The sequence below is a fragment of the Molossus molossus genome, unplaced genomic scaffold (genome assembly GCF_014108415.1).
Source record: "Molossus molossus isolate mMolMol1 unplaced genomic scaffold, mMolMol1.p scaffold_m16_p_1, whole genome shotgun sequence".
Classification (NCBI taxonomy): Eukaryota; Metazoa; Chordata; class Mammalia; order Chiroptera; family Molossidae; genus Molossus; species Molossus molossus.
Window position 1 is genome coordinate 9368633 of NW_023425344.1, and position 288358 is coordinate 9656990.

Sequence of the window (288358 nt, forward strand, 5' to 3'; positions counted from 1 at the left end):
AAACCTGCTTTTGCCCCATCCTGTATATCTACTCAACAACTCTGTAAGCCTGTATAAGCCACATACTATGATGCTGGGTCAGACTTCATACTGAGTTCAGACCCAGTCCCCACCTTCATACAAGCTAGTGTGTGATGAGTATACTGTCACTCTTCAGTGTGATGAGCACCACGACAAACACACTGGCTCGATGGGGACCAGAAAACATGGCAACATGTTATGTGTGCCAAGGTGTGTGTCTTTAAGCAGATGGGAGGAACGCAGAGAAAACGAGGGATTTAGCGGTGGCGTTCTCCCCATCCCATCCTCAAAACACCATTGACATCTGCACTCAAGAAGGGGTGGAACAGCCTGGAGAGAGGGGTGCCTGGGAGGGGCAGTGGCAATAAAGAGAAGCAAGTTACCGAGCCCTGCAGTAGGTCATTCTCCTAAATCCGTCAGCTTAATATCTTCCCAAGGCAAATATTTGTCCTCTTAGCTCTCACGAATAAGGAAATTATTTTACACTGTGGTAAAGACCTTGTGTCTCGTGGGTTTTCAAGGTGCTGAATTCAGATAAAGCAAAGCATATGTCCGCTGATTTATGAGTGAGCCGATGGGCGGAGGGAGCCAGAGGAAGAGGGAGAGACACCAGACGTCTGAGCAAATAGCTGTCCCTTCCAAGTCTCACACCTCTCTAGTCCCACACTCTCAGTGTCAGCCCTTTGCTCCCCACAACTGCAGCCCCTCCGCTGATCTCACCCATAACTCTGTCATCCGCCTCTCCCTTGGTTGATAGAAGTAGTGCTCCCTTCTTCTCTCCCTTTTTGTGCCTTCTGACCCTTCTTCCATGCATTCTTCTCTCTCTCTGATCATTTAATAAAATGTTGAAAGCTTCCTATGTGTAAACCAGCATGGTGGGTTCTTTGAAGGTGAAGGAATGTCAAGGTGGATATAGCACAGCCCCATGCCATCAACTTTGAAAGGAGACCAGCAAGAAATTGGCGTGCACACACACACAAAATACCTAGAATTCTGAAATCAAACATGCTAAATACGCTAAGTGCTACATTGGAGATGGAGACAAAATGCCATGGAAGGAACTGGCTCAGGGTGGGGGGAGGGGAGAATATTTACTCCCAAATTAGGAGGTGAGAGAGGAGACCTAGGGAATTCTCTGTTCCCTGGGCCTGAAGGATGAATGGGACTTGGAGTGGCCGAATTGAGGGAGAGAGCACTTTAGACAGAGGTGGTAATGGACAAATCATGAGAGTGAGAACCCAGACAAGGAAGCCATGGCCATGTTTGCAAGGGTTGGGGACTTCATTCATGAGCAAGTGTGGAGCCACTGTGTGTTCCAGAGCTGGGTGCTGCCATCATCAAAGGTGAAATTCATAATCATCCAGCAGCTGGGTGTAAGGGTAATGCTTGCTTCTCCCGTCTTCCAGACCTACCTTGCTTCCATCATCTTCTTCTGCCTCCTATCCTTTGTCCCCTGGTTCCTCTTTCTGAGTCAAGACACGGGTCTGACAGACCAAGGGCAATAACCCTTCGACAAAGAAGACAGCAGAGGTGGTTTGAGATCATCACCTGCCTCTAGATCATACCTGAACCTGGAATTCCAGGCTATAAAATGTAAAAAAAAGCCAACAGAAGAAGCTAATCTGGGGAACATGAAAACACAGGCCCTTTGAAGACCATGGAATTTGCTGGAGAAACTGGAAATGGAGAAGTTATTGTTAATAGTCATGACCACACGATTAGTATGTAATTTAAATTTTTTTAAATCATGATCCATTAATGTGTTCATTTGGGGACATTATTTACTTGCTTATCTTTTAAATATTTTTTATTATAAAGCTTATTTTGAGTAGCTTTTTAAATTAAAATTTTTTTCGCTGGTTCTAGGCCCAGAGATAAATGCAATTTTGAAATATCTGGTGAGATGGTGATGCGGGGGATCAGAGAGCTAATGTTGAGAATAAAAGGCTATTTTAGTATTAAAATGATAAACTTTTAAGCAAATTCAGGTGTCTTTTACTCCTTAAAAAAATGACAAATAAAATGTATCCACACTTACGGATATTTGTGGAAAGAAAGTAGAAGAGCAATTTTGGTTTAAAACATTCCAAGTCTCATCCAGGCGTTCTTTGTGAGGGCTGACTTGGAATGAATATGCATTAAGAAATATGTATTAACTAGATACCATCTCATTCCAGAATGATCTGAAGCCACTTACAAAGGTAGACAAAAGACAGAAAGAACACAGTAGTCAGAGCAGGTGAGAGTAAAAGAGCAAACCAAACAAAAAAAGGAAAGAATGAGGCTAATACAAAACAGTGTGTACATGAACACGTGTACCTGCATTCATAGGACATGTGTGTTTTCTTGTACATATCCAGGTCATTTGTCATTGTGAATAATGTTGTTCATGGTGAAAAAAATTCCATAAACTCCAAGTATACTTTTCCTCTGCCACTCTGAAAATGATCGTGGACATAAATTCATTTTAGATGGCAGCTATTTATTGTTTTATACCTCCCTCTCTCACCTCCTGTGGCTCCACTTTCCGTAAACAGCATCCCTGCCCACACTGTCCCCAAAGCCAAAACCTAAAGCACATTCTGGAAGTCTTCCTTCCCCTCCCCACTGAACTCATTCAGCATAAAATTCTTATGGTTCTAGAGCCTACATGTGCATTTCTGAGTCATCGCACCTTTCTATTTCCAATCCCAAGGTTGCATTCGTGAGCTCGTTATCATGTCCCTGGACTAGTGAAAGACATTTTAGCCGACCCTTTGCCTTCAGCCACAGTCCTCCAATCACACTCCACATTAGGTTGACTCTGTCCTTCTAAAATATTAATCTGGTCACGTCACTGCATGGCTAAGAAGCCAGTGGTGGTCCTTCAATGCCTTCCCTATGGAAGGTGTCTCGAACTTCTTTGAGTTCTCTATCTGACATACACGCCATATCTTTCCCTGGCCGTCATACCCACTCCTTCCCATGCTCAGCCTCTGAGCTTCCACGTGGACTTGACTCCTGCAGTACGTAGTTCTCCGGCCTGACCTGAGCAGAGCATGCCACTCACCAAAATAACTGGTTCCGGTGAGACTTTGCTGGGCCTTTTATAGAAGAGAATCTTATTCTTTTCACTGCACTTGGGCCTGTGATCCTCTAGCCATCCTACCATCTCAATGCACAGTATCACTTGAGAATGGAGCCATGGAGACGGGTCAACCAAAGACACAGAGATAAAGGGGGGGCGGGGGAGGAATAGGTCTTGGAGTCATCATTTGAACCCTGATCTAGACCTGTTTGTAGCCATCTCTGTTTGGACTTTTCAGTTATGATAGCCATTAAATGGCATTTGCTCTTAAAGCTTTGTTTGAGGTGAGTATTCGGTCACTTGCAAAAGATGTGATCCTACCGAATGTTAACACAAGCACCCTTTAGCAAAACACACTAGACTTCTTGGGATCTAACTTCTGCCTAATTTTGTAGTCACATTTCCAAAAGTCACCCAGTGCAACCTATAATCCAAGCAAAGGCAGATGACTGCAGTTCCTGGATACCCTGCTCTGCATGCCGCACACCCGTCACACGCGCTGTTTCGTGGGCTTGTAATGCCATCGCTGTCCTTGTCTGCCTGGCTAGTTCATCTTCTAAGGATCAGCTTAAAAATTACTCCCTTTTCTCTTACCCTGTGCCCAACAGGAATCACAGTTGATCTTGTGCGTCTTCCTCACCATCTGGGATCTAGTGCACAGTTACGGTAGCAATAACGAACACTTACAGCGTGCTATTTCAGGTGTTTTACATGAATGCAGTAGCTCACTTTGGTCTTCTCATTATTCTCTCCATTTTACAGATGAGGAACCTGAGAGACAGAGAGGATAAGAAATGTATTAAGTAAAGAGTAAGTGGCACAGTAGACCCAGGCATTTTGGCTCCACAGTCCATGTTCCTGACCGTCGTTCTTGGTCCTTTATACTCCAGGACTGTATGCAATGCCTGCCATAATGTTTGCTCAATGAAATTGTGATGACTTCATCAGTGACAAAGTCTTTTCAGTCACATCTCAACCCGGCTCAAGAAAGAGCCGAAATGCACTCACTGAAACAACATAGAGCCCGAGAGCATGGTCCTCAGCCTTCCTGAGGCCGCGGCCCTTCAGTACAGCCCCTCATGCTGTGGGGACCCCCAACCATAAAATCGTTTTTGTTGCTACTTCATAACTGTAATTTTGCTACTGTTATGTCTTAGGCGACCCCTGTGAAAGGGTCATTCGACCCCCAAAGGGGTCGCGACCCACAGGTTGAGAAGCACTGCTCCAGAGCAGCTCTGGTACTCATCCCTTGTCCCTCGGACTTGATCCCCAGCTCACGAATCAGCTCTTCCCCATGCAGACTTCACTTTCGGGCAGCTCTTCATGGCAAATGGAGCTACCAGGAGATTGACACACACATATATCTTTCTCCTTCTCAACAGTCCCGGCAAAAGATATGGGGAGGACAGCCTTTTGGTTCTAGTTGGTCCACTTAAGTCATCCCTCCATCAAGACTGGCCAAAGGGATGCTCTGTTCCCATTGGCCACACTTACGTCGCATGTCCACCCCTAGACCTAGAAACAGAATCAGTCCTCCAAATCACATGGGCTGAGGGAGAGGAAGAGGTTGTTCCCCAAAGAAAAATGAAGGTGCCAGGTCTCCAAAACAGAGAATTTGGTTAATGGACAGTCAGAAACAACAGGTGATTTCTCTGTAGGCTGTTTCCATATAAAATCAAAACCATATTTATTTTTTTTTACATGATGCAAAATAAACGTGTTGCTAGGATAACTTTTCTCTGAGATCATCTAATTCTTATAAGATTTCCTCAGAATTGACTATTTTGTGCTACATGAACCTGGCATCTGTGATATTCTCATGCTCTGGGCTGGCATAATGGCAGCTCCCAACCAACAGTCTTGTGAAAACACACATTCTTCTCAACTAAAATGCTTCCTCCAACTTCCTGATTTTTTACATTAATACCCTAGAATATGCAACAATGCATGCACCTGTCTTTGATAATTATAAAAAAGCATTCTTGGGGATTAGTCCTTTTGTGGAAGCCAAAACAGGCCATTAAGTGCAATCCATTCTGTGGCTGACATAGTCACGGGGATTAAAAAGCCATCCTGGACTATTGACTACACTGATATCATGTTTTATCTCTGGTGTCCTGAGAAACCATCCATCAGTGCCTAGTGATGCCAGCAGTGACCATTTACTCTGTGTCTTCTTGGTAACTGGCACCATGCTGAGGCCTATTTTACCCTCGGGAAAAGCATGTCCCTCTCTTCTTCCCCCCAGAAGGAGAACATTGCCATGGATGTGTCAGGAGCCTCAGTGCTGGGATATTGACCGAGCATGACAAGGACATCAAAGTAAAGGCCACATATCAAACTCTGTCTCTGTGTGTTCTCTCTTGGGAATGTGCCACTCAGGGTCCAGCACCAGGGCACACTCAAAGGGATTTCACTATGAGAGTTGAATGAAAGAACTCTATTCAAAGGTGCAGGCGGGGTTAAGGAAACCCAACAGGGGTGTTGAGATATCCAAGGATTCACAACAGCAAGAACTCATCACCATCCCAAGGCCTGAGGGGAGGAGGCAATCACGGCTGATAAGCGTGGTGGAGACCCGGAGACCTAGCCAAAGGGACTGTCCTCCAGGAGCCAAGCCTGGAGAATAGCCCAGCCATTGCCAGAGCCATACAGTAGCAGGGAGGAGGCCAGGGGATTTATTGCCTTCTACCCCCCATTCTCCTATCTGTACCTCCCACTGGTCAAACCCGGTGACTCCAGGGGCAAAGGAGGCTGGGTGATGCCATGCACAGAGATGAGCTTCCTGGGCAGAGAACAGTGCAGAGAAGGACAGAAAATGGGGAGCCAGGAGGGGGTGGAAGCAAGTGGAAATTAAACAGCTCCCCTCCTGACCCCTTCCCTCTCTAGATTCTCTCTAATGCAGCAAGTACAATAAAACTGGAGCCCTACCTTGAGAAGGGCAGAAGGGACACCTCCCAGGGCTGTTCAAGGCTGCTTGAAATGTGTGTGCAAGAACGCCCTCAGGTCTCAGGGAGGTCCAGCTCCAGCTCCACTTACGAGAATATTCCACGGGAGTTGGGGGCCGAGGTCTTGCGTTGGTGAACGAAGTCCCCCTTCTGAGCGTGCACAGCCACACGCAGCTGGTGGAGCGTCCAGGGCATGGAGATGCTAATCAAGTGACTTTCCAACGCTCCAGAGTGAAGCACTCCTCACCAGCTAGAGTTGAGACTACTGAGGCTCAGCGCCACGAAGCGTTTTGCCCACAGTCAAGCCTTAATAAACACCGGGCTCTTACTCCTGCCTACTCATCCCCAACGCCCATGCTGTCAGGAGCACACATGCTTGCCTCTCAAGACCACGTCCTCGAGATAGGGCTTCCCAAACAGATCATCGCGCTGTGGGGGTCAAGCCCATTCCTGTCCTCGTCGTCCCTCGGTGCTGGTTGGCACTGTCTTCCGCCCATCCGGCGGGCAGCCAAGCCACTAGGTCAGGACCAGCTCACGCATGATCGAGTCATTCAGTGTGACGCCGGAACCCTGGGAGCCAAAGCTGCACCCACCTGACTTGCTCCGGCCAAGAAACAGAGACGGACCCTCGGGACAGAGGCCGGGTCTGGGGGTTTGGATCAGTTCCGCCAAGAAGCCAGGCTGGGATCATCGGTGGGATGAGTGATATCATTACGTTTCAATTATCAGGCAGCCTGAATTCCTCTCAATTATCCTCACAAGACAGTTGCAGTTCTTATAGTAAACACACACACACACAGAGATCCAGACACACACACTCACACTCGGACCATACCCACAGGCTCTGCTCAGCATTAGTCTTAGCAGAAGCCGGGAACCAGCAGGACACACTTCCCCCGCCTCTGGGGTCCCTCGGTGCGGTCTGTGGGCCCAGTCTAAGACTAGTCAATGCATCAGGCAACGGAAGAGTCCTTTGGAGAAAAAAATTAAAACAAGAAAAACACATAAAACTTGAGATACGGATTGTTTAAATGCTATATGAGGGTTTCCAAAAACACACGGACACTCTTTCGTTTCTCAGTCAGGGTATCTCAACCTAAGCATAACCGACATCCGGCCGGACACTTTGTTATGCGGGTCTGTCCTGCGCCCCTGAGGGGGAGTCGGCAGGGTCCCAGCCCTCTCCCCAGAGGGGCCAGCACACCTCCCCTCCGGTCATGACCATCAACAGTATCTCCAGTCAAGAGCAAATGACCCCTGGGAGCAAAACTGTCCCCAGCTGAGAACTTCTCTGTACTCTGGTCTTGGTGACTGAGTCTACTCAGTGTCCACAATCTACCTGGGAGCCAACAACCATTTTTCACCTGATTGTTTTTTCTGAGACATAACCACACGCTGGTCACCGGGTCAGGCAGGACGTCGGTTCCCTTCTGAGAATCCTTAGCTGAGCAGCTTCCTTCCCTGGAAGAGGCGGCAAGGAAATGCTCTCACCCCAACTCTCTCCTGGAGCCAAAACATTTCTATTTAGTTTTGTCTACGACACAAAAATCACAGCGTCGGCAATGTCTAACACAGTATTCCAAGGAAAAAATTAATACTGTGTGCAAAGGTTTAGTTACAGCAAGAGCCTTGCCGCAAAGTCTGGTAGATGGGAAACTGGGAAGCGGCCGAGGTGTCTGCTAATAGAGTATCGGTGAAGTGAGCTGGGAGACATCCACCCGATGGTCACGAAAAGTGACGAGAATGGGAATGCGTCGGCGCCGTAGGTGTTCAAGGCACAGCAACAGAACGAGATAGACGACTAAGCAACACTTTCAGTAATTATATCACATTCAAAGTGCGTTTGCATGTGCGCATAAAAAATGTCTGGGTAGCCCTGGCCGGTTTGGCTCAGTGGTTAGAGCGTCGGCCTGCGGTCCCGAGAGACCCGGGTTCGGTTCCCGCTAAGGGCACGTACTTCGGTTGCAGTTTGTCCCCGGCCCTGGTTGGTCGTGGGGGTGGCAGCCACTCGATGTGTCCCTTCACATCGATGTTTCTCTCTCTCTGTTCCTCTCTCCCCCTCCTACTCTACCTGAACAAAAAATGGAAAAATGTCCTCGGGTGAGGATAAAAAAAAAAAAAAAAAAAATGTCTGGGTAAAAATAACTTAGTTACAGAAACTCAAAACTTTCTACTCTTGGAGTTTTGTTTTCGTTTTTTATAGCAAACATATTTTACATACAACTTTTTTATATACGCTCTTAGACAGTCAGGGGAGTTGCGCATTACCATGCTCCCACAGGGTTGCTAGGAAAATGTGGGAGAGAAAAAAACCGTAAAAGTGTAGATGGAAGTGAGAAACGACATCATCCTTACAAGTTTTCTGGTGGCGTACCGGATGTCTATTCCAGAGGATTCTTTACAGTAAGAAGAGCAGCAAATTATCCTAGTTGATATATTTTTTAAATTATCCCACACTCACTTAAATGGGGACGGAAATGAGTCTTGAATTGACATCATTTTATTGAGTTTTTATTAGTCCAGGACTCTGAAGCCAGTGGGTCAGCCGCAGGGTGAAGTCATCCAGATCCCGCCCATTTGTGGGACGGCAGAGGCGTCTCTGAGCAGCGTGGTGGCAGAAGACGGGTCCAGGCTTCGCTCCAGTGCCATTGTGGAGGGGGCAGAGTTCATTAAAGGCTTGTCCGATCCGGTCAGAATTCCAAGAAATGATCTGAAGGCGCTGCAAGGGGGGGATCATAAATGCTGAGGCATTGCATGGGTGCTCTCACATCACAGAAGTAGCCCCTTAGGCACCACAGCTCGCGAGACGCTGCCTGGCCTGAAATAAACAGGGCAGAGCAAAGCCTCTGCCATCTCTCCCTTCTCCAGCCGCAGGCGACCTCTGCGCACCGCACCCCCACCCTGTCGCTGTTGACATTACTCGGGAACGAGGATAGGGAGCTGCGAGGGTTTTCTACAGAAAACACTAAGGATTTAGTGTATTCAGAACTCAGATTAAAGCACAGCTACCAGAGATGTTCCAGACGGTCGGACTATTGGCAAAGAGAATCCAGTGCCTGGGGTAAGACGGCCAGGACCCCGATGCGCATTGATATACCAAGATAGGCACCCACAGGAAGTCTTTACCCACCTGACTCCCCCCGGGCATAAAATTCGGATTAAATTCAGGACTTTCAATAAAATTTGAATTTCAGAGAGCACGAGAAATCATTGTTTACTATAAGGCTATCCCGAATATTTAACGGGGTGCCCTGTGTTCTTATTGCTCAGTGTGGAAACGGCACTCCCCTGGAATTCACTGCAAGGACATCATAGGAATTCAGGCGACCTTCCAAGGGTGGTGCGCGCGGTCTCCTGTGAGAAGGGGCAGCTTTTCTTGCAACAATGCACCCTCAGCTTCCCCAGATAGATCCAAAGAGGCAACTTTCACGGAATCAGAGCGACATAGGAGAGCTGGGTGGGAAGGCACAAGACTTACGTTCTAATCCCAGCAGTTCCAGTAACCAGCCATGTGTGGCTTTGGGACAAGTCACTAAGTCCGGTAAGTCTGTCTCCGCATTAGATTTGGGGTGGAAAACACGCGGCTGCGGCTCCGTCTCAGAACTCAGGCCGACGCGCGGAGGGACCTCGGCATCTCCTGCCCACTGTGCTCAGGGGCAGCCTGAGGCTTCTCCTCGGCTCAGACAGCGGGCGACTGACGGGGCCCCCTAGAGATGAATGTCTTGTCTTCCCAGAATTAAATGAGCCTTCCGTTTCCTTCCATCTCTAAAGAAAGTCTGAAATCCTCTGCGTTCTGGTTCAGCTCTAACGGGCAAGATCTTACCTAGTTTCATACTCAGTGGGCAAAAGGCGACCGCTGTTTTGGTTGCTGTTTTTGTTGGTTTTATTGAATTTTCAGGGGCATTCACTACCCCCTGGCACGGCTGAGGAGAGGCCAAGGGAGGGTGGTCAGCTCTAGGTCTGGGGTTGGCAGACTGTGGTCTGTGGGCCCGCTGGGTTCCCACTTCTTTTGTTGTTGTTTTATTTAAACATTTTAATTTTATTTTATTTTTCCATCACCATTTATCCCCTCTATGCCCTCTTCCACCTCTACCCGCATTCCCCCCCCAATCACAACCCTACCCTACAACTTTTTTTTATGTATATAGTGTGGTCCTATTTTTTTTTTTTTTTTTTCTGTATTCATTTGAGAGAGAGAGGAAGGAAAAGGGAGAGATAGATAGAAACATCGATGAGAGAGAACACAATTGGCCACCTCCTGCATGCCCCCCACTGGAGATCGGACCCACAACCTGGGCACGTGCCCTGACTGGGAATTGAACCAGCGACCTCTTGGTGCAGGGTTGACGCTCAACCACTGAGCCACACCGGCCGGGCTAGTATGGTCCTATTTTGTAAAATGAATAAATAAATGTTCACGACACCCCTGATTGGCCACGCCAGCAAGAACCCTCCCAAGAGTGACATAAAGGCCAGTGGGTTCTCGGCCCGCCCATCTCACCAGTCAGAGAAATTTACCCTCCGCCCTCCCTCCATCAGAAGGAGTCATTCAACGGTGGAGAGAAGTCACTGAGATTCTAAAGCTAATAGGAGAGTAGAAGTTCTTGTTTTTCAAGGCGGCAGGACCTCAGGGAGACAAAGCAAAGCCTCCCCATCCAGAGAAAACCCATTTCCCCTTAGTTCTCGGAAACTGCCTGGGAGCCAGCCCACCACTCGGTCCGCGAGGGGCCTGCTCGACCGAACACTTCCAGTGTCCCTTCGTCCTGTCTCAGACACCAGTGCAATTCGGTCTGGTAACTGCTTCGCTCACTGGGGCTGTACCTTCTGTCCGTTCCATCTCTGCGCCACGATTGTTAGTAAACTCTGCAGTGAGTGTTTAGCAAAAGGAGTTTGGGGATGTCAAGGCCGAGGCTCTAATATGTCAAAAGGAAAACTGTTTCCCTGGGATCGTTTCTTTCTTCTCAAAACGAGGTCAGAAAATGGTCACTTTGCTTTTGCTTCCAGGTTCATTTTGATGGCCTCATGGAAGGTGGCCAGCTTCCTTTTTAAGGTACTGACCTCTAGTGGCCAGCAACGGTCACGACTCGACTAAAGAACACATTTTTAACAAAATTCGAGGGTGAGTTTGGAGACGTTCTAGAGGTCACTTTCTCTACTCACTTCATGTTCCAGAAGAGGAAAGAGATCCGTACAAAACGAGGAACTTCTCGCTGGTCATGAAGACGGGATGGAGCTGGAACTGGTTTGTTCCTTCAATCATTCAACACAGAGTGGTTGAGTGTTTACCGTGCGGCCGGAGTTTGCCTGAGTGATGATAACGACAGAATGACGCGTCAGTGCTGGTGACAGGCCCTGGGAGGACAGAGGAGGAAGGAAGCCTTGTGAACGGTGACGGACCCTTCCCCAGTGTTAGGGGACACGTGAATTAGGAGACAGCCCGGAGGCCTCAGCGTATCTCAAAGAACAGATGGTTGACCCTCAGAGGCCTTGGTACATTAACCCAGGTTGGCAGTGAAAAGGGAGAATCTTCATAAGGTAAGTGGCAAAACTCATACCCCCCCCCACTACTGTTTCTGGATTTCACTTGCCTCCTGAGGATTTAGCGACCTCCTCAGGGCCATCATCCTGCCCCTCTGAAGGTCTCCCCACTCTCTGCCCCAAGCATGGGTGCCAACCCTTTCCGTAATTCCCACAGCACAGATGGGACTCTGTGGGAACAACTGCAAGATTGTATCGACATCTCAGAAAAAAGACAGAGGAAGGGTATCAGTCAATAAAAGTGGAAAACTAGATAGGCAGGCGCGGGGGACCCACAGGCTCCGGCGCACTGCCCTGGGGGCGCCGGGCTCCTGCAGGACGGGCTCTGTCCAGCCCTGGGAGGCAGCACACGGCTGCCCTGCTTCCCAGAGACTCAGGCCTGTCCAAGCCCCTGGGAGTCTAAGCCCAGGACAGCAGCGCGGCACAGTGACAAGTGTTCCTACGGCCTCTATTCCAAGCCCTGTCTCTCAACTAGCGAGAACGCAAGCAGCTACAATGTACAGAGGGCTTTTACTCCAGACATCGATCTGCGACACAGGTCTTTGGATTCTGCTGTGCATTGAAAAAAACCCACATCCACCGTGATTGAAATCAGAGGCAAGTCCAAGAAAGTTCTCAAGGACTTCCGGTCAGGACGGCGGGTAGGTAAACGCGGTATCCGTCCTCCCACAACCACATCAAAGTTACAACTAAACTACAGAACAACCATCATTCAAAACTGCCTGAAATCGAGCTGAATGGAAGTCCTACAGCTACGGAATTAAAGCAGCAGCCACATCCAGACTGGGAGGAGGGGCGGAGGGGACGGGCTGGTCCCACACCCACGTGTGGCGGATAAAAATCAGGAGGCTCCCGCGGCTGGGAAGGTCCTTCCTGAGGACTGAGGGGTCCCCATCCCACACCAGGTGCCCCGTTCAGGGTTCCAGTGCCAGGAAGAGAATCCCCATCACTTCTGGCTGGAAAACCAGCGGGAACTGAGGCTCAGGGAAGCTAATGGGGCTGGAGCCCCAGGCAGCTCCTTAAAGGGCCCGCGCACGGACTTATCGGACTCTCTCCCTCTAAGCTTGGAGGGGAGGCAGCTCGAGGGGCGCCAGGGACACACAGGGAAGAACTGAGCTGTTTGGCACTGGAGCGAGGGCTGGAGAGGGGGCTTTCTCCAGGACAAACGTGCTGTCAGAGGTCTTTGTTCCTTTGGTGAGCCCTTCCCTGGGGCGGCAGACAGTCGCCGTATCTGGGACTCGAGCAACCTGGCTCACACTGGTAGCCCCGCCCTGGTGACTCCCTGAGGCCCCGCCCCTCCCCACCCAACTTTCAAGCCCACCCAAGCTGTTGCCACTTGCTTAACCATAGGATTGGCCTGTCTTGGATCCTGCTTCAGGTTTTTCCTAAATTCTTTCAAACGAGCAGCATCTGGTCTCAGCTAGCCCCATACCTCTCATTAAGTAATACACTGAAATAAACACAGGGAGGCAGCCAAAATGAGGAGACAAAGAAACAGGTCCCAAGTGAAAGAACAGAACAAAACCCCAATAAAAGAACTAAGCAAAATGGAGATAAGCAACCTACCAGATACTGAGTTCAAAATATTGCTTATAAGGATGCTCAATGAACTTAGTGAGAACCTCAGTGAACTTAGGGAGGGCCTCAAGAGCATAAAAAAGGACCAGTCAGAAATCATGGATACACAATTAGAATTGAAGGAGGCATTAACTGAAATAAAGAATACAGCTTCAATAATAGAGTACGTAAATCCAAGGAGCAAACCATCGATTTGGAATATAAGGAAGCAAAAAATGCCCAATCAAAACAACAAAAAGACAAAAGAATCCAAAAAAATGAGGATAGTGTAAGGAGCCTCTGGGACAACTTCAAGCGTGCCAACATTCGCATCTTGGGGGTGCCAGAAGGAGAAGAGAGAGAACAAGAAATCGAAAACCTGTTTGAAACAATAATGGCAGAAAACTTTCCTAACTTGGTGAAGGAAACAGACATACAAGTCCAGGAAGCACAGAGAGTCCCAAACAAGATGAACCCCACGAGGCCCACATCAAGACACATCATCATCAAAATGCAAAAGGTTCAAGACAAAGAGAGGATCTTAAAAGCAGCAAGAGAAAGGCAGCTAGTTACCTACAAGGGAGTTCCCATTAGGCTGTCAGCTGATTTCTCAAAAGAAACTTTGCAGGCCAGAAGGGAGTGGCAAGAAATATTCAGAGTGATGAAAAACAAGAACCTATAACCAAGATTACTCTATCCTGCAAAGCTGTCATTTAGAATGATGGCCATATAAAAACTTTCCCAGACAAGAAAAAGTTAAAGGCGTTCATCACCACCAAACCATTATTATATGAAATGATGAAGGGTCTTTTTGAAGAAAAGCTAAAATGTATGAACAAACAAAATGGCAATGAATACATATCTATCAACAATGGAATCTACAAACAAAATGAACAGGTAGAACAGAAACATTCTCATAGATACAGAGAACATTTTGTTGGTTGCTAGTTGGGAGGGGGTTGGGGGAATGGGTGAAAAAGGTGAAGAGATTAAGAAGTACAAATTTATTGCTAGACTGACAAACCTCAAAGGGAAAAGGGTAGGGGGGGTGGGAAGAAATAAACCAAAGAACTTATATGCATAACCAATGGACACAGACAATTGTGTGGGAAAAGGCAGGAGGGGGGCGGGAGTGGGAAGGAGGGGGTCAATGGGGGAAAAATGTGGAACATCTGTAATACATTCTACATTCAACAATAAAGATTCAAAAAAAAAAAAAAAAAAGAAAGAAAGTTCTGTTGGTACCCTGGTCCATCTAAGGAGCAATTTGGCAGAAATCAGAAAGTGAGCAGAGATGTTCCTGGGTAACTCTCTATACCAATATATCATCTGTGACAGTGTAAGCACCCAATCTACCCCCCAGGTCCCCAAGAATTCTGCATCAAGGAGCAAGTCACGGTTGCCTCTACGAGGAGCTGTGTCTGCAGACAGCAGACGTGAACATTCTGGGCCTGGAAGCAGGAGAGAGGTTATTTCTAAACTGAGTCTAGGAAACTGCCTCTGTTTCCTAAGTTCTTTAGCATTTGGTGTGTTGGGAAAAAATGCCGTACAATTTGTGGCATTGCAGGACACGAGGGAGTAATAGATGGATCAGAGTGCCCAGCGAACGTGATCTTTTTTTATCAAAAGATATTGTCTCCCTGGTCCATGTGGCTCAGTGGATAGAGTGCTGGCCCTCACACCAAAGGGTCGTGGGTTCAATTCCCAGTCCAGGGCAAGTACCTGGGTTGCAGGTTCGATCCTGCCCTAGTAGGGGAGCTTGCAGAAGGCAACCAATCGATGTGTCTCTGTCTCTCTCCCTCTCCCTCCCTCCCTCCTACTCTCTCTACAAAAGAAATCAATGAAAAAAATATCCTTGGGTAAGGATGAACAAAAAAGAGAGAGAGAGAGATTGGCAACTGTTCCTCTGTCTTGTAAGCCCAGCAAGTCTCCTTGGGTAAGATCTTGTTTCAGTGAAGGGTCATCTGAGCAGCTCTTCGTGATTATGCAAATGTAAGACAAGAGGACACGCACCACCCTGGGAAATGGGCACAACAGGATTTCCTGTGGCCGGACTGGTGCTGCCCTTTCCCATGTCCCTTGTCGTCTGACACCAGAGAATGAATTTGCAAAATGGAACCTCGTGGGGAAAACAGAATTTACACACTGGTCTCTTTCCTGCTGAATTTCAACAGCATTAAAACCTCTCTGATACACTTGAATGGTCCTGAGTTGATCAGCCAGGGGGTTCCTGGACATTGTGGAGGGGAACACAAGGGGGAAGGGGGGCTGTGGACTATGGACTGGTAACTATGGTTGAAATCACAACTAAATGGCCAGGGAGTTGGGAGGAGGGTGTGTAGTTACTGGTTTAGACACAGCTTGTGATTGAAATCTAAAACCTCTCCAGATACCGGCAATGGTGGCAGATCATGTTGGTGTAAACCTTGCTGGAGAAACCAGGGTTTCTCAGCCCCATCACTGTTGACATTTCGGGCCAGATAATTTTTTTATTGGGGCGTGAGATGGGCAAAGTCCTGTCCTGTGCATTGTAGGAGGCTCAGCAGCATCCCTGATCTCCGACCACTAGATGCCAGTAGCAGGTCCCTCCAAGCTGTGACAACCAGTAATGTCCCCAAACTTTGCTAAATGTTCCTTGGGAGGGGAAAATGCACACTGGTTGAGAAGCACTGGAATAAGCTGAAGAGTGTAACCTTAGAATTCAAATGGGAGGGATCTAGTTTGGATACTGGGACTCTCAGACCCATCACGGCACCCAAGGCAAAGTGCTCAGCTCCCAGGGAGCTGCCCCTGCACGGCCAGCCGGATTCCTGTCTCCCTCCATCGGCACGTGGCTGCAGGCCCGCGGTTTGGACTGAGTAAGCCTCTCGAGATTTATGAACAACTCGAAGGGGAAATGCGCCTTCCAGGGGGAGACACTGGATGTCCTGCTAGTAAAAGCACCCCTGTCTTTAAACAGTTAGGAAATGAAGCATTGTGCTGATATCTGTACCCTCAGCTGGTGAAGAAGGTCACACCAATGGGGGCACTTGAAGGAAGGAGCTGGAGAGAAGAGAAGTCAAGTTTGCAGAAGAGTAACATTTTCAGCCAGAAAACTACGGGAAGCCACTCCTCCTACTAGAGCCGCAGTTGTCTCCAGTGATTTCAAATGAGGATGTGAGTCTCTGGATTCAATGAATCTTAGCATTTCATTCTCCATGGCTCAAACAGCTCTCCTAGGAAGCAAAAATGCTGTGAAGTGGAGAAGATAGTTGTTGCAAATGAAAACAGGTGGAACGTCATAGCCCTAGAGGAAGGAAATTCAATGCCTTCGTATGTATAAAATAAAAATGGGCTACACAACCAATATCTCCAAGTCAATACGTGTCTCTCTCCATTTGCTACAGAAGCAAGAGGTTCAGATTGGCTGGAGTTCAAGTCTAATTCAGGGGAAGAGGTATATAATTCAGTAAATTAGAAAGTCTAAATCCAATATTGAAGAATGATGTCCCAACACAGGCTCGAAAACAGGCTAAACCGTGAACACATTATGGTAAGTGAATGAAGACAAACAGAAAGGGACGCATATTGTGTAATTCCACTTACATGAAATAACTAGAATAAGCAAATTTAGAGAGACAGAAATTGGAAATAAGCAAATTTAGAGAGACAGAAATTAAATTTCACTTACACGAAATAACTAGAATAAGCACATTTATAGCTATGGGCATTGGAGCGGGGGTTGCTAGGAGCGGGGCTGGGTGCCCAGAGGGAGACAGAGTTGATGTTTAATGGGTACAGAGTTCCTCTCTAGGGTGATGAGAAAGTTATGGAAATAGGTAGTGATCATACAGTACTGTGAATGTACCATCGAAAACGGCTAAACTATACATTTGAGAGTTGCTAAGAGAGTAGATCTTAAATGTTCTCAGCACAAAAAAATAGTAATAATGTGTAACTAGGTGAGGGGACAGATGTTAAGTAAACTTACTGTGGTAATCATTTTGCAACATGTACATATATTAAATCACTATGTTGTACACCTAAAACGGATTCAATGTTATGTGTTGATTATATCTGAAAAAAGGTGAGTAAAATGGCTAAAATAGTAAGTTTAATGTTATATATATTTTTCACCACAATTTAAAAAAAACCTCACCAGATCCAAACAGTTTTATAGACAAGTTCACAGAACAGATAATGTGTATGAGTGGGAGAGAGAGAGGGAGAGAGAGAGAGAGACAGAGAGAGAGAGAGAAACAGACAGAGAGAGAGGGGGAAAGAGAAGAGAGAGAGATTAATTAGTCTGCTTTTTGAGATGAGAAATATCCTTCATTCTAAAACAAGAAGAGCAACACAAGAAGGGAAAGGACAATAGTACCATCTCAGTTGTGAACATAAAGGCAAACATCTAAATATTAATAACTAAGTCCAATGATTATTTTTTGAATATTTTGACCAAGGTTAGTATATTCCAGAAATGCAAAAAAAGTTTGCCATCAAAAAGCCTGTTCATGTAATTCACCATCTGAATGCATCAAGCAAAGATGAAAAAAAAAAAAATTATATTTGATTACCTCAAAAGATGCAGGAAAAAAGCTTTCGATGTGTGATTTAACACTGGTTCTTGATTATAAACTCTTTAACCAGTGAGGAACACTTAACCTATAAGAATGAAGATTTTGCATTTTGATTTAAAACAAATATGCTAAATTCATTTATTTTGCTGGCATAAGAAGTTTTTGCAAGAAAGGATGATTTTGAACAACACTTTTTAATAATTTCAGAACATTATGAGGAGATGCATGATTCTTAGGTTTGGTTTAGTTAAATGTTAAAAGATAAAGGAGAAATGCAGAGGGTTAATTAGCATAAGCGCAGTGAACAAATTCTACCTCTTATGACAGTTGATCACTTCAAGTGAATGATCTCTTACAACAAACATCTGCTACAGACTGAACTGGGTGCCACCCCCACCCCCCAACCCCGCAAACTCACAAGCTGCTGCCCTAACCCTCGATGTCACTGTATTTGGAGACAGGGATTTTAGGAGGTAATTAAGGTTAAATGAGGTCGTAAGCGTTGAGTCCTAATGCAGTTGCGGATGTCCAATAGGAAGAGAGAGTCCTCTCTCCCTGTCTAGTGCGTCAAGCAAAGGCCGTGTGAGGGTACAGCCAGGTGATGACCATCTACAAGCCAGGAAGCGAGCCCTCACCGGGCACCGTGAATCGACTGGCACTTTGACCTTGGATTTCCAGCCTCCAGAACTGTCAGAAAAGCAATTTCTATTGTTTAAACCACCCAGTCTACAGTGTTTCATCAAAACTGTCTGAGTGAACACAGCATCCATGGAAAGAGATGGAAACATCCGTGTGAGAGAGAAACGTCTATCGGCTGCCTCCTGCACGCCTTCTACTGCGGATTGCCTTGACCGGGCATGTGCCTTGACCAGGAATCGAACCCAACCTCTCAGTCCACAGGACAACGTTCAATCCAGTGAACACACCGGCCAGGCTCACCTTGTTTTGTTTTGTTTTTTAATTTAATAAACCTCACAGCATTTGCTGTCTGCCAGGACTTGATCAACATTCACTTAATGAACCTCATAACAGCTCTCTGCAGTGGTTACTATCGTTAATCTCATTTTACAGAAGAGAGATGGAAACCTAGGGAAGTTAAGGAAGTTGCCAAGATCATCTGCTTTCTTCTCCTGGGACCCCACAGACTCCTCAGTCTCTCCCCCAGGAACTTCATCTATTCTTTCCCATTCTCCATCTCTTCTTGCCACATTTTTGTTTCTAATCTCTTCTTTACAACATTAATTCTATTTCCAGCTCAGAAATCTAACCCATGCTTTGCTTCAAATAAAAAAAAATCATAACTTTATTATTCAGTTCTAAAAGCTCTAGCTGGTTCTTCTTCACATTTGCCCGATCTTTCTGATGGCATAGAGCGCTCTTCTTTCATATTTTCAAAGCCTCCTTTCAAGTTCTTTTACGGCTCTTGTTTTTGTTATATTCTCTCTTTGATGGTTGTATTGTCAGAAGTTCTCGGTACCTAACAGTGCCCTCTGGTGGCCTAAAGATCTGACTGTTTCCTCCCATGCTGTCTAATTTTGGACTGTGAGCTCATCTTCCGCAAGGGTCATCTGCCGTCATCCTGAACTGACGACTTGAAGGTGGGTCTGTCTCTCCAGAAATGTTTTGTCTGTTCTTGCCCAGCACCCCATAGGGATACAGTAGCTTGAGTCCACTTTTTAAAATGTGTCACATAGGGAATTTCTAAAAGGTGCAAGGAGCATAAAATAGGACCGTTAGGCAGCATAGTGTAAGCCAGTGGTTATGAATTCCTGGGAGAATGTTTTCTCACCACCTGTGGAGCACAGACTGACACAGACAAGTGTGGTTTTTGTCTCCTTGTGTCTGCTCCCAATCCAAAGACCTCTTCTTTCACTTCTGAGAGGTTTTCTTATATTACCTCTTTGATAAAGTCTACCTTTTCATTTTTTGGTTCTCTCTATATCTACAACTGTGGAATTTATTTTATATTTATATATTTTTAATTGATTTTTTTAGATAGAAAGGAAGCTAAAGAGAGATAGAAATATCAATGTGAGAGAGGTACATCAATCGGCTGCCTCCAGCACGCCCCCTCCTGGGGATCAAGCCTGCAATCCAGGCATGTGCCCTGACTGGGAATCGAACCGGGACCTCTCACTCCATGGGGTGACGCTCAATGCACTGAGCCACACTGGCTGGGCAAGTGTGGGATTTCCTAACCCAAGACCCTCTCATTTTCTCTGCAATGCTTGTGGCTAAGGGTGCTCCGCTAGTTTCTCTCATGGGAGGATCCAGAAATGTCAATACCTGGGATCTGTTCTTTGTAACCATTCAGTTTCTCCAGAAAATACATTTCATGTGTTCCAGTTTGATGGTGGTGCAGGTGGGACAGGGATCAAAGGTATATTTTGTGCACCTCAGTTCTGTGAAGAGAGCGCATCTACCCTCTGCCGTGCCTGGGAACTTGAGAGCAGTGTCTGTCTTCAGCTTCCTGAGAAGCCTCCAATCTCCTCCGATCGGCAGAAGAAGAGGAGTGGGGAGAATGGGCGTTATTCCCAGGCTGCCAGGGTTCGCGCCTCTGTAAGTAGACTTTCAAACCTTCTTGCTTCTCAGCCCATCGCTCCCCACTCTCCTTGGCATCTGACTGTTAGATTCCTGGGGCTACTCTAACAAAACACCATACATACACCTTGTGCTTAAAGCAGCAGAACCTGACTGGCTCACAATTCTGGGGACTAGAAGTGAGAAATCAGGCACTGGTAGGTGGTTCCTTCTGGGGACAGCGAGGGACACTCGGCTCCGTGCCTCCCTCCAGCTTCCGGGGCCTCAGGGTTCCTTGACCTGCAGGTGCTCTGCCCAGTGTCTTCCCGCCGTCCTCCCTCGGTGTGGTGTGTCTCCTGCGCAAACCCCTCTGTTATAAGAACACCGTCATATTGGCTTAGGGCCCAGTCTAATGACCTCATCTTAAATTGATTCCCCCTGTCACGACTCCATCTCTAAATAAGGTGACATTTTGAGGGGCTGGGGTTAGGACTCCAGCACATATTCTTGAGAGGGACACAGGCAGCCACCACCCTGCTGAGCCACATCCTGAGCCTGTCTGGATTCTGCAGAGCAGTCAGCTCTTCCCTCAGACGTGTACCTGCCTGGCCTCCGCACAGACACGTATACATACATGAACACACAGAGAAATACACATGCAGAGACACAGATACACAGAAACACATAGACATGAACACACACGTATACACATATACATAGAAAGACACACAGACACAGATACATAGATACACTCAAACATACACACACACACAGAGACACGTGTATACATGCACACATGCAGAGATACACAGACACACATCGACATAGACACAGAAACTGACATAAACACGCAAACACACAGACATAGACACTAACACACACACACACACGTACACTTGGTGTGTGGCTTTCTTTGGTCTGTTCATTCCATATTCTTCCATCTGCTTTCTTCTGTTCTCGTCCTCTCTGCTTTTGGAGCCATAACGTGTATATGCTCGCTCAGTCGTTTCGGCGGGATTCAGAGAACAAGGAGATTCGTGTTGTACACTCAGTCTCCCACATTCACCTGGAAAGTCCTCCAGAGCAGCACCTCTAGGGAGCCTTTGCTACAGAGCAGACATCCTCCCCCCCTGAAATGATGACCTGCTCTAGTTTCAAACCGTCTGCCTCCGAGCATGGCCTGTCTTTTACCAGAAAGGCCCTGTGACCCCGTGACCTGAGGGCCCGCAGCTCTAAAGCTTGACCCAGTTCTGCCCGCCGCCCGGCTGATCCCCTTTGTCCTGTCCTGCAGCTGTGCTCCTGCCCGTGTGTGTGTGTGTGTGTGTGTGTGTGTGTGTGTGTGTTCCGCACAGGGAATAACGTGTCCCTTTAAAAGGAAAAAAAGCCGCCGAGCGGCCTTCCTTAGGAACGAACGGGTTGCTAAGTGGGTGTTTTGCTGGAGGCTGGCTGCAGCTTTGCAGGGAGCGGCCCTGGGCCCGCCCACACCCGGCCTTTTCCTTCCCACTCTTGGAAGTTTCCACGGTGCGACGGGTCTCTCCACTGCCTCTTCACCCCGGAGCACGGAGCAGCCGGGTGCCTTTGCGGAGCTCCTCAAGGTAAATCGGGTCCTCCGGCGGGGCTGCAGCAGGGCCCAGCTGCCCCTCCCTGCCTGGGCGTGCAGCCTCGCCCCGACCCGGAGCAGGTCCCGGACGGTCCAGTGAGGTGTGCTGGCAGCTCCCACCTCTGCTCCCTGCCGTGGATGCGGAGCAGGACGGGGCTGTCGGATGACAGCAGCTGCCTGGAGTCTGGTTTCAGGGACGTGCTCAGCCCATCACAGCCCCTGGGTGAGCTCCTCCGGGACGTCGCTCTCCTCCTTCCTGGGACTTCCCAGCCAGCCTGTGGCATCCCGGCCCCTGCAACATGGGCTGCACGCTGCATTGCTGGGCCTTTCGGCTCAGATTGGTTCAAAGGGCTAAGTAGTCACGATCGCAAGCTTCCCTTTCCTTGGCATTAGACAGGAGAAAGGGCCGTGGCAGAGAAAGGGCTGAGGATCACCGCTCTCCCCACCAAACACAGGAAATCTGCCAGCTGTGATTGAAACTGATTGCTTCCATCTACTGCAAAGAGGTGCCATGGAAAGCTAATAAAGTCTAATGAGTATGTTATTACATTTTCCTAGAACTCCTGCAAATAAACTCAGCCCCAGAATGGAGTCTCTGGATGTCTCCTGGAGCCCATTTGCAGAGTCCTCCACTCACACATTCACTGAGCATGAACCAGGCAACAGGCAGTGTGCTGGAGTCGAAGCGTGCAAAAATGCAGCAGGCCCGGCCAGAAGTGCAGGGTTTACTAGGAAGGCGGCCCTGTAAACAGATAATGGTGCAATGAACTGAGGGCCGAGAGATTTGTAAAAGGGGCCAAATGCTCAGAGCCCGGCGGGACCACCCCGGGAGGGCCTGGGGCCTCAGCTCACCACGCCGGTGCACGGGGCACAGATCACACGGCACAGCTCAGATATGTATAGGCACTCTTTGGCGACATATGCTATAGCAAGCTGATTAAATGATTCTCGAAAGCCATTTGTCACCAGCCTTATACCACGAGAAGCCATGGCTGGAACAACTCGGAGAATTAGGTAGTGATCGCAAGGGTGCATGAGGGACCCGGCAGGGCTCCAGGCCGCAGCCCTGACAGATGGGACAGGAGAGGTAAGTGCTGTGCTCAGGGAGGAGATGCTCCTGTGTGTGAGGCCGGAAGGCATCAGAAGTACCGCCAATGGGAAAGGATGGGAAGCCACCGGGTGTGATGGGCTCTCCACTGCGCACACGCTGCCCTTGAACCCTTATAGAATAACCACCCACTGAGGGAGGAGTTATGATCACACGTTCCAGACAGAAAAGGATCTCAGGGAGGTGAAGACATCGCTCCAGGAGTACACAGCTGGTGATAGAGCTGGGATTCGAACCCAGGCCCCTAAACGTGTTTACAAAGCCCTCGCTCTCTCGATGGACCCAGGTGTCCACTGTTCTGGAGTAAGGTGCACACCCTGTGTGGTTTTTTAGGCAGCCAAGGTTGAGATGCAGACTTCTGCCCTCTTTCAGACCTTCCTCCCTCCAGCCTGTCGCATGTGCCATGGGGTCCTTGGAAGACCCTCAGGGATAGTCCATTTGTCTAGATGAAGGCATCAGCACTTTGCTTCAAAACTGTGTTTGGTGGTCTGCACTGGGTTAAGTAAATCATTAACTAACAGAGCCAAAGCCTTTCTCACTGAGGCAACGCTCCCGGGTTCCAACTGTAAATATTTCCAGACTCGTGGGCTAGCAGAACAGTCACCGATATCACTGAAATAAAACCACGAGACTAGATGGTGCGACAGACAGAGATGGAGAGGAGCACGGGGGAGGGCTCTCGAGGGGTCTGGGATCAAATCTTGAAGTGACACTTAATAACTGTAATCTTGGGCAAGTCACGTAACCTGTCAGAGGCTCACGTCAGAGAAGAACCTCGACTTCCTTACATATAAATTGAGGCAGGTACTACAGAGCCGGAGCGTTGCTGTGAGACCAAGTGGTAACATGTACCCAGAGAAAGCACAAAACAGGCCCGCAGGCTCTTATTTTGATATTGCCAATAAAAACGTATTAGCAAGCATCTGTGCCCAGGCTGACGAGCTGCCTATTCAAGTTGGACAGTATTGATTCATCTTTTCTTAGGAAGAGTGCTTGTAAAAAAAATTAATTTTAATGTCATTTGATTTCCTTAGAAACTCATTCAAAGGTAATGATCAGGAAAGAATGAGAAGGAGAAAAAAAGAAAAAAACAACCCCATTACATTTTTCATTTTCTATTTCTTTCTTTCCCACATCACATTTTTTAATGTATTAAGGATCTTTTTTTTACTTACTAAACTATTTCACAGTTCTTCTTATCAGGTTTATAATTGCCAGAGTTGCTCATTAGAGCGCTTTTGTGTCGCTTGGCATTCCATTTTTATTATCTGTCCCCTTGTGCTCAGTCGATAACCTCCTCGCTCTTTTGTTTTCTTAGCTGCTTTCGTCATGTCCCTTCCTCTATTTCTTGCAGCCTGTGAGGATGTCTGGATGGGAGACAATAGAATTTCAGGTGCTTTATTTCCTCTTCACATGTTCCCCATTAGGGTCTGTGACACCATGAACACCTTAGATGAGCTGCTTCAATGACCCAGGGGCGTCCGGGAGGCCTAGGGTTTGTCAGCCCTGACGTTCCCCAGGTGTCACTCAGGCTCACAGACGTGCAGCCAATGGTGATCTGGTCATGCACTTGAAAAGCAGTTATTGAGAGTCTACTGTGTGCCCTAGTCCGAGGCTTGGGGTGAAAAATGAACAATGTACCTGTCCTCTTGTAGCCTACCTTCTAAGGGAATGGGCAGACAATCACAAAGAAATATGAATAGATACGTATGTCGACAGGCGATAAGTGAAATGGAAAAATAAATCACTTGTGAGGTAGTTAGCGAGTTTCAGGAGGGGAGGGCGGAAGGTTATCGTAGAATTGTGAGTGTTCAGGGAAGGCCTCCCCGATGAAATCAAACCTGAGCAGAGTCCTGAAGGAGTAGAGAGAGGCCCACCTCGGGGTCGTGGGAAAGAGCGTCCGGTGCGGAGCGGACAGCAAGCGCCACGGCCCTGAGCCAGAGGGGTCAAGCACAGAGCAGGTGGGGCCTTGCAGGCCATTGGAAGAATTTTGGATTTTCCCCTGTTGAGAAAAGGAAGCGTTGGGGGGATTTTGTGTGGAGGAACGACATGCTCTCGCCTACAGTTTAGACCATTTACTCTGGGTTCAGTGTAGAGACCAGACTGTGGGTAAGGAAGGTGGGGATCCGAGAAGCTGGGAGGTTCTTGCTCGAGGCCACAGGAGAGGCCGCGGGCTCACCCGAACGGTCACAGTGGAGGTACGTCGAGGGCGCTGAGTTCCCCGTGTAACTTGGAGGCACAGCTGGCAGGACTTCCCACGGGTGGGATGTGGTGTGTCGTGTGGGCGTCAGAGTGGAACCAGGGATGACTCCAGGGCTTCAGCCTGAGGAAGCGGAGTTCTGTTCATCAACCAGGAAGGTTGCAGGACACACAGGCGGGGGGCCAGGACAGGGAGCTTCCCCTGGAGCAGGTGAAGCCAATATCCACCTAGCACTCGGACAGTTGAGTCTGGAGTTCTGGGGAGACGTGCGGGCCCAGGTTGTAGACTTGGAGAATATCAGTAGGTAGATGGTATTTCCAGCCAAGCAACAAGAGGACTTTGCCGGGGGACGGGGGGCACAGAGGCAAGACGGAGCCCAGGGCACACCCCTGGGTGGTCCGGCCATGAGGACATGAGGAGAAACGAGCCCAGGCCCCAGGCGTTGGAGAAGCAGCAGCCGGTGGGTAGAAGGAAACCAGGAAAGAACACGTCCCAGATACCAAGTGAAGAAAGATTTCAAGGAAGAAAAAAAAAGTGATGGGTCCCTGTCATTGCTAAATGGCTCTGTCAGGTCAAACGAGACGAGGACTGAGGACTGACCAGGAGATGTGACGGCGTGCGCGTCACTGGAGACCCTGGCGGGGCAGCTGCGGGAGTGCTGAGCTCTAAGAACCAGCTGGAAAGGGAGGTCTGAGTTCCCCTGCAGAGAAGAGCTGACCTACGACCAGAGAGCACTTTGGACACGTGGTGAGGAGCCAGTAGAGCAGGGAGACATGGTTATCCGGGTGAGTGGGAGAGCGTGTCCTGATCACGGTCCGGAGAGGGGAAGGGCATGGGCCCAGTGCAAGGCAGAGGCCCTGGCCCGGAGGTAAGAGGGGCAGGTCACAGCAGCAAGTGGAAGCAGAGGAGGTGACATGATTCAGGGGGAAGGGGAGGGAGATGTGGAAACCATCTCTCGGTGAAGAGAGCCGAGGTCAAGGGTGGACAGGAAGAGTGAGAAGGTGGAGGTTGGAGGGGAGAGAATAAGCTATGAAACATCCTCCCGGAGCTGGATTCCAACTGGGTCTTCTGACCCCTCGGGCACAGCTCCTTCCTGGCTCCCACCTGCTGCGCCGTCAAACCAGGCTCCTCGCCAGGCTAATGGGGACAAAGGGTCTGACGTCCTGCCCGTTCCCAAGGGCTCATTCCCACCAGTCTTGGCTCTGCAAGCACTTCTCTAACCATGGAGGTCAGCTTCCTATTTATCAAAAGCAAGGCAGGTGTTCCACCGATGTCCAAAGGCCTGACACCTTTGTTCTTTGCCAGTCAGGGAGGAGCCGTCACAGCCGGAATGGATCCCAAGGAAGAAACAATGAAAATGGTTACAGAGGTGAGTGGTTGCTGAGACACCCCGAGGGCAGCGCACGCACACGTGTTCGTGGGTGAGGAGGCTCGGCCACTGCAGGCAGGGGGTGCCGGGCCAGGCGCGTGGGGGGGAAGGGGGTGGGCGTTGCAGGAAATGCAGGTGCAGGTGCGCCAGGAGTGACCTGTACTTGTCACCGTGTTCTGAACTCTGACACACGGCAGTTCTAAGGTACCACCTGCTGTTGGGTCCAGCTCGGCTGAAGCACAAAGATTTCTGAAGAAATTCACAGTGAAGGTAGCAACCACCACTTATAACCACGAGTCAAACCCTCAGTCTTGTGGAGCCCTGCGGTGTCGAACTCATGGTGTACAAGCCTCGTTAAACCCCTGGAACAGAAGGAAAGCTGTCTCCAATTTGGAGACTGCAGACCTCCAAACAGGACAGATTATTCCTCCCGATCTTTGCTTCGCTCCTGGCTCCAGGGCTCACTGACTGGAGACCGCAGAGGCAGAAATGGAGACAAGATGCTGTTTCCAAGAGCATTTAAAAAATCCTGAAGGAACGCATTACCCAGATAAACCACATGGTGCTACATTTGCTTGTTCGTCCACACAAAAAATATCTGTAGTTCCTCTGGTCCCGGGGGTTACAGCAGTGAATAAACCCTCTGCCCTCATGGAGTTTACATTCTGTCTCATCTGAAGTCCAACTGAATAGCTCTTTGTTGATGTGAAACCGGACAACAGAGGGTCAGGACTGCCTGTCACTGTTTGCCAATTAAGCAGAGACGAGGTTGGGTTGTATATGAGTGTTTATTCCAATATTGCGGGCAGTATGGGAGAGAAGCCAGGTCATCCTGCAAAAATCTGCTCTGCACTTCCTCCATAGCCGGCAGTCACTTGCACGGGGGGTTATAGGGCAGGCAAAGGGAATATCTGTGGGTGAAATGGTTACAGATCGCAAGCGTGGGGAAGTAAGAGGAGCTGGGGATGTGGGCTGTCCCCAGAGCACCGACGCCTAGGTGGTTAGTCTTTCCGTCTTTCCCAGCCAAGTCAGGGTGGGTGTTCTTTCATCAGAACAAAGGAATCATGATTAGCAGAGCAAGGATGTTCAACATTTCCTATAACTACGGCTAGCACCTCTCCATGATTAGTGCTGTGTTGTTCTATTATTTTCTCTCACCCCTTTCAGACGAAGGATCAAATCATTATTAAAAAGCCAACAAGAATGTAGATTTCTCATAAGTCCATTCTAAGCCAGTAAGAACTCAGACTTGACCTAAGAACCATACTTGCACACCTCAACAATATCAACATTGTGCATCTAATCTAAGTTGGTGAATTTCCGAGCTAAGAGCAATTTGTACCTGGGGGGCACCTGAAGGACGAGGTCAGGTTTCTACTCAGAGGCTGAGTCAGAGAAGGGACATCAGTCCTGTGGACCCAGGAAAAGCCCACGCCACCCCCATTCCCTGGCTGGGACCTCTTGACCTCCTCTGTAACTCAAGGTCATGCCCTCTGTGATCCAGACAGCCAAGGGCACTGATGTGTCATTGGAACCCAGCCCAACAACCAGCATGACATTCCTTTGAACTCCTCTATCATTAAAATCCATGCTTTGCATTCTGAGTTTGTCTCTGTATAAAAATTTTAAATTCCCAGTCTTAGAGGAAAATGCTAATAAATTTGGTGTACCAGACAGATGTTCTGGCTTTATCTTGCAATTACTTTCACACCCAGAGGTGCTTGCATCCCAGTTGGAAAACTTGATGACTAGAAAAGTTGAAAGGCTGACATTTGAGAGCATTCGGCTCTAGCAATTGATGAACAACACTTTAGAAAATGTAATATGGAAAAAGGAAACAAAGTTTGCACGGTTAAAGGACTTCCCCCTTTTCAAAAAGATCTGCTAAGTTTGTTTTTTTTTAAATCAAAACTTCCATGATGATTTAATATGTATCTTCGTTATTCTCTACGTGATAGTAAAACTGGGGATCAGAGAAGCCCTGAGTGTGGTTCTGAGTCAGCCTGTGTTGGGTCCTCCATCGGGACCAGAACACCTGCCCTGGCAGATTCACCTGTGAGTCGCTTTCTTTAGATTGTGACTCTTGAGGGCAGGGAGTATTTCTGTGCCTCCAGGACACAGTAAATGCTCAATAAATGTCCTTTTCAAGAAGGAGCCCCCCGGGACACTGGAAACTCCAGCATCTCATTTACAATGCTGCCGTCTGGATACGGCTTTTCAAGGACGCATCGTTTTGAGAAGAGTACAAGAGCAGGTCACGTCCAGTCTTTTCTGTCCGCTCACACTCCGCTGTAGTGGACGGAGGTCCCCGGGACAAGGTGGTGATTTTCATTTTAATGCCTAAACATCACACCCTTGTTTCTCTTAGGGATTCTTCCCCAACGTGCACACACCCACCAAGTGACAAACCTTCCATTTGCTTTTTAACAAAGGAGGTCGTTGGAAATGGTGAGGATGCAGATGCGGGAAGAAAGAAGTCTTCAAAGGCCCAGCGACAGAAGAGGAAGAAAGAGGTAGGGGGTGCCGGGCAGCAGGTCTGCCTGCTGGGCTGTGGGTTAAAAGCCACCTGCTGTCACAGAGGTCACAGGTTCTTCTCCGGGAGGCGCAGGGCTGTGCTGGGTGGGGCACAGGACACTCACAGTGACACCCCAAGCAGCACTGGAACACCCCCGCCCCGCCCCTCAGGTCCCCCCATCCCCTTGGGAGAGAAGTCTAGACCTGATTGAAAGAGCCCGGCCTAGGGTTGTCGCCAAAGGCCGTGAGCTAAGACCGGCGATAGATGGCAGTGCAGGATTACAAATCTGGGGAACCCCCCACCCTCTCCAATTCCCAGCGGAATTCCTCTTCAGTCCGAGCGGGAGGCCCAGTCCAGCCTCTTGTCCCTCCCGCCCTCCTCTCCGCGGGAGTGCCCCTCCTGAGCGGGGAGCACCCGAGCAAGGTCCGCGGCTGCAGGTAAACAGACCCCGGGTCAGAGTCCTGGCCCCGTGGAGGGACGCTTTGTTTGGAATACTCAAGTGCCAGCTGGGGCGGGAGGGCACGGAGCGCCATTTTGAGCCAGCAGCCCTGTGATGGGGCCTGCAGAAGGGTGGCAGGGGAGGAGGGGCACAGGAGGGCACCCCAGAGCCCAAGGCTGGGCAGGAACCCTCCCCTCAGCTCCCCTCTCCCCAGCAGCTTCAGCTGGGATGCGCTGAGCAAGGAAACAGCCTCCTGCTTCTGTGGCTGAGACGGAGCCGCCCAGGGAATGGGAGGTGCTGCCCAGCCACGTGGCTGGTCCTCCGGCCACTCAGGGATCTTTAACCCCTTCCTGCGGGGTGAGTGGCAACTCTGCAGCCAGGGGCAGGGGAACCCACGGCGGCGGCAGCAATGGCCCAGGGCAGACAGAAGAAATGCAGGTCCTTAGATCGAGGGCCACAGGCAGGGTGAGCAGAGGTGACCAGGGCTGCGGGGTGAGAGATGGAGCCAATGTCAGGCATCACACTCCCTGGGCATCACCGCATTCATTTAACAGGCTCAAGAGCCAGTCTCGGACAACACAGCAGTCTTTGGGGGCGCTGCAGAGATCTAGCGTACTGTTTCCTAACCCCGGTGACACTGCAGGACCACTGGGATTTTTTTTCTTTAAGTAGATGTCTCAGGTTCCTCCAGGCCATTTATTTTTCAGAATCTGTGCTTTGCACAGTGACGGATACAGAGCAACATCTCGCAGAGTTTTCATTTCCCTTCCCTGGCACGTGAGGAGGGACGGAGGTCCTCCCAGGTCCCACGGTGGATCCGAGTCCGAGGCAAGGCTCTGTCTGACCTTCAAGGCCATCACTGCCGCTGGAGCCCACCTGCCCACCCTCCTCCGAGAGTCTGGGTTCGAAGCCGGAGGCTGTTCTTTGCCCTGGATGATCCAGGGACACTGAGCAGCTGTTCCCAAATGATTTGAAGTTGGGTTCGTGACTTCCCTGCTTCCCTTTCCGTCTGCATTTCTGCAGGGCTCTGTGTAGTACACCCAGAAATGTAAAGACTCCCTTGGTTTTGGAAAGCCGTGGTGATTTCCTGAGGCACCTCTCAGAGAGTCGGCAACACTTCCCTGAGGTCGCCACCGTGACACAGACGCCAGGGACTGTGGTTTTCTAGATGCGAACACTTTAAGGTCTGGTCCCTGTTTGAATGACCCACCACGTGCTGGAGGATCTGTGTCCACCGAAGCCTGCGAGTCACAGCCTCTGCCCTCTGTCCACAGCTGCGGACTGCGGGTCCTGAGGAGATGGGGTCCGGAAAGCCCCACCCTGGCAGCCAGCAGGAGGCGGCGCAGGGGGACCCCGAGCCTGACACCCACCTTCTGAGCATGGCCACGCGACGAGGCCCCCGGAGTAAGTGGCTCTCAGTTCTGTCGTCTCGATTAGGAATGCTAAGCCTTTTGTTCATGTGCTTGTTGACCAGGCGTGTGTGACGTTGGGGGAAATGCGTGTTCTTTGCCCATTTTCTAATAAGGTTGCTTCTTTTGTTGGTGGTGGTGGTGAGGGGGAGGGGTTCTTTGTTTATTCTGGATAATGACTCCTCATCGGGTAGATGATCTGCGTTATTTTCTCTTTTCGTGGTTTGCCTCTTCCCTTCGTTGGTGATGTCCTTGGACACACAGAAGTCTTTGCGGCTGATGTGGTCCCATTGTCTGGTTTCGCTTTTGCTGCCTTTGGTGTCATGTCCAAGAAGTCATTGCCAACCCCCGTGTCATGGAGATGTCCTCTCTGCTTTCTTCTAGGAGTTTTATCATTTTAGGTCTCACAGTTAGGCCCATGATCCATTTTGGGTTTATTTTGCTCTATGGTGCCAGGTCAAGGGACCAGCTTTACTCTTTCGCATGTGGATGGCGCATTCCCCAGCACCACGTGTTGAAGACACTGTCTTTTCCCACCGAGTGGCCTTGGCTTCCTGTTGAAGATCATTGGGCCACGTACGTGAGGGTCTATTTCAGCACTCTTGGTCATGGGGTCTGAGCAGACCTAAGCCTCGGGAGCCTCCTTTATAAAATGGGGATAATGAAAGCCCCGCTTCATGCTGCTGTCATGACAATGAAACCAGGTGAGCTGCCACAAGCTTCCCTCAGAGGGTCTGCACACGCCTAGTAGCCTCCTCCAGCTGGAAGGAAAACTCGATGCTGAATAACTAACGAAAATAATAACCTTCTTGAGGCTAAGACATGGCGGGCACCACGCTAAGGTCTTGCCTTACGTTCTTCAGTTGCCAGAACAGTGCTATCATCCGGCATTGCTCTTTAGATTAGGAAACACGGTTCAGAGAGAACCAACAGCGAGAGGGGGTGGAGCCCGAACACAGACCCCGGGCTGTACAATAGCACCATTTCACATCCACAAGTCCTACCCCCACTGGTCTTCGAAGCTGCCGGTTCGCAGTTGCCCGTGGACGGAACAATGCGATGGTGGAACCAGCACCCTCAGCAGTGGCTCCCAGGGCCCCCTGGGGACGATTCGGAGGGGGCCCAGAGCCAGCTCGCAGTCTTCACAAGATCGTCACCCTGGCTGTGCCTCTGCTTTTCCCCCAAAGAGTGTCACTCAGATAAATCACACACCGGACGCTCCGACCTAGTTAACCTCTGCTGTTTGGGGTTTTTGTTTGTCTTATCCTAGCTCCTTGCCTCGCAAAACATCAGTGCACATGTCACCTCCTTCAGGAAGGCTCCCCGCGGCCCCCGTGTGGGCGGAGTGGACCTGCTCTGTGCTCTGTGGCCCTGTGCCCACGGGAGTGTCTGATGTCTCTGTCCGTGGCCCGCAGCCTCCCCTCCACTGGACTGGAAATGTCTGGGGGTGGGGACTGACGGCCAGCCCTGCCCAGCACAGTGCTGGTACACGGCCCGCGCTCAAGGGCGCACTGAGCGGACAGTTGTCTCGGCTGGCCTTTCTGAGTTTGGCTGAGGCTGTGCTCTGGCAGAGGATGCTCACTCACCACCACCCCCACCCTCACCACACCCCTCCCACCAAGTCTGCTCACCTGGGCAGGACTGTGACCCCCAGACCTCTCGAGGATCTGGCCTGCCCCTCCGAGCCACCACCCGGCTCCTCCCCTTGAACCTGCTCTACGCTGTAGCACTCCTACGAGAGCTGTCAAGGTCACACGGGGTTCAGACCCTCAGACACCAGCACCCCGATTGTGTGGCCTCGCCCACTGCACCTGACGTGTGTCCAGAAGCACTGTGTTCCTGATTAAGGCAGCACAGAGCTACGCAGCGAAAGCTTTGGCTTCTGAGTTGCTGTTCAAACACACACCTAGTCAGAGAAAGCGTCCCCCCGAACAGGTGTTCCAAGCCACACACACCCGGAACGAAGCACACATTCCCCCTGACACCAACCCGGACTCCCTCTTCAGGGAGTCACTCAAATGTCAAGTCGTTTCTTAGGAACATGAATTCCTTCACTCCTGACATCTGTGTTCCGCTCATTCGTGTTAGTTTCTCTGATTAAAGCATCATTTCAGAGCCGATTTCTCAGTACACATTGAAAGCAAAGCTTGGGCCCTGGCTGGTTTGGCCCAGCGGTTGAGCATTAGCCTGCGCACCAATGAGTCTCGGGTTCGATTCCAATCAAGGGCATGTGCCTGGGTTGTGGTTCGACCAGCCCTGGTCAGAGTCATGCAGGAGGCAACCAGTTGGTGCGTCTCTCTCACATCGATGTTTCTCTCTCTACCCCCCCCTTCTCAATCCCTCCTATTCTATCTGAAGATAAATATAAAAATGTCCTTGGGTGAGGATTAAAAAAAAAAAGAAAGAAATACAGTTCAGGACCTGATGAAATGTGATGCGATGAAAGAGAACTGGTCGTTAAGCTTAGGCATACTTCTTAAAAGCCATCAAGACCTAGAGAGACTGACCCAGGAACCAACATTCTGGGTGCAGTAGGAGACAGAAGGGAGACTGCCCAACGGGGCTGGGTCTTGGGAGTTACATGGGAGCCCAGCAGCTGGAGAAGGGGAAGAACGTTCTAGTCGGAGGAAGCATATTGGGGAGGGTAGGAATGTGAAAAAGTTCACCTACGCTGGAGACACTCTGGCACGGCTGAAGAGACCAGCATCCGTAAGAAGTGCTCTAGTCTACAGTAGTTTGTATTCGCTGGATAGTATGATGTTTGACATCTTAAGAAAAAAACAAAACCTTTCAGGTCTGGGAGAAACTAGCTAACTCTCGGAGCTAACGAAGGGCCCAGACTGGAGCGTGCCTGGTACACTAACCAGTCCAGAGCCCAGCCTCCGCCATCTGGCCTGCGCCCCCAGGAAGCTGCGTTCCTCTGTCTGACTCCTCCCAGGGCTGGGGGGGGACCGAGACCAGCTCCACAGCCTGGAGCCCACAACTATCAGACTGGCTGGTCCTAGACTGTTTCCCGGCCCTGCCGCATCTGTGCCTCGGCAACCCCGATAAAGGCCGTGGCCCAAGCCCCACCGGCTCCTGTCTTCTGCTCCCTGGCCGCCTGGTGCCTCCCCTGTGGCCCCGTGCAGGTGCCCTGTGCCGGCTCCAGGACCGGGAGTGGAATGAACCCTGCTTCCCAGGCCTCTCCTCTTGTGCACCTGACTGACCATCTGATACAAGAACACAAAGAATACAAAACATGCCCGTTGTTGTTATTAGTTATAAGGAAATAAATTTCAAAAAACGTCCTTTACAATACAATTCCCCCAAAGTCCTCTTTCCATTTTGGTCTCCAATCTCAAAGGTAACCTAACTCACATCCCCACGCCCCGTGAGAAGTCTTCTCGTGGAGGTCGCCGCGGGTGCACATTGGCTCAGCTCCGGAGCCAGTTCTCAGTCTCCACTGTCCGCAGCATTCGCTGAGCTCCCCAGCCCCCCTCCGCCTGCACCCTGCGTCTGGACTCGCTCTCCTGGTTTTCCGGCTCCCCCCTCGCTGGTCCTCACATCTCCAACCCCAATGTGGGCACGCCTCAAGCTCAGGGCGTGGCCCCCTTCTCTCCATCAACACTTATTCTCTCTGGACCGCAGGCTGACGCTCTAACCGCTGAGCCAAACTGGCCAGGGCCCTCAACACTTACTCTCTTGGTCATCTCAGGACTTTAAATTCTATGGATATCATATGTACGATGGACCAGTCCCAAATTTTCATTTCCAGCCTGGGAGTCTTTCCAACTAAATGTGCTCTGGCCTGCTCGGCATCCAGTTTTGCATATCTAATAGGATAGCTCACATTTTTAATAGCCTTACTGAAGTATAATTGGCATACTATAAAATTCACTCATTATAAGAATATAAGTCAAAGTTTTCAGTAAATGTATAAACTTGTGCAACCATGAACACAATCCAGTTGTAGACCATCTTTATCATCCCCAAAAGCTCCTTTATGTCTATTTACAGTTAATCCCCACTCCAACCCCCCAGCCGTAGACAAACACCGATTTGTTTTATATTCCCTGCATGTATGCTTTTCCTGGATGTTTGTGGGAATAGAATCAAACAATATGCAGTCTTTGGAGTCTGGTTTCTTTCACTTAGCACAGTGTTTTCTGAGATTCATCAATGTGGTAGCTTGTAGCCACATTCTGTTCCTTTTTATTGCTGAATTATGGTTATACCACATCTTATTTATCCCTTCTCCTGTGGGTGAACAAGTGGATTATTTGCAGTTTGGGACCACGATGAATAACGCTGCTATGGACATTTGCAACATTTGTTTGTATAGACGTATGTTTTCGTTTCTCTTGAGAAAGTAGTAGAACCTCTGGGACATAGCATAAATGTATACTTAATTAATAAGAAACTGCCAATCTGTTTTACAAAGTGGCTCATTTTACTTTCCCATCAACAGTGTACGAGAGCTCCAGTTTATTTCCCTAGTGATTATTATATTGAGTATTTTTATGGTTATTAGCCATTTGTATATCTTATTAGTAAAATGTCTATTTAAATTTCACTCATTATTAACTGAATTCTTTTTCTTACATAAAGTTGTATGAGTTCTCTACATACTCTGGATACAAGTACTTTATCAAATCTATAATTTGCAAATATTTCTCCCAGTAAATGTCTTGTTTTTTCACTTTCTTACTGATGTCCTTTGAAGTACAAAAGTGTTTACTTTTGATGAAATCAAATTCATCACATTTTCTCTATTACGATTGTGCTTTGGGGATCATATCTAAAGAGTATTTGCTCAACCCGAGGCCAGGATAATGTTCTCCTAGACGTTTGTGCCTTTAGCTCTTGCATTTAGTTAGGTCTATGATCAATTCTGAGCAAATTCTACTCGACTGAACTGAGCTTCTGAGCTTCTCCCACCGCAGCCTGTAGTCTTCCCCATCTCATTAACTGGACATCTTACTTTTCTTTTTTTCTATTTTTTCATTTTTTGTACAGATAGAGTGGGAGGGAGAGAGAGAGAAACATCGACGTGAAGGGACACATCGAGTGGCTGCCACCCGCATGAACAACCAGGGCCGGGGACAAACTGCAACCGAAGTACATGCCCTTAGCGGGAACCGGACCCGGGTCTCTCCGGACCGCAGGCCGACGCTCTAACCGCTGAGCCAAACTGGCCAGGGCGGGCATCTTACTTTTCTATTGTTTGGGTCAAGAATTTGGAGTCATGCCTGGCAGGTTTGGCTTGGCAGTTGGAGTGTCAGCCTGCAGACCTAAGAGTCTTGGGTTTGATTCCCGTCAAGGGCACGTACCTCGGTTGCGATTCGGTCCCCAGCCCTGGTCAGGGTCGTGCGGAAGGCAGCTCATTGGCGTATTTCTCTCACATCGCTGTTTCTCTCTCTCTCTTCCCCTCTGCCACTCTATCTGAAGATGAATGGGAAAATATCCTCAGGTGAGGATTATAAAAAAAACAACTTGGAGTCACTTTTAACTCCTGTCTTCCTATCTGCACACATCTCATCTCTCAATGAGTCCCGTGTGCACTACCTTCAGGACAGATCTAAAAGATGACCGTTTCTCACCACCTCCACCACTGCCCTCCGGGACCAAGGAGCTTCAGCTCTCCCCTAGCCTTGCAGTGGCCTGCTCCCTGATCTCCTCCCTTCCCTTCGCACCCCCTTTCTCAGCCCCGCAGCCAGAGGGTCTTACGAAAACAAGAAGTCATGTCACTTCTCTGTTCAAATCCTCCAGTGGCTCTCAGGTGACTCAGAGTTAAAACCAGATAGAGTGGGAGGGAGAGAGAGAGAAACATCGACGTGAAGGGACACATCGAGTGGCTGCCACCCGCATGAACAACCAGGGCCGGGGACAAACTGCAACCGAAGTACATGCCCTTAGCGGGAACCGGACCCTGTAGGGTGACCTGCAGTTTGTCTCCCCGTTACCTCTATGACCTGACACCCCACATTCCACCTCCCATCCCTTATGTCCCCCTTTCTGCGCTGGTCTCACATTAGGCGTGGCCCTATCTCAGTCTTCGCCCCTGGAGCTAGAACGCGTGTCCCCCAGCTGTCCACAAGGCTTGCTCTCTCGTTTTCTTCACTTGTTCCAATGTCACCTTGACACCCTTGCTTGACTACTTAAAACTACAACACACCCCTCCCTCCTGGCCCTTCATACCCTCCATCCTGCTTCATTTGTCTTCGTACCACCTGTCACCATCTGACATACTGAACGTACTCCCTGTCTGTGGTCCATCCTCCCCACCAGCAAATACACTCCGTGCAGGTGGGGATATTTGTTTTGTTCTCTGTCTTATCCCACATGAACACATAATAGGTGCTCAACACGTATTTTTTGGTTGAATTCTTGAAAAGTGGAGAACAGATTCTCTCATTTAGCACTTCCAACGTTGGGTTTGGTAGAATACGAGGATCCTGTGAGAGATGAACGCTGACAAAAATATTCCAAGTTCCGAAGCTTTGCATTTCATTTCTGCTGTCTCTCACTCAGGTCCTGGCCCTCCTCGATGCTGTTTACTTTTTTTTTTCTTCTGTTCTACCCAAGGCCGAATGCAAGGCTCAAGCCCAGGCAAAATGTTCACATGGAAATATATCTATGCCGTTCTTTGCCACCTTTCAGAGTCTCCGTCTTACTTGGAGTCCCCTTGCCCTGCCCCACCACCCCAGTGATGTGGGGCACGGGGCTGCCCAGGCTGATGACCCCCGTCTGAGTCAGCTCCAGCTGCCAAAATGAAACGCCGTAGACTGGACAGCTTAACACACACGTGTCTCTCTCAGGCTGGAGACTGAGAAGTCCGAGATCAAGGTGCAGTTCTTGGTCAGAGCCTACTTCCCGGCTGGCGGATGGCTGCCTTCTGGGCCATGTTTCCATATCATGGAGTTTCATTTCTTTTTGCTTAATTTCTTCACCTTTTTCACCCAGCCCCCCTCCCCCCACCTCATCTGACAGCTGTCCGTCTGTTCTCTGTCTCTGTGAGTCTGTTTCTATTTTGTTTGTTGGTTTATGTTGTTGGTTAGATTCCATATGTAAGTGAAGTCATACGGTACTTGTCTTTCTCTGACTGGCTTATTTCACTTAGCAGAATGCTCTCCAGGTCCATCCCTGCTGTCGCAGAGGATCATGTGTCCCTCTTTTCTACAGCGAGCAGTGTTCCATTGTGTAACAGGCCAGCGCTTTTCATTTACTCGTCTTCTGATGGACACTTGGGCGCTTCCAAATCTTGGCTATTGTAAATAATGCTGCAATGAACATTGGGGTGCATGTGTTCTTTCAAAATAGTGTTTCAGGTTTCTTCAGATATATTCCCCAAAGCGAAATTGCTCAGTCATAATGCAGTCCTGTTTTTAACTGTTTGAGGGAACCGCAGACTGCTTTCCACAGTGCTGTTCCAGTCTGCATTCCCACCAACAGTGCACGAGGTTCCTCTTTTCTTCGCATCCTCCCCAGTGCTTGTTGTTTGTAGACTTATTGATGGTGGCCATTCTGACAGGTGGGAGGCGATATCCCATTGTGGGTTTAATGTGCATTTATTTGATGTATAGTGACACTGAGCATCTTTTCATCATTGAGCTGATCAAGATTCTCTTAAGAACATGAACCTCAGCCCACACATGCTAGACTGTAACCCTTATGATGATGACATCATGGCTCCATGCAGGCACCGAATAAGTGACAGGACTGAGGCCAGATATACATAGAATTTTATCCCGTCCTGTCACACAGAAGGAAGACAGCACAGCCTCAGAGACCAGGTGGACATGGGCAGACGCGTTGCAGCCCGTGACTATGGTCCTCTTTTGCATAAAGCAGGTGCCCAGGGACCTGCAATCCATTGCAAACAGGCCTTTGCCTGTCATCACTTCACTCCCTTCCCTCCGCCACTCGTCCTCCACCTTCTACTGAAATACCTCGTTTCCTCTTTTTTCCTCACTTGGCAGCCTTCCTCCCTGAACAGTACTGATGGCTACCAGGGTCAGCAAGGCTTTCTCACGTCAGCATTCACGACCGTGAGCATGCTCGCTGAGCCTTTATCTTCAGGCCTGCACCCTTCCCAAGCTCGGTGTGCTGGGCAGGTGCATGCTTCACCTCTGCTGGGCGGGCCCTCGCTCCACCTCTGCTGGGCGGGCTCACTCCCCCTCTGCTGGGCGGGCCCACTCCACCTCTGCTGGGCGGGCCCTCGCTCCACCTCTGCTGGGCAGGCCCTCGCTCCACCTCTGCTGGGCAGGCCCAAGCTACACCTCTGCTGGGCGGGCCCACGCTCCACCTCTGCTGGGCGGGCCCTCGCTACACCTCTGCTGGGCGGGCCCACGCTCCACCTCTCCTGGGCGGGCCCTCGCTCCACCTCTGCTGGGCGGGCCCTCGCTCCACCTCTGCTGGGCGGGCCCTCGCTCCACCTCTGCTGGGCGGGCCCTCGCTCCACCTCTGCTGGGCGGGCCCTCGCTCCACCTCTCCTGGGCGGGCCCTCGCTCCACCTCTCCTGGGCGGGCCCTCGCTCCACCTCTGCTGGGCGGGCCCTCGCTCCACCTCTCCTGGGTGCGCCCTCGCTCCACCTCTGCTGGGTGCGCCCTCACTCCACCTCTGCTGGCGGCCCTCGCTCCAACCTCTCCTGGGCGGGCCCTCGCTCCACCTCTGCTGGGCGGGCCCTCGCTCCACCTCTCCTGGGCGGGCCCTCGCTCCACCTCTGCTGGGCGGGCCCTCACTCCACCTCTCCTGGGCGGGCCCTCGCTCCACCTCTGCTGGGTGCGCCCTCACTCCACCTCTGCTGGGCGGGCCCTCGCTCCACCTCTGCTGGGCGGGCCCTCGCTCCACCTCTCCTGGGCGGGCCCTCGCTCCACCTCTGCTGGGTGCGCCCTCGCTCCACCTCTGCTGGGCGGGCCCTCGCTCCACCTCTCCTGGGCGGGCCCTCACTCCACCTCTGCCGGGCGGGCCCTCGCTCCACCTCTCCTGGGCGGGCCCTCGCTCCACCTCTGCTGGGCGGGCCCTCACTCCACCTCTCCTGGGCGGGCCCTCGCTCCACCTCTGCTGGGTGCGCCCTCACTCCACCTCTGCTGGGCGGGCCCTCGCTCCACCTCTCCTGGGCGGACCCTCGCTCCACCTCTGCTGGGTGCGCCCTCACTCCACCTCTGCTGGGCGGGCCCTCGCTCCACCTCTGCTGGGCGGGCCCTCGCTCCACCTCTGCTGGGCGGGCCCTCGCTCCACCTCTGCTGGGCGGGCCCTCGCTCCACCTCTGCTGGGCGGGCTCACTCCACCTCTGCTGGGCGGGCTCACTCCACCTCTGCTGGGCGGGCCCTCGCTCCACCTCTGCTGGGCGGGCCCTCGCTCCACCTCTGCTGGGCAGGCCCTCGCTCCACCTCTGCTGGGCAGGCCCAAGCTACACCTCTGCTGGGCGGGCCCACGCTCCACCTCTGCTGGGCGGGCCCACTCCACCTCTGCTGGGCGGGCCCTCGCTCCACCTCTGCTGGGCGGGCCCTCGCTCCACCTCTGCTGGGCAGGCCCTCGCTCCACCTCTGCTGGGCGGGCCCTCGCTCCACCTCTGCTGGGCGGGCCCACGCTCCACCTCTGCTGGGCGGGCCCTCGCTCCACCTCTGCTGGGCGGGCCCTCGCTCCACCTCTGCTGGGCGGGCCCACGCTCCACCTCTGCTGGGCGGGCCCTCGCTCCACCTCTGCTGGGCGGGCCCTCGCTCCACCTCTCCTGGGCGGGCCCTCGCTCCACCTCTGCTGGGCGGGCCCTCGCTCCACCTCTCCTGGGCGGGCCCTCGCTCCACCTCTGCTGGGCGGGCCCTCGCTCCACCTCTCCTGGGCGGGCCCTCGCTCCACCTCTGCTGGGTGCGCCCTCACTCCACCTCTGCTGGGCGGGCCCTCGCTCCACCTCTGCTGGGCGGGCCCTCGCTCCACCTCTCCTGGGCGGGCCCTCGCTCCACCTCTGCTGGGTGCGCCCTCGCTCCACCTCTGCTGGGCGGGCCCTCGCTCCACCTCTCCTGGGCGGGCCCTCACTCCACCTCTGCTGGGCGGGCCCTCGCTCCACCTCTCCTGGGCGGGCCCTCGCTCCACCTCTGCTGGGCGGGCCCTCGCTCCACCTCTCCTGGGCGGGCCCTCGCTCCACCTCTGCTGGGTGCGCCCTCTCTCCACCTCTGCTGGGCGGGCCCTCGCTCCACCTCTCCTGGGCGGACCCTCGCTCCACCTCTGCTGGGTGCGCCCTCACTCCACCTCTGCTGGGCGGGCCCTCGCTCCACCTCTGCTGGGCGGGCCCTCGCTCCACCTCTGCTGGGCGGGCCCTCGCTCCACCTCTGCTGGGCGGGCCCTCGCTCCACCTCTGCTGGGCGGGCTCACTCCACCTCTGCTGGGCGGGCTCACTCCACCTCTGCTGGGCGGGCCCTCGCTCCACCTCTGCTGGGCGGGCCCTCGCTCCACCTCTGCTGGGCAGGCCCTCGCTCCACCTCTGCTGGGCCGGCCCAAGCTACACCTCTGCTGGGCGGGCCCACGCTCCACCTCTGCTGGGCGGGCCCACTCCACCTCTGCTGGGCGGGCCCTCGCTCCACCTCTGCTGGGCGGGCCCACGCTCCACCTCTGCTGGGCGGGCCCTCGCTCCACCTCTGCTGGGCGGGGCGGGCCCCGCTCCACCTCTGCTGGGCGGGCCCTCGCTCCACCTCTGCTGGGCGGGCCCTCGCTCCACCTCTGCTGGGCGGGCCCACGCTCCACCTCTGCTGGGCGGGCCCTCGCTCCACCTCTGCTGGGCGGGCCCTCGCTCCACCTCTGCTGGGCGGGCCCACGCTCCACCTCTGCTGGGCAGGCCCTCGCTCCACCTCTCCTGGGCGGGCCCTCGCTCCACCTCTGCTGGGCGGGCCCAAGCTACACCTCTGCTGGGCGGGCCCACACTCCACCTCTGCCAGCCCACATCCTCATCCCATCTCCAAATAAATTCACTGCAGTGTCTCCCACTTTGGCTCTCTCTCCTCATTTCTTTGTCTCTCATCAGCTTTAAACCCCTAATTGCCTTCGTCAAAACCTCAGACAGCTTCCCTTTCCTCTTCTTTCTGTGAACCACCGTCCCCCCTCTTGAGTGGGTGCTTCAATCTCCTCGTTTGCTGGGCTCCGCCTCCAGCACCCGATTCAGCAGGTCTGGGCCTGAGAATCTGCATGTCTAACAGGTGCCCAGGAGGGGCCGCTGCTGTGAGAACCGCCGCACCATGCCTGGTCCTCACTGAGTCCTGCTGTCTTCTCCTTGTTTCTCCTCCACAGGCCCCGCTGAGGCCTCCACCCCAACCATCCTGGACTGCAGGTGCCCCTCTCTCTACATTCTTTAAGTCATCCCCACTGCTTGGAGAACAGGCTAGACTTCCAATGGAACGTCACAGCCTCCCCATAACTGGACCCCAAAGTCCTTCGGCCATCGTATCTCCTACTTCATCTCAGTAGAGCCCGTCTGCTCCAAATCGGTGACATCTTGTTCCCCAAACACTTCGTTTCATTTACACCTCTTTCATAATGGCTTAGAGCATTTGGGAACGAGAAACTGGGGTGCATTCCGCATCATTGGTGTGTAGCCATAGCCAGTCACTTATCACGGAGGAACTCAGATCCCAGGTGCCTGGCGATAGATAACACCCCCGGTCCCTCCAGCAGGAGCACGTCCGCTTGATGAGAAAATGCACCCGACACGTGTATCTCAGTGCCCGACACAGAACAGCTGCACACTGCAGGCTGTGCATAGATGTGTACATGTACAAAGTATATGTTGTCTCTATGACATAGCCCAGGGCCAGGGCCTGAGTCTGTAGGAAGGGTTTCTCTGACTGAAGTTATCAGTGCTGTTGAGTTGAACCCTGAAACCCCGAATTCATTCGCTATCTATTCATCATCCAGTTATCTGACAAGCCTGTTTCCCAAATCAGCAAAGGTGAGATCTTCTTCCCAATGGCCTTGAATAGGCAAATGTCATTCATTTCCTTCTTAGTGACATCGATGTGACGTGTCCCTGTTGATCTCGAAGGAGCCCAGACATGGACTTGTTACATCAAATGGACGCTGTCGGCGTCACTTCATGATTGCTTGTGCAAAGTTCTACATCTGCAAAATAAAACTACATTCTCTTGTTATTTTTTAATCTAGTCTTCCCTTCGGAAAAAAAAAAATTGTTGTTTTAAATCCATTTTCTTGTTTTAGGCTTACCTCCGATTCCTTCGGCTTCCAGAACGGGCTTCGCGGAGTTTTCCATGAGGGAGCGCATGCGGGAGAAATTGCAGGCTGCAAGGGTGAGAGGACCACGTGAATCCTTTGTTCGGGGCTCAGGGCGGTGCCTCGGTCTGTCCCCAGCTGCCTTTGTTCAGAACTGTGGGTCTGAAGACCGCCGAATGTTTTTCACCTTTTAAATGTTAGCATGTGACATCGGCGCAGACCAATGGACATAGACAACAATGCATGGGGGTGGGGCGGGATAGGGAGCAGGAGGTCTGGGTGGGGAGGAGAAACATCTGTAACAAAAATAAATTTAAAAAAATTTAAATGGGGAAAAAGAAGAATCCATCGTCGACTTTCTAAACCTCCTCACTTGCTCTCATCACTCAAGGAGGTAAAGGTGTATCTTTTGCTGACTGTGCTCCCCCGAGAGGGTGACTGTGGTTTTCTTTAAATATTTTTTGTTGGTCCTCACCTGAGGATCTTTTTCGATTGATTTTTAGATAGAGTGGAAGGGAGGGAGGGAAAGAGAGAAACATCGATGTGAGAGACACACATCGATTGGTTGCCTCCCACACAATCCCAACCAGGGCTGGGGATGGAACCTGCGACCCAGGTACATGCCCTTGACTGGGAATCAAACCCTCAACCCTTCGGTCTGCAGGCTGATGCTCTAACTGCTGAGACAAACTGGCCAGGGCAATAGCTGTGGTTTTCATAGCGTTACTGACACGATGCAGCGGTAATTTTCTTTTGACTTTTCAGTCCAAAGCAGAAAGTGCGTTGCTCCAGGAAATGGCCACCCCTCGGCCCAGGCGCTTACGGAGCCCCAGCGAGAAAGAGCTGGAGACGGAATTTGGCGCGGAGGTGAGGACCGGGCCCTGGGCTTCACGATGGAAGACAGAGAAGCAAGATGCACTCCCGCAGGGGTCCTAGAACAGAGCTATGCACAGAGGACCTGTTACATGCTCGCTGATGGTTACAATAGCTACTATTTACAGAGTATACTCGGTGCCCGGCACTTTGCCAAGTCTTGTTCTCATGTTATCACATGTCCTTACCCCAACACCCCAGTCAAGGGGTGGGTGCTATTTTCCTCATTCACTTTTCACAGGTGAGGACCTGAGGTTCCGAGCAGCTGCCAAGCTGTCCCCAGGTCACAGAGCCTGTCGGCGGGAGAGCCAGGTCTGACCCCAGCTCTGGCTCATTCCCAGTCTGTCTCGTGGGTCGGAGCTGCTGGACCCACGGACCTTGCTGGGGATCAGAGAGAGAGAAGAGCAGGGTCCGACGCTGGGGGCCTTGAGTGCTCCACCAAGGAGCCTCGGCGGGTCTCCGCAAGCCGCGGAAAGCTGTTGATGGTAGCACAGGGAAGCGGTTTGAATGCACTGGGGAGGGTTTTGTCCGAATCTGAGGTGCTGGTGGGGCGTCGAGAGAGGAAGGACCAGGCCTGGAGAAAGGCATTGAGGAAGCACTTCCTCGGTGGTGAGTTTCGAAGGTTTGAGAATGCCTTTGTTTCCTGGGGTAGAGAAGCCTGGATGAGGACGGTCTGGACCCTCGGAGAAAAACTTACAGTAAAGACCTATGAGGCAGAGAGGAAGCCAGCAAAAGACAGAAAGATGCGGCCGGAATGGGGAGGAAGGACACACATGTAGGAGGGTAGGAGGAGGAACGGAAGGAACCGCAGAGCTAATGGCTCCTTGAAGCTCATGTTTGCAAGTCTGATCCAGCCGTTTGATGCTGCTGATGACATTTGATTGTTTTTCACCACGGAGATGAAGGAGCATGGGCTCTGGGAACGTTTATGTGATATAACCACAGATTTCTTAGATGATGCTTTTCCTCTGATGAGAGGTGATAAACATCTCATTTTTATCCATCCCCAACGAGCCGAAGATGACAAGGTCGCAAGGACATCGGCCTCTGTGCTCGGGTGTGGTGGTCCATGGTGCTTTAATAGCCTCAGAGGGTCCAATGAATGGCTTTTTCACCATTGCTACTGCATTCTCCTGCACAGACATTTCTTCTTCTGGAATTCTAACTTATTTTTCCCTTGTAAGAGCCACAATTTTAAAATATTAGAAACTTCAGAAAAACTACTTAAAGTCTCATCCGCTTGGAAGAAATGCTGCAAATAGGTTGGCAGGTGTGTGAGTCTCAACGTCTGGGCAAGTGGGTTAAGTGACAGGAGAAGCTGATCTCTCGTATCTGGTCTTGTCTGTACCTTCCGATGGACCGTCACCTCTCCTTGTCCGTGGGCCATGAACGTGATGTCTCAAATAAAGCTGGAAGTTCTGGAAGTAACAAATTGACTCCCTTAGCTCACGAGGTATTTATTTCTCCTTGTGACCAAGATCCTGACTTACACATCTATTGTATTCCCGACCGCCTGAGAGCCATTCCACGGGTTTGAGGCAAACATCAACAGCCTTGTCTCTACACCAGATCTGATTCCTAATGGAGCATCTCACTCACAAACATGTTTCTTTGTGTATATATCTCAGGCCAGAAGGAATCTCTAAAAAGTGGTCCGTGTCCATCCTGTGGAGCAGAGCACAGCGCACAAAGAACCCAGATGCTGGACCTCGGCTGCCCAGCGCTAAATGCTGGCAACTCGCTAGCTGTGTGACCTTGGACACGCCACTCACTGACCCTGTGGACGCCACTCTCCACCCCTGTAAAATGGGGATGCTACCAGAACCTAATTCCTGGTGTTGTATGGAGGATTCAGTGAGTTCACGCGTGTTGCAGTGTGTCTAACGGCGCCTGGCACACAGATAGCCCTCTCTACATAAGTAGGAGCTCATGTTGCGGGCTGTACCGTCGGAGAGAAAAGCAGAAACCCATTGGGAATGCTCTGGTCAGTGACCCAAATTCACTAACCCAGATGGTGCTTAGTCTCTTTTGCATTTCTTTTCACTTAATTCCCCGTGACTTCTGAGGAAAGAACAAAGCTAAACCCAAGTCTCCAAGAACCCTTAAACAGCAAGGTGGAAATGACACAGAATATTTGAATACTCGGCTCCACCAGACAGGACCAGAAGTCTCTATCTGTGGGCTGGTTTAGTGTCCCAGGCTCTCAGATCTGATCCTTGACACCCTACCTGCTGCCCAGCCAGCACCCCTGGGAGACTCCTCCCCCCAGGTGTCCAGTGGGCTCTAAACTGGTGGTAATAGTAACCGCGCACCCTGAGGAGCCCAGAGGGATGACAGACGTGTGAAAAGACGATGGAGGTACAGGGAGGTTAAGCTCTGATGGCTGCTGGATGGAGTCGTGAGGTACGAGAAGGGGTGGGTCTGAGAGATGGAGCCAGGGTGGGAGGAGCCCCTGGTGGACTGGCTCTCTGGGGGAGGAAGAGCACCCGCAGTGAGTGTGAGCACCTCAGGCCAGTACAGACAGAGGGCTCAGCTTCCAGGGCGACAGCGGGCCCCAAGGCTCAAGAGGGCAGGCCGTGTGCCTTGAAGGGTGTATGTCAGACTTATTTACAATCAGACATTATTTAATTTTCTTCATTGATTTTAGAGAGAGAGAGCAAGTGAGAAGGAGAGATTGAAACATCAATGAGAGAGAACATCGATTGGCGGCCTCCTGCAGGCCCCCCACTGGGGATCAGGCCCACAACCTGGGCATGTGCCCTGACCAGGAATCGAACCAGTGACCTCTTGGTGCAGGGGTCGATGCTCAACCACTGACCACACCAGCCAGGCCCAATCAGACGTTATCGATACTCTTTTTCATAGACTCTTTGGAAATGATCCTCTGTGAAGGATAATCTATTGATCTGTAGGAACTATAATGCTTTTCACTTTAGGGTTTATTGAGTACAAAAGTGTATATTTGTTTGGTCCTGAGAAACACAATGCTGAGTAAGACAATATTCAGCGAACTTACCCTTAAAATGTACCTGACATTTGTCAGCATCACACTCCTTAGGGTGCTGATCTGCACTGATGGTCACACGATAAGCCTTTGGGGAGTTGACACTTGTTTCACAACATCCTGTTTCTGGATTTACATGGTGTCTCTGTCGTTTTTTATTCGCTTAGCCAGGGACGGAGGTTCAAAGTACTCCACGAGAAGGTGACCCCCAAAGTTATGCAAGAGTCAAGTTCCGCGATTCCGCACGAAAAGTCAAGTCTAAACCCCCGGTGAGAAATCTTTGCTTTTTAAATCACGCTTGTTTTAAATCACGCATCATGTTTGTCAGTTTGTGTTTTTCAAAAATACCCAATGAGAGAGGACAACAGACATGACATGGCTCCTACTGCTGTGCCGAATGCAAGGGAAAAGTATGACGAATCATTCCTACTTTCAAAATCCTCTGCTCTAGCTCAGGAGAGATTCACAGAATGCTTGATTAGGAGGAGGGGGAGGCATGGGAGGGCAGGAAATGTCGGTGAGAAAACTACTTGTTCAGCTCTGAAGTTGCACCAGCTTTCAATATGGGGCAAAGGGATACTAACTCAAAAACAACTAAAAAATAATAATAAGTCTTTAAAACAGGGGGAACTTATGAATGTTGTATTGCTCATAATTAAATAAAACTGTCTCAGCACTGGTCTATAAAAACCATGAATCCACTTTGGGGCATTTTAATCATTCTGTCTAAAGCTTTTACTGCTGTAGATAATACACTTCGTGCTGGTGGGAGTATAAATAAGAGCTGGTTTATAAAAAGGAAACTCCTTAAAAGTATTAACTTAAGGAGGCCGCCAACTGCCTTTGCACTTGTTACAGCTCATTCATTACCAGTACTCTCGAACCTTCCACACAGGTGACAGCTTCCGAGGCCTAGAGCGTGGCGACGCCGTTAGCATCAAGCCAGCCGGCAGGGAGCTGGGCGGAGCTCGGGCCCGCTTATGAAATCTGACATCCCCGCCATCAACAAATCCTCAAGCAACAAGTGCTGGCGAGGGTGTGGAGAAAGGGGGACTCTAGTGCACTGCTGGTGGGAATGCAGACTGGGGCAGCCACTATGGAAAACAATATGGTGTTACCTCAAAAAATTAAAAATGGAACTGCCATTTGACCCAGTGATCCCACTTCTAGGAAAATACTCTAAGAAGCCTGAAACACCCATCAGAAAGAATATATGTACCCCCATGGTCATAGCAGCACTATTTACAATAGCTAAGATCTGGAAACAGCCCAAGTGTCCATCAGTAGGCGAATGGATAAAAAAGCAGTGGTACATATACACAATGGAGTACTATGCAGCTGTAAGAAAGAAAGATCTCTTATCCTTTAAGACGACATGGAGGGACCTGGAGAGTATTATCCTAAGCAAAACAAGCCAAACAGAGAAAGACAAGTATCATATGATCTCACTTATTTGTGGAATATAATGAGCATAACAGTCTGAGGAACTGGGTAGTCCCAGAGACGTGGAAGTGGGGTACAGACTGACAATCCCCAGAAGAGGGGTTGCGAGGGGGAGATAAACCACAAAACTTATATGCATATGTGCATGAACAATGGACATGGACAACAAAGGTGTGGACGGGTGGGGGGGGAAATCAGTGGGGGAAAAAGGAGACACATCTGTAACAAAAATAAATTAATTAATTTAAAAAAAAAATCTGAAATCCTATTGCTCTCTGCTTCTCCATAGGTCCCACCTGGCTTCCCTTCTGCTGAAGAAGCCTATAACTTCTTTACTTTCAACTTTGACCCCGAACCAGAGGAATCAGAGGAAAAACCAAAAGCAAAAAATAGAGATGGAGCTAATCAAGAGGACGAGGGAGGAGAGGAAGAAGAGCCCCCAGATGGAGGAGTGAACGAAACGGTATTTAATATTGTGATGGCAAGGCGGAGAGGGGTGATGATGATGTTAATGACTATGAGGACCATAATGATGGTGGTGGTGATGGCATGAGAGTGATGCTGACGGATGAGGGTGATGTCCTAGCCAGGGGGAAACGGCTGAAGGCTAACCTACCAGCCCCACACAAACCAGCTCACCCATGCCTTAGTGGAAAGGAAAGGGGTACTAGGTTCCCATTCCTTTCTGTAGCCTTTGATCTCACCCCACAATTTGGGTAGTGAGGGCCTTGAATTAAATCTTCCCATCTTTCTCCTGTGGAGGAAAAAAAAGCAGAACAATGTGGCTTGCAGATTTTTCTTGTTAGACACCACACAATGATTAGTATTCATTTCACATGCAAATGTTGATCTTTCCAAGAAAAATGGAAGCTCACTGCCCCCCACCACCACCACCACCACAGCCTTAGTAGCTATCCTGTCTGTGCCACACCCGAACTACAGCTCAGAGTTCATAACTGCGAGTGGTACGTGTGAGATAAAAGAAAACATGCCAGTAAAAATGTGCAAAGGACTTGAATAGACGTCTCTCCAAAGAAGATACACAAATGGCCAATAAGCACGTAAGAACCCATCACATGACTAGTCCCTGGAGCAATGCAACTCCAAACCACAAACAAGAGAACAAGCGCGGGCAAGGGTGTGGAGAAACTGGATCTTTGTGCATTGCTGAAGGGAGTGTAAAGTGGTGTAACTGCTGTGAACAGTGGTGGTTCCTCACCAATTTCAACATGAGCCATCTCTGGGTCTTTACCCCAAAGGATTGAGAGCAAATCTCAGACGATGTTTGTGTGCCCACCTTCAGAGCATGGCTCACACTAGACAAAAGGTAGAAGCAACCCGAGTGTCCATCCACAGATGAGTGGGTAAACAAAATAGAGAGAGAGACGATACAATACTACCTTTACCATTAAGAAGGAAGGACATTCTGACTCATGCTACAACACAGATGAACCTTGAAAACATGATGCTCAATGGAATGAGCCAGTTACAAAAGGACAGATATTGTGTGATTCCATCTCCATGAGGTCCCTAGTGTTGTCAAATTCAGAGAGAGAGATTAAAAGTGCGGGTGCCCGGGATCAGGAGGGGATGGTGGCGCGGAACTATTATTTAACGGGACAGAGTTTCAGCTGAGAAAGATAGAAATGTTCCGGAGATGGAGGTGATGACTGTCCAACAATGTGAATGTACTGAATGCCATAGACTGGATGCTCAACAATAATCAAAGTGGTAAATTTCATCACATTTTACCACACTAGAAAACAAAAAGGAAACCACACCAGAACATTTCAGAATTTTCAGTTTGCCTAGTTCTGTGCTTCCCTTTTAATCGCTTGCCTTGAAAAAATGTCTCCCAGAAATGTAATTTCTTACCTAGCTAGGTCTCCGGCAGCTTGGGAATATAATAATTGTTTTACAAATCAATACTCAGTGTGTTCTGGTTCAGGACCTCTCGCGAGATCGCGGACAAGGTGGTCAAGACCGCAGTCATCTCAAGACTTGACTGCAGTCGGGAAGGTTGGTTTCCACGTGGCCCGTTCACCAGGAAAATGCACTTGGTAAATTTGAAAAGACACGTAGTTTTATGTTTGCATTTAAAAACAGATACATGAAAAGAAAAGGTCACCTGATTGTAGGGCGTGTTGCTTGATGAGTTTAATACCGCTGATTACTTTTGCTGCGTAAACGAATCGTCTAGCGTGATGTTGTTGTTGTTGAACTTGATGCAGGACGAGGAAGAGCTGCTCAAGGTCAAGGCTGCGGAGCAGCTGCTCTCGGGCTTGGCTCCCGTGGCTGAAGATTTCGTGGCTGTGAGACCTGCAGACTACGAGAGCGTCCATGACCGGCTGCAGAAGGAGAAGGAGCTGCTCTTCATACCCAGTAGGCTCACAGGTACCGGCCCTGTCTGTCTCTGCTCACCTTCCTTTTCCTTCCAGTGAAGTTCGGCTGGTGTCTGAGGACACCCAATGTCCATCGCTGATCCCGATTTCTACTCTGACTTAGTAATCAAGAAGCATCTTCACACGCCAAATAAAAGTGTAGGACATGGAGAAAATACCCACTGAACAAACCCTTATCGACAAAATAGCAGCAATCCCAGCATGCCATGGGAGACCCTTCCTCCCATCGGTGACCGGCTCTGGGATTCAGGCTATGAAAAGGGGCGACTCTTCATCCTCTGCTCACACTCGATGCTTCTCGAACGCTTCTCTGACCAGCTGTGTGGGCTCTTACGCACACCAGCCAATTCCGAAGTGCCAGCGAGGTGTCCTACCAGTCATTCCTGATCTATCTGCAGGGGTGAGAGCAGACCCCACAAATTAAGGGCTCAGTCCCGCAAGACTGCCCGCTACTACAGACGGCAATTGCCAGGTAGCGTGTGCCCAGGTTATACACACTGAGCTCGACTTTGCTGTGAATGAGGGCTTCCCACCACTCCCTCTTCAGGTTCAACCATTTGATACAACAGCACGTAGAACTCAGAGAAACATTGACGGATATGTACTATTTGTTACACAGTAATGGCTAGGATAGAGGAGACAGGGCACAACACCCTCCCAGCACCTCCACCTGTTGGCCCGCCCCAAAGCTCTCCAAAACCCCGCAGGAGAATTTGGGGGGAGGTGTCACTGTGTACACATGATTGATTCCCACTGCCCCTGGAGGCTAATCCAGTCTCTAGACTCTCTGTCCCTCTTTTCTCCCAGGGGTGGGAGTGGGGGGAGGGGTAGTGAAAGTCCCAACCCTCTCCTCGCATGGTCGGTTCCCCTGGCCACCAGCACCCATCCTGAGCTATTAGGGAGTGATCTCGTAGGCACACAAAAGGAGGGACAGTTGTCAATTCGGAGAGTCCAAGGGTTTGAGCAGCTGTGTTAGGAAGCAGGGTGGTGGAGGGTCCTTGAGGGCGGTGGGGACAGCTGGGCACTGGAGCAGGTTCACACCTCCTTACTCTCCTTGCTTCCTTTCTGCCCTGGAATTTCCTGTCCTCCAGGGCACCCGAGGGCTCTCCCCAGTTCTAGTGACTCACACTTAAATGGCAGAGTCCCCGTCTGGCCGGGAAGCCCGCGCTTACCTCACTGGGAGGTTGGACTTCTTTCCATGTGTCATGTTCTAGCTGATTACAGTTCAATGCTGAGCCAAGAATAAATCAGCGTCCCATTCTGATAGGTCGTTTCGAATCACATACGGTCCAAGTATGGGAATTTGTTGGACAAATCGTTTCCTTTTAAAGTGGGTGGCTGGCAAGCGTTTCCAGCGATGGTACCTTTGTAATGACAATAACGAGTGGGCGCTTTCTGGGCCCTGACCTCACCAGCTGCTTTCCTGAGCTCTTGGCAGGTGATCAGCTGATGTGACCCCACACCCAGGCTGGAGAGAGAGGTGCTGCTTTTCTCTTTTCACTTTTTTTATTTTTTTAGAAAGGGCAGGGAAGGAGAGAGAGAGAAGCCTGGATCTGTTGCCTCCCGTACACACCCCTACCAGGGTAGCAGGGACTGAACCCGCAACCTGGGTATGTGCCCTGAGCCGGAGTCAAACTGGCGACATGCTGGTGCACAGAACGACGCCCACCCAACTGAGCCATTTCACAGACGAAGCAGAAGCGCAGAGAAGTTGGAGAACTGGCCCCAGACGGCGAAGCTAGTCAAGGGAGGGAGGCAGGTTTCTGATCTTGGGGTGACTCCAGAGCCCACACCTAGCCCCGGGCGATGTGCAGCCGCCTCGGCCAAGGAGGAGCTCTGTCACTGTGTGTTTGCTCTGAGGACTCGCTGTTAGACCCTCCCCAGAGCCCCTTGCCCCCACCCCGGGGTTGGGATGGAGGTTAGACCCCAGGACTGGCTCAGACAGGGCGTGAAACCCAGAGGTGGCAGGGGCCAGGGAGGACGCTTAGGAGCCCCGGCTGCATTGTGGCTGCTCTGAGCCGGAATCAGAACAGACTCATCTGCTTTGCTCTGATCTGCAGGGAGCGCCTGGTGAGGTGACCCCATGGCCAAGTGCACAGGACTTGCGGGCACACATGCCCAGCTCTCCCTTCCTGAGGTGTGTCCTTGAGCAAGTTTCTCTAGTCTCAGTGCCTCACTGAAGACAGGAGGAAATGAAGCCATCCTCTTAGTGACTCTGGGCGTGTCTTTTCATTGGGAGCATCAAGGACACTGGGCCAGGCTCGAGCCCGTGTGGGCACAGGCACAGAGCAGGGGATCCAAAGTGGCAACTTCTGTTTCTGCTGCCGTTCTCATCACTGTTGACATAATGGCTTCCAAAGCAGAGTGTTTCGCCCCAAGAGTGAGTGGAGGGGTGTGGGCCCCCGCTTTTTTCTAAGGATGCAGAGATAGTGTTCTCTGGGAATGCTGGCTTGAGCTGTTTTTTGTGGATGGGTTTGAGATACAGAGTATCCACATGGCCACACAGGAAAATGAGCAGATTCGGGCATTTGGCATGGTTTAGAGTGAGATCATTATGAAATAAAAATGAGTCTCCCCTTTTGATCATGAATCCCCAAAGTCCATCCTAAAAGGTCTGAGCCGGTGGGAGATCACATCCACAACGCAAGGCCAATGTCGAGAAAAATGACTTTATTGCAAGCACCTGGGTGCCGGTGGACTGAGCCCAAAAAGGGAGTCAGCCCCGAACAACAGTTGAAGTCGGGTTATATTCTCTGCTTCTAATTTCCAGCAGTTCCTGCTGTACTCTGCATGGCCTGTGGTTCACTTTGCTGTTGGACTGGGCTGGTATCACTTTGTGCATCTGCTGGGTGATTCATGGTCTTGCGGATAATCTATACTTAACAGAAGGCTAAGCAAAGGTCATGCAAGCAATGCATTTTTCAGTTTCTGCCTTTTGCAAGCTATTGCCTTTACCCTTTTAAACATTATTAGCTGTTTCATTCCCATCTTATAATGATGATAAAAAGGGAAAAGGGGCGAAGTTTCTCTTTGTCTACTTCCTGCAGGTGTGGGGTTGTCGTGGACTCCTGAAAAGAACTTGTTAGATAACTTCTTGGGGGATGGGGTCCTTTTACCTGTGCTAGAACAAATTGTCCAACTGGTTGACTAAAATTTGCAGTCGATTTTGTACAAACCTTGTAATCAGGCGTAAGAGGCAGGGCCTAAACAGCAATAATAAGAAGGCTAATACTAGGGGCCTTATGAAGGGGAGCAGCCAGGTTAGTGTAGGCAAGGCTGCCTCTAGACTTGTCCAGATAGACTGGGCTAGGTGATCCCGACTGAATTATTTTAGCCCCTGGGAATTGTCTAGAATTTGTTGTGTCCTCTCCTCGACCTGGCCAGTTAACATAGAAGCAACAAGATGTATTTGCTGTCGTGCATACGCCCCCTTCTTTGGCTGGTAGATAATCTAGTGCGATGCGATTATCTATCACCATGCAGGCAAGAGAGTGGAGGGATTTTGAAAGAAGTTTGAAATTTTCTCCTGTATCTCTACCTATATTTGCCATGGTGATGGTTATGTTTTCCGCTGTTATGGCATTATAAGTAATTCCTCTTATGAGGCCCCCGGTGGTAATTGCAGCTACTTCTCCTGCTATGAGTCCAACTTCCCTTTTTGCCCTATGAAGGATTCTGGGCTCAGGGCTTGATGAGGTTGAATTAGGGATAAGGAATGGATTAGGGTATTGGCTGGGGTGACATATCTTACTGCCCATAAACCACCCTGTTTTTCTGGGTTTAGACATTGAATAGCAATTCCTCTCCTGGGGGCAGAAATGTTAAGTGCACCTAAAAACATCATTCCCGCTGGTAAGCAAAGCAGTGCAGTCCTGTCTGGGCCGAGGGAGGTGTTTGATAGGCCCACAGGAAGGCTCGAAGGATTAAACCATGACAGGGAGGAGAGGGCTGGTGCCACCGGCGGAACTGCACCTGGATAGCGGCGAATTTCCCTGGGATGATGTTCCTGACATTGCTTGAAGTCTTTCTGAGCTTGCATGTGTACACTCTCATTGCAGGGGTTAGGCATATTATGAATAGTTAGTTTACAGACACCCCTCGTAAGGTTATAGTGAGAGATGTTACACGTGGTGCCTGCTTGGTATGTTGGGTTGAGTACAACGTGGCTGGGGTTGGTGGTGTTAAAAATCGTCATGTAGCCATCATGCTGAAAGTGACATAAAGGTGTTCAGGTGCTGCCCATCCCCAGCAAATAAGGTGGGGTGCAAGAATGCCTGTCCCCTGGGTTTATGACGGGAGTAGAAGACTGGTGGCTAGAACAGCCTGGGGGAGATGCACACAGGTGTGGGATTTGCCTTGCGCTCAATGGAGATAACTAGATGAGGATCAGGGTCAGATTTCCCCCCAGAACAGGTGGATTGTAAATGATGTCGGCTCGGTTGGCTGGGGTGCCTCTGAGGTCAGGAGTCTTCCCACGGGAAGGTTGTTGGGGGCAGACCCATTGGGAAGTATTAGAGGATCTGAAAATGTGACGTCCTACAGAGCTCGCAGTTTGGAAAATGGAGTTATTTTGCCATAGAGTTGCAGCAGCCGATTGGCGTAGGAGTGAAGGTAAGCAAAGAGGAATTAGACTTCTCATAATGAAAAAGAAATCTTAGAGACTGAGAGTTAGAGTCTCCTTCAGGAATTCGAGTGAGCCTGAGAGGTGGGAGAGGTGACCTCTGCTTTCCAGGTGGCCTGCTGTTCCGACGGGACAGCCTTGACCTTTGTCCCATGGGTCCAGTGGGGGAGTCCGCGCACCTCACAGCTGCGGCTGCTGCAGATGACCCTGTGAGGTCCGTCCACCGAGGCGGAAGCGTGTCTGAGAGCGGGCGGACCAGGACTTCCTTCCCAGCTAGACTACCCTCTGTCCTAGGCTCGGTTCTGGGAGAGGTAGCAGGCGGCCAGCAGCCTCTCGCAGGAGAGTTCTGCTGAGGTTTAGAGCAGGGATACAATCTCCAGTAGGAGGTGAATCGTCTGGGCCGCGGGCAGGACCTAGGAGAAATGACTGGCCACACATTAGCTCAAAAGGATGATAAAAGGTGGGGGATCTCGGTGTAGACCTGATCCTCATGAGCGCTGGAGGTCAGACATGACCCACGTCTGCCTCATTTCCTGAGTCAATTGTGTTTTAAGAATTGAATTAATCTTGTCTACCTTACTGGAGGATTGTGGTCGGTAGGGTATATGGAGGAGCCATTTCATATTTAAAGTTTCAGAAACTTCTTGGGAGACACGACTGACAAAGGCAGGTCCATTATCAGAGGGTATGCTGCTTGGCAACCCAGCTCTGGGAATGATGTGGTCCAGGAGGGCTTGTGGGACTGCTCCGCCGGTTTCCGAGGCGGTTGGGGAAGCCTCAACCCATCCTGAAAGGTAGCTACCAACGCCGGGAGGTATTTAATTTTCTGAATGGGGGCATACGTGTGAAATCGACTTGCCAGTCTCGCCGTGCGGTCAGAGCCCTTGCCTGGTGTGTGGGATAAGGAGAGGTGAGGCACCCTTGCGGGGAGACGGTGTAGCAAAGCTGACACTTTCTAGTTATTTTCTGTGATCTGTCTGACAGACGTGAGCAAGCACAGCGAGTAAAAAACAGGGCAGGGGCTGGCCCACAGGGAAGGACTGGTGTGAGGTTTGTAGGATGGAATCAGCCTGTTCTTCAGGCAAAATCTACCTGCCGTTTGGGAGGAGCCACGGACCTTCAGTTTGCTACCCCTGTGCCTGAACACCCGCCTTTTCGGGGGGAGGAAGCAGGCCCTGCTGAGGCCAGAGAGAAACGGGCCCTGCAGGGCTCCTTTGCTGCCTATTTGGCAAGTGTGTCCGCAGAACTGCCGCCTGGAGCCAGGGTTCGACACCCTCTGCGGTGCATAATAGCTGCTCTAAGGGACAGGGGCCGCTTTGAAGAGTTTCTTAATCAATTGGCCATTCATTGTAAGTGTCCCTGGGTTGAGAGAAAGCCCTGTAGTCCGATGGAGGCAGGAGTGTAGGACATGGAAGGCGTATTTAGGGGCAGTGTAGATGTCTGCCCTCTGGCCCTTAGCTAGGGTTAGAGCTCGGATTAAGGCAACTAGTTCTGCCTTTTGAGAGGTTGTGCCTCGCGGGAGCGGACCGGCCTCCACGACCTCTTCAGGCTCGGGGGCCACAACTGCATACCCAGCACAGGAGGCCCTGCTTGCTGTCGGCACTGCCATCGATGACCCAGCGCGGTCTGCCTGCCTTGGGAGAGGGCTGGCAGGAGTCTAGAACTTCTAGACCGCAGTGTCCCCTTCTTCCCCTTTGGAGGTGGTCAAGGAAGCAAAGTTGCTGGATTAAGGGGGGGGGGGTGGATTCTACTGAGACCTGTGGCATTTGGAGAAAAAGGGGTGTGTAGCTGCTGAATGCGAGAAGGTGACATTCAATCTTGTAGATGTGGCTGAGATAGCATATCCTTTACATGATGAGGAGTGGACAGTGACGGGGCTCTGAAAGGTCACCTTTAGACTCTCGGGTGACGACTGCCGCTGCCGAAGCCCGAAGGCGTGGTGGCCGTCCCGGAGCGGTGTTGTCTTGCTGTTTGGACAGGTGGGCCCCTTCCAGCGCCCCTGCTCGTCTGCATCTGTGTCTAAGATAAACGGCTTGGTTAGGTCTGGCTGAGCGAGGGCAGGGCCTGGGGGAGGGCTTGCTGCAATTTCTGAAAAGGGGCCTTAGTGGGAGGGACAGGATTTAAGGGTTCACCAAGACGCCCCTTGGCGGCCTGACAGACAGGCTTAGCTCAAAGTGCAAAACGAGGAACCCGCAGGCTGAAGTACCCCTCCAAGCCTGAAAACGGAAGAAGCTCTTGGTTAGTCCCGGGCCTGGGGTTTCAGAGAAGAGGGAGATTCGGCCTGCGGGGATCCCTCTGGAATGGGGAGTAAGACTGAGCCCTAAGTAGGTTACTCGAGGAGTTGTAAGTTGAGATTTCTTATGGGAAACCTGGTACCCTTTTTCTGCAAGGAAATTCAATAAACAGGCAGTATGGTTTTCAGAATCCTCTCTGGTGGGACTACAAAGGAGAAAGTCATCGACATGAAGAAGAGTGGACCCTGTACTAATTGTCACAAGTCACTGGCTATGGCCTGCCCAAAGACGGGAGGACGGACTGTCCTGAAATCCTTGAGGGAGAAGGTCCAGGTTAGCTGCTGGGATTGTCTGGTGTCTGGGTCAGTCCAGGTGAAAGCAAAAAGTTTTGAGAACCTGGATGTAAGGGAACAGTAAAAAGGCATCTTTAAGGTCTAGGACCGTAAAGAACTGGGTTAGCCGGGATTGGGGAGAGAAGGGAGTATGGGGTAGGAGCAACTGGGCGCATCGGCTGTACGGCCTGATGTACGAAGCGGAGCTCCTGCATAGGCGGTGAGACCCACCGGGCTTGCATACAGGCGCAGTGGGGGTGCTGTAGGGAGAACTGGCAGGGCGGACCACATTTTCCTTTAGGAGTCCAGTTAAGACAGGTTTCAGTCCTTGTGGGCTTCTGGGGAGATGGGATATTGTTTCTGGGATGGGAAAAACGAGGGATCTTTGAGAGAGGGCTGGATTGGCGTATGGTGCTTAGTACACAAGGGAGGGATGTGTCCCACACTAGGGGTTAAGTCGTTCTGGAGGTGATGGTAGGGGGTTACGTTAGGAGCGGAAGCAGATTCTTGGAAGAGACAAAGTAAAGAATGAGAGGGTTGGTGGGGAGGGTCGGAGCAAAGGTTACAGCAGCATGGAGTTTAGAAAGAAATGTCCCGCCCTACCAAGAGTGGGGCAGGCCGGTAACATTGAAAGTAGAGGAGAAAGACCGAAGGGCCTGGAGAACAGGTGAGTGTCTGGTTGCCCTGGGTTGCGATATTTGGCCGTCAATTCCCACTGTTGTAACCCAGGAGATCGACCAAACTCAGACGCCGAGATGGGGTTTAATAAAAGGAGTTTATTGAGCTAAGTCCGCAGAAACCTGCAGTATGTCCCACACAGGAGTAACTGCGGCCCCGGAGAGCTAAAATGGCTCCTTTTTATAGGGTTTTGTAAGGGGGGGGGGGGGTGCTACATGTAAGCAAGCATGTTACAGAAGCAGAATTTAGCGGTTAGTTAATTACCTGTTACTCAGTTTCCCAGAGATCTCAAAGGTCAAGATGTTTTCAATAGATTATTCCTGGGGCCGAGCCCAGGATTACTCAAGGGTTAGTTATTACCCCAGGGTTAGCGATAACTCAGGGGTTAGTTAGTGAAAATGTTCTTCAGTAGATGAGTAACTGACAACCCCTTTGGTTGTCGTGAAGGCCTCTGGGAGTTTAGGTCAATGGCACTGAGCTATAACATTCCCCACTTCTTCTGGTGAATTAATCAAATCCTTGATTCATATTAGTCATCGATCAGGGGTAAGCGTTGGTAATGTTGCTGTTGGGCTAGTACCATAAGCTTAATTGATTGGACCCGCTCCTTGACAAAAGCAGTGATTCTGTTAAGGATGATAAGTCCACAGGCTAAGGCTATGAATAAGAGGAGGAGGGTGGTCAGCCAGGGAGACCAATTGAACATACTCTCATACCATGAGGTAGAGGTATGTTCTTCTCTCTCTCTGTCTCGTAATCGCTTTTGCAGCTCTTGCATAGATTGTCTGATGATACCTGAGTGGTTAGCATAGAAACAACAGGTCTCTCCTAGGGCAGCACAGAGGCCTCCCTGTTTGAGGAAGAGCAGATCTAGACCTCTGTGATTTTGGAGGGCCACTTCGGCTAGGGAGTCAACCTGTTTTTCAAGGTATTTGACTTGGGTTTGGAGTAATTCAACATCGCGGGAGAACGTGGCTGACAGCTCATGAAGGGCAAGGTCATTCTTAATGAGGGCTGTCGCCCTTAGGGCAGTGGAGCCGGCAATACCAAGGGTAGCCAGTACAGGGATCAGAATGGGTACACGTTTCTGGAGTCTAGTATGATAGTCTGAGGCTAGAAAATGGGCTGCACCTGTGGGCCCTGCATATAGGTATACCTGGGGAACTATATAGATAACAACACAAAGATCTGAATGATTCCCGGGGCTAATGCAACGGTGGATACCTGATAAGCATGCAAACCAAGTCCCGCTAGGTGCAATCAGAGTCCATGGGGTTGAGCCTTCGGCTCGCAGAGAGGTGTTGGTCAGGCAGTTGTCCTTGTATGGCGAAGCTTGGAGGTTGAGGTTTCCAAGGATGAAGCAGGTCCCTTGTCCTTGAAGATCTCCTAGGGTGAGCTTGCCGGCTCGGGCACAGTTGGCTAGGGTTCCTTCCCCAGGTGAGTCTGAGTCACTAAAAGTTTGGTTCATGGGGGCAAGAGTACCCGTGGCGTTTGCCCCAAGACCAACATAGTAGGGTGGTGCTGGATCTACACAGAGCCAGCAGTCTTCGGTGGTGGTAGGTTGAGAACTATTTAAGAGGGAGAAAACAGAATCTAACATAGTTAGAAGCGAGTTGCTAAAGGAATTGAGGGGGTGTGGCGTTGGCACCTGAGGGGGCCCAAAGGCTGGAGCTGTTGCCCTGTTCCGGCTCTCCAGAGACTCTGTGGGTGTTACTGGGTTGAGAATGTGGTTTGGTCCGATGGGAAGCCGTGGGGGTAGACCCCCGGCAGGGTTGGGCGGGTCCCTCTGAGAAGGAACCCAGGGAAGTCGCTGGATGGTGAATAAAGTACCAATGTCGTATCCAGTGAGATATAGTCTCAATCCCCATGTTTTTCCAGTGAGCCAGGCTGAGTTTAGGGGCTGTTTTATAGTAATAGTGGTGGGGTTACAAGTTTGGTTCTTGCAAGTAGGGTCTATTCCATCTTTTCCCTTGTGGGTATGGGGTGTGGGGTCCCGCAGGAGGGTTATATCATCATCATTACCGCTCCCTGGTGACCATCCAAGGGCTAGGGTCTCACAACCCCAGGCCTTACAGTAAAATTCTCCCGGTCCACCACATGTAGCCCTCATATGCCTGGGGAATGGGTTCTCGGGACAACCATAATGCTTAGTGCTCCATAGAACATGGTTAAGGTGTCCCAGGTTACAGACTGAAGTTTTACTTGCTGATCCAAAGCGAGTTATTGGTTGGGTTGTGTGACGGGAACCAAATTCTCCGTGACAGAGGTTGTCATCGAAGAATTGTGAAAAGTCAGTCTTAAGGGTTACCTGGGAGGTTTGGAAGGTCTCATTGATGGCTAGCCTAGAGCCATCTCTAGTCCTGGTGAGGATCCAGGTGTGTTTAGTTGGAATGCTGCAGAGAGTAGGGACCCACAACAAACTCAAGAGGATGCAGTAAACTTGAGTATTAGAGGGTCTGTGGGATCCTTGAAAAGAGCCCATTTCTTTGGGATCTGATCAGGGTGTGCTTTCTTTACCTGGGTGTGGTGAATCCACGGTCTCTTATTAGACACCTTAAAGGCTGTGGGGGTTGTCAGAATTACCAAGTTGGGCCCATCCCAGGTAGGTTCGAGGGTTTCCTTGTTAAACTTCTTGATCCAAATCCAGTCACCAGGCTCAATGTCCAGTGGGGGTGGTTTCGCTTCAGTGGGTTGTTTTCTTTCCTTGGCCGAGAGGCGGGCCTCTCTTCTGATGACTTCGATGGCCTGCAAAGACTTGAGAAGCCCCTGGTTAGATAATTCGCCTATGTGGTCATAGTGAATCTTAGGGATAGTAGATGGTGGTCTCCCATAGATGATTTCATAAGGGGTAAGGTTCTTGAGATATGGGGTGCATCAGGTGCGCAACAGAGCAAACGGCAAGAGGTTTACCCAATTATCACCGGTTTCCATCTTAAGTTTGGTAAGAGTCTCCTTAAGAGTTCTATTCATTCTCTCTACCTGACCTGAGCTTTGGGGTCTATAGGCACAATGTAATTTCCAGCCTATTCCGAGAGCTTCTGCTATTAATTTGGAAATTTTGGCTATGAAAGCCGGCCCATTGTCTGACCCCAGTACCAAGGGCAGGCCAAATCTAGGAATGATCCCAGTTAGGAGATGTCTGGCAACTACGTTAGCAGTCTCATGCCTTGTGGCAAAAGCCTCAGTCCATCCTGAGTAGGTGTCAACAAAAACTAGTAAGTACTTAAATCCAAATTTGCTGGTTGAGATCTCAGTAAAATCAAGTTCCCAGTGCTCACCTGGTTCATGCCCTCTGATTCGGACCCCAAGTCCATGGGGTCTGGGAGGCCCTGGATTTACCTGTGCACAGGCAGAACATCGGGTAACCTCCGAAGTGGCAATAGTCTTGAGATCTGGAATATAGAAGTGTCTACTGACTAGAGATTAATTTTGATGTGCCTAGGTGAGCACTATAGTGGAGATCTCTAATGAGAGCAATTCCCAAGGCTTTGGGGAGAAGTAGTCTTCTGTCGGGGAGCCGATGCCAGTTCCCCTTTTCTGTTGAACAATTTAATTTTTCCCAGGTTGAGCTCCTCTTCATTGTAGGATGGCGAGGAGGGCAATTCCCGAAGGGGACAAGCAGGGAGGATTTCTATAGGTTTTACCTCAGTTAGGGCAATTTGTTTAGCAGTCCGGTCTGCTAGGTCATTTCCTTCTTTTGTCTGACTAGGCTTGGTTTCGTGCCCTCTGCAGTGAACAATGGCCACAGCCTTAGGTTGCCAGATGGCTGCTAAGAGGTTGAGTATATCTTCTCTATTTTTAATTTCTTTCCCAGCTGATGTGAGGAGCCCCCTTTCTCGGTATATGGCTCCAAGCACATGAGCAGTTGCAAAGGCATAGCGGCTGTCAGTATAGATGTTGACCCTCTTGCCTTTTGCCCAGTTGAGTGCCTGTGTCAGGGCAATTAGTTCTGCTTTCTGTGCAGAAGTTCCGTGGGGCAAGGCCTGAGCCCGATTACCTGTAAGTTGGTGACAGTGCTGCCCCGGCATACCGAGTTCCATCCCTGATGAAATTGCTCCCATCAGTATAGAGGTCATAGTCAGAGTTGGCTATTTGCTCGTCTTTGAGGTCCGGTCTTGTTCCCTCTATGGAGTCTAGTAACGAGTGACAATCGTGGAGCAGTTCTCCTTGATTCCCGTTGGGGAGTAAGGTAGCTGGGTTGAGGGCAGTAGACTTGGAGAAGGTAACCTGTGGTGGGTTCAATAATAGTACCTGATATTGGGTGAGGCGAGCGTTGGAAATCCATCTGTCAGGAGGAGACCTGAATAAGGCTTCAGTGGTGTGGCCTCCGATGATTTGGAGGTCCTGGCCTAAGGTCAGCTTCTGCGCCTCCTTGACAAGGAGAGCGGTTGCAGCTATTGCTCTCATGCAGGACGGCCAGCCTGCAGCAACAGGGTCAAGCTGTTTGGAGAGATAAGCAATCGGGCGTTTCCATGGTCCCAGAGTCTGGGTTAGGACTCCTTTTGCTATGCCTTTGCGTCTGCAACGAAAAGCTGGAAAGGTTTGGTGGTATCTGGCAAGGCAAGGGCAGGGGCTGAGGCAAGCGCCTGTTTAAGTCTTTCAAAAGCCTCTTCCTCCTTTTCAGTCCAAGTTAAATCAGGTTCCTTTCCCCCCGTACATGAATAGAGGGGTCTTGCAATTTCTGCAAACCCTAGAATCCACAGTCTGCAATATCCAACCGCGCCTAGAAATTCTCGGACCTGCCTTTTGGTGGTTGGCCTTGGGATCCCAAGGATTGCTTGGATTCTTCCTGAGGATAAGGTGCGTTTCCTTTCCTCTAAGTGGTAACCCAAGTAGGTGGCTTTCTTGACACAGATTTGGGCTTTTCTCATGGATACCCGGTACCCAAGTTTGCCTAACTCAATGAGAAGGGCTCGAGTGGCAGCAAGGCAGTCATCGGAGGTCCGGGCAGCTAGGAGTAGGTCATCTACATACTGGAGCAGGGTTACCTGTGGGTGGCTGTCTCGGAAGCTGAGGGGGTCCCGGCTCAGGGCTTCGTCACAAATGGTGGGAGAGTTCTTGAAGCCCTGAGGGAGTCTGGTCCAGGCAGGCTGGCCTGAGAAACCCCCTTCGGGGTCTGTCCATTCAAAGGCAAAGATGGGTTGGCTCTTCGCAGCAAGCGGCAGGGTGAAGAAGGCGTCTTTGAGGTCCAGGACTGAGTAGTAAACCTTGTCTGGAGGTAAAAGACTCAGGAGGGTATATGGGTTAGGCACAGTAGGGTGGATAGACTCAACCCTTTTGTTTACCTCCCGCAAATCCTGAACTGGCCTATAATCTTCCGTTCCCGGTTTCTTCACGGGCAACAATGGGGTGTTCCAGGGGGACTGACACGGAATTAAAATGCCTGCATCTCTCAGTCTCCTAATATGTTTGGCAACCCCTTCCTTGGCCTTTTGGGGAATTGGGTATTGTCTGACTTGAATGGCCAATTGCACAATGATAGGGGGCTGGTGAGAGGCTAGCCCCGGTGGGTTTGTTTCAGCCCAAACTTCAGGGATCTGTATGGCTAATTTAGTCAAGACATCCTGTGAGTTACTTTCCCCAGTGGAGGTGACATTTCCTCTTGAAGGAGATAGTCCTCAGAAAGGGGTACTGTAACCATGATGGTGGAAGGTTGTTGGTTCCCTAGGCTTAGAGTTGTGCTATTGTCTTGAAAAGTTATAGTTGCTTTCAGCTTTCGCAGCAGGTCTCTGCCAAGCAATGGGTAGGGGCAGTCGGGCATTACGAGGAAGGAGTGAGTGACAGTGCCCTTCCCGAGATCAGTGATTCTGGCTTTAGTCCATGGGTATGCTTTTGGCTTTCCTGTTGCCCCTATAATCGATGTCTTTTGGGAGGAGAGCTTTCCAGAGGCCTGCTGCAGGACCGAATAGGTGGCCCCCGTGTCCACAAGGAAGTCAGTTTGTTTTCCCTCGACCATCAGGGTTATCATGGGTTCCTGGGGGCCTAAATTGATGGAACCCTGACCCCCCTAATCTTCCTCAGTCTCTAGGAGTAAGCGTGCAGGGGTTTCTTGTGCTTTTCTTGCCATTAGCTTGGGGCAATCTTTCTTCCAGTGTCCCATAGCCGTGCAGAATGCGCATTGATTTTTCTTAAGTTGGGCTCTACCTTTAGATGGTTCCTTATTCCCCTTATAGGTGGCTAGTGGTCCCTTATTAGGGGTTGCCAGCAAGATTCGAGACAGTTGCCTAGTTTGCTCCTTAATGGGATCCTCCCAGTTCTGAAAAACTTTCTGAGCTATTTCAAGTAACTCACTTCTATTCTTTCCCCCAAAGTCTTCTAATTTCTGCAATTTCTTTCTGATGTCTGGGGTTGACTGTGAGACGAAGGCCATGTTGACCATCCGTCTATTCCCATCTGCATCTGGGTCTAAGGGGGTATAAGTTCTGTAGGCCTCTAATAATCTTTCTAAAAAGGCCGTGGGAGATTCGTCCTTCCCTTGCATAGTGGCTGCTACTTTTGCTAAATTGGTGGGTTTCTTAGCAGCGCCCCTTAGACCCCTGAGGAGGTTTCGGTGATAAGTGCGTAACCTCTGCATCCCCTTCCCAGGATCCCATTTGGGGGTCGTTGAGGCAGTTCATCATCTAAGCCCTCGGGGCCAGCGTCATCCCCGACCACAGCCTTAACTGCCTCGGCGCATATCCTCTCCCTCTCCTCCGAGGTGAACAAAGTTTGTAAGATCTGTTGACAATCGTCCCAAGTGGGTCGGTGGGTCCGGAATACAGACTCCAATAAACTTATCAGAGCTGGTGGTTGCTCCGAGAAAGGAGGGTTTTGTTGTTTCCAATTATATAAATCGCTAGTTGAAAAAGGGACATAGATCATACACGCTGGGCCCGTCCGTAGTGCCGGGCGCAGCGGGCACCTCTCGTAATGGGAGCATTGGGACTGAGGTGTCCGGTTCCCGGGCCGGTTGATAAGGGGTGCCGTCTCGTGTATGTGAGGGACTCAAAAGTCTGGCGTTGTCAGCCGGGCCTGGGGCTCTTGCCTGAGGCTCGTCTGAGGGTGCCGTCGCCTTCCCGCCCGAGGCGTTTCCTGCATAGGGCGGGGGCGTCATTACTTCCAGGAGCGATTCCTCAGGATCCCCTGGATATAACCGGGGTTTGAGTGCTTTCCCAGGGGATTCTGGTTGGCTCTCCTTGGTTGCCCCCGCGGTCGTTCCTTTGGGGCTGCAACCATGATGGTATGCTTTCCTACCTTAGCTTTCATTCCCTTTTGGGGCTCCTCCCTTCCACATTTTGTTATCTAGGGAGGCTTGTCTACTACTATGTCAATCCAGACATCTATATATACCCGTTGATCTGGGTGAGGGCCCTATAGACAACCGAACGCACGGCGAAGAGGAGGTTAGGGTCAAAACTCCCCTCCGAGGGCCATTCCACCCCAAAGGCTGGCCACTCTAGTTCACATAGCGTCCTCAGGAAGCCGGGGTCTGCTGGCTTCCCGTAATTACAGGACCTTTGGAGAAAATCGGAAAAGTTAGAGAGCAGACATTCAAGGGGGGTCGGTGTCCTGGATGGTCCTTGGCCCATGGCGTCTCTCCTGAGAGTGAAACAGTTAGAGCAGAAAGAGAGGCTGCACATACAAGAACACGAAATCAGAAGACAAACAAGAACAATCACTGAGACTAGTCTCACACCCTCACAGAACACACACACCTTCAAAGTGAAGCACCGAGGCTTCCAAAATCAGAAGTCGTCGTCCTGACTCTGATTAGAGGCAGACAGTGCGCGGCGTCCCGCCTGTACAGCCTCGCCAAATGCTCCGGAGCCAAAGACACAAGAAACAAATGGATCGATCCACTTACCAAGACCACGTGGCGCGGAGACCCTAAGCCGAATCTGGCCGCAGTCAGATCAAATTTGTAGAGGCGAGAATGGAGGCACCTCGCCTTGTGCCTGAGGAGGTCGACCCCTCTTAGAGGGGGACCTCGAGGTGATCTCGCTGGGGCCTCCAAATGTCGTAACCCAGGAGATCGACCAAACTCAGACGCCGAGATGGGGTTTAACAAAAGGAGTTTATTGAGCTAAGTCCGTAGGCACCTGCAGTATGTCCCACACAGGAGTAACTGCGGCCCCGGAGAGCTAAAATGGCTCCTTTTTATAGGATGTTGTAAGGGGGGGTGCTACGTGTAAGCAAGCATGTTACAGAAGCGGAATTTAGTGGTCAGTTAATTACCTGTTACTCAGTTTCCCAGACATCTCAAAGGTCAAGATGTTTTCAATACATTATTCCTGGCGCCGAGCCCAGGATTACTCAAGGGTTAGTTATTACCCCGGGGTTAGCGATTACTCAGGGGTTAGTTAGTGAAGAATGTTCTTCAGTAGATGAACTTCAGTAACTGACAACCCCTTTGGTTGTCGTGAAGGCCTCTGGGAGTTTAGGTCAATGGCACTGAGTTATAACACCACAACCGAAACCCCAGAGCACTGAAGAGGTCCCCTGAACTCGGGGAGGGCAGAGCAGGTTGCCCGGTATCAGTGAAAAATGAAATTGGCCTACCTGCCACCATCTGTCACCCGAGGCTCGGAGCTCAAGATGACAGTCGGGGCGTCGGTCGCTGGGCACCTTCAGTCTGCTTCCCTAAGACCCCAAAGAGACATAATATCATGTGATCCCAGGCTTCGAGACTCAGCCCGCCTGCACCCAGGTGCTCGCAATAAAGTCGTTTTGCTCTGCACTGGCTTTGCGCCGGGGACGAGATGAGCCTTTCTCAGGGCCCTGCCTGCTGGCCCCCATTTCTCCTCTACCCCCTCTGCGCAGCCGCAAGCCCGATGGGCTTTCTATATTTTTTTATGTTTTTATTTTTTCAGTTTCCCCGAGGAAGAGTTCGTTTTTTCCAATGGGAAAAGGGTTCCTTCTGTGGAACGTGCCCTTTGACCCACATGCCCTCCGCGGTCTGTGCCAGCTGGAGATGTGACGGGCCTGGTTCTGTTTAGGCTAAATTCCCCTTCTGCCTTTTAACAGCAGTTCATAGAGCGCCTCTGTTAAAATGTTTTTATTTTTATTTTTTTGCCTTTTAATTACAGTTGACATTCAATATTATGTCAGTTTCAGGTGTCTTTTTTTGCATGAAAATGTGCTGGGGACAACCCTCCCCCACCCCCACCAGCAAGGAGGCCCGGGGAATCCAGCTCCTCTGTGACCTCAGGCTCTCCTTGCTCCCCATCCCGCCCACCTGGAGCTTCCTCTCCGGGTGCTGCCCCTGCTCACTACACCGGCATTCTGGATGTTTCTGTTCCCAAACACGCCATTCCCTTGGGTGGATACACTTACCTGTCCCGCCACTGGCTCCTTCCTGCTCAGTGCACAGGAGCCTTGCTTCAGGGCGCTGAGAAGGTTTATTCCCCCGCCCCGCCCCCTGCCCTCAGTTCCCAGCCCCGCCCCATCACCCTCGCCCCCTGCCCTCAGTTCCCAGCCACACCCCACCCCCTGCCCTCAGTTCCCACCCCCACCCCCCCACCCCCATGCATTTTCCTACCGCACTCACCGCTCTCTGAAATGACCATCTGAAGACCCGGGGTACACTTGCTGCCTGACACTCCCCTCAGCACAGTGAGGCCCTCAGCAAAGATTTGTTTTGTTGTCAACATAAGAAACATTCAAATCGGTGAAGAATTTTGTGAGTTTACTTGAGCCACATTGTTGACAAATGCCAGGAAGCAAGACCTTAATAGATTGAGATAATGTTCCGGAGAAAGCAAGACCTTAATAGATTGAGATAATGTTCCGGAGAAGGGCAGTTTTGCGCCTGAGTTTATATGTTACAGTCAAAAAGAGAAGACGTAAATGGACAGGAAACCCATTGGTGGCAGATTAGGGAGGTGGGAGAAAGCAAAGCGGGGAAATCTCTGGGATTGGATAAAAAGTACACTGATTGACAGGTCCTTCTTTTACAAACAGGATAGTCCACAGTCACAATTAACATGATAATATAACAATGGGGGGGGTTATGGCAGAGGTTGTGCCCTGAGGGCTCTCTGGATAAAAGGAAGTTACCCCACCTGCCAAAGGTATGTTATCTGAGATGCAAAAAGACTAGGCTCCGTTAAGGTGACAATTGACCTTTGTCAAGGAAGATGCCGGCCTAGGACAGGACTACCTGCCATAAACTGCTTTTAGTTAAAAAGTTTACATTTCAGACCACCCTTTGTGGTTACTTCAGGTCTTGTGAGTTTGCAAGGCCGCCACACAGGCCTCCCTGAGCTGGTCAGGTTAGCACGGGGCCCCTTTTTGTCCACACTGAATGAACCAAAGACTGGGGAATGCGTGAGGGCTGGTCACTCACTCACAGGCAAAGCATGCTGACGTACAAAGCACTTCCTCATATTTACCTCACTGAACTCTCTCAAGAACCCAGCGAAATGGATATTAGCATCGTTTATTCGTGCAGGAGGAGAGTTCAGGAAGTGCCTGGTAGCTCAGTTAGTTGGAGCTGTCCGAGAGCCTGGGAACTGGCACCAGGCAAACTGCTCAGCCGTTACCTCGCTTACCCAACCTAAACTCCCTCCCTGTTTCAGGAACTGTTTGCCCCAAACTCATAGATCAACTCCTGTCCCATTCTCCTGTCCTAGTCCAGGAACCGTTTGCCCCGGGACAATAGACTCACATTCCAGGGGCCCCCATGCGTAGCCCCTCAGGACCTAACCTAACAACAAGTTCCCGCTGCCACAGGCGCAGATATAAAAATCACAAACCCCAGCATCGGGCGCGGCTTCTCGGACTCGACCCCCCGAGTCTGTGAACCCGCCCGGAGTGTACCCAATAAAGCCTGATTTCTGCTTATTCGGCTGTTTGGCTCTCTGGTTTCTTCCCACCTCCCACCGGCGGTGCCTGGCTACCTTACATCTGGTGCCGAAACCCGGGAGAGGGGTTTTGCGACCCGCCTCAGTCCCTGCAGGCTGAGGCGAGAGTCCCCCCTCTCTCTCTCTGCCCTCCACCCCGACAGGAGCCTGGTCAAGATACCCTAGATTTCGCTTTCGATCTCTGGTCTGGGCACATACAAGAATCAACCAATGGATTCAACAATAACTGGAACAACAAATCTCTCTCTCTCTCTCCCTTTCTCTCTCTCTCAAATCAATTAAAAACATTTTTTTATGAAGTGCCTGCCCAGATTTATTCTGCTAACGAGCAGTGAAGCAAGTGTTGAGTAGAACACCCCACTCCCCAGTCTGCCCGCTGGTGACAGGCATTGAATTACTTTCATCATTCTACAACATGACACTGCACGTAAACACATTCGTCTTCTCCTTCGTTCTGCTGCTAGAAATTAATTTGGAAAATGTGCATTGTCCCAGAACAGAAACAACCTTTGGGGGAGGGGGGGCTGCTTTAATTCACCGCTCTGCTGTGTTTACTTGTGAACTGTCCAGTGCCTGCGTATAAGAAGCTTCCCGAGAACGTGCAGCCCAGATTCCTGGAGGACGAGGGCCTGTACATGGGAGCCCGGCCGGGGGTGCCGCGCGCCGCTCGGAACATCGCGGAGAACAGACTGCTCGTGCAGGAGCCTGTAAGCACACGCCCGGCTCCCGGGTCGCCCTCGGTTCGGTTTCCTGGTGGGGCAATCACTGCGCCTTTGTCCGCACACAGCTGTTTAATGTTTTTAAATCTGTCTCTCAGCATGTTTAGTGAACTCAAAGGGCACAAACTCTCCCTGCTCAAATCCATCCTCTGCCACTGGGTTTGGACTCCTAGGAGTACATCAGACGTTGGCAACCTTTTCCCAATTCACAGAAATGTTTGATGGTCCAAAGACAGAATGTTCTCAATTGTTTTCCTCCTGTGCTTTTTTTTTTTTTTCTTAAATTTTTAATGAATAGAATACATTTTCACAGCAATTATTTCAGCTTTTTCTAAAGCTCACGGGGGTGGTGAGGACTGTGGGGGCATTCATGGAGACTGAATTTCTAATGGAAACAGGACTTGAGGAGACATGCTGGCAAAGGAGGACGGTCCTTGAGATGTGTATGTGGACACAGACTCTCCCTACCAGTGTTTATTTTGTAAACCCTTTCTGTCCAGTTAGAAACAAACGTCCCTCCCTCTGCTTGATCCCCAGGACAGGAAGTGGTTTGGAGATGATGGCCAGATCCTAGCGCTGCCAAACCCCATCAAGCCCTTCTTTTCCAGGCCACCAACCTTGGCACAGGGGCAAGACGTTACAGCAGAACTTGAAACGCTGTATAGAAAGGTAACCCCCCCCCCCCATCTTTAATACGTGCATTTGCTTGAAAGGGCTCTGCTTCTTGAATCACCTGGAGTGCTGAGATTGTAACATTCTTCTTGGATTGACTGTTTAAGTAACTCACAGAAAGAACAGGCAGCAGGCATGGTTACAAGTGAGTCCAATGTGCTCACCCGATCCCTTCCTAAACAGGAGTGAGCTCCCCTGGTGGGAATTGCTGAGTCAATGTCTTATTTGCATATCTAGGTTAGTAGTCCTTTTTTTCCCCCTTTATTGATTTGAGACACACACACACACACACACACACACACACACACACAAAGGGAAAAGGAGATAGAGATAGAGACCTCGATGAGAGAGAACATTGATTGTCCGCCTCCTGCGTGCCCCCTGGTGATTGGGGCCATAACCTGGGCATGTACCCTGACTGGAAATCCAACTGGCAACCTCTTGGTGCAAGGGTTGACACTCAACCACTGAGCCACACCGGCTGGGCATTGCAAATCCTATTTATTATCTTTCCTGGCACTAAACTCCACAGGAGGGCTTCCTCGGCCCTGGATCTCTCTATCGCAATTTCTTCATCTGGAAAATGGGCATAATAATAACATGTATCTGCTAGAATCATTGCACAATTGGTTGAGAAAATATATAGACATGCTTAGAACGGAGCTCAGTAAGAGCTGGCTAGTGTTATGTGGACAGAGTTGCTTGTCTCCGTGTTTAATTGTATTGCCCTTGTGTGTCTGAAGTATCGAGCAAGGACCACCTCCTTCAGAAACCTGTGTTGGTATAAATTTGTAACATTTCCACTGAGAAAGTAAAACAGAACGAGGGGACATAATGGTCATTCTATAAAGAGGGTGATGAACGGAGAAGACACTCCAGCCCGAGAACCTGCTCAGAGTCGGGTGTTCTGGTAACAAGCTTGTGGCTTTGGGTGGGTCCCTATACCTCTCCGGACCTGTTTCCCTCACTGAAAAATAATAATCATCTTCCCTACTGCATGGGATCACCTTGTGTATTGAGATGATGTATATGTTTGCCATTTTTTAAACTGTGAATTTTGATAAAACATTGTTACTTATAGACAAGTATTGATGAGTGGCTACTTTGTGCAGAAATGTGATCCTGGGAGTAGATTACAAATTAAGCATAAACTTCCATTCCAGTCCATGGGGGATTCATCATTGATTTGCTAACATGACAAAGATACATGGTATAATTAGTGATCAAGACTGTATCAGTTTATACATCTCTCTGATAACCCATCAGTCTTTCTCTTCATCTCTCCATCCACTGCAGCATTTAACTTGGATATAATGAAGCACTAAATTAGAAAATGGAAGTATAATTGCTGTGGAGGGTGGGGTATTGGAACCAGTGGTTCTCATCTGTCTCCTTGAGAAGTTCTGAACGCATTGGAAAGGCACAGGACTCGGAGAAGATGCAGCTGCTGCGTCTGAGGGTGGCATGGGATGGTGGAATGCCACCTGGAACCAGGACCAAATAGTCTCCCTGCTCCACCTCCCATGAGCTGTGTTCCCTGTCTGGGCACAAGCTGAACAGCCAGAGAATTGTGGGCTAAGACATGAAGTGCCAGGGCAGCACGGGGCCAGGGAGCTGGCTGTCCAGCAGAGAGCTAAGGAAGGACAGCCAGGGACCACGGTGCCCTTGCCCAGCAGAGGACCTGAACCGATGGGTCTTGGGCTCCACCTGACTTGCCAATCAGACACTTCTTCCTTCCCTCTAGCCTGTGGGCATGGCAGAGGGGGGAGAAGCACAGCGGTTCCCTCCTAGTACTTTTGAGCTCGGAGATCATCACAGCTTGTGGCCAGAAATAAGAAAGTAGAGGAAGAGAACAGTCCCACTCCGAGGGCTAGTTGTCCAGCATCACAGAGTCAGAGAAGTCAGAGAAAGGAGAAATCCAAAGGCGCTGATGTCTTCCCCAGAGATGGATGAGCTAATTGGCTCCAATACCCCACTCTACACAGTTACTGTACTTGGCATCTCTGGGGTTGTATGTGAAGGAGCCTCCCCTTTTCAAAATAGCTTACAAGTTTGGGGTCTGGACATAAATCATTACATTGAAGGACAGCCCTGGCTGGTGTGGCTCAGTTGGTTGGAGCACCGATGTCTGTCTGTCTGTCTCTCTCTCTCTCTCCCTCTCTCTTCCTCCCTCTCTAAAATCAATTTTTAAAAAATAATAAAAAATAAACGGAAGGAGGGCCTGTAAGCAGGTCTCTATCCATCTCTTTTCTCTGGTTCTTGGGTGTTGACTGGCCTCCTCCTCTCCGATTGCAAAGGCCAGACTTCTCCCCGTGTGAGGGGCATGGCCCTTCATAACCTAAGCTTAGCAACTCCAGAGACAAAGCATCGAAATTTCCCCCAAGGTCCACATGATTACTATCAAGGGCAAACGGGTCAGTTGTAACTGGGACATATGCCCGCCCTCCCTCATGTCCTGGAGACATGGTCAGGAAATGGAGAATGAGAAAGATTCCCAGGGAAGACAAAAACAATGGCTATAGTCTCCTGCAGGGTCTGGGCTGAATTCAGATATTGTAGCTACTATTTTCCCAGGGCAAATATGAAACTTGTATTTTAATTCCACCAATGATTATTCTTTTTCCATGCCACTTGAATTTTTGTTCTCTCCCTTGGCATGCATCTCTGCACGTGAGAACATCAGCAGATGGTCTGTATGCACATCCCTGGTAGTATTGGTTTTTAGTTAAACACTGAAGAATTAAATCTATTAAAATAATATGCCCTATAAATGTTATTTATTCTTGGGAGGAATTGTAGCTACTATTTTCATGATAGTTTTCTCTCTCTCTCTCTCTCTCTCTCTCTCTCTCTCTCTCTCTCTCTCTTGTATACATATGTAAACAACTATAACAAAAGAAAGACAACAAACCAGGGGGTCGTTCTCCCCATTGGGAAGAGAGTTGGGGTCTTTTGAGCAGTCTTACCCAATGACCTGGAAGCTATTTTTATTTAGTTGAGCTGAGCTTCAGGCAGAGACCACCAACAACCACCTGAACGTGGGCTCATGCTGATCTGGGGAAGGAGACACACAGTACAGGTGCTCAGGGCACATTTTAAGTAATTAAACTGTGCTACCCACGTTCCCCACTCACCGAGAGGAGTACAGGACGGAACCTGAGAGCCACGCCCGAGTGGTCTCGTGACCCAGGTGAAAGGCAAGGTAGGAAGCAGCATGAGTGAAGCGGTTAGGGAGGATGTTCCTTTAAGTCTGGAATGAAGTTCAGTTGTACATGTCTTTGTGAGAAGGGATTTTTTAAAATATGTTTTTGTTGATTTTTTTTGGAGAGAGAGGAAGGGAGAGAGAGATAGAAACATTGACAAGAGAGAGATTCATTCATCGGCGGCCCCTGCACGCCCCCTACTGGGGACCGAGCTCACATCCCGAGCATGTGCCCTGACCAGGAATAGAACCCGGACCTCTCAGTTCATGGGACACACTCAATCCACTGAGCCACACCGGCCAGGCAGTGAGGTGGGAATTAAAAAAATTTTTTTTTTCTTCATTGATTTTAGAGGGAGAGAGAGATAGAAATGCCGATGAGAGAGAACATTAATTGGCTACCTCCTGCATGTCCCCCACTGGGGATGGGTCCCACAACCTGGGCGTGTGTCCTGACTGGGAATTGAACCCGCGACCTCTTGGTACATGGGTCGATGCTCAACGACTGAGCCACACCAGCCGGGCAAGGTAGAAATTTATTTATTTTTTTGCCAGTTAACCTTTTATTTATTTATTTATTTTTGTTACAGATGTTTCTCCTTTTTTACCCCATTGACACCCTCCTCCCCCCCCCACCCCGTCCCCGGCTTTGTTGTTCATGTCCATTGGTTATGCATACATGCATATAAGTTCTGTGGTTTATCTCTTCCCATCCCCCACCAGCCCCTCATCTGAGGGATGTCAGTCTGTGCAAGGTAGGAATTTTTTAAGTAATCCAGGTAGTCTGGGTGCTCACAAAACACATCATGACCACGTGCAGGGTGACAGCTTCTACCATGAATGCAGGCGATAACTGAATACTCCAACTGGAATAAAAGAGGAAAGAAATGGGCTACCACTGTTGCCGTCTAACCTGTGAGGATCGTAATGACCAGAACTAGCGCTTTCATGAGGTACAGAATATTGATGGACTGTTGCCCAAGTGGAGATTCAATTCAGCATATTGCAGAAGGGACTGAGACATAGTCACTTCTTTCCTTCAAGTTTACTATACCAGTAAACGCATTATGCTTTATAAGGGCTTTTTTTTTTTTTTTTTTTGGTACATGCCCCTAGTGGGAACCGAACCTGGGACTCTCTGGTCCACAGGCCGATGCTCCAACTGCTGAGCCAAACCGGCCAGGGCTACAAGGACTTTTAAAAAAAACAACAGAAAAATCTACCAGTCTTCTCATTAAAGACAGACCGAGTGCTATTTTATAGGAGAAAACTTGTTAGTTTATTAAAATAAATGCAGGATGCATTCTATTGAAACCTTGCAGGAAATCATAAGTCCTAAACATACATTAATAGTCTACTAATCTGGGGGGAGGGCAAAGTTTGGCTAAAAAGAAATAAACTCATATATTCTTACCAGTACAAACAGCCAGCAACACAAAACTATGACAAATTTACTGGTAAAAGAAGACTCACAAGTACAGTGTCCCAAAAAAATGTATACAGGGTGTCTGTAGATTCTATTACATTTTGCAAATGAAATGCATTTTAATAAACACTGGCTTTATAATTATGCAAAGTTGTGTAAACAGTTTTTTGGGACACCCTAAATATGCTTTGCTCAAGTGCAGATACCTGTGCTATTTCAATGACTAATAGTAACTGAACAGTAGATCACACTATATAACCACTGGGAGTACATTTCTGTACATATTTGCATGTGTGTACACACACACACACACACACACACACACATCTGGACCTCCCTTTTCTGTTCTTAGTCTGATAGGGAGAATGTTAGAATCTGACAGTCATGGGGTTCTGGAGTCCTCTCTGCTGGGTTCCCCAGCCTCCTCCTGCACACCCCAGGCCTTGCCCTTCCTGCCTTGTGTTATAAACCAGGTCTAGGCCTCTGTCTCACTCTGTGGCTGCCTGGAGACAGGCCCACCACATCGTAGACATCGTTCATCTTTGTGGAGCCAGTGAGATGGTGTGTGTGAGGCGAGGTGTGTGACGCCTAGTGACCTACAAGATGCTAACTGAGTCTCTTCCTCAGCCTCCCAGGGGCTCAGAGATGTGTAGCGACCTGCCTGAGGTTCCAAAGAAAGTTTACATTAGAGCCGGAGCCGGAACCCAAGGCTGTGGCCCCCGTTCGGCATCTACGTGGTGCCATGAAGAGGAATTACGTGGAGACATTGCCCACAGTCTATGAAGGATAGATGCTTCAGTTCTCACTTCTTACACCTTCCCTTTAGCCTCACAACTTGTAAATCATACATTCATGTCACGTAATCTTATATTATCATTTTCCAGATAACATAAGTAGCTTCGAAAGCTCCCTTCTGCAAAAGGGAGGATTGAGCTCGTGGAAGGTACACCCATGATCCCGTGTCTCAAAGCCCACGTTCCGATCACAGTCAGTGTCTACATAAAAACGGAGACACAAAATCGGAAAGGTCTCTCCACCTTGGACCTCCCACCTCCAAACCTAAATGCCCACAAAAGCAGTAGTGATCGATGTGGTAGCTCTTAAAGATGTTATGGAATAAACACAGGAAGGTATATCTGACGCTCTACACCAAGTGATCTAGGAAGTGTCTGATCCCAGTGGAAATGTCTTTTCCTGTTTCCCACACACTCAGCTGCTCCATCTCCCTCTTCTGCTGTTACTTTGTACGTGGAAGGTATACCTGTGAACCCAGTAATGATCAGGATGGACCGCAATCTATGCTTCTCTTGTAAATAGAATGTCCAGGTCACAGCAACAAAACCTACGAAACAGGACAGTCTGCAGGACAAAGATTGGAACTGACTTGGGAGAGAGAACATCTAAAAGACCTTGGAGACCAGATTAAAATGGTGCCCTTTCTCACTCTTTCATTTTACCTTTTACGTATGCAGAAAAAGAGCAGGCCCCTAACACCGCCAGGAAACAGCACGGAGCGTCATTTTTCTGTGTGACCAGGGTAGGAGGTGTATTGCTTCTGACTGTGTTCCCACTGCCCCCTAGATCATTACCTGGGACATGCTGTAACCGTGTTCCCCTACACTCTGCTCTCTTTGGCAGGCGGTCAGGTATGTGCACAGAAGTCAACAGGTGATTGGATCTGGAGACCCTGGAAATTTCCAGCTGGACATTGATATTTCAGGGTTAATCTTTACTCATCACCCCTGTTTTAGCCGAGAGCATGTCTTGGCAGCCAAGCTGGCCCAATTATATGACCAGTACCTTGCAAGACGCCAGAGAAACAAAGCAAAATTTCTCACCGATAAGGTACAGTCTCCACATTTATTGTTGGTGGGGTTGGTTTTGCTGATGAGCCTCAACAACAGAAATACCTCCAGCAGAAAATTCATGTGCCTCTCTCACGTGGTCCCTTATTCTAGGGCGTATGATATGTTGTCGAACCTAGAGGCAAAGGGAAGGATGTGACGTGTAATGTACAAGTGGCTCAAAGAGAAAGATTTGTGCAAACAGTGCACGTGATCTCACCTACCCGGAGTGGGTACTAGAGGGAAGATTCTTGGCTGTGTCTTGCTTATGGGACCTCAGGTGCTGAGCTGTTCAAGGCTTGAGACTCGCCCTGTCCTTAGAGACATTCTCGTTTGTATGTGTAATTTCCCATAGCGTGGCACCTAAACACAAGTCAGTTTCAACAGATGCTACTGGTCCTGGATTGGTTACCAATGTCATCCTATCCCGTAGAATTTTCATGAATGATTTTGACTACAGGCAATTTTAGTCTTATACGCTGATGTTAAAACTTCCTGTCCCCCAAAAGAGAAAACTCCACGATACCTCCTTTTATGAGTCTATTATTTTATGATCTCTTCACATCACAAGAATATGACTGTATGTCCAAGACCCAGAAAGATCCACTTTTAGCCTTAAAAGAAAATTTGTTCCTGAAACACGCACATAAAAGTGACATTTCCCATGAGCCCCTTGATTATCTGGGCCACAGAACAAGAACAGAGGCACAATGTTTTTTAGTATTCCTTTTTTCAAGAGAATGGACGAAATAGTTCTTTGTTAAAGTTCATTTTAGTGAAAGCCTGCAGACAGCTGGACGCTTGGCCATCCATGCACAGAATGGGTCCCGTGGGTCACCTTGTGGGTGGGTCCAAACACTTCACCTGCAGTGGGGAGGGGAGCATCTAACTGAAAACATGTATCCATGTCTTTTTAAGCTCCAAGCTTTGAGAAATGCTGTTCAAATGGGCCTTGATCCAGCAGAAACTCATAGGTCTGTTGACATAACCCAAAAAGCCATCAACGAGTATAAATCTGAAATTCGGTGAGTAAAGTCTGTAATTGTAAACTCTGCTTTTTGTTTCCTCTTTTATGTGTACTTGTTGAGAGCTCACTTTTTCAGTCTTTCTGCATGCACTGAATACATGCGAAATGAAGCCAAGAGAAGCAATGAGATGTATCCATCATATTTACACCGAATTGGAAGCCCAGTAGAAGAACGCGGATGTAGGATGCTGTGACTCACACACTCTGCTGGTGTAAACAAATGTTGCTACAGCTACCACTTCAGGGAACAACCTGGCCATGGACAAAGTGTTGAAATGCCCGTCCGCTAGGACCCAGCGATGCCGCTCCAGGTACCGGCACGCCACGGAACCACGTGCACCCGGAGGCACGTGCAAGGATGGCACAGCATCATTTACAAAATCAGAAACTGGAAATAAGCCCATAGCAATGAACACCTCTGCTAGAGTTACCCAGAATGTCTGCACCATGGTTAAAATGACTGAATTAGATCTTCATGTATCGATAGGAATAAAACAGTGTTGAATTTTAAAATCCAGGCATACGAGGACGCTTGCTGTGTGACACAGTGAACTAAACCTACAGAACAGCGGAAACAGTACTCTTGTGTCCTGGGTGCACACGTGTGGTACCTGTGGACAGGAAAGACATGCCAGCCGATAAAGGATAGAACCGGGATCTAAACCTGGGCAGTCTGGTTCCACATCTGTGCCCTGGGCCACAGTGCTTCACTGCTCCTCAGGAAGAGTGCTTCTGCGTCGAGTTCTCCGCTTCATTGCTTTCCCAGGTCTGCAGAGAGGCCCTTGGCCACCCGACCGCTGACTGGCCGTCATCTCCCTTCCCCACAGCGCAGGTCGAATGATTAGAAGGCCAGCCTCTGGGCGTCTCTGTACCATCTGCACAGGCTTGGCCATTACAGGTGCCCCCTCCAGGCCCAGGCCTGCCTTCTGGAGCTCAGGAGGTGCTCACTCACGGAACCCCGTAAGCCAGGTTCACATTGTACCCCATAGTCGTGTATCGATGTGTCTGTCTCCGAGCTAACCCTCCCGCGAGACGCACCTCCGATCTCCTAGACCTAGACACTTCCAAATCCCCCAGCATGATGCCGGGTATTTGCTCAAGAACAAAAACAATAAAATTGTCTAATTGGTTAATCAATGACAGAACACTTTGGGGTTCTGGATTGGGCTATCATTCATAGAGAGGGCTTAAAGTAGGGCGTTATTAGATCATTGCCAAACACCTGAAATCGTGGAAATGAAGATGGAGACCTTTTCCAAGGGTGCTCTTCAAACCAGGCAGCATGACTGATCGGCACTGAAAACTGGCCAAGGAACGCTGGACATCGTTTCGTCTCCTCGGGCGAACCTTTATGTTAGCTCGGACTTAAATACATTTGTTGTTAGCTGGGACAGCAGCAAAGTCCCCGGTGTTTTCAATAATTGAGCCCCTGAGAACCGCATTTACGGGGCCCTTCAATTTCAAGGTGTCAGTGGTGGCAATTTATTTAAAAGTACTTTTTGTCAGTAATAATTTTAAAAGGTAATTGAGTTGAGTTGAAGTCAGATTCACCTAGCAAAAACAAAATCAACCTCTCAAAACAGATCAACATCCTATTGTCTTCAAATTTGCATTCATAGTCTTGGTTTTCTAGTACTTAAGAAATATTATAGCGCTTACATTAAATGTACAAACACTATAGCACTATTTGTTTTTTTTTAATTTGCAAACATACCTAAATGTATAGATACATCTATATATCTATATATATATTCATATATTATATCTTGTAGGCAAACAAGGATACTCCGTGACGCTGAACAAGAGAAAGACCGAATGTTGCTTAAGACCATCATAAAAGTTTGGAAAGAAATGAAGTCCCTTCGAGAGTTCCAGAGATTTACAAATACACCCTTGAAACTTGTTTTGAGAAAGTAGGTTTTTTTCTTTTTTTTGATTTTTAATTTTTTTTATTAATTAATTTTTGTTACAGATGTTTCTCCTTTTTCCCCCATTGACACCCTCCTCCCAATCACCCCCGCCCCCACTTGCCCCAACCCCAGCATTGTTGTCTATGTCCATGGTTATACATGCATGCATATAAGTTCTGTGGTTTATCTCTTCCCTCCCACCCCACCCCTTTTTTGAGATTTGTCCGTCTGTACCCTACTTCTATGTCTCTGGGTCTATTTTGGTTATCAGCTTGTTTTGTTCATTATATTCCATAAATAAGTGAGATCATGTGATATTTGTCTTTCTCTGCTTAGCTTGTTTCACTTAGGATAATACTCTCCAGGTCTCCATGTTGCCTCAACGGATAAGAGATCTCTGTTTCTTACAGCTGCATAGTATTCCATTGTGTATATGTACCACAGCTTTTTTATCCACTCATCTATTGATGGACACTTGGGCTGTTTCCAGATCTTAGCAATTATATATAGTGCTGCTATGAACATAGGGATGCATATATTCTTTCTCATTGGTGTTTCAGGCTTCTTAAGATATATTCCTAGAAGTGGGATCACTGGGTCAAATGGCAGGTCAGTTTTTAACTTTTTGAGGTAACACCATACTGTTTTCCATAGTGGCTGCCCCAGGCTGCATTCCCACCAGCAGTGCACTAGAGTCCCCTTCTCTCCACACCCTCGCCAGCACTTGTTTGATGATTTGTTGATGGCAGACATTCTGGCAGGTGTGAGGTGATACCGCATCGTTGTTGAAAGTAGGCTTTTTTCAAAAATTGTTTTATTGGGTTATGTCACGCATAGAGAAAAAAAAATGTATAAAATATAGATACAGTTTAAAAAGTAATTACAAAATACTTACGAGTGAATAACCATGTAACCAGGCCCCAGGTTCAAAAACAGAGCTTGACCGGGCCGGCAGCCCATGCTCCTAACCCCGACGGGCCCTCAGCCCCCAAGTAATCAATTTCTGGACTTTAATGATCAGTGTTTCCTCGATTGTATTTCTAGGTTTGCCATTGAGGTATAATCCCTGGGAACATACAGTTTTTTACTTTTCCATAAATACAAGCGTGTTGTGCGGACTCCTCAGTGAAGACACACTCGCTTCTCTCCTGAATACCATGTGAGATTCAGCCTCGCGAAGGCACACAGCTGTGGTTTATTTGCCTTATACTTCTTCATTATATGAATATCACAGAATTTGTCCATTTGGTTGTTGGTGGGCATTGAGTTGATTCCATTTCCAACTGTTATAAAGAACACTTCTGTCCTGGCCAGTTCGGCTCTGCAGTTAGACTGTCGGCCCACGGACCAAAGAGTCTCGGGTTCAATTCCAGTCAAAGGCACGTACCTCGGTTGTGGTTTGGTCCCCGGCCCTGGTCGAGGTCATGCAGGAGGCAACCAGTCGATGTGTCTCTCTCTCTCTCTCTCTCCCCCTCCTCCCACTCCATCTGGAGAGAAATGGAAACATATCCTCAGGTGAGGATTTTTTTTAAAAAGAGCACTTCTGTGGACAATTTCATGCACACGTCTTTTAGGGTACACGTGCCTTGGTCTTCCGGAAGTATGGAGTGAGGGGGTCGAGCTGCTGTGTGCTCTGGCCGGAGTCCCGTAGGCCCGTGACACCCGCACCGCCCGCACCGCCTGGTGGTGTCCAACACGAACACTGTGCCAGTCTCGCGGTGGCTGCTGCAGGTTTCCTCTCGCGTGCGTGACGAGGTCACCTTGCTTTCCTCTTCCAGGAAGTGTCTGTTCAAGGGTTTTTTTAATTTTTAACCAGAGTGTCTTTTTATCTGTTTCTTTAATATGAAGAAAGAGTTCGGCGCACACCCTGTTCATGTGATCTTTGTGGATGGTGAGCTGTTGATAGCTCTCCCATCTGAAGTTGCATTTTTTTTTTGTAATCTTCACAAGAGGATATATTTTTATTTATCTTCAGCTAGAGTGGGAAGTGGAGAGAGAGAGAATCATCGACATGAGAGAGAGACACATCGACTGGCTGCCTCCCGCACAACCCCAACCAGGGCCAGGAACAAACCGCAATCAAGGTACGTGCCCTTGACTAGAATTGAACCCACAACTGTTTGGTCCGCAGGCCGATGCTCGAATCATTGAGCCAAACCGGCCAGGGCTGAACTTGTCATTTTACTCTCTTTCGGCTGCTTTTTTGAGGAATAGAAGTTCTTAATTTTAAAAGGAATGCATTAGTCATTTGTTCTATGATTGGTGCTTTTTGTCTCTGCTGGCGAACCCTCCCCGATGTCTATATTGTCTGTCTGTTGTCTCCTGCAGTCTTTACCACCCTACCTTCCACGTCCATCTCTAATCCACTGGGAACTGACCTGGGTACGGGGTGGGGACACCTGAGGCTTAGAGGGCATTCATGCTGATGAATCCCTATTCACTGGACTTTGATCCACGATTAAGAGCACAACCATCTCAGCATAGACATGTTCCGTATGTTAATTCAAGAGCATCTCTGATGGTGTCGGTCCCTTCTTGGTGGCTTCCTCTGACTAAGTGTACACCAGCATGGAAGCGGAAAATGTGGGCGATTAACTGATGCTTTGCTTTGAAACAACCATGTTTTAGCCACAGAGAGCTGCGAATTGTGGTTTGGGGGCATTGTGATCATCATGAGGCTGGGAAGACCTCCTACCGGTCCCAGGACAAATATAAGACTGAGCTCCATGAGGTCAGGGACCTTGTCGCTGTTGGGCAGCTGGTCCCCCACAGAGCACCTGCCACTAAGTGTGTGCTCATTGAGTATTAGTTCATGAAAAACCAATTCAAATAGTTGCTCCCGCAGAAACTGTGACTGTCTCCCAGAAATTCCAGTGTTTCTACCTCTAAATTCCATCTCCCAGGCTACCCCTCCAACCTCGAAGCAGAACGTAAATATTTACAAGATTATTTTTTTTCTTCTTTCCTTCCAAGTTTAGGACACACTAAAATTTATAGAAAATTTACCCTTCACGTCACCTCTAGCTTGCAAACTTTCTTTTTGTGACACTGCAGATCCTCCCCGAAAGTGCTGCTTACCAGATTCTCTGGAGGGCCCTCATTCACATTCTTGGCTCCTCTAGCCACCTTATGAACCAGCATAATTTTTTTCCTGCACAAGGATCTAAATTCCCACCAGCTCATTCATGTTTCTGAATAACAAGGAGAAAAGCGAGTGCTTCCTTATATCAGAGATGGAGCTAAATGTTGAGCCAGATTTCCCCTAACTTTTATAAATCTCAGGTGCCACTGTGCTTCCAACATGATTTCTGGGGTAGAATCCTGGAAATCTGTGTTTGTGCCTTGGGAGACTGCTAATTGCTAAAGCACCAGGTGTCATGTGGACATAGCAAATATTTGTCAACTCTAGGCACTTGACTAAGTTTATCTAAAAGGGACATGGAACTTTAAGAGGCCAGACGGCGTTGACCTCACCTGACCACATTAGGAGATACACACAGGCAATAAGTAGTGGGAACAACTCCAAGTGCTGGGTGGAATGTGATGGGAGGGATGTGTGGGTGGGATGTGCAGGTGGGACGTGCAGGTGGGATGTGCAGGTGGATGTGCAGGTGGGATGTGCCGGTGGGATGTGCCGGTGGGATGTGCTGGGTGGGATGCGCTGGGTGGGATGTGCTGGGTGGGACGTGCAGGTGGGACGTGCAGGTGGGATGTGCAGGTGGGATGTGCTGGGTGGGATGTGCTGGGTGGGATGTGCTGGGTGGGATGTACAGGTGGGATGTGCTGGGTGGGATGTGCAGGTGGGACGTGCTGTGTGGGACGTGCTGTGTGGGACGTGCAGGTGGGATGTGCTGTGTGGGATGTGCAGGTGGGATGTGCTGGGTGGGATGTGCTGGGTGGGATGTGCAGGTGGGACGTGCAGGTGGGACGTGCAGGTGGGACGTGCTGTGTGGGACGTGCAGGTGGGACGTGCAGGGTGGGATGTGCAGGTGGGATGTGCTGGGTGGGATGCGCTGGGTGGGACGTGCTGGGTGGGACGTGCTGGGTGGGACGTGCGGGTGGGACATGCAGGTGGGACGTGCAGGTGGGACGTGCAGGTGGGATGTGCTGGTGGGATGTGCTGGTGGGATGTGTAGGTGGGATGTGCTGGGTGGGACGTACAGGTGGGATGCGCTGGGTGGGACATGCAGGTGGGACGTGCTGGGTGGGACATGCAGGTGGGACGTGCAGGTGGGATGTGCAGGTGGGATGTGCAGGTGGGATGTGCTGGGTGGGACGTGCTGGGTGGGACGTGCAGGTGGGACGTGCAGGTGGGACGTGCAGGTGGGACGTGCAGGTGGGATGTACAGGTGGGACGCGCTAGGTGGGACGTGCAGGTGGGACGTGCTGGGTGGGATGTGCTGGTGGATGTGCAGGTGGATGTGCAGGTGGGATGTGCAGGTGGATGTGCAGGTGGGATGTGCTGGGTGGGATGTGCTGGGTGGGATGTGCAGGTGAGTCGTGCTGTGTGGGATGTGCAGGTGGGATGTGCAGGTGGGATGTGCAGGTGGACGTGCAGGTGGGATGTGCAGGTGGGATGTGCAGGTGGGATGTGCAGGTGGGATGTGCAGGTGGGACGTGCTGGGTGGGACATGCTGGGTGGGATGTGCAGGTGGGATGTGCAGGTGGGATGTGCTGGGTGGGATGTGCAGGTGGGATGTGCAGGTGGGATGTGCTGGGTGGGATGTGCTCGGTGGGATGCACAGGTGAAATGTGCTGGGTGGGATGTGCAGGTGGGTGGCCATCCCCCTCCTACAGAGTCATGCTGCCCATGAACAGTGCTCTGCAAGATGAGCAAGGAAACCTTCACATTTGTTCAACCTCAGGTTGATTGGCAAACTCTCTCTCTTTCACTCCCTCTCTTCCACTCTCTCTAAAAACCAGTGCGAAAAATATATCCTCCGGTGAGGATTAACAAAAAGAAAAAAAAGTGGTTTTAGGGACTTGGTAGCAACATGACAAAACAGATCCTCAGAGATGTGAAGAATTAATAAGATAACTTCAGTGAGACTTCTGCCGCTACAGGGATGGGCACCATGTCCATGTGCCATCTGGGTCGTTTAACTCAGAGCACATTGTTGCTTAGCAGTAAACAGATTGTGCTTGTATCCCAGCTCCTCCACCACCACTGTGTGTTCTTGGGCAAGTTACTTAACCTCTCTGTGCCTCTGTCTCCTCATCTATAAAGTGCAGAGGATAAGTCTCTGCGTCACAGGACTGTGAGCTAAATGTACAGAGCTTTTAGAAGAGGCCCTGCCACAAAGCAAGCCCGGTTCAGGTATTTGCTGCTCTTACTACTCTATAAATTAATTTCAAGAAATAACTAAGATACTGTACATTATTTTAAAGGGAAAAAGTGGACCAGAAAGCAGATGAAGATGCATATGAAGCAGAAATTCAAGCTGAAGTAAGCGAGTTGTTGGAAGAGCACTCCGAGGAGTACGAACAGAAGATGGAAGAATACAGAGCTGCGTATCAGCACTGGAAGAGAGCTCAGGTTTGTACACAGCGGCTCAGCCTTGAACTGGGCTGACCTTGGGGAGGGTTAGGGTCTGGAGGGCAGCCCATGAGGCAGAGGGAGGGAAACTGGGCAAGCTGACTGGCATCCCCTGCTGGCTCTGCTCTGTCTCCCTCCCTGCCCCCTGGCCAGGGGACAGAAGAATGAGTGGATTCACTGGCTGCCGAATGCACTTGTTTAAAAAGCCACAGAGCTGCTGAAACCAGAGCCAGCTTTTCCACAGAGAGCTCTCTGTTATCACTCCGTGGCTATTTGAGTGGACAAACGTGTAATAACAGTAATTGCTCACATACATGTCAAGCACTTTACATGCAGCATCCCATTGAATATAGGGCAGTAATGCTTCCAGGTCTCCCTAGAAAACGACATAGCTTTGTACACGTGACCTGCCAAATGGAATCCAAGGGCAGGAATAGGTGAGGGCGACCTGCAATGCCCGTCCTGCTCACATTGTCACTGTGATTTCAAGATGTGTCCTTGGCCTTGAGAATCTGCATTAACGATCATATGAATAGCTAGCGTTTTTAAGCCTTTCTAGGGGCCGCACACTGTGGTTCGTGCTTTCCAGCGGTACCGCGTTTCATCAGCCCTGGAAGGAGTGTCCTGTGAGTGCCATCGTTTGTGGATGAGAAAAACGAGGCACAGAGAGGTCAGGGGCTTCGAAACCCGCCTGAGTGCACACAGCTGAGGGGGAGCTGGGTTTGCATCCAGGTCTCTCTGACGGAAGACTGTGCTCTGAAATGAAACCCCAACATTTCCGTTTGACCTGAGGTTGCCTCTTACCCAACAGAGGGCCAAGAAAAAGAAAAAGAGCCCAGCAGACGAAGGACGCCCTGATGAGGAGCTGCAGGAGCAGTCTCCTGGGGAGGACCCTGTGAAACCCACCCCTCTGGAGCCCCCCAGCCGGGCAGCGCTGGAGCAGCAAGTCCGGGACAGAGCAGCCCGGAGCAGGAGGAGGCCTGGGGAGCCCACGCTGCTCCCAGAGCTGAGCCTGGCGGGGAGCGTGACGCCCAACGACCAGTGTCCCAGGTGAGCTTGACATGTGACACGCGGTCAGTCTTACACGTGTGCACATGTACTCAGCACTGTGTGAAGTGTGCCTGTTCTGCACATCTCCTGACCGACACCATGCAATCGGGAGAATCATTAACTCTCTGCAAACATATATTTGGTTGAACCACAAGGAATCGCCGGTATTTGTCCATGTTTTGGTGGACTCCACGGGGTTCACCTCCCCAGTGAATGCGTCCCTGCTGGCTTCCCAGGAGCCCGTTATAGGAAGCGGCCGCTGGGGGCGCTCTTCACAAGTGCTGCCCACATAGCTTTCATCAATCCCTACCTAACCTCAGTGTGTGTTTTCTGTCCGCAGGTAGCGCAGCCCCGTCCCTAGCACGGACATGCAGGTCTCTCCTCAGCCCTCGTTCCAGCTGCTCCAGAGGCCTTGCAGCGCCCCCCAGAGGTGTTGCAGATATTAAGTCGGGCCCTTTTCTTAACAAGCTGGAGTTGCTATTGACAACCAATAACTGGAGATCTGGGGCATCTCCGCACACACAATAGTAACATTAATGGCCACGCTTGGAGATTTTGATACACTTTTTTAATTTCCTGGCTTTAAGAATAATATACTTTCCAAGGATACCTTTTCTTGGGACTCAAATGACCTTTAAAAATAGAAGACATTTCTCCAACACTGCAGTCACTCACCATCGGAAAGTGTTAAAAACCAGCTTGCATCCTGGAGAAGCGGACGTGACCTCTCTGCTATGATATGCTGTTATATTTTTAGGATAAAATGTCCCACCCAAATATAAATCACTCCTACCCCTCATGGTTTGAATTCGCTCTGTTTAACAAGTTGTATGTTTCTGTTTACTTAAAACTTTGGGATGCGATGCGAATGTAAGGCTTGTTTGAAAAAAGTTAAGGAGTTGTTGAACAGCGATGCATGGACCCACTTCTTTTTTTTTTTTATCCTCACCTGAGGACATTTTTCCATTTTATTGTTCAGATAGAGTGGGAAGGAGGGAGGGAGGGGGAGGGGCAGAGAGAGAGAGAGAGAGAGAAACATCGACGTGAAAGGAACACATCAAGTGGCTGCCACCCACAGGGTCGGGGACAAACTGCAACCAAGGCATGCGCCCTTAGCAGGAACCAAACCCGGGTTTCTCTGGACCGCAGGCTGATGCTCTAACCGCTGAGCCAAACTGGCCAGGGCTGGACCCACTTCTTAAACCCCCTCTTTCCTGCTCACAGCGCCGTAGTATAGGGAGCTCTGCAGTACCTAGGTTATTCTGGTTCCGCGAGGGCTAACGTGACCCCCAGTGCCTCTTGCCCTGATCAGTGCCCATTTGCCAAGCTCTCCCGTTCTCCTCGGTCACTGAACACGAACCTCACCTGCCAACGGTCTCACTTTGCAGGGCGGAGGTCTTACGGAGGGAAGATGTCAAGAGGCGCTCGGTGTATTTAAAGGTGATCTTCAACGACAAGGAGGTGTCCAGGACCGAAGCTCGGCCACTCGGGGCAGACTTCCGAGTTCACTTTGGACAGATTTTCAATTTGCAAATAGTCAACTGGCCGGAGAGTTTAACGTTGCAGGTACGCATTTTAATGAGAGGCACCGTCCCAAGGATACTGGGTCATGGCAGGTGCCAGAGGGTTTGAAATCAGGACGGCTGTGCCGGCGTCCTGATGGGTTCTCAAGGGGGACAGATGAACCTCCTCCTGGTCATGTCTGTTCCTAAGGTCTTGGCAGAAGCAGGTCTGTGACCTGAACTCGCCACCTCAAAATGTTGACAGAGTGGTCAGCAGTGTGGCTGGAGAAGAGTGGGGGGCTGACGGAGGTGGGGGTGGGGAGGACCTCTGGCTCATTCGTCATAGGAGTGCCTCAGTCTCGCCCTCTACCGGGACCCTAGCATAATGCACCAGAGAAATCAATTACGCTATAATCACGGGTAGTTAGGGGGGTTGGGAGGGGAAGGGTTACAGGTGTTAGGATTCCCCCCATAAATCTCCCTACTAGCTTAAATCCCACCATTAGCAATATATTTATTTCCTCGGGCTACCATACTAAGCAACACCAATTTGGTGGCTTAAAACAACAGATATTTAGTGTCCCAATTCTGGAGGCCCCGAAGTCAGGGGTCAGCAAGGCCATGTTCCCTCCAGGGGACAGCAAGGCTGGAGGAGAATCCTTCCCGGCCCCTTCCAGCTTCTGATGGCTCTGGGAGTCCTGGGTTCGTGAGGACATAACTCGTGTCCGCCGTCACGTGGCCTCTGTGTCTCCGTGTGGCCTTTTTGTCTCTGACAAACATACTCTAGTTGGACCGCTGTAGGGCGCACCCTGATCTCATATGAGCTCATCTCGATCCTTAACTCATCACAACTGTAAAGAGCTATTTCCAAACAAGGCCGCGGTCTGGGGCTCCAGGTGGACAGCACTTTCTGGAAGACACCATTCAGTGTCTCAGGCTGGCGGTGCTCACGGCGTGTCCACTCGCCCGCGCGCACAGAATTCCCGTCGTGATACGGTCAGCGCTGTTCACCAGGGCCGCCAGCGTGCAGCACGCAGGCCGTTGCTGGTTGTCCACCACCCAGCGGAATCACTCATCTTTATCCGCCACTCAGTTTCCTGTTCCCGTCCACCACCCTTGGCAGAAATGGCCACTTGAGCCGGTCCTTCTCATCCCCAAGCCTGGATGTGACTTCCTTCCCAACACAGGACTCCACCGCGACCTGCTCACTGTAATTAACATTAAGTCTGCAGGTGCCATTGCAGCTGTACACTTATTAAAATATTTCAATACATCTGTACCGAACGGTAGGTAGCTGCCGACCTGGATCCCACAAAATGCCACCCTGACCACGGGGACCTCAGTTCCAGACCCCCGGGCCTTCCCACAAGGGACCAGGTAAAGCCGGGTCCGAACAGGGCTAGTGCCGCCAGGATCCTGCCCTGTGCAGCTGAAATCCCTTCGGATCGGCTCGCCCTTGGCAGTGGGCATTGTTCAGCATGTTGAATACCGACCCCGGCCTAGACCTCTTGGTAGTTAAAAACCTTCTGAAATGGGTACGAGAAGTTTTGTTATCCATGGAAGTGCAGTCCTTGCGGTGTCACAAGGAAAAGAATTTCCTGAGACTCACACGGGACAATGAGTAACATTTATTCAGGTGGAAATGAACCCCTGGATTTCCACTGTCCCATGGAAAAATCCAACCGTGTCCTCAGCAGGCTCAGACTAAAGGTCACGACCGCAGTCCCTGCTCCATATTACAGCACAGCCCGGGCCAGCATCCTGCGGTGGGGTCCCCACGGCCGTGAGCCATGCTGCTGCTCAGGCCACGTGGCTGGGGGGAGAGAACAGGGAGCCCACGGCGAGTGTGGGTCATGGAGCAAGAGACAGGGAACTCTTTAGGGGTTTTGACCAGGAGCTTCTTCCAACTCACCAGTTAACTTTCCGAGATCTAGCAAGCTTCTGATGGAGTGCGTCCCCTAGCCAATCCACTGTTCCCCAGGCTAGCCTCCCTGCACCACCCGACTTCTACTGCACATGTGCCGATCTCCATCCCCTCCTCCCGCCCAGCCATCCGGGACCAGATGGGGGAAGGGAGGGAGTTAATCCCCTCGGAGGAACGATGTTGTGTGAAGCTGTAGCTTCCTGGTGAAGCTTCCCACAGTGCTGACTTCCTTTTGCTTTTTTTCTTCATTAATATTAACTAGCTAATTACAACAATAACAATCTGAGACAACTAAGATAGGGGAGTTCTTTTGACCGTGGGAAGGAAGCATAGTGGGCAGGCTTGGAATGAAGTAGAGGAGCCGAGAAATGGGGTCAGCACTGGACAACCAAGGTCAGCCACCTCGCACTGGCGATTTGTCCCCTGCTTTTCACTAGTGACCTGGGGGTGGCGAGGGCCGAGGGGGATCCCCAGTCACAGAGCACCGAGCATCAAGACCCAAACTGAATTTTTTTGCCGTACTGACAACAGCATGTGTATCTAGACAACTGAGAGTCTTTGTTTGAAATGTTCGCACTTGGTTCAGTCCAGTCAGTCGTGTGATTCCTTAAACCCCCTGAATGTGTAAGGAAACGCCTGTGTGTTCTGGAACTTGAACAAAGTAGAACTGAATGTGTTATTGAACTTCACCTTCAGCATATGGTGAGGAAAAAGCCACTGGGGGGCAGGCAGGAGCCCGCAGAGCGATGTTCTCTCTCATCAGTGTTTCTCTCTCTCCCCCTCTCCCCTCCTCTCTCTCTAACATTAATAAAGAAAAAATATTTAAAGAATGAAACATGATGGAGGAAGTAAATGAGCACAATTTTCAGGGGACACTTTGCTGTCACTTGCCCTTAATAAGGAGTCTCTGGGGGCCCCTGTATGCGTCTCTCCCATCCTCCATCCACAGCGGAGCAAAGACCTCAGTTATTCAGAGCGTGTCCCCCGGTTTGAGATCTGTCCCTAACCCTCCTCCCCATTCCTCCCTGCAGAGGAGAAGCCATGAGAAGACCCATGTTGGGGACAGCTGGTGCGGGTGGGCGAGCAGCAGATAAGATGGCAGGTAGGAAGGAGAGGTCCCACTGATCAAAGGACAGGTGGCAGGTGCCCCGCCACGCCCGCTGATCGGACCACCTGGCAGGCATTCTGGACAGTTTGAATTTTCTGAAGGAAAGACCTCCTCCACCTTCCACTAGTGCACCAGTATTTCATTTCATAGATATCCTAAAATATCAGAGAAGCCCTATACTATGTCCTGTGTGCTGTCTTGAATATTAGCTTGCTGTGTCTGTTACAATCAAAACAGTTTTTTTTAAATAAACAAGCAAAGCTTTATGTTATAATACCAAGAATATACTCATAGGCAATTAGCTTAGCTCTACCCAAATAGCTGAATCATATAATCTTCTTTTAAAAATTACAAATGAGTCTTGCTTAAAATTCATAAGCTATCTATAAATATGTAGTAAGTGATCGAATCCCAAGTCATAAGAGCTCATGGCATAATTTCCTAGGATTGTGTCACAGTTACAGATGAAATTAATTTAGGGGCTATTGTATTTCAGCCCTCTAGGACTAGTACTATGCCACTTGGAAATATTACATATCGTTGCAAGTTTTGAATTAGGGAAGGTTGTAGATGCATCTGTCTCTGCCAGTGCTATCAAATCCCTAACTTTAGACCCTCATTATTTCAGAAAAAACTCAGAGATTCTCAAAACTATAATGTGCCAACCGACGAATCAACAGGCAAGGCAGGAATGCTTGCTATTTGCTTGTTAAGAGCCAGCCGAGTGTCCGGCACTGAGCCAGGCGTGGGGGGTGGGGGGTGGGAGCCATGTGTAGGATGGAGGCTAGACGACCCTGTCTCTGGGACCTGCGAACCCAGCTAGGAGACAAGAGAGCGAGAACTACTCAACCAGTGCTCAGCCGGGAGTGGTGTGCAGGCCCCTGGGAGGGAAGACAGGGACTGTGCTGGGTGGTTTCTCGGGCGTTCTGATCCGTGAGGCTCAGTGCTTCCTGGCAGGCTGGAGGTGCGGGTGCCAAGGCCGCCCTTCAGAGCAGAGAAAAGTCCAGACGAAAAGCCAGGAGGGGATGGGTCGGGCCTGACAGTGGGGAGGGGAGGAAGGAATTAATTAGAGCAATACTGCAGCCTGGAGAGGAGGACCTGACAGCACTTGATGACAGTTTGACTTAAGACAGCGGATGGAGGAGAGTCCAAGTTGGCCCCAAGGGAGGGGTGCGATCGGATTGCAAGGGGCAGGCGAGTTGGAGCTTCTGAGGTCTTTGCAAAATGAAGGCTGGGCCTTTTACAGAAATGAACATTGATTTGGAAATGAAAGAGCGTGGGGTGATTGCACCTCTTTCTTTACGTATCACTCACATGTGTGGCATCGTCACCCATGTTCACCTTCCCGACTCCCCCTAACCCACAGCTGTGGTGTAGCCCAGCTGGGCGGCTCGCACAGGTTTTAGCATCAGTTGTTCTTAGGAATCAGTCCTGTGGAGCTTTCATACTCCTGGCATGTGGATTGAGGCAGGAAGGTTTCCTTCGAACCACGTTGGCTCTTTCTTGAGTTTCCCTTCCCGGGGCCTCCCTGAGTTCTCCCGCTCGAAGGCGGAATTGCACTCTTGGAGTGGAAATCCTGTTTGGAGAGGGGCCCTTGTCAACCCTGCCAGCTCCCTTTGTGGCGGTCATCAGTCTTTGTGGACATAAGGCCAGGACACGTGTTTTTTCACACATGTCTTATCTATGGATGAGTCAGACTGTTGAGAGCGTCCCTAGGAGCCAAGGGGAGTGGATGCCAGGAGCCCCAGAGTGTGCAGGGCGGAGGAGCCGGGGGCCAGAGCAGGTGGAGGGCAGCGGCGGCTACAGGAGAGGGGATCGCACAGGGCCAGGTGAAGACAGGTGGCGTCATCTAAACAGGAGGAGGTGGGGCTCGGAGTGGACAGGGGCCCGTGCAAATGGGGGAAAGGTTTAGAAAATAACATCTGACAGATGTGACTTCAGGCGCACGTTCTTTACTTATGCGATCTCGTTATCCTGCAGAAAACCAGGGGCACTTGTAGTCTCCCGATTTTAAAGGTGGGAAAATGGAGCTCCTGCGATACTGAGTAATTAGTAGCACAAAGCAAGTCCGTGGCAGAGCAGAATTCCAACCCTGTTCTGCTTGACTCTAAATGTCAGGCTCAGGTCACCATGTGCACTGGGCATAATGATAAAGAAGAGCAAAGCCCAAAATGTGCATATCTCTGCACTCTGAGAACTGCTTCCTGTGGGGAAAGTTCTGGAAAACAAGCTCAGGCATCACTATGCACTGCGCTGTGCTGGTGTTCGATACTATTTAGTATAAGACGATGGTTACTGGAGGATGACCACCTGCCGGGCGCCATTTTTTGTAGATGAGCTCAGTGAATCCTCACAAGAGTCCCAGGTAGCTGTGTTAGTGTCCAGCTGCACTGCAGTATGGAGAAGTTAAGTAACTGGCTGAGGTCACAGCCAGAAAGGACCAGAGCCAGGGCCCAGCCCCCAGAACCCGGCCCCCTGTCCACCTCTCCACGCTGCCGCCACCTGCAGTTGGGACATTCCGCCTCCCAGGTGTTCCACTGAGCAGATGCACTGTGCCAAGCACTGGGGAACAGGAAGACGAACTGGATGTTGGGTGTGGTCCATGACACGCCGTTAGACTGCTGGGGGAAATGACAGGAGGACCTGGTGACTGAGTCTGATGGATGTCGGCAGAGAAAATGAAGGTACCCAGAGGAGGCTCCCCCCAACCAGAGGCTTGGCAGAGAAGGGGAGTAGGGGCCTGATCAGGGTTTTGGAAAGGGACCATGGTTTACTTACTTCAGGATGCGGTTGATTCGAGGATGCTTGTCAGCCACAGGAAAAGCAGCCAGGAGAGAGGTGGAGACAGTGGGTGGGCGGGGGGAGGAGAGGGACCAGACTCTTCGGGATAGTGGATACTGGGAGGAGTGGGTTAGGCATGATAGGAAGGTCCTGCGATGGGAGTGATGACGGGAGGGGGAGGGCCCGGCTCTGAGTGGGTTCCATTGAAGGAAGGAGTCTGTGGCCCAGGGATAGGAAAGGCTTGGTTCGACACGGAGGGGCAATGGGGACACGAGCCCCCACGCGACTGGCAGACTGGTGAACAGCAGTGGGGATGAAAGCATCCACTCCGGGCGGCTTCAACATTACCAAGTGCAGGAGAGGAAACCGTTTGTCTTGTGTTAGAATCAGAGGATTGTGATTTAAAACCGTGCAATATAAACTTTACTTCATGATGGAACAGAATCCTTTGTCTATGTTCATCTTATCCAGACAATTCTCAGTTGGAAGCAGGTCATCTTGCCCCAGGGTTGTTGAGTCAAAGCAAACACAGGCGAAAGTGGCAAAGATTAGATAACAAACCTATGCCCCTGGTGTGCTTCCCATAAAGGGATATCTCGATGAGTTAATTTGCTATACCGTAAAAAGGTTTTAAAAGACAAGAAACCATACCATTTTCTCAGGCTACAAGTTTGTGCCAATGAGCTCAGAACTTAACAGGCCACACCAAGGTGTCCTGTGCCATCAACAATAACCAGCTACCTGTTCATTAAACTGTGTCAGATTGTAAAACTGGGCCCTTATGAGAGGCTGGGACAAGCAACTTCTTTTCCGTTAGAGTTCTGAACCAACAAAAAAAATGGAGAAAAAGTATAAAAAAGTAAAAAGTATAAAAAGAAAGGGGAATCACCTATAAATTAATAGAGGCTTAAGGGACATATCGATAATATATGGAATACATTTGGATCCTGATTCAAAGTGTTACAATAATTGTTTGAGGCTCTAAAGCAAATGTGAAATTTCCTGAGATTTGACATAATCGAGGGATTACTGTGATAGTGGTATAGTAGTTACGCTTTTTTATATCTTTATCTTTTTTTTTTTATCCTCATCCAAGGACATTTTTGCATTTATCTTCAGATAGATAAGGAGCGAGAGAGAGAAACATTGATGTGAGAAAGACACATCGAGTGGCTGCCACCCACACGACCCCAACTGGGGCCGGGGACAAACTGCAACCGAGGTACGTGCCCTTAGCGGGAACCGAACCCGGGACTCTCTGGACCGCAGGCCGACGCTCTAACTGATGAGCCCAACCGGCCAGGGCTCTATCTTTATCTTTAATGATACATATTTGCAATATTTACAGATCAAATGAGGGATCGAAACAGTGGTAGAGAGAGGAATGGTTGAGAATAAGATGAAAACAAATTGACCATAAATTAATGGTAGTGAAGCTAGGTGATGGGTTCATGGTATACTAACCTTCTAGGATGACATGTGTGTGAAATTTTCCATAAACGTTGTTTTTCTACCACAATACTGAACCCTCTGGGGGGTTGCTGAGGACGGCCTGTCCCTGAGCTTTCTGCCGTTTCTGCTGTTCGCTCTGTTTATTGTCATGCTTTCCTTTCCTCTGACAACAGGGTCTGGTACTAGCCTATGGTCCTGCCCTTCTTTCTTCACTCTTTATTCTGTTTAATGTTTTGCTCCCGTCCTCCCATCCTCTCCCCGTCAGCAAGTTCTCTTAATCTGTGTGTCTGTGTCTGCTTTGTTTTGTCTGTTCATTTAGTTCGCTTTTATTTTTTTAGATTTCACATAGTATAAGCGAAACAATATGGTATTTGACTTTCTCTGACTTATTTGACTTAGCATAATACCCTCTAGGTCCATCCATGTTATTGCAAATGGGCAAGATTTCACTCTTTCTTATTGAATAATATTCTGTTGTGTATATGTACCTCATCTTTATCCATTCACCTACTGATGGACATCTAGGTTGCGTTCACATCTCGGCTGTTATTGGTAATGCCGCAGTGAACACAGGGTGCTATATCTTTTCAAAGTAGTGTGTTTGTTTTGTTTGGATAACTATCCAGAAGTGGAATCACTGGATCAGATGGCAGCTCTATTTTTAAGTTGGTGGGAATTGCCACACTGTTTTCCATAGTGGCCGCACTTATTTACATTCCCACCAACAAGGAGAGGGTCCCTTTTCTCCACATCCCCTTCATCGCTGATTTGTTGTTTTATTGATGGCGGCCTTTCTGACAGGTGTAAGGTGATGCCTCACTGTGGTTTTAGTTTGCATTTCTCTGATAATTAGCGATGTTGAGCATGTTTTCATGTCTGTTGGCCATCTGTGTGTCCCCTTTGGAGAAATGTCTACCCAGGTCCTCTGCCCATTTTTTAATTAGATTTTCTGGTTATTTTGGCATTAAGTCGTATGAGTTTTTTTTTATATATTTTGGTAACATTTGCAAACATCTTCCTATTCAATAGGTGTTCTGTTGCCACTTTCATGTGGCTGTCTCTCTTCCTCTCTTTCAGGTATTTGAAACAATCGGACACGGTGGTACCACCTTGCTAGCAGAAGTGTTTCTGCCGATTCCTGAAGCCACGGTTGTCTCCGGAAGGGCTCCCATTGAAGAAGTGGAGTTCAGCAGCAACCAGCATGTGACCCTGAACCACGAGGGAGTTGGAAGTGGTACGCACCGCTGATTATCCTCCATGGCTCAGTTTCTCTGTTGGATGTGAACATAACTTTCTTTTCACTCTCAGTCAACCAGATAATTCTAATATTGCTATCAGAAATTCAAATGGAAACAATAACAATACAGAATTTTTACAAAGTTATTTTTTGTATATTCCTAGTGGCTAGTCAATACATAGAACTTTGCAAGTATTAAGTAGTTCGGAAGTGTGAATTAAGGACCATTCGAATGCCTTTGATACCTTCATTCCACGTCTAGGAATCTTTCCTAAGAAAATAATTTGAAATGAGGACAAAGTTGTGTGCAGAAAAATGTACATCATGGTATGATTTTAAAGCTGAAAAGTTTGAAATAACTTAAATAATTATAATAGGGAGGTTATTAATTAATGTTCTATCTCTTACCTTCTGCAGTCTGGTTGGATAAATGATGGAGTGCCTCACTCTTTCCTCTCTGTTTCTTATACTTGATATCTTTTTCTTTCACTGCTACATGCTGTGTAATTTCTTTATATCTGTCTACCAAGTCATGAATTCTCTCTTTGGCTGTGCCTAATCCATATAACTCATCATTGCATTTCTCATTTCAATTCTTGTATTTTTCACCTCTAGCTATTCTATTAGTTCTTTTCCAATCAGTCTGGTCAGTTGCGATTTTTTGTGTGTGTCCTTTTCTCGGACTCAGTTTTTTATTCATTCATTACTTTACTTTTCAAACATATTACAAATTTTTTAAAATATTCTGCATCTGATCATTCTAACACTCATCTGCTTATCGGTCTGATCTGTTGTCATTTGTTCAAGGTGGCTGTTTCCCCAAGCGTCTGGTGGTTTTTTATTGTGAGGTCATATCTAGAGAGCTGCGAGGTCATATCCAGCCATCAGTCTGACACCCCGAAGACCTAGGCTTCGGTTCCAGCTCTGACACTGACAAGCTGTGTGACCCTAGTAGTCACATAACCTCTTTGAATACTGTCTTCCTCGCTCACAAAATAGACCTAGTACTACCTCCTTCAGAGCCCTATAAGGTTACTTTAAAGACCAAGATGGGATGTTTAATATGTAGCAAAAGTCCTGGAAGAACACAGAGATGCTGTTACAGTGTAACAGTGGTATGTTTCATGTTAATAATACCAACTGGAAATCTAGCCTGTGAAGTTGCTATATTTAGTGCTTGAAAATCTCTTTCTTCCTTACTTGATTAAACATACTGCCCAGAGACTTCTTGTCTCGTTTCCATAGAGTGGGGGCCAAATCAGGGAGGCTGTGCTGTGGCCCCGTGCTTAGCAATGGCGAACACTGTGCGTGGTCACTGCCCGGCACTAAGTGCTTTGCAGCGTGGCCTCCCCTGACCCTCTGTTCTTCTCCAGGCACACTCCCACCTCGGGGCGCGTACACGTGTTCCTTCTGCCAAGAAATGCTTTCTCAGGATGTCCCACCTGCTCAGTTGTTTCAGGCCTTTATCCAGAAGGCTTCTCCTATGGAGCCTCCCTGGCCACCCCATCTGAAAGTTCAACTCCTCCCCACCCCCCAAAACACATACTTTCTATATACCTTCCTTAATTTATGTGTCTCTTTTGTACTTATCACTCTGTGACATACTACATTGCATTTAACATTTGTCCGTCTTTCCTCATCGCCTGAAGTCAGTGATGCTGAATCCTGTGTCCCATCCCCGCCACCCCTCCTGCTCATTCCACCGTCTCATGTCTGCTTTCTTTCTGGGACGGGCTCGCTCCCTCCTTCTAAACGTTTGATGTGGTGTTTCCCTAGGTGTGCCCTTGTCATTTGAAGCTGACGGTAGTAATCAAATGATTCTGATGACCTCGGGAAAAGTGTCCAACAGTGTGGCATGGGCTGTTGGAGAAAACGGGACACCTTTACCTCCTGCGCTGTCCCAACAGAACACCGGAGTTAGGAGGTAACGTGGGGCTGGGGTTAAACTCCTGAGCATGTCGGCCTTAGCACGAGTGATATCCAAAGGGGAAAAATCACATTATTTCCTTTTATTGTCCTATGCCAGTATTTTCAGGGGTTTTTATTGTTCTTATGGCAAAATTTAAAATATGAATGGCCTAACGAACTTTGGTGTTTATCAGTGTCAGAGATAGTGAAAGCACTTTCTGTTATTTATACTTCACAAAAACTCTGGAGTATTCTCCCTCTTAATCAGAGCCGGCAGTAAGCCCCACACAGTTGTAGAAGTTCATTGCTAATGAGGACTGGCATCGGACCTTCTGGTTAGATGAAAGTCCCTATGCTCAGTCTCCTTCCTTGATTACTAGATTCTTAGCTTTTACTCAGAACAACAGAAGAAAGAGACCCCTAGCCGGGCCCCCTCTCTTTGTGGGTGATGCCTGTCCAGGCAGCTTGGACTGTGGGAGCCAGGTGTCCTGGGTTCCAGTCTTGCCTCTGTCATTCTTCAATAGATTTGCCTTGAGTTGATCATTTTACCATCCTAGGCCTCAGAGCCCCATCTACAAAATAAAAGGATGTATTCTGATCACTGAGGAGACACTGTCCAAGTCACAGACTGTCATTTTCAACATGTAGAAAAATAGAGGAGGCTTGTTCCGTCCCGTCTCCTCTCTCCATCCCAGCACAAACCCGTGTCCGCATGATGACAACGACAAGGATGCGGTGCTCTGCACATGCCCCGTCCGGGGACCAGCAGCCTTTCCCGGTGCAGGCTGTGTGCGCCCCTGAGGATGCGCAGTTTGCATTCATTCCAATGAGTTTCACTCTAGGGAAATTCCTGGGACTAAAGCTCCCACTCAGGCAAGTTAATGAGAAACACAGCCCTGTTCATAACAGTGCTGACAAGCCTGGCCTCCGTGGACTTCGGTCCTGTCCAAAGTTGGTGCTTATGTTAGTTGCATCATTATTTTCTCCCTCTCTCTTTGTTTTTGGGTCTCAGCTACACGTTGCCCGGGTGTGAGCCTGGGCACCCTGCACCAGGTTCCCAGGCGCCTTTTCACTGGCCTAGATCCAGGGACTCGGGACACTGACCTGCTCTGGGCGCCTGGAGGAACAGCACATTCCCATTCCTTCCCTCCATACCTCTTTCGTTCTCCCAGTTCTATTGAGATGTAACTGACATATAACACTGAACACGTTGAAGGTGTATAACATAATGATTTGATATATGAATATACTGTCAAATGATCACCACGGTAAGTCCACCACCACACAGTTACCCATTTTTTTCCCTGTGATGAGAACTTGTAAGACTTACTCTCTTAGCAACATTCAAATATACAATACAGTGTTGGTAACTCTAGTCACCTTGCTGTTTGGTACACCCCAGGATCTTATCACTGGAAATTTGTACTTTTTGGCTACCTTTACGCATTTTCCCCACTCCCTGCCTCGGGCACCAGTTTGTTCTCTGTTTCTATAAATGTGGGTTCTTTTGCATTCCATATATAAGTGAACTTGTACAGTATATGTCTTTCTCTGCCATATTTATTTCACCTCGCATAATGTCCTCTAGATTCAGCCATGTTGTTGAAAATAGCAGGATGTCCTTTTTTATGGCTAAATAGTATTCCTTCATATGTGAATACCACATCTTTATTCATTCATCTGCCAGTGGATACTTAGATGGTTTCCATACTTTGGCTATTGTAAATAATACTGCAGTGAAAATGGGGGTGCAGATACTTCTTAGGGATAGTGATTTTGTTTCCTTCGGATAAATACCCAGAAATAAGATTGCCAGATCTCATGATAGTTCTTTTAATTTCATGAGGAACCTCCATATTCTTTCCCAGCGAGGATGCACCAGTTTACATTCCCATCAACAGTACATGAGGGTTCCCTTTTCACCACATTATCTTATGCCAACACTCATTATCTCTTCTGTTTTTGGTAATAGTCATCCTAACAAGTGTGAGGTGATATCTCATTGTGGTTTTGATATGCATTTTCCTGATAATTAGTGATGCTGAACACTTTTTCACGGACCAGTCAGCCACTTGAACACCTTCTTTAGAAAAATGTCAGTTTAGTTCCCATGTCTAGTTTTTGATTGTTTGGGGGGGGTGGTTGCTATTGAGTTGTATGCGTCTCTTAGGTATTTTGGATATTAACCCATTATCAGATGTGTGGTTTGTAAATATTTCCTCCACCACCATATTTATTGTCTTTTTTTTTCTTTATGGATTTAAGAGAGAGAGGAAGGGAGAGGGAGAGAAAAATAGAAACATCAATGAGAGAGAACATCTATTGGCCGCCTCCTGCACGCCCCCCACTGGAGATCGGGCCCACAACCCAGGGAGTCAAACCAGTGACCTCTCGGTGCATCGGTTGACGCTCAGCCACTGAGCCACACTGGTCGGGCTATTTACTATCTTTATAAGATATTTTAAAACAACCTCCAAGTAAAGAAAAATGGCAGAAGTCCATCCTTAGCATGAGGTTTTGTGGGTGGAGAATAAGAGCTTCCTTAAACACTACGTCCCTGGGGTTTTGTGGTCCTGGTGCAGACTGCTCTGAGGTCAAGTCCGCCTCATGGTGCAAATTTTTTTTTCTTTTTTTTTTAGTGCTTTGAAAAGAGCCGATGCCATCTTATCGATTGGCACCTCAGGACTGACGGACATGAAGAAGTTGGCTAAGTGGGCAGCAGAGTCCAAGCTCGATCCGAACGACCCCGGCAATGCCCCTTTGATGCAGCTGGTCTCGGTAATGTGGCAGAACCGGCACACGCGCTGCGTCTGGCCGGGGTGTGCTGGGAGTGGGAATCGCTCACTCCTGCACACACTGTCCTGCCTACTGTTCTCTGCGGTCGTGCCTAAGACCCCGAGGGCGGAGTGAAGGGCAGGCCCCAGCTCCAGCTCTGGGCCTACAGCGCTGTGTGAGCACGGCTGGCACTCAGGTCTCGGAGCCCCGAGCTGCCCCACGGGGCCGTCTCGATACAGGCCAGCCGCGACCAACACTTTGCTGGGCACACACTCGGTGTGCAGCGAACACCAGCTGCTGCTGTTGCTACTCTCACCTCAAACTTCTGTGAAACCCCCAAAGAAAGGGTTCATCTTCCCCTTAGCTACTTGCTCAAGGTCACAGAGCTGTTAAGGACTCAGATCCAAGTGCATCTGACTTCAGGGTATGTGCCCTTCCATCTCACCTGGGTGGACCGACGGGCCATTTTAAGGAACTGTGGTTTTGTTTGTGGTCTTATTTGATGATTAATTTGATTATTATTTAGCTTTCATTTAAGTATTTATGGGATAAGTTGCTTGTATCTATCATAACGTTCAGAATTCTTCTTCAGTAAATGTATAAGCAAAATGGGTCATTAGTCAGTAAATGATTTTTCTTGACATCAGATACAAATGTTTACGTTCCCAAGATAATAATTCCCACAGAAACATCATAAACAAGCAGATGATCCAGAAAGTGACTCTAGCAACACACCCCACGGCCACGTTGCTTAGAGGTTCGCCAGTGGGCTAACTATAACTAGGATGAAAATGTTCATTTCTCTTCCAATATTTCGAAGTCCCAAAGCAGACTTCTGACTTTTGTCTTTATAAACTCTCCTCACAGCATGATACCTGCAGTGTGGATGAGAGAAATGTCGGAACAGGTCACATTACCTGAAGGGCAGTCTATTCCATGTAGTTTTCAAGTTACGATTCGATGGCTGTCTTTTTTCTTTATTGATTAGAGAGAGAGGAAGGAAGATGGAGAGAGGCAGAAACATCCATGAGAAAGAACATCAATTGGCCGCCTTCTGCATGTCCCCCACTGGGGATCAGGCCCACAACCTGGGCATGTGTCCTGACCGGGAATTGAACCAGCAACCTCTTGGTTCATGGGTCCGGGCTCAACCACTGAGCCACCCGGCTGGGCTTGATGGCTATCTTGACATCAGAAGTAACAAAGGACAGGCGTCACCATCATGTTCCCTCTGTAACTGGGCGCCTTCCGGTAGAAGCACCGGGACGCCTTCGGGACTGGTCTCCTTCCCTGCACCAGGAGTTTCACAGCGGGGTCCCTGTCCCCGGCACAGAGCCCCAGCAAACCTCTCTCCCACTGGCCTCCTTCCCTGCACCAGGAGTTTCACAGCGGGGTCCCTGACCCCGGCACAGAGCCCCAGCAAACCTCTCTCCCACTGGCCTCCTTCCCTGCACCAGGAGTTTCACAGCGGGGTCCCTGACCCCGGCACAGAGCCCCAGCAAACCTCTCTCCCACTGGCCTCCTTCCCTGCACCAGGAGTTTCACAGCGGGGTCCCTTCCCCAGCACAGAGCCCCAGCAAACCTCTCTCCCACTGGCCTCCTTCCCTGCACCAGGAGTTTCACAGCGGGGTCCCTGACCCCGGCACAGAGCCCCAGCAAACCTCTCTCCCACTGGTCTCCTTCCCTGCACCAGGAGTTTCACAGCGGGGTCCCTGTCCCCGGCACAGAGCCCCCGCAAACCTCTCTCCCACTGGTCTCCTTCCCTGCACCAGGAGTTTCACAGCGGGGTCCCTGACCCCAGCACAGAGCCCCCGCAAACCTCTCTCCCACTGGCCTCCTTCCCTGCACCAGGAGTTTCACAGCGGGGTCCCTGTCCCCAGCACAGAGCCCCCGCAAACCTCTCTCCCACTGGCCTCCTTCCCTGCACCAGGAGTTTCACAGCGGGGTCCCTGTCCCCGGCACAGAGCCCCAGCAAACCTCTCTCCCACTGGCCTCCTTCCCTGCACCAGGAGTTTCACAGCGGGGTCCCTGACCCCAGCACAGAGCCCCAGCAAACCTCTCTCCCGCTGGTCTCCTTCCCTGCGCCAGGAGATTCACAGCGGGGTCCCTGACCCCAGCACAGAGCCCCAGCAAACCTCTCTCCCAGTGGCCTCCTTCCCTGCACCAGGAGTTTCACAGCGGGGTCCCTGTCCCCGGCACAGAGCCCCAGCAAACCTCTCTCCCACTGGCCTCCTTCCCTGCACCAGGAGTTTCACAGCGGGGTCCCTGTCCCCGGCACAGAGCCCCAGCAAACCTCTCTCGGGCTTCCCTTCTGCCCAGGAGGAGGTGGCAGCTGCCAAAGCACCCACCCCACTCAGCCTGCAGGGGTACTGAAGGCATCTTTTCTGTGCCCTGGACGGACGCATGGGGGCTGGCACCCCGGCCCATCTCTGGCTCACTTCTCAATGAGCAAGGCCAAGAGGTGCTTCAGGGACAGGAGGCCTTGGCCCTGGCGCTGAGCGAAGGTGCTTGGCCGGCTCCGGTGCTTCTGTCTGCATACGTGTGTATGCAAATGTATTGCAAACTGCATTTCAAACATGAGGAGTGTAAAGGGGTCAACCACATGGTGATGCAGGAAGGCTCGGCGGGGGGTGGTGAGCACACATGTAACATACAGATGATGTGTCATGGAATTGTACACTTGAACCCTGTATAATGTTATTAACCAATGTCACCTCAATACATTTAATTAAATATATGTATGTATTTAAAACACACATAGTAAATTTTATATACACTGTGCATATGGTAATCTTATTTTCAGTAGACACCTAGTAATACTCTATTATAAATGTCTCATTTTTTAGTCTGTGTGTTTTTATAACACCTATTAGGGGAGCGTGCATCCCCAAAATGAACCTTATCATTTTTATTTCTTTGGAAAAACTATTTGTGGCACTTTTTATAGCTACGAACTGAATGTAGTGGCACCTGCCTCGTTACCATTACCCTCTCACGTACTTCGTCTGTAAATGAGACGCGGTCCATGTCCCGTCTCTCATCTAGAACAGTTCAGCTTCCGCTCCCGAAGCTCGAAGCTCGGGCCGGCTCCCTCTGGACGGAGCCCGCGCGGTCCAGCCTGTCGTGTTTCCTGTGCCTGCAGGTTGCCACCAGCGGTGAGCCCTACGTCCCCGACTTCTTTCGACTGGAGCAGCTGCAGCAGGAGTTCAACTTCGTCTCGGATGAGGAGCTAAATAGAGCCAAACGATTCAGGCTCCTGAGTCTCAGAAGCCAAGAGGTGCCGGAGTTCCGAAACTACAAGCCCATCCCAGCCTATGACCGAGAAATTATGGAAAAGGTATTCCAGGTGAGAAACGGCTGTGATGAAATGTCGCCGGGCTACTGAGTGAATGTGTCTCTGGGAGTTTTGTTGTCGTTGATCTGTTCCCAGTAGCGGTACCAGTTTCTCTTTTCAGCACTTACAGAACCTTTCCACTATTTTTCTTGCATTCAATGTTCAAATTATCTCGTATCTCATTATAGTGACTGCCATAAATGAAGAAAACTTAGAACTGTAGGGTTGAGAAATATCTTGACTATTAATAGGGCAAGTTGCCTGCCTTAGGAGTTCGATGCCATTTTAATCCGATAAGGTAGCACACAGCCCGGGGTGAGCAGCCCTGGGGAAGTGGGGACAGGGCTGGGCGTCCTGGGCACCGGCAGGATGCAGAGCCTGGCTGGGCCAGGGGCAATCCAGGGACTGTGGGGGCGGGATCTTTGAGGGCTCACGGGTATTAGACCTGTGGGGAGGGGGGCAGGCCCGTGAATGCAGACGGACAAGTTTGAATTTGATGAGGTAAGTGGACAAACTGCTGGACATTGGTACCGGAAAGACTTCATGCAGAAGCTGTTCTTGGGGAATATTTTGGCTACTTGGTTCTCGTCTGCCTTGTTTGGACTTGTGATTGTGATAAAAGCCCAATTCGAACGAACTCGGGCACCAAGGAGAGTTTACTGAGAGGTGAAATCCCAAAATGGGGCTAAATAGCTAAAGATGGGGGGCAGATGTGCACGTGTGCCTCGGTGGCACCAGGACCCTCCCCCATCCTGTCTGGCTTCATTTTCCCTCACTGTGGACAGACTTTCTCCGCTTGACCCCACGGTCCCCAACATCAGCCAAGCTCACACCTAGTAGTGTCAGTCGGAAGGGAGCGGTGTGTCCTCTTGGCCCAAGTTTACAATCTCGGGACCAGCACTTGAGTCACACAGTGGGCTGCAGGCCCCAGAGCATCCCGTGGGACCAGGACAGGGTCGAAGGAGAAGACGGCAGCTCGCTGGGCCCACAGGGAATGTTGTTGATGGAAAAGGAGAGGAACATGCCTGAGCAGATAAAGCCAAAGTACCCACGACCTTCCTCCGAGTTGGTGACGAAGTCAGCTGCACCCGGATGCTATTTGCTATTTTGTTTCTTGGCTTAAGGTAGAAGAAGACAAAGCTTAAGCAGAGGCTTTGGCTGAGTTGCTGGGTGAGCTTGAACCACAGCAACTGTGACCTCTGTGGCCCCTGTCTCTTCTCTCAGGAACATTTCAAGGTATAATTACAGGTTTCTCTTCCATTGAAAAGGCATCAACCCACTGACCCCGGATCCCGGCACCACGTCCAAGACCAACTCTGAACCAGAAGTTCAGAGGAAGGTGGAAGAGACATTCAGAACCATAATTTATGAACTTGAACTACATGTGATACGTTCTCTAATCCCAAGAAGGGCATGAGAGAGGACTACTACTTTAAAATCATAAAATCATTCCTTTTTAATTCTTAGGACTATGAGAAACGGTTACGAGACAGAAGTGTAATTGAGACCAAGGACCACATAGATAGCCACAGGGCCGCAGTAGCCAAGTACCTCCAGCAGGTAAGGAACATTGTTTTTAACAGTCCCTACGGGGAAATGCCAGCATCCGGAGGCGGGAGGTGGGATGTCTCTATCCTTTTAAATATCTACGTGATGCTTAAACCCTGAAGGCTTATTGTCTCATAGTTACAGACATGAAATCGATAAACAGCTCTCTTTATTAAAAAAAAATATATTTTTTTTTTCTTTATTGGTTTTAGAGAGAGAGGAAGGGAGGGGGAGAGAGAGATAGAAATATCGATGAGAGAGAACATTGACTGGCTGCCTCCTGCGTGCCCCACACTGGGGATTTGGCCCACAACCTGGGCATGTGCCCTGACCAGGAATCGAACTGGCGACCTCTTGGTGCATGGGTGGACGCTCAACCACTGAGCCACACCGGCTGGGCTCTCTTCATTTTTGGAACATATGAAAACATTAGGATGTATTTCAGTTTATTGTCGGTGGTTATCTTAAGTGGGGTTTGAGGACAAGAGACTCAATTGCTAAGGCATGGTTTTCTAATATTTGACTGTTTGCATCATGCTATCTTTGTAATAAAATCGAAGTTGTGTACATGACATCCTTACTGCCCTGTGCACCAGAAAGCTGGAATGCCTTTTTATCCTCCCTCCCTTTCATCCTTCCTGTCTTTAATGAATTTAACTTATAAGAAAGACTACCGTGGCTACAGTACGTTTCCCCGTCCAGCTGATGCGCCCTTGGCTCCTGTGTAAGAAGCCAGCCGAGGACACTTGGAGGTCCTCTGTAAAGGGGGGTTGGGAAGTCAACCAGCCTGAATGGGGAGGACTGAAGAATCACTGCTGAGTTGCATGTGCCCTGAGAACGGTCCTGGTTTGTTTGTTCGTTCATTCAGCAAACTTGACTGTGCCAGGACCTTTTCAGGACCTGAGAACACAGCAGAGAAAAGCAGAAAACCCTCTGCCCAAGGGACTGTCACCAGCGAGCAAAGCCGGGCGATTCACAGCAGGGAGAGGCCAGTGCTGCGGAGACAGTGAAGGTGGCCAGTGAGGCTGCACCCGGGGACACTGGCGTGAAGAGGGGGACAGGTTTAGGCAGGGAACTATAAAGGTCATAAAGCAAGAACAGTTTGAGTAAAACTGCTTTCTTTCCCCAGGTTAGGGACTCGGTGTTAAATCGTTTCCTGATTGCAAAACACCATTTTCTTCTCGCGGATTTGGTCGTCGAAGAAGAAGTTCCCAATATCAGGTAAAAACACACCTTTGTTTCTTCTTCTAAAAATTGCTTTTATTGCGTTCTATTAAAATTACGTGTAAACACAAGATGGTTATCCCTGGGCGGTGTGCATCTGGACCACGAATAACGCTGGAACCTGGTAAAAGCTGAGTCATGCCCAGCAAGTGCACCGGGTGGGGGTCTCCAGAACCAGGCCCCCAGGGCCTCTCCATCACGTGCCCAGACCTGCCTCCCCTCCCCCCGCGGCCTCGGCAACCTCCCAGCCTTGAATCCCGCAGCACCTCCCTCTTGCACATGCCCCACATGCTCCGTCAGCTCCCCATGGGGACATCCCTCCCCTCCCTCTGGGGCGGTGGGGCGCCGGGCAGCGGCCAGGGGGTCTGGGTGGCAGGGCCGCCTGGGTCCAGCACCCCAGCTCGGAGGAGAGAGCTGCTGTGTTTGGGGAGGCGCAGGGCAGCCGGAGGGGGACAGATGTTTACGGAGAAGTTGGAAACCGACTGAGTCTGCTTGATTGTCTTCCTGTCATTTAGAAAAAACTTCAAATTGTCTCAACTCGGGTGGGTGCATAAAAGATGGAGGATAACGTTCTTCCTGGGTGCTCTTGTGGGATCCGCTAGCCTCAGGACTAGCCTCAGGACCCTCTCTGGGGATCGCAGGCTCCTGAAAGGTTATTGTTCACGCGTGTCTTTCCCCTCCACGGAGTCGGGAAGGAACAGAACACTGCCGTCCACGGCCGCCCCATCCACGTGCAGAGAGAGGCTGTGCCGCCGTCAGTTCCCACAAACCCCTTCTCTTACTCCAGGCCCAGGGTCTAGTCATTGCATGTTTTATTCAGTCATGAAAATTACACTTAGACTAGATGGTGACTTTTTCATGCTGTTTTCCCATTTCTTTTCTTTTTCTTTTTTTTTTCTGCTTTACTTTCTACATTAAGTTCTGAAGGCTCGGGGTATGTTCTCTCTTTCTTTTAATTTTGATTTGCTCTTGCTTTTAAACTGAGATGTCTCTGTATTTAGTGGTGCCAGGCGCCAGGGGCTCCCATTCTGACTGCGGGAGGAGCCCTCTCTGCGGGGGGAGCAGCGTCAGCCATGGAGGGGATGTGTCACGCTGGGCCCCTGACGAAGGCGGCCCTCGTGCTGAAGGAGTTGGGCTGTGATTTGTGACCGCATGGATGGACCTAGAGAGCATTACGCTGAGTGAACTAAGTCAGACAGAGAAAGATAAATACCATGAGATTTTACTTATATGTGGAATCTGCAAAGCCAAACTTATGGGAACAGAGAGTAGAATGGGGGTTACCAGGGGTGGGGGGCGGGTAGGGGAATTTGGGAGATGTTATTTCAGTGTACAGATTTGTAACTAGCAGATAAATAAGTCCTGGAGATCTAATGCACAGCATGGGGACGCCAGACAACAGCACTGTCTTACAAACGTCAAAGTGACTAAGAGACTAGATCTTAATTGTTCTCACCATAGAAACAGAAATGATAATTGTTTGACGCGACAGAGGTGTCAGCTGATGCCATAGTGGTAATTATGTTATAATGAATGAATGCAACATATCGTTTACCGTAAATTCACACAATGTTGCATTCAGTTACGTCTCAGTAAAACGAAAGTTAAAATGATGACATGTAGACAATGGCGCACGCAAAGGGAGATTCGTGAAAATGTAAAATAATGTCACTCGTCTCACATTTTGTTTTGGAGGAAGAGTTCGTCTTCGTAGTTTTACATTATGTTAACGTGCAGTGAGCTTGTAAGTGAGCTAATACATAAACGCATGTCGATATTAAGAAGATGGCCGTGCAGTCAGAGGGAGCTGAGGTTGAACCCCGCTTCCCCGGCCCTGGTTAGGAGCCTCAGCAAATCATAGCACCGCTCAGAGCCTCCGGTTTCCTCCTACGAAAGCGGGGTGAACGCTCACCTGTGAGGAGTGGAAATGGTCTGTGTAAGGCCCCAGCCTGTGCTTGATTCACGAAGGAGCGGACGAACGGTTGCTCTTCTGTGCTCTGTGGGACAGAAGACCCCAGGAGGGGACCAGCAGCTCCAGAGCCCACTGGGGCCTGTGCCTCTTGGGCAGAGGCTCCAGCCCGGCTAGTAGGAAGCAGAGAAGTGTGCCTGCAACCTGAGGCCAGCTCTGCGCAGCTGCATTGTCCTGTGCTGTTGGGGTAGTCGGTCCTGTGAGCTTCCAGACATCGAGTCACACCCGAGTCTCTCAGTCTCAGCCAGCGTTGGCGTATTTGCTCCATGGCCCTTTCTCCCACGGGCCTCTGACCTTGTCGCTTTCATCTCAGTGAGAGGTAGGGAGACGGGATCCCCGTGCTCCTCCCCCTTCCTGCTGACCCCGCCTCCTGCCCCTCCTCCAACACAAGTGCTGGCGTCATAACCCTCAGCAGCCCAACGCCTGCCCTGTCACCTCAGCTGGTTCCAGACCAGGCCCTCTCCTCTCCACACCCAGGAGGTAGCTATGAGCCCCATTTTCAGATGATGAAACAGAGGCTTAAAGAGGTGAAATCATTTGCTCAAGGTCAAAGAGCGAGTGGAGCCAGGACTCACACCCAGTCCTGTCTAAGGCCGGAGTGAGGAATGCCAGGACGTGGCGGAGAGGGAGTGAAGGTCAGCTGCCAGGGGACAGGGCAGCGAGCTCGTGCTGTTGGGGCTCGGGGGAGGGAGCCCCTTGCAGCTGATGTGGCTGAGACAGGGAAGGGGAGATGCTGCCCTGAGGGTGGGTGAGGAAGGAGGGTGGGGGACAGAGGCGCTCCAGGTGCAGGGACTGGGACAGGACAGGCGGACAGTAGGAGACACAGGGCTGGTTTGAGGGGCTGCGGCTGCGTAAGCAAGACGGACAGTAAGACGGGTGCCGCAGGGAGGGCCCGGAACCCTTTCCTTTCTCTGATCAGTGGCAGCTAAAATAAATGTTAATAATCCATACAGTAGGAGCGCTCCCATCTTAGGAGACTCTTGCCCATTTCCACCCTCTTTAAAAAGACGGAGTTTTCAGGGGCCTGTGGGGGGCGAGCTTGAGTTGTCTCGTGACTTTCCAGATCTCTCTTTTCCTTAGAGCCCTAACCCTGTTCTGTAACCATCAGCATTTTGGGCCTAAGCCTTTTCAAGCTGGCAGAACAAAAGCGACCCCTGAGGCCAAAGAGAAAAGGTCGGAAGAAGGTGACAGCCCAAAACCTGTCCGACGGAGACATCAAGCTGCTGGTGAACATCATCCGGGCTTACGACATCCCGGTGAGGAAGCCCCCAGCCAGGTGAGAGCCCTCGGAACAGCCCTGGGGTGAACTGTGCAGGAGGTCGGCACGTGGTCACTTCTTTGTAGCCCGTCCGCTCCTGCTTTTAACAGTGTTGTCCTGCGGGGCAGGGCGTTCCTGCCGAAGTCAGAGTCCCCTTGGTCGCAGAACCAACTCAGTCAACTTGGGCTCAAGGGGGGATTACTGGGACTGTCTCGGGGAACTCCAGGACATGAGTAGACTGTAGCGATGAATAGGGTTCTTCGGGGACCCCAGCGTCTCTCTTCCCTGCGGGTCTGCTTCCTTCCTCCCACCCTCCATGTGACTGAAGGGCTCCGGCCAGATACCGCCCACCAAACAGCCACTTCTCAGGGGAGAATCGGAGGGTTCTAACTTGGGTCAGGTGTTGATTGGTGGTCTGCTCACCCACAGCCAGAGAGACGGGGTCACCAAGACCCATCCTGAAAGGTGGGAGACAGTTCTCAGAGAAGTGGGCGTGAGCTGGGTGGAAACCCACAAGTTGTACGTCCTGGGCTCTGGGCACACGTGCTGCGACCACAGAAATGTGACTCCCCTTTTATCCGCTCGGAGAAACGGTGCCCACCATGTGTCACTACGCTGGGGGCGGTGGAGATCCTCCACCGTGGGTGAGGGGAGCCTGGCTTTCCTCTCCCCTTAGGAGCAGAGGTGGAGGAACCGAGAACTAAAACATCCTTGGGGTGCTGTCCCTGAGGGACGCTACCATTTGCTGCACGCTCGCCTCTGCCGAGGCACTGGGCTGGGGCTTCAGATGTATTCTTTCACCGGCTTCTCAGGCTGTCGTCTCCGTTTCAAAAGGGAAAAGGAAGTGAAGGGCCTGTAAGGGGCTTGTCCACGTCATACACCCTTGGACGGAGAGTGCCGTCTGGCCTGGGGCATCCCCTTTCCTCCCCGGTTCCTTCCCTGTCCCTCCCTCCTCTCGCCCTCTTATTTTTCCTTTCTTTTCTTTTTTTTTCATCCTCACCCAAGGACATTTTTCTATTTTTTGTACAGATAGAGTGGGAGGGAGAGAGAGGAAGAGAGAGAGAGAGAAACATCGATGTGAAAGGGACACATCGAGTGGCTGCCACCTGCACGACCAACCAGGGCCGGGGACAAACTGCAACCGAAGCACGTGTCCTTAGCGGGAACCGAACCCGGGTCTCTCTGGACCGCAGGCCGACGCTCTAACCGCTGAGCCAAATTGGCCAGGGCCCTTTCTTTTCTTTTTAAACTAATTCCTCACCCATCACAGAACCCCTGGTCACCAAGAGCTAGTCCCCACGTCATTGTTTGAACGTGTCCAGTAAGCTCTGGAACCCGAGCTGCGGCTTCGCCCCCGGGCCGGAGCCCAAGCCTTTCCCCGTGACTGCGCCGAAGCGCCGCTGTGGACCGAAACGCTGTTTGGTTAAAAAATACATAGGTGTTTGTCTTACTCTTGGTCTTTGTTGATTTTTTGTTATTGTTAATCCTCACCCAGGATATTTTTCCATTGGTTTTTTTAGAGAGAATGGAAGGAAGGGAGGGAGAGAGAGAGAAACATTGATGTGAGAGAGACACATCGATAGTTTGCCTCCTGCAAAACCCGGCCCGGGGCCGGAGATCGGACCTGCAAGCCAGGTACATGCCCCTGACCGGGAATCAAACCCGCCTTCGGCCCTCGGGCTGACGCTCTCACTGCTGAGCAGAACCAGCCAGGGCCTGTGCTAATTTTTTTTTTTTTTTATCCTCATCCGAGGACATTTTTCCATTTTTTGTACAGACAGAGTGGGAGGGAGAGAGAGGAAGGGAGAGAGAGAGGGAAACATCGATGTGAAAGGAACACATTGAGTGGCTGCCACCTGCACGACCAACCAGGGCCGGGGACAAACTGCAACCGAGGTACATGCCCTTAGTGGGAACCGAACCCGGGCCTCTCTGGACTACAGGCGGATGCTCTAACCGCTGAGCCAAACCGGCCAGGGCTGTGCTAATTTTTTTAAGTGTAAACAATTTAATTCAAATAATTACGAGGATGCATAGTGGATCCTATGAGTTACACATTTTAGGGTAGACTCATCAAGACAGCTCATAGAGCGACCCTTGAGCCAAGCCTGCCCAGGGCGTAATCCTGTAACCTCACATCCAACCAAAGAGAATTTTCAGCTCTCTCTCGAAGGCCCATGCTCATCTCTAGTCTACATGCGGCCGCTCTTTTGTGACCATTTGTTACGTGTCCGCCATCCACCCTGGGCCGGTGTCTGACACGGGCCTGACGTGCGGTCGGTGCTTACCAATACTTAGGGAAGGACGTGACCCACGGTGTTCTGAAGAGGAAAGGGGTCTCTCTGACCGCTGTTGTATTGAGATGCTCCACTTTTACTGTCGCATGGTTTATCTGAAATGTGACAAGGTGGGACAGTCTGGCAGAAACGGACCCCTCATGCTTTGTCCAGTGATGACTGCGGAATACTTGGTGAGCCATAGAGTTCCGAACACATCCCCTAGTGTGTCGTTAGGACGAGGGGCAGGTGCCTGGGAGGGGCGCTCTGGAGACCACCTTCACGTCTTCATTTAGGAATAGCCGCCCTTTACAAGAGAAAGCGGACAAGACCCGGGGACCCTCACTCAAGCCGGGAATTCCTGACCCGCTTCTCCCAGCCCTGCTGGGGAGGCCAGAGAGAGGTTGACCTGGGGTGTGCGGCTCCGGGTTCCGGCGCTGCAGGGATTCAGTAGGAGAGGAGTTTGGGACAAAGAAACGGGGCAGGAGGGTTGGGGTTCTGCTACCTGAGAGGGATGGAGGCTCATTTATGGGGAAAAGGCACGTTCTCACTCAGGCCCCCAGGAGAGGAGAGGGAGCAGGACTCTTTCCTCTGTTCTGAGCCATTCAGGTGGGCTTAGGGGTAGAAGTAGGGCGTCTAGTCGTCACTCGGTGACTGGGGATGGCGAGAGGACACTGAGAGCCTTCTGAAGTGTCAGTCAGCTTGCAGAGAGCGCCTGTCACCGGGCCACACGCCTTTGGAACAACCACCTGCTCAATATACAATTAGACTTTCGCTGTCATTTATCTTTTCATACACTTTCCCTCCTAGCAAATTCCAGCCGCCGCCACGGTCTTCGAGAACGTTCAGCGAGAAGGGTGCTGCCTCCCCAGCTCCACACAGCCCGGCCCCCAGTGCTGACTACCCTCTGGGCCAGGTGCGAGCCCCGAACGCCCATCTCTGCTTAGAACCTTACCCCTTAGGTTTTTAAGAATTGCCCAGACTCTTCCCAGCCTGTTTTCTGCTTGAGTTTTTTGGAAGCACCCTGTTTAGTGAACATATTCTACCTCTGCCAAGAGCAAAATAATTCAACCAGTTGTGCGGACGCCTACAATTTGCTTTTGATTTTAAGGTCCTAGTACGTCCCTTTGTAGAGGTTTCTTTTCAACGAACAATTTGCCACACGACGACGGCCGAAGGACCGAACCCCAGCTGGAACGAGGAACTGGAACTCCCGTTCAGGTGAGCGTGCTCCTCTCTGGTGGGCTGGCACAGAGGGGGTCCTGACCCCGAGCCCCCCGTTTCCCATGTGCACCACAGCGGACTCCCGGGGGGAAGTGTGGGAAAATGTCAGCTGCTGGCCTGGGCGCAGTGCTGGGACACCGCCTCCTCCAGGCTCTGGCTGCTCCAGCCCGGCTCCCCGCCCCGTCGCCCACGGCCCTGCACTGCCTTTCCCTTCCCGTCTCCCCAACTCTGGAGGCTTTAAGCAAATGTGAAACTCCCTTGTTCTCACAACTTAACCTTTTCCCTTACCAGAAATACACAGCATTTAAAAAAGAAGGAAATCGTACCCTTTGCGACAGCAGGGATGGACCTGGAGAGTATTATGCTAAGTGAAATAAGCCAGTCAGAGAAAGACAAGTACCACATGACTTCACTTCTGTGTGAAATGTAATGAACAAAATAAACTAACAAACACAACTGAAACAGACTCACAGAGATAGAGAACAGACGGACAGCTGTTAGAGGGGATGGGGGAGGGGAGCTGGATGAAAAAGGGGAAGGGATTAAGAAAATTAAAAAAAAAAAACAAAAAAAAACAACCAGACACAACCACATGGTGATTGCCGGAGGGATGGGGTGGGGAGAGGCGGGAGGGGTGCAGGGGGTGAGGGGTGATGGAAGGAGACTTACTCTGGTGGTGAGTATGCGATGCAGTGTGAGGTGTTTTATTGAGCTGCACACTTGACGCCTGTATGGTTGTATTAACCAGTGTAACCCAATACATTTAGTAAAAGTCAATAAATAAGTAAACAAAATATACACAAATACATATAAAGGTTTTTGATAAAAGGATTTTAGATATTTAAGATTCACAATCTCAAATCTTGAAGCGCCTTAGAAATGATCTAGTCCCGCCCTCTACTTTGTGGAAAGGAAACAAACCGAAAGATGAAAGTGATTGCTTAGGTGACATAGCAAATTGCAGGCAGAGCAGGGGTTAGAACTGGTTGTCAGGAGAAAGCGGCCGATCCCGCTACTGTGCACATGGTACAAGCAAAGGAATGAGCGAAGTTAAAGGCAGAGGCTCAGAAACCTGCGGTAGCCAGGCTGTGACTAAGCCACGGAGCAGCCTGCTGGGACCCGGCCTTGCCGGACACAGAGCAGCTGTTGGGGGAGAGGAACCTCGCCCTGCACTGCTTCCCATCTCAGGGAGAGCAGGTGCACGCAGGGAGCTCCCACCAGCCACATGACAATAGGAGGTTCACGATGGGGAGCGGCCGCTGGAGAAGCAAGTTCTAGAGCTTGGTTGCTGGGGAAATCCGCACACCAACCCCAGGGGCAGCTGGAGACCTCGTATGTAGTCCGTGCACTGGGCCAGCTCGGCCCTGGCTCCCTGCAGAGCTCACCATGGGGCGAGGATGGGAGGACGTGAGACTCAGCCAGGACGGGCCAGCAGACAGAGGGTTAGTGCCCTTTCCATTTGGGTGTAGGCTTATGTGATGGTGTCATCCCCGTACAGATAAATCCTTGACCCGAAGCACTGCTTCTAATCCTCCCATCCGTGCTCAGGTTTGAGTCCTTTTCCAATGTCGACATTGGAGTGCTCGTTCTTGCTCTCTCCCGTTCTCCCGGCCCCTTGACCGTGTGTGTCCACTCGCAGGGCCCCGAACGGGGACTACAGCGCCACCAGTGTGCAGTCGGTGAAGGACGACGTGTACATCAACATTTTCGACGAAGTGCTCTATGACGCCCTAGAGGTGAGCTCAGCACTTGAGGGAGAGGTCTGCGCCCCTGTCCCGCCCTCTGCCTCCTGTAGGACCCGAACCCCTCTCCTGTCCTTCTGCTGACTTGAGTGTCGGAAACTTGACATGTATAAATGGGAAAGAGAAATAGAGATCTAGCTTTTCTATTTTCAACTGAGCGGCTGCTGTGTCCCAGGAATTGTATCATGTGCTTTTATCCACTTTTTAAATTATAAAATAATGCTATGAAGTAGACTGTTACATCTCCAACTGATTAATGAGGAAACTGAGGTCCAGGCTTTCCTTGGCTCACCAAACCATTCAGCATCTGGGCGAGAATGTGGCCGAGGTCGGGTAACCGAAGCCCACGCGCTTTTGGTCCACACCCTGCTGCGTTCCGGTGCGGAGCCAGTAGGTGAGCGTCTGGAGTTCAGCCGTCGTCCCCACCCACCCCCTTTAGGACGACCGGGAGCGAGGAAGCGGAACCCACACTCGTGTTGAGAGACACTGGCTGGGGTGTGTGAGAATCCCGTTCAGCACGATACACTTCCAGGCAAGGGTAAGCGTCTGACGTCAGCACTCCCGGGGCTGGGGAGCTGCTGTGTCCTCCGGCTAAGCCTCCTTAGTGGGTATCACCTACCACAGCTCCGAGGGGCCTGCGTGCACAGCCGCCTCGGACACGGCAACACTCTCTAAGCCACCGACTTCCCGTCGCGTTGGCACCCCGAATTGAACATCCATCTCCCTTGGAGTTGGTTGCTCATGTCTGAGTGTTCTGATCTGGGATTTTTTGTTTGTTTGTTTGTTTGTTTGTTTGTTTGTTTGTTTTTAATCCTCACTCGAGGACATTTTTCCTTTTTTTTTTGTTCAGATAGAGCGGGAGGGAGAGAGAGGAAGAGAGAGAGAGAGAGAGAAACATCGACGTGAAGGGACACATCGAGTGGCTGCCACCCGCACGACCAACCAGGGCCGGGGACAAACCGCAACCAAGGTACATGCCCTTAGCGGGAACCGAACCCGGGTCTCTCTGTACCGCAGGCCGACGCTCTAACCGCTGAGCCAAACCGGCCAGGGCTGATCTGGGATTTTTTAAAACATTTAAAGAGGAGTGAAGGAGAAGGTGGAACCAAGTGTAAGCTTGTCCAAGTGACCAGGGAACAGACAGGTGCCTGACAGTAAGCTGAAGAAAACAGGGCACTGGGCAGGCATTTCAGGACTGTTCCTGGGTCCTCACTGTTTCAAACGTGACAAAGCCGTTCACGGAGACCCGCTCAACTGAGGGACCCATCTTCCGAGAGGAGCACTTTTTCTAAAGGGGTCCATTGGGTTAACAGCTCGTGAATAACTTAGCCTCTGGCCTCAGACAGTTAAGATCTGAAATGGCTGAAACGTCCCAGTGCTAAGTCCATGGCAGCAGGAGGCTCTGAGACACAGACCAGCTAATCTCACACCAAGAAGGGAGGGTTTACTCCCCTCGCAGAACTCCACCCGAGAGGCTTGGGTCAGTTGGAAGCTCAAAGACCATTTCGAAACGCAATCCCCTCTACACAGAAGGGTCAGTCTACAGGGGACTCCGTAGTGACGTGCTAGCCAAAAGAACTCACATTTCCTTCTTTGAATACATTTTAAATTTCAAGAAAGCGTTAAAGCACACTATCTTGTCACTGCAGTGGCCCGTGTGATTGGCCATTGCTGACATCCACATTTGGAGTGCTCAGAAGAAACTGCTCCAAACCCCTTCTTGCTAAACGAGTCTCCTTGACTACGTCCAGGTCATGGCCCTTCCTCCCGAGGCACAGTCACTGAGAATCTGAGCTCTTTCCTTGTTTCTCCTGAGACACAAATGCCGCTCAAGGCTGAAACAAAAATTTGAATTCCGTAACTTCGAATTCCAGCCCTGAACAAGTCGGTAGCACTGGACAGTCTTTAGTAAACACACTGTGGCTTTGAGTACGCAAGAGGCGAAAGCCCTGTCCCGAACCTCCGCATAATTAGGTCACGTTGCAGAAGTGGCTTGTAATCCATCCAGTGCACACTTACCATGTATCTGCTGTGTATATGAAACACTGCCATGTGCCGGAGAAGGGAGACACAAAAGGGAGTGGAATGGGATTCTACTCACCAAGAGCAATTATCTGGAAGAAAATCATAAACACCTACACAACCATAAAACCTGATTGAACAGGTGTCAATGTAACAAATGAAAGAAACGAACTCCATGTGAGGCTGGTGGAGATGACAAAATAATTCCTGAAGGTGGTAACATATGACCTGCACCTTGAAAAAGCATTAGCATTCTGCAAAGTGGAGAAGGGAGGCCCGGGCACTCCGGGACAGGGGGTGGCTGCTAGCCAACTCCTGCTGAGCAGCTAACCAGGCGCCAGGCATTTTTCTTACTGTTCTCCATCTATTAATGCATTCAGCACACACAACTACCCTGCAAAGTAGGTGCTATTATTGTCTCCTTTTTACAAATGCGTAAATGGAGACACTTGGAGTTTAATTCAGGATGTGAACCCAGGCAACCTCATGGTGGCATCAGCTTGCAGAGCTAGTACACACTCTGCTGAACCACGAAAGGGCGGGGGGCTTTCTGTGGGCACAGGGAGACCCAGGTAGAAAGATGGGGCGGACCTTGACTGCCATTCTGGGCAGTCTACTGAACTGATGAGACGGAGGAGTTGACACTTGCCTTTGAACTTCTGTAGCACAATGACCGGGATGTTTACCGAGTCCTGTTTTCTTCTCAGATTGACGGGACATTTAAAATAGACACTCCCCCTGTCCTCCTGGGCTACAGCAAGGAGCGCGGCGTGATTGCCGAGCGGGGCTTTGACGCTGTCCGCAGCCTAAGCGAAGGCTCCTACCTCACGCTGTTCATCACCATCGAGCCTCAGCTGGTTCCCGGGGAGCCGGTCCGAGAGAAGGTAAGCCTGGCTGCGCTTGGAGCCGCGCCTGAGTCGGAGCGTGAGAAGGGCTGGCCAGGCCGCTCTGGGTGAACTGGGACCGCGGCCCAGGCACAGGTTGCTGTTCTCCCATGTCCCCTGAGAGCCCGTCCGGCCTGCACGGATGAAGGGGAGACCCCACCACGTGGGTCTGTATTCCCTGAGCCAATGATTAGTCCACCAGCCGCGTCGACTTTCAGGCAATGCAAGATGAAGATAAACGTGCTCCCCTTCCAGGAGTCTCGGGGAGAAGACGACCCAGGCCTCTGTCTGCACAGACGTGGCCAGCTCCCTGACACCCACTGGGTGGCGGACCCACTGGCTCGCTGTGCTGTGCGTTGAGTCGACTCAGAGGACTGTCAGGCTCGGTGACCTTCATGGTGACCTCAGTCCACTCTAATTTTGAACAGCTCTAGAAAACGTTTCCAGAACTTCATGTAGCAGCTGTTTCCCCCTTCCCAGTGGGAGGCACTCGGTCCCGGTGACAGGCTTGGGCAGCACGAGGCGGACCGCCCTCGCGAATCGGGGAGGAAGTGCTGACCATGACCTCTTACTATTGCGAACTGACACAGTAGCAGCCACCGCCGCCAGCACGGACTGAGTTCTTGCTCTGTCCTGAGCACGACGTCAGGCATCTGACCTCTGTCTGTCCTTGAATAGTCTCGGCTGTCTTGCAAGGTGGGTCACCCAGGTGGTAAACGGCACAGCCGACCGTTAATGGGCTGTCTGACTCTAAATCTTAATGTTCGGCATTTACAGAGCAGCTTCTACGTGGCAGGTGATTTTAGGCACTGGGGATGCGACAGCCTAGAAAAGCAAATAAAAACTCCTTGCAGCTTATTGTCATGTGTAAGCCCAAACTGTTAGCTACCGGCTGCACCACACAGATTACTGTGCCGACTCCTGATCCACTGTAACTGGACTCACATGGAGATTATTTTAATGAGCACACATTGCCTCTCTCTCCTTTTCAGTATTACAATTTGGCTCATGGAGGAAAATACTCTCATTATTTCCCACGTGCAAGGCATTTACAGAGGACATAAAGGGTTACTGGAAAAACACATCTACTGAAATTCAGATTCATCTTATATGCTGGCCTTTGTCATCAAAGTTGTGACAAGTATGTTGTCTAGAAAGCATGTTAGAATATATACATTTCAAAATAGTTTAGAAGAGAAAACATACTCAGAATGTGTGACCCGGAGAGAAAGCCGGCAGGCAGGTCCACACAGCATGCTCCCCGACAAAGGCGGAGGTCACAGGTCCCGGTGTCCCGACAGAAGAGAAAGCAGCCAGCTAGTACGCCACCTGGAGGCGAACCCCGTGCGAGCCGGCTGTCTGTGGCGGGCCGAGGAGGAAATCAGGGCCTCCCTGGCACTGGGCGTCCTCAGGGGCGCTGGCCTCCGTCACAGGATGGCCACGAGGCTCCAGGGTCCTGAAACTTAGTCCCCAGGTGCTGCAGCCCGCCCTCCACGCAGAGCGCCAGGCTGTCCTTGCCGCCTCTGGCAGCATTTCACAGCCCCCTTGTGGCCGCAGGGAGCATTTCTCTGAGACCTGGAAAAATGAGGCCACAAGAAACCCCTTGGAGACCAGAACCTTTGACACTTTTGGATAAGGAAGGCGGGCAGCCTGACAGCACTCCCAAGTCCCTCGGGGCTCCCCTGCAGACCCTTCGGGAAAGAGCAGCTCTCCCTAAAATAACAGAGACCCCAACCTGGACTTGTTTTCCACTGACAGCAACCAGGATGAACGGATTAGTTTTCCCACCACCTCATCCCACATGGAACCATTCCGTGGGAATTTTTAAAGGTATTTACTCATGGAATTTTCTAAAAAAATCAGCAAAGCTTGAAACTCTTATTCTAACATCCCCGACTTTACATCATCTTGGTAAAAAAAAAACAAGTTTTTGAAAATAGATTGTTTCTGTTCATAAAATCTGTCTCTCATTTCTTCTCTTTCTCCTTTCTTGCCTCTGAGAGAAGAGTGAGATACTAAAACCGGTACCAAGGGTTTTGTTTCCATCATTCATCAACCAACAGTTCCTGGGCTTCAATCAGCTGCTGTTGTCCGCCGCCACCTAGTGGAATGGGCTGGGTTCAGACTGTGTGTGTGTGTGTGTGTGTGTGTGTGTGAATGAGCTGGGTCCGGACGCGCGCGCGTGTGTGTGTGTGTGTGTGTGTGTGTCTGGGTCCAGACGTGTGTGTGTGTGTGTGTGTGGTCCAGACGTGTGTGTGTGTGTGTGTGTGGTCCAGACGTGTGTGTGTGTGTGTGTGTGTGTGGTCCAGACGTGTGTGTGTGTGTGTGTGTCTGGGTCCAGACGTGTGTGTGTGTGTGTGTGGTCCAGACGTGTGTGTGTGTGTGGTCCAGGTGTGTGTGTGTATGTGTGTGTGTGGTCCAGACGTGTGTGTGGTCCAGATGTGTGTGTGTATGTGTGTGTGTGTGTGTTTCCTTGGCAGTGCACTGCACATGTCCACAGCGGCACGGAGAACGTCCAGCTTGGTCTTTGGGCCCATGTCATTTTGTGAGAAGGATTCCTCTTTAGCTTGGAAGCTGGGAAGTCACAGGTCTGAATGTCACCTGCTGGGAGTTACGTCCAGCGTTTCCAAGTCCGCAAAGCCCACGAGCAGCTTCTTGCAGAGACAGCTGTTTCTGAGCAGTGGCGCTGTCGCAACGTGGGTCTTCAAAGGGGGGACGAACCCAGTCAGCTTCCTGAGAGTATTTCCATGAACCTAGAGGTTAAAGAAGTGAGCCGGTTGAGAATCTTCCAAATGTCCCGTAGAATCAAAGTGTGGATTTGTCGGCTCCGCCACAGTGTGTTCCATGACCAAGGACCGCCTTGCTTCAGCCTGGGGCTTCTGCTTGACTCGTCTTAGATTACCAGCATGGCACACGACTCCTTGAATTACTGTGTCATGTTGTGAAACGGCATCCCCGTGGCCTAAATAAGTATTAATGACCACTGATACTTACAAAATGTTGACCTTGTACATGCTCAGTGCGGAAACGAACAAAGGAGGATTCAAACAGGGGCCTGCTGGCAGGAAGCACTAGAGTCAAAACACAACACAGAACATCCAGGTCCAAGTGGCAGAAAACGTTGGACACACTTTTTTCAACTTGGAAGGCAGATGGACTGACTCAAGATTTGCATTGTTTTTCCGGACCGTGCCTGTCTGCCTCTTCCGGGCCCCACTGCGTCAATCCCACGGAAACTGGTCAAGCATTCTAAGCACCTGATTGCTTATTACTGTTCTCTCTGGACTAGAAGTGTCTCGAAGAGACTCCTTTATACTCACTTATCCAGAGTGCCTGGGACCTCGTAGACTCTCAGCAACATTTTTCAAATACTTAGATGGATGGATCAGAAAATGAGTGTGTGTGAAGGAAACAGGGAGGGAATTTTACCACGTGCTCTTTCTTTCACACCATCCTCGTTTCATAATTCTCCATCTTTCTAAAATTATAATTCTTTCTGGCTGGAGCGCAGTTGGTGACACACCACACCGAAGCCTGATGAGCTCACCATTTTCGTTTATTGATGGTTCATCACAACACCCATCGGGTGGCTCTCGGCACTGTGCTGAGTCGCAGGGGGTTGTAATGGTGATGATGTTAAGATCCGTGTCAGGGGCGCATCCCACGAGAATATGTAGGGGCTTTTGGAGATGCCCCTGTCCTGCCTAACCCCCATAACTGCTACCCAATTCCTCAGGGTCCTGAAATCAAAGTAGAAACAGAAGCCATGGTCCAACTCCCATATGAGAGAAGAGACGAACCATCAGAATATTCCCGATTCTAGTTGGTCATAAAACGTAGCGTGTCAGTTTGCATTCACTCGCTCCTCCACTCGGCAGGACTGGCCGGCCTTCTGCCGTGTGCTGGGTGGTATTCTCGGTACTGGAGACAAAGACTGAGGTCGAAACAAAACCCGACTTCAGGAAACACTCTCTGCAGGAGAGCACACAAACACATTGTGTGTCAGTGATTTTTAAATACTAAAAAATAGTAAAATAAAGAGATGAGGAGGATAACAGAGAATGAGGGAGAGAGCCAGGTGCATTTTCCTCCTCCAAAAAGAAAACCATAAAAGTGAAACAAAACTCTCTCATGTGCTGCCTAGAATCTAAATTCTACTTAATTTTCCTAATAAAATTTTATTTGAGTTTGTCTTGAAATCCTTTGAAGTGTAAGCAACAATGTGTATCTTTTTATACTAAGTAACAAAAATCTTGTAAAAACATTTAAAGGGCTGGCTTTTTTTTTCATGCTATTTTTTAGCAATGGCTTGAGGGGGAAAAGGCAATTGAAATCTGTTCTGTTTCATCTGCTTTGAGTTACTTTTAAAAGTCTTGGAATTTGTAGCTCATTTTAGATCAGAGAACCACTTAAAACAACTATTACAGCCCTGGCCAGCTAGCTTGGTTGGTTGGAGGGTCGTCCCATACACCAAAAGGTTGCAGGTTCAATTCCCAGTCGGGGCAAGGACAAGAGGCAACCAATCGATGTTTCTCTCTCTCTCTCCCTTCCTCTCTCTAAACATATCCTCTGGCAAGGATTAAAAAGAATAATAATAACTATTACACATTTAATGTTTCTAGTTCTGCTTCCTTTTTCCTTGAGAGCCATCACTGTTATTTACGACACTGATTATGGATTTGAAACTTTTGAATACATCCGCATACATCCGTAAATGTGTTGTCCATCTGATATGAGTTGCTTGCTTAAGCGTTGCATTTGGGCTTTTAGACTTCTGAGCCCTTCTTCCCTCTAAAACTGACATCAAAATGCACATAAAACTATTTCATGGTCTCATCAGTCAGAATTAGTACCCCATAGCTTACTTTTCATAGGTTGTTTTATTAATCTTATATGACTGCTGGTCTGTTGACCACTTTCTTTCAATCCTGTTAAATATGTCTGAAGTAGTTAACAAGTTCATCTAAGTTTAAGATTGTAGAGCTTCACGGACCCCGGGCATGACGGTGTTGGGAGGGCTCACTTCAGCAGCTCCCTGGAGCACCCCTTCAGTTCACGTTGACCATGGGACCGGAGCAGCTTCCTGTGTCTCCTTCTCTTTGCAGTTCGAGTCCCAGGAAGATGAGAAATTGCTTCAAGCAGCAGAGAAATTCCAGGCGGACTGTGCCTTGAAGTTCCCCGGCCGGCAGTGCCTGACCACAGTGGTCGACATAAGCGGGAAGACGGTCTTTGTGACTCGGTATCTCAGGCCGTTGAACCCTCCGCGGGAGCTGCTGGACGCTCACCCCAGCAGCCCTCAGGCCACCGCAGTGAGTATGTGCAGGCTGGTGCCAGCGGGTGTTCGAACCCCAGCATGCCGTCACACCTCGGGGCATTGTCACTGTGGCAGGATCGTCCGGGGTAACCTGACCATTCGAACAAGCTTAGGACCTGAGGCTGACGCTCTTTTGTTTTTTTTTAAACCTCACCCGAGGACATTTTTCCATATTTTGTTCAGATAGAGAGGGAGGGAGAGAGAGAAAAACATCGACATGAAAGGGACACATCGAGTAGCTGCCACCCGCACGACCCAACCAGGGCCGGGGACACACTGCAACCGAGGTACGTGCCCTTAGCGGGAACCGAACCCGGGTCTCTCGGGACCGCAGGCCGACGCTCTCACCGCTGAGCCAAACCGGCCAGGGCGGCTTTCGTGCTGTGTTGAAGTTTGCAGGTACCAGAGAGGGTAACAAATCATCCTGGGTTCACTCTCGACAGTACCGAGGGCTCGCTGTGTCCCTGCCACTGGACCGGGTGCCGGCACACTGGCAGTTGGAAGGCGCCCCCCACTTTCACAAACGTCTTCAGGGCGTATTCGCGACAGCTTCACAGGATCCGAACGCAGGCCCTGACTCAGAACCCGTGGCTTCCACTAGACCAGGACGACCGTTCAGCCTTGTCCTGACTGTCACGGCGCCGGCGAATTCCAGCCAGGCAGCAGCGATGCCGCCCGTGTCCGACGAAGCCACACCCCGCACTGCGCCCGGACAGGCCGGCCCTTCGCGGGTTCGGGGCTGCTGTTCACTGAGTGCCGTGACCCCGGCCGTCGTCACAGAGGGGACAGTATCGGCAGTGGCTGCTGCTAAGAAGTCATGAATGCAGTAATTTAGGGACAGGATAATGAGGGATCTATCTGCAGATGGAAGGATGTAAAAAACCCTTGTGTTCCACATTTCATCGACTTTCTTATTTATCGGTTTTCATTGAAAACCATAAAGGGGCTTCCGTTGTCTCTAGCATAGTAGATTATTGTGCGGAAAACTTCTCCCAGTACAAAACATTTAAGAGTGATGAATTAAATATTTAAAACATGTTTTAAATCATGGTTGAAATAGGAAGAGACAGGAAAGCAAGAGAGAAAGATCCTACAAGGTTCTTGAAACAGTGTTTGCCCTGAGGGTGTCAGGGGAGACCTGGCTTCCCTGGGCCACAGGCTGCTGGAGACAGGAAGGAGCAGGGCAGGGGCTGAGCTGGCTGGGAGGCTGGCTTAGAGGCTCCGCCACGGTTAGGACCCTTGACAGGTAACACGGCGGGTGAGCTAGAAACGCCCTGTCTCCGCCCTAGGAGTCTACAAGGGAAGTCTCTCCGGGGGCTCTCAATCAAGGAGCTGTATTTACTCACGTGCAATGCTGGAATGTATAAGACCAGTCTGACCCAGAAAATGTGAAAGGAAGCATTCCCTGACCCTAACTGGGTAGCCTGGGTAGCTCAGTTGGTTAGGGGGTCATCCCCACATGCCAAGGTTGCAGGTTCGATCTCCTGTCAGGGCACGTACATAAAGCAACCAGTGAGGGCATAAATAAGTGGGACAACAAATCAGCGTTTCTCTCTCTCCCTTCCTTTCTCTCTCTAACATCAATTCAAACAGTAGTGATACTCTCCATAATTAGTCCAGGGTCACACAACTAGTTCATGGTGGAGTTAGACCGGGAACTCAGATAGCTTTGCGCCAGAGCCCATTCTTTTAAAATTAACTACTCTGCAGCCTGGCTGGGCAGCTCAGCTGGTTAGAGCAACCCCCACGTGCCAAGGTTGTGGGTTCAGTCCCCAGTCAGGGCACATACAAGAATCAACCAATGAATGCATAAATAAGTGAAACAACAAATCTCTCTCTCAAATCAATGAAAAAAAAATTTTTTTTACGTCGTCCTTGTTGGTAATGCCCCTAGATCCCTGTCAGAAGCAAACATAGATCTAATCTAGAAGAACAACACCCTTTAAGCTCAGCCTCAAATAAAATCCCACAGAAAATGTTCCAAGCAACATGAACGTAAAGAAGAGCATCGGTGGAGAAATAAGTCACCGTGGAGAAGGAAAGAGTAGTTAGCAGAAACAAACTGCAGAGCTGGGCCACAAAGGCTGCAGAGGGTGGCATGGTCAGAATATGAAATCGGCATGCTTCTCAAGTTCCAGAAATCTAGGGAGCTGCATATATAACAAAAGAACAACAGACTATCAGAATTGACAGGCAAATGTTAAAAGTGCACTGGTAGAAATAAGAGGGCATTAGCTAAAATAAGAAATTAAACAAGCAGGTTAAACAAAATATTAACTGCGGTTAAATAGAGAGAATCTGTGACCTGAAATACACATGTGAAGAAATTACCTGGTATACAGCACAGAGAGAAAAAAGGAGAAAGTAAAGAAATGGTTAGGAGGCACCGATGGTGGAGGGAGAAGGACCAAATTGTGTACAAAAGGAAAAAAGCAATATTCAGAAGAAAAGAGCGAAGAATTTTAAAGATTTGATGGAAGACACTCCTTAATTCAGGAAGCCCAGTGAATCCTGAGCAAGACAAATACAATAGGTGCAAATCTAGGCGTATCAGAGGGAACTACGGAGGCGGAGATGAGCCAACACACCTTTGAGCTGCACAAATGAGCCAGACAGGAATAATATCTTCAAAAGACAAAGAAAATAGCCGTCAAACTAATAATTTATAGCCAGTGAAACTATCTTTCACACAAACATTGGGAGAAATTATAGCCAAAAGATCCTCATTTAAGGAATTTCCTAAAATACATACTTCGAAGAGAACAGAGGCTCTCAGAGAAATTCTAGATGGAACCTATAACACTAGCTAAAAAAAAAATTAAAGAGATAGGAAATTTGTGAGTATATCTTAAAAAGCATAGTTTTCATAACAAAAATAATAGTAATGTTGGTGAAAAATCAGGATAGAACAAAAATCCTGAAATTTTAAAAAAGCATGTATATCAGGACAGGATTGGTAAAAAAATATATATTTTTCAATTTACCACCCCGACCCCTGTTTGTCCTCTTCTATCCCCCTTTCCCTCTGGCAATCACCTTACTGCTGCCCCCCCACCCCAATCCCTTCACCCTTCTCACCCATCCCCCCTCCCTCTCCCCTCTGACAGCTGTCAGTCTGCTCTCTGCATCTAGGAATCTGCTTCTATTTTGTTTGTTAGTTTATTTTGTTCATTAGATTCTACATATAAGTGAAATCATGTGGGATGTGTCTTTCTGGGACTGGCTTATTTCACCTAGCATAGTACCCTCCAGGTCATCCAAGCTGTCGCAAAGGGCAACACCCCTATATTTTCCATGACGAGGACACATATATTTATTAACGTTTGAATTTAAGTGAAATTTTCATGTTGAAACTTCTAAATTAACCACTTAGAAGAATAAGAAAAGTGAATACTATAATTTCCAAAATAGCAGCAGAAAACATAATAAAATGGGGTGAAGAAAGTGTGTGTGTGGGGGGAAGGATATATAGAAAAGTGCAAGAACTAAAAAGCATAGAAGAAGGTAGTTTAAAAATTCAAAATATTTACAATAATTACAATCGAGTTAAAAGACAAAGACTGTTCAAATAGATTTCCAGTGAACTTGACGAACTGATTCTAATATTCATATGGAGTGCAAAATGTTACAAATGGCCAAGACGACCCTGCAGGGTAAGAACTCAGTGGGAAGATCTGCATCCTAATTTAAATGAATGCAACAACAAAACACACGCATAGGTTCTGAACAGGAGAACAAGAGAAGACCTGCCATCCCGTACATTCAGACTGCTGATGAGACCACAGTGATTAAGGTAAAGTGGTATCCACACATGGAGAACAGAGAAAAAATAAAAGAGAATAAAAACTCCAGACTAGATCCACGCTGTTATGACCCACTCGAACCTGCTCTGTGACAAAGCCGGCCACTAGAGGGTAGTCAAGAAAAGGCAGACTATTACATCAATTGTACCAGGGTCGTTGATTTTTCACATGAAAAAAATAGAAATAGATTCCTACTTCACATTATTCAATTGCAGATAGATGCAGGGCTTACATCTGAAAAGCATTTTTATCTTTATGACCTGAGCTAGAAAGTTTTTCTTAAGACAAAAAAGCACCAACTATAAAAAGAATGTTAACTTTGACCTTGTTAAAACTGAGAAATTTGGTTTATAAAAAGACACTGTCAAGAAAATGAAAAGATGCCCTGGCCGGTTTGGCTCAGCGGTTAGAGTGACAACTTGCGGACCAGAGAGTCCCAGGCTTGGTTCCCGCTAAGGGCACGTACCTTGGTTGCAGTTTGTCCCCGGCCCCGGTTGGGGTCATGTGGGTGGCAGCCAGTTGATGTGTCTCTCTCACATCGATCGATGTTTCTCTCTCTCTCTTCTCCCCTCTCTCCCTCCCGCTCTATCTGAAGATAAATGCAAAAATGTCCTTGGGTGAGGATTAAAAAAAATGAAAAAAGAAAAAGAGAAAGAAAAGCCAAGCCACAAATCAGGAGAGGATATTTACAACATATATAATAGACAAGGCATAGTAGCTAGAATATGCAAAAAAAAAAAAAAAAAAACACGTACAAGTCAATTGTAAAATATGCAAAATAAGCAGAAATTCACAGACGTGTACACACAAGAAGCCGTATGATGTTCAACCTTCTTAGAAATGACATAAATCTAAGTTATAACTACAGTGGTGCCCTGATCTTGGGTTTAAATGCTATTGCTCTCTAACACGAACCAGGGCCCCGGAGAAACGGCTGCTGTTAGGGCTGAGCTAGAGAAAACACAAGATGATCCCGGAAAGTCTCCTTCTACCAGAGAGTGAGGCCGGGTAATAAGGACATTTCAGAGACTCCGGAGCCAGTTTCTTCATCTGTAAAAAAGTGCATAATAACAACGACCCTCTTCATGGGCTGTATGGAGAGGTTCAAACAGGCTAACACGACCCTTAGGAAGCCCCGGGTGAGCATTCGTTTGATTTTGTCCACACGAATGTCCGTGACCCATGAAACTTTCTTGCAGGCGGAGAGGGAGAGGATCCCGCTTTCTGTTTGATCAGAACTTGTTTTTTTATTTTGTTTAAACAGGAACTGGTGGCTCGGTATGTGTCACTGATTCCTTTCCTGCCTGACACGGTTTCCTTTGCTGGCATCTGTGACCTGTGGAGCACGTCTGATGTAAGTTGTTTTTCCTCAGTGGTTTGAGGCTGACTTCTCGGCATATTAGCTACACGGCTTGCGTAATTTTAAATTGCAACACTCATTAGTCATTATGACAATCTCCTGCACCCTCTATTTAGTAGGATGAGCTGAATTCTGAAGCATTTTTTTCTTTCTGGATCAATCTGCCCAAAGACTACACGTTTTAAAAAATAATTATTGCATAAAGAAATGGAAAACCAACTCTTCAGATGTCTTAACTCTGACTTATTCTCCTAGTACTGCCTTATTGACTTCCCAGTTTTATTCATTTAAAAATCAAACCTCCACCTTCTATTACATTTGGAATTGTGTATTCCTTCATTTGTGGGCCGAGGCACGCCTGTCGTTGCCCGTTCACGTGTGTCTCGGCCAGCCGCCACCTAGCAGACCCTGCTCAGTCCGGTTATTAGCAAAGGCAGCCGGCCTGTGTGTGCTCACAGAGCTCAGTCTGCATGGCCGCCAACTCCCAGGATCTGTGCTGGGACGGAACAGACGTGTAGTGCAGGTACTCGGTCTGTCTGCTTCTTGGGTTGTACCCTGCATAAAATTAAACTCTATGATGCAACTCCCTTTGAAGGGTAGCTCTCAGCCAAAGAAACTGAAGTACACTTTAAATGTTTTGTTCCCCAATACGTTTTGGCCACATGATGTTGACAGTTTTAGAGGCAGACATGTCCACAACCTGGAGATATCCATGTGCAAAGAATAGTCCATGTGCTCTAGAGCAGACTGACTTCCCACTGCTGGGCATCACGCCTCTCCGTGCCTCCACCTCCCTCGAAGGTTTGTTCTGGGAGTAAGTCAGTGTGTTTGAAACACCCTGGGGCGGGGGGAAGGGAGAGAATGGGGGAGCACACATATATATGAATAGGTGGAGCACACACGTGATTTGTAGGGCAGTGAACATACTCTGTCCAACATGATGATGATGGATGCATGTCATTACACCCTTGTCAAAACCCAAAGACCGGCCACCACCAAGAGGGAACCCTAATGCCGCGGACTGTGGGCGACGACGGTGTGTCAGTTACAAGTGTGCCATCTGGTGGGGAGGCTGTGGACGTGTGGCAGTGGTTAGGTGAAATCTCTCTGAACCTAACTGCTCTAAAAAGACTTTACACAAGGTGTTCGGCACATAGTGAGCTGTCAATATAAATTCAAAATGAAACGTAAAACTTCTAAATCTGTCTCCCCCACCTCGTAGTGCTGATTCTAGAAACCCGTGTCATTAATGAGCAAACATCATGTCCAATAAAAGGGAGTTTTAAAAATGAATTAAAAATTTTTTTGATTCATAGTACTGAAGTTTTAATTCATCGTATCCCGTACAGCCGATCCAGAACGAAGCAGTCAAGGCAACTTTTTTTCTCTTTGCCAGCAATTTCTGGATCTCCTAGCAGGGGACGAAGAAGAGCACGCAGTGTTGCTGTGCAACTATTTTCTGTCCCTGGGGAAGAAGGCCTGGCTCATGATGGGCAGCGCTATTCCTGAGGTGAGACCGGGCGGGCTGGATCCGACAGAGGTGCGCGTCTGCCCTGGCGGTGTGGTTTCAGACCACACGGGGCCGATTTTCATCACCATCTTTCAGTTGTGAGGCAAGTGGCCCAGAGAGTCCCTAACAGGCAGAGAGTACCGGCGATAAGACACCAAAGGGTTCTCAGTGGTACCCAAGGTTCACGCCCTGCACGGCACCTCAGAATGTTTTCTGACAAATCTGAACCCTTTCCCAGGCGAAGCCCCGCCCAGCCCTGTCCTTCTGTCTGACTCCCTCAGTGATCTAGTGCTACCCATGCCCAGGGGCGGTCAGAGTCCTCTCCTCCCACGAGCCAGCGAAGGAGGCGGGCAGAGGGCGCCGCAGGAGCTCAGGTCCGCGGCTGCACCGAGTGTATCGTTAGTTTTCATTAGACTGGAGACTTAGTGATTAGAACGTTTCCCCAGCCCACTGCACAATGGGTGGTTCTGGGCACAAGTTTAGAAAGTTCACATGGACGGCGGCGGCTTATCCACACAGCAGTCTGGAACGAGGCCACGGGCCTAGGAATCCTCTAGGAATTAAAAAGCACAAGTTGCTGCTGGGCAGGTAGCATCAGATCCGAATCCTAATCATTCTCAGCAGTATCTTCCAGACAGCCCGGTACCAGGGAAGTCGCAGGGCCTGGGTTCAAGGCTCTGCCACTCCTGAGCTGTGCGACTCTGAGCAAGTCACGTCACAGCTCGGAGCTTTATAAACTGCGGTAACCATTTATCCCGGCCTTCCCAGAAGGCTACTTGAGCATGAAGCCATGCAGGAGCTAAAAATGAGTAAATGCTCATTGTAAAAAGAGAATCCAATGATATAGAAGTATCCCAGGCAAAAAGTTAAGTCCTCCTTCAGGCTCCGACCCCCACTCCCACCCCTTCCTCAGGCGTAGTCACTGCTAACGGTTTGATGTGTATCTCGTCAAATTATCTTCTCTGCATTTACACAATTATATTACTTAATGTACTAGACACAGAAGTCGTGTTCAGACATAGTCAGCCTTCTAAACATCTGAAAGCGTCTCGCGGGAAGGAAAAGGCCAGGGGTGCTTATTCCATCAAGGACCGTTCTTCAGCCCACCTGAGGCTGTGTTAGTTGAGCGACAAGAGTACGACCTGTTTGTTCACTAAACTGTGCTCGAGGCTGAAAACTCTCTTAATGCCCCTTTCCCTTAGGGCCCAACTGCCTATGTGCTAACTCGGGAGCCAAGTCACTACTTACTATGGAATCCCTGCAGTGGACAGTTTTATGGACAATTTGATACGTTCTGTCCCTTAAAAAGCGTGGGCTGTTTAATAGGTCCTGATAATGTGAGTATTAACATCTCCTCTTAAACACGGTTGGCTGTCTGCTGCTTTATTAATTGACCCAATAACTTAAATAATTATGTATCCCAAAAGTTTAAACATACACGTATACCATTTATTTTATTTTTTTTATCCTCACTGGAGGATATGTTTTTCATTGATTTTAGAGAGAAGGGAGAGAAAGAGAGAGAAACATTGATGTGAGAGAGAAACATCAAATGGTTGCTTCATGTACACGCCCCAAATGGGGATCGAATCCACAACCTGGCATGTGCCCTGACTGGGAATCGAACCCACAACCTTTCAATGTAAAGGACGACACTCCAAACCAACTGAGCCACACTGGTCAGGGCTACACGTTTGCCATTTAAAGAAATGTAGTGTCGAGCACAATTACACAACTGTCCTAAATAAAAGTTTTGGTTGAATTAGTCACCCAACCTGCAAAGAAGCAGAATGAGGTTAAAGAACACGCGATTAGATTCAGAGGACCCGAGTTTGTGTCTTGGCTCTGTGCTTGTTACATGTCCAAACTAGAGTTTACAATGCCTAATTCATAGTGCTTTGAGTTATAACCTGAGAAAACTGAGTTTCTTTCTTTTTCTTATGAGAGATTTACAGCCTAGCCGGTGTGGCTCAGTGGACTGAGCATCATCCCGTGGACTGAGAGGTCCCAGTTTGAATCCCACTCAGGGCACATGCCCGGGTTTCAGGCTTGATCCCCAGTAGGGGTGTGCAGGAGTCATCTGATCAATGTTTCTCTCTCACATCAATGTTTCTCTCTCTAAAATAATCAATAAAAACCTATTTTTAAAAAAGAGAGATTTACAGGTACCACTAGGTGATTCTCGCTGCACCCAGTCTGGGGGCCATTTCACTGTGAAGGGTACTGTAAAGCAGATTTCTCCTCTCCATACACACACGCACACACATGCACACACATGCACACACATGCACACATGCACACACGCACGTGCATATGTATCTCACACCAGATAAGCTAATGTGGTCTTGTCTTTGTTAGATTTGGTTTAATATTCAACGATATGACTCCCCACTAAGGATAAATTTTGATGTCACCAAGCCCAAGCTTTGGAAACCTTTCTTTTCAAGAAGCCTTCCATACCCTGGCCTTTCCAGTGTTCAGGTATACTTCTTCTAATAATAATTAAATGTAGACAAAGAAAGTGAAGAATTTGAAGTCACTGTGCTGGGTAGCCAGATATTTTTCACCCTTAATTCTACTCCTAGATATTTTGTCTAAAATAATGTTTGTTTTTCAAACTTAGTTGAGTTCAACTCACAGTAAGAAATACACTAGCACGCCTTGAACCACACACATGTATGCACACATGTGAAAGAGATGCTTTGACATGAGGAGCCCATGACATAAAAAAGCATCACAAGATTTATTTTATGTAATTTTTAAAATTATGGTGTCACCTCAATTAATGTCATAAAATTGATATAGAGGGATCCTGGAAACAGATTGCAAGTAATAAGCATGAGAACTCTTTAATACCACTTTTGTTTGAGAGCTAGATATATATGTGTATACTGGGTATGTAATATAAAATGTATTTTTTACTGTGATCAAACTTTTAAAAAAAGGTTTGATAAACCCTGCCCTAGAGAAATTCTCCCATGTGTACAAGGTAACATATACAAGATTTTCAATGGGAGTGTTTGCAATAGTCCAAGACTTGGAACAGCGTAGGGATAAATTACAGTACCTAATGGAGTAGTTTATAGTTGTTACACAAATGAATCAATATTAATTACAGTAAGCCCTCTAAAAATGTTTGCTCTTATTTCTAAATATGAAGAGAAAAAACAAGTTGTATATTCACAGTATTAAATTATTATATAGCTTAGAAAACATGCAAAACAATACAATACAGTATATTGTTTGGGGAGACGTTGTGTCTGCAGTAAGATCATAAGCACATTGTGCTAACTTGCCTACCTCCACTATGATGCAAATATCCTGGGGGCAGGAAGTTTGATTGCCAGCCCATTACCTGACACATAGTAGGCACCTTACAGATGCAGAATGAATGTGCTAGAAAACAAATTCAGGTCATGGTTACTTCTGTGCCGAGAGAGAAGGGTCACTGAGGAAGAACTAGAACTTGATGTTTTACTTAAGACGGGCCATGGGTACACTGCATCAGTTATATCATTTTCTACATCTGAATGTCCAAGATTTCATAATTTGTAAAAAAGATTTAGAAAGGGATGTAGAGCTAGTCAAATGAGTGGTTTCCAGAACTTCTGAACGACTTCCTCTTTTACAGCCGGAAGAGCTTGCTTACCAGCGTACAGACAAAGCGGCTGCCGCGGAGCTCCAGGACAGGTCACGTGCCACCGTCAAGCCACTGTCTGTCGCTAGGGGTGTCATTCCAAACCAGCCGATTCTCAGCCTGGAGCAATGGGAAATCATTTGGGCAATTAAATTTTGATTCACAATTATAGACCCCCAAGTACAGATGTGATCTCTAAATCCCGTGGCTCGAAAGGAGACCTCAGGGCAGCATGGTGTGGGGCAGACAGAAGTGAACCCCAGCTGTGCTTGGCAGTTCTCCAAAAATTCCACCTCAGATTAGTTCAGCATCAGGGGTTTTGTTCGACAGGTACTGGTCCTCGGTTTACATATGCCTGTTGTCGATTAGTGGTTGGCCGGACTTCAGCCATTCGTAAACCTTAAACATGGAGGCTCGTAAGAACCTAGCTGAGTCCCTAGAATCCTTATGATCCTGCAAAGTAGAACTGTTCTCCCGGTTTCGCAGATGTGAAAGCAGGCGCAGAGGTGGAACCGGGGCCTCCGGATCTGAGCCTGCGGGCCCTGCGCCCTTGCCCTCCAGCTCTGCGCAGAGCAGCTCAAACATCCGTGACTCGGCGGGTCCCGGCTTAAGGTGTTACTATTAGGAGACACCGGTTCACTCTGAATTTCAAATTCAAATGAAGCCTTCATGTCACTTGCCGTCTCAAGCAGTCCCCTTCGTGGGCGAACTGGGGAAACATTGCCCTACCGCGAGGGCTTACGTTAGGACGAAGGGGAACGTCTGAGCAGCACTGACAGGGCCCAGGGAATACGGCTCGGAACGCGGCAGCTACTCTCTTTCACTGTGTTTGAGCCTCACGCGCTTCAGACCCCATCCCCATCCTACTAACTGTAAGGCAGGGTATCGAAACGTAAATTGCAACGATGATGGCTATTTTAAAGGCAGTTTTAAGGCAATTTACGGAAACAGTCCTCATGAACAGAAGGCAAGGGAAGCCGTGTGCGGCACTCACAGCCTGTGGGAGCTTTTCGGCACAAACCCGCCCCTCCGGCCTGGGTCCGATTTGTCTGTGTACATGTCACCAACGAACAAAGTGATAAAACACGCCATGATGATAAATCTGTTGCCGACTGCATTGACTGCAGCTGTACCCCTTATTCAGGGCTCCCTCTTTTGTGTTGCAGGTCAAGCATGTTACCCTTAGGCTATCCATTCACAGGTCTACTTCCCATCCCCACCACATACCACCTTCCAGGGCGAGGATCGCTGTGTTCACTTGTTAACCCTCAGGGATTGGCCCGTATTAGACACGCCTGGTGAAACAACTGCACCACAAGCATGATCCTGTAACCCCCTGAGTCCCCAGTGCATTCAAACTGGATTTTTGTCTAAAAGAGAAAAGTCAAATCAGCAAAAAATGGAGTTTATTTTTTATAAACAGGATTGAAAAAATACTAAAAGAAAAAATCATGGACTGGAGGCCGCGGCACCTGACGAGGTGGAACAGGTACTGCACCTCCACGCTGCGCCACTTCCTGCCTCTGCTGGAGAGCAGCCGGGGAGAGGAGGTAGAAGAGGACCACCGGGCAGAACTGCGGAGGCAGCTCGGGGACTGCCGGGTAAGCGCCCGCTCTCCGCTCGGCCCCCGGCTGTCCCTTTCCGGTGGGAGATTGCTCCATAATGGGTTTTCGACATCAAAATTCCTACAGTGGCCCATCAGTAGATGAGTAGATGAAAAAAGCTGATATTTACACAATGTACTACTACTCGGCCACAAAAGAGAAGGAACTCTTTCTTACCTTTCACAGCAACACGGTTGAACCTACAAGGTATTGTGCTAAGTGAAATAAGCAGGGTCAGAGAAAGGCAGCACTGTATGATTTCATTTGTATGTGGAATCTAATGAGCAAAAGACACAAAATGGAAACAGACTCATAGATACAGAGAACAGACTGACAGCTGTCAGAGGAGAAGGGGGGGGGGGATTAAGCAGTACAAATTGGTATGTAGTTGCAGAATAGCCAGAGGGATGGATTGCAGCATGGGACTATGGCAACAATGTCGAGATAAATGGGCATGGGGCCAGGTGGGGGCTTGAAGCAGTGGGGGGCCACTCTGGACCTCACGGTTTTTCGGCCCCTTACTGTACATCTGGAGCTGGTGCAGAATGGTACTGAAGGTAGACTGTGATTGAAAAATACAAATAAAAAGTCCTACATTGCTCTACAAAGTATATGGATGAAGTAGCAGAGTAAAAAATGTAAATTAAAAGTTCAAATTTCACCCTGGCTGGCTCGGCTCAGCATACAGAGCATCAGCCTGCAGACCGAAAGGTCACAGGTTCAATTCCATTCAAGGGCATGTACCTGGGTTGCAGGTTCAATCCCCCAGCCCCGGTCAGGGTTGTGTGGAAAGCAACCAATTGATGTGTCTCTCTCACATCGATGTTTTCTCCCTCTCTCCCTCTCTCTCCCTCCCTCCGCCCCTCCCTCCTTTCCACTCTATCTAAAAAAAATTTAAAAAAAGGAAAAATATCCTTGGGTGAGGATTAACAAAAAAGGAAAGTTCAAATCTCAGTAACTAACCTATCATTAAATAGCAGAAAACCTCTTTAAAATGAAATTACCATTTTTTAATAAGATGATCCTATTTAAAAAGTATAAAATACATTGCAAGTCTTAAATAAAAACATCTGGCTAATTCATGTCAGACTCAACTGTGCATAAAGGTGAAACTAACCACTCTCAATCAGGTTTTTTAAAAGGATATGATTTTATACTAATTGCTTCTCATTGCTAAGAAAGATTCTCATTAATAGACAATATATTCTCTCTACTGCCTGTTGGTAGTGCTGTGTCCATAGCTGGATAATAAACCCCAGCAAGCAGTCTCAAACGAAGGCAGTACACCTTGCTGGACAAACAGCACGAAGTTGGACATTTAATTCTATTCACTGACAAACATGTCCTTTAACTTTTAAGGCCAGGTTTTCAGCCAAGTTCTGAAGTAACAGAAAACATAAACATCCTTGAGCAATAAAAATAAGTTAATGGCTTATTTAAGTAAAAGAGGTGAGGACCATGTATCAGGCCTTTTCCGCAAGTCTGCCCTACTCCACGTGATGGCATCAAGCTGGCTTTCCCGTGCCGGACTCACTCCTACTGACAATACACACATGTACTGCCAAATTCCTAGCAAGTTTCCGGAAACTCACTTTGATCCCATGCCCAATCCACGTAGATAATCACTGTGGCCAGAGGGATAGGATGCAATGATTAGCTTAACCTAGGGCCCTGGAATTACAGGGGTTACTGTGCAAACAAGGGGCTCCCAGGAAGAGGGACGGGAACAGTGGAGGGTGACTAGCAGGTGTCTTATATACCAAGTCAATATGCTAGCAACTAAAGACACTGAGCCCCGCTCCGTTTTCTGTATTGCCAATATACAGCTGAACAGAGAGGCAGAACTAATAAATGGCTTGGAGAGCCACAAGGAAGACTTATTGAGAATTGCATGTGTAGACAGAGAAAAAAATATAAAATCTTTAAGCTTCGCTAACATGTACAAATCTGGTTTTCTCCCTTCAGTTCTCTGGCTTTCCACTGCACATGCCCTATTCGGAGCTGAAGCCCTTGGTTGAAGCGGTGTACAGCACTGGAGTGCATAATATTGACGTTCCTAATGTGGAATTTGCTTTAGCTGTATATATCCACCCATATCCCAAAAATGTCTTGTCTGTCTGGATCTATGTTGCCTCCCTTGTACGAAACAGGTAACTTTTTTCATTGTGTATTTTTTATATCATGTAAAAACTACAATTAGGATATGAGAATATTTTTAAGTGACACTGATCAATTGCATCAGAAGAAAATATCTGCAAATTAAATCAAATTTTCAAACGGTACAAGAAAGTGTTTTTCTTTAGTAGTCGGCCTTGTCTCTGCCACTTCGACCCTACCTTCAGTGAATAGCCACAGTTCCCCCTTCCACGGTGAGCCTCACGCCGCAGTGCCTTTGCACTTGCTCGCCTCCTACTTGGAGTACCCTTCTCCTTGCCTGTTCAGCAGAGTATCAATCATGCTTTTAGGACCCAGCAAAACAACACAACTTTCCTGAGGGAAGGAGGAACAATTTTGCAATGTAAACTTCATTTTCAATGCTGAATATGCATGAGACCATATCCTACAAAATACTAAGCAACTGGACACATGCACACATACACACACACAGGCACATACACCACCCACAGGTTGAAGCAATACGGTATTCTAGGGGAAAAGAGGAAATATTTTAAAATAGTCAACAAAAGGAAAGTAGTTTAAAAAATTTAGACATTACTATGGACTGAAAGTTTGTGTTCTCCACCCACCCAGTTCCTATTTTGAAGTGGTATTCTGATTCCTTCGTAAATGGCATTTGGAGGTGGGGCCCTTGCGAGTTAACTGGATTGTGAGAGCGGAGACAGCTTGCGTCCTCTCTCGGCCGCGTGTGATGCAGTGTGAAGATGGCTGTCTGCAAACCAGAATGAGAGCCCTCAGCAGAAACCAGATCTGCCAGCACCGTGACCCGGACTTCCCAGCCTCCAGAACCATAATTGTTGCTTAAGCCATTCAGTCCATGGTCCTCAACTAAGACAGATAATACAGATGTTATATACTAAGCCATTAAAGAGGTTCAAATGTATGTGCTGACATGGAAAGATGTCCACACAATAGATACATAAAACAGGATTTCTCAACAGCAGCCCTTTTTGACATGTAGGGCCATGTAAATATTTGATGTTGGAGGCTGTCCTGTGCATTGTAAGATGCTTGGCAGAGCCCATGGGCTGCCTCTACCCACTAGATGCCAGTTACCTCCTTCCCCTCTGCAAAATGCTGACAACCACAAATGTTCCCAGGCATTGCCTGATGTCCTTGGTGATGTAAACCGCCTCTAGCTTCGAGCAACTGATGTACCTGGAACAGGATCTACAGTAAAGTGTTTACATGCCTCTGAACCTCTGAACCAAAGGGAGAGTTCACAGACTGGCCCCTTAGTCACTATCAGTGTAACAATATAGAGACAGACCAGCATCGCAGTTCAGAGCATGCGCTTTGGAGAAAGCCTCGTTCTGCCACTTACTAGCTGGGAATCCTTGGACAAGTTACTTAACCTGTTCCTTATTTTCCTCCTATAAAAGGTGGTGATGATCACATTACCTACTTCATTGTTGTAACTAAACAAGTCGGTACATGTAAAATACAGCTGACCCTGGAACAACACGGTTGGGGCACCACAAAAAAATTCACACATAACCTTTGGCTCCCAAACACCTTAGTTGTCCCAAGGTATCCTCCGGGGACTAGTTCCAGGACACCCCCACAAACACCCAGACCCAGATGTTTAAGTCCCTTATGTAAAATGGCGTACATCATTGCGTACACTTGGCTCTCTACATCCACGGACTCCCAACTGTGGCTCAAAAACAGTAGAGGTATTTACTGAAAAAAAAAACAAAAAACCCCACAAACCGTGTATAAGTGGACCAGCACAATGGAAACCCAAGCTGTTCAAGGGTCTACTGTACTGAGGACACTACCCAGCTCCGAGCACCTGATGTCTGTCAGGGACCACACAGCACTTGACATTAACCGTTGCCTTATATTCTAAGAATGAGCAGTTCCGATAGTTCATGAAATCAATCACAAAATCCAAGTATATCATTAAACATTAACCATCCCCTCAAGTTAATGGAACAGCGACAACGTATAAAAATTAAATGCAGATTATGCTACCTCCCCCTGCAGTTGGAGGGAAGGTGGATAGCAGAAAAACAGTTCCCACATGACAAGTGCTGACATGAAGTGAGTTTGGGTCAAGCCTGCCAACTCCTATTTAATGGTTTGCTAACATCAAGCAGCATAGGACAAAGCAAAAGGGAGACACCTCAATTACCTGGAACCCCTGGGGGAATTAGCTGCTCAAATTAATTAATTTAAAAGGATAACATTTAGAGCCAAGTCCTGAAACACTATTTAATCATGATATTTTACATAAATATTATATCATAACTTTCCACCCAAAATGTTATGCCGTCTTCTGATTAAAAGGAAGATAAACTTTAGTCCTCCCTTGGTGACCCAGGCATGGTTACAGATGAGTCATTTTACCATGCAGTTCATGTAACTACAGATAAGACAAAGTACAGGGTTGGATGGCACTCACTGCAGAAAAATTCCTGTAGTTTGTTTTCTTGAAATAGTCCCTGACATGAACTTTTCAAATAAACTTTATAAAACATCTAGAGAAATAAAAATAACTACCAAAGTCAACCTTACAAAATAAAACTTCTGACCCTGTAACTGTTCGGTAAGCTCAGATTTGAAGTTCTGTAAGGGAATCGAGTAGTTTTACACGTGGTTAGACCAGACGTTAAAGGACAAGCCAAGGCATAAGCAGTACTACGAAAGACATACAACTTAAGTTTAAGAGCTACAAACTCAGAAAGATGGTCTGCTCACACAGCCGCCCTGCAAGAAACTTGTGGTGGGTCCATCATTTATTTTGCAAATGTTAACAGGAATGGAACCAAAATGAGAGAACCCTTAGAGAAAGGTAAACTTTCAGTCATTAGATATCTACCTTTGAGAGCTGATCTTCCCTTAGAGTGTTTGATTCAAATGTTAGTGAAATTTAAAAGCATGTGTGAATTCTCCTTATTTATATGCCCATCAAATGATTCTTCTTTCATCTTCACAGACCTTTGTCTAAAGTTTTCTCTTAGCCTGAACTGAAACCTGTCTGCCTATAGTCTCTCTCCTAGTCCTCCCAGCCCCCAATAAAACAAGCCCCGGGACAACAAACGACAGGACCCCGCGCCGACTTGCTCCTCCCAGCTCTGCAGTGTGGTGCATGCTGCCCACTCCACTCCTCCGTGACGTAGAATTCTATATCGCACTATAAAACATGGACACATATGTATGTACCTTTCTGAATGGCAGGTCTCCACATGGCAATGACAATAAGCTTTCAAATTCAAATTTTGACTAGATGATTTTTTAAAAATTCAGCTCAACAAAATTAGTTATCTGTCTAAAACTGTTTATCAAGGCTAGGATTTCATGGGAGCTAAAACATTTAGTCCTTATTTAACATTAAAGTAAACCTGCACTGAGATTTATAATAAAATCAAGACACAAAAGACATTTCTTGTTAAAGTCCTCAAAGTAGATTTTATTTATACATTTCTTCAAATGATTGTGGAATTTCTAAAAATCTCCCTCCAAATCTGACAATGAGGGACAGCAGTGGGAACCAGGGCTCTTTAAGAAGCAAATACAAGTAAACTGGTGCGCTGCTAGCTCCCTGGGCTACCACCACGGAGCCAGTTTATTCTAGAATCTTAGAGTCTTACATGTGGGTATGTTTGAATCGGCCTTCGGAGAATCGTTCAAATAAAGGAGATATGATGGAAAACAGGTTAGTTTCCAAAATGTGCAGTCTTTGAAAATAACACTTCAGAAGTGTCTGTCTGAAAAGATCTGCAAAGCTTGCTACAGTGTTTACATAGAAAGGAACCAGTAACCCCACTGACCTTAAAACTCAAAATAATCTAAAAAATACTTTAAATGGCAAGGCATTAGTGACATTATTTTCAAAGCATTCAAATTAAAAGAAATCTGATAAAACTGTTCTCATCCTCATGAAAAGACCTAATCCCTTTCTAAAACAAAAATATGATTTGCAAGAGAAACGACACTGTACATATAATTCACTGGTAAATTTTAAGATTTCTGAGGCTGTAAGGAATAGGGCCAAAACAAGTCACACTCCAAAAGGGATGGTTAACACAAGAAATGTGCTACAAGTAAAGTGCATGAAAGGAAGCCTGCTCAGCTAAATGAAGTCGACAAAGGTCAGAAGTCAAGGGTCATTCGCCAGAGCGGCAGCAGGCTCGAAAACCACACTGCAAATTCTGGCATCCGCTGGCGGTATCGGCATGAGGACCTGTATAAAAACAGGAAAGTGTGAAAGGAGGAATTTCTTAGGGATCACATAAAAATAAGCTTGCTTTTATTAGAGCTTTAAACATTGACTTTTTATTTTTTACTAGTAATGCATTTATAACAGAAGTAAAATCTCACAATGACTATATAAAAATTTATTCACAAAAACTGCCAATAGCTTGACTTTAACTAATGTATCCTTTATGGTCCAAACGCTAAATGAAAGAAGAAAAATAATATTTTGGCAACATTCTTATAAAATAAAAATCTAAGAAGAAAAGGAGATACCCCACAAGCAAGACTGGCAGGTCAGCTTAACTGATTTCTTACACCCTGCACATCCTGCCGAGAAATATAACAAAGGCAGAAACAGCCTTATCTGTATACATCAGCTAAAAATTCAAATTGAGCAAGTACAATAAGCATTATATTCAAAAAACTTAAAAACTATATAGACGTAGGCCTAACATGTTTGTCATATTTTATCTAACATCCACAGCCAAAATAAATCATATGGTAGGGTTAAGTGAAATTATCTCCCAGAATTAAGTATATAATGAGTGGTTAACTAAATAAACATATCAAGACATAAAAAATGTGATTCAATTACAAAGAATAGTAATAACACTTGCAGAATAACTGACATTTTATCCCAGTCACATTATGCTACCCAGGCACTAGATAAAAGACCATTAGGGAACATGTCTGTGAATTAGAAAATGTCAGAAAAGAGGTATCATTGCACACATTCAAGTGTTAATTACTTTGAATGAATCAGTTTTCACAAAGGCAGGCAAATGTGGAGAAGGATGTTTGAACTATATTGAATTTTTTCAGTATATCTACGCCATGAACAAATAAAGAGCAGTTAACAGTTCTTGACTCATCAATCAGAACGAAAACACTTGCAATTGATATGTAAAAATCATATAAAAAGTACATGAAATATAATTTTATTATAGACTGTCAAAGGGTTATAATTGAAAAATTGCAGTACTCCGGATTGACATGTAGTTTAACCAGAGCACATTTTAAATTAGCTTTGTTTTGTTTTTTAAAATCACAAAAGGCCACTATGCTAATACCAACCTAAGAAAATAACTACTTGCATCTGGACACGGAGAACACACTTATTTCCCAGAATGTAACTTTTCCTTGTATCTCTGAAATGGCATATACAAAATACAAAGGGCAAATCTCTTTGGATACACAATCGATGAAGCATAATGTTCATATATTTCACTACAGAAGTGATCATGTATCTTCAAGTAAGAAAAGAAAGTAATGAACTTTACAAACATGTGGGCAACAGCTTATCATTTTATTTACTCTAACTTACGTTTAACTTCAAAATGAACGTGGTGCCTGGGGCATGGGGAGCAGGTATGGAAATGGGCAATGGTATAGGGAAGAGATTGACCGCCAGTTTATAATTGCTAAAGCCAATGATACACATACATTCATTACATTAGTCCATATTTATAGGTTTAAATTTTTCCACAATAAAAGATCTAAAATTATTTCAAATATAAAACTGAATTACCACAAGCCCATTTTTTTAACCAAAATTAAAATCTGCCGTTTTTAAAATGAGAAGTTGAATGTGTCAAACATTTAAAATTCACAAAGAAGCATTTTTGTTAAGATTACTTTCTCTTAAAATAAGACACAAGGTTAGTCATCTTAACCAACATCAAAGTGTCTTAGCACATTAGCAGGTATGTATTAGAAATGCCCCTTAGGAGCCCTCGGGGTTGAAACCTTCTCCCACTGTCAGCCTGTGACCTGGTTTTTCCCTGTGGTTCACCACCCACCTCCATGCTGTCCCTTCTTGCTGCCTCACCACCACCCCTCATCACTGCTGTGCCCACCAGCCGCTAGTGCCTTTCTTCAAGCCCTAACCCTGCTCCACTGTCGCTGTCCTGCCTTGCCACTTAGAACCTAGGAGGAAATGCTTCACCTGGTGGTTTCGGCAAAATGTACTTCATTGTCATTTTCTCAGTATGTAATTCTTGTCTAAATTTTTTTAAAAAGGAGAACTAAGAGGAAAGAAACATGGAGACTTCGTATAATTCTCCAAACTAAAACTCCTTAAAAACTTCAAAATGTCTTTATAGTGAATTCAACAGTGGCCTAGAAAAACAAAATCATAAACAATGACTGAGAAAATGAAAAGTGAAGTATGCTACTGGTTTTCAAGGGAGAAAATAAAAGGGAGCCTTTGAAGGAGCCAACTGGATTAAGGAAGCTATTCTAAAGATCCCTATCTTTCCAAATACCAGTTTTTACCATCCACTCCAAATGACAGAGGGACCCAGCATCCTCAGTCTCCATGCAGCTACCTGGGTCACTCTTTGTTCTCAGAAGCTAAGGGATGCTAGCAGGGATAATAGTGAAAGAAAAAATATGTGCCCTATACTGGTAGACAGAAACCCAATCCTACTATGTGTCAGCTTCTCTTTCTACATCACAAAACAAAGTTCTCACTCGCTGATGTAAAATATGCCCCCTCCCTCAAATACTGACTAAAATATCTGCATTGCAGTGGGATCCTAAGTGAACAGAGTCAATAGGGGGAATTAATATGCCAGTATTTTCAAATGTGAAAGTAGGAAGCCTATGGGTACTTAAACAATAACTGTAACAGTGACTACAATCCAATCCTAAAGTCAATGACAGAGCAGGTGTCTGATCCTAATAATCCATCAAAGGGATGCCATCCATCAAGAGATTGCATGCTGCCGATGACCTGGGGCAAAGTGAAGACAAGCATATCTTTAACGTGGGTCAGTCTCATATGTAGAAATGGGAGAGTACAATTTCCGAAGCCTGGAAAGCGTAAGCAATGTTAAGAGTAAGACCCTGAAGCATCACAGAAAGACTGTTCAGGAAAGGGAACAACTGGGTAACAGAAAAAGTGAGGCAGAATTGGAAAGAAAATATGACTAGGATATGTTATGTTGGCTGTAGTTATTTACCTAAATATTTTATTATTGAATGATTTGTTTTTCCTTGATATTACGCATCTTACTTATGATGTATATCTGCACTTACCTTCACTTACCTTTAATTCCTCTTTAACTTAAATTAGAAACATAAGAGAGCAAAGCATCTGAGACTGTCACCTCCAAATCTATGAGCTAATCTATCTTAATTCATACATTATACATACACTGAAATGCAAATCAGTACACAAAGTTTATTTGCTATCATTGTTTTCAGAGCTCTAAAATGATGCAATTCCATTTAACACTTCTTAAATTACATTTTAAAAATATTATAGCTAAGAAGGCTTTTATATTTAAATCTTAAGTTTATCAATCAAATAACAAATGTAAATGTCATGAAGAATCATTCAGAAGAATAAAAAATGGCATTTTATATCAATGTTTAGTACAGTGTCTTCCTCACAGTAGGTACTGTTTAAATATTTGATTATTAAATCATCCTCTGCAAAATCTCTGCCTGTGCTTAGGAAACAGATCATTCTGCTTTACTTATCATTTATTATTTAGATAATGAATAGTGCTTATCAGTTTTCACTTCTTTTAGTTAGTAACCTGGTAGCTAACTATGTAAATTTTCTTTTCACAAAATACATTTTTAGTTAAGTGTTACTCTCAAATATTTAAAATATAGTCTATCACCTACGTATGCTCCTTATTATTCTAAGACCATGTACAAAGCATATTAACTTTCAAAATTAATAATAAAAGGGTGGCCGTAAGCAGTCACTAACTATTCACTGCATAGGTTGAGCTGTGGTGAAAGATACTGGATCAATCATGTCACCCTGCAAAACTGGATGCCATGTAGCTTTTTCTAACACTTTCTATGTTGTCCATATCTTTTTAAGGAAGATTATATCAGAGCAACCGGCTGGAACTCTGAAATACAAGTTAACATGACAAGTCACCCTATACACCTTAAGGATTTCCATTTTCCCCACATCATGCTTTAAGAAGATGTAAAAAGAGACTTAATACTGAATTATATAAGCACCGTCAATTTCCTTCTACATCTTTCAAAGTCAGATATCTTCATTAAAATTCATTTATTGAAAATTACCACTCACTTATCAAAAAAAAAAAATCTAAAATTCAACAAAAGAAATGTGTCAGCTCCTTTGGAACACTTTAAAATTTATATATTCCGAACCAGTTAAGATGAAAGAAATTTTAACATCCTAATAAAGTGCAAAAGATTTTAAATATTTTATCCCATTATGTAAATTATTTCAAAAAGTGAAAAAAATTACACACACAAAACAAGTAGGCAGATCATAAAAATGAACTGAGACCAACCTCCCCCACCCTATAACATCTATATACCCAAAAATAAATATAACAAATTAGGTCGTGAAGATTTATCCCTACAAGCATAACCTATGTTGAAATCATTCTGAACAATTCAAGTGCAACATACATATGTTTTCCTTATAAAAATAACTGCTATCTTATTACTTATTACTTTTCACAATATGTCCTATAAGCCTTAGGAAGTACAATACTGCACCTACAATAATATAACTGTACATTTAAAAAAAAATCTCAAACTCACTGCATCCATATAAGAAGCTAGTCCTTCACTATAGTGATCATACTTTGTTTCTGTACACTTAGCAACTAAAATTTTAGACATTCACTTCACCACTCCTTGATTATACATACACCAACGGCAACAAAGAGCAAAGAAATGCTCCAACTTAGCATTGCTATTTCAAGACACGAAAGGTCAACTTCTGCATCACCAATGTGATTCCAGAAATAAGACATGCTTACTCCTGTCTCTTCATATATATTTTAAGAAAATCTAATCTCCGAGAAATAGCAGATTTGTAACTTCTCTGCCTGCTGGTATGTAATTAAAGAAGAGACTCCTCCTCTGGTCTTCCTAGCTCCTGCCCATCGTTCTGCCTGAGAGAAACCCAATCGATCTTCCCACCATCTTAGGATGAATCGGGCTCAGACAACAATATTGGTGTAAAAAGACAAGTGCATAGAATCTGAACCATTTAAATGTTTTCCAGTTATAATACGGAGAGCTGAAATGCTTACTATATACTGAAGAGCAGCTTTTTATTCTTCTAATAATATCAGTCTCTACCAGTGAATATCAAATGCTCAAAAGGGCCCTCACTATACTCGGCAAAAGGATATGGAACAGGCCTATGGCAGAGTAGACAGGCTTAAAAATCAAAACAAAAATCAAGAAATGTTTATCTGATGATTGTTAGAAGTAGATTCAGAAATCAATCTTCAAAATGCTATAAGAATTTTAGTCATGTCTAAAGCACCTCATCACTCACCACCTTCCTCAATCTTCCATGATTTGTTTGGAATCAGACCCAGGATCCCTGAGGAGTTCACATAACCAAAGTCTTCCTTTTTCTACTGCATTTTATAAAGCTGTCCCACTAGAAAACTGTCTATCATCAATATATCTAGGACACCAATACATCTACATTGTTAATGAGTGCTATATCATTCTAGAGGAATTGCCCAAAACTATAAGAATTTTAGTGTTTCTACAACTTGTCATTTTGAAATGACTAAACTATTACATATCTCAAGAATATGGCAAAATGGATATTTGAAATATCTGTAAAAAAAAATTACTTTTAGAGAAGTTAATAAATGAAAACGTGATTTTTTATTTTTACCAAATATAAAGGACTAAATTGGAAAGTAAAATAGTTTGGTAATTAGACATCTAGAAAACTAAATAGAAACCCTAAAAATGATGCAAATTATTAAAATTTTTAAATCAATTCCTTCAAAATTCTCTCATTGTTAAAAGGCATTACCGTTAATGTTGTCACAGTAGTAAAAGTATTCATCATTTAGAGACGGACATGCTGAAACCAAATCCTGCAGGCCTGCACCAGTTACAGTAAGACAACCAGAAAGATTAAGGTGCTCCAAATAAGGCAGCCCTCCTCCCAGAGTCAAAACCCTGTAAGAGAAGCAATCCAGCAATTAGAACGCATTCGTCTACGAAAATTTATGAATTCCATTCCAATGGCCCACTGGACCACTATTAATAGACCTTCAATTAGATGAGAAAATTTTAAAATTTCCATAAAGCATGATAACTAATCTCATTCTTAGGCAGGGATACATGTAACTATATAAGAATAGTGTGTTTGCATATAATTTAAATTAAGATGGTTGTCAAACTAGGCTGTTTTAAGTTCTGTTAACTGCATCCCCAAGGTAACAACTAAGAAAATAACTTTTAAAAAATACAGACAGGGAGAAAAAAAAAGAATCAAATAGTACATTGTATACATAATTCTAAATGTAAATCAAACACTCCTAATAAAAGGCAAAGATTAGCAGACTGGATTAAAAAACATGATGCATCTATATACTTTCTGTAAGAGACCTCACTTTTCAGCAGTTCTCAACCTATGGGTCACGTGACCCCTTTGGGGGTTGAACGACCTTTTCACGGGGGTCACCTAAGACCACTGGAAAACACATATTTCCGATGGCAATTAATAACAGTAGCAAAATTACAGTTATGAAGCAGCAACAAAAATAATTTTATGGTTGGGGGTCACCAAAACACGAGGAAATGTATTAAAGGGTCGCGGCATTAGGAAGATTGAGAACCACTGCTTTAGATGCAAAAACACACAGAGGTTAAATATAAAAGCATGAGAAAACATATGCCATATAAACAGTAACAAAAAGAGAGTCAGGGGTGGCTATACTATTGTCCAGCAACAGGGACCTTAAATTTTTTAAAAAATGGTTACAAGATCCCTGGCGGTTTGGCACAGCAGTTAGAGCATTGGCCCACAGACCAATGGGTCCCAGAATTGATTCCCGGCAAGGGCACGTACCTCGGTTGTGGTTCATCCCCGGCCCTGGTTGGGTCATGCAGGAGGCAATCAGTAGATATGGCTCTCTCACATCAATGTTTCTCTCTCTCCCTTCCTCCCACTCTATCTAATGATAAACAGAAAGATATCCTCGGGTGAAGAATATAAAAATAAAAAAGGGTACAAGAGACAAAGGAGGGTATTATATATTGATATAAGGTTCACTAAACCAAGAAGATAAAACAATTATAAACATACAGACACCTGACAACAGAATCCCAAAATATATGAAACAAAATTGAAGGAAAAAACAGACAGTTCTACAAAAATAGTTGGAGACCAATACCCCATTTTCAGTAACACGGAACTAGACAAAAGGTCAATAGGAAAACAAAAAAACATAGAACTTGAATACCATAACCAGTTAGACCAAACAGACTTAGAACACTCCATCTAAGAACAGCAAAAGACACATTCTATCTCTCTAAGATAGACCACATAAAGCCACAAACAAGTTTTAATAAATTTAAAAAGGTTGAACTTATACAAAGTATATTTTCCAGTCACACTGGAATCAAACTACCAATCAGTTAACAGAAAGAAAACTGGAAACTCACTAATATATAGACATTAAACAATCCACTATTGACCAACCAATAGGCTAAAAAAAAATTAAAAATCACACGTACACACACACACACACACACACACACACACACTGAGTTGAATAGAAACAAAAACACAATAAATCAAAGCTACTGGGATGCAGCATAAACAGAGCCAAGAGCAAAATTTAATTTAAACACCAACATTAAAAATGACAATCTTAAATCAATAACCTAACTGAACACCTTAACAAATTAGAAAAAGAGCAAACTAAACCAAAAGCTAGAAAAGGAAAGACATAATAAAGATTAGAACAAATATTAAAAAAAAAAAAAAAGAAAAATCAATGAGATAAAAAATTGGTTCTTTAAAAAGGTCCAAAATTTCATATCTTGCTAGACTTTCTAAGAAAAAAAGAAAGAGGGCTCAAATTATCAAAGTCAGAAATGAGATTTGGAACACTACCACCAATTTTACAGAAACAGAAAAAATTATAAAATAGTATCATAAACAATTATATTGCCAAGAAAATGTATTATCTGTATGAAATGAACAAATTCCCTAAAGACCCAAAAAGTGTCAAAAAATTGGAACAGGCCTCTATAACAAGTAAGGAGACTGAATTAGTAATTTTGAAAACCTCCCAACTAAGCAAAAATCAGACGGCTTCACTGGTGAATTCTACTAAACATTTAAAGGAGAATTAACAATAATACTATAGTGTCTGATGGTTACTACATTTTTCAGGTGATCACTTGTAAGGTATATATAAATGTCTAATCACTATATTGTACACCTGAGTCTGATGTAATATTGTATGCCAACTGTAATTAAACAATTAAAATAATTTTTTAAACTCTTTCTCAAACTCTTCCAAAACACTAAAGGAAAAGAAAGAAGGCTTCCTACTCATTCTATGAGGCCAGTATTACCCTGATACCAAAGCCAGACAAAAGCACAAGAAAAAAACTACAGGCCAAATCCCTCATAAATATTGATGCTGAAATCCTCAACAAATACTAGCAAACTAGAATCCAGGAGCATATTAAAAGAATTATACACCATGACCAAATGGGTTTTCCCCCAGGAATGCAATGGTGGTTCAACATATGAACATCAATCAACTTAATACACTGTAACACACCATGTTAACAGAATGAAGGTGTGAGAAAACATATAATCATCTCAACTGATACAGAAAAAGCATTTAACAAAATCAAACACCTTTCAATGATAAAAACACTCAATGAACTTGGACCAGAAAAGAATTTCCTCAACATGATAAAGGTCATATATGGAAAACCCACATTTAACATACTCAATGGTAAAAGACCAAAACCTTTCTCCCTAAGATTAGGAACATGGTAAGGATGTCCACTAAGGATGCTTCCATTTACTCTAATACTGGAAGTTCTAGCCAGAGCAATTAGACTAGAAAAATAAAGCAATCGATAAATAACATCCAGATTGGAAAGGGAAAAGTAAAATTATCTGTTTGTATATGACATGATCTTATATATAGAAAATGCTAAAGAATTCACAAAAACATTAGAATAAATTCTGTAAAGTAACAGGATATAAAAATCAACATGCAAAAATTTCTATACACTAGCAATGAAGAATCTGAAAAGAAAACTTAAAAACCAATTCCATTTACAATAGCATCAAAAAAATTAAAATACTTAAGAATGATTTTAACCAAGGCAAAACATTGCTAAAAAAAAATTAAAGATATGAAAACAAGGACTCAAACAAAATACTTGTACGCCTATGTTTACAGCAGCATTATTCACACCTAAAAGGTAGAAACAAACCAAGTGTCTATCAATGATGACATCAATAATAACAAACAAAATGTGGTAATATTTTTCAGCTATAAGAAGAAATGAAGTTCTGATACATGCTACAACATGGCTGAGCCTTGAATACATTATGTAAGTGAAATAAGCTAGACACAAGGACAAGTATTATATGTTTCTACTTATATGATGTATCTATGATGTAAAATGCAAATAACATAGAGACAGAAAGTAAAATAGAAATTACCAGAAGCTGGGAGAGGTGGGAGGTTAAGGAGTTATTGTTTGATAGTTACAGTGTTTCTGTCTTGATGATGATCAAGTTTTGGAAATGATGGTGAAGTTTATACAATGTTGTAAAATGTACTTAATGTCACTTAAAAATGGTTAAAATGGTAACCTTTATGATATATATATTTTCTCATGATTTTTAAAAGATACATACAGCCCTGGCTGGTGTGCTCAGTAGTTAGAGCATCGGCCTGCACACCATATGGTCACAGGCTCAATTCCCAGTCAAGGGTATGTCCCTGGGTTGCAAGTTCGATCCCTGGCCCTGGTCTCAACATATGTGATAGGCAACCAATCGACGTGTCTCTATCACATGGATGTTTCTTCCCCCTCTCCACCCCCTTCTACTCTCTCTGAAAATCAATGGAACAAAAAGAAAAAAAAAACACAGATGCATACAATCCCTGAAACAAACACTAAATAAATGAGGTATCAGTAAATAGTACAGATAAAATAAATACTGAAAGTACTTAATAAATCTAAAACAAGTCAGGAAGAGACAAAATAAGAATAAAAAAAAAAAGATGAAACAAGGGGAAAACAAACAGCAAGATAGTAAGCATAAATCTAGCCATATTAATTCCACTAAATGTAAATGGTCTAAACAAATCAACTAAATAACAGAGAATATTCAACTGGATCAAAAAAAGCAAGACCCAACTATATGTATGCTGTCTGTAAAAATTTAAGGAGCAGTTGCCTTGGGGTTCAAGGAGAGAAAGAATAGCTTGTACCAAAAAATTAATGGCAATGTGAGGGGGCCAAAGAGGTTGGGGATTTACATTAAGAGTCTATTTTTATTCAATCACAGCCAAGATTTATTTTATTTCATTTCTATGAAAACCTTAAAAAGTGACATTAACACTACACACAACATTATCTGTTCCTTATGGCTTCTATTTAGTTTGAAACGTAACGCAGAAGGATACACTGAATGCTCCCAACTAGCACTTCTGTTCCCGTAAGTTGAGCTCTTTTGTTTCCGTAAGATGAGTTGCTTACATGAACTGTATTTGTTCTCTAACCTATTGACACCACTTGTACTTAGAGTTAGAACTGGTTAATTGAAATACTTTTTAAACCAACATAATGAATGCAAATTAACTATTTCTACATATTAAATTTGTGCTTTCTATTTTGCTAGTTTTTTCCATAGAAAATATACAAAAAATTACTAACTTCATTCTGATCTCTAATCAAAAATGCTTCTTTTCAAGGCCTTTCCTGTCCATGAAATAAAAAGCATCCTCAGTATTCTTTAGCCTGTAACCCTAGTTTATTTTTCTTCAGAATACTGAGTTTGATATTATGTTTTTTATCTGTTTCTACCAATAAATTATAAACTCTATGAAAGCAGGAAATTTGTCTGGCTCCCTAGTTATTACAACAGGGCAAGTCATATAGTAGGTGCTCAATAAATATCTAAATGATTCCGAAAGATTCCTTCAACCTGAGTAAAATGAGACCATCTGTACTCAGATTTCAGACTTTTTTTACTAGCTACCAGTCCAAATAATATCATGTAAGATAGTTCCTGTGTTTCTCCCATCCCCAATGAATTTTGCCCTGGATTCAAACTCTGTCACAGCCTGGTCTCCCACTATTCACTACAACCAAACTGGATACCAAGTCTCCTCTGAACACTCCCCATCAAGTTCAATGTCATCAGCTAAAGAACATACTTGAAAAGAGAAACTATTAATTAGGCTTTATGCTGACTGAATTTTCACTGTTTTAATATATCTGACACCCAATCATTAAAAAGCCTTAAATTTCAAGTCTATTAGAAGACAAAACAGAAAACATATAATGTTTCCAATAATCAAAAAATTATTGTACATTATTAATGCTGAGAACAACCATAACTGTGTGCTCAAGTGACCCCCTGCTTGGAATCACCCCTTCTCCCACTGCCACCTATCAAAATCCTTCAACTTTCTTCAAGGTTCAGTTCCGTGCCATCTCTTCATTACATTTTCTGATCATTCACTTTCTTCTTTGATCCCCACAGAATCTTTATTCAAAATCCCTTAAAGAATGTACACACAAAAAACCAACCAACAGAATATGGTATACATATTTCCTTCTCTATTACAAGTAAAAATTCTTATCTTATTCCTGTTTACATCCATTAAAGTACCACAGAAAAGTTGCAGGCTTCTGCTAAGTATTTATTAAACTTTAAAGTTATGTTCTTCCATGTATCACAAAGTGTCTGAACGGACCGAAAACTTCATGTGGAAGTTATGTTGTTCCGCCACTTGAAAGTGGGACAAACCTTGGTTAACTCTTCTGGATAAATAAATCAGCTAGAAGGCATGACATTTAGATTCAAAATTTTATATTCCACTTGAGAATGAGAACATACCCACTTCCTAATACTCTGCAAGGGATTACTTACCTGAGACCGTGGTCTGTGATCTGATAACACCCAGACAGACTGAGAAACAGAAGTACACGTCCAGTCTCTTGATCAGATTTTTCACTCCCAGAGTAGATAAAGTCTTTTTCCCTAAGCAATCTAGTCCTTGATGCTTTTCCACACAACGCAGAGGACTCTGGGAGTGCTGACATAGTTCTTAGAGCTGTTCCTGTACAACAAAATGAATGACCACAATATGCAAAGGCTGGAGAAGCACAATGCTGCTGCCAACAGACACTAGTCCTTAGTCCAACAATGTCCTTACTGTAACAGCCAGAGGAGGAACTACTTAAGTTGGATGCTGTTTCCATTACACAAAGACTTTCCACATTTCTATGTCTCCATTCTACAGCATCTTCAATATCAGCCAGATCTTCAGCATCTAACATCCACACATAAGGAGAATTGAAATTTTCAGAAGAAACAGACTTAGTCCAGGGGTGTTCATTATCTATTTCTTCTCCAATGCCCTTGTTAGTTAAATCATGCAAACCAGCATACTGCCTGGTGGACCGCATGGTGACGTCTTTATTTTCCAATGCAGTCGAAGTGATTTTGCTTGCAGAAGTTTTCAAAAGGCCACTCTGATGAGATGTCAGAATTCCAAGAGCTCTAGAAATCTTCTCTAGAGCTACATCTGTGATTTTTTCACATCCAGACAGATCAAGATGCCGAAGACTCTGGCAGCATCCAAGCCAAGACCAACTATAATTAAGAAGTAACAAGACTATTAGTAGATATTGTTAAACTCTTCAAAAGCATTTGACTGTGCATAAGTACATAAAAAATAAAAATACTTTAAATTTAATATAATCAAACATTTACTGAATATATATTGTCAGGTGCTATTTTAGATACTAGAGATACAAAAATACAGTAAGAGAAATAAGGAACTAAGAGTAACCTAACAGAAGGGTAGGAAAGGAGAAGACTTCGTTTATTTTACTGAAAAGTAACCAGTAAAGGTAAAGCTGTACACACATAAAAAAAAGAGAGAGAATAACTAATGATTCATGCAGGAAGGTTCAGAAGAAACAAGCTCTAGGAATTGGTAGAGCATTAGCTTTAGCCAGAGAAGAGCGCACCTCTCCCTCTGAGATAGGAAGAGAGGTGCTGATATAAATGCCAGGATTTAAAAAAGGACAGTGACATAGACTAAGAAGGAAATTGGTGGCACTCAAAGAAATAAAATCTGTGAAGAATGTACCTTGAATAAAATGTTATTTCAGAATACACATGAAGAATGTAAGGGGAAGCTTTGCCAAAGAGTACTCGGAACCAACTAAAATTGAAAACATCTTAAAAACAGCCCTGGCCGGTTTGGTTCAGCGGTTAGAGTGTCGGCCTGCGGTCCTGAGAGACCCGGGTTCGGTTCCCGCTAAGGGCGCGTACCTCGGTTGCAGTTTGTCCCAGGCCCTGGTCGGTTGTGCGGGTGGCAGCCACTCGATGTGTTCCTTTCACATTGATGTTTCTCTCTCGCTCTCTGTTCCTCTCTCTCCCTCCCACTCTACCTGAACAAAAAATGGAAAAATGTCCTCGGGTAAGGATAAAAACAACAACAACAACAAAAAAAAACATGAGTGCACAGCAAGGCTCAGAGGCCTAGACACAGTACAGGATTATAAAAATGATAGGATGATACACACTGGAGTTTTGGATCAGCTGGGACCAAAGAGGCAAAGAATTGGAGGTGCTACCAAGTTACAGCCATACATGACAGAGTTGACAATAAAAAACAATGGTATGATTAAACTATAATTATGTAAATGAGGACCTACAGAACAATCCTATGGATTCATGGTTAGAAATCTTATTTAAATATTCAAAACGACAAACCTGTCAAAGGCAGAATCCGAAATGTCAGTCTGGGTAAGATCCAGATGCTCCAGGCTAGGACACAGCTCTAAAATCTGCCTCACCTAAAGGGAAAAGCACCCCTGTGAAGATCTACACACTCCCGATAGATAAGAGGCAGACAACTTTAAGTAACATAAACCAGAGGTTCTCAAACATTTGTGCATGCAAAAATCACTTCAAATCTGCATTGCTAATATATATATATATATATATATATATATATATATATTCTGGGCTCAAACCCCAGAGAAACTGTTTTAGTAACTGTGACTTCAGACCCAGGAAATTTACATTTTTAAGGACTACCCAAGGAGATTCTGATGCAGGACGACACAAGATACATTTTTATAAAACAGATTTAATCTCACTTGCCCTTCTGACCATGCCTTATATATTATAAAGAATCATATAAAACTAGACTTCATCACTTAACATCTGTAAAACTAAATTGTTTAACCTCTCCTAGTCGCTGTATAATGTGTAGACAATGATATCTATGCAGAAGGATTACTGTGAGAACTGAAATGAAACAGTGTAAAAGTCAGCAGTGTATGCCTACCCATGCTTACTCTCGTGGGTAAGGTTCCCCCCCCCCCCTTAATTAAACTCAGGAATAAATAAACCAAATTTAGATCACTGCTAATTTCTGTCAATACCCAAACTAGTGCTAATTTATACATACCATTTTGCTGGAAACTGCAGAGCTGTATGCTAATACTAAAGTTTTTACAGAAGTGCCAACATACGGCAGAACATTATGAATTAAGCCATGGAGCAAACGTTTTTCCATTTGTGCAATGCTGATAGCAATCGATTCTTCTGCAGACTCTTCTGTAAAATGAAATGAAGAGTCTAAGAACTTGATATGCTAATTATAATTAGGCTACTCAAGGAATCACCAAATCATTAAATACAAAATACTTTTTGCTATCCTTAAACTCCCTTATGTATGCAAAGCAAGCTAAATGGACAAGGTCTTACTCTCCAAGACTTAATATTTAACTGGTCTGGCTTCAACTAAAACAAGGCAAAAGAAGAGAAAAGAAAAGTTTTACAATGAGAATAAAGGGAAGGTATTATTTTTTTCCCATATAAGGTACTTGAAGGCACTGAAAACAGTTTTAGAAAAAAAATTTGACTACTTGAAGAGTATTAGGTGTTCTTCAAGAGAATATAGGACATCAAAAGAAAAATGAGCCATAATAAAAGTACCATTCGTTATTTTACCTAAATAAAAGGGACAAAGAGCTGAAAGAGATTTGAAACAATTATGTCAGCCTGATCATAATAAATCAAGCAGGTAAAATACTTTAGGGTTTTTAAGAAGTTAAAAATGAGCATGGCTATTGCTTTTTGCTTAATAATTTCTATAGAGCTCAGATGTTTACAACAGGATGCACTACTGTAACAACAACAGAAACCAAACTTCAATTTGATACAAGGCAAGAAACACACTACACTAAAAAAGAATGAACTAATAATTTTATCACCTTTCTTGGGGTGCTATTGCTAGGCTTGCCTAAAGACCTAACTTTTTAAAATTAATTAATTAAAATCCTCACCTGAGGATATTTTTCCATTTATTTTCAGATGGGGGGGGGGGGTTGGGCATTGATGTGAGAGAGACACATCCAAGGGCCGACACTCTAACAGCTGAGCCAAACCGGCCATGGCTAATTTTTATTTTCTTATTGTTTTTTGAGACAGAAAAAGAGAGAGAGAAACATATTTGTGAGAGAGACAGATTGATCGGCTGTCTCCTGCACACCCTGCACTGGGGATTGAGCCCACAACCGGACATCTGTCCTGACCAGTAATCTAACCGGGACTTCTCAGTCCATAGGATGATGCTCAATCCACTGAGCCAAACTGGCCAGGGCTGAAGACCTAACTTAAATGTCTCTAAATATAAAAAAAGTTTAACCAAGTAAGTTAAGGAAGTCTCATTAGACACACACAGAGAACAGTGTAGCTGACAAAAGAAATAGAAGCAGAAAGAACAATTCTGAATGTAACTAATGGTTCCATGTTCATAGATGTTCTCCTAAATTCCTCCTTTAGACAAGACATATATATTTAACATGGGGATAAAAATGACTTTCAGTTAATCCTATTTATTTTACTATAATTTTATTGCCAAATGATATTTCTTTCTGTGGCCCTCCCTATCTAAATGTGTACTGTTTGCCATAAAATCTTTAAAAAATTAAACATTCTATGAAGAACATTAACTTTCATACAAGACTGGTAAGGATAGCTAAGCTAGAAAAGCACTAACATATATGGTATATCCAAAGTTTAGGATTCACTAAATAACTGAACAGACATATAATATTATCTTATAAAGGCCTTAACATTATAGCCTTAATTTTTCCCTTTCAATGTGTAAGAAAACAATAGCCTTAACTTTGGCTATCTTTAAGTGTTGAAACAAACACAATTTGGTAAAAGCCTTTAAAACTCAACATGGGTATTATGAATTAATTTTTCAGAACAGATAAATCAAGTCTTTCCTAAGAAGACATCTGCATACAGACCTTACCTCATTGAGGTCTTTGCTCAAATTTCTCAGGGGACCTTACTGAATCACTCTATTTAAAATATTAACTTTTCTCTCTTCCTAGTACTCTTGCCCTTCTTTTTCTCCACAGCACTTGACACTAATACAGTATATATTTTGCCTGCATTTATTATCTGCCTACTCTCTCCAAATTTTAAGCTAAACAAGGCCAGAGATGTTTCTTTCCCCATTTTGTGCACTATTAATGCCATGCTGGGAAAGTACCTGCACTGGGTAAGCACATCACCAAATCTAACTGGAACAGACCTTTCTTCCTTATGTAGCACCTTCCAAAGGTTCGAAACTAGAGTGAAATGTAGCACCTTCATTCCATACAAATAAACTTGCTGCCGAAAGAATAATTTTTATAGTCCTTGCTTATCACATGTTTACTTCTTCTTCCAGACCAGCTCGCTATTTTTTAAGTGGGCAATTTATAAATAAAAATTTCCTGTATGTTCAGTTTAACCAAATAGAACATATATGTTCAGTTTAACCAAGTAGAACAATATCTGTTAATTTTTTTATTTCATCATCTTTTAGTATTATCTGAATAATATCTAAGACAAACTTTGTTTTTCTCCTTTCCCAAACAGCATCTTCTGCATCTCTTTTAAAATGCATTTCTTATTATATGCTTTGAATTAAGGATCATGTACTCTAAATTGTTCTCACCTATGAGTACTTTAGGGGTAAAGTCTTATTCACCCATGAATTCTTCCACAGGGCTTACCAAATGGCTACACTAGTCCCTTACTTTGCGAAGAATTTTCATACAGATTACTTCTCAATTCCACAGCCATGGGAAGCAAGTGCTATGACTGTTCACAAATGAAAAAACAGATTCACGTAGGGAGGATAAATGGTGAGGGAAGGAGACTTGACTTGGGGTGGTGAACACACAATATATAGATGATGTAACTATAGAATTGTATACCTGATGCCTATATAATTTTATTAACCAATGTCACCTCCATAAATTCAAGTTAAAAAAAAGAATAGACAAAACAGACTCAACAGCTTCATGCTCCTTACTCTGGGCCACAGATGACTGGATAAATACAACTGAACTGATCAGACAAGCATATTTAAAAACATTGTAAACTGCAAAGCACTATAATGAATGTACATTATTTAAATAAGAACAGCCATAATTTTATGATTTTTAAAGTGTTTAAATATAAAAACATGAGAAACCCTATACACATTTTTTAAATTAATTCAAATAGAATACATTTAAAATATGCTGATTATTCCTTCAAAGTTTAAAAAGTAGTAGGCCTGGGGAGAGGCCCGTGGGCGGGAGGCAGCCAGTGGCCAAAGGTGTGCTGAAGCCCCCGCTTCCCCCCCCTCCCCAGGCCCTTTACCAACTCTTGGGCACGGCCCAGCAGGCAAGGATGGCCGGGGTCTCCTGGAGGCCTCGCGCCCGGAGCCGTCCGGGGGCTTGGCCGGGGTGTGGAGCCCGTGGCTACGCTCCCCGGCTCCTTCCTCTCCCGCTGGGAGCTGGCAGCAGCAGGGCCGGGCAGGGGAATGGCACCCAGGGGAGGAGGGGTGGTGGGGGCAGGGAGGGAGGCGGCTGGGCACCGGTTGGGCCGCCATGGACAAGGCGGTCACCAAGGAGCTGGACCTGTGGGTCGAGCAGCTGAACAAGTGTAAACAGCTGAACGAGAATCAAGTGCGGGCGCTGTGAGAAAAGGCTGAAGAAATTTTAACAAAAGAATCAAATGTGCAAGAGGTTCGTTGTCCTGTTACCATCTGTGGAGATGTGCAAGGTCAATTCCATGATCTCAGGGAACTCTTTAGAATTGGAGGGAAATCACCAGATACAAACTATCTGTTCATGGGCGACTATGTAGACAGAGGTTATTATTCAGTGGCATTAAAGGTGCGTTATCCAGAACGTATTACAATATTGAGAGGAAACTTTGAAAGCCGACAAATTACCCAAGTACATGGCTTTTATGATGAATGCCTACGAAAGTATGGAAATGCCAATGTTTGGAAATATTTTACAGATCTATTTGACTATCTTCCACTTACAGCTTTAGTAGATGGACAGATATTCTGCCTCCATGGTGACCTCTCTCCATCCACAGATACACTGGATCATATAAGGGCCCTGGATCATTTACAAGAAGTTCCACATGAGGGCCCAATGTGTGATCTGTTATGATCAGATCCAGATGATCGTGGTGGACGGGGTATTTCACCAGGTGGTGCTGGCTATACATGTGGACAAGACATTTCTGAAACATTTAATCATGTCAATGGTGGCACCCTGGTTTCTCGCCTCACCAACTTGTAATGGAGAGATACAAGTGGTGTCATGATCGGAATGTGGTAACCATTTTCAGTGCACCCAATTACTGTTATCGTTGTGGGAACCAGGCTGCTACCATGGAATTAGATGACACTTTAAAATATTCCTTCCTTCAGTTTGACCCAGCACCTCGTCGTGGAGAGCCTCATGTTACCCGGCGCACACCAGACTACTTCCTATAAATTCCTCCTGGGAAAACCTGCCTTTGTATGTGGAAGTATACTGGCTTTTTAAATATATATATACATACACACACACACATACATATATGCATATGTGTATGTGTGTATATATATATGTGTGTGTGTGTGTGTGTATATATATATATATATATATAGAAACAAAACAAGCAATAGTAACCTAAGTGCATCTGTAACAAATTGGGATCTGTCTTAGCATTAAACTGTATCATGAACCAAAATGTGCCATACTAAAGATGAGCACTGAGACTGAAATTTAATACAGTTCTACATCAATCTGTCTTAACAGTTTGCCTGCTATATTTGTAGTAACCATTTTCCTCTGGGCTGTTCAAGCAAAAAACGTAACTAACCCCTTCATCTCCTTTTGCACTTATTTGGAAATTTTAGTTATAGTGTTTAACTGGCATGGATTAATAGAGTTGGAGTTTTATTTTTAAGGAAAATTCACAAGCTAACTTCCACTTAATCCATTACCCTTTATTTTATTGAAATGTATAATTAACTGAAGAAAAAATTCTTCTTGGGAGTATGTTGTCATAACATTTAAAGAGATTCCCCTCCATTTAAACTAAATACTGTTTTATGTTGGTCTGCACATTTCTGTATATTTGTCATGACAGTGCTTGCATCCTATTTGGTATATTGAGCAAATAAAATTTTCATTTTAAACAAAAAAATAAAAATAAAAATAAAAAGTAGCAGGCTTAAAAACAATAGTTTCTATAGAAAATATAAAATATATAAATGTTAATACCTAAGTATTTACTTGTTTAGTACAGTATTAATTATTAAAGCATCATGTAATCATTTTATTTCCAAACAGCTTACCAGATTCATCTACATCGGCATCTTCGTCCCATTCCTGAAAAGCACGACTTTCATCTTTTCTATTTTTCACCCATTCCTCATCAGGTTCAGTATCAAGTTCACTTGCTGGGCCACTATACCAGTCACCTACTCAACAAATAAAAAGAACAAAATAAGATTAGATTGGCTACCATTACAAAAAAAATAACATATTTATAATAAAAATCTCTGCACACAGAAAATATGAGCCCTAGGCAATGGGCTAGCGATTGTTAAAAATATCAATTATGGTTAAAAAATTACACTTAAATAAGCAAAGACTTCAATTTAGGACATACTAAAAAGAATGAAAAATAATTATCAATAATCTTACCAGCAATTTTAGAGTCACTGAAAACAACCTAACTTTTTCCCCTACAGTTGCTTCGCACTGGCTAAGGCAATATCCCCATTAGGATGATAGCTAATAAAGAAAAGGCACCCTGGCCGGTTTGGCTCAGCGGTTAGAGCATCGGCTCGCAGACCGGAGAGTCCCGGGTTCGGTTCTTGCTAAGGGCATGTACCTCAGTTGCAGTTTGTCCCTGGGTGGCAATGGGTCAATGTCTCTCTCTCTCTCACATCAAGGTTTCTCTCTCTCTCTTCCTCCCTCTCTCCTTCCCGCTCTATCTGAAGATAAATGCAAGTGTCCTCGGGTGAGGATTAAAAAAAAAAAAAAGAAAAGGCAGCCAAGACTTTCTGCTGAGTAGTGAATTAGTCAGCAATTCAGAAGGAGGTAGGAACAGAAGTAAAAGGGAAAGATCAGGTAAAGTAAATCATAAATTTAAAGATCCTGGAGAATATACTGCATTTAAATTTTATTACTGTGAAGTGAGAGACAGAGCCGAATTACTTTACTAAACTCCCAACATTACATCTAAATTAGGGTTTCTCAACCTCAACACTACTGATATTCTGGGCTGGGGAGCCTTGGTTGCAGGGGCTTGTCCCATGCATTATAGGTGTTTAGCAGCAACCATGGCCTCTACCTACTGAAGACCATTATGTATACATTCCCACCAACGGGACAAACAAAAATGTCTCCAGACATTTTAAAACATCCCTTTAAGGAGTGTTAATCTGAGTGAGAACAATTGGAAATAAATACTATAAATAAATAAAAACCATTTCCATTGGAACTTTTTAAGCATATTGAAATAGAAAAAAGAAACATATTAAGATCCACTTAACTTCACAGAAGTCGAGCATAGCACATCACATTTGATCTTTATATTAAATACCTACATTACATATTAATTCCTAATAACTATTCATAATTCAAAATATAGCTAAGCAAAATAAGCATTTAAAACACTCATATTTGTCGTTTGACTTTCATTATCCTACACCTAAAAGAAAACAATTATGCCATATAAAAATATTAATTCTGATCATTTAGATCATATAAGCCCACCCACTATTCCAAATAGCTTTTACTAAAAATATGTTAAATATCTAACAAGAGCATATTTTTAGTGTTACATATTAATGTAAAAAAATAAAACTTTTAAATCACATTCATAATTAAATTATGTGAGAAATGTATATTTTCATGTCAAAGTGACAAATTATAGAAAACTAAGAATAACTTAATATAAATTTTGAGATTAATATGCACCTAGAAATTATTTTAATTCAGTAACAAAAAATATATATGTGCAATAGTCGCTGCATTTATCCCGTGATTACATTATATATACTAACGAAAAGAAATTTTCTTTAATTGTTCACATGTAGAAAAGTAACCACATGAAATTAATTAACATAAAATTTTGATTTACTGAATGAGATATTACTAATCACACAAATAAAATGCTAAAGACAAAAACAGATGGTTATTTTGAGTCACTACTAAACAGCAACCATGATGGTGCCTCATCATTATATTTTATATAATTTATTCTGTACTTTTTAAATACTGAAATAATCTAATTATGTAAAGCTGTTCTGACACCCTATCAATTTTATTTCTAACCTTTGTTATGGAAAATTTCAAACATAGTCAAAAGTGGAAAGAAATAACATTTAAAAAGTAGCATAATGAATAACCATGTACTCATCACCCATCTTCAACAATGGTCAACATTTTGCCAATTACTTTGCATTCTCTCTCCAACTATTTTTTCCTGATTACTTTAAAGGAAATTACAAACATCACATAATTCACCCATGAATAGTTCATTCAGCTTTGCTAGCTTCTCCAAAATGCATACAAAGAACATTTTCTAACTGTGAAATCTACTTTTACTCAACATCTCAGTTTCCGTCCCTAGCCTTGCTTATGAGTATTTATTAAAAATATAAAATAAAAGACTGAAATATTTTTTAAACAAACTAGAAGTCCCATTCACATACCTCTGGCCCAGTGAACAGGATAAAGATGTTTCCAAAGCGATCCAGTCTTTGCCAGCTGAGACCATTTGGTGCTCACTTGACTGCATCTACATAATTCTTGAGGATTAAGATAACTGAAAATTGACAGCATTACCTCAGGAGGAAGATGGGTTATACCTGTGGATCGTTCTGACACTTCCGCTTCTGAAATAAAAAAGAAAACTTTAGCATTATGCTGTAAGAGAAAATGCAGTAAGAAATTACATCACATTTCTATAAATAAAATCAAGTGCCTAAAGTCCACTGCTTCCTGCTTGCAAGACGTGAAAAGGAAATAACATGGATTAGAGGTAACATGGGTATGTTCAACTTGTCAAGAATCCGTAGGGTTAAACTATCATGGCTCAAATCATACTTCATCAGTGGGAGCTACAATAACAAACACAGAATCAACTTCCTCTTACAAAGGCGTCACAGAAAAAACAATACTCACTTTGTAGCATAAGCAGCATCATTTGAAAAAGAAACCCAACAGGTTATACAGCTTTAAATCAACAAGTGTGGAGTCAGTCAGATTATGAGATCTCCAAGGCCTTTTTAATGACATACACAAATCTCACATTTTCCATTCATGCATTATGACTCCTGTCAGAATCTTCCTAGTGTCCCTTTTCACATTTCACATAAGAGGTATGTGAAATATAAATTTTTAACCTATAAATACCCTAACCTACTTATATGTCTATTATTTATGAGCCATTGAGACAATATAATGTAAATATTTCTAATGCTGGCATACATTTATCAGGAACCTTTTGTTAGCAACTACTGTAGAAAGTAGACACTGGGTGTCTAATGTCCTATAATGTATTAGTTCAGTAGCAATTTTCTGGGGAAAAAACAAAAAACCAAATGAGGTATACAATAAAGAATATAAAATATAAAAGGGGGAAACACTGTAATACATTCAACAATAAAGATACGTTTAAAAAAAAAGAAAGAATATAAAATATAAAAGATTCATTGTTAAAGTACTATGAATTTAAGGACTTTGCATACGACTTATTTTCACCAAACTATAGAACTGCTATGATAAATTACTTCTAACCCTTTTTAAAGGGCAAATATTTTAAAAATAATGCAGCCATAATTTGCTTTGAAGGAGTGGGAAAATTAAATGTAATAAGTGTGATGCTTTTAAATCCCATGTTATACTACAATTAAACCAGGCACACAGGTCTTGGCTTGGTGTCTAAAGCACAAGTTGAATTTCAGAGCGAAGCACACAAGCTTTATAGGTTTAATTATAGCTTAACTTACAAAAAACATTTTTGTTTCAACTTGCATCTCACCTACTTTATTAAAGAAAAAATAACAGAAAAGGACTGATTTAAAAAATTTTTTAAGCTGTTTTAACATAAGTATCATTACTATTGCCCATCTAGAAGAATCAAAGGAATTTTTACTAACCTAAGGATGCCAATTTTTAAAAATGTTTTAAAAGGCAAAGCTATCAAAGACAAATAAGAATTAAAAGGAGGAAGTAGTCTAAGAAAAAATGTAGGCATATTTGCCCTGGTTGGTGTGGCTCAGTTGGTTGCCGGTTCAATTCTGTCAGGGCACATGCCCAGGTTGTGGGCTGGATCCCCAGTAGGGAGCCATGTAGGAGGTAACCCACTGATGTTTCAATTTCACATGGATGTTTCTTCTTTCTCTAAAAATCAATAAAAAAATCTTAAAAAAAAAAAACAAGTAGGCATATTTTATTTGCATTTATCATTTGTTTTCTCCAGGTAACTATTCATAGAAAAACTATGTATTGTCTGGCTGGTGTGGCTTAGTGGTTGGGCATCAACCTATGCACCAAGAGGTGTCACTGGTTCAATTCCCACTCAGGGCACATGCCCAGGTTACAGGCTCGATCCCTGGTAGGGGGCATGAAGGAGGCAGCTGATCGGTGTTGATGCTTCTCTCTCTCATTGATGTTCCTATCTCTCTCTCCCTCTCCCTTCCTCTCCAAAAAAAAAAAAAAAAAAATTGATAAAAACCATTTTTAAAAAAAAGAAAGAAAAACTATGTATTACAAGATGGAAGCTAAGAGAATGACACATGGGAAAGGTTGGAGATAAAACTTTAAGTATAAATGATTTTGAAAACTGATGAAACAAGGAAAGATAAAAGCAGCCATATGGTCAATGGAACTCTAAGAGTTGGATGATACTGCAAAAGGCTCTGTATCTGGTAGTTTTCAGTAATTTGATAGGCCAATTATTATTAGTTTATGTATGTATAAATCCCTTTAAGAAATAGATTATACATGGCCCAAGTATATGAGATGCTAACTTACCAGACAACACTAAATTCTTAGAAACTACTGTCTTCAAATTTACACTTGAAAATAAATGGCTTATAATTCCTCAAACAAAATCTAAAGTTCATTTCAACAAAAAACAAATGGCCTTGAAACTAATAAATCATCTGCTACCTAAACATATGAATCTCACCTTTATCTGACTTTTCATCCACAGAATATTTAAAAACCTTCTGCCGCTCCTCAGCGTGATTCCACAGGCTGAGGCCTCTGAGGAGTTCTGCGGTATCCTTTTGAGAGCAATGCTGTGCAATCACTTTCTTTTTAATATCCTTAAGTTCTTCATAGGTAAAGTATTCCATTAACATGGGCTGAAACACCTAAATTAAACAAAATAGTCGTAAGGAAAAATGCTTAATTCATTTTTACTCTTCACCTTTGAAAGTATTAATGGCTGAAGTGTAGTATTATGATCACCTATTTCAAAGATATAAAATTTTTAGTTGTTACCACTAAGTTAGCTTATCCAAAAAGTATAGAGAAGAATATCACCAAAAAGATCCTTCTCTCTATGAATTCTCTGGCTAAATCAATCCCTAAACAATTTCAAAGTGTCAGAACCAGAAGGTCTTCCTGCACAGAGCCTGTCAAACAGCCTTCGTCATTCTCTTGCAGTTGGACAGTTAGGTCAGTTAACTGCCTTCTGCTACTACAGCAACTGGCCTCTTCCCAAACCAGGCCTCTAAATCCTGTGGGAATGGTCCCCAGCCTAAGTCCAAGTTCTACAGAGACTTTCAACTATTCAATATTACCTAGATTTCTTCCTCAAAATAGATGCTTAGTCCCAAATGCTAATTTACAGAATTAAAACCTGTAAAGGTGGAGGGTTTTTTTAATGGTTCCACCGATAATTTTCATATGCATCACAGGTTAAGAAAGCTGCTCTAGTAACAGTGGTTTCAGTGCTGGCTGCCTGTAACAACTTGGGGGGCCTTTAAAATATACCCATACCAATATCTCCCACCTGATCAAACTAGTCTGGAAAGGACTTAAAGTGTTTTTTTTAAAATATCAGTCTGATTATTAGGGGAAGCCATAGTTAAGAATCACTATAATAACTGATTTTCAGATGAACAAGACTCTAGTTCCTTATAAAATATTTTCTCCATTCCTTACCCCTGATATTCATCCATTTTATTATTTTTCAAGTGAGAAGTTTATTAAAGTTTGGGACAGTGAAACAAAGGAAGAGCCCCTGGAGACAGGATAAGGGGGTAAACCGGAACGAGCTGTGGCTGCCCCCTCTTCCCTGGGTGCGGGTCTCATCGGGACCCTTAGAGCTTAGCACGGAAGACGCAAAGCACATGCCTAAGGAAAGGAGGGGGCCCGGGTGTGCTCAAAGAAGAGCACACCTTCCCACATTAGAGAAAGAACAGAAGGAAAAAATATTTGCTTACCCATTCAGTAATATCCCAATACATGTACACTAGGCATAAGACTGATAAATTTAACACCAACATTTACTTACTAAAATCCACTACTAAAAAGAGAACACTAGCCCTGGCCGGTTTGTCTCAGCGGTTAGAGTGTCGGCCTGCAGTCCAGAGACCCGGGTTCGGTTCCCGCTAAGGGAATGTACCTCGGTTGCAGTTTGTCCCTGGCCCCGGTTGGTCGTGTGGGTGGCAGCCACTTGATGGGTCCCTTTCACGTTGATGTTTCTCTCTCTCTCTCTCTCTCTCTCTCTCTCTCCCCCTCTCTCTCCCTCCCACTCTATCTGAACATAAAATGGAAAAAAAGGTCCTCGGGTGAGGATAAAAAAAAAAGAGAGAACACTAAAAATTATTAAACTTGGCATGAAAATACAGAAAAAGTTTAAAGAATCCTCTCAACATTCTGAAAATGCATTAGGATGGCATAAAAAGTTATAACATTTAATATAGTGCCATCTGCCTAATAAGAAAATATTGAAAAAACGAATTAAATCATTCATTCAATGAAAAACCACCTTCTGGAGGTAAAAAAAAAAAAATTACTGCCATTTTCTCTTGGGTTTTTCTTCATTTCCTAAAATGAAATGGAGGCTTATCTTCCTATGTGTTATTGTGAAGAATCAAAGGCAAAATAACATTTTTATTTATTTTTAAATATAAAAGAAAGTTCATTTGGAAAGTTACGGGAGTCACAGAAGTGAGTCGGTGGGGCTACATAGGCGAAGGAAACAAGTCACAGAGGCAGAAGGGCCCGTGGAGTTTAGGAGAGAGAAAGGCACAGGCAACTCGCCTGGGGGGAAGCAGAGGGGAAGGGAAAGACACAAAGTGCTCTGGAGAGGCACAGCAAGCCCAGAGAACAAAATCCTCACGGGGGTATTTTTCCATTTATCTTCAGATAGAGCTGGAGGAAGGGGGAGAGGAAGGGGGAGCGGGAGAGAGAGAGGAAGGGGGAGCGGGAGAGAGAGAGGAAGGGGGAGAGGAAGGGGGAGCGGGAGAGAGAGAGGAAGGGGGAGCGGGAGAGAGAGAGAAGGGGGGGAGGAGAGAGAGAGAAGGGGAGGAGAGGAGAGAGAGAAGGGGGGGAGGGGGAGAGAGAGGAAGGGGAGGGGGAGAGAGAGAGGAAGGGGGAGCGGGAGAGAGAGAGGAAGGGGGAGCGGGAGAGAGAGGAAGGGGGAGCGGGAGAGAGAGGAAGGGGGAGCGGGAGAGAGAGGAAGGGGGAGCGCGAGAGAGAGAGAGGAAGGGGGGGGAGAGAGAGAGAGAGGAAGGGGGAGAGAGAGAGAGAGGAAGGGGGGAGCGGGAGAGAGAGGAAGGGGGAGCGGGAGAGAGAGGAAGGGGGAGCGGGAGAGAGGAAGGGGGAGCGGGAGAGAGAGAGGAAGGGGGGGAGAGAGAGAGAGAGGAAGGGGGAGCGGGAGAGAGAGGAAGGGGGAGCGGGAGAGAGAGGAAGGGGGAGCGGGAGAGAGAGGAAGGGGGGGGAGAGAGAGAGAGAGGAAGGGGGAGCGGGAGAGAGAGGAAGGGGGAGCGGGAGAGAGAGGAAGGGGGGGAGAGAGAGAGAGAGGAAGGGGGAGCGGGAGAGAGAGGAAGGGGGAGCGGGAGAGAGAGAGGAAGGGGGAGCGGGAGAGAGAGGAAGGGGGAGCGGGAGAGAGAGGAAGGGGGAGCGGGAGAGAGAGAGGAAGGGGGAGCGGGAGAGAGAGAGGAAGGGGGAGCGGGAGAGAGAGAGGAAGGGGGAGCGGGAGAGAGAGGAAGGGGGGGAGAGAGAGAGAGAGGAAGGGGGAGCGGGAGAGAGAGAGGAAGGGGGAGCGGGAGAGAGAGGAAGGGGGGGAGAGAGAGAGAGAGGAAGGGGGAGCGGGAGAGAGAGAGGAAGGGGGAGCGGGAGAGAGAGGAAGGGGGAGCGGGAGAGAGAGGAAGGGGGAGCGGGAGAGAGAGAGGAAGGGGGAGCGGGAGAGAGAGGAAGGGGGAGCAGTGGATGAGAGAGGAAGGGGACGGGAGGGGAGAGAGAGGAAGGGGGAGCGGGAGAGAGAGGAAGGGGGAGCGGGAGCGGGAGTGGGAGCGACAGTGTGAGAAAGAACCTCGACTGGTTGCCTGGCACATGACCTCAACAAGGGCCAGGGATGAACTGCAACCAAGGTATGTGCCCTTGGCCAGGATCAAACCCAGGACTCTAATCTGCAGGCTGACGTTCTAATTGCTGAGCCAAACCGGCCAGGGCCCAAAATAACCCTTTTTTTTTTTTTAATCCTCACTCGAGGACATTTTTCCATTTTTTGTTCAGATAGAGTGGGAGGGAGAGAGAGAAAAAGAGAGAAACATCAACGTGAAAGGGACACGTCGAGTGGCTGCCACCCGCACGACCAACCAGGGCCAGGGACAAACTGCAACCGAGGTACATGCCCTTAGCGGAACTGAACCTGGGTCTCTTCTGGACCGCAGGCCGACGCTCTAACCGCTGAGCCAAACCGGCCAGGGCAACCCTTTTAAAAATTTATAAATCAAAATCACAAGGAGGAAAAATTATGCTTACCTCCTCTTCCTCTTTCATGTGAGGAAGAAAATCTCTGGTAAAAGCCTCCAATCTCTCTTTCAGCTGTTTCTCATAGTTTAACTGCTCATATTCATTCTAGAAACAAACAAAAAAAAGTATTCTAAAAAAGTTCTAAAGTATGTATTTATATAATTTCTCCATATATCTCCAAGCAATCCACAGGAGCCTACTGGACTCTTATCATTACAGAGTCCTTTTAAAGCAATGATTTTCAACCAGCGTGCTGTGAGAATTTTAAACCACGTAATACCTGACTATTTAGTCAGGGCACTGACCCCCTTTCCCTTAGACTATCAAATAAAAAAATAACAACAGCCAACAGTAACAGCCATCTGCTGTGAATGAATCAAACTTATACCTATTTTGTCAGATAGACAAAAAATATATTTTTTGGTGTGCTGCATAATTTTAGTAATTAGTTTATATGCCATGAGATGGAAAAGGCTGAATAAGGTCATCTAGTGCATCTTCCACTAAGCAATTCAGAATACTTGTTACATTATCCTACAGAAGACCATGTACATTTCCAAAGACAAGGTATCAACTTCTAAAGGCAAGGCATTCAATGCATCTTGAAGTAAATCATTCTAAGTCCAGACAACTGCTAAAAAGTTCTTCCTCATAAGAACAAAGATCCCATCTCCCTGTAACTTATCCATCACTTCTACAGCAGCCCTCTAAACTTAAAATGTGGAAAATTTACAAAATAATGAATTTTTAAAATGTGGGAATATTTTGCCCCTGCTGTATCCTTTCATATCTCCTTTTTCTTTTCTTTTTTTTTTCGTTATTGATTTGAGAGAGAGAGAAGGGAGAGAGAAACATGGATGAGAGAGAACATGGACTGGCCACCTCCCCCACAATCCACGCATGTGGCATGTGCCCCGACTGGGAACCAAACCGGTGACCTCTTGGTGCATGGGTCAATGCTCAACCACTGAGCCACACCAGCCAGGCTCATACCTCCTTTTTCAACCCATCTTTCAACTGCTTCCTAATATTCTACCCAATGTCTTATTCTCTTAAAATTGTATACATTTTTCATAAGCATACCCAAGTACCTTCCATTTCCTCTTACATGCCAATAATGATCAAATTTTCTTTTCCAAATCAAATTACTCTCTGACTTTGAAACCCATCTCTGCCTCCTTCTATTAATAAATGCCCACCTGAATTGCATTAGCAGTTCAAACCCAACCTATACATAATGGATCTTTTTATTCCCCAAGTGTTATCCATATTCTCTAGAAATCAGGCTCAATTCTTATTCTTATTTCCTTTCTTTCTCCTTTACTCCTCCCTTTTTATGCAAGCATTATATCCTATTAATTTTATATGTCCTACAAAATTTTCATCTGCCCCCTCCCCTCTATCTCCACTAGCCATTACTTTAGTTCAGATCTAACCATTTTATAGAATAAGTAATACATGAACATAATACAGGGTGGGGCAAAAGTAGGTTTATATGAAAAATAATACAATTAATAAATAATACAAAAGTAAACTGTTTCATGTACTCACAACTGTGAACCTACTTTTGCCAACCCTGTACAAAATTCAATGAGTATAAAAGAGTATTCAATAAAAAGTAAATCTCCCATCAATCCTACCCAGTACCCTACCACTATGCCATCTCCCACCTCCCCCCACCAGACAGCTACTGTGTATTCTTCCAGAGACTATTAGAGTAATTTTTTAATAATAGCTTTCCTGCTTGAATCGTTTCTTTCCTTTCAAGCCATCCTCTTCCCTAACGCAGAACAGTCTTTCTAGATAGAACACAATTCTGTAAGTAACTGGTGCATGGTGGTTTGACAGTCGCAACTTAAGTCTATGCTTCAACAGGCCAGCAGGGGGAGAAACAATGACCAAATTTCAAATATCCTACAATACGTAAATATAATTAATAGAAAAATCTCTCTATATCATTATCCTAAACTACACTCAAAACTATTTATGTTAACAATTAAAAATTATCCTGTTTAACAAACCCTGTGTCCTTAAAATATGGAAAAAGAAAATATAGTAAACATTTTAGCTAACATTCAATTTTAAAATAAATACAATTTATAAAATTCAGGTGTTTATTCTTTCTATGTAACAATTTTACCTTTAATCACTAGTAACTACATTTATTATATCTTTCTTTTAAGAGTTCAGCAAATATATGATAGTAAAATTTTTCTGGTAGTGAAAATTTCAACTTCAAAAACAATTTTAAGATTTAGGGAGTAGCATTCATTATGGGATTCTATACACAGTAATAAAGATGTCACTGACAAAGAGTCTTAGTAAACCTGACGGAGGCTCCACTAAGCTCTCTTCTTAACTACATCCAATCTTGAGCTCTGTCCTTGGTACACTTAGTCCAGTTTTAACAAAAATCATCCTGAGTCAATCTAACCTATCAAACAATCTCCTCTTGGCATCAATATCTTACCATCCTCAATATCTATTCACCACTGAGATCTTATCACTCTGGTCTGTCTTCAGGAAAAATCCTTGTCAGTGTAGCAAGAATCTCTCTAGCTGTGACGTTTCCACTTAGTAATTTTCCTGGCCCCACCCAGTTCCTTAGCTATAAATCCCCATTTGTCCCTATTGGATCAGAGTTGAACCCCACTGTAATAAGCCCTTGAATAAAGTCTTCCTTATAGTTATTAACAAGTCTCAAAATGTGTTTTTTTCCCTCTAACATAACATCATTTACTAAAAATGCTAACCAGTTTTACCAACGACATACCAGAAGATGACACAAGTTGTGATAGTGAAAGAGCCATTTTTATAACTCACCTTAACATTCTTGAGACCCTTTTCAAAGAGGCTAAGCATCTCAGAGAGTTTATTGTCAGAATGTACATTGTAAATGGTCTGGCTGCGTTGTTGAAGCAAACCAATAATATATTCATTTTCAATCTGCTCATGCATTTTGAACTCTTTAAAAGTTGCATACAGAGACTGCAGAAGAGCCCGGAAGTCACTGTTGTTGGAAAAGTTGGTTTTAGAAAGCTGAATAAAAATTAAAAAAAAAAAAAAAGGCATAGTAAATACATGTAAATATGCACCAATAATACTGAAATACATTCCTATTTAGTTTGTACATAGCAAAATAGCTCTCTTACACTTGGTTAAAGTACTTGATTAAATTTAAGGTTTCTTTACATAAAAGGGATTGGACTAGAGTCCTTCCAAACCTAAAATCCCATTAGTCTATACATATGCTAAAATATAAGTCCATAGTTAGATGTAAACATCTTAACAGCTGTGTAAAGTACAGCACAGGGAATATAGTCAATAATATTTTAACAATGATGTAATAAAACAGTTGTCAATGCAGTAAATGGCTTTTTTCTTTGTTTAAAATGTTCTTCATGCTATCACACTACTCTTACAATTTAAACAATCCAAAAATAGTTTGTTTAAACTTTAATATGAAGATGAGTCTGCTCTTTCAGAAAATAATCATAAAATATTGAGCTATTAGAATATTATTAGATAATTTTAGGGGAACTAGTTTTTTAAAAGAAAACTGGGATGAACACTTAGCAGCTTATATTAGAAATGGTGTACTTTTCTGTAGTGGAGGCACTACAATAGTACAATGTGGAAACCTAGGGCATAAGAAGGTAAATGCACTTGAAGGAAAGAAAGTAGTGAAAATAAAGAAATCTATACACTGCCATTTTTAAAATTCTATTCAACAAGAGAAAATGACTATTCTGACACAATTTTAATTTTTTACATTTAAACGACATAATAAATTCTCATGTGTAAGGTATACATATTATCAACTTGACTCAAGTTAAAGTTCAAACAATCAACCCCTTCATTACCTCCATTGCCATATTAAATCCACTTTTGATTAATATCAATTCCAGTTTCAAAATTCATTTTAAAGGGGAAAACCTGATTAGGTTAGAAACAACAGACAGTAAACGGACTTGCTTCTTAGACTTGCTTTGTAAAGTCTGATCTGGTATTCCTAAAATAGAGCACAGTCTAAGCTTTCTTAATTGCCTATTCTCAGCAGGAATGGTAGGTTCTTGACAAAGCATCAGAAAAGATGACTAAAGCAAAACTATTCCACTATACACAACAAAATTAATTTAGCTTCTGTAAAACACACTATGAATTAGATATTAAGAGTAATTTATAGAAAACCAGACCTATGTTCAGATTCTAAGATCAGACCCCAGTTCTACCATTTATTTAGCTGTGCAACCATAGGTAAGTTAATTTTCTCCCTCCATGTCTTAGTTGTTTCTTGGTGTTAAATGGAAATAATAACAATACCTGTAGTTTATAAGGTACCTGTGGAATTAAAATGTATTAGTGCTTAATAAATATTAGCTATCATCATTTTGAAAATTAATCATTCAGTTTTATAAATTCATGTATTTTTTACTCTATTTAGATATTTAATGAGAAGCTATCATGAGCCAGGTACTGTTTCTTATACTTAGGATACATCAGTTAACAAAAACGACATGTCTGCCTTTATAGAGCTTACATTCTGTAACATAAGTGAAGAAAACTAAAACAATGAATGGTAACCACAATAAATAAGGAAATTTTCTAGAATAGAGGTTGGCAACTTTTTGTAACGGGCCAGGCAGTAAATATTTTAAGTTCTGCAAGGCAATTCAGGTGTTGTTGCACAAACATAGTCATACGAATGAGTGTGGCTGTATTCCAAAAGAACTTTATTTATGGACACCAAAATTTGATTTTCATGTAATTTCACATCCTAAAATACTATTCTTTCAATTTTTGCAAACTTTAGTTCCCAGGCCACACAGGATGGTTTGGTTAAACCAATGTAGATTTTTTTTTTTTTTAAAGTTTTTATTGGTTTCAGAGAGAGAAAGGGAGAGGGAGAAGGAGAGATAGAAACATCGATGAGAGAAAAACATATTTTGGCTGCCTCCTGCCTCCTGCCTCCTGCCTCCTGCCTCCTGCCTCCTGCCTCCTGCTGGATTGAGCCAGCAACCCAAGCATGTGCCCTGAACGGGATCCAACTGGTGACCTCCTGGTGCATGGGACAATGCTCAACCAAGCCACACCAGCTGGGTTCTAATGTAGATTTTTATCCCAAGAAATGCCACATAAGATCACAATAAAATTCACTAGTGTCTAATTTCAGCAAATACTATCATATGTCACTTTATTTAAAAAAAAATTTAAATCAGTCAGTAAAAGTAAGAGATAAATCAAAAGAGAGCATTAATAATGGCTATAATATTTTTTAAAAACAAGAACAAAAACATGGCCAAAAAAGCCCTGGCCCGTTAGGCTCAGCAGTTAGAGCGTCAGCCCATGGACCAGAGAATCCCAGGTTCGGTTCCTGCTAAGGGCACGAACCTCAGTTGCAGTTTGTCCCTGGCCCCGGTTGGGGTCATGTGGGTGGCAACCACTCGATGTGTCTCTCTCACATCGATGTGTCTCTCTGTCTCTCTCTCTCTCTCTCCTCCCCTCTCTCCCTCCCGCTCTATCTGAAGATAAATGCAAAAGTGTCCTCGAGTGAGGATAAAATAAAATAAAAATTTTTTAAATGGTAAAAAAGTAAAAAAATGCCCTAGGCCCTGGCCAGGTAACCAATAGGTTAGAGTATTGCCCCAAAACACCAAGGTTACAGGTTCAATCCCAGGTCAGGGCACATACATCACATATATGGATCAACCAATGAATGCATAAATAAGTGGAACAACAAATTGATCCCCCCCCCCCATCACCCCTTCCTCTCTCTAAACTCAATTAAGAAAAAGTCTCACTTGAGTTAAGGAAAAGAACATCTTAAAAAACATTCAGGAATTTTGCATACATTTTCAGTGGACTATAAGAAAACCTTACAAGTTTAATGACCAGCTGAGGTAAAGCCTAGGTTCATGTTACAAACTGAAAACCAAATTAGATATATAAAAAGACTCTATGCAATATGTAGTCAATCCAGCATAGTGGTTAAAAATACTGACTCTGGAGCCAGATTGCTTAGGTGTGAATCTACATCTGTCAGCAAAAGCCATTCAATTGCTGTGTACCTCGGTTTCCTTATCTGTAAAATAAGGCTAATAATATTAACTCGCACATAGGGTTCTTGTGAAATTTAATGATATATTTTAAGAACACAGAATATAACATATGTAAGCTTTACTTGGGCTTTTCTGTGATTTCTATATTTAGCTCAAATAAAACTATCATTGAAAGTACATAATATTACCCGTTAGTTTTTCTGCACTTGAAAAGAACAAGTGTTTTTTGTTTGTTTGTTTGTTTGTTTTTTTGTGGTACATGCCCCTAGTGGGAACCGAACCCGGGACTCTCTGGTTTGCAGGCTGACGCTCAACTGCTGAGCCAAACTGGCTAGGGCAAGAACAAGTATTTTTAACCTGATATTAAAGTCAGTAAATTTAGCAGTTAAAAAATTAACAAGAGCATAAGCAATTTAACTTTTATAAAAATCTGTTTATATGAATTGTTTTTTAAAATTCTGCCTGCCTATGCACAGTTATTCAAGCATATAGACTGGATTGAGAACAAATAAACCTATACACCAATAACATCTGGGACATACTGAGGCCTCTGATGTGTTAAGTATTACACTAAGTATTTTTAGATATTATCTTAAAACAATCCTAGAAAAGTAGGTATTCTAATTCCCATTTTATAGGTGAAAAACTTGAGGCTCAGAGAAAATAACTTACCCCAAACCTGACTAGTGGACAACAAAACAGATCAAATCTCTGACTCTAAAACCTATCTTCTTTCCACAAGATACAATGTCAGTCCCAATCATAAAGCTATTTTTTCAGATTCAACAGAGCAAATTGTCAAAAAGAATGCCAGTTCTAAAGCAAAAGTTCTCCATAGAGAGTTGATTTTGCCACCCAGGACCAAATAGGCAAGGTCTGGAGACATTTGTGGATGTCACCACAGTAGAAGTACTACTGACATCTAGTGGGTAAAAGTCACAGATGGGGCTAAACATCCCACAAATGCACAGGACAGCCTCCACAACAAACAATCATCTGGCCCAAAATGTCAATAATGCTGCAGTTGAGATATACTGCTCTAAAGAACTGTTCTTCAAATACGTTTAACTACGTATGGTATGAAATACAGATCCAGACACACACACATCACAAACATTTCAAAAAAATTTCAGCAAACAGTATTTCCCTCTTTAACCTGTGATGTACTCTAATACTTACTTTTCCATTTTGTTTTTTAATGCTGTTTCTGACCCACAAAGTTGATTTAATGAAATAGGTCATAGGACGCACTTTGAAAAACAATGTTCTATAGTAGGATATAAAAGTTCCTAAGTGACCTATAAACTTGTATACTCTGATGCCTGGCAAATTCAATAAAGAACCTATGTAGAACAGAAATACACATATTTAACAAATAGTAACAACTAATAACTTGATATCTCCCATATTTTAAAAACTTACAGCTGACTCTCTCTCTGTCTCAGACACTCTACAACCTAAAATCTTAGAGCCTAGCTTCAAACTAATTTGAAAAGTTGTATGTCACTTAACTCATAAATAATTGATAAGTTAAAAAATAGATATGAAGATAACATAACAAAACCTAAACACTATTATTATGACAAATAAGTTTTTACTTTTTGTCTACTCAGCCAGACAATGCTTCTTTCATTCAGTCAAGGGAGATTTATACTTGAAGAAACCCAACTATCTCTAGTCAAACTAACTCTACAGATAGAAAAACTGTGATCCACAGGGAAAATATTTTGGCTACTAAGCGGCAGAACCATTGAGGTAATGCAAAAACCTTGGGTGGGCTTCAGAAGGGGGAAAAAATCTTAGTTACTAGTGGAGTGAGTTGCCTAAATTATTAACCACTAAATCTATTTCTTCATCTGTAAATGAGAGAGAATACTTGTCTCACAAGGTTTTTGTGAGGATTTAAAGAAATAACATATTAAAGAAATAAGCATATACAGTAAACCCTCAATTTTGTGGACCTCGATTTAACAGACTTCAGATTTAATGGATAAAATTTCCGGTCCGTGTGTCATATGTGAAAATTAACACTCTATTAATTTAAAATCGCTTTTAACCAAAATTTGCTTATAATTAAATTAACAGGTTATTTTTTGTTGTTAATTCACTGTTATTTTTAACAAATTTTAAATCAACCATATGTTAGAAAAAGCACTGTAACAATTTCTCCGACATAAATATTATGTATCTACAACTATAGTCTACATATTTAAATCCAAGAGTTACCACTTATAAACACCACATCCTGCTCCGTAATTGGTTCTGTTTCATGATGTGACTTTCTGCAGCAGTTTTAACGCCTGCCAACCAATAATCCCAGTGAGGGGCACTAAGCCATGGCCCAGCCGTGAGCATTTGTTTACTCAAGGTGATTGGTGAAGGGACAATTTTACTAGACCTATTCAGTATAAATTTAAAATTACAGTAATACATACAGAAAACTTTTCTGTGAAATTAAACTTTTCACACATGCTTAATTTTAATTATGCAAACGTGTCTAATAAGTAAAAATTGGTAAACTAGTTTGTCAATTTTCAACATACGCAGTCAGAAAACCAACTTTATTATATAACGCACTTTTGGCTTTAACAGACACCCCCTGGCCAAATTAGTCCACTGTATTGAGATTTTACTGTAGTAAGAACTCATTGAAATATCCTTTACCTTCCTGTCCAGCTGTCAGTTCAACATTCTCTCAGATAATCCAATCTTCTCAATGCCAGTCAATAACAGTTTTTACAGATACACAAAGAAATAGGAAAACTACCTGAATTCTTCATGAAGTTGTATTTGTTCAATTTTTAAAAAATAATCTGTTCAAATTATTCTGAGCTTATTTCTTCTCTAGTTGCTTTGTTCATAAACTGTCCTTTCTTTATAAAATGATAAAGTAGATGGCACTTTTAATATCCTTATCTGAAACACTTGGGCACTCCATAAAGCCTCCACCACTTGAGTTTTTTATAACTGGCTTATGTATAAGTCTGGGAATCTGTACATCCTTACAACCACCACCTACTTTGTTCTCAGAAACCAGTTTAAAGAAACAATGAGACCAGTCCCAACACTTTAACAATGTAGAGCTGACCACATATATACCTCCACTGGCTCCCACTATTCTGCATTTAGCTTTCCATCCTACCACAAAGGTTAGAGTGTAAACTCCTTAATAATAGGGACCTCATCTCACATCAACACAACTTACTATATGGTCACTGACAGAGAAAATTCAATGCTCACTGGCAGAAGTAATGTTAAATTTTGAGGATTAGAGAAAAGACTGAAGAATTGGAGTAAACTGGAAAAAGAATGTCATTCAATGCAAATGTTCACTAAAATTATCCCAATTGGGAAAGTCAGTGAATTAGCAAAAAGATTTCATAAAAGACTGTTACCAAAAATTTTTTTCACACAAAGAAAATTACAGTAGGAATTATGATCCTGACTTGGATTTTTCACCTGGATCTATCACTAACTGCTTATGTAAATTTGGCCTAGCTAACCTAGGCCTACAAGTCCCAGCTGCTTCTTTATAATGACTGGGCAGAATCAAGATTTTTAATACAGTGAAATAACATACTTTGTATCTTTTTAGTTTGAGTATAAAAACTATTTCTCATTTTGTAAAATTTTACTGTAGGCTGTTTGGGTTGGATAACTCTGGTCTGTGCAATCAAAAGATGGTGAAGGCAAAACTTGGGTTGGCAAATGAATAAAAACAAATAGTCCTTTAAGACTACTCAGCCATTATAAAATACTTATTTTTTCTGCACTAGTTCCTAAAAAACACCCTGAGAGAGTTCCATTCGCTGTCAGTATCAAGAAGAAATCTGGATATAGAATTCGTACGCAGTATTTTTTTTCTTCTAAATCACCTTGGTCTCTGATCCACAGGCCAGAAAATTGGACTATTACTCTTCTTGATGAATATATACAGCAACCTCATTAACTACATGTAATTAGTTCAGAATTAGTGATGATTTTCACTTATGTCAAACTGCAAACACTTTCTAGTTATTACAAAAGGAACATTTAACTACTAAAAAGAATCTTATTTGAGTTTTGTTTTTAAAAATGGCAGTGTTTTCAAAATTTGTTATAGTGTTCTCAATCACCAAGTAATGACACAAAATTAGAATTAACTTTTTCAAAATTTTAAAATAAGGCTGCTTAGTCTAGTACATAATGAAACAAATTTGTAATTCTTAATTATTTTAGTAGAGTATCAGGCATTTGGAAATCTAATGAAAGCCACAAACCTCCTAGGGAAATGTACGCATGGACAAAAACTTCCATAACAATTTCAGGTGATCCCCGGATTACCACTCCCCAAATTAAAATGGAGAAAATACTTCATATTTTATTAGTCCTCACTAACTTTCCCTTTTTGATTTTGAGAAGGTAAAAACCTCCCCAGTTTTTTCTTTGTTGCAATTAAAGGATACACTCAGAAAAAGTTTAAAAGCCAGAGGAGTGAAAAGCACTACTACAGTAAGCTAATTCAAAAAAATCAGGGTTACTCAGCTTAACTAACAGCTTGGCTTACCCATTCTTGATGCTTCTCCTGGATAAGTAATTCTCACCCTTGGCTGCACACTGGATTTACCTGAGAGCTTTAAATTATACAATCATATGCTCCTTAATGATGAGGATACGTTCTGAAAAATTCATCATTAAGCGATTTCGTTGTTGTATAAACATCAAGCTAGATTCCATCTAAGTATAGCCTATTTTTAGGCTATGGTATAGCCTACTGCTCCTAGGCTACAAGTCTGTACAGCACGTTACTATACAAAACATAAGATTAAATCAAGCATAAGAGAAAATAATGCAATCGAGAGATGTGGCATGACACGACATACTGGTTTACAGCAAAGTGTGCCTCACATGGGCATATTTTTGCATTGATTTTTAGATAGAGTGGAAGGGAGGCAGAGAAAGAGAGAAAATCATCGACGTGAGAGAGAGATCAATTGGTTGCCTCTTGAATGATCGTGACTGGGGCCGGGGATCAAATCTGCTACCCAGGTACATGTCCTTGACCGGGAATCGAACCTTTGACCCTTCGGTCCTCTGGATGATGCTCTAACTGGTGAGCCAAATCAGCCAGGGGAGCAAACTTTTTTTATAGGCCAAAAAATTGCACCCCTCAAAAACAATAAAAGTACAATAAAACCAGACACTAGTGACAGTCATTCATCAAGTATTGTGTACTATACAGAAACTGCATGTGCTATACTTTTACTCCACTAGCAGTGCAATAGGTTTGTCTATACCAGTTATCAACACAAACAGTGAGTGATGCATTGGGGACGAAGGCTACAATGTCACTAGGCCACAGTAATTTCTCAGTTCCATTATATCTTCTGTGACCAAGGTCATACATGCGGTTCCTCCTAGACCAGAGTCATTAGGTGCACATGCCTGTACTTGATGCCTGGGTCCCACCCTCGGAGATCCTGATTTTAGTGGTTTAGACATCAGCATTTTTAACAGCTTTTGGGGTGATTCTAACAGCAACCAAGGTTGATTAGCACTGTCCTAGAATACCTTGGTGCTTAAACCTGTATTTGAATCAGGTATTTTTAAATTTTCAAAATGAAGGGAAGGGAAGGATGGTTGTGGGTGCACTTTAAATTGTTGGTTCTGAGTGCGGCCAAGCAATGAACATTCTGGGCTTCCTCCAACCACTTCACTGGGCAATGAGAACTCCTCTTCTCTCTTAACTGGGTCTGCTCGATGCTGTGTAATTTCTGAAAATTCATAAAAGTTGCTTTTTGTGCTTAAAACAATGTTTTTGATTTGGTTCATTTCTACATGAAACACAACTGCTTTAAGTTTTCAAGAAATTCATAAATTGATGAAAACGTGGACTCTTACTATTGTTTTAAAATCATAAGCAAAAGGCCCTGAACCATCTCCCCAGAAGTGCCTGTTCAGTTATGCGGCACCAATGAAGAGTCCAGAAAGGTCCTCACGGTTAAACCAACTTTTTCCGAGGCCCCTTTTATTCGAGCCCACGAACAGGATTCCAAAATCGACAAGGCGTAAATGCTCAGGACAATACAAGTTGCAATGAAAACATAAAATAAAATAAAATAACCTTCAACGAAGAGGGAAGGTTCGCCAGTTCCTAAGCCAAGTAACCGGGCTTTTCCCCCAAATCGAACCAGTGAAAAGCTGGGGCTCAAGAGGAACTGGGGGTAGCTGGGAGAAGCTTCCCGTGGAGCCAGGAAGCAAGCCTGAGGTTCAGAAGATGGATGGATGCGTGTTTGCAGAACCGGGAACCCCGAAAGCCGCCGCGGGGAAGGCGGGGACAGCGGCGATGGGGGAGGCGGGAACAACTGCGGAAACGGCCAACCCCGGCTGCTGGGAAGCCCACCGCAGGGGGCGGCCCCGGGGTCCCCGAAGGTGGGTGGGCGCGAAGGTGCCCTCTCTCTGAGGGCGCAGGGGCGGGAGGCCCAGCGCGGCCGCGGGAAGCCGCCCGGCCCGGAGGCCGCGCCGCCAGCCCCGAGGGCACGTCGGCGGCCGCGGGGCGGGCGGGGGCGCGGGCTCCCGGGAAAGGTGCGGGGCGGCGAGCGCGGCGCTGACAGCTGCGCAGGCGGCGGTTGGCGCGGCCCCGGGGCTGCGGGCGCGGCGCAGGCCTGGCCGCCCCGGGACCTGGCCCGCTCCTCCTCTCCGCCCGCGCCTCCCGGAGCAAGAGGCCGCGCGCCGTTACCTTGTCGCAGTACAGCCCCACCAACTGCTTCATCCGCCAGTGCGGGGCGGTGAACACGTCCACCTCTTCGGGGAAGGGCGCCATCGCCGCAGCTTCACCCTCTGCCTCAGCAGCCGCGGCCGCCGCCTCTCCATAGACACCCTCGCCGCCGGGCAGAGGCGGCGCGCCCCCCTGCGCATGCGCCCGCCCCGTCGGCGCGCGCGCCCGGGGAGCCGGGCCGGTCGGGAGGCGGGGGCGCGCGGGCCGCCGCCATGCGGTGCCCCCGGCCCACGTGACCCGGCGCATGGCGGAGGCTGGCGCCTCCAGCTCGGCTGCGGTCTTCTCATTCCTCCCCTTTTGGTGTGTCGCAGAAGGGAACCAAGTCTTTTCCTGTTTGTTGTGCAACATAAAGCACATTATCTGAGGAGATGGGGTGTCGTTTTAGGGGCTCGCTCCGCGCTTCTCTCGTTGCCCACACGCCTGCCAGACATTGATGCCAAGGCCGCCGAGCACCGCGGTCCGAGGGGCAAGGAGTGCTGCCCGGGCGCCGGGCCCTGACGCCCCGAGTGCCAGGATGACTGTGCTGTGTGTGGTCCAGCCCTCCACCTCCTGCCACTCTGGGGTGTCAGACCCCACCGCCAGGCCGGGCTGACCCCCCACCCGCTGGTCACAGGCCCCAGGGAGTGGTGAACCAGGACTGAGGGTTCCAGGAGCCTGCCACCTACGGGGAAACGGTGACACTGGTGGCCCCAGCAGGCAGCTCCGGGCAGGTGCCCGGTCTGGGTCTGGGGCAGGATGGAGACCAAGGAGTTGGGCATCTCCTTCCATCTCGGGCGGGAGGGAAGGGCCTTGGAGTTCTGGAGCTGGCTCCAAGGAGGCAGAACTGGAATGGCAGGTCAGGGGTGTCAGAAAGGCCTTGGGGGATGAGGGGTGGGGGATGGGGGAGAATCACAGGTTAGTGTGGATGGGGACCTTGGGACATAGCCCTCCATTTTAAGCAGCAGCCCAGAAGACAAGAGACTTAAGGAGATCACTGCCAAGAGAAAGGTCAATATGTCTCTCCCACAGGTCACCTGGGCCCTACCGCAGCGCTCCATGAGACCAGGGACCCACAGTTACGGGCACTATTTGTTACCGAAAGGGGACCTGGCCCAGAGCAGGTCTGTCTAGAGCCCTGGTAGTGTGTGCAGGTTTTCGACTGGTGCAGGACAGATTTCACAAGCCGAGTCCAGGCAGTTTATTAAAGGTGGGGAAGTGAAATAAGGAAGAGCTTAGGATAGAAGAAGCAACAGGAGAGAGACTTGGTGGGGCTTACTTTGGCTCTCTAGAAATGTTTTAGGAAAGAAATGAGCCCAGGCAGGGCTGCTTTACCTCACTGGGAAATCAGAAAAGGTGCCCTTGGGGACAGGTTTAGGGGGTTAGCCAGAGATGCTACCACTGCCCATTCCTCCCCTGGTTGCAAGTTTCATGGGGTCCCTTGAAGTTAAGGAGGTGCACTTCTATGGGGGAAGGTTTAGGCTGCTCCCAGAAGGGAGAACCAAGCTGGGTCCTTTGTCTTGAGAGCTTTTATCTCTTGCAGGGGGTGGGAAAAACCTAGGGGAGGTCTCGGGAGGGTTTCAGCAGAATTCCAGGTGTGCCCTTTATGGGTCATGGTCTCTACTGATTGGTCAGTGCCAGGGCAGGGAACATTGTAGCTGGTCTTGGCATCACCCACCTGGTTTTGCTGCTTTTCTGGGCCTGGAGCTGAAATACAACTGAGGCCTAGATGTTACCTCTAGGGAGGTGACCTTCTGTATCTGGCTGTAAATTGTTTGGCCAGAGTGTTCAGCTGTCTGTCTCAATTTCCCCATTCTACTTGCCAAGGAATTTTGCTAGCTTCTTACTATCCTGCCTCACAGTCACCCTGATCAACACTTCACAGGTTGGCTGGAGGACTAATGTACACAAAGCAATGGGAGAAAACAGGAAAGGCTGAGAACCTGGGTGGGGTTATGTTACTTGCTTAATGGTGACGGAAGAGTGAAAAAATAAAATGGAGGCACTATAATCGAGCTGCTAACTCACTAAAATCAAGTGAGCTGAGACAGGAAACATCTTGGACCAATCCAAAGGATAAGAATGTAGGACTGATTCTTCTCAAGGGTGTACTTTGTACTATAAAAACTCAGTAAAGGCTCAACTCCCCTCCCCTCCCCACACCCTCTACCCCGGAACACTCTGGACATTGCCTAGTTGTGTTTCTGGCTTGCAAACATGAAGAGTCTTGAACGAATCGTTGCTATTTACTTCTAGCCAGAGTCTCCTGACTCTTTGTGTTCGGTTGACAATGGACATGAACTCCAGGAGGGCAAGAACCAGGTATGTTCTGTTCACCTCTTATATACCTATTATGTACCACAGTTCCATGACACCACAGGGGTTTGATAAGTGTTCTGGTTTTGCTAGATACTACTTGTATGACCTTTGGTAAGCTACATGACTTCTCTGGGCCCCAGTTTCCTCTGTATAAAATGGGGGTAATACTGCTATGGACTAACCCTGAAGAGGGCCTTCACCTTGATCTTGGACTTTGAACATCCAGAACTATGAGAAATAAGTTTCTGTTAAGCACACACCTCTCCCCCACCCCCAGTTTATGGTATTTTTGTTATGCTGTCTGAGTTAGCTAAGACAAATATCTACCTCATACGATTGTTGTGAGCTAAAAGAGCATAGATTTGAACCGCTTATAACAGTACCTGGGACATAGTAAGTACTGTCTAAACTATCATCATTAAATGAAATACCCTTGAGGCAGTGCTGTGGGAAACTAAGCCCTGAAGACATTCTGGTAGTTGTCTAGGGTCCCACAACTTTTAAATGAATAATCTGGCCATATGAATCTAGGTTTGACAATACCCTTCCAGGCACTGTGTTAGTTGTGTGAGATACAGAGGTTATTATTGATACAGTCTGTCCAAAAGACACAGGAATAATGCTTAGGTAATAGAATATAGGTAAGGTCCTTAAAACCTCGCTCTCACATCCTCTCCTTTCTCCTTTCTTTGTATGCATTGCCCTTTCACTAGGGCTTTGCCTCTATATGCTCTAATATCTCCCAGAAGGCATTTCCTTATTTTCCCTCTGTTTCTTTACTTCATTCTAATCTTTCATTCTGATACCTTGGAATGTAGAATCACACCTCAGGTGCACCAGTTATATAGAGAAATGAGCTCCATGGGAACACGCACTTTGTTTTATCCTCAGCACTTAGAACAGTGCCTGCCATATAGTTACTACTCGCTATTTGCTGGATAAAGAAGGAATGAAGGAAGCACATGGCATTCTGTGATTTCCCAATTTTAACTTTGAATACGCCGTGTTTTCTTTCCCAGTGCCTGTCTGTGCCCGCGCTGCCGTCCGTGCCCCAGAAGCAGGCACAAGAAACACGTGTTGAACAACAAAGGAAGTCCGTCCACACAGTTGCACTGTAACCCAGAATTTGAAGCTGTGTAGTCAGCTAAACAGTAATAACAGCTACTTTGGACTCTGGCCTTTTCAGGGAATTTGTTTAAGATGACAAAATGAAAGAAATAAAGTGATAAATAATAAATCCTGTGGGTCATTCTTCCTTTCGAAAAAAGCTATTAACATCACCTCCATATGCTGAGTAATGTGGCAATTAATAACCTGATATATCCAGATAAATTATTGATTTATATTAAACTTTAGCCCCAGAAAGAAGACATTGATCAATTTAGTGTCATTATTGTAGGTTATTGCAACTACAGCAGATCAGGAACTATTATTAAGGCCGTTGTTGGTTTAATCACCTCTTTATAATTCCTTCTGGTATACGACAGCAAAGAAATTCTAACTGAGCACCTCGCTGTTAGCCAGGACAAGGAGACTGGATGAGGCATAGGAACAGAGCAGTGAAAATCTACATTGTATAGTTCCTGGAAGAGCTGTGGTTTCCTTCTCTGCGGTTCTCATTCCCTCTGAAAAACTGCGTGCTACAGGGGAAAACAAAAGATGCCAAATCATTCCATGGTGAACTAAAAATTGACACTGTCTCTCTTTAGTGTTTTCCATCCCTAGTTTGAGGGCGGTGGAAAAGGATACTGGTCAGGGAAAGTCAAATCCAAGGCATTTAAGTCTTGTTTATTTGAATGTGTGACTCAGCACTTTCCCCAGTAGGGGGTTACTTGTGAAAACAAGCAAGGAAAGAATGTTGCTATTGTAAAACAGCTGGAATTCCATTCCTCCTACCAGAGTTGATCCTCCCTGTCAGTCAAAATAGCCAATCAACAACAGTTACAGAATGATGGCATTATTTAAAAAAATATAAGCACTGAATTCAAATGCAATGCCAGATGCTACATTTTTTGTTTCCTTTAGGTTACTTTACATACAAATGAACCTCAGAATATGAAATATGTATAGGCCTGCAGTTTGCTCCAAATCTTTACTTTTTTATCACTGAAACAGTGAAAATATAATAAAACATTTCTCACATGACCAAACATATTGGAAACAAGTTTTTGGAAACAAATCAATAAGATATTAGATAAATTATAGCACATTTATTTTTTTAACATTTTAAAACATTTTTATTTATTTATTTTCTTCTTTTATTGATTTAGAGACAGCAGAAGGGAAAGATAGAACGCCAATGAGATCATTTAGCCACCTCCTGCACGCCCCCCACGGGGGATTTGGCCCACAACCTGGGCATGTGCCCTGACGGGGAATCGAACCGGTGACCTCTTGGTGCATGGGTCAGTGCTCAACCATTCAGCCACACCGGCCAGGCTATAGCACCTTTATTCAATGGACAAATACGCATCTGTTAAAAAGCATAAGATAAATACATGTTCGCTGTGAAACCAAAATTTACTAAGTTAAAAAATATAGAGAATACTTTGTTAACAATGCTCTCACTTGTGTTTTTTAAAAAGTAGATATATTTCTGGAATAACAGCGGAAACTTGTGAGCAGGGCTCTGGAAAGTAAAGCATTTAAATGCCTTACCATGCACCAGGTGCTACAAATGCTTTACCTGGATTATCGCGTGTAAGCTTCACAAATACTGTATGTGGAAGGTTCTGTTTTTCGCACTTGGTGAAAAAAAGAAAATGATATTTAGACAGAGTTATTGATTTGTCCAAGGTCTAGAGCTAGTTAATAGAAAATCAGGGAGATAAAATCTGTCTTTCTCAGCCTAGAACACGTACTTAACCCTACACCGAAAGACAATTCTCTGTCATTAATTTATATCAAAAACTAAATACCGAATATGCGCTATTAACTGTTGAACAGGAGTTGAAGGTGACTGAGAAGAATGTGGGTAACACCGAAAGCCACATTGTTCAAATATAGAGTAGTCCATTCTTTAGATTACCTTTTGAAGAGAAGTAGTTTAGATAATGCTAAGACCATAGTTTACTTCCATATAGATATGTAGATATAATATGTAAAGTCCTTTATGTTTCTTTGCAAAAATTCCAAACAGATGAGAGCCTTTTATTTCCTAAACATACCTCTGTGTCACTTACCTTGTTCTTAATAAATATTACCAAGTCACTAGCAATTCCTGACATCCAATCAAAGGCTCTATTATGGACTGACTTGCATGGAACAAGATGTACAGTATTAGTGTATGTGGCCTGAGGGGAAGGTCAGGCCAATACACTAGTCCCAAGGCACCTGGCCTCGGCTGTTTGCACTGTGTATCAAGGAAAACTATCACAAGCTGGAACAGAAATGAACGATAAGCTTCCTGTAAAGGGTTGGGCTTACATTTTCCGCATTGATGAAATCTGGCAGGTGGTTGCTTAATTCCTGTCTACAGAAAGGGAAAAAAGTCTTCAAGGAAGTGTCAGCTCTGTGTCCTTCCTGCCAGCCCCTGACATTAAATAAAGCATCCCTCTGAAACCCAAAACACAGTACAAAAAATATCCCGCCCTGGCCAGTGTGGCTCAGTTGATTGAGCGTTGTCCCATGCACCAAGAGGTCGCCGGTTCAATTCCTAGTCAGGGTACATGCCTGGGTTACAGACTCAACCCCCAGTAGGGGGTGTGCAGGAGGCAGCCAATTGATGTACCTCTCTCATCTATATTTCTCTCTCTCTCCGCAAAAATAAATAAATAAGAATTATATATATATATATATATATATATATATATATATGACAAAAAATATACCCAGCTCCATAAGGTCATTCCCAGAGAAGTTTTAAATGCTGAGAGCTATGTAGGCAGAAAGAAACAGAAGTGTCTTACATACTATTGCTTCCCATTAATTGACCAATAGCATTTTTGGGGGGAGTGAGAGGGGGAACAGCCTGGTTACAGAAAACATTGACCTGAGTTCTAATTCCACCTCTGCCACTACCCACCTACCCATGAGACCTTGGTTAAATCCCTTATTCATTCTGGGGCTTCAGTTCCCTCATGTGTGCACATTTGCATAGATGAGGTCTGGGGTACCTTTGGGGGTGATAAGGGGTGATAAATAATTAATACATATTAATTAATCTACAACACATGTAAAAAAGGACTATCCCAGGCAAGTGCTTACCTATGATGGGAAATCAGTCACAACCATCCAGATAAGTTTATCAAGGGGTACTTGACCTTTAACCAACCATTATTTTCTTTGTGTAACTAGTTTTACTATGATGTGTTCCACTCACTTTTCCTAAAATGTCTCTACCAAGGTGATTATTTGGATGCTACAGATCTTTTCCCTTACGTGCAAGATTGTGTTAAAACATTGAGCGATGCTTGTAATTGAACTGTGTGAAGAGTATTCTGTAACAGTAGCGAGACATTAAAGCAAAGTGGCTGGAGTGTGGACTAGGTTTACTGGGCTATGAAAGGAGACAGCGAGTGTCCACCTCACAGGACGTCCTGCGGCCCCCGCGTTGTGTGGAACTCAGAGAGCCCGGCGCAGAAAGCACCGGATATTAGCTCACTTGTACCTGTGAGATGAGGAGATGGGGCAAGCGGCTCTCTGGTCTCCCCCAGGTCTGTTTCTGGGACCTACCCACAGCTCCTTGAAAGCCTTTTCTTTGTGTTAATTCTGCAAATTAACCTGAGAAGGAAGGGTTTCAGAGTCAGATTCGGTTGTTGTGTGACAAGAAACACAAAATGATACTGGCTGAAAGAAGATAGAGGGTTTTCGTTTTTTCTTCTCATGATACCACACACCCAGTGCTGCATAACAAGTTACCCCCAAACTTGGTGTCTTAAAACCTGTCTTGTTTCACAGTTTCTGGGGACCAGAGTTCTGGAGTGGCTTAGCCGAGTCTTGAGAGCTCAGATTCTTTCCTGAGGTTCCAGCCCAGCTGGCAGCCAGGCCCACAGTGTGAAAGAGTAACTCGTATTGATCTAGTCCTCAGGGTGAGCAGTGCCTAAGACGGCTGCAGAAAGCGCACTGAATGTAAATGCCCACTTTGAGTCCGTTTCAGGGTCGGCTGAAATAAAAGGAATGTTGTTATTCCTGGAGAGTTACAGACTTACACATGTTTAATCTTGCCAGTCTCTAGCTGAATGTTACTGAGAAATGCTATACCTCCCTTTACACGTAGCAGAATACTTCTATGATCTTCCTCTGCAAATGTATGGGCGAGTTACGCCTTGACAATAGCCATCACTTATTTCAGCTGAGGGACTGACTATGTACATTGTCTCACAACATTGTGAAAGAGATTCTCCCAACCCATTGACGCAGATGAGTGAACCAAGGCTCTGAGAGGCACGAGCAGGATTTGAAGATAGACCTCTCGTTTTCACTGCCCTGCGAAGCTCTTGCCCTTCACACCCGACTCTCCACTGAACACCAGTCCAACCACGTGGCCTTGCTGGGAGCTTCGGCAATGCAACAGGCTGCAGAATGGGAAACAACATATAGCCAAACGGGAGACAGAGGACACACTGCTTCAAGGTTCCTAGCTAAGTGCTTCTCTCAGCTAAATTAATGATAGACCATCAGAAATAATAATGAAGAAGCAATAAACTTACAGACTGACAATACAAGCAATAAGACTTCAACCAGAGAGCACAGAGGCCCAGAGTACCTTAACTAGCCCCATCCCTTACAGTATTTAAAATATGGTCCTCAGGGAACCCGATTAAAGTCACATCAGGTCCTTTTAAAGATATGCTTTCTGAGAGTCACCCTCAGAAATTTCATTCAGTACATTTGGGGCAAGGTCTCAGAATCTATATGTGATTCTTATGTAACTAAATTTTGACAAATACTATTCTGGTTACTAACTAAGCTTTTATCACTAAAACTGTTTTTTAAACTTGGTATGTTGGTTGTAGAATTCATGGAACCCATAGTATCATTTATACACCAGCCAATGAGCTTGGCTGGTGTGGCTCAGTGGTTGAGCATCGACCCATGCACTAAGAGGTCGCCAGTTCGATTCCCGGTCAGGGCACACACCCAGGTTGTGGGCCTGATCCCCAGTAGGGGGCATGCAGGAGGTGGCCAGTTGATGCTCTCTCTCATCAATGTTTCTATCTCTCTCTCCCCCTCTCCTTTCCTCTCTCTAAAATCAATTTAAAAAATGTAATAAAACACAATGAGACAGTACACTAAATGTAATACAGCTAAATTTGGAAGCTAGATTACCATGGAAATTGTATAGACTTCAAAAATAAATAAACCTGAGCTCAAATCTATCCTCTGCTGCTTAGTAATCATGCCACTATGAACAAGTTCTTTAACATCTCTGAGCCTTGGTTTTCACTGATGTAAAATATTGATTATAATACTTGATGGGTTATTGTGAAGACTGAAGATAAAATATGTGTAATGCCTGACACATAGTAGCCATTGAATAAAGATAGGTTTTTCAGGATTAAATATCTAACATTGTGTAAAATAGGACACCATATCGTAATAGACTCTAGTATTAAGAGATACGAGGGGACAGAAGTTTTAAAATGGTTCAAGTCATTAGATTGGCTCAGTGCACCAGCTCTGGATTCAGATTGTCTGGGTTCAAATTCCAGCTGGCCTACTTTCCCACTTACCACCAGCAGGGGAAACAGAACTTCTTTCACCTTCTAGGAATGCAGCCTTTGTCAATACTGTTAAGCTACAAACTGGTACACAATTATGCCAAAAAAATTGTGAAATGGAAATGGTACTACCTATTTGGGTTATATGAAGATAAAATGAGATTATACAGGTAAGGAGTTTATGACAATGCCTGGAACATGATCAAAGTGCTTTGAAAAAGAAACCTGGCCCTGGCCGGTTTGCTCAGCGGTTAGAGCATTGGCCTGCGGTCCAGAGAGACTTGGGTTCGGTTCCCGCTAAGGGCGCGTACCTCAGTTGCAGTTTGTCCCCGGCCTGGTTAGTCTTGCGGGTGGCAGCCACTTGATGTGTCCCTTTCATGTTGATGTTTCTCTCTCTCTCTCTCTCTCTCTCTCTCTCTCTCTCTCCCTCTCTCTTCCTCCCACTCTATCTGAACAAAAAATGGGAAAATGTCCTCAAGTGATGATAAAAAAAAAAAAGAAAAAGAAACCTGCTCATTTCGATTATTATTCAGCAAACACTGCGTGACTACCGTGTGTCTGAGACTCCAGGTTCAGTATGTCTAAAAGGGAACTCACCATTTCCTCGGTCCTCTGAGTGTGCCATGCCGGTATCTGCCCCTGGTCTTTATCACTGCCTATCCAGTTACCCTAGCTAGTCCAATGCTAGCAAAAAACTTGAGTACATGGCACTGTTCTAAATACCTTTTGGTATTAAAGTGTATCTATTCACAGAATGACTGTGAGATGTATAGGTACTATCATCATCCCTACCTTACAGATGTACAAAACTGAGAAGGAGAAGACACATAATTTACCCAAGGCTATCCCATAACTAGCAGAGCCAAGATTCAAATCTAGACAGGCTAACCCCGGAGCCTGTATCTTTTAGTGGACCTGATACTGCCTCTAGAGATTTTAGAGCTATTTTAAAAGCTTTCACTTTCCATTACTTCAATATTTACTAAAGATACATCGTCCTCTTAACCATGTCTAACCCACCCTCTCTTCACTGCTCACGCTGATGTGGACCGAGTTAGGCCCTACTGGACTACTGGTTGAACTGCTGGTCTCCTGACCCTCTGCAGTCCTGTGCCAGACCAACTAGTCAGAAATGTTTCTAAAACATAGGGCTGATCAATGACTCTCCTTTGATAAAAAACATTTAGTGGTGCCCCAATTACTACAGAATGGGACCCAAACACTCCTATGTGTCATTCAATGAGACACCGAGTGGTGCAGTAACCTCAACTTACACTGAATGTATTTTCTTTTCACTGATATGAAGATGTCTTATTCCAAGTGGGGACACTGTCTGGTTTATCTTTATGTAGCCCATAGTTCCCGGGGTACCACCAGCCCTCAGATACAAATGAGGTCTCAATAGCATTAATCTGTGAATCTGAGTGAGGCATCCCCGCATCGACAAGTGCACAGACTCCCAAACTTCCCGCGCATGACCATGAAGCCTCGCGGAAACTGCAGGGGCCTTTCGCACATGCTCACTAAGAAATTCACTTCCAGCCCTGGCCAGTTTGGCTCAGCGGTTAGAGCGTCGGCCTGCGGTCCGGAGAGACCCGGGTTCGGTTCCCGCTAAGGGCATGTACTTTGGTTGCAGTTTGTCCCCGGCCCTGGTTGGTCGTGCGGGTGGCAGCCACTCGATGTGTCCCTTTCACGTCGATGTTTCTCTCTCTCTCCCTTCCTCTCTCTCCCTCCCACTCTATCTGTACAAAAAATGGAAAAATATCCTCAGGTGAGGATAAAAAAAAAAAAAAGAAATTCACTTCCATTATGGTTGTGCTGCTACCCCGGGTGACAAGTGAGACGCTGTATCTCTTCCACTCGTCCCCTGTGTCCTGTCTCTCAGATCGTCGTCATTGGCTTAGGTGCAAAGGTAGTGAAGAAGGGCTTTCTTCTTTGCGAAGTACTCAGGTGTTCCAGCCTCAGGTGTTCAGGGAGGTACTTTCAGAGGTGGGCACTTAGAGCGCCCGGCGCCCTGGGCACCAGACCTGCTCTGCTCCAGGGCTGTGAGCCCGGCAGATGAGGTGCAGCCGCACCACCACGTTCAGGATCCCTCCTCCACTCCAGCCTCGGCGTTAGCGCTGGTCTAGCTCACTCCTCTGTCCCGCAGGATGACCTGTCTTTGGAAGCTACCCCCGGGAATCTGGCAAAACTTTTATGGGGAGCCCTACCGGTGTACCAGATGAATCTAAAGTAACCCCTACTTCAGAGTGCCCCCAGGGAATGCTCGAAGTGTACCAACCCACCCTCACCAACTCCATCGCCTGGCATGGAGCTTTGTGTAACCTAGAGCCTCAATACACGGTTTCAAACATGGCATAAAAATAACATTTTATGGCACTTGAGTAGAACTAAAGTTTACCTGAGCAAAGACACACAAACAGGATGAAACGACCTGGCCCTCAGTTCAAAACTACACAGGAATCCTAACATTTAAAGAAGAAAACAAACCCAAATCCACCCACGACTCCCTGCTGAGGTGGATTTAGCTGTGCTGGGACCCTGAAGACTTCAGTATACATGACCTATGTGTCTCTAAAGGAGCCTCCCGAAGGAATCTGGGTCACAGTGAACCGTGCAAGGACATAGGCCACACCCTTGGAATGAAGCAAGAGGAAGTTGAGTCACTTTCCTTGCCACCAATTTTGGAAAGATCGCCTCAAGTCCTGCTGACACATTCTCTCTTTCTCTTTTTTTAAGTGCAATTTCCTTTTTTTCCCCCCAGAGACCTTTCCTTCAGTCCTTAAGGAGTTAGCTCCTTACTTGGGCTTTGGTGGCGGTCATGCCAGAGCCCCTGCAGGTCTGAAGCAGGGTGGGGATGTGCGGTCCTCCCGGCTCCGGGAGGAAGAATCCTGAGTGCCCTGCGGCGAATGGCACGGCTCACCCAGGAATGCAGTTTCCCATACAGCTTGGGAAGCACATAGGCGTGGAAGACACTCACGTTGGAAATGTCCCTCATGGCGTCGGCCTCTCCTATGTTTTGAATGATGGACTTCTTAATGGCCTTGTCCTTGGGTACGCATCGGGCACAGTGGCTGCAGTGAGCAGGCTGCACATGGCCGTGGGCTGCGTTGGCACACCCGCTGTTCCTTCTTTTCTTAGCCATCATGGAAGCAGGAACCTGACCGACGACCCAGCATTTGGCCTGCCTCTCTTATATATTATTGCCACAATCCTTTTGTTTGTTTACTTATTTTGTTAATCCTCACTGGAGGATATTTTTTCATTGATTTTTATATAGAATGGAAGAGAGGGAGGGGGAGAGAGAGAAACATCAATGTGAGAGAGACACATCGATTGGTTGCCTCCCGTACAATCCCGCCTGGGGCTGGGGACCCAACCTGCAACCCAGGTACATGCCCTTGATCAGGATTCAAACCTGCAACCCTTTAGTCCATAGGCCGATGCTCTAACTGGTGAGCCAAACTGGCCATTCTTTAAAAAAATTTTACTTATCTTTTTTATGTAATATAAATCTTTTAGGCTGATTTGACTTTTCAGATTTTTAATAGATATTTGTTGTTGTTTTGATGAAACTTGGCCTATTCGGTAATGTGGTATTAATGGAGAAAATTCATCCAATTGCTAAGAAAATTAGGGTTTTAAACATTGGTAGTGTTTCAGTTCACTGGTATTAAGTCAGCTTCATTTCAAAAGAATCATCTGAGCCCTGGCCAGTGTGGCTCAGTTGGCTGGGGACCGTCCTGTGCACCAAAAAAGATTGCCACTGGATTCTGGGTGAGGGCACATGCCAGGGTTGTAGGCTCCATCCCCAGTAGGGGGCGTGCAGGAGGCAGCCGATTGATGTTTCACTCTCACATCAATGTTCTTTCTCTCTCTCTAAAAATCAATAAAAAATATTTTTTAAAAAGTTACTAGATATCGAATACTTTCAATTTAATGTGAAGCATATAAATCATACTAGTGCTATTACAAAGTGTCATCCCATGCTGAACAATCTGAACCGTGGTATAGAGCAATGGCACTTCCTGTTCCAAAACCTAGGTTCCATTCTTTGATTCCTTCACTAAAAATCTCCATAATCGTGGGCAAGCTCTTTAACCTTTCCGGCATCTCTGAGAAAACATATGTCAAAGTTCCTAGCACAACACTTGGCATATGGTATAGGCACTCAATATTGGTTAAAATAGAAGCTTTAATACCTATTAAACAACATATATCTTTATGAATTATATACTAAGTAGCAGTACACTCCTATTTGACATGTAAATCTGGAAAGACTTATCATGGTATTCAAATGAGATGAAGTGAAAGTCTCATGCTGCCTCTGCACACAAATCAAATGGCATAGTATAGTGCTTTTGTAAACCACAGGTCACAGGTGGATCGTGGATGGAAACCAGCAAATCTTTTTAGTAGAAAATGCCAGAGCAATGTACTCTGAGCAAGGCTGTGCCTGCTGCCACCAATGCCATGATCAACTGTGGCCACTGGTAATTCATGATAAATAAAACATGAATTGGCTAGGATATTTTGATTTCTATTCTGTCTTCTCATTTGGCTTATTGTGAAGCAGAAGAAAAAATGACTCATATATTTTCTTCCAGCAGATTAGATACAGTGTGTATAAATTTAAATCTCGGCTAATTAATTGAAAGCTAAACAGAGCGACAGCACAGTAGCTCATTTTTTTCACTGTTGCAAAACATTTCGAAGTCTTAGCACAAGAACTCAGCACAAATCTATTGCTACATCAAAATCCAATTTGAAGAGAACAAGCTGCATAATGCTCAGTTTGTTGGTTATATGTAGCAAGATCAGACGGAACAGAATATGTTATGTTGTTTAAATATAACTTCACACAAAACTGAATTAGATATACTTGCAGTGGATACTGTATTGCTGGGAAATAGTAATTTTAAAAATGTTTTGTAATGGAAAATTTCAAACAAACACAAGAATAGAGACAATGGTATAATGAATACCGACATGTAACCAATACCTGGCTTCAATAAATATCAGTTAATATAAAATACAACAAGTCTGTCATCCAAAGACATCCCACTGATTTTATTGAGGTATTGGAAAATACAGTGAAAGTTATTTTTACTAAATAGTCAATGCTACTTGGTCAACTAATTTTTTGTCTAGTTGAAAAGCAATTATTATTTGGCCAACATCTTCAAAAACAATATCTAACCAATGACATCACATATTTAACTGATATCTTCAACATTCTTGATGAACTACTTTTACAACTACAAGGATTTATCTCAACATTAAACATATCCAAGGGTTCCAAACGGCATCACTGCCATGCCCGTGGTCACCCTAGCTATCACGCGCTCTCCGAATTGTCACAACTTAGGGAGGAGAACATTAAGACATTTTGAAAGAAATAAAATTAAAGATAATTATTACACCTCACTTTTTGGAAACAAACTTTTATAAAAGCTTTATGGTAGTGACATACAATGAACTATACATATTTGAAATGTAGAATTTGATGGTTTGACAAAGGCATAAACACAAGAAATCATCACCTGAATCAAGATATCACCACCATCCCCAAGTCTCACGGCACTCTTGGTAGGCCCTCCCTTCTGCTACCCCCGCAACACCGCCAACCCTGCCTCTCTACCCCAGGCAACCACTGATCTTTCGGTCCCTATAAATTAGTTTGCATTTTCTTGGATTTTATGTAATTGGAATCGTGTGGAATATACCTTTTGTTTGGCTTAGCATAATTTTTTGAAATTCATCTATATCGTAGTATTTATTAATAATAGCTCACATCTTTTTATAGTTGAATTATATTTCATTGTATGTGTTCTAATAGCTCATTTCTTTTTATAGTTGAGTTGTATTTCATTGTATGTGTTCTATTGTATACCAGTTTATTCACTTGTTGATGGACACTTTACTTCTAATTTTGGTTATTACAAAATAATAGCGCTACCATGAACACTTACATAAAAGTATTTACAAGGACAAATATTTTCTTTTCTCTTGGGTAAATATCAGATAGAATGGCTAGATCATATGATAGATGAATGTTTAACTTGACAAGAAACTGCCAAAGTACTTTCCAAAGTGGTTGTACAATTTTACTCTTTATCCTTGGCAATATTCTTTGTTCTGCAATCTACTTTGTCTAATAATAGCCACTTCAGCTTTCTTGATTCATGTTACTGTATCTCTTTGTCTATCCTTTTATTAACCTATTTGTGTCTTCTAAGAAGCATATAATTGGGTCTTGCTTTTCATCTAATCCAACAATCTCTGTTTTAACTGGTTTGGTTTGTGGTTCTTAACTAGAGGTGGTTTTTTCCCCCAGGAAGCATTGGACAGTGTCTGTAGACATTTTTGGCTTTTTAAAAAATAACCTTCTAAAAATGTAAAAATTGTTCTTATATTGCAGACCATAAAATAACAGGCTGTGACCATAGTTTGTTTGCATCTAGTGCACTTCTATCTGCCTGAAAGACTTGACTTGTTTTAACATTTCTTGTATTACATTTCTGCTAATGAATTTTCAGTTTTTGCCTGAAAAAGTATTTTGTCTCTTTTTAAAACAAATATTTTAATTGATATTTAGAGAGGAAGAGGGAGAGCGAGAGAGCGAGAGAGAGCAAGAGAGAGAGAGAGAAAGAGAGAGAGAGAGAGAGAGAGAGAGAGACATTGATGTGACATGGAAACACGGATGGACTGCCTGCTGTATGCTCCCTACCTAGGATTGAGCCACAACCTGAGCATGCACCTTGACCAGGAATTGAACCAGTAACATTTCGGTGCATGGGACAACACCCAACCAAGCCACACTGGCCAGGGCTACTTTGTCTCTTTTTGAAAGATATTTTCTCTGGGCGTAGGATTTTAGATTGTCAGGATCCTTCCTAGCACACTAAATGTTTGTCTACTGACTTCTCAATTGAATTGTTTTCTAAAAGAAATGTCATTCTAACCTTTGCAACTGCTTCCAACTTGGAACCAGTGCCTTTCCCCTCCGGGTCTTCAGGATTTTATCTTTATCATTGGTACTAAAAACTTTGATTATGACATAACTTGGTGTCGTTTTTTTCATGCTTCTTGTGCTTGGGGTTTATTGATCTTCTTAGATCTGTGGGTTTATAGTTTCCATCAAATTTAAAAACTTTTTAGCTATTTCTTCAAATTTCTTCTGTGCTTGATTTTGGAGTTTTTATTTTTATTATTTATTTTTAATCCTCAACTGAGGATATTTTCCCATTGATTTTCAGATAGAGTGGGAGGAAGTACAGGAGAGAGGAGGAGGAGGAGGAAGAGGAGGAGGAGGGAGGGAGGGAGAGAGAGAGAGAGAGAGAGAGAGAGAGAGAGAGAGAGAGAGAGAGAGAGAAACATCAATGTAAGACAGACACATCGACTGGTTGCCTCCCTTACTACTATACCAGAGCCAGGGATCAGACTGTAACTGAGGTACATGCCCTTGACTGGAATCGACCTGGCACTCTTCCGTCTGCAGGCTGATGCTCCAACTGCCCACTGAGTCAAACTGGCTAGGGCATGGATAATTTTTATTAATGTCTTCAACCTCATGAATCTTTTCCTCTGCAATATCAAACCTGCCATTAATCCCAATGCATTTTATATTTCTCACATTATAGTTTTCATCCCTGAAGTTTGGTGCCTATCTTCCATGTCTCCACTTAACTTTTTAAATGTATGGAAGTTACAATATATGCATATTCTACAGTTTCGATTGTCTTCTCACAATGGGTCCTGTTTTCCTACTATTTGCATCTTCTGTAAGCTTTGATCAAATGCCAGGCACTGAGAATTTTACCTTTCTGGGTACTAGCTATTTTTGTACTCCCGTAAATCTTTGTTCTGGGACAGTTACTTGGAAACAATTTGATGCTGTCAGGTTTTGCTTAAGACACAAGGTAAGACAGAATAGTGCTCAGCCTACGTCTAATTATTTCCCACAACTGAGGCAAGACCCTTCTATATACCCTACCCAATGCTGTGAAGGATGTTTTCCAGTCTGTCTGTGGGAACAGCTATTATTCCCAGCCCTCTCTGAGCTGGACTGTATTACTTCTAATGCTTCGGGGTGGGTCGTTCCTTGGCCTCAGATAATTTCTTCACTTACACCCACTGATCAGTACTCACCTGAGAACTCAAGGGAGATTCTTTCCAGTTTTCTAGTTGTCTGCGCAGCTGTCTCTGCTGCAGTGATCTTGCTGCAAATTCTAGCCAGCGTGGTTTCACCAGACTGTCGGCACCACATCAGGGATCCCGCCAGGCTCTCCCTGGGTTCTTGCTATCTGTATTACGGCCTGGAAACTCTCTCAAGGCAGCAAGCTGAAGCAATCACAGGACTCACCTTGTTTGTTGCCCTTGCTCAGAGTTCACATTCTTAAGTTCCGGTTCTTCATTGCCTAATGCCCAGTGTCATATATTTTGTCTTTTTTTTATTGTTTCTGGGCTGTCTCAAACTTTTAACCATTATGTCCCAGGGGATGGGGGGAGGGATGTATTAAAAAAAATATCTAGATAAATTCATTTGCTTTCTAAAACTCAATCAAAAATTGATTTATACTTGGTAATTAAGGAATATGAATTACAGCTTACTTTCCAAAAACAATAATGATCTTCAGATATTAATTTATTATTTTTTTGGATGAAATAAGACTTCTCATTATAAAGTAGAAAGTAACACTAAGTATTAGCACTTGTAATACTTAATCCAATTAGAATAGGGCAGGGTTAAGAATACATCAAATATGTGAGCATTGTCAGACTAGAATGAACTTATGAATAAACAGCACTAATCACATTAAATATTACTCAGTTTTTATTTGCATTGTTTTTAGTTAGGATTATTGCATTTAAATGTTAGTTAAATTGTATGTGATTCCTTTTTTTTAATCTTCACTCTAGGACATTTTTGCATTTATTTTCAGATAGAGTGGGAGGGAGAGAGGGAGGAAGAAAGAGAGAAACATTGACGGAAGAGAGACACATCGACTGGTGGCCCACCTGCTGGGTGGGAGACAAACTGCAATGAAGGTACGTGCCCTTAGTGGGAACCGAACCCAGGACTCTCCCGTCCCAGGTTTGACACTCTAACTGCTGACCCAAACCAGCCAGGGCTCCTTTTTCATTCTTACAAAGGAAGAGTTTCATTGAAACTTACTTTAGTCATAAAACTTTCCATTTCCCATCAGCTAACTCATGTCTTTTTCTTTTTTCTTTATTGCTTTTAGGGAGAGAGGAAGGGAGACAGAGAGATAGAAACATCGATGAGAGAGAACATCGACTGGCCACCTCCTGCATGCCCCCCACTGGGGATTTGACCCACAACCTGGGCATGTGCCCTGACTGGGAATCGAACTGGCGACCTCTTTCTTGCTGCATGGGTTGATGCTCAACCACTGAGCCACAGCGGCTGGACAACTAACTCATTTCTATTGCTAGATCAAGGTAAAGGCTTTTAAAGATAATTTGTCATATACCTACAATCATTGTTTTTTACAAATTCCCATCACTGCACTAGAAGTCAGTGGAAAAGAAATCATGAGCCGTCCTGGCTGGTTAGCTAAGTGGTTAGAGCATCAGCCTGCAGTCCAGAGAGACCCGGGTTCAGTTCCCACTAAGGGCATGTACCTCGGTTGCAGTTTGTCCCCAGCCCTGGTTGGGTCGTGTGGGTGGCAGCCACTCGATGTGTCCCTTTCACGTCGAGGTTTCTCTCTCTCTCTTCCTCTCTCTCCCTCCCACTCTAATCTGAACAAACAAACAAAAAATGTCCTCAGATGATAAAAAAAAAAAAAAGAAATCATGAGCCTGCCACCACAGACTGCTTTCCACACACACAGACAAAGCGACTCTCGCTATTGCAGTGAAGTGTGACCAGGCTGGAGATGACTGTTCCGGATCACTGGCTTCACAGCACCTGTTCAGTTATGTAAGCTGTAGAGAGATGTAACTTCCCTCTCGTTTTCACTGCCTGTATTTTGTTACATAACTCATATTTCTTCAAATTAACATTAACTCAGTTCTTTATACAACAACTGGGGACTAAAGTGGGAAATAAAGCATACCAGTATAAAAATAAATGAGATGAACAAATACCACAAAAAAAAATTATTTAGGACTAAATAACCAGCTGTTATTGTAACATATAAGGCGTCTTCCCATCCTGGGTTTACCAGGCTTCAGGTTTAGTAAGGCCTCTATGACTTTCAATCTCAGGTCTTAGCTATCACACTAAGACACAGAACTGCTCAAGGGTCTTGGACATTTACTATGTACAGTTTCTTACCTTCTCAGTCACAAAAGCTAGCTGGACAGGCAGAAATGCCTTCCTGACTACCCCTTTTTTTCAGATGCACAAATACCTCCAGAAAACAGCATATACAACTGAGGCAAAATTTTAAAAGTAGTCAAAGGTAAAAAAGACCCCTACTTTTATTAAACTAGTTGTTTGGCCTTTGGCAGATAGTTAACTCTCTGGGTCTTAGTTTCCCCATCTGTAAAAACAGGGGGTTTGGAGGTGATAAGACTATAGAGGAATATAGTTTATGGGAATTATATTAATGCTTCATTCATATATTAGGACACTGTTTCAAAATATTATTGAAGCCTTTCACCTCCTGATATAAAGGAAATAATTTATAAACCATCACACATGAACTATTTTTGTCCCCTCCCCCAAAACAGTCAAACTTAGTCATCTACACTTAAAGGGAGAGACTGTTACATATCAAGAGACAAAAAATATCAAATGACATGTATAGACATAGTTTAGATCCTAATGCAAGGTAAGTATGAAAAGTCATTCTTTTGAGAAAATTAAAAAGTAAAAATACAGGCTATTAGATGAAATGTTATGATGACCAAGATTCTTTAAAATAATTCTGGCTGGGAGTGGGGTAGAGGTGCATGAAATGTTTTTGTGCCGGGGAGGGAAGGGATGGAGGAATAAAAAATTGGCTAAATATTAATAATGGTTGAAACTAGGTGATGGGTTCATTTTACTATTCTCTATTTTGAAAATTTTTTCTTGATTTTAGAGAGAGAGGAAGGGAGAGAGAGAAACACCAATTTGTTTTTCCATTTATTTATGCATTCTTTGGTTGATTCTTGTATGTGTTCTGTCTGGGGATCAAACCCTGCAACGCTGGTATATTGGGTCGAAGCTCTAGCCAACTGAGCTACCCAGACCGGGGAAAAATGTTCATAATAAAAAAAAAAAGTATGACTTTTAAATCTATTAACTTTATGTAAATGTTACCTAATATAGCACTGGTCCTGTTGAAGAAATGGAATTTTAAGTAGAAAATCTTAAGAAAACAAACAAAAAAAAGTAGTCACTAAAGGCCCAATTATCCAACAAGTGATGCAACCTGTAAATATTTAAAAAGTAAACCACCAAAACCAGTAAAATTAATACACCCAATTACCAGTACAGTACATCTCTTTTCCAAGATACCCCCAAAAGGCCCTATTCCATTTTAGATACAGCTTCTTACAAGGCTCATTAGTTTGACTTCATTGAGTTGCCTGGAAGGCAATTTGTTTTCAGCTTTGGGGCAAAAACTGTTTCTTACGCTCGAACAAGAGGCAGCTCCACTCTCACACTCACACCTGGCAGTTCAGGATTATGCACACACTGCTTGTTAAACAAAGTAACACATTTATTAAAAATATTAGCATATATGTTCTTTACTCTAGAGATTGGGAAGAATTTCTTAAATAAGATATAAAAGAGGACAGTCCATTAAAGGATAAATCTTTCATTTTTTCATTTAACTCCTATCCACCAGTAAGAAAAAAAAACAAATAGCACAACAGAAAAGTGCAAAGATACAGCAGGCATTTTATTGATATAGAAAAAAAAACATGAAAATATAAACTTATTAAAAAAGCACAATTAACATGACATTAAGGTTCCATTCCTTTTCCACCACGCTGGAAGAAGTAGAGTCTGGTAATTATCAGGTTTGGGCAAAGATGTAGAAGAAAAATTCCCATCCAGTGTTAGTAGGACTGTAGAAGAAAAATCCCCATCCAGTGTTAGTAGGACGGCAAATTGGTCCAGCTGTTACAGGCAGCTCTCAGACACCAGGAGCGGTGTCATGGGACAGCCCCGAGTGGAAGGGAGAGGGCTGTCCACTTCTCAGTTCTCATCTTCTTGTATGAATGAATTCAAATAAGTGACTCCAGATGACTGTGTTGTGATCAAGCCGATTTATTAAAAAATTAAAGCTAGCAGCTTATTAAAGAAGCAGGGCAGACACATCTACTAAACTACATCTGAGTTGGGGTCCAGATGGGCTTTCCCAACTAGTTTGGACAAGCAAGTCTGGTGTGGGTTCGGGATTATATATATATCCTTCTGCCTATGGTTTCAAAATCCCTTTGCCAAATATCTTGGTACTGATTAACTCTCAAGGTCTCCCCCGCTTTTACTTTTTTATCGCTTTCCCAGAATTTATGAGAAGCACCTGGTAATTTTATCTTGCCAAGCCCTGAGACCGCTGGCTTGTTTAGGGTGTGAAATGAAACTGTCCCCCCTTTTTCTTCCTTTCCCAAAATGGCAGACTTGTTTGTTTAGTGAGACAGGCCTCCCACCCCCATCATGACTTCTCCCCTCCCCCCCTGCCACCACCACCACTGTAATCACCACACTGTTGTCCATCAGTGAGAGGCCTTGAACGCCCCCTCTTCTTTCCTTCCCCACTCCTGCCTTAGCAGTTCCAGGATGATTTACACCAGGTATTCTCATGTTGCATTAAGATCCTTCCTCTTCCCCTTCCCTTCCTCCTCCTTCCTGCAGTCTTTTTGTTTGTGAGGAGGGGTATTTAGCCATTTGCTCTCAAGTGTCCTAGGTTGGGGAAGATAATGGCTTGTTACTTATTAGTTGGTTGCAAGCTCCCCAAACTGTTTGGCCTTGTTTAATTTTCTTGTCTCCGTTTCCCTATTCCATTTGCTTAGGCATTTTCCCAGTTTTTCACTATCCTACAACAGAACTAGTTTAGAAAAATATTAGCATTGCTAATTAAGCAGAACATGTGCAAATCTTACCATCCAGCAATTTATCTGTATTAGTTTGCTAGGGTGGCCAGAACAAAAATACTCTAGACTGGGTTGCTTAAACAACAGCAATTTATGTTCTCAGTTTTAGAAACTAGAAGTCCAAGATCAGTGTGTCCACAGGTTGGGTTTCTTCTGAGGCTTATAGATGTCCTGCGAGCCTATGTCCAGTGCCTCTGTGTGTCCTAATCTCTTCTTATAAGAACAGCAGTCAGATTGGATTGGACGCCCCCAACCACAAAGGACTCATTTAACTTAATTATCCCCCCTTTTTTCCTTCCAATTTTTATTAACTTATTTTTGTTACAGATGTTTCTTCTCCCCCACTCCCAGCATTGCTGTCTATGTCCATTGGTTATGCATACGTGCATGTAAGTTCTTTGGTTCATCTCATCCAAGCCTCCCGCCCCCTACTCTGAGGTTTGTCATTCTGAACCGTACTCCTTTCTATGTCTCTGGGTCTATTTCGTTCATCAGCCCACCTTGTTCATTATATTCCACAATTAAGTGAGATCATGTGGTATTTGTCTTTCTCTGTTTGGCTTATTTCACTTAGCATGATACTCTTGAGGTCTCTCCATGTCTCAAAGGATAAGAGATCTTTCTTACAGCTGGATAGTATTCCACTGTGTATATGTACCACAGTTTTTTAATCCACTCATCTATTGATGGACACTTGGGCTGTTTCCAGATCTTAGCAATTGTAAATAGTGCTGCTATGAACATAGGGGTACATATATTCTTTCTAATTGATGTTTTAGGCTTCTTAGGATATATTCCTAGAAGTGGGATCACTGGGTCAAATGGCAGTTCCATTTTTAATTTTTTGAGTAAAATTACCCCTTTAAAGGCTCTATCTCCAAATGTAGTCATATTCTGAGGTACTGGTAGTTACGGCTTCAACATATAAATTTTGGGGAAACAATTCAGTCCACAGTACCACCTCTAATATATTAGTCACAGACACTTTTGCACATGTTTGAGAACATGGATATCAATTTAGTTCATAAAAGTAAATAATATAATGGATAATTCAACTTTGCTGTACTTCTAAATCAAAATACTATTCCATAGTGAAAAGGAATAAACTATAGCTACATGCATAATAAGAAATAGTGCTAAATGGGAAAAAAAAAACAGAAAAATTTTACAAGAGTTTATTTGAGCAAAACTGATGACATAGACCAGGGAGCAAGATCTCAAATGCCCTGGAGAATAAGTCTTTGCAGTTTCTTTTCTGCATTTGAAATTAAGTTGGGGAGGTAAGGAAGGTGACATGAAGGTGGGAGAAAGCAAGGTGGAAATTGGTTTACAAAGTAGTTAAGATTACATGCTTTCTAGAGGGATATGAAAAAAGGTATTTCAAAGGTGTGTCAACCCAGATGCACAGAAACAATAGACAAGGATAGCTTGGAGCAAAGATAAGCCTTTACTAAAGTAGTTACATGCTTGGGGCATGACTACCCAGCAAGACCTGCACAGTTAGGCATATATGATCTGATTACCCTGTGGTTGTGGGAAACCCTGAATTTGTACTCGTCTGGGTAGAAGTGCAAGTAGCTTGGGGATGGAATATGTGGCAGCTTAAAAAAGAAGAAGAAATAAAGTTTCATTAGTGTAACAGGAATATGTAGAATATACTGTTAAGTGAAAAAAGCAAAGTGCTGAAAAATGCAAAGAATAGTGAAGGAGGGCCCTGGCAGGTTTGGCTCAGCGGTTAGAACATCAGCCTGCAGACCAAAGGGTCGAGGGCTCCATTCCCGGTCAAGGGCACATACCTGGGTTGCAGGCTCGATCCCTGTGCAGAGGCAACCAATCCATGTGTCTCTCTCACATTGATGTTTCTCTCTCTTGCTCTCTCCCTCCCTCCCTCCCACTCTACGTATCTAAAAATCAATGAGCCCTGGCCGGTTTGGCTCAGCGGTTTGAGCGTCGGCCTGCGGTCCAGAGAGACCCGGGTTCGGTTCCCGCTAAGGGCACGTACCTCAGTTGCAGTGTGCCCCCAACCCTGGTCGGTTGTGTGGGTGGCAGCCACTCGATGTGTCCCTTTCACATCGATGTTTCTCTCTCTCTCTCTGTTCCTCTCTCTCCCTCCCATTCTACCTGAACAAAAAATGGAAAAATGTCCTCGGGTGAGGATAAAAAAAAAACAAAAGAACAAAAAAAACAAAAAATCAATGAAAAAATGTCTTCGGGTGAGGTTTAACAAAAAAATAAAAATAAAATAGTGAAGGAGGAATGAAAGGAAATAAGAATGTGTATTCACATTTGCTTATATTTGCAGGAGGACTGAAGGGATAAACAGAAACCTAATTAAAGGCAGTTACCTGTAGGAGACCATGGGGAACAGCGTTGGATGGAGATTAGGGGCAGCGAGTCTTCTCAGTGCGTTGCTTTTTACGTAGTTTGCATGTAGTTCTTTTTACGTAGTTTCATGTTGCTCAAATCTATGTCGTTTGACTGAGCCATATAAAATAAATATTTGCTGTCCGGCTGGCGTGGCTCAGTGGTTGAGCGCTGACCCATGCACCAAGAGGTTGCCAGTTCCCAGCCAGGACACATGCCCAGGTTGTGGGCCTGATCCCCAGTGAGGGTCATGCAGGAGGCAGCCAACTGATGTTCTCTCATTGATATTTCCATCTCTCTCTCCCTCTCTCTCTAAAAATCAATAAAAGGGAAACATTTTTAAAAATAAATAAATATTTGCTAATTGAATAGTTTTTAAAATATCTTTGTGTAATCTTGTTAGTAAAAGAAGTGGTACCCTGAGGTGATGAAATGCTGCAAAATCGTGTTAAGTCTTAAGAGTTGAAAGAAAACTTTTGTATCTGACTTTTTCTATTTCTTAAACTAAATTATAATAAAAGGCAATACATATAATCAACCTAAAAAATAACTGGCTTGTCATAAAGATCACTTGTTTGGACCAATTTATTTTTAAATATGTTTTTATTGATTTTTGAGAGAGAGAGAAACATCCACCAGCTGTCTCCTGCACGCCCCCTACTGGGGACCGAGCCCGACACCCGGGCATTGTGCCCTGACCAGGAATCAGGACCTCAGTCCATGGAACAAAGCTCAATCCACTGAGCCCTACGGCCGGGATATTTTGTTAATAATTAAGAAATGCGTTCTGTTAAAATCATTACAGGGCCGAAGCCGAAATATTCATATTTAACACAGATTTTAAGTATACTTAGTGAAATGCAGATCCATGTCAAAAATCAGTGAACTGCTAACCTAGAGAGACGCAGACTACTATGATGATTAAATACAGTATGGTTCTCTAAATCAGGAAACAAGGTAAAATGGTATTAAAATTCTAAACTCTATAGTCCTCTTACAAAGACTGTCAAATTACTTCCAAGTGCGCTCACAGCTGTACCGGCTGGACCAGGAGGGCGATGGGCGCAGAAGCTGGGTGGGAGCTCGGGACCCCGCGCGCCTACCGAACGGCAGGTGCGGCTCGGCCCCCCACCAGCTTCGCCTGCTTTCGGCGTGGCTGCTGCGCCCGCTGGACGGCCTCCGTAATGGGCAGCAGCCTCTTCTCTGCCCCCGTGGTGGCGCGACTCCGCGGGGACGAGCCCTGCCTGCGCCCGGCTGCGGCTGGGCCCACAGACCACCGCACGAAGTCTCCAACTCCCCAGACCCCCGGCAGCCGCTGTGGTTACCGCCAGCGGTTTCAAAGACTTCACGCGAGAGTAGGACGGAGCTCTGGACGGACACGAGAGCGTCGGGAAGGCGAGAAAGCCGAACGGGCCCTCGGCTTCGCGCTTGCGCAGAAAGCCGCTTGCGCAGAAAGCCCTCTTCCGGCTCCAAGTGGGATATCTGTGGGAGCGGAGGCTAGGCCGGAAGTGGTTCTGCGCAGGGAATGGGGAGCGAGCCGAATCGTCGACCGGCGGGCGGGACGCGAGGTTCGCGGAGCCGGGCTGGAGGTGAGAGGAAGAAGGGCAACCTCTGATGAGAAGGGACCGCGGTCCCCCAAGGGGAGACATTCCAGGGTTCGTTGGGCGGGGAGACACATCCAGGTTTTGCTCAAAGGATGAATGGACAGCAATCCGGGGGAAGAGGGCAGCAATCCGGGATCTGAGGGGCGACCTTCTGGGGCCGGCTGGAAAGGTCAGGCTGGAGGTCTTAAAGGGATAGTTGGCTTCCCAGAGGATTGGAGGGAGCCCTGGGGAGTCTCCTGGGGAGAGGGTTACAATCGGGTCGACTTAAAGCGCACGCCTGGAAGCTCCCACTCCTCGGTCTGTGTACGAATGTGTGCGTGTGACAATACGGGAACCGGGGGTGCAAGAGAGAGAAGTGATTGTCAGTTATTGGTTAAGAGAGAGGTTTGCAGTGCCTTCAGGAGGGAATCAAGCCTATACATACTTTTAAAAAATAGAATATTTTTGACTGGCAAAGGTAGAACTGAAACTACACTGCGTGTGCGCTTGCCACCCAACTGGAGAAATAAATGTCCTTGAACACCCAATCTCATTCTGTTCCCGTTTGCCCAAGGTAACCACCCTCCCAAGCACCGTTATGTTTTAATTTTTAATTACATATATAATGCTGTTTTGCATAATTTTAACAATTAGTAATGTATATATCCTTTTGCAGCTTTCTTTTACGTACTGCTTTTTAAAATTTGCCAGTGTTCTGTAACTTTACTTTATTCATTGCAACAGCTGAACAGGTATTCCCTTGTATGGATATATCACTGTTCGTTTTCTTGCTTTATATCCCGGTGCCTGAGACATGATAAGTACTTAACTATTAATTGAATGGATGAATGCTCTGGCATTTGAGTTAAATCCTAAATAATAAATAGGATTTCAGATTATTTAAGAAGGCAAGAAGAGTATTCCAGGCAAAGGGAGTACTAGACAGAGCAAAAGCAGAAGTAAGTGAAAGTGCATGAGGTATTTCAAGAACTACCATAGTCTTAGAGTTTAATGTGTAGAATTGTATGAAGATACATAATGAAGCAGAAACTTGGAAAGATAGGATGAGGCTTAGACGTAAAGGAGATTATCTGAGGCAATTACACTAGCTCAGAGCCATTAGAGGTTTTTGAATTATGAGAAAATGTGTCAGAGCTGTATTTTTAGACGATAATATTTTTAGCACCATGGAGATATGTCTAAGAGGTAAAAATTAGTGGCAGGTAATTAATACCTCCTATCTAGCCTCATAACAATAATGATCATTGCATTAAATATGTAAGTCACTCATGCAGACTCACTTAAAATTCTGAAACAATTTCCTAGTTCCTGGTAGCTCTTTCCTAGACAACTATTTCATACCTTCTACCGAACTTGCAACATTTTCTCCTGCCTCCTATTTAGCTGATACCTTGCATCCTATTTCAGTTAGAAAAGGAATTCCTCATGCTTTCATCCCCACATCTACCAGGTCTATACCCTAATACACTAACTCTGCTGTTACTGTAGGTGAATTGTTTGATTGAGGAGAGTGAGCCCTTTAAGACTACTTTTTGAATACAACAGGTAGAAGCATAGCCAATTATATACTTACAAGGAGGACTGGATTGAAATAGGAATAGTAAAAATATCAAAGAACAGAATGATTAGGAGACAATTGTTTTGTTTAAAAATATAAGTAGCCCATATCTATAGTAATATAACTGAGATAGTTATTTTATGTGAGTTTCTTATTTTCAGGTAGATTTAGGTGTTAAGCTTTACAAACTAAGCCTAAATATAATTGACATTTATGTTCTTATAAGACCATTGTCTCTACTACGTAACATTATAAGCTGTTTATTTGGAAATAGATATGTTTGATGATTCTATTTTAAAGACTATATTTTACTAGCCTTTGTCTTACATATTATTAAATTGTCCAAATAGAGTTCAATAACATACTTTTCGCTGACTGATAAAAATAGAATGTACATTGTATGGTTTACTCCAGGTGTTATTTATTCTCTTATTCTTTCAAATACATTTATTGAGTAGCTACCATATGATAAGCACTATTATAGGTAGATAAAAAGATTCATTAGGGGAAAATCAGTAACCTGAAACCATATTATGACTGCATTAAAGCACCTGAAATCATATTATATGACTGTATTAAAGCACCTTGATATGTAAGAAACTTTCAACTACAAGCATTTGGTCACCTTAATTGGAATTTTCTCCTAAAGGATGCCTAAACTATATGCACTGCTGATTAAAGAGCATCATTGCTCTGAAGTATGGTTCTATATCCACAACAATCACCCTCCATGCACACATTTTTTTTTTTTAATCCTCACTCAAGGACACTTTTTGCATTTATCTTCAGATAGAGCAGGAGGGAGAGAGGGAGGAAGGAAGAAAGAGAAACATTAATATGAGAGAGACACATCAACTGGCCACCACCCGCACAACCCCAACTGGGGCAGGGGACGAACCGCAACCAAGGTATGTGCCCTTAGCAGGAACCAAACTCGGGTCTTTCTGGTCCGCGGGCTGACACTCTAACCACTGAGCCAAGCCGGCCAGGACAATGCACACATCTTAAATATTAGTGCACTATGCTCAAGCTACATGAATGAAGTGATAGTAGGCACGCCCTGCTGTAGCCTATAATGCAAATACAGGTTAAATGCAAATATTATGCTATTTTATTTAAAGGACTTTAGCATCCATGGATTTTGGTGTCTGTGGGAGATCCTGAAACCAATGCCCAACGGATACTGAGGGACAACTGTATGTGGTGAAGGAGCTCTACTCCATCATGGCTTGCTCTATTCAGCTTTGTCAGTATACTTTGCAACTTCTGATGCCAACTTCCAGGTTTTACTGACATCATTTTTCTATGTTGAGGTGGTTTGCCTTACGGAAATAGGCCTAAGCCTATGTAACAGAGCGATGAAAAGACTTTGCTTCAGCACCCATGACCTTGGATATTGTAAAGGTCTTCATAGCTGACAGTAATATTGCTCTGTATTGTAATGCTCTAATGTCACGTCTCTTTTCTTATTCCCAGGTCAAGGATGCATTCCAAGAAAGTACTAAAAATATATCACCAGCTCCAACCTGATAGTTGACCTAGCCATGAAAACCTCATTGGAGCCTCACTAAATCAGACCATAACTGGCACTCTTAAAAACTCTCTCAACAAAAAAACATCAGGAATGACAATCTAAGGTATACATCTTTCATTTCAAAATAGTTCCTGTACCAGCCTTTAGTCTAACAGATCAGCTAGTTTCTTTGGTTGTCAAACAGACATACTCAAGCTGTCAACACAACAGTGGAAAATGTCTCTGTATCAGTGTTTTGCACATTATGTGTGTGACCCATTAGTAGTAGGTCATGAAATCAATTCTGTAATCATGATGAACATTTTTTTTTTAAGACAAAATAAAATGTAAACTATCGGAGTGCTTTCCTTAAATCCTTTGTCAGAATTATGCATATTGCAAGGAATACTAAGGTCAGTTTCAACATGTGAAAAGATATTTGATGGAGGGGATATGATGAATAGAATGTTTATTGGCTAAGAAATGGTTTTTCAGTCATTTGTCCACTGGTGTCTTGTGTGGTTTTCATAATATCAAGGTAAACATGCAGTCTGGTTTTATATTACCATGACTTGCAACTAGATGTGAAGGCTGAGGTGTTTGATCGAGATTCAGTTGCAAACTGCATTTTTTTTTAAAAGATGTTATCTCGGAGAGATACACACACACACACACACACACACACACACACACACATATGTATATTTGAGTTTGTGATAATTACAACATTTTAATCAAAATTGTTTTTAAAGTGGGTCATTTATTTTTTAAAAGGAAGAGGAATAATGAAGTGAAATACACAGAAGCATGTTCAACTGTTGGATCTGGAAATATGAATAGCAACAATCTTGAGAAAAATATTGACTCTAATTTGCAAAGTTCCACTTCATTTGAGCCACATTTCAAAAAGAAAAAAGTAAGCGTAAGATGATATAATGAAGATTATTTAAAATACGGTTTTATCAAATGTGAAAAACCCTTTGAAAATGACAGACCACAATATGTTATTTGTTACAATATTCTTGCAAATGAAAGCTTAAAACCTTCAAAATTAAAAAGGCACTTAGAAACACCGCATGCTGAACTTATTGCTAAACCTCATGAATATTTTCAAAGAAAGAAAAAAGACACAAAGTTATCAGCACAGTTTCTTAGTTCTGTCAGTGAGAAAGCCTTAATATCATCATATTTGGTTGCATTATCGTGTGGCAAAAGAGAAAATGGCTCACACAAATGCTGAAAAAATTATTCTTCCAGCATGTTTGGATATAGTGCGGACAATTTTTGATGATAAATCAACTGACAAATTAAAAGCTATCCCTAGTGATAACACAATATGTCTTCGAATTTATGCTATTGTAGAACATTTAGAAGTAGTGCTTATGTCGCGGTTACAGTCTGGTGTGGATTTTGCCATCCAGCTTGACGAGAGCACTGATATTGGCAGCTGCACAACACTTTTCATTTATGTCAGATACGCGTGGCAAGGTGATTTCACGGAGGATTTTCTGTGTTGTTTACATCTAATCTCACACCTAAGTGGATTAGACATTTTTACAGAATTAGAAAAGTGCATTGTTGGTCGATACAAATTAAACTGGAAGAACTGCAAAGGAATTACAAGTGACGGAACAGCAAACATAACTGGAAAACATAGGCGAGTCATTAAAAAATTGCTAGAAGTTACTAATTATGGTGCTGTGTGGAATCATTGTTTTATACATCGCGAAGCTTTAGCATCCAGAGAAATTCCACAGAATCTCATGGAAGTATTGAAAAGAGCAGTGGAAGTTGTTAATTTTATTAAAGGAAGCTCACTAAATAGCCGACTTCTCGAAACATTATGTTCGGAGATTGGAAGTAATTATACCCACTTACTGTATCATACCAAAGTTCGTTGGTTGTCTCAAGGGAAAATACCAAGCAGGGTTTATGAACTCAGGAATGAGATTCACATTTTTCTCATTAAAAAGAAATCTCATTTGGCAAGTATTTTTGAAGATGACATTTGGGTAATGAAACTGGCATACTTAACTGATATTTTTGGCATTCTTAATGAACTGAGTTTAAAACTACGGGGGAAAAACGGCGATATATTCCAACATGTTGAATGTATCCAAGGATTCCAAAAGACGTTATTGTTATGGCAAGCAAGGCTTAAAAGCAGTCAGCCTAGCTACTACATGTTTCCAAGATTTTTGGAACATATTGAAGAGAATATTATTAATGAAACTGATTTGAAAGAAGTAAAATTAGAGATATTATTGCATTTCACCTCTCTAACTCAAACTTTTAATCATTTCTTTCCAGAAGAGAAATTTGAAACATTAAAAGAAAACCGTTGGGTAAAAGATCCATTCGCTTTTCGAAACCCAGAATCAATAGTAGAGTTCAACTTGGTCCCTGAAGAAGAGAGTGAATTACGGCAGCTCAGTTGCTCATGTACATTGAAGAATGATTATGAAACATTAAGTTTATCAGCATTTTGGATTAAGATAAAGGAAGACTTTCCTTTGCTGAGTAGAAAGAGTATCCTACTATTATTACCATTCACAACAACTAGTTTGTGTGAACGAGGGTTTTCGGTCTTGACCCAGGTAGAAACGAAGGAAGGAAGTGGATCGAAGGTGCAGCAGATCTTCGGGTAGCATTATCCTCTTGTGTTCCAGACTGGAACGAGCTTGTGAACAGGCCGGCACACGCATCACGTTAAAAAAATCTCGCCTGGTTTCGGTTTCTCTGTTTCTTATTTTGTGATATTTTTCTATGTTGTATTTAAATGTTAATATATAATTTTATGTGATAACTTTGTTATGCTTCTATTTTTGTTATGCTGTTAATTAAAGCATATGTAATTTTTATGTTTATTGAACAAAAATGTAATGAACATTTAGAGGTCAGGAACTATGCTAGACACATTTGGGATACAGAATGAAGAAAACAAAGATCATTCTCTAGTAGCTAATGTTCTGGCAAGGAGAGAGACAATAAATAAATAGGCTTTATAATATCTAGAAGATCATAAGTGTTATAGGAAGAGGAATAAGGAGGTCAGGAACCTATTTGGGGACCAAATCATAAAGGGCTCTGTAGGCCATTACAGGGCCGCGGGGATTGTTGTAAGTGAAATGGAAAGCAGTGGGAGGGCTACCTAGAGGACAGACATGATCTGAATTAGGGTTTAGCAGATTCACTCGGATGTTTCGAGAACAGATTGAATTAAATGTTACTTCCCCAAAGAGGGTGTCCCTAACCGCCTTGGTCTGGATGCATCGTCCATTATTCTTCCCTTTATTTCTTTGTAGCATAAAATTTGTGATATTTTTACTTACTTGATTACTAGTTCTGTCCATCTGCCACCCTGGAATGAATGCTCCTTGGCAGCAGAGATCATATCCATCTTATATGCTCCTTGCAGAGTGAGTGAGTATTCAGAATAGATTTGATAAGCAAATGAATTAATATCTAAAATCTATTATGGGGTAATATTCCCAGGAATAAGTATTAAATGTGTGGCAAATTTCTTTACCTTTTTTTTTTTTCACATTTAAAAATTTCATCTTGTCAGATAATATCTATAAGCATCCATAAATGCACTGATTGATGTTGCTTTTTTTTACATTGTTGCTGATAATTAAGGAACATATATTGCTTAATATGTCTTCCTCAAATCAATTTTACCTTCTGCCTTTTACTTATTCCTTGATCCTATTGGGTTATGTTTCTTTTGGCATGGTCTTTCTCTAAAATCATATAGATTAGCAATTCCTTTCCATCAGCCTAGCATTATTACAGTATTTGATTTTTCAGATTTTCTATTCTATTAAAAGTAATAGATCCCCTGCCCCCTTTTTGGTGCTTAAAATAAAGTGTTGGAAGACAGTTCTTCATAAGTAGCTCACATTTCTGCAAAGTCTGGGTTCTCTGAAAGTATTTGCATCTAAGTTAAGAATGTTCGTATAAGGAGTTATTCCAGGATAGTGAAGCTAGAGACATCTCTTTCCCGAGAGACTTCTCAGGGAAGTACAGATAGAGCCCTTTCCTACCTCCCCAGAGATGTTTGCTTGTATTCCAGGAGTAATGAGTACTTTCTCTTCAGGAGAGAATGGCAAGATGTACCAGCAATTCCGTGAAACCCTGGGGTCTCCTACTACATGGCCCATAATGTGATGCTCTGGGACTTGGGGCATGGGGAATTGATACACAGTGCTGATCTGGCTGCTTTCTTAGTAACAAATAGAGGCCTTAGTCTTTCTGTCAGAATATGTCAGTTCTGCAAAATCCCCTTTACTATGTAAGGCTGCTGCATATTGGAGCTGGGATGGGAGACCATTGTTCAGCCTACCATAGTCTGTCCACTGGCTCTCAAAGACTCATATCCATCTATCTCACATGAGAAATTCATCCCAAGGTCCCCCGAAGTTTCAGCCTATTATAGCATTAATTCAAGTCCAAATCTCAGAATGTGTCTTATCAGCTCCAAAGTCCTAAATCTCATATCTAAATTAGATATGGGTGCAGTTCTGGGTATAACCCATTCTGGAGAAAATCCTCTTTGTGGAACTGAGAAACTAGAAAGCAAGTCTGTGCTCCAGAAATACGGTGGTGGGACAGGTATAGTGATAAAAGTGGCAGCCATTCCCATTAACAAGGGAGAAAATAAAAGGCAAAAAGGAGTTACCAGCCATCACTTTTAAAGTCCACCTGAACAAACCATTAAGTTTCAAAGCTTGGGAATAACTTTTAAGTGGTTCATACCTCTGCCCTCTGGACCCGTGACTCCACCCTTGAACTTACCCTTTTTCATGAAGAGTAGCACATCTGTCACTGAGTAGTTTTACCAGCCTGTGTTTCTGCCTGTAGAATTTGGGGAGTCAGATAGCCTTTCGGTTTTGTCTTTGGTCCTTTCTAATCCAACTGGAAAATGTTTCTGTTGGTATAACATTCTCAAACACTTTGTGGGGCACAGAGATTCACTCTGTCAGAAAAGAGGCTACTCCACAGATCTTCCCTGAATAATCTCATCTGTTTTTGGCTTCTGCTGAGATAGCTGAGAGGACCCATGAGTCACACACCCTCTTCAAAGAGCCCTCTGTGTACTTGAATGCTGTAACCTTCTGTACTTTCTATCATTACATTGCTTTCTCTCTGTCTCTGATCCATCCATTTCCCTCTTCATAAGGACCCTTATGATTACAGTGGACCCATCCAGACAGTCCATCATAATCTCCATCTCAAGATCCTTAACAATCACATTTGCAAAGTCCCTCTTACTATGTAAGGTAGTATATTCATGGGTTCCAGGGGACGAGGACATGGACATCTTTGTGGGGGCATTACTCAGCCTACCACAACAGAAAATGAACACAGGAGGAAAAAGATGATGCTAAGTATCCAAGACATTCATTGTGAGGACACTATGACACATGCTGTTCTGAGACCTCTTACTTCATCCTCTAGCAACCAAGAATTCCAACGAACGAAAGAGGCCAAGTTTTCAATAAGGAAGAATTACTAAAAGCTCTTAATGTTCAAGAGAACAAAGTCTAGATTAGTATTGTTTTCTTTTTTTTTTTTTTTTTTTTTCTTTTTTATCCTCATTCAAGGACATTTTTCGATATTTTGTTCAGATAGAGTGGGAGGGAGAGAGAGAGAGAGAGAGAGAGAGAGAGAGAGAGAGAAAGAGAGAGAAATATCAATGTGAAAGGGACACATCGAGTGGTCGCCACCCACACGACCCAACCAGGGCCGGGGACAAACTGCAACCGAGGTACGTGCCCTTAGCGGGAACTGAACCCGGGTCTCTCCAGACCGCAGGCCAACGCTCTAACCGCTGAGCCAAACTGGCCAGGGCTAGATTAGTATTGTTTTCAAGGTCTTTAAAATAGGACTCTATCTTTCCTGTCAAGTCTCAATCTGCACCATCTTTACCAGTCAAAAGAAACGTTTGACCTTTTTCAGAAGCCCCACACTTTATCCATTATTCTGCATTTGCTTAGGGTATTGATTCCATCTGAAAACTTTTTCCCCAACTGTGTATGTCAGCATTCTATTCCTTCTAGAACTTCATATAAGGAGAATGATATTTATGTCTAGCTTCTTTCATTCAGTATATATATTCTTCATTGTATCAGCCGTTTGTTCCTTTGTATTGCTGAGTTGTGTTGTATAACTATTGCAATTTGTTTATTCTTCTCTTGCTCTGGACATTTAAATTATTTAGGGGTTATTATGAATTAAGCGGCTATGAACATTTTATGTATAAACCTTTGGGTAGACATATTTTTATTTTTCCTTTGGTAAATACCTAGTAGTAGAATATCTTCTTTGGTAACCTTTCAACTATTTTGCCCATGTTAAAATTTGGGTGTTTCTTTTTCTTGTTTCTGAGTTTATTCTAATTTTTTTTTTTTTGATACAAGCTTTAAATCAGTAATCAGCACTTACATTGTTATGACCTGTGAATATTATTCATGGCTGAGCTTATAGTATTCTATGATTATGTTTCCTTTCTTAAACTCCTTGCTTACCTTAGAGGTAACAGTCGTCTCCCTTTTTTCTTGGAAACATCCTTGCTGCAGCTGTCAGCATAATGAATGGAAATACTCATCCCCAAGTTCATCTCTGAAATTTCATACTCTTGAAGATAAAAAGAAATTCTAAAAAATCCCTAAGAGCAGAAAAGGGTCAAATAGACAGGATTAGGAAAATGACTTCAGATTTTTCAACAGTAACACAGCAGAAAACAATAGAGCACTACCTTCAGAATTCTGTGGGAAAATGATTGCCAACTTAAAATTCTTCCCAACCAAATTCTTAATCAAGTATGATTAACATTTTGCATTATTATGTAAAAGTCTCAAATTTTTTTTTTTTTGGTAGCATTTGCAGGTAGATTTGTTTATTCGGTGAAGAGTGTGCCAATGGCTGTCCCGTGTCCTGTGACCCGGACACTGAGGATAAAAACAGGCAGAAGATATTCTCTCTGCCCTTGAAGAGCTGACAGCTCCGTTTACAGAAATGGGACACACACATGTAGCCACACCCAGATCAAGAAACAGCACTGCCATCACCCAGAAGCCCCCATGTCCCCTCCCCACCAAGACCACCCATTAACAGGACTTCTAACAACATAGATTAGTTTTGCCTATTTTTATATTTTAAACCAGTAGAATAATACAATATATTCTCTTCAGTGTCTGGTTTCCATAGGTTAACATTCTATTTGTGAGATTCATCTACATTATTCAGAGTAGCTATAGTTCATTTGTTCTTGTTTTATAGGGTTCCACATTCTATAAATACACCTCAACTGGTTGATTCATTTTACTCTGGATGGGCATTTGATGGCTTCACAGTTTGGGCCTGCTAATATTCTAGAACATATGTCTGGTGAATATATACACACATACCTAGAAATGGAAATTCTGAACCATAGCTTAAGTATATGGACAACCTTAAAAGATATAGCCAAAGTGTTTTCCAAAGTGGTTGCAGTAATTTAGACTCCTATCAGCAAAGTAAAGTTCCAATTGCTCCACATGCTTTTGGCAGAGTGGGAAGCTCATCTTTGCCGACACTTAGTATCGTCGGCCTTCTCACTGTAGCCATCCTACTGTGTTAGAATGCACATTTGAAATGAATTTAAGAAAGGCAAGGTTTTTTTTTTTTTTAATATATATATATATATATATATATATATATATATATATATATATACATACATACACACACACACACATAGTCTCAAAAAACTTAACTCCTATGGCATTTCAAGAGGCTGTTGCAAAACGTACAAAGAAAGAGGAAGAAACAGGATCTAGAAAACAGGAGATCAACCCAGGAGTGAGGGGAAGGAGGCTACCAGGATGACAACTATGCAGCAAGTCAAGAGAGGAACCATCTCAGACTGTGACAGTAAACTGGACAGCTCTAGGAAGGATATTTCCAAGAAACTAACAAAGAGGGAGGGAGGGAAGGAGAGACAGAGACAAAGAGAAGGAAATCATACATACACTACCATTTCAATGCATGGAGAGGTTTACATGTCTTACTGAGAATTTGATCATAATCATTACATTGAACATCAAAGCAAACAAACAAGTCAGGGGGTAGGGAAAAAGAGATAATTACTACCCTTAGGGTAAGCATGAAGTTTACAAGAAAGAAAATGTAAACATAGAATAATATATGCTCAGTCATGAATAATATAAAGTCAATCACGTAAATGCTGATTATTGACTTAAAGCTGATGATATAATTCTATTGAGATGAGGGGTACAGAGGGATGCCTTTTTTTTTTTTTTTTTAATCCTCACCAGAGGACATTTTTCCATTTTTTGTTCAGACAGAGTGGGAGTGGAAGAGAGAGAGAGAAACATTGATGTGAAAGGGACACATCGAGTGGCTGCCACCCACATGACCTAACCAGGGCTGGGGACAAACTGCAACTGAGGTACGTGCCCTTAGTGGGAACCGAACCCGGGTCTCTCTGGACCACAGGCCAATGCTCTAACCACTGAGCAAAACCAGCCAGGGCCAGAGGGATGCCTTTTGAGGATGTGTGGGGTTCAAGATAAAATTTCCTTTTCATACTAGAATAACATCCAAGGTAGAAACATCGAGAAACAGTATATGGGCATGCTATTTAGAAATGTGGGAGTAAATACCAGGAAAAAACTGTTGAAAGAATTAAAAATGCTTATTCTTAGAATATGAACTTGAGCTAGGGGGGCGCCGGACAGGAGAATGTGGGGAAGCATGGAACAGATTGACAGCTGTTGTGGGGGGAAGGGGGTACTGGATGAAAGAAGGTGAAGGGAGAGTCAAAGAACATATATGCATAACCCATAGACACAGACAACAGTGTGGAGAGTGCCAGAGGTGGGGTGGGGGTGGGGGGGCTGGCAAAGGTAGGGGAAACAGGGACATCTGTAATGGTGTCAACAATAAAAATAAAGAAAAAAAAAAAACAAAACAGAAAACAAGAGATTCAAATAAGCTGTTTTAGAACCCCGCAGACCTACCCTGCAACCAGCTCCCATGTTAGTCAAATGCCTGCTGGACACTCAGAATTCCTAGCTGTCATCACTGAAAATTGAGAGCTCGGCCCTCTCCCTGGCATTCTTTAATCCTGGCATCCTGCCTGTCTACACTGATTGTCTCTAGGATTGCACATCGGTTCAGAAGGGAGATGGTGACCTCAACAAGTTACTTGACTTCCCTGGATTTCTTCATCTGTTAAATATAGATTACAAACCTAGCTCGGATGACGCTGTGAAAAGTAAATTAATTCTGGGCACATAGAACAGCTCAATAAACATTAGTTTTGGTAGTTATTATTTCCTGAAAACAAACAACCCCCATCATTGGCCAGTGGAAAAGAGGTTGTCTGTCACAGTGGGCATAGTTTGGGGCCAGAAAAATTTTCCCTCTGCTGACTGAGCTCTGCCCTCTTGTTCTCCAACCTCCCTGTTTTGGGGCTCCCTCCTTGGCTCAGGAGGCCAAACTTTGCACAGAGCAGGTGTCCTGTCCTTGGTTATGTCCCAACTCAGCCCTGGAACTGAAGCAGAAAGGAAGACAGAAAAGGAGAGAGGGTGTGTTGCCAAGCATAGCAGGTGCTGTATTGAATGAAGATGATGCAAAGTATGAGCAGCTGAATGAGGAGGCAGGAGCCACCTACAGGACTAACGTGACCTGCGGCGGCAGATCTCTCAGCATCCAGCTGCCGCTTTGGGAAAGTGAAGCCCACTGGGTCCTTTGGATTGAAGGGGCCATTCCGTACACACACACAAAAGAAGAAAAGGAAGGATTTATTACTTACAGATGCCAGCGGGGGGCGGGCGGTTTGGCCAAGAGCGCGTAGGAGGCGAACAGGGTAGCAAATACCTATTCGGTGCAGCCAACAGGAGGCACCTCTGCTGGTTTTGGCCAAGAGCCAGCAGGAGCGGAGAACACCGTAGCAAACACCTATTCCGTGCTTGGTCACTGACTTTTCGAGAGCTTAACTGTAGGTTATTTTAAACGGTGTCCCAGAAAAGCAAAGCGGGGACTCAGGACGGGGATCCTAAACGTAAGTCCTTATCTAGGTACAGATACGTGGTGTGAACAGAACCGGCAAACTAAAATGCCTAAGCAGAGACTCAGAGAAACAACTGGATCAGCTGTGCCCAGGCCAGCTGGGGTGGAGTGGGGGGTGGGGCGCCTTGTTGCATAAAGGGGAGGCAAGTCCAGGAGCTCTCCAAAGTTCCGCGATGGCTGCCCAGCGGTGCGCACCGTCCGGGCTGTCGCTCGCCGCGCTGCTGCTGCTGCTGCTGGCGTCGGGCTCCGCGGGCACTGCGGGCGCCCAGTGGAGCGGCCCTGGCACCACCCCGCAACTGCAGCGCATCTTCCTGGGCTACTGTGCGGAGTACCTCGAGCTGCTGAACCCCCAGCTGCGGTGAGATCTGCAGGCGGCGGGCTTGGGCGCGCAGAAGGGAGAGGGCTAGGAGGGCGAAGGGGAGACAGGTGTGTGGGGCGAGGAAGGGGAGGGGAGGTGGGCAGGACGGAATGGGGTCTAAGGGTCAGGGAAGTGGAGGAAGTAAGGGGTCTTGACATGGGTGCTTCTGGGGGTAGAGTTGGGGTTCTGAAGGTCAGGGAAGCAAAGGTGGGGAATCCAGGGGTGAGCGGGTCTGTGTGTAGGGTCTGAAGGTGAGGTGTGTGTGAGTGTGTGTGTGTGTGTTTGTATAAATGAAGGAGCATACGTGGGGGCGATCTAGAGGTGAGCAGCATTAGGGAGAGCTGAGTTTGAATGGCAGACCCAGAACAGCCACCATCCAGTTCCTTTGGGAATTCAAATTTCAGATCTAATCTAGAGGACTTTTTAAAGTTTGATCCTCTTTTGCCAGCACTGTGCTTACTTATTTTTGTTCCTTCTTTGGACCTACTTTTTCTGTTTTCATAAAGTCCCTTTCTGGTGCCAGTTGTTTTGTTGTTTTTATCCTCACCAGAGGACACTTTTGTAGTTATCTTCAGATATAGCGGGAGGGAGAGAGGAAGGAACAGAGAGAGAAACATAGATGTGAGAGAGACACATTGAGTGGTTGCCACCCACATGACCCCAACCAGGGCCGGGGACAAACTGTAACTGAGGTATGTGCCCTTAGCAGGAACCAAACCTGAGACTCTCTGGTCTGCGGGCTGATGCTCTAACCGCTGAGCCAAACTGGCCAAGGCTTGTGCCATTGTTTTTAAAGTGACACATTTCAGGCAATAAAAGAAAAGAAAAGCAGAGAATATGCAAGGCACACCCATGTTACCACCCAACAGGAGAAATAAAAAGTTACAAGTGCATCCCAGCCAGTGTGGCTCAGTGGTTGAACGTCGACCCCTGCACCAAGAGGTCGCTGGTTTGATTCCCGGTCAGAGCACATGCCCAGGTTGTGGGCCCGATCTCCAGTGGGGGGCACACAGGAGGCAGCCATATGTTTCTATCTCTCTCTCCTACTCTCTCTAAAATCAATAAAGAAAAAAGTTCTTTTAAAGTTACAAGTGCAGTGGAAAATGTTTTGGGGAAGCTAGGATGGACATCAGGTGCTGTGACTGGCACTGTAGGTCATACTTTCTGCCTGACCAGGTGGTGCAACGGACTTTCTCAGCACTTGGTGCTCACTCTTGGTTTTGCAAGGTCCTGCGCCGTGGCCGACCTCACCATGCAATGGGCCTCATGATCTAAGGGAAGAAGCTTATAAGAATTGTCACCTGCTAACTTAGTGCCTTTTCTGTGAGCCTGGGGCGAGATGGTACTCCTTAGCTCTGAAACAGTTGTGTGGTACGTTCTAGAGACACTTCTGCTGTTAGATTTCTTGACTCATCCCCTGAGTTATTTCTTGTCCCCTCCAGAAGTGGGGTTAAGACATGAGCTATGACAATATCCTGTCTTTTTAGTATGCTACTTGGGCAGAGACAGAATGCTTGGACAGCTCTTGGTGTACTTGGAGAGAAATAGAAAGATGTCACATTGTGATGTGGTTTTTTCTTGTATAAACTTGCTCTTCGCACAGGGACAAGAACTGCACAGCCATCTGGGAAGCCTTTCAAACGGTGCTGGACAAGGACCCCTGCTCTGTGTTACCCTCCGACTACGACCTTTACATAAACCTCTCCAGGCATTCCATTCCCAGAAATAAGGTAACTCAGACCCGCCCAACATGGCTCTCTGTCTTTTTGGAGGTGTGAGATTAGCTGTCTTGAGTGTCACTGAAACAGCAGGTTGGTGCTGTGGAGTCCCTTGGGGGGGAAGGTGGCTTTATCTCCACCAGCGATCCCGGGCCTCCTGCCTGTCTGAGCAGAAGGAAGCTTCCCAGGTCAACAAGTCAGTGCAGGAGACACAAGCACATCAGGGAGTTGTTACGTTTTCCCCGCTGAGTCTCCACCCTGGGCCAATTCTGAGTACCCTCCACCCCAATGGCCTGAACCTTGACTAATTCAGAAAGCGCTCAACATCAAGTAGCCTCCCAGAATACCAATTTCTTCTTTTGATGGGCCCTAAGGTTGTATCTATTCAGTACTAATGTAAGAATACCACATATCTGTATTCTGTTTGCACTCTGAGTTCTGATATAATGAAAATAAGTGAGGTTACTTTTGAAACCAGCGGTGGGGAGCGGCCGCAGAGCCCTGCGCTCGCCTGTGCAGTCGCCTCGGTGTGTAGGTGGGCGGCACTGGGGCTCTGGGCCTGGCCATGGCGGGGCAGCACCCCACAGAGCAGGGCATCACCCTGCACGGGAGCACCAAAACCGTGACCAAGTTCTGCTCATTTGGCATCAACATCATTTTATATCAGTGTGACAAATTACCAGCTGAAACCTTTTTTTTTTTTTTTAAATCCTCACCTGAGGACATTTTTTCATTTTTTTGTTCAGATAGAGTGGGAGGGGGAGAGAGAGAGAGAGAGAGAAACATCGACGTGAAAGGGACACATCGAGTGGCTGCCACCCGCACAACACAACCTGGACCGGGGCAAACTGCAACCGAGGTATGTGCCCTTAGCGGGAACCGAACCCGGGTCTCTCTGAACCACAGGCCGACGCTCTAGCCGCTGAGCCAAACCGGCCAGGGCCGAGCTGAAACCTTTTTTAAAAATTGTTTTTCTTTATTGATGTTATAGAGAGAGGAAGGGAGAGGGAGAGAGAGATAGAAATGTCGATGAGAGAGAACATTGATTGGCTGCCTCCTGCATGCCCCCCACTGGGGATCGGACCCACAACCCAGGCATGTGTCCTAACCAGGAGACATGCCCTGATTAGGGCATGTCTAACTAGGCGACCTCTTGGTGCATGGGTTAATGCTCAACCACTGAGCCACACTGACCGGGCCCATCTGAAACCTTTACTCAAGTTTGGAATGTGGACTCACCTCGCTTGCAATCACTAAACCTTAATTATGAGTTACCTAAATCACGGGGTGAAACAAAAGACTGGTTGTACAAGAGTTCAATTAAGAAACTGTCATCTCGCCCTGGCCGGTTTGGCTCAGCGGTTAGAGCGTCGGCCTGCGGTCCTGAGAGACCCGGGTTCGGTTCCCGCTAAGGGCGCGTACCTCGGTTGCAGTTTGTCCCCGGCCCTGGTCGGTTGTGCGGGTGGCAGCCACTCGATGTGTCCCTTTCACATCGATGTTTCTCTCTCTCTCTCTGTTCCTCTCTCTCCCTCCCGCTCTACCTGAACAAAAAATGGAAAAATGTCCTCGGGTGAGGATAAAAAAAAAAAAAAAAAAAAAAGAAACTGTCATCTTGAATGTCAAGGTGGTAAGGTCCTTGAAAGCTGGCAGTTTGACACTGGGTGTAACAGGACTACCAAAGAAGACAGTGTACCCAGAGAAGTCTCAGAAAGCCGTCCAAGAGGAAATGGCTCAGTGATCAGGCAGATCACAGCTACGGTGACATTTCAGTCCCTGCTGACCTATACAAAGATGTGGTTGTACCTGGAAAGTGGGAAGATTCGGGGCCACAGTTCATTACCAGTCTGAGCAAGTCTGTCTGCCTTTCTTCGCTACAACGATCCACGAAGTAAACAGCGTGGCGGCCGACAAAACCCTGTCCCTGGCCGGAGAGGAGCCGAGAACCGTCATGGAGTCCTCAAGTGTGTTTCCTGAAGCCAAGCCTACGATAGATAGTTCACGTTTTTGTTTTTTTATTATTGATTTTTATTTTTTATTTAAAAATGTTTTTTTCTTTATTGATTTTATTTTTTTAATCTTTATTGTTGAATGTAGAATGTATTACAGATGTTTCAGATTTTTCCATTGACCCCCCTCCTCCCCACTCCCGCCCCCCTCCCACCTTTACCCACACTATTGTCTGTGTCCACTGGTTATGCATATAAGTTCTTTGGTTTATTTCTTCCCACCCCCCCCCACCCCTTTCCCTTTGAGGTTTGTCAGTCTAGCTATGAATTTGTATTTCTTAATCCCTTCACCCTTTTCACCCATTCCCCCAACCCCCCTCCCATCTGGCAACCAACAAAATGTTCTCTGTATCTATGAGAATGTTTCTGTTCTTCCTGTTCATTTTGTTTGTAGAGTCCATCGTTGATAGATATGTATTCATTGCCATTTTGTTTGTTCATATATTTTATCTTTTTCTTCAAAAAGACCCTTCATCATTTCACATAATAATGGTTTGGTGGTGATGAACTCCTTTAACTTTTTCTTGTCTGGGAAAGTCTTTATATGGCCATCGATTCTAAATGACAGCTTTGCAGGATAGAGTAACTTGGTTGTAGGTTCTTGCTTTTCATCACTCTGAATATTTCTTGCCACTCCCTCTGGCCTGCAAAGTTTCTTTTGAGAAATCAGCTGACAGCCTTATGGGAACTCCCTTGTAGGTAACTAGCTGCCTTTCTCTTGCTGCTTTTAAAATTCTCTCTTTGTCTTGAACCTTTTGCATTTTGATGATGATGTGTCTTGGTGTGGGCCTCTTGGGGTTCATCTTGTTTGGGACTCTCTGTGCTTCCTGGACTTGTATGTCTGTTTCCTTCACCAAGTTAGGAAAGTTTTCTGCCATTATTGTTTCAAACAGGCTTTCGATTTCTTGTTCTCTCTCTTCTCCTTCTGGCACCCCCAAGATGAGAAAGTTGGCACGCTTGAAGTTGTCCCAGAGGCTCCTTATGCTATCCTCATTTTGTTGGATTCTTTTTTCTTTTTGCTGTTCTGATTGGGCGTTTTTTGCTTCCTTATATTCCAAATCGATGGTTTGCTTCTTGGATTTACGTACTCTACTATTGAATCTTTGTAAATCATTTTTTATTTCAGTTAAAGTCTCCTTTGTTTCTAACTGTGCATCGATCATTTCTGATTGGTCCTTTTTTATGCTCTTGAGGCCCTCACTAAGTTCACTGAGGTTCTCACTAAGTTCATTGAGCATCCTTATAAGCAGTATTTTGAACTCAGCATCTGTTAGGTTGTTTATCTCCATTTCACTTAGTTATTTTCTTGGGGTTTTGTCTGTTCTTTCATTTGGGACCTGTTTCTTTGTCTCCTCATTGTGGCTGCCTCCCTGTGTTTGTTTCTGTGTATTACTTAACGAGCGTTATGGGGCTAGCTGAGACCAGATGCTGCTTGTTTGAAAGAATTTAGGAAAAACCTGAAGCAGGATCCAAGACAGGCCAATCCTATGGTTAAGCAAGTGGCAACAGCTTGGGTGGGCCTAAAAGTTGGGTGGGGTGGGGTGGGGCGGGGCGGGGCGGGGCCTCAGGGAGTCACCAGGGCGGGGCTACCAGTGTGAGCCAGGTTGCTGGAGTCTCAGATATGGAAACTGTCTGCCGCCCCAGGGAAGGGCTCACCAAAGGAACAAAGGCCTCTGACAGCACGTTTGTCCCCGAGAAAGCCCCCTCTCCAGCCCTCGCTCCAGTGCCAAACAGCTCACTTCTTCCCTGTATGTCTCTGGCGCCCCTGAGCTGCCTCCCCTCCAAGCTCAGAGGGAGAGAGTCCGCTAAGTCCGTGCGCGGGCCCTTTAAGGAGCTGCCTGGGGCTCCAGCCGCATCAGCCTCCCTGAGCCTCTGTTCCCGCTGGTTTTTCCAGCCAGAAATTATGGGGACTCTCTTCCTGGCACTGGAACCCTGAGCGGGGCACCTGGTGTGGGACGGGGACCCCTCAGTCCTCAGGAAGGACCTTCCCAGCCGCGAGAGCCTCCTGATTTTTATCCGCCAGACGTGGGTGTGGGACCAGCTCGTCGCGCCACCGGCCCTCGCGCCTCTGCCCCTCCTCCCAGTCTCAATGCAGCTGCTTTAATTCCGTAGCTGTAGGACTTCCATTCAGCTTGATTTCAGGCGGTTTTGAATGATGGTTGTTCTGTAGTTTAGTTGTAACTTGGATGTGGTTGTGGGAGGACGCGATACCGCGGTTACCTACCCGCCATCTTGGCCGGAAGTCGATAGTTCACGTTTTATTCCACTGATTAGATTTTAGATGGGGGAAACTAAACATACTTGATGAGACTGTGCATGATTGTTCCGTTTTTGATACCTGTTTGACTTTCCCTTAGGTTGACATCATTTTCTGCGCACTGTTCAGGAGGGAGCCAGCAGATTACATCAGCACTGTAATGTCAGTTGCTTTGAAGGTGGTAGCTATAGATGAAAAAACTTTTGCTAGAAAGCTAAGTGCCTTTCTAAGTCAGACCTTCTGCTCAAGCAGCTTGACTTGGGATATAGGTAAATAGGAAACACATCAAAAGAAATCTGAATATTCGGAATCTTTGTTTAGGTCCTAAAGCAACTGATGATCCACAATCACAAAATCTTGCTATAAGGTCCATTTGCCATTTATTTCATTTGTTTAGTTTCCATATTGAAAAAGATCTCCAATGATTAGATTTTAATGTATATAATTTACACTTACAAAGATTAATAATTAATCACTATTTCTACTGTTTAAATTCCGGTGACACAGAACTCTTAAAAATGTCTTTTTGTGTTTTATAAAATCAAGCTTTAAATGACAATACATAAAATTAAACATGTATGTTTTTTAAAGGAGAAGATAATCAAGGAAATCGGCATACAATGTTTTCTTAGAACAGTACCTCGAGTTTAAAGACTGTTGGAGAGCGTATTTATTCCTCTGACATAAGTCTTAACTTGATTTTTAAATTGTAAAATCAGGTAACATTGATGTTTACAAATGAAAAACATCTTAACACTGATGTTTCCCCCTTTGTAAAGGAGGTAAATGGAGCCAGGAGGTTCAGAGATATAATAGATCAAAAACATGATTTTTAAATATGGTTTGAAACAGAGTTTGCTGCTTCTCTGTCAATAAAAAGAGGAGCCATACATGTTCTCCTTTCTCATTGATTCTGGTTCTGGTTGATGAACTCAGGACATACTTACTGAGCCACTTCAATGTGCCGGGCATTGTGCTAAGGGCTGAGGATGCAACGGGGCAGATCAGCCCTGCCGTCGGGGAGCTTCCAGTCCAGGCAGAGACCCCGGGACTACTGAGGATCTGATGCGACCATGAGCGAACAAGGCATTGCTGTTTGTCTTATTTTCATTTGTTTGTTTGTTTTGTCCATCCTCAATCAAGGATATTTTTCCATTGATTTTAGATAGAGTGGAAGGAAGGAAGTGGGAGAGAGAGAAAGAGAGAGTAATATCAATGTGAGAGACATACATCAATTGGTTACCTCCTGTGTAACCCCAACCAGGGCTGGAGATCGAACTCGAAATCCAAGTACGTGCCCTTGACTGGGAATTGAACCTAAGACCCTTCAGTCCTCCGGCTGACACTCTAAACAATGAGTCAAACCAGCTAGGGCTATTTGTCTTATTATTATGTGAAAACAGTATAATTTTATTTTAAAATTTTTATTTTTCAATTATAGTTGACATAATATTATTCTATATTAGTTTCAGGTGTCCAGCATAGTGGTTAGACAGTTATGTACTTTACAAAGTGATCCCTTGATATTTCCAATACCCACAACATTACCGACTCTATTCCCTACGCTGTCCTTGACATGTGACTCGTAGCCACGACCGATTTGTACTTCTTAATCCCTTCATCTTTTTCATCCAGTTCCTAGCACCCCCTTTCATCTGTCAACCACCAGTCTGTTCTCTGTATCAGTGAGTCTGTTTCTGTCTTGTTTGCTCATTTATAGTATTCTTTAGAGTCTACATATAAATGAAATCATATGGTATTTGTCTTTCTCTGTCTGTCTTAGTTCAGTTAACATAACAGCCTTTAGGTCCAACCATGTTGTCACAGATTTTTAATCAGTTGTTCCATGCACCACGTTTTCTTTATCCATTCATCTACTGATGGCCTCTGGGCTGTTTCCAAATCCTGACTGTTGTAAATAATGCTGCAGTGGACACAGGGGTGCATGTAGCTTTTTGAATTAGTGTTGTGGGTTTCTTTGGATACATATCCATAAGTGGAAATGCTGGGTCAAAAGACTATGAATGTATAGTAAGAATATCGCAGAATCATCTTCCAACATCCAGGCTGTGTACCCGCTGCAGCAGGAGTCCAAACATTGAGACACCGGAGACAGGATATCGAGTTTTATTCGATTTGTCCCAAGTGGCCGGGACAGCAACATCTCTTCAGTCCATCTCCTCCCAAAAGCACAGTAAGGTGTCTCCGTGCAGCTGGGCAGCAGAGCAGGGTAGTTCCAGGGAACTGAGAGAAGTCTGTGTTTCTTTAGTCACAGATCACATTTTGTGCAGCCAGACTTCTGGATGGCAGCAACTGGTCACAGCTACTTTGGAGACAGTCTTTCCTTCTGCAAGATAAACTCCAAAACCCTCCTCATGACCCTAAAGTCATCCCCTCCTGCTTAACAAAGAGACACCACCTCAGCAACCTAGGACTACATTCATGGGAACAAGAGAGCGGTCAGCATGAACAGAGGCCTAATCAGGAAATAAATTAGCTAACTTTAGCTGCCCAAAATACCAGGGACATTAAAATCACAAGGGGCTTGGCTACAGGGAATATCAAGTATAATATAAAAGTAATATATTGCATATCATCCTGAACACATCTGTGGAATAAGAGAAAGGGCTCATGCTCCCCACTTTTCAGATGTAGAAACTGAGGCACAGGGAGAGTACACGCCTTGGTCCAGACCACCTATCTAGTGTATCACAAACCCATTCCCTTTGATCTTCTTTTAAATCCAGAGATCTTCATTCACACACACAGACACACACTACATTGTGCTACCGGGGAAAGATTGCACTAACTTTGGCACAATCCTTTGGACCAAAAGGAAGAGAGACCATGGCACTCCCTGGGTTGGTAAATGAAGACCAAGAGAGGAAAGTGCATTTGTTGTGAGGCGAGTCTGGGTTGCCTGACTTTGCTTGATGATATTGTGCCTGAATAAAAATGTGTCTTGATTTCATTTGATATGTTGATGTTGTGTTTTCTTTACCTTAGTCTCTGTTCTGGGAAAATAACCAGTACCTTGTGATCAGCTATGCAGAGAACGGCCTCCGCCTGATGCCCCTGCATGATGTTCTGTACGGCAGGATGGGGGCTCTCCTGAGCTGGTGTCGGCAGCAGAACGGCTCTGGTAAGACTCCCACAAAATGGACAAGATAAAGCAGAGTTCTAGTTTACTATGCATTTGCCATTCATGCTAAATGCTTTCCTATGCATTTACCTCATTTATCCCCCTCTACCAGTCCTCTGAAGTAAGTGGTTATAATAACAATAACAGATAACACTTATTTTTTAAAATATTTTTTATTGATTTTTTTTGAGAGAGAGAGGAAGGGAGAGAGAGATAGAAACATCAAATTGGCTGCCTCCTGCACACCCCGCACTGGGGATCAAGCCTGCAACCAGGGCATGTGCCCTGACTGGGAATCAAACTGGGACCTCTCGGTCCATGGGACGACGCTCGATCCACTGAGCCACACCGGCTGGGCAGCATTTATCTTTTGGTAGGTGCATTCTAAGCATTTTACATGCATTAACTAATTGAATCCCTGAGGTGGCCTCCTGGGATAGGTTCGATTGAAATCCGTATTTTGGCAAATGAGAAAGTTGAGGCCCAGCCACGTCAAGAAACTCGCTCAGGGATGCACAGCTCGTAAGCAGCAGAGTCAGACAGTCTGACTCCAGAGCACATCCTCCCAACCCTGAACAATCTGGCCTCACTCTCCTCATTTTCCAGAAGGGGAAACTGAGGCTAGGGGAGCTTATCTCACTTGAAGAGGGAGCGGCCAGGATCCAGCCCTCCTCTGCCGGTCTGAGGCCCGGGCTCTGACATAGCACTCCAGGGCTCCAGCACAGATTCCGAGATTACAATCACAGTGAAAGTTAAAGTCAGGAGCACTGACTGTTGGTAGTGACGACTCTCCCCATTCATCCAACTCCCACGCTAGGAGCCGGCAGTCAAGTGTGCCCACCCTCAGAGAACTTACGGCTTGTGAGAGACCTTTTCCCCATGGCCCTGTGCTCTGGTACAGGAAGGGCTGGGCACTGAGGGGCAGAGAGACACCAGCCTAGACCAGGGCATCCGGCTGGGTGAGTCTTGGAGGATGAGCAGGAGCAAGACCAGCAGGGAAAGGAGGTGGGGGAAGGTCCTCCGTTCTCAAAAGCTGGTGATTCTTTTCCCTGGGTACTAGAGTCACTTTAAATGTTCACCTAAGCTCAGTTGGGTTTATTTTACTCCATTCGGTTTATTTTCCATCCATCCAACCAGAAGTCTTAGATTACCCACTGTGCACCGGGCTCTCCTCTCCTAGGCCCTGGGGACACGGCAGAGAACCAACCAGGAACATAATACTCATCTTTACATTAGAGGGGGCAGTAAGGCAATAGACAGGCAGATAATATAGAGTCTTCCATAAGATTACAAGGCCTTCAGAGAAAAACAAAGCAGGGGCAGAGGATGGGAAGTGCTGAGCTGGGGAGGAGAGTGGGGAGGGGTTGCAGTGTCGCAGAGGCCCCGGGAAAGCCTCACGGAGAAGCCGATATTTGAGCAAAGACCCAAAGGAGATGAGGAAGAGCATTTCCTGACAGAGGGAACAGCATGTGCAAAGGCCCTGAGGTGGGACTGTGTCTGGCATATTTAAGCAGCAGCAAACAGGGCAGTAAGTAAAGAGAAAGTAGCAGGCTGAGAGGCTAGAGGGCAGGTGCACCACAATTGCCAGGACTCTGGCTGTCACTGTGAGAGGGGACACGCTGCAGGGTACTGGTCAATGGACTTGGCTGTTCTTCCGAAGGACCAGGGAGTGACTAGTGAGCAGGAGGCCCCAGTTTGATTTTCCTGTAGAGGATGGGGGGAATGGCAGAGAGATGTGATGGGAAGAGTGTGAAGGGAGGAAGAGTGTGGTATAATGCAAAATAAACATTGGTCCCCCCAGGTCCTGGCACACGGCCCCTAAAACCCTTAGGATGTGAGAAGTACTGAAAGTTCTTTTGTATGACGATGAGATGACCGATGGTTGGAGGCCCTTAGGTAGCTTCAAGTGGAGGGCTGGTCACCAGAAAGACCCAGGCATGATTAGAGAGTTGGAACTTTCAGCCCCACCCTCTGTTCTCTGGGAAGGAGGGAGGGGCTGGAGGTTATTGATCACCAACAGGCAATGATTTAATCAACCACTCCTCATCATGAAACCTTCATAAAACCCCCGAGAGCAGTGGCTCTCAAGCTTCCTAACGCCGCAGCCCTTTAATACAGCTCCTCATGTTGTGGGGACCCCCAACCTTAAAATTGTTTTTGTTGCTACTTCATAACTGTAGTTTTGCTACTGTTATGTCTTAAGTGACCCCTGTGAAAGGGTCGTTTGACCCCCAAAGGGGTTGCGACCCACAGGTTGAGAACTGCTGCCCTAAAGGATGGGGTTCAGAGAGATTCTTGGATGGTGGGGCACCCAGATTGGTGGAGCACCCACCCTCCATAGCTGTCTATGCACTGCCTTCCATTTGGTTGTTTCTGAGTTGTATCCTTTATAATAAACCAATCATCGTAAACAAGGTGTTTCCTGAGTTCTGTGAGCTATTCTAGCAGATTACCCCTGAATTTATAGATAGCTGGTTAGAAGGTGCCAACTGGCAGCTGGTGTCTGAAGTGGGGGCAGTCTTGTGGGGCTGAGCCCTTAACCTGGGGTGTCCACAGTTAGTGTGTCAGAACCGAACTGAATTGTAGGACCTCCAGCCTGGAGAGTTTGGGGAATTGATTGTTGTCAAAAGTGTCGTCAGTAAAGCAGCTCAGAGAAAGTGTCCCAGACAATCACAAGGTTACTCCCTCACCTCTCCGATTCTGTCGCTGCCATCCTACTAGGGTTCTTTGTTTAAAAAGGAAGTGAAGCCTGGCCTGCTTGGCTCCGTGGTTGGAGCGTCGGCCTGCGGACCAAATAGTTGTGAGTTTAATTCTAGTCAAGGGCACGTACCTCCGTTGCAGTTCAGTCCCCAGCCATGGTCGGGGGTCATGCGGGAGGCAACCCGTCGATGCGTCTCTCTCACATCAGTGTTTCTCTCTCTCTCCCTCCCACTCTATCTGAAAATGAATGGAAAAACATCCTTGGGTGAGGATTTTTTTTTAATCCTCACTGGAGGATATTTTTTGCATTTATCTTCAAATAGAAGGCAGGGGTGGGGGGAGGGGGTAGAAACTTTGATGCGAGAGAGAAACGTCGACTGGTTGCCACCTGCATGACCCCAACCAGGGCCGGGGATGAACTGCAACGGAGGTACGTGCCCTTAGCAGGAATTGAACCCAGGACTCCCTGGTCCGCAGGCTGACACTCTAACCGCTGAGCCGAACCAGCCAGGGCCTCAGGTGAGGATTTAAAATGGAAGTGAATTCCAGAGTTCAGGATCAGCAAAATAAGGCATGTTCGTATCGTGGAATCTTGTGGGGCCCATGAACAATAACGGTCAGGCTTGGTGTCTGTGGATCTGGCGAGGTTTTGTGATGTCTTTGTAAGTGAAAACATCAAGTTAATTCAAATGAAAGTACACACACAGACATCTGTGAAAATATACACGTGAAAAAAGTCAAGAAGACAGCAATCCCGAACTGTTAACCACAGTTCTTGCTGGGAATTTGGGGTCATACCTGTGTTTCTTATCCATGTTTGCTATGGTTTTCATTTTTGTAATTTAGAGAACAAGCGATTTTTAATGAAGAGAATTCTTCGACTAGGTAAATGATCATTAATAATACTCACCAGTTGTTCATAGTCTAAGAGCAAGAAAGTATCAAACAAACAAACAGAGAAATTACTTTTGGGACAAATGCCACCCAAAACTATACCTGTCAGAAACGATGGGAGGGGCAGTGGGAAGCTGGAGGTGGATTCTAGTCCTCCACGTTCTGCACCATCCATGGGACCGCTCTGAGACTCACAGATCCCTGCGAAATCTGACACTGGCCTGCGCTGCTGATAGCCTGAACTCTTTCCAAGTCCAGATGGTGTAATTGAAATAAACCACATTCCTAGGATGGTCCTCTCTTAGGCTCTGCAATGGACCTTGACTCATCTGAAATCCCACCCCTTAAAACATTGCAGGTGCACGTTGGCGCCATCCTGAACCACACCACTTGCCACGTTTGCCCTGCTTGGTTCTTCCTGGAACAACTTGTCAATTAGCACCTTCCTTTTTTTGTTTTGAATTTTTTTGTCCTTTACTGATTTTTAGAGAAAGAGGAAGTGAGAAGGAGAGAGAGATGGAAACATTGATGAGAGAGAACATCGATTGGCCGCCTCCTGCACACCCCTCACTGGGGATCAGGCCCACAACCTGGGCATGTGTCCTGACCGGGAATCGAACCAGCGACCTCGTGGTGCATGGGATGATGCTCAACCACTGAGCCACACCGGCCAGACTAGCACGCTCTTAAAAAAAATATAGAGAGAGTAAATAGTGAACAGATACCATATATATCTGCTGAATTATGTCCTTCAAATTAATAAAATTTAATACATTTGAACGTTTATATTTTAAATGCTATACAATGTCTATTTCCTGGCTAAGGGCTATCACTTTCTGTCTATTTTTCTTGTATTTACTTCCAAGACCAGGGCTAATTGGAGAAGGCACTTCCTCCAGGAAAGCAAAGTTTTTTGTGCTTTTTTCTTTTTTCTTCTTCTATTAGCATTCCAGTAGAGAGCTAGCCCGGCTAACACGCCTGTGGGCGGCCAGGCTCACTCCTCAGCCCGCTGCCTAGTTCTCCGCCTCGCCGGCGTGTGTGCTGAGCCAGACAACGGTGTCTCCGTATCAGGGGTTGGGTGGTCACTCGCCAGTCTCCTTGGGGTTTGGGGGGACAGATCTGTGACTCTTCAGCTTGAGCACATTGTCCAGAACACAGGCCAAATAAGTTTTGTAGAGCCAGCAAATCTTTTAAATTAATTCTTCCCAATATGATCTTTGAAATGAATCCTGCTCGTCCGTTTGTCCCTTAGGACTCGATTACCAATCCTGCCCTACATCGAAGGATTGTGAAGACAACGCCGTGGATTCTTTCTGGAAACGGGTGTCCGTGCAGGTCTTGCTGAGCACAGGGGGGTCCGTGAGCATGGGGCAGAGGGGTTCTGAGACGTTCTGAGATGGGGCCATCGGGTCATGACCTGACTTCTCAGAGGCTCGCTTTCCTGCTTCTTCCATTCTGATTCCTGCTCTCTGCTCCGCCCAGGTGTGCGGGTTTAAGGAACTCAGAGTGGTGCCTGGCACAGAGGAATGTTCAGGGATGCTAGTCATGGATGGATGAGGTTGTTAAACAGTTGTTATGACTATCATGGCACGGTGGTTGTTAGTATTTCAAATCCATGTGATCTTGATGGCTATACAAAATGGGGTGATCCCTGCTTTCTGGGGGGCCCTGGGACACCTGCGATCTAGGGGTGGGAGTCAGAAGTGTCCACAGGACGGATGCCAGTGGGAGAGGAGATGAGAGAGGACTGAGGTCAAACTGGAGACACAGAAATGGTCCCCTTAAGGTAAGTCTGCCCCTCAGAGTATTCTGTCACCAGGGTTGATGGTAGTAGTAGCTAGTAAGTGACAATGAGTATAGCTCACATTTTCTGTCACTAGTTTAGAAAAAATATCAGCAAAGGGCCGTCTACCATTTACTGTTTCCTATATTGACTAGGTGGCCCATGGACCCTGCCTGCCACCTGTTGCTGCCAACCCCCTTCAGGGCTAGCCGTGTCTCCTTTGGGCCCATTACCTTCTCTCCATTCCCAGGTGTCAACTGGGTCCACTGTAAGCAGGGCAAGAGGGTCTTTGGTCACACCCTCCGCCACGGCTGCAGTGGGAGCTAAGCAGAGGGCCGTCTCGGACAGATGTCTTCTGTTACTGGCGCCCTCCCGCTGGCTCAGGCAGGAGCCCTGCCCCCACTCCCGTCGGTTCCGGTCTGAGTGCAGGCTCCAGGCAGTTGGCCCTGGGCTGCTGGAGCCCCTCACTGAGGACCGGGAAGCTCTGGGTGCGCCGTCACCTGGACGCGGATCACAAGGGACCCAGGGGTGATGTCAGCATTACACACAATTGAACCACATGTTCTACCCGCAGGACCTGCCCGACTTCAAAGTGTGTACTCCAAACCCCTGCCCTATACCTCCTCCCGCTCTATACGGGGACCTAGTCATGTGCCCACAGGCTACGGGCCCTGAGAACGTGCGGGACAGTCTAGGCATGAGGCAGTCAGTGGTGAGGAGAGGGTCTGAGTCGTAGCAGAAATGTGTTCAATACATTCAATGATATTATTAAATTGACTTGATCTTGACAGCAGCCCTGTGAGGGAGGCAATCTCACCACCCTTGTTTTACAGGCAAGAAAAGTAGGACACAGAGGGATCCTGAGACATAACCAGCTTGGTTACAGGGCTAGCGGAGGAGCCAGAGACCCAGTTCTCAGCCACATCGTCACGCGCCGCGTGGTGTGGGCGCGCATTTTACGATGGAATTGCTTTCATCATCGGTGTCATAGCTGTCCCTGACAGAAAGTGACAGAGTGTAGAAAATACAAGTAACAGCGACCGTTCATACTCGTACTACCTAAGGGCAACCCCTTCCGCACAGTGCCCTTGACATGTGTGGATTTAACCGTGACTGTCGGTGCTGTTGGGAGCGACCCAAGACGTGCATGACAGGAAGGGGGGGCTGCTCTGCTGCAGCTGCTACTGGCCACCCCTGAGCTGGAGAAGGAGCCCAGCATGTCCGTCTCGGCGCCACACCGCACCCCCTCCCTCCGTGCCTCCACGACAGTGCAGACGTCTCGTGGGGGAGAGAACGTGCCCTGGCAATGGGTTAAACTAAACATCTGGAACTTCTCTGGACCCGTCTCTCGGGCATTTCAGGGCTTGACTAACATCCCCAGACTTCTGCCCACTTACTTGTCACACAGTACAGCTCATGCTCCATTCACCAATCTTGCATTTTGCTTCAATGTAAGCACTTCCTATGCTATGGCAACTCTTTTGTAGACTTTTATTCATGGCTGGCTGGTGTTTCAGACCCCTCAGTGCCATGATTTACCTGCCATCTCCTTGACTGTTTCAGGTCGGGTACAAGCAGCACTGCATGAGGCATCTTTTTTTTTTTTTATTCTCCCCCGAGGACATTTTTGCATTTATCTTCAGATGAAGTGGGAGGGAGAGAGAGAGAAACATCAATATGAGAGAGACACATCGAGTGGTTGCCACCCACATGGCCCCAACCCGGGTGGGGACAAACTGCAACCGAGGTACGTGCCCTTAGCGGGAACCGAACCCGGGACTCTCTGGTCTGCAGGCCGACGCTCTAACCGCTGAGCCAAACCGGCCAGGGCAAGGACGCATCTTTGTGCACCAGGTGGTCCTTAGTGCTGTCCGCCAAATATTTCTGGCTCGCCCTCTGAGCATGTGGTTTGCACTCCTCTGCCTCTTGAAATGACTTACGTGTGACTTGCACTGGCCAGCGAGGTGTGAGTAGAAGTGACTTGGTGACTTCCGGGCAGAAGGAAGCTTTCAAGAACTGCTCTGGGATTTGCTGCTTCCCCCTTCTTCCTTGCTGAGAACCAGTGTGGAGACTTCATCAGCTTGGGTCCCAGAGTGAGGACACAGGGAGCCAAACCCCACTGGATCTAGTGTGAGCCAGAAGCAGATCTCTGTTGTTTAAAGCCACTGTGAAGTAGAGGTTGCTGGGAATGGCAGCATGACGTCAGGGCTGGACTCAGATACTGTTTCACATTATTTTTTTAGGGTAGATTCCCAAACATAGAATTACCGAGTCTTATGAATTTTTTGACATTTCAAAGCAGTTTGCTTTTCAAGATATACCAGTTTACATCTTTTCTAGCTGTATGAAATATCAAAGCGATCACACCCTTGGCAGTATTGAGAATTGTCAATTTAAAAAAAATTGGCCACTGGGTAACTCAGTTCGTTGGAGCGTCATCCCCATATGCCAAGATGGTGGGTTCCATTCTTGGTCAGGACACATACAAGAACCAACGAATGAATGTATGCATAAATGGAACAACAAATCTCTCTCTCTCTAAAAATCAATAAATAAAAAAATTTTTTTTTAATTTGACATTTCTTGAAGATGGTGCTGTAGGTAAACGCGGTATCACCTCCTCCACAACCACATCAAAATTACAACTAAACTACAACACAATCATCAATCAGAACCACCTGGCATCGAGCTGAATGGAAGTCCTACAACTATGAAATTAAAGAAACAACCACACCAAGGAGGTTCAGACTGGCTGGTCCCACACCCACATGCGGGATAAAAATCAGGAAGACACCTCATCTGGGAAGGTCCTCCCTGAGAAGTGAGAAGTCCCCGTCCCACACCAGGCACCCAGCTCAGGATTCCAATGCCAGGAAGAGAATCCCCATAACTTCTGGCTGGAAAAACCAGTGGGAACTGAGGCTGAGGGAGGCTGAGGCTTCTGGAGCCCCAGGCAACTGCTCTTAAAGGGCCCAAACACGGCCTTACTCAGATTTGCTCCCAGCTTGAAATGCACCAGAGACATACAGGGAAGAACTGAGCTGTTTGGCCTCGAAACGAGGGCTGGAGAGGCGGCTTTCTCCTGGACAGACGTGCTGGCGGAGGCTGATGTTCCTTTGGTGAGCCCTTCCCTGGGGCGGCAGACGACAGCTGTATCTGGGACTCCAGCAACCTGGCTCATACTGTTGGCCCTGCCCTGGTGATTCCCTGAGGCCCTGCCCCACCCAACCTTTGGGCCCACCCAAGCTGTTTCTATAGGCTTTACCATAGGATTGGCCCGTCTTGGATCCTGCTTCAGGGTTTCCTAAAATTTCTCAAACAAGCAGCATCTGGTCTCAGCGAGCCCCATACCTCTCGTCAAGTAACCCCAGGCCTGGCACTCGAAGCAGCCAGCCTTGGTTCCCATTTTGGCTTTTCCTGGGAACTTCCAAGCCCAGCACAAGAAGCAGCTGTGTGAAGATCACTTTGTAGCTTATGCTGGGTGGCCCTGGATAGAACACAGGCAGTAGCTGACCTTGCCCCAGAGCCAACATACCCAGTGGACAACTTTAGACCACATCGAAACACCACCACCCAACCACCTCAAGTGACACACTCAATGAACGAACTCAGTGGGTACCAGAGCCCTGATGAAGTAAGTCTTGCTCTGTGTGGTGGGTCCCTACACTGCTGATCCACCAAGATAGAGGTCAGTGGTCAGTGGGCACAGACAGTCCTTGCAGCTGACCAGTCTGAGTAAATCCTTCCCATTGACATGCCAACATCAATCAAGACTCATTTATAATAGGATGTGTACTGTCCACAGTAGGGGTTCACCTCGATGGCCCACCTAGGGTGATCAGGGAGGCTGTGCCACCAGATCCTACAGGACACCTACTACAATGGGCCATCCTAGGAAGCCTAGGAGACATAGCAACTCTACCTAATACATAGAAACAATCACAAGGAAGCAGCCAAAATGAGGAGACAAAGAAACATGTCCCAAATGAAAGAAAAGAACAAAACTCCAGGAAAAGAATTAAACAAAATGGAGATAAGCAATCAATCAGATGCAGAGTTCAAAACACAGGTTATAAGCTTGCTCAAGGAACTTGTTGAGACATTCAAGAAATTTAAGGAGACCTCCAAGGAACTTAGAACATCAACAACGTAAAAAAGGACCAGTTAGAAATGAAGGAGGCACTAACTGAAATACAGAATAGTTTACACAGATTCAATAGAGTAGGTAAAGCCAAAAAGCAAACCAATGATTTGACATATAAGGTAGCAAAAAACACCCAATCAGAACAGCAAAAAGAAAAAGAATCCCCAAAAATGATGATAGTGTAAGGAGCCTCTGGGACAACTTCAAGCGTGCCAACATTTGCATTATAGGGGTGCCAGAAGGAGAAGAGAGAGAAAAAGAAATTGAAAACCTATTTGAAACAATGACAGAGAACATCTCTAACTTGAAGGAAACAGACATACAAGTCCAAGAAGCAAAGACAGTCTCAAACAAGATGAACCCAAAGAGGTCCACACCAAGACACATCATCATCAAAATGCCAAAGGTTAAATACAAAGAGAGAATCTAAAAAGCAGCTAGAGAAAAGCAGTTCATAACTTACAAAGGAGCTCTCATAAGAGTGTCAACTGATTTCTCAAAAGAAACTTTGCAGGCCAGAAGGGAGTGGCAAGAAATAGTCAAGGTGATGAAAAGCAATGACCTACAACCAAGATTACTCTATTCTGCAAAGCTATCATTTAGAATTGATGGACATATCAAGAGTTTCCCAACATTGATTGGTTGCCTCCCACACGGCCCCATCTGGAGCTGGAGATCAGGCCTGCAACCCAGACGCTGACCGGAAAGGAGACTGAGATTGACATTGAACCCACAGACGAGGTGGAGCGAATCAAGGAACGTGTGGAAGAGAAAGAGGAAATCCCCCCAGAGCAGCAGCGGCTCATCTATAGTGGTAAACAGATGAATGATGAGAAGACAGCAGCTGATTACAAAATCCTAGGTGGTTCAGTCCTTCACCTGGTGTTGGCTCTAAGAGGAGGAGGTGGTCTCAGGCAGTGATGGGCCTCTCTCCATTTTACCTCCTTACCCTGTCTCTTGTAATGAGGCATCATATATCCTGTCACTCTCTGGGAACCAGCGTCACTGCTCCCTCTCCTGGATGCCCAATCTTGTGTGTCTACTGATAGGAGACTGTGAGGACCCCAGGATGCAGTGTTCCTGGCCCGAAGGGCCATGGCTGGCATTTGGGTTTTAGTTTGTAGTCCTGTGTGCTTCCCTCTCTTATGGTTATGTCCCTGGTTGTCAATAAAATATTTCCTGGCCAAAAAAAAAAAAGAGTTTCCCAGACAAGAAAAAGCTAAAGGAGTTTATCACCACCAAACCAGTATTATATGAAATGTTGAAGGGTCTTCTTGAAGGAGAAGAAAAACAAAAATATGAACAATAAAATGGCGATTAATACATATCTATCAACAATTGAATCTTCAAACAAAATGAGCAAGCAGAACAGAAACAGACTCCTAGATACAGATAACTTTTTGTTGTTCGCCGGATAGGTGGGGGCTGGGGGCTGGGTGAAAAAGATGAAGGAATTAAGAAGTACAAGTTGGTTGTTAGACTGATGAACTCAAAGGGAAGGGGGGAGGGAGGACAGGATGAGATAAACCAAAGAACTTCTATGCATATATGAATAACCAACAGACACCGATAATAGTGTGGGGAAGGCAGGAGGGGGGTGGGATTGGGGAGGAGGGGTCAATGGGGGAAAGACGGGGGGACATCTGTAATACATTCAACAATAAAGATGAGTTTAAAAAATTTGGCATTTCTTAGCTGAAAAGAAGACATGTCTTCATTTACTCAAAATTTACTCATGATTTCTTGCAGTATTCAGTGGATAGTTCTGGGGTGATCTACATCATGCTGAATGGTTCAGAGCCATCAGGAACCTATTTCAAAAAAGGGTAAGAATATCAGCATCAACAAATGTAGCAGAGATGCCAGAATGTTTAGTTGTTTTGAATGGAGGCTTAAGAGAATGGTCTTTATCTCCCATCTAATGCTTGCTTTTGTAAGTTCAGGCAAAGCAAAACAATTGAAAGACCTGAAGATCAGAGACATGTTTATCTGGTTATACCATTAACAGAGGACGAATGCATTAATGAAATAAGTAACCTGAAAGTTAAAGCTGAAAAATAGCCCCCAAAAGCTGGAAAACAAAAGTAATGTGTAAATCAACTAACATTGAAATGGCAAAAATATCAGATTGCTTTAGGACTTTAAGAAATGTCTTTTCTATTTTTCAGGTTTTTGGCAGATTATGAGATTCCCTACTTGCAGAAGGATAAAATCACACGAATTGAAATCTGGGTTATGCATGAAATCGGGGGACCCAACCTGTAAGTTATGGTGTTCTTGATGAGGGTGATTGTGCAAACCAGCTTTTCTCAGATGTGATGTGATCAAGTTTGTTTTACATTTTCATTTTTGGGGAAACAATAGTCTTTTCTGTTTTTATTTTTAATAAATGATTTGGGAGAGAGAAACGTTGATTTGCCGTTCCACTTATTTACACATTCATGGGTTGATTCGTGTATGTGCCCTGACTGTGGGTCAAACCTGTAACCTTGGCGCATCAGTACTATGCTCTGACCAACTGAGCTTCCGGGCCAGGACTCGTCTCTGTTTCTAACGTGGCACACAGAGAAAGACAGAGGCTTGACTTTCTGGTAATGCCATCAGCCTGTCCTGAGCCCAGACAGAAAACTCTGTTACCCAGATACCTCTCTCATCCAAGGGAAGTCAACCTGGGTGGCCTTGGGTAGGCAAGTTCCTCATGCATTTGTGTAGGTCAAAGCCAGCTTCTGTTTCTGGTCATTTGAGGCCCCAAAATTCTTTCTAGGAGTCCTATGAATTGACCCAAAGACTATGTAAGGAAGACTGTTTATTTTTATTTTTTTCCTTTATTAATTTTAGAGCGAGAGGAAGGGAGAGAGAGAGAGAGAGATAGAAATATCGATGAGAGTGAACATTAATTGGCTGCTCCCTGCATGCCTCACACTAGCGATTTGGCCCACAACCTGGGCATGGGCCCTGACCAGGAATTGAACCGGCGACCTCTTGGTGCATGCGTTGACGCTCAACTACTGAGCCACACTGGTTGGGCGGAAGACTTTTTTCTCAGTGAACAGTTGTTGTCACAATTAGGTCTCAGACAACTGGCCAAGGAAACTTTTAAGATACATATTTTCTGGGAAACCACTCAAGTTCATATAAATGCGAACTTGAGCTCATCCTTCTCATCAATAAAGGCAAAAGTGCAGATACAAATCTTAAAATGCAGCGGGTTCAGAGGTAAGCCAGTGAGGCCAGGTCTAGGTAAAGCTGTGCAGCCACAGTGGTACGACAGGGGCAAGCGGGGGCTTTGGTCCTGAGGGCATGGATGTCTTGCGGAGGGAAGCATGGCCGGCCCCAGCGAGTGGATGTGTTACTGGAAGCAGTTCTGGGAGAATCGTAGCAAATCCCCCATTTCAGGCCCCAGGTGCCTCGAAGACTCACCAGGAATGAGTGATTTCCTCCCCCTGCATTTCTCTTCCCAGAAGGGAAATTAGTCTTGTTTTTGCATGAAAAAACAGTATGTTTTTTTTCTTGTTTCTGTGAGAAGTTGCTCGTTGTGTGAACGTTATGCTTGTTGTTGTGCTACTGTATCTATCAGAGAAAGCTTGTCCTTTGAGGCGACACGTAAGGAGACGAGGAAATGGCAATGAGTGCCCTCCAGACCATCACTTCTGCCGCAGGAGAGGTGATCGAGGGGTCAGGACACCTGGTTGTACCTTTGTGGTAAAAGGTGAAGTTGCAGGTCAGGTGCTAAGAGAGCAGGGGGTCCTGAACTGCTGAGATTTTAGGAAAAAACCATGGAAAAGAGCTAACAACAGAAAGCTCATACCTGATTGTGTTTATACCTTTATTTTAAAAAATAGTAAAATAAGCCATTGATTGAGCTCTGTGTCTTGGTGTCCTGAAACCTCCATGTCATCGTGGACTAACAATTTCTAGGTAGTGAGCGTGGCCCGGAGTAGGACAGCATTCCGATTCTGGCCACGTGGTCTTACCAGCTCACCCTCTTCATTCCTGTGATGCCTGGAACCCCACTTCTTCCAGGAGGCTTCCTCAGTCACGCATTCCCTCCCTGTACAGTCCCTTTCTAGTCATTTCATAGGGAGGAGGCTGCTTACCTTCCCATTCGAAGTAAACTGAGGCCGGGCCCTGCCTGTGATATGAATACCATGCCTGTTGACCACACCTGCTTGCCTCTATACATGCCCCCTGCTTAATTCTGATGGGGGTGGGGCAGGGGGGCCTGGGGCCACTGAACAAGAGGTATGGGACAGCTCATACTCTGCCGCGGTGGTCGGCAGAAAACCTGTTTCCAGGCATTTATGCTGAGGAGACACATCATCAAGGACGTGTATGAAAATGAAGCTTCCTCAAGGTTTGTTGTGGTGTCAGAGACGTTGAAATACAGGAATGAACCTTGATCTTTAACAGGAGGGGGCTGTGAATTATGTTCCAATTATGGAAAGGAGAGCACAGAGGAATGAAAAATAAGAGCCGGTATACATGTATGTACACAGACATGGGCAAATGCCAAAAACAAAATGCACGGGACAGCAGAAACTCACGTTGCATTTTAAAAGTTTCATGGGAATAAATGGATTTAAAAAGTCTAGAATGGTATACCTCAAAATGTTAATAGCAGTCATCTCTAGTGATGTGAGATTGGCTGTTTTATTTTTTTTTCCTTTTGTTTATTTGCATTTTCTAACTTTTTGGGTATGTTATTGTTGCCATTTAAAGCTTAACTTAATACACTGTAGGTTGAACAAGTTGGCAGTCGGCATGGTGCCAGTCGGGGGCAAATCACACAGGTGTGTGGTGGGCGGGGCCTTGAAACGCCCTGTGATGCACCTGCAAGGCCCTCCCAGGGCACTTGACCTGCATACTTCGGACCAGGTGTTGGGTGCTCAGAGCACCCCTTTGGGGTGCATGGGTTTAGTGCAAGCAGCGCTTTGGGGTCCAGAGACTTTCCCAGATAGTTCTCCGAAGAGGAGACTGTCCCGGGAGCACATAGTCAAGGTAACTGTTAACTAGTCTAGAAAAACCTTCTTCCACCCTCTTATTTTATTTTGCATGTCTGCGCTTGTTGTAGGGAATCCTGCGGAGAAGGCAGTGTGAAGATCCTGGAAGAGAGACTGCAGGAGCTGGGTTTTCAGTACAGCTGCATCAATGACTACCTGTAGGTGGCAGACTGCGATCGGTGCACGCATTCCGTGATTTGGGAGGGGAGGGAGCTGTTGAAAGGGACTCCGCTCTAAAATCCAAGGGACTGTGCCTTCTGGGTGCCGCTGTGTGTGGGGACTGAGAGTACCTTCTGGACTGAGAGGGTTCTGCCAGGCTCCTCCCACTTCTGTCCAGCCCTTTCTAATTATTGAAGGGCAGGTGAAGTAACCCTTTCCCATTTGCGCGTGTCCAGTTTGCTCTTTGCTTGCTAAGGGCATGGTGAGTAACTCGTGAACCAGGAGCCTGGTGCCCGCCTCCTTGGGTGGTGCGGAGGTGGAGCTGGTTTGAGATACTCACAGGCAGGTGCATTTTGACCGTAGGCCAATAGAAAAATAGTCCTAGCTACCATTCAGTGAACGCATTCCGGGCCAGGCACTTTATAAACTTAAAATCAGATACCGCGTGTGGGCGTTCCTGATTCTTGGAAATGTAGATAAATTTGGTTTGAAGCCCGAGACAGTGGAAACCGTGCCCTGGGCTGGGAATCCCTCACCTGAGTCTGCGGCCCTCTGGTCCCTCGGAGGCTGGAGCCCAACACTGCAAGGACTTAGTACAGTTGCTCAAAGCTTGAAGCTGTACCTTTTGTCATCTATTATTGCTAATGCTGTCAGGAAGCTCAAAGGCCAGGTGTTGCTATCACCCTCTTTCAACAATTAAAGAAAGTTAATAACCTTTTGGGGGAGGGGAATATAGTCCATGTACAGAAAAATGCACAAACCATACGTATCCAGCTGAATGAATTTTGACAAGTTCAACATACACATGCAACCAGCATGTAGATCAAGAAACAGAACAGCGCCCCCTTGGCTCCCCCAGGCCTCCCTTTCCGTCTCTCCCTGCCCACAGCAGCGACCACTCTCTAGACCTGCAAGGTCACAGGTTGGTTTTGTCTGTTTTTAAGCTTTATATAAATAGCCCCTTTTGTGAACGGATAGAGTAGAGATCAGAGAGGTTAAGTACCTTTCCCAAGGTCATGACTCAGTGACAGACCCAAGTTCTAGACCCAGCATCACACGGCCTTAGAGTATGCTCTGTTTTTCTTCCTACTATAGAACTCTTCCTTTCTTAATACACCAGATTTTAGTAAATGTTTAAAAAGGTAATTCTTACTTTAAAACAACTCAATGATGGAGAAAATTATGGCTAAAAATTTCACATTTATGAACACTTTGCTTTGGTCCAGGAATTCCCCAAGGAGGCTACTGCTTTCTTTTTTTTTTTTTCCTTTATTGATTTTAGAGAGAGAGGAAGGGAGAGGGAGAGATAGAAACATCAATGAGAGAGAACATCGATGGCCGCCTCCTGCATGCCCCACACTGGGGATTGGGCCCACAACCTGGGCATGTGCCCTGACCGGGAATTGAACCAGCGACCTCTTGGTGCAGGGGTCCATGCTTAACCACTGAGCCACACCGGCCGGACGAAGCTATCTTTTTTTTTTTTTTTTTATCCTCACCCGAGGATATTCTTCCATTTTTTGTACAGATAGAGTGGGAGGGAGAGAGAGGAAGGGAGAGAGAGAGAGAGAGAAACATCGACGTGAAGGGACACATCGAGTGGCTGCCACCCGCACGACCAACCAGGGCCGGGGACAAACTGCAACCGAGGTACATGCCCTTAGCGGGAACCGAACCCGGGTCTCTCCGGACCGCAGGCTGACGCTCTAACCGCTGAGCCAAACTGGCCAGGGCCGAAGCTGTCTTTTTTTAAGTCCTGGGTCCAAGTGGGGGGCCCAGCCAGAGTCCAGGGTCTCCTTCCTGGCTCACAGCGGTCCACAGAACACCAGCCTGCTTTCATTTCCTCTGGGGTTGTCCTCACCTGGGCTGGCCTCAGGGCTGTTCCCTGGCAAGCCCCACCCCGCTTCCGCTTTGCCCCGCCCTGGGCTCTTTCCAGGTTGAGGTGGGTTTTGTGTTGCTCCTGGGAGCACTGAGGAGGTGACAGAAGGTTGAAGTGACAAAGGTGAACAGATCCAGCTCCCCGCTCCGTGGAACTGAGAACTCCTGCCCCTGAGGACTTGGGTGACGTTGCCCCTTGCAGATGCTGTCGCGGTCGCGGTCTTATGTTTCCGTCTCCTGTCTTGCCGCCGGGATGGTTTCTGCTTTGCACTGTGTTGAACCAGGCGCAGTGAAACTCCATGAGTTTGGGGGGGCACAACACCATAATGACTCTCTTAAAACATATCCACGTTCCATAGACTTTCCTGAAAAGCAAGCGAGTCTTCGGAAGGGGTCACACAGCATGTCATAGAGTGAACAATGTATTTCCTGTTCTTCCGAAGTCCCTCCAGTCACCCTGCCACAGGAGAGCCCCTTGGCCTGCCTTCTACCTGACGTCCAGTGTGCCACCGTTACCTGGATCCTTTCTCTGCTGTTTTGCTCCCCCTCCAGCTGCCCTGGGTCCCCGCATCTCCACCCTCTGCTGTGCAGAGCACTTAAAAAAATTATTTTTTTATTGATTTTTGGAGAGAGAGGAAGGGGGAGGAGAGTGAGAGAGAGAGAGAGAGAAACAGGGATGTGACATCAAAACATCGATCAGCTGCCTCCTGCACACCCTCCTACCAGGGATTGAGCCTGAAACCCAGGCATGTGCCCTGACTGGGAATCAAACTGGTAACCTTTAGGTGCATGGGACAATGCTCAACCAATTGAGCCTCACCGGCCAGGGCCGTGCAGAGCAATATAGCTTTCTTTGCTGCAGCCCGGGCATCAGCTATGCCCATTGCTTCAAGTCCAACCTGAAGGCTCAAGTTCAGCTCCACAACTCGCTGCTGCGAGAATTCGGGCAAGTCCTAGGGACAGTGTTCTTGACTGTGAATCGGACAGGATAATAGTACCTGTTCCGGGGAGTTGTTGTGAGGCGTAAACAGCAGAATTTACGTAAAATGCGTAATTCTTAGTACACGATGAGCATTTAATAAATGCTGGCTAATATTTCGTGTTATTTTCAATATGGTCAAAAAGTTAACTTACAATATTGGGTTCCTCTCTGAGTCCTAATCAAAGATCTCAGGAAGCCATGTACACTCCACACACATTTCTGGAGGGTGTAGCACTAACAAAGCATCGCTGGCTTGTGTTTTTAATTTTTTTTTTATCCTCACCCGAGGATATTTTTCCATTTTTTGTACAGATAGAGTGGGAGGGAGAGAGAGGAAGGGAGAGAGAGAGAGAAACATCGACGTGAAGGGACACATCGAGTGGCTGCCACCCGCACGACCAACCAGGGCCGGGGACAAACTGCAACCGAAGTACGTGCCCTTAGCGGGAACCGAACCCGGGTCTCTCCAGACCGCAGGCCAACGCTCTAACCGCTGAGCCAAACTGGCCAGGGCTGGCTTGTGTTTTTAAAAAGAAACTGTGGCCCTGGCCGGCTTGGCTCAGCGGTTAGAGTGTTGGCCTGCGGTCCAGAGAGACCCGGGTTCGGTTCCCACTAAGGGCACGTACCTCGGTTGCAGTTTGTCCCCGGCCCTGATTGGTCGTGCGGGTGGCAGCCACTCGATGTGTACCTTTCACGTTGATGTTTTTCTCTCTCTCTCTCTTCCTTCCACTCTATCTGAACAAAAAATGAAAAAATGTCCTCGGGTGAGGATTACATAAATAAATAAATAAATAAATAAAAATAAAAAGAAACTGTGTTCTTCGAGGTCAGAGATTGTGTATCCCTGGCACACCTTAAAGGTTTGATGCATGAAAGCCATTTAAACAATCCCTTAAATCCCATTTCTTTTTATTCTATAGGCCAGTGAAACTCTTAAAGTGTGTGGACCACAGCACTCATCCTGACTGTGCCTTAAAGTCGCAAGTAAATATCCTAACCCAACCTTGTTGCTTCTCCAAGACAACCAGGCTCACTCTTTACCGAACACTGATGAGCTCCGTGGGAGCCGCTAGGTGGTGCAGGTGCGACCGGCCCAGCCTCACACCCGCCGTGCGCTGCGGGGCTGAGCCTGCCCCACGCAGCAGAGATTCTAGGAGTGGAGGGGCAGGTGGACCTTTTAAAATTCATTTCTTAATCCTACTATGTTTCAAAATTACATTAATGTTTTGAAAAGTTAATACATATGCATGGGATGAAGTTAATAGCTATAAAGTGTCGAGAAAGAGAAACATTTATTCTTAGTCACCCAATTCCTTTCCCCAGAGGCAGCCACTATTTCTTTAAAATTTTTTTTTTTCAATTGCAGTTTACATTTAATATTATTTTGCCACTATTTCTAGTTTCTTGTGTGTCCTTCTAGAATATTCTGTGCCCATAACAACACACACACGCACATACACACACGAAAACACACAGAAGTATATTCCTCTCTCTTTTTAAAACCCACATTCAAGGTCATGCTTAGAGAGAGGAAGGGAGAGAGGGAGAGAGAGAGAGAGACAGACAGGCAGACAGACAGAAACACTGATGTGAGAAAGAAACATTGATGGGTTGTCCTCCATATGTGGCCTGCCCGGGGATCAAACCCACAGCCCCGGTATGTGCCCTGCCTGGGGATCAAACCCACAGCCCAGGTATGTGCCCTGCCTGGGGATCAAACCCACAGCCCAGGTATGTGCCCTGCCTGGGGATCAAACCCACAGCCCAGGTATGTGCCCTGCCTGGGAATGGAACCAGCCATTTCAATGCACAGATCAGAGCTCAACCAAGTGATAGTGCACGTAGGATTCTAAACTTGACTTTTTCTTTTCCCCACATAACTGTGTTTTGGGGCTGCTTTCGTCTCTTTGGTGCAGCTGCCCTGTCTTTCGAACAGCGCTGTGTTCTCTTGTGCGCGCGTATCATGACCTATTGAACCCGTTACCCTAGGTGGACATTTAGACTGTTTCCAACGCTTAGCTGTCATCCACAGTGAGTGAGAGGATTCTTCTCCCTCTACTCCGTCTCCTCAGAGTAATTTCTTTTAGCACTTCGGTTCATCCTTTGCCGTACCTCCTCAATGCACATATGTCACAGACGCAGGTGTTTGTTTGGTTTCGGTTAGGCCTTATTTTTATTTTTTAAACTTTTAAAAAAATATATATTTTTAAAAATTGATTTTAGAGAGAGAGGAAGGGAGAGAGAAACATTGATGTGAGAGAAACATTGATCGTCTGCCTCCTGCACGCCCCCTACTGGGGATTGAGCCTGCGAACCAGGCATGTGCCCTGACCAGGAATCGAACCAGTGACCTCTTGGTGCATGGGCCAACGCTCAACCATTGACCCATACCTGCAGGATGGTTTGGTCTTATTTTCATTTATTTATTTACCTTTGTTTTTGTACAAAAAGCAATCGTAACAGACATATTGTTCTGCTGTGGGCTTTTTTCACTTCACAACGTAAGGGGATCCTCTTAGGTCTGCTCAGACTTCCAGACTCGGTCTTTCAGGGGCTGCAGAGTGTTCTGTGGGGTGGCCGCTCCGCCGTCAGTCACTGTCCAGTTGTAGGTGGACTCTGCTGTAGGTTGTAGCTGTAGTTGTTTTGTAGTTACAAACAATGTGGAGATACCATCTTTGACTGTGTACCTGAGCTCTGTGCAAGCATTTGTGTAGGACAGGCCACCAGCAGCGGAGTTGAGGGGCCGAAGGGGTGTAGTCTGCATGGCCTTGTATCTAAAAGGCTGCACCAGGCACACCCCGCCAGGGTTGACGGTGGGTACTCCTTTCTCCCCTATGCCACCATTGGGTTGTAATGTGAGTCCTGACAGGGCTTGTTTTTTTTCTTTTTTGTAGCATTAATGCCTGACTTAAGCTTTGAGTTCCGAGGCGTCCACATCAATGATGGCCATCTCCAGTGAACGGTGTCATCAGCCATGTGACTAAAGAGCCGGCACCCACCCCTCTTTGAGTGTCCTGCGCTTGACAGATCTGGTTGATTCATTCACTGCCCTTTGGGACCACCTGTTTCTTTTCTTCTGTTTCCCTTGCTTTAAATCACCGCTCTTACATTTTAAATTCATCAAGAGAGTGATCCCCCCAAACCTTAGACTCCCACCCACAGCCCCAATAAAAGCAGAACCCGGGACTTGTGTGTGTCCTCTCTCTACCCACGATCTCGCTGTGTGGCCCCAGGTGTGTGGGGTGATTTCCAGGTCCTGTAAGTAATACACATTTTTTTCCAAGTTCCCTGACGGTTCTTGCTGAAGGACGTCTTGCAACCATAAGAACCACGAGGGCTGGTCCAGCGACAACATTGGTGTTGAGAGGCTGAGACCAGCACAAAACAGCCCAGACACATCTATGTGTGAATCCACCTGTACCTGTACCTGTACCCGTACCCATACCCGTACCTGTACCTGTACCTAGTTTTAGGTAGTCTAACGGGTCAAACTGTGCTTTGTTGCTGTTTTCATTTGTGTCCGCAGGAGGATTTCCCTTCCCTTTCTTTCTACCTGCTAATATCATACTTACCCATGAGGACTGAACCCCAGGGGTCCCTTCTCTGCAGGGCTTTCCGGATCCCACAGGTGGGTGGCGGAGCCCCCTTCTCTGCACTCCGAGGCCTGTGCATGGCTCGCAGACAGTTTCTCCCTTTCTCGCACATCACACTTCATTCCACACCGTCTGCCCGCCTCTCTCAGCTTGGAGACTGCAGCAGCATCCTCTTTGTGTGTCTCACAACAGCTGCGCATAGTAGGTGCTCCATGAATGTCTGTAGGACCTATTCGTCCATCCACAGGGGAAAGAACTCATCAGGGCTGGATAGCAACTGTATACCAGGGGTTGTGCTGTGTGCGTTACAATGTTTCGTTCATCCTTACAACCTGTCCATAAACAGATAGAGACTGCTCACCAGCCCCATAAGGCTCTTCATTTAGTAACAGAACTTTTGAGTTTTAGTTGGGTTCATGGCTGCCAAGAATAATGAGTGTACTTTCTAGCCTCCCCCTTCAACTCCTGGGTGAAGCACTTGGAAGGAAGAAAGAGGCGTTCCCAGAAAGGGGGACGCCTTTCCTACTGGCGGGGGTAGGGACCCAGAAGATGTGGTCTGAGCCATCTCTAACTGGGCATGGCTGGGTGCCCCCTGGATGGGGCTGGAGCCACCTGGACAGTTACTGAGAGAAAACCAAACATCCGTCTTGTCTAAGCTACGGAGACTTGGGTCATTTCCATAGCAACCAAACCCATGTCTGAACCCATGTGGGGAGGTTATTTTTTTTTAATTAAATTTTATTTATTTATTATTTTTTTTATTTTGTTTTATTTTTAATTTTATTTTTGTTACAGATGTTTCTCCTTTTTTACCCCATTGACACCCTCCTCCCCATCCCCCCCCCCCACCCTGTCCCCGGCTTTGTTGTCCATGTCCATTGGTTATGTGTACATGCATATAAGTTCTGTGGTTTATCTCTTCCCTCCCCCACCACCCCCTCTTCTGAGGGATGTCAGTCTGTACCCTACTTCCATGTTTCTGGGTTTACCCTATTCCTCAGACTGTTATGTTCATTATATTCCATAAATAAGTGAGATCATATGATACTTGTCTTTTTCTGCTTGGCTTGTTTCCCTTAGGATAATACTTTCCAGGTCCCTCCATGTCATCTCAAAGGATAAGAGATCTTTCTTTCTTACAGCTGCATAGTACTCCATTATGTATATGTACCACTGCTTTTTTATCCATTTGTCTACTGATGGACACTTGGGCTGTTTCCAGATCTTAGCTAGTGTAAATAGTGCTGCTACAAACATGGGGTTACATATATTCTTTCTGATTGGTGTTTCAGGCTTCTTAGAGTATATTTCTAGAAGTGAGATCACTGGGTCAAATGGAAGTTCAATTTAAAATATTTTGAGGTAACACCATATTGTTTTCCATAGTGGCTGCACCAGTCTGCATTCCCACCAGCAGTACACTAGAGTCCCCTTTTCTCTACACCCTCGCCAACACTTGTTGTTTGATGATTTGTTGATGGCGGCCATTCTGACAGGTGTGAGGTGATACCTCATTGTTGTTTTAATTTGCATCTCTCTGATGATTAGTGATGTTGAGCATTTCTTCATATGTCTCTTGGCCATTTGTATGTCCTGTTTGGAGAGGTGTCTATTTAGCTCCTCTGCCCATTTTTTTAATTGGGTTCTTTGTCTTCCTTTTGTTGAGTTGTATGAGTACTCTATATATTTTGGAAATTAACCCCTTATCTGATGTATCATTGCAATGATGTTCTCCCATACAGTGGGTTGCCTTTCCATTTTGATGGTTGTTTCTTTTGCTGTGCAGAAGCTTTTTAGTTTGATGTAGTCCCATGTGTTCATTTTGTCCTTTGTTTCTGTTGTCTTAGGTGATGTATCATTGAAAATTCTGCTGTGTATGATGTCAGAAATTTTGTTGCCTACAGTTTCTTCTAGAATTTTTATGGATTCACGGGTCACATTTAAGTCTTTTATCCATTTTGTGTTTATTTTTGTGTATGGTGTAAGTTGATGGTCTAGTTTCATTTTGTTTGCATGTAACTGTCCAATATTCCCAATACCATTTATTAAAGAGGCTGTCTTTACCCCACTATATGCTCATGCCATCTTTGTCAAATATTAATTGAGCATTGGGTCCATTTCTGGGTTCTCTGTTCTGTTCCACTGGTCTATATGCCTGTTCTTGTGCCAATACCAGGCTGTTTTGATTACAGTCGCTTTGTAGTATAACCTGATATTTGGTATTGTGATCCCACTTACATTGTCCTTCTTTTTCAAAATTGCTGTGGCTACACGAGGTCTTTTTTGGTTTCATATGAACTTTTGAAGTATTTTTTCTAGTTCTGTGAAATATGTCGTTGGTATTTTCATGGGGATTACATCAAATCTATAGATTGCTTTGGGTAATATGGACATTTTAATGATGTTAATTCTTCCAATCCATGAACAAGGTATGTGCTTCCACTTTTTATATCTTCCTCTATTTCTTTTTTCAATGTCCTGTAGTTTTCTGCAAACAGGTCCTTTACTTCTTTGGTTAAGTTTATTCCTAGGTACCTTAATTTTTTTGCCACGATGGTAAATGGGATTGTTTTTTCAATTTCTCTTTCTGTGAGTTCATCATTGGTGTATAAGAATGCTGTTGATTTCTTGACATTAATTTTGTATCCTGCTACTTTGCCAAATTCATTTATTAAGTCTAGTAAATTTTTGATGGAGTCTTTAGGGATTTCTATGTATAATATCATGTCACCTGCAAATAATGACAGTTTCACTTTCTCCTTTCCAATTTGGATCCCTTTTATTTTTTCTTCCTGTCTGATTGCTGTGGCTAAGACTTCCAGTACTATGTCAAATAAGAGTGATGAAAGTGGGCATCTTGTCTTGTTCCTGTTCTTAAGGGAAATGCTTTTAGTTTCTGCCCACTGAGCATGATGTTGGCTGTAGGTCTTTCATATATGGCCTTTATGTTTATTTCGGAGGTGGAGAAAAGCTGGCCCACAGAAGCCAATGAGGAACTGGCTCATGACCACCCGCAGTGAGAGGGTCTGAACCAGTCTGTGAGGTTCCAGAATTCACTTGGCAAACGTGCTCCTTTGACTGGGAGTTGGGACGCCAGCTCCACCGTCAGCAGCGTGTGTCATTGGAGCTCACACCCCAGGGTGGCTGGTGAGGTGAAGTTCCCTCCCACACTCTGCTGTTCACTCGGTGTGAATTTGGCACATGGTGTTTTGGAGTCCACTCATGGGGGAGGGACTTCCTTCACCTGAAGGTGAACCCACCACCTCATACCTGCTGCTCAAGGACCTTCAAGGTCTCTACCAGCAAGTCCAGACTTCTAGCCCGGCCTTCGGGTGCTCCTCTCTGGCACTTCGTCCCAGGACAGCTTTGGTCCACGTCCCCGGACAGCGGTCCCGCCCGCAGTCTGGGGACACTGGCCCTCTGGGCAGAATGAAAGCATTGCAGCCAGAGTCCGATGGCCTCGTCTAGAAAACTGAAAATAGTGGACCCCGTCTCTGGGTTTGGTGTGAAGACTGAATAAAACAATGTGTGTAGAAGTTCCCAGCCTCCTTTCCAGACAGGACACAAGGAAGGCTCCCCAGAGCCTGGGATGGGCGCAGGATTCTGGTTCCGAAGTTCAGGTGGGAGCTCATAGGTTGAAATTCTTAACTGCAGGTATCACGTATCAGCACCCGATAGTTCAGTGGAGATGGGATGCGGTAAAGGACTTGATTTTGTTTTATTTTATTGTTAATCCTTACTTGAGAATATTTTTTCCCATTGATTTTTAGAGAGAGTGGAAGGGAGGGGGGGAGAGAGAGAGAGAGAGAGAGAGAGAGAGAGAGAGAAGGAGAAAGAAACATCAATGGAAGAGAGACACATTGATTGCTTGCCTCCCACATGCACCGCTCCAGGGGCCTGAAACACAGGCACATGCCCATGACAGGGAATCAAACCTGTGACCCTATAGTGCACAGGCTGATGCTCTACCCACAGAGCCACATCAGCCAGGGCTGTAGTAAAGGATTTCAGACCATTCACTGAACCTTCCTGAGAAAGCCAGAGAGTCAAAGCTGGAGGTCACACCAAAGTCCCACCCAGACTGCCCCAGGGGAGACCTCACTGCCACCTGTCTGGGCACAGACACTTCAGAGAATACCTGTGATGCTCACATCTGGATGCTGCTTCCAGAATTTCTGCCACTGCTGCCTTGGAAAGCTGGTGCCTTGGGCACCCCCGAGGTGGGATGGACCCTGATGGCACCTGCTGTTTTAATCCACTGTGCTCACAGATATACAGATGTACCGAGAAGTGGGTACATCTGGTTGGTCGAGTTTTGGTCACGTATTTGCGCTCTACCTGCAAGGGAGTTTGGGAAGCGGAGCATCTGTATGGAAGCCACTCTCATGGCTTTGAAGTTCATCAGTATGCTGATGACTCCAAGATGAATAGCCGTGGTTCACCCTTCTACTCAATACCACACTCGTCCATTCAACAGTCTACTCAACATGCCCCTTGAATGCCTCGTAGGTAATTCAAACTCAACGCACCCCAAACTGAACTCCCGGATATACCCACTGTGGGGGGCTGAGCCATGGCATCCAAAGATATCCAGGTCCTAATTCCTGAAGCCAGTGAATTTTACCTTAGGTTACAAACGAGGCTTTGCAGATGTGGTTAGGTTAAGGGTCTTGAGATTGGGGTTTATCCTGGATTTTCCAGGTCAGGCGGGCCCTCAATGTCATCATGTGTCCTTCTGAGAGGGAGGCAGGGGACGCTGACACAGGAGAGGCGGATACAGCCCGGGACAGTGGAAGAGAGATTGGTGGCGCCCTGTGAAGACAGAGAACAGGCAAGGCAACTTCCTTCCCTCAGGAGTTTCCTGGGACAGAACCAGCCCCACCGACACCTTGACGTCAGCCTGGGGAAACTGGTTTCTGACTTCTGGCCTCCAGGCCTGGAGGAGAGGACATCTGTGTTGTTTTAAGCTACTACCTTTACTATAGCAGCAATAGGAAATGAACAGACCCCTAAACTTGGTCTATCACAGACTTCCTGTCTCGATTGCTGGCAACGCCCCCCCTTCCAAAAATCCCAAATGTCCTTTCCAGAAACCCTGACCCATCCTTCGCTCCTTCCCTTCTCACCCCTCATCAGAAAATCCTTCGGGTCGACTTACAGACTGCTGAGCAGCCCAGGCCTCTCCCGTGACCAGCCTGGCTGAGCGGCTGGCGTTTTTAGTCTGACAGTTTCAAACCCATGAAGTATGGAGAATAGGCCTTTACAAAGTCAGTCACCTCACTCGTGTGCTGCAACTGCTCCATGTCGCGCAGCGTGAGGAACCAGCAGCGGCTCCCCCGCCCACCCCTCACTTCCCCGACTTCTCTTCCAAGTCCCCTGGCTCTCCGGCTCCCCGGATCACCCCTCACTTCCCCGACTTCTCTTCCAACTCCCCTGGCTCTCCAGCTCCCCGGATCACCCCTCACTTCCCCGACTTCTCTTCCAACTCCCCTGGCTCTCGAGCCTCAGCAGACTCCGGGAGCTGAGCGCTGCAGGCCCATCCCCGCCTCAGGGGCTTTGCCCTCGCTGTCCCCTCTGCCTGGGTGTCCCTCCCTAGCGGTCTCTCTTGTGTTTGCTCATATCGCACCTCCAGGAGGTTGACTTCAGTACCTAAAAGTCCAGCCTGCACCGTTAACTCTGTGAAACCCCTCTTGTTGTTCTACTTTTCCTTTTTTAATCGTCTTCTGACTTATTTGCTTATTAAGTTTCTTCTTTATTGCCCATCCCCCACCGGTTACAACATAAGATCCAGGTGGGCAGGAACCTTCACCTGTTTTGTTCATGGGCAGATGTGTCCCCGGAACCTGGAACAGAACCTGCCACCGGGTAGGCACATCGGAATGAACGACTGACTGGACAAACCATTGCTTTGCAGCCTGAGGAGGCAGAGGTGTGAGACAAACAATGTCCCCAGGTGCTAGGCAGCCGAAGGAGTGACAGGCCACCTCCCAGAGGTGGCGTGCCCACTGCTGGCGGGTGCATCGGCTCCAGGTTTCGATGGCAAGACATCAAGACCAGCTGGGACTCACTCAGGTGGAAAGCGGAGCATGGACAGGACAGCCGATCCTGTGTTACGGCTTAACTTCTGTCTTCACGACTTCACGCCTCGTCTCTCTAAGCCGACAGTCAACTAGCGGATACAGATCCCAACTAGCGGATACAGATCCCACAAGGTTCCTCTCTGCACCACTTACTCTGCTAGTCCCGAAACAGGAAAGAGACGCCACCCCGCGGGGTGTGAAAGTGAGTGAGGCCCTTCTCCCTGTCCTCAGGCCTCTAGCCCCGCACTCGGGAGCTGTCACCTCTTTTCATTCCAACCACAGCCTGCAAGGCGGGGACCCCCGGTGATGCTGAGGTCAGAGAACGTGGACCGGGCATAGAAAACAAAGGAAGACAAAAGCTACGTTTCTATTTGTGCCTGATAATGGGCATAAATGGTGGAAATCGGTCTGAGAAGATAAACTCCAAATTGTTAACAGTGGTCACCTCTGAGGAAGGGAGAGAGAACTGGAAAAGATAAAAGGAGACTCTTATTACACTGCTTAGTTTGGTATTATTTATTTTCTTAAAAATAAAAACAAATGCCCTGGCCGGTTTGGCTCAGCGTTTGGAGTGTCAGCCTGCAGACCAGAGAGTCCCGGGTTCGGTTCCCGCTAGGGGCACGTAGCAAAATAAATAAATATATAAAAACAAACGTATCCTTGTATAAATGAGTTAATTATCTAAAAGCAAAAAGAGGATCAACTTTGAATGCATGTTCGGGACAGTCACTGAATCAGAAGTGCAATTGTAAAAAATGTCCAGCAGGAGGAGCTCTGGTATAAATGTGTGGGCAGCTGGAGATTCCTTTAGCGTAAAAGGTGACCACCACTGTGGCCCAGGCCTGAGCCATCGGAACAGACAGCCAGGGCTCGCATCAGGAAAGCCACTAGCCTGAGCCACACATGTGGGTACCAACACCAGCCACCGCAGGGGTGGGACTAACCTTGTTCGTTGTTTCACCTTCAGCCCCTAGCTCAGTGCTTGGCACCTAAAAAAAAGCTCAATAAATACCCAGTGAATAAATGATTGTTCTCTCTTGTTTACCTTTCCTTTAGAGCCTAGATTGGCTCTGCAACTTTTTGTTGGACCATCTGTGTTAAACCTGGGACTTCCTAGTTCGCCTTACCCAGGACATGGACGCCGGTCAGTGCAGCCTCCTGCAGCTCCTTGCCATGCTCCCGCTTCCATGCCCTGCAGACACGCAGGCCCCCGATGGAACAGTGGATGGCTCCCTCGAAGCCAGAGCACTCTGGGGGCCTGGGTGTGGCAGGACCCCACAGCATGGGCTGTGCATGGGGCTGGGAACCAGGTTAAGCTCAGAATGGGTTAAGTAAACAGACTCTGGAGAGAAAGACTGCAGAAGGACACAGTAAGGAGACTGGCATGGTGTGGAGTGTTCACGGGTGTGACCACTGATGTGAACTGTGAGAATGGGGTCAACTCCTTAGAGAAGCTGCGCCCAGCTGGGCACCATCAAACCATGTGGCGTGCCATCACCCACACACGCCATCACCCACATGCACCCCCCTTTCTCACTCTGGGGTCTTGAACACGCCAGTCTCCCTGGTTGACGTCCCTTCCTGCTCTGCCATCCCTGTGGCAGACTTTAAGGTGCACCTTCAGCGTCACCTCCTCACGGAGACATCCGGCACCCTCCCCCACCAGAACCGGGCTGCGCGTGTTTCTTCGCTCCCCCAGCCACCTGTGTATCCCCCTGATGTGGTCCGTCTCACTGTCCGGGCATCATTTTGGACAGCGGCTTTTTTGAAGACTTACCCATCTTTGCACCCCTGGCCTGGCTATGCCTGGAGAAAGTGGACATTCTACATGTGGTTTTAGTTAGAGAATGGATTAGGTGAATGGACTTCAGAGAAGAAAGCACAGGGTGGGGCAGGGTGGGGGTAGTTTAATTTTCTTTCAATGTAAGTTTTGTTGGAGGAGGTCAGGGATGGTATGAGAAAAGATTAAAAGCATCATGGGTCATACTTTCCTTTATGTATGCTATATTTCAATGAGACACTTGAAATGGGTGATATATTATTAGTGTGGATGAGGGGAGAGGGTGACAAGTGGCATAAGACCTTAGGACACCTAAAAAGGAAGAGAAAAGGCCCCGACTGATTTTCAATTCACAGCTTGTCTCAGGACAGCCAGCCTCCCCGGCTGATCCCACGGAAGCCCCGCCAACAGCATCCCTCCGGCCAGGCGTGGAGAACACCGTGTCCGCTGCCTTTGGGTTGCCGGGTGACCGGTCCACTGTCACTCACAGCACACTGGCCTGTGACTTCTTTGGGTGCTGCCATTTTTTAGTTCCTTGGAAAAGTGAATGCCTTGTTTTTTAAAGAATAAAAAAATAAACTTACTTTTATCTGAATATAAAAGTAAGAGCACCTGCTCCCTTGAAAAACTTCAAACAATGCAGAAAAATAAGTATCTTCTGTTATACTGCATGCAAAGCAGTGGACTTTTCTCCATGTCTATTCAAACACGTATTTATATTTCTCTATATTTTTTAAAATATTGTTATTGATTTTGTTTTAGAGAGACAGGAAGGGAGGGGAGAGAGAGAAACATTGATGCGTTGAGTGGAACACTGAGTGGCTGCCTCCTGCACGCCCCCTACTGGGGCTTGACCTGAAACCTGGACATGTGCCTTGAATCGAACCAGCAACCTTTCAGTGCATGGGTGATGCCCAACCAACTGAGCCCACCAGCCAGGGCCATATTTATATTTTTAAATGCATGAGGCTATGTTTGACATCAGGAATGCTACGGAGAGCAGAATCATTAAACCAAAGGTTCTAGGCTTTTGACACATTAAAATGTTGATTTTAAACATAAAGTTGCCTCCTAAATAGTCTCCTGCTTCTGACCCACTTCCTCTCCAGCCTCACTTCTACAACACTGTTCGAGCAACCATCCTGAACTGGGGTTCTGATGGCCACCACCCCCTCTCCAACCCCAGGTCAAAATCATCCGTGCAACATAAAATCCAGCTGTCGGGATCTTTCCATTTGCCCCCAAACTGCCTCCCTTGTCTCGGGTCCCCAGAGACCCTCCGCGTACCCTGGGTACCTTCTCTCGGTTCCTCATTCTCAACACAGCCTCTTCTCACTTCCTCCTGGAAGTCCCAATCTGTCCTCATTTCAGAACCATTTGTTTTTACGTCCCTCTTGAGAACAGTGACTTCATCCCTCTGCCTTTATGTCTGTCCTGGTGCTTCACCCTGACCAACTGCGACCCCGTGAACATTCGGTGCGTGAAGGAATCAACACTGACTTTGCACGTAATGAAGTGAGTTCATGTTCTGAGTAAACAACCCAGAACAATGCGCGTAGATAGAAGCCCTGTGTAGGTGTTACTTCCTAGTATTGTTATTACTAGTAGAGCTGTTTGATAATGATCAAACTACGCTCTACCGATGCAGTACTTTCTATTACAGGTCAGAGAGGCCAGCAGTCAGCACGGGGCCGAGGACTTCCACGCGAGCCCTTTCCGATCCTCACCGAAGCCCGTGAGGTCTGTTCTACGATTCTGCTTTACAGAGGAGAAAACTCGGAAGTGCTGAGCTTTTGTGACTTGGCCCAGATGACGCAGCGTTGGTGTCCCTGAGAGCTTTCCCTGGTCTGGGCAGGCGCAGCCCCAGCAGAAGCAGCGAAGCACCTGCTGTGTTTCTCCCTCAGGTGACATGGCCAGCGTCACGCCTGGCACGCAGCGGGTGCTCACTGCCTGCTGCTGAGTGGACAACGACAGGCGTGTGACCAGAGAGAAATGCTCGGGGAGGCCCCCAGCACGAGAGAGAACCGGGCGGCAGGCGGGAGCGCTGTGTTCTGGTCTGTCCTGTCCTGGGTCTCTGAGGCAACCCCCTGAAAGGTCGGTGGTTTTTCCTTCCCGCAGACAGACGCGGTACCAGGGGACTTCGGGCCTGAAGAGGAGGCGGACGCCGTGATGGTTAAGATGCTGACGGCTCAGTATGTGTGAAGACACGGGAGCCTCAACTCCCACGGAGAGGAGGCCGAAGTCTTCGGGGGCTCTGACCCCATCACAGGCCCACCTGGTTCCGTTGAACATTGACGATGTCCCCCCAAAGCTTCAGTGGCAACAGGATGAAACGGAAGCCCAATTTGGAAAGGAGTTTTAGACCCTCGAGGAAAGATGTCTAGGGCCCTTCCTTGCGGACGCATCCCATTGCCTGGAGCGAGTAGGGGGGAGGCGGCCGCAGAGATCGGGGCCTGAGGGCCTGGGAGAGCCCCGGTTCAGGGGCATCTGATGACGCTGGTCGATAGGATGCGCCCTGGCCGGTGTGGCTCAGTGGTTGGAGCGTTGGCCTGCGGACCAGAGAGTCCTCGGTTTGATTCCTGCTAGGGGCACGTACCAAAAAAAAAAAAAAAAGAAAGAAAGAAAGGAGAATGCGGATGAGAAAGAAAATCCTAAAAACATTCCTGAATATCAGTTGATATAAAATATGTATTGGAAGGCCCAGCAGTTTGATTTAAAAAACATGGGACTCTCTTCTGTCGGTCTTCAAAGACAGGAGGTGGGTGTGACCATATCTTGGCTGCCCGATAGAGCACATGTCTGAAACTCACCTTGAACATAGTAGTTATGGATAGATTGTGCCCCACACCCCAAAGTTTATATTTTGTTATGGCAGCCCTGGCAAACCAATGAATATTTCAAAAGTAAGGTATAGCCTGGCCGGTGTGGCTCACTGGTTGAGCATTGACCCATGCACCAAGAGGTCACCTGTTCGATTCCCAGTCAGGGCACATGTCCAGGCTGTGGGTCCGATCCCCAGTGGGGGGCATGCAGGAAGGAGCCAATCGATGTTCTCTCTCATCAATGTTTCTATCTCTCCCTCTCCCTTCTCCTGTCTCTCTAAAATCAATAAAGAAAAAATATTTTAAAATAAATAAAATTTAAAAAGTAAGGTATAGAAGCAGTCATGTGGAGGGGAAACCAGCTTTCTTCATTCCTTCTTTTGCGAGATGACACAAATTGCTATTTGCCCAGGGTGCAGAGTAGATGTGAGTAACTAGAGGATCACTTGGAGGATTCACAGCCTCACGTCACAGTCCCAAGCAGAGGGCATCCAGCTCCTGATTCTTATTCTTTTTTTCTTTATTGATTTCAGGAAGAGATGAAGGGGGAGGGGGAGAGATCCACACTGATGAGAGAGAACATCGACTGGCCACCTCCTGCACGCCCCCCACTGGGGATCAGGCCCACAACCTGGGCATGTGCCCTGACCGGGAATCGAACCAGCAACCACTTGGTGTGTGGGTTGACAACACTCAACCACTGAGCCATACAGTCTGGGCTCTTATCTTCTATTTCTCGAGTCTTTCCGAAATTCCTCAGTGCAGGAAGGTGGAATTGGTGGAAATGAGTCTTCATGGAAGACTTTGCAGTTGCTGGAACTTAGTTAACAGGCTTTGAGACACAGAGTCAGATGTGCACTTCACAGGAGACTTTCCGAGCCAAGGAGGGGCGACCTGGGGCACAGCAAGGACCAGAGGGCAGTATTTCTGAGCAGTGGGAGCTGCTATTTTAAGACCAGGAGAGGGTTCCGAATATCCACATCAATAACCAATGAAGCAGGTTGTAGAATCCAAACTATGCCAATATCAATACAGTTGCTCATTATTTACAGCCTTATGTCTTGTATTGTCTTGGTAGAGTTTTTGTTTGTTATTTTAAATCCTCACCCGAGGATATTTTTACATTTATCTTCAGACAGAGTGGGAGGGAGAGAAAGAGAGAAATATTGATGTGAGAGAGACACATCGACTGGTTGCCTCCTGCACAACCCCAACTGGGGCCGGGGACAAACCGCAACCAAGGTACATGCCCTTGGCCGGAATTGAACCCGGACTCTGGTCCACAGGCCGATGCTCTAACTGCTGAGCCAAACTGGCCAGGGCGGTAGAGTCTATTTAAGATACATCCCGAAAATAAGACATGTGTGTGTATTAAATCACTTTACTCAGCATTTTAGGAATTCATTGTTCTATTTTCCCCCAAAAGGTGTGGATTGCAGTAGGTTCTCTAAAGCATATTTACTTATTGTTATGCTATCTTGGTCCTTTGAAAGTCCTACTGTTACGTAGTTATTAAGGAGAGCTGCTGAAAGGACCCAAACTCGTCCCCAAGATGTCTTACTGGAGAAAGCTGCTGATGACAAGGCAGGGTGAGTGCCTGTGTCTCCATCCTGTGCAGAACATAATGAACAAAATAAGCTGATGAACAAAACAGACCCAGAGACATAGAAGTAGGGTTCAGACTGACAAACTTCAGAGGAGGAGGTTGCGGGGGAGGGTTACGATAAGCCAAAGAACTTATGCATATAAGCATAACCAATGACATAGCCAACAACGCTGGGGGTGCAGGGGTGGGAATGGGAGGAGGGTGTCAGTGGGGGAAAAAAGAGAAACTTCTATAACAAAAATAAATTAAAAAAAGAAAATTAACACTAACAATAATAATAATAAAAAGAAGTGCAAGGTTTAACCTGGCTGTACCGGCAGGACTTGGTCACAGAACTGTGACATAACTAAGACGGTGCCTGTCAGATTTCACTGTTTGGGAAGAACATGGTTAAAAGCTCTCAGAAGAACACACTCAACTTGTTTGGATTCTGTGTGACACAGAGGTCTGCACAGAATTATAATCAGAATGAAGGTTTTGTTTCCAAAGGCTGGTGTTAATAGAATGTAGGGGAGAGGGAGGGAGGAAGGGAGGGAGAGCTAACCTCTAACCCTCATTGACTGATAATTAAACCAGTAATTGTGCTCTATCGGTATGTGTGTGATGGAGACACAGGGTGCTTTGGGATGACAGAGTAGAGAGTCTAATGCTGTCTAGCCTCAAAAAACAAAAAAGTGGAAACCAAAGAGATAAGGACTATTCAGCTGGAGGAGAGGCAGGACCATGAGGGGGTGGGTTTGGAAGGATATATAGAAAATAGCAGCAGCAACATCAAAATGCCACTGTAGGCCTGGCCAGCGGTTAGAGCTTCAGCCCATGGACCAGAGAGACCCGGGTTTGGTTCCCACTAAGGGTATATACCTCAGTTGCAGTTTGTCCCTGGCCCTGGTTGGGGTTGTGTGGGTGGCAACCAGTCAATGTGTCTATCTTGTATCGATGTTTCTCTCTCTCTCTTCCTCCCTCCCGCTCTATCTGATGATAAACGCAAAAATGTCCTTGGGTGAGGATAAAAAAATGCCACTGTATAACTTTTTATTTATTGTTAATCCTCACCGGAGGATATTTTCCCGTTGATTTTAGATAGAGTAGAAGGGAGGAAGGGGGCGGGAGAGAGAGAGAGAAACATTGATGTGAGAGAGACACATCGATTGGTTGTCTCCCGCACTACACCGACCAGGGTCAGGGATCAAACCCAAACCCCTGGTATGTGCCCTTGGCTGGGAATTGAATCCAAGACCCTTCTGTCTGAGGCCAGACACTCTAACCACTGAGCCAAATCGGCTAGGGCATAACTTTCCATTTAAAACCAAATTCAAACCTGACATCTTTGAAGAGTTGAATCTTGTCAGAAAAATTGTTTTGCAAGTTATCAGTTCTAGATGTGCTATAATTTATATTAAGAAATAGGTTATATTTATTTAATTGCTGTCAAAGTCTACAAAATGTATTATATAGTCTAGCAACAGTTATATCAGTAGAAAATTCTTCTGAAAACATAAATTATCAAAAATTATTTGCATTCTTGAATTTGCTAAGAGTGACTGGCAAACTCAATTATATTGATTAAAAAATGAAGTTGCCACAAGTATGAATTTCGGTGACCGAACAAATAAATTTGCAGAAAAGTGATCAGGGAAATCTTATGATTAATCTAGATGTCACATTAATAGCACATTATTTATTGTATTATATATTGTATTACAGAAAATATTATATAAATTATTATATCAAAATATATTCTTGCAATTTGTAAGTTTAGTCACATTTTATTAGTAATAAAATATTTTAATAAAAAATGTTTAAAATACTTTATTACAGCTTGGTACTTTTTCTTTTTTTTTCTTTCTTTTTAAAAATATTCTTACGCAAGTGAGGGAGGAAGAGAGAGGGAGAGGGAGGGGGGGGAGAGGGAAAGAGAGAAAGAGAGAGAGACAAACATCGATGTGAGAGAGACACATTAACTAGTTGCCTCCCGCACGACCCTGACTGGGGCTGGGGATTGAACCTGCAACCTAGGTACATGCCCTTGATTGGGAATCAAATCCAAGACCCTTCAGTCCACGGGCTGATGCTCTAACTGCTCAGTCAGTCTGGCCAGGGCATAATAAAATTTTTTTTTTTTTTTTTTTATCCTCACTCGAGGATATTTTTCCATTTTTTGTACAGATAGAGTGGGAGGGAGAGAGAGGAAGGGAGAGAGAGAGAGAAACATCGACGTGAAGGGACACATCGAGTGGCTGCCACCTGCACGACCAACCAGGGCCGGGGACAAACTGCAACCGAAGTACGCGCCCTTAGCGGGAACCGAACCCGGGTCTCTCCGGACCGCAGGCCGACACTCTAACCGCTGAGCCAAACTGGCCAGGGCATAAAATGTTTTTAAAGAAAAAAAGCTTATATTTTACTAACTTAGCTGCACTTTTTCCCCCTGCTGTTTGAACATTTTGCATCTGCACAAATTATGTAGCTGGCCCTTCTGCTAGAACCACGGTTTCTTCTGGCTCACGACGCTGAACTGTCAACGCAGAGCCTCTGTGTAGCACCCTGAAGGGGCGCAGAATATGCCACCCCCAAACATGCCACTTCGGCACACTGATTATTTTTAATTAAAGGTACTTGAGAAAGAGCTGTTGCAAGAACACTCTTAACCTCCTTTGTCCCGCTGAAATTACACAATTAATTAAAAGCCACACAATTAATGAGTCGGAGCCACATTCTCAAGAGTGGTTTGTGTTCTCTTTAAAATCCAATGAAATGTTGATGAGGGTGTAAGGGAATAAATCGTGGTGGAAGGAGACCCGACTTGGGCTGGTGAACACAGTACAATATACAGAGGGTGTGTTACAGAACTGTACACCTGGAACCTATATGATTTTATTAACCAATGTCACCCCAACAAATTCAAGGAAAAAAGAAAAATATCTAATGGAACCTTCTAAGAGCCGTGCTTCTGTCATAGCAGTGGGAGGGGCAAGATGTAACAACGTGCTCTTCTTTGTCCTGGTGGGACGTCCTGGTGGTGGGACGTCCTGGCCTGCGGGCCGGCGGCCGCTCCGACTTCGCTCCGATTTCCTGCGCGGATGGAAAGCTTCGTGTTGGCCTTTCTGGGGAGCAGCAGCGGCGGCCCGGGGTTACCGCGTTCTCCCCAGCACGCCCACTGCTGAGCCTTGAGCCCCTTTCTTACTACTCCCACCAAACCGTTACTTCAGGGTATGTTTCCCCAGGTTTCAGTGACCTCGCCCAACAGTGTCATTGGGACTGGCTCGAGGTGCGTCAGGGGGCGGACAGGGCCCTCTACTCCTCACCTTGCTGCACCCGGCGGTGCGCGGTCCCCCTGGCTAGCCCTGGTTCGGCACCATTTTCTGGCACATTGTCTGGGTTTCTGGCCTACCGATTAGGCAGATGTTTGAATTCTTTGGGTTAATAATTCTTTCTCTGAATGAGAAAAAGTGTTTCCCTAGATGCATGCTGCCAATGCTCGAACCCATACATCAATCTAGAAGCCACCAGGGGAGGCGGGTCCTGAAGAGGACAAGCTCCCCTTGCAGTGAGGCCTGTGCAGGTGTCCGGCACAGGGACCTGCTGCCCTCCAGCAAGGGGCGGAAGCACTCGGTCCACGCTGGGGGCTTCATGGGAATCTGGGGGGTTAAGCTTTTCAATCACAGATACAAACATGTTCCCCTCCTGAGTCCCAGGGTCCTACTCCTCCCCTGATACTGGCCATGCTCTGAATTCAGACTTCTTGTCCCCCTGCCCTGTCTCAGGAGGAAGGCAACGAGTCTCTCTAGTTTGTATGCATTCGAAAACCTAAAAACTGAAAAGAAGCAAGCACACAACAGAAAAAACACCAAACACCAAAACACATGAAACAACAGCACAAAGCCAGCTGAGTGTTCATTACGGTCCTACATCCCAGGTCTATCTGTATGAAAATCCCAGCCCTAGGATTTTAAAACGCCCCTCCAGGTCTCTGAATGCGCTGGGACTGCGATGCAGCACTACCCAACGGTGTGGTACTGACTGTGGGCCCATGAAACTTACAAGTGAATGATACCCCACCCCCATTTTTAAGTGAGAAACTCGGGTTCACCAAGCTACCGCATCTAGGCATTAAGGAGCCAGGATTCAAACCCTCGGAGGTGACCTAGAACTTACACCGTGCGGGACCATCTGTGGGCGGCCGAGGGTGCCAGGTGTTAGAGCCATGAAGTCAGACCAGACCTTGGTTCAGCAACCTTGGTTGAGTTTTGGCTAAGAAAGAATTCAGAGCCAAGACTCAGACTGTAAGAGAAAGTTTATTTAGAAAGTCACAGTGGTAGAAGTGAGCCCTAGGAAAAAATGGGCTCAGGAAACAAGTTACAGAGGCAAAAGAAGGGCCCTTGCAGCTTAGGGGAGAGGGAGGCAAGGAAAACACTCCTGGGGGAAAAGGGGGGATGCAGGAATGTGTTTGAGTGCGTGCGTGTGCGTGTGCGTGTGCGTGTGTCTGTGTGTGTGAGAGAGAGAGAGAGAGAGAGAATTTGATGAGTCTTTCATCTTGAGGGTTTTTAAAGGTGGGGAGGTGGGGATTTTAGGGGCGATCCCAGGAACGATCCCAATAGAATATGCACCAGCTTTCCAGGTGTGTCCTTTCACGGTTGTGGTCTTCACTGCTTGGTTTGTGCCAGGGCCGTGGGTCATTATTCATTGCAGCTGGTACTGATGTCAGCTATGGCCTCACCCGTCTGGCTGGTTTTGCTGCTTTTCTGGGCCTGGAGCTGAAACACAACTGAGGCCTAGATGTTATCCCTAGGGGTTAATGCTCAAGGGAGGGGTCATGCAAGGGCCTTCGTGGGAGTCATATGGGGCCACAGTTCAGCCCCTTGTTCCTCCTCCAAAGGGGTCTACTGCATGACTAGCAACATGCCAGGGGAGGGTCCAAACCACATGGCCAGTGATGTGAAAAGTCAGGGGTTCTAAACCACGGCTTTCTGCCCTGGTGACCTCTGTGCCTGGCCCACTGTCCTTACACTGCTTATGCCTGAGTGCCTACCACAAATGCATAGAGTACTATTTCCCAGAATCACCACCGTCAGTTTCAGTTTTTTCTTCTTCTTCCTCTTGCTCCTCCTTTTCCTCTCCTTCTTCTTCCTTCTATCTAAAAGGTCTAATTAATGTATATTTTTTAATTACAAAGAATTAAGACATGTCTTTTTTTTAAACAAAACCTTTTTTCCCCCTTTATTGATTTTAGAGAGAAAGGAAGGGAGAGGGAGAGAGAGAGATAGAAAGATTGATGAGAGAGAACATCTGTTGGCTGCCTCCTGCATGCCCCCCACTGGGGATTGGGCCCACAACCTGGGCATGTGCCCTGACTGAGAATCGAAACAATGACCTCCTGGTGCATGGATCCATGCTCAGCCACAAAGTCACGCTGGTTAGGTGAAGAAATGTATTAAGTGCAAGTCCCCTTGCAAATTTTATCCCCTAGGGGTGAGTGTTCTAAATGTGGTGCACATTTTTCCAGATGTTTTTCTATTTACGCAGTTTATATATGAGTGGCTACTAGGTGCTGGGCAGAGTTCTAAGTGCTTTACATGCATGCTCTTGTTTAATCCCCACAACATATGTTTATTGCAGGGGCCAAGGCAGGGATTTTCACCGCTGACAAGTCAACATAAATTCTGGCTGTAGCCTCCAGAGACCTGCTGGGGTCAGTGCAGCAGTGCAGCCCTGGGTGACCCCTTCTTGCTGTGGGCCCACAGGGTGGGGTGGGGGCAGGGGAACAGTCCCAGAGCCGTGTCAGCCTCTCAGAACCTTGGAACCAAGCAGCCACGTGTCCTGTCCTCAGCCTCAGTCCCTAGATTTCAGGAGCTTCCTTCCAGGCAGTGAGACTGGTTTAAAAGAGGTGAATGACTCACCTGTGAAATCACATGGCTTATTTCCTGTGCCTGCGCTGGCCAGGGACTATAGGATACGCATCTGGCCAGTGACAAAAATGTTGGCCTTGATCTCGCTCTATTCAGCCCTCAAGGCCCCAATCTTGAGCTCTATCCTTGTCCTGTGTAGTCCAGGCTTAGCAGAGATCCTTGCTAAAGCAGAGTCCTGGGTCAGTTTAGAGAACTCCCAGCCCTGATAGATGGTCAAGTTCTCCAGTCCCCACCCTGGCCTGGGAAGATTACCTTGAGCCAATTATATATGTATATATTTTTCTTTTCTTATTTTTATTGTGGTAAAATATGCATAACAAATTTACCATCATAGCCATTATTTTTGAGAAACAGCAGATACAGGAGAAACTCTGAAAACTGAGGTTAATTATGTAACCATAAATTAGCATTCTAACTAAGTGATAAAAAGGTTATGCATTCTGTTTGTGTTAAGACTGTAGCCAACCTTCTGGTATCTTAAGAGTGTGTAAATAAATTTCTGTGTTGTTCTTTCTTTCTTTTAAATTAATTAATTTATTTTTGTTACAGATATTTTTCCTTTTTCCCCCAGTGATTCCCCCCTCCTCTTCCTCCCTGCCCTGTCCCCAGCTTTGTTGTTCATGTCCGTTGTCCATGTCCATTTTTCATGCACACATTCATATAAGTTCTGTGGTTTATTTCTCCCCCACCAGCCCATCTCCTGAGGATTGTCAGTTTGTACCCCACTCCCACGTCTCTGGGACTACCCCCTTCCTCAGACTGTTATGTTCATTATATTCCACAGATAAGTGAGATCATATGATACCTGTCTTTCTCTGTTTGGCTGGTTTGGCTTAGGATAATACTTTCCAGGTCCCTCCATGTTGTCTCAAAGGATAAGAGATCTTTCTTTCTTACAGCTGCATAGTACTCCATTGTGTATATGTACCACAGCTTTTTTATCCATTTGTCTACTGATGGACATTTGGGTTGTTTCCAGATCTTAGCTATTGTAAATAGTGCTGCTATGAACATGGGGGTGTTGTTTCTTTTTTTTTTTTTTTTATCCTCACCCGAGGACATTTTTCCATTTTTTGTTCAGGTAGAGTGGGAGGGAGAGAAAGGAACAGAGAGAGAGAGAGAAACATCGATGCGAAAGGAACACAACGAGTGGCTGCCACCCGTACGACCAACCAGGGCCGGGGACAAACTGCAACCGAGGTACATGCCCTTAGCGGGAACCGAACCCGGGTCTCTCAGGACCGCAGGCCGACGCTCTAACCGCTGAGCCAAAGCGGCCAGGGCGGGGGGCGGGGGGTGGTGGTGTTGTTTCTTATCTAGCCTCCTTTTGCAATTTAAAAGAAGGCTGTTTAGGGAAGAAGGAAATGCCAAGGACCAGCCACAAAAATCTATATGTGTCGGCAGTATAAACTTCAAATTCCTGTTTGAAGAGAGAGATGGCAAAATGAAATGGGGAGAGAAAATCTTGGAAAGTGACCCTCCCTCAGCCCCCTCTCTTTACTCCCAGGAGAAGTGGCTTACCCACCTCCTTCCCCCTGGTCTCTTGGTTCTGTTTTCACTTTCCTCCTTGATAAAAACCCCAGCCTGCACTGAGGGGAAGATGTTTTTTTGTTTAACTTATCTTTATTGAATGTATTACAGATGTTCCTCATTTTTACCCCATTGACCTTCCTCCTCCCCACTCCCGCCCCCTGCCCCCTGCCCCCTGCCCCGCCTTACTCAACACTGTTGTCTGTGTCCATTGTTTATGCATATGAGTTCTTTGGTTTATTTCTTTCCATCCCCCAAACCCCCTTCCCTTTGAGGTTTGTCAGTCTAGCAACCAATTTATACTTCTTAATCCCTTCACCTTTTTCACCCATTCCCCCAACCCCCCTCCCATCTGGCAACCAACAAAATGTTCTCTGTATATATGCAAATGTTTCTGTTCTGCTTGTTCATTTTGTTTGTAGATTCAATTGTCGATAGATACATATTCATTGCCATTTTGTTTGCTCATATTTCTTATCTTTTTCTTCAAGAAGACCCTTCAACAGTTCATATAATACTGGTTTGGTGGCGATGAATTCCTTTAGCTTTTCCTTGTCTGGGAAACTCTTGATATGGCCATCGATTCTAAATGACAGCTTTGCAGGATAGAGTAATCTTGGTTGTAGATTCTTGCTTTTCATCACTCTGAATATTTCTTGCCACTCCCTTCTGGCTTGCAAAGTTTCTTTTGAGAAATCAGCTGACAGCCTTATGGGAACTCCCTTGTAGGTAACTAACTGCTTTTCTCTTGCTGCTTTTAAGATTCTCTCTTTGTCTTGAATCTTTTGCATTTTGATGATGATGTGTCTTGGTGTGGGCCTCTTGGGGTTCATCTTGTTTGGGACTCTCTGTGCTTCCTGGGCTTGTATGTCTGTTTTCTTCACCAAGTTAGGGAATTTTTCTGCCATTCTTGTTTCAAATAAGTTTTCAATTTTTTGTTCTCCCTCTTCTCCTTCTGGCATACCCAAGATGCGAATGTTGGTATGCTTGAAGTTGTCCCAGAGGCTCCTTACACTATCCTCATTTTTTTGGATTCTTTTTTCTTTTTGCTGTTCTGTTTGGGTGTTTTTTCTTCTTTATATTCCAAATTGATGGTTTGCTTTTTTTTGGCTTTACCTACTCCATTGAATCTGTGTAAATTATTCTTTATTTCAGTTAATGCCTCCTTCATTTCTGACTGTGCTTTCTTCATTTCTGACTGGTTCTTTTTTATGCTCTTGAGGCCCTCCCTAAGTTCGCTGAGCTTCTCTCTAAGTTCATTGAGCATCCTTATAAGCAGTGTTTTAAACTCAGCATCTGTTAGGTTGCGTATCTCCATTTTGCTTAGTTCTTTTCTTGGGGTTTTGTTCTGTTCTTTCATTTGGGACCTGTTTCTTTGTCTCCTCATTTTGGCTGCCTCCCTGTGTTTGTTTCTATGTATTACTTAATGAGAGGTATGGGGCTAACTGAGACCAGATGATGCTTGTTTGAAAAATTTTAGGAAGACTTGAAGCAGAATCCAAGACAGGCTAATCCTATGTTAAAGCAACTGGCTACAGCTTAGGTGGCCCTGAAATTTGGGTGGGCAGGGCCTCAGGGAATCACCAGGGTGGGGCAAACAGTGTGAGCCAAGTTGCTGGAGTCCCAGATATGGCAGCTTTCTGCTGCCCCAGGGAAGGGCTCACCAAAGGAACAAAAGCCTTTGACAGCACGTCTGTCCAGAAGAAAACCTCCTCTCCAGCCCGCATTCTAATGCCAAACAGCTCAGTTCTTCCCTGTATGTCTCTGGTGCCCCTCGAGCTGCCTCCCCTCTGAGCTTAGAGGGAGAGAGTCTGATAAGTCCATGCGCAGGCCCTTTAAGGGCTGCCTGGGGCTCCAGCCGCCTCAGGCTCCCTGAACCTCAGTTCCCGCTGGTTTTTCCAGCCAGAAGTTATGGGGATTCTCTTCCTGGCACTGGAACCCTGAGCGGGGGCCTGGTGTGGGACGGGGACCCCTCAGTCCTCAGGAAGGACCTTCCCAGCCGAGGTGTCCTCCTGATTTTTATCCGCCACACGTGGGTGTGGGCCCAGCCCGTCCCCTCCGCCCCTCCTCCCAGTCTGGATGTGGCTGCTGCTTTAATTCCGTAGCTGTAGGACTTCCATTCAGCTGGATTTCAGGTGGCTTTGAATGATGGTTGTTCTGTAGTTTAGTTGTAACTTCGATGTGGTTGTGGGAGGACGCGATACCGCATTTACCTACCCGCCGTCCTGACCGGAAGTCAGAAGATGGGTTTTTGAGGACAAGAAAAGTCTCTCATCTTCCCAGCTGCCAGCAATTGGAATAAACTTCTTTCCTTCACTTCAATACATGTCTCCTGAGTTTGGCTTTCATGGCAACAGGTAATCTGGACCTGACTATTTTCCTGTGTTTCAGGTACCCTTTTCTAAGGGAAATTTACATTTATAAAGGAAATCTCTATTTGTCAGGGCATTTCCCTCACTGTACCATGAACAGAAGGGTTATAGGTATACATTTGGTTTAAGAGAAAAAGGATAGAAATAATTTTTTATTCTAAAAAAAGTAAAAGGAGTTTAATACTGATGGAAATATTTACTATTTGTCTTGCCTAAAATCAGATAGCAAAATATTTTAAAGGCTTTTTTTAAAAAAGAGCTCTAGGTGTAAAAGTTGGCCTAGTTGGAAGCTAATATTCAGAGATTGATAAGATCTGTTTTTTAAGGTCTCTCTGTTCTATTTGACCCTGACCCTCCCATGGAAACTTCTCAGTCTGCCTGAAACCCCTTATCAAATTCCTTCTTACTCTATACTCAGGCATCTCTTCCATCTCCTTCTTACTGGCTCAACATTACTGAGGATAATTTGGAACTTCCTTGGGAAATTTAAGTTCTTTCCAAACTGGCTTCTCTAAGATCTATTCCTTCTCATTACTTCTGCTTGTGGACAAAAAGGAGCTACATACTAAACTGGACGAGCTCAGGGGAGGCCTATGTGGAGGCCTTAGCAACTCATAGACATGAGATAACCATATAGGATGGTCTGAAATTAAAACGTTCTACCTAAAAGCAGGTCAGGGTAGGCAGTCACGTCCTAGGTTAGAATTGTCCTGGACAGAAGTCAATCTTTATCTTAATTGAGCCTGGTTATTGTCTTTTTGCATCTATGATAACATAGCGGAGGGTTATTTCTGAGAGCCATAAAGGCTTGTGTGTATGGAAAAGACACATCTAAGGAGGCCTGATCCTTTGCTCACTGTCTCTGGGAAAGGAAAAGAGATCTAGCTGTATGATAGTATTAAACATAGTGTTAGCTCTAACTTCCATATTACTGCCCCAAGACTCTTAAATCCTTTACTTTCATACTGATGCCCCAAGCCTCTTATCGTTTAACTTTGCCCTCAGCCTCTCATTCCAGGAAACCAAAACCCATCACTCCGGTCAGGCGGAACGGAATGAGGGAACCACCCTCTCCCACCCAAAACTGCAAATGGTCGCTCGACAAGAAAAACAAGTTTCAGGAGACCCCAGCCCCGACCAATCAAGGAAGACCCTGACTCCTCGGCTGAATGACCACCCACCCCAGCCCTAAGTTTAAAAACCCTTAGTCTGGATGAGCCGGTTGCTACTTTCTCCTTAGCGGTAGCAGGGCAGGTCTCTCCCGCAATAAACCTGCACTCTCTGGTTACTCAGCACTGCCTCGTTCTGACACTTAGTGGTGCCATTAAGTGGCCAAACCTCTCCATTGCCCACTTTATATTGGGGGCAGACCAGGTTACAAAAGAAACTTGAGGGACTTGGGGTCAAATTTCTCAAGGCACTGTGGACTGGTTCCCCATCTACAGAGAGACAGATAGATTCCAAGCCAAGAGTTAGAGGTGTCCCTGCTAGTCTGGGCTCTCTTGAGCTATCCTTTGGTCTGAGACTGCAATAGAGCAGGCTCCCTGTCACCTAGGAGCTACCTGGGGTGTGGAATGAAGACCCCATACTCTCGGGGCAGACTTACCAATAATCTTCATGATGGCCAGACACAGGGGAATGGACTTCCACAGCTCAAACAGGCGGACTCCACTCTACACGAAGCCAATCCCAAGTGAGTTGTTCCTGCTTGTCAGCCTCCGGACTTAGCTAGCTTTGCCAGAAGTCTCCCCTATCGTTTTTGTCCATACGAGGGGTGCCTAGAAAACTCACCCCACAACTCTCATCTTCAGTTGGGTTAGTGACCTGCCTTCCGTGCTCCCAGCAGCCCTGGCCCTTTAAGAGGCCTAGTAGGGCGCTGCCCCTTTTCTTTGGAGCCGACCAAGGTTAGGCTCTCATTTATCCAGCAAAAGGCTTTGTTCAGATCCTCAGAAAGCAATTCCAATTGAAAGGCCAAAGTCAGAACGCAGCCATCCGTGTATTTTCCTCCTGTCCTTAGTTAGCTTGATTCTTATCTTTAGCCTAGGGTCTCTCAAGCCTTAATCATTAGCTTCACCTTGAGCATCAAAAAACAAAAACAAAAACAGCTCAGAGGAAATCACCCTCTTACCCTAAAACAGGGAGGTCTGGAATTCCGGGGAACTCCCCCAAGTCCACCTGATGCAAAGTGAGGAGCCGATGGGGCACAGTGGGTCCCTGCTGGTACCTAGCACGGGTCCACATCTGCAAGGTGGTCCTGGGGGTGATAATGGCGTCAGGTGTTAGACCAGTGGGGTCAGACCAGACCTGGGACCTGCAACCTTAGTACTTGAGTTCTGGTCAGGAAACAATTTAGAGCCAAAACTCAAACTATAAGAGAATGTTGTAGACCAATGAGGCAGACCACTCAGACTCTGAATTGGGTTCAAATTAAGAGAGCTTTATTAGCCGCGCGACAACTCTCCCATCCTACGCAGAGGAGAGAGCAGCCCCGAGCGCAGGGGGAGGGTTGCTTATATAGTTGTCTGAGCCCCTGTTAAGGATTTGGGCTGAGGGTCTGCGAGCAAGCACGTACAGAAGCGGGTATCTGCGGTCAGCCATGTGTCTGAGGGTGAGCAGTTCTATTTGCACAATACAGTGGTCAGCTCCGGCTGATGCCCGTCTCCTTCCCTCCTACCTAGTTCCTATGATCCTCTGAGGGTCCAGGGCCAGGTCTACCAAGTGGGAAATTTTCACTCCAAGTTTTCACAGTACTTTACCTGTATGTTCCTTATGTTTTATTGCCCTGTTGTCTGTCCTTCACATTCCCCACTGGCCTTGGGGCTGTCCGAAAGCCTGGGAACTGGCACCAGGCAAACTGCTCAGCCATGACCTCGCTTACCCAACCTAGACTCCCACCCTGTTTCAGGAACTGTTTGCCCTGAACTCATAGATCAACTCCTGCCCCATTCTCCTGTCCTAGTCCAGGAACTGTTTGCCCCGGGACAATAGACTCACATTCCAGGGGCCCCCATGCGTAGCCCCTCAGGACCTAACCCTAACAACAAGTTCCCGCTGCCACAGGCGCAGATATAAAAATCACAAACCCCAGCATCGGGCGCGGCTTCTCGGACTCGACCCCCCGAGTCTGTGAACCCGCCCGGAGTGTACCCAATAAAGCCTGATTTCTGCTTATTCGGCTGTTTGGCTCTCTGGTTTCTTCCCACCTCCCACCGGCGGCGCCTGGCTACCTTACATCTGGTGCCGAAACCCGGGAGAGGGGTTTTGCGACCCGCCTCGGTCCCTGCAGGCTGAGGCGAGAGTCCCCCCTCTCTCTCTCTCTGCCTCGTGCCGCCCTCCACCGCTTTGAATTCGGAGCTCCCTGCAGACACGGCTTGCAACCGTAAGTAATTCGATCCCTTTCCCTTCCTGCCGGACCCCTGTGACCCCGCCGGGGGTCTCTCGTCCTAGACTCGGCCGAGCCGAGAGCCCTCCCCTCACGACTCCTGGAGTCTATATAGGGGGACTGATTGAAAGGGACGCCTTTCACTCACCCCTCTATCTCTGTCCGGAGACGGGTATCTGGAAGGGACGCCTCCTTCATACCCTTTCTCCTCCGACACTTAGGGGTCCGGAAGGCCACTAAATTATGGGAAACTCCGAATCCAAAATAGACCCTAAGACTCCTTTGGGATGTCTTCTTATAAATTTCTCCAAATTGGAATACTCTCAGACCCTCCCCAAGAAGAAACTCATCTTCTTGTCCCAGGTCGCTTGGCCTCAATACACCCCAGACAACCAGTCTCACTGGCCACCTACGGGTACTTTCGACTTCAACGTCCTCCGGGACCTGGCCAATTTTTGCCGGCGGACCGGAAAGGACTCTGAGATCCCAGACATTCAGGCTTTTTGGGACCTCCGCTCCTGCCCTGACCTTTGCTCACACTGCTCTACTCTCCAGATTCTCCTAGCCCAGACCTCCCCTCCTCCAAAGGCACCTCCTATAGACCCCCCTCCTTACTCTCTGCCCGATGACCTCCCTGATCACCTATCGCCTCCCCCAACCCTCCTCAGAGAAGACCCCCCTGGTCCTGACCCGGCTCCGGCTGCCCCACCTCCCGCTGACCCCCTCGACTCTCCCATAGCAGCCCATACCCGATCTCGCACTCCCCAACCCCCGCCTGCTGTCCTGGCCCCTCTCCGCGAGGTGGCTGGGGCAGAAGGACTGGTGCGGGTGCATGTCCCCTTCTCCCTCCAGGACCTCTCTCAGATTGAAAAGAGGTTAGGATCCTTCTCAGCTGACCCCTCAACCTACATCAGAGAGTTCCGATACCTGTCCCAGACTTATGACCTGACATGGCATGACATCACAGTAATCTGCACCTCCACTCTCACCCCTGAGGAACATGAGCGTATCCTCTCTGCCGCCAGGCAGCAGGCAGACAGAGACCACCTAGTAGACAATACTGTCCCCCTCGGCAATGAAGCAGCTCCCCAGGACGATCCTGCATGGAACTATCAGGCCGGCCCTGGATCTAATATTCCACGCCGGAACCTCATGCTCCGGTACCTCCTTCGGGGTATGGACGCAGTCTCCAATAAGGTAGTTAACTATGACAAATTGAGAGAAATTACCCAGCTCCCCGAAGAGAACCCGGCCCTTTTTCTCAACCGCCTGCAGGAGGCCCTGGTTCACTACACCCGCCTAGACCCGGGGTCCCGCAACGGGGCCACAGTCCTAGCATCTCACTTTATCTCTCAGTCCGCCCCAGATATCAGGAAAAAACTAAAAAAGGCTGAAGAGGGCCCTGAGACTCCCATCCAAGACCTGGTAAAAATGGCTTTTAAAGTTTTTAACGCCCAGGAGGAGACGGCTGAAGCAGCCCGGCAGGCGTGGCTGCAACAGAGAGTTAGCCTCCAGACCCGAGCCTTGGTGGCGGCCCTCCAGCCGGCAGGGGAACCAGCACAAAGTCTGACCTCCAAAGGAGGACAGCGCACGCCCCCGGGCGCCTGTTTCAAACGCGGAAAGGAAGGCCACTGGGCGAAGGCCTGTCCGCAGCCCAGACCCCCCACCAGGCCTTGCCCTCAGTGCAAACAAATGGGCCACTGGAAGTCGGACTGCCCGACCCTGGCTCAGCCCTCGGCACCTCAATGCAGGGGGACTGAGAACAAGACGTTCCCGGCCCTAGAACTGCTGGGGCTAATGGACGACTGAGGGGGCCCTGGCTCTTCGACTCCAGTTACCCTCGCTGAGCCCAGGGTCACGCTCCAGGTAGCGGGTAAGTCTGTCTCCTTTTTGGTAGACACAGGGGTTACCTACTCTGTCCTTCCCTCTCATTCGGGCCTTACGGTTCCTTCCCAGGTCTCGGTCATAGGAATTGACAGATCACCCTCGACCCCACAGCGGACGACCCTCCTTAACTGCCTATTTGAGGGTCACCCGTTCTCCCACTCCTTCCTAGTCATGCCCTCATGTCCAGTCCCCCTCCTGGGGAGAGACATTCTGTCCAAACTCCAGGCAAGCATCTCATTCTCCCCGAAACAGACCTTCTTGCTGGCACTGGTGCCAGGCCCCGACCTTGAGCCTGACCCAGACCCCAACGTCCAGCTCCTACCTGGAGTCCACCCCGAGGTCTGGGACACGGATACCCCCACCATTGCTTCCCACCACACTCCTGTTTTAATTAAACTCAAAGACCCATCTTCTTTTCCTAACCGCCCGCAATTCCCCATCTCACACGCTCATAGGATGGGACTCCTGCCCATCATCACCAGGCTTAGGACACAAGGCCTCCTGATCCCCACCAATTCACCTTGTAATACTCCCATTCTCCCCGTTAAAAAGGCCTCAGGACAGTACCCCTTGTTCAGGACCTCCATATCATCAATGTGGTGGTCGTCCCCATTTCCCCAGTAGTCCCCAATCCCTACACCCTTCTCTCTCACATTCCCCCTACCACCACCCATTTTTCGGTCCTTGACCTCAAGGATGCCTTCTTCACTATACCCCTCCACCCGGATTCCCACTTCCTATTTGCCTTTACCTGGGAGGACCCTGTTTCCAATACCGCTCAACAACTGACCTGGGCGGTCCTCCCCCAAGGATTCCGGGACAGTCCTCACCTATTTGGACAAGCATTAGCTGCAGACCTACTTGCTTGCAATTTAACTCCCTCCACCCTTTTACAATATGTAGACGATCTTCTGATCTGCTCACCAACCAAGGCCGATTGCCTCACGGCCACCACCCTCCTACTGAATTTCCTTTGCAGCAAGGGATATCGGGTATCCGCCAAGAAGGCACAAATAGCCACCTCGTCTGTCACTTACCTTGGCCTCCTAGTCACCCCGACCCATCGAGCCATTACCACCGACAGGCTACAGGCTCTTCGGGGCCTGCAGCCCCCTAACTCGGCGGCTGAAATCCAGTCATTTCTGGGACTGGTAGGCTTCTTTCGCCACTGGGTCCTGGGCTTTGCCCTTCTAGCCAAACCCCTCTATCTGGCAGCCAAAGCCAACTGTAGCCCTCTCAATCCAGCTACCCTCCTTCCTGTCTCTGACCTGCCCGTCTCTACACACTCCTGCCTCGAAATCTTAGAGGAATCTAAATCTCCCCGACCCGACCTAATGGCCCATCCCCTGCCAGAAGCCCAACATACCCTTTACATAGATGGCAGCTCAATCTCCGAACCGCCGGGGCCCCGGCGGGCCGCCTATGCCATCGTCTCTGACACCCAGGTCATAGAAGCTAACAGCCTCCCCTTAGGGACCACCTCACAACAGGCCGAACTAGTCGCCCTGACCCGGGCCCTCATCTGGGCCAAAAATAAGACAGTCAACATGTACACAGACTCCAAATACGCCTTTCTCATTGCACACTCCCACTGTATGATTCGGAAGGAACGAGGCTTCCTCACGACCAAGGGAACGCCTGTTCTCAATGGCACACTCATTTCTAGGCTCATTCAGGCCATCTAACTCCCTTTGCGGGTGGCCATTATGCATTGCAAAGGCCACCAGACCTCCAATTCCCCTGTTGCCAAGGGAAACGCCTTCACCGATAAGACAGCTCGCTCCATAGCGCGTGCACACCCCACCTCTGCTATATGCTTTCTTTCAAAAACATACAGACCACAATATTCCTCCACAGAACAAGACCTTTTTCAATCTTCCCCGGAGATCCAGCTCAAGGATGGATGGGCATTCAAGGACAACCTCCTCATCCTCCCAGATTCTCAGAGATACCAGATAATCTCTGACATCCACAAGTCCCTACATATTGGACCTAAGGCTCTTTATCATTTCCTCTCTCCCCTCTTCCACCCCAACCACCTCCAGCAAACCATTCAAGCTGTCCATTCCTCCTGCTCTACCTGTTCCAGGACAAACAGCCAGGGGGCCTCCCACATCCACCGCACCAAAACTTATGACTCCTCTTGCCGATGTAGCCCTATATATGCCTCCTGATCTCTCTCAAATTCCCTTTTGTTACAGTAACAGTTCTTCCAACCTTTGCAATGTCACACAATCTCCCACTTTCAACTTAACTGCCCCTAAAGGCTATTTCTTCTGGTGTAATCATACCTTATCGAAAACCCTCTCGACCCCCTTGGATCCCACTCTTCTCTGCCTGCCTGTCACCCTAACCCCCCAACTCAAGGTCTATACACCTGCTGAATTCCAACAAAAATACATATATTACAACCCGAAACAAAAGCGGGCAATCTTTTTACCCCTTTTAGTAGGACTCTCCCTCTCAGCCTCGGCTGTCGCTGCTGGGCTGGGAGGGGGTGCCCTGGCACACTCCTTAGTCACCTCAGAACACTTAGAATCTCAATTTCAGATTGCTATTGACAGCTCGGCTGAGTCCCTAGCTTCTCTCCAGAGGCAGATCACCTCCCTGGCCCAGCTGTCGTTGCAGAATCGAAGGGCCCTGGACCTCCTCACAGCGGAACACGGAGGAACCTGTCTCTTTCTTGGGGAAGAATGTTGCTATTATATCAACGAATCCGGTTTGGTAGAAACCCGCATTGAAACCCTCCACCAGCTAAGTTCAGAACTAAAAAAACAAAAGTTCTCAGTAGACGCCTCCTCCTGGTGGAATTCCTCCATGTACTCCTTACTCCTCCCCCTCCTCGGCCCAACCATCATCATAATAATTATACTGCTAATTGCCCCCTGTTTTCTCCGCTTCATCCAGGACCGATTCGCACAGCTCACACGGACAATAGAGGTCCACCAAATGATGCTACAACATTACCAGCCTTTGACCAGTCCCCCGAACTCGGACCACACCGACTCGGCACCCCCCCCCCCCCCGACGCTGCCCCCGTCCAGCAGGAAGTAGTCAGAAAGACGACCTGGCCCCTGTTCCTATATCACAGAGTCGGGAATGTCCGAGAGCCTGGGAACTGGCACCAGGCAAACTGCTCAGCCGTTACCTCGCTTACCCAACCTAAACTCCCTCCCTGTTTCAGGAACTGTTTGCCCCGAACTCATAGATCAACTCCTGTCCCATTCTTCTGTCCTAGTCCAGGAACTGTTCGCTCCGGGACAATAGACTCACATTCCAGGGGCCCCCATGCGTAGCCCCTCAGGACCTAACCTAACAACAAGTTCCCGCTGCCACAGGCGCAGGTATAAAAATCACAAACCCCAGCATCGGGCGCGGCTTCTCGGACTCGACCCCCCGAGTCTGTGAACCCGCCCGGAGTGTACCCAATAAAGCCCGATTTCTGCTTATTCGGCTGTTTGGCTCTTCGGTGTCTTCCCACCTCTCACCGGCGGCGCCTGGCTACCTTACAGGGGCTACATCAAATCCTTGAATCTAGATAAGTTGTTTCAGTCTCTTCTACCGTGGCTGGTCTCTGGTAAGGAGTGCTCAGGACCATGAGCTTAACTGTCTGTATTCTTTCCCTAATTGTAAGGAATCGGGGCGCCGCCAAAAAGATGAGAAGAGACTGGAGAGCCAAACAGCTGAATAAACAGGGCTCAGGCTTTATTGGGTACACTCCGGGCCGGTTCACAGACTCCGGGGGTTGAGTCCTAGAAGCCGCGCCCGATGCTGGGGTTTGTGATTTTTATATCTGCCTGTGGCAGCCGGAATTTGTCTGTTAGGGTTAGTCCCTGCGGGGCTGCGCATGGGAGCCTCTGGAATGTGAGTCTATTAGCCCGGGGCAGACAGTTCCTGGAACAGGGTGGGAGTTAAGGTTGGGTAAGCGAGGTAATGGTCGAATAGTTTGCCTGGCGCCAGTCCCCAGGCTATCGGACGCTAATACATTGCATTAAGCAATTGATCAGGATTGGGCCGCAGGTTAACATTAACAGGAGCAGAATTAGGGGGCCTGAAAGGGCAGTGAGCCATGGGGACCAGCCGAGTAAGTCCTCATACCAATTCTTGGAGGCTGACAGCCTTTTCTCGTTCGCTCAGCCGCTTTCTGACCAGGCCTAAGCTTTCCCTAAGAACACCAGAGTGGTTAGCATGAAAGCAGCAGGTTTCTCCTAAGGCTGAACAGAGACCTCCTTGCGTACGGAACAGTAAGTCCGGTCCTTGCGGTTCTGAAGGACCACCTCGGCAAGGGAGTCAAGAGACTTCTCAAGTGAGATAACTGGTCCCCCAGGTCATTTATATCTTGAGTAACCTGAGCTGACAGTCTGCCTAGGTCATAATGGCCTTTTAAGAGAGCTGCTAACCCTACCGCTGTCGACCCTGCAAGGCCTAATCCAACTAAGAGGGGGATTAGGATCGGGCTCTCTTGTAAAGGTGATGCCGAGGTTTGTGGATTCAAGATGTTCCCTTCCAGCTTCCCCAGAGAAGAATTAAACCTGTGGAATAATGTTAGCAAGAATACATAAGTCTTTGGTTTCGACGGGAAAGACGCAGGGAGTCAGTCCTAAGGTGCAAGCAAACCAAGTCCCGGGGGGTGCAGTTAGGACCCAAGTCTCTTGTGATGAGGGGCTTAATGGGGTTAGGGTGGTAGCGTCCCCGCATGAGTCCACATAAAGGGAAGAGCTTACGTCGTAGTTGTTGATGATGAAGCATGTCCCCTGTCCTTGTAGGTCTCCGAGGGTCAGTGGCCACCCTTGAGTGCATCTAAATGGGGCAGGCGCCTTACCTGCGATCAGTCAGGAAGGAGACTGGGAGGAAACCCTGGGGAGCTTCACCTTCAGGGGATCCTCGTCCCCGTAAGGCCCATTGCTCAGGGATTTGCTCAGGGTGTGCTTTCTTTACCGAGTGTGGTGCATCGAAAATTTCCCTCCTGCTACCGTCAGAGCGGTGGGCGTAGTCAGGATAACAGGAAAGGACCAGTCCAGCGAGGCTCGAGGGAAGCAGGCCGATGTGTCTTGACCCAGACCCAGTCACCGGGGGTGAAGTCGTGCAGTGGTATCTGGGGTGTCCCCGGTTGGGGTCTGGCGTCCTTGATTAGCTGTCGGGTCTGTTCTTTCAGCCTCTGGATTGCCTGCAAAGAGCTGAGGAGGTTATGGTTTCCCAGGTTGGCTAAGACCTCGTCGATTTTGGGTAGAATAGCGGGAGGTCGGCCAAACATGATTTCAAATGGGGTGAAACCCTTAAGATAAGGGGTACAGTGCACACGAAGGAGGGCAAAAGGAAGGAGGCCAGTTGTTGCCTGTCTCAAGGTGGAGCTTAAAGTTTCCTTTAATGTCCTATTCATTCTCTCTACCTGTCCTGAACTCAGGCCTGTAGGCACAATGCAATTTCCAAGTAATCCCTAGTTTTAGCTACCAATTTTGTGGTTTGAGCAATGAATGCTGGGCTGTTGTCGGACCCCAGAGCTAGAGGGAGGCCAAATCGGGGGACTGTCTCAGAGAGCAGTAACCGGGCTACCATGGTTGCAGTTTCAGTCTTGGTAGGAAAAGCCTCAGTCCAGGCGGAGTAGCATCTGTGAAAACAAGCAGATATTTATAGCCTTATTGGCCAGGGGCGACCTCAGTAAAGTCAACTTCTCAGTGGTCACCAGGAGCTGGGCCTCGTTCTCGGGCCCCGAGGTCTGTTGTTTCCCGAGGGTGAGAGTTGACTTGGGCACAGGCAGGGCATCTCCTTATTTCAGATTCTGTCCATCTGTTGAGGTTCGGGACATAAAGGTCCTGGGCTATGAGACTGGGGAGTGTAGTCTTGCCCAGGTGGGTGCCCTGATGGAGCTGAGAGATCAGCTCTTGGCCTAGGGCCGCAGGCAAGAGGATCCTCCCGTCGGGGAGAAGCCTCCAGCCGCGAGGCCCCTGGTTGCAGTTGAGTCTCCGTCCGAGTTCTTCCTCCTCTTGGGTATAGGAGGGCCCCTTGGGGAGGCTTTCCCCCGGAAGGACTGGAAGGATCTCTAGTGGCCCCACTGGTCTTAGGGCGGCCTCCTTGGCTGTCTGATCGGCGAAGGCGTCCCCCTTGGCTTCAGGGGTGTCAGAGTTCTGGTGGCCCCGACAGTGGAAAATGGCCACTTTTGTTGGTAGCCAAATGGCCTCTAGGAGAGCAAGAATTTCTTCTTTATTTTTGATCTGTTTCCCTCCTGAGGTTAGGAGTCCCCTTTCTTGGTAGAGGGCCCCGTGGACATGGGCTGTGGCGAAGGCATAGCGGCTGTCGTCGTCGATGTTTACTGACTTGCCTTTCGCCCATCTTCAAGCCTGAGTGAGAGCAATTAGTTCAGCCCTCTGAGCTGAAGACCCGTGGCCTAGAGCCTGGGCCCAGATGACCTTGTCTTGCGTGACTACCGCCGCTCCCGCATATTGGACACTTCCTGGATGAAGCTGCTCCCCTCTGTATAGAGAGCAGGCTCTGGAGTTGGGAGAGGGTTGTCAGTTAGGTCAGACCTCAGGTTAGTTAGAGTCTCAGGAATGTCTGAGCAATCATGAGGGGAGCCTGAGGGTCATCGTCAGGCAGCAGGGTGGCCGGGTTGAGGGCAGAGGTCTTCAGGAACTGGATTCGGGAGGAGTCTAAGAGGAGTACCTGGTATTGGGTGATCCGGGCGTTAGACATCCACCGGTCCGGAGGGCTCCCGAGGAGAGCCTCAACAGAGTGCGCCCCAATAATCTGGAGGTCTGCCCTAGAGTCAGCTTGGATGCTTCTTTAACTGGAATGGCAGTAGCTGCTGTGGCCCGCAGGCAGCTGGGCCAGCCGGAGGCTACCGAGTCTAATCTCTTAGATAAGTAGGCAACTGGTCTCCTCCAGGGCCCTAATGATTGGGGTAGGACCCCTTTGCAATACCTCGAGTCTCAGAGACGGAGCTGAAAGGGCTTAGCGATATCAGGCAGAGCTAGGGCCCGTGCAGACATTAAGGCCGTTTTTAGTTTCTCAAAGGCCTGTTGTTCTATCTCAGTCCAGATTAAGGCATTGTCCTGTCCCCCTGTGCTGGTATAGAGAGGCTTAGCGATCTAGGGATCCAGAGGTGGCAGTACCCTACAACCCTAAGAAATTCCCGAACCTGTCTCTTGGTCATGGGGGTAGGGATTTTCAAGACCACCTCTATCCTGCTATTGGAGAGCGATCGCTTTCCTTCTTTGAGTTTGTAAGGCAGGTAGGTCGCGGTGGTGGTGCATATTGGCAAACCCGAATGAGGGAGGCATTGCTGCTTAGTTGTACTACAACTGGAGCCTGATGCTTAGCTAGGCCAGGGGGGTTAGTCTCTGCCCAAACTCCCGGTATCTCCTTTTCCCATCTCTCGAGGAGAGCATTTGGGATTTCTCTGGTGGGCTCTCCTAACAGAAGGTACTCCTCAGATAAAG

The 288358-nt window shown here is 46.3% G+C and overlaps 4 protein-coding genes, 1 long non-coding RNA gene and 1 pseudogene across 6 annotated transcripts; 5 read left to right on the forward strand and 1 right to left on the reverse strand.

Moving 5' to 3' along the window:
- Window positions 1-21659: 21659 nt before the first annotated feature.
- Window positions 21660-138409, forward strand: CC2D2A (coiled-coil and C2 domain containing 2A). The gene is made up of 37 exons (XM_036279367.1): window positions 21660-21805; window positions 26424-26487; window positions 28920-29000; window positions 30716-30845; window positions 43034-43122; window positions 43811-43912; window positions 47090-47191; window positions 48655-48828; window positions 50597-50759; window positions 70044-70180; window positions 70730-70861; window positions 77131-77337; window positions 78255-78361; window positions 80136-80276; window positions 85662-85809; window positions 86621-86859; window positions 88248-88425; window positions 96704-96860; window positions 98640-98787; window positions 101411-101549; window positions 104689-104892; window positions 106348-106440; window positions 107558-107649; window positions 110730-110897; window positions 113966-114071; window positions 114267-114376; window positions 116019-116115; window positions 116561-116659; window positions 118851-119027; window positions 124133-124336; window positions 129409-129498; window positions 130901-131014; window positions 132217-132351; window positions 133373-133495; window positions 134646-134704; window positions 136075-136252; window positions 138221-138409. The coding sequence occupies exons 2-37, from the start codon at window positions 26449-26451 to the stop codon at window positions 138407-138409; spliced, it is 4851 nt and encodes a 1616-aa protein (XP_036135260.1). The 5' UTR covers window positions 21660-21805; window positions 26424-26448.
- A 3414-nt stretch (window positions 138410-141823) lies between these two features.
- FBXL5 (F-box and leucine rich repeat protein 5) lies at window positions 141824-201102 on the reverse strand. 2 transcript variants are annotated; one of them, XM_036279343.1, is made up of 11 exons: window positions 200917-201102; window positions 173816-174031; window positions 171002-171097; window positions 167190-167376; window positions 164707-164889; window positions 162337-162462; window positions 157108-157256; window positions 156405-156487; window positions 154548-155273; window positions 148428-148576; window positions 141824-142622 (listed from the first exon to the last, which is right to left on the reverse strand). In XM_036279343.1, the coding sequence occupies exons 2-11, from the start codon at window positions 173948-173950 to the stop codon at window positions 142546-142548; spliced, it is 1911 nt and encodes a 636-aa protein (XP_036135236.1). In that variant the 5' UTR covers window positions 173951-174031; window positions 200917-201102; the 3' UTR covers window positions 141824-142545. The 2 variants fall into 2 exon arrangements, with proteins under 2 accessions (XP_036135236.1, XP_036135229.1); XM_036279336.1 differs by lacking the exon at window positions 200917-201102 and adding an exon at window positions 183770-183934.
- Window positions 160583-161533, forward strand: LOC118641792 (annotated as a pseudogene).
- An 8550-nt stretch (window positions 201103-209652) lies between the features above and the next one.
- Window positions 209653-215622, forward strand: LOC118639961. The gene is made up of 4 exons (XR_004961315.1): window positions 209653-209777; window positions 212827-212987; window positions 213638-213779; window positions 215174-215622. It is a non-coding gene; the product is annotated as an uncharacterized LOC118639961 (long non-coding RNA).
- A 7494-nt stretch (window positions 215623-223116) lies between these two features.
- On the forward strand, window positions 223117-263619 carry BST1 (bone marrow stromal cell antigen 1). The gene is made up of 9 exons (XM_036240288.1): window positions 223117-223301; window positions 224905-225031; window positions 232289-232424; window positions 237271-237353; window positions 243695-243771; window positions 244114-244206; window positions 247017-247103; window positions 250885-251023; window positions 263536-263619. The coding sequence occupies exons 1-9, from the start codon at window positions 223117-223119 to the stop codon at window positions 263617-263619; spliced, it is 1011 nt and encodes a 336-aa protein (XP_036096181.1).
- LOC118626986 (NEDD8-like) lies at window positions 238361-242866 on the forward strand. Its single transcript, XM_036257067.1, has 2 exons — window positions 238361-238513; window positions 242639-242866. Exons 1-2 carry the CDS (start codon window positions 238361-238363, stop codon window positions 242864-242866), a joined length of 381 nt encoding a protein of 126 aa, XP_036112960.1.
- Window positions 263620-288358: the final 24739 nt, after the last annotated feature.

Excerpts from the sequence above, each read along its gene's own strand:
- CC2D2A (XM_036279367.1), top strand. The coding sequence starts at position 26,449 with ATGGATCCCAAGGAAGAAACAATGAAAATGGTTACAGAG. Across the intron at positions 96,861-98,639 it reads CCACGAGGGAGTTGGAAGTG|GTGTGCCCTTGTCATTTGAA; the intron begins GTACGCACCGCT and ends GTGTTTCCCTAG. Across the intron at positions 124,337-129,408 it reads GCAGCCCTCAGGCCACCGCA|GAACTGGTGGCTCGGTATGT; the intron begins GTGAGTATGTGC and ends TTGTTTAAACAG.
- FBXL5 (XM_036279336.1), bottom strand. The coding sequence starts at position 183,853 with ATGGCGCCCTTCCCCGAAGAGGTGGACGTGTTCACCGCCCCGCACTGG. Across the intron at positions 164,890-167,189 it reads GGATGAAAAGTCAGATAAAG|AAGCGGAAGTGTCAGAACGA; the intron begins GTGAGATTCATA and ends TTTTTATTTCAG. Across the intron at positions 142,623-148,427 it reads CTACTGTGACAACATTAACG|GTCCTCATGCCGATACCGCC; the intron begins GTAATGCCTTTT and ends GTTTTTATACAG.
- BST1 (XM_036240288.1), top strand. The coding sequence starts at position 223,117 with ATGGCTGCCCAGCGGTGCGCACCGTCCGGGCTGTCGCTCGCCGCGCTG. Across the intron at positions 237,354-243,694 it reads GGAAACGGGTGTCCGTGCAG|TATTCAGTGGATAGTTCTGG; the intron begins GTCTTGCTGAGC and ends GATTTCTTGCAG. Across the intron at positions 251,024-263,535 it reads ACCGAACACTGATGAGCTCC|ACAGACGCGGTACCAGGGGA; the intron begins GTGGGAGCCGCT and ends TCCTTCCCGCAG.
- LOC118626986 (XM_036257067.1), top strand. The coding sequence starts at position 238,361 with ATGTTCTACCCGCAGGACCTGCCCGACTTCAAAGTGTGTACTCCAAAC. Across the intron at positions 238,514-242,638 it reads TAGGCATGAGGCAGTCAGTG|ACGCTGACCGGAAAGGAGAC; the intron begins GTGAGGAGAGGG and ends CCTGCAACCCAG.